The sequence below is a fragment of the Pristis pectinata genome, chromosome 13, assembly GCF_009764475.1.
Source record: "Pristis pectinata isolate sPriPec2 chromosome 13, sPriPec2.1.pri, whole genome shotgun sequence".
Classification (NCBI taxonomy): domain Eukaryota; kingdom Metazoa; phylum Chordata; class Chondrichthyes; order Rhinopristiformes; family Pristidae; genus Pristis; species Pristis pectinata.
In genome coordinates this window covers 39,115,693-39,387,074 of record NC_067417.1, presented here as the reverse complement: position 1 = coordinate 39,387,074, position 271,382 = coordinate 39,115,693, and the positions used below count along the sequence as shown (strand labels likewise).

General features: G+C 38.4%; 3 protein-coding genes across 3 annotated transcripts; 1 reads left to right on the top strand and 2 right to left on the bottom strand.

Annotated features, from left to right (window-relative positions):
• The first annotated feature begins 61,484 nt into the window (after window positions 1-61,484).
• plekhg4 (pleckstrin homology domain containing, family G (with RhoGef domain) member 4) lies at window positions 61,485-165,181 on the top strand. The gene is made up of 25 exons (XM_052028712.1): window positions 61,485-61,634; window positions 68,960-69,157; window positions 84,991-86,170; window positions 86,282-87,499; window positions 90,770-91,015; window positions 91,933-92,056; window positions 93,071-93,164; window positions 95,770-95,856; window positions 99,456-99,572; window positions 104,320-104,418; window positions 106,918-107,066; window positions 116,197-116,335; window positions 118,427-118,549; window positions 121,071-121,262; window positions 133,312-134,318; window positions 138,824-139,073; window positions 144,772-144,861; window positions 149,033-149,257; window positions 150,287-150,457; window positions 150,821-150,998; window positions 153,888-154,004; window positions 155,815-156,084; window positions 158,664-158,890; window positions 160,746-160,817; window positions 164,364-165,181. The coding sequence occupies exons 1-24, from the start codon at window positions 61,485-61,487 to the stop codon at window positions 160,785-160,787; spliced, it is 6,693 nt and encodes a 2,230-aa protein (XP_051884672.1). The 3' UTR covers window positions 160,788-160,817; window positions 164,364-165,181.
• A 1,254-nt stretch (window positions 165,182-166,435) lies between these two features.
• On the bottom strand, window positions 166,436-221,008 carry LOC127577365 (BTB/POZ domain-containing protein KCTD19-like). The gene is made up of 16 exons (XM_052028513.1): window positions 220,889-221,008; window positions 214,871-215,184; window positions 209,737-209,884; window positions 205,138-205,329; window positions 201,968-202,099; window positions 200,531-200,753; window positions 194,857-195,026; window positions 193,947-194,050; window positions 190,238-190,380; window positions 188,209-188,292; window positions 186,776-186,920; window positions 176,810-177,185; window positions 171,288-171,445; window positions 170,460-170,501; window positions 168,229-168,330; window positions 166,436-166,883 (listed from the first exon to the last, which is right to left on the bottom strand). The coding sequence occupies exons 2-16, from the start codon at window positions 215,159-215,161 to the stop codon at window positions 166,785-166,787; spliced, it is 2,409 nt and encodes an 802-aa protein (XP_051884473.1). The 5' UTR covers window positions 215,162-215,184; window positions 220,889-221,008; the 3' UTR covers window positions 166,436-166,784.
• A 9,168-nt stretch (window positions 221,009-230,176) lies between these two features.
• Window positions 230,177-269,816, bottom strand: LOC127577486 (leucine-rich repeat-containing protein 36-like). Its single transcript, XM_052028711.1, has 14 exons — window positions 269,465-269,816; window positions 265,859-265,986; window positions 263,737-263,929; window positions 262,005-262,104; window positions 261,451-261,551; window positions 257,352-257,509; window positions 251,653-251,701; window positions 246,762-247,175; window positions 245,353-245,717; window positions 240,360-240,540; window positions 237,595-237,782; window positions 236,448-236,556; window positions 234,218-234,332; window positions 230,177-230,366 (listed from the first exon to the last, which is right to left on the bottom strand). The coding sequence occupies exons 1-14, from the start codon at window positions 269,814-269,816 to the stop codon at window positions 230,177-230,179; spliced, it is 2,643 nt and encodes an 880-aa protein (XP_051884671.1).
• Window positions 269,817-271,382: the final 1,566 nt, after the last annotated feature.

Below are 271,382 nucleotides of genomic sequence, written 5' to 3'. Positions count from 1 at the left end.
ATGCCTTTTAAAGTTCACTGAGTGTGCTTAAACGAACAGGAAGTTATTTTTTAGCATTTAGCTGTAGATGTATTCATGAGTGTTTCAGTGTTGGCATGACTGCCAATTATCCACTGCTGAAGACATCATTATAGCAATGACTGGCCACAAATGGTGAGTCAAGGACCTTGGGGTAGGAGACAAAGGTATGCCCGTGTCAGGAGAGCCTGTTCCCACATTGTTTTCAGAGACAACACATCTAAACTGTTCTCTCTGATACACAATGTTTTTGCAGGCTCAGATTTTCTCTTCTCTTCATGGAGTTCAAGTATTTTTACACTCAACTCCCTTTCCAAGTAGCTGGAAAGCTGCAGCTACTTTCAGTCATGTCTCCCAATTTGCTGCTCACTGCAGCATCAAAGGCCTCACTCTGGTACTGTGTTCATATGAAGATCAGTTCATCAATTTCAGTTGCGGAACAGCTGGAATATTGGGCAGTGGGATTTGCCACCACTGCTGCTTTCCTCAAGTGCAACAAATGTGGACATACTCATATACCCATTATGGCTCACTTTAATAAACTGCATCTTTTCCTTAACTGGAATGCTTTTCACTCCCACAATGTTCAGGTCATTATGCATCATCAGAAGATTTTCTTTATGGTCAATGCAACATAGGCAGAAAATATATGTGATGCCTTCATCCTGAGGGGATCAACCTGCCTGTTATTTTCAGCAGCCAACACTGCCCGAGCACTAGATCCTGCAGGGACAAAGCCCACTCACTATTTCCCTTGCTTAAAATGCCTGTTCAGAGCTGCAGCCAAATACCAGGCAAGAACTAGCATCATTGAGGAAAATGCAATAGGTCATTTGAAAATACAATTGCTGTGCCTGCATCAGTCCGGGGGCACCCTCTGTTATATTCCCAGTAGATGTGGAGACTTTGTTGTCATGTGTTGTATGCTGCACAACCTTGCTATTCAGAGACAGCAGTGGTACCAAAGGAAGAGCAGCAAGTCGACCCATAGTCTGAAGGACATGAGGCACAGGCTGAAGAACAGCAGGAGCATGTGGTCCAGGAGAACGAGAACAGCAACCAGGCAGAAATGCCAGCAGAACACCACCAGTCTTGACTCTCAGCAGAGCAGAAAAGTGAGCATTGACTCCCTGGGCAATGAGGGACTCCTCAAAAGAGATGCGTTTCTCCAAGCAGTTTGCAAATTGAGAGTACACAATCCAGGCAAAGTGATCCTCGCTGTACTGGAATCATTAACACCAGCATATTTCCACACATTCTGTGAATTTGTGTGTCTCATGGTGCTGGACTCTTAAGGTGTTGCTGTGGGATGTCAGATACAATGACACACTCTTTTCATCATGATCACCATCCTGCTCCTCCTCTCCATTTAAAGTCCCTTTCTTTTCCTCCTGATGCATGTGATCTGTTGAGGTGCTTCTCCTTGTAAAGGCAAAACAGAAGGTAATTGCTTTTGTGAGCTGTGATCAATCCAACTTTCCAGTGATGCAGCAGTTTAAATGGAAATGATGCTGTTTACTGTATATCCAGTTACAGTGGTTGTGGTAATCACAATGAAACATTGCAAGTAAGCATACCTGGAGGACGGCAGGAAGCACTTGTTCCAGACAGGTTTTGTTTTTGTGTGTGTGTTGGGGAGTGGGGAGAACAGCAAGTAACAGCAATCTTAATATTACTGAAGAGCTCATCTAGATGTACCTTGTTACATCATAAAATATTTCAACATTCTCACTCCCAGACAATGTCTCCCAGCCTGTAATTATGGTGGCTCTGGCAAGTCTCTTTGGCATTCCTCACTCCCATCTCCCCACACTCAGTGCCTTCCTCCTGGCATTTATTTCACACACCAGAACTTCAATGCCTATTGTTGAAAATCTAGGAGGGTTCTTCATCCTTCCTGCAACCAATCTCCCATTAATGTCAAACAAATTGTGTGTTGTTGCTATCTGGCTGCCATGCGGAGTGTGCGCAACAAATTATTTACAGCTGTGTTAAATTGGTTGACGCATTCTATTAGGAACCACAAGCTCCTGTTTTAGTGCAGGATTCTGTGTACAAAATGTTACAATGCTTTTACGAATTTTTGCGGAGAAACTGAATGAGTGGTCACCCTGTGTCCAGCACATGTTCGTGGCACCAAGAAAGAGTGAAATCCAATTTCTAGGCAGGGAGGTGGCAATGCTCTCATCAGAAGAAAAATATGTCTTCCATTCATGGCTCTGGATTCCACTTAAAACCCCATAAATGATCAAGAAGTGTTGTAACCACCCTGGCATCTGTTGAATTTGCACTGATGCTACCTCCACTTATAAGGTTTAGACACAATAAAATATGGGTTAAAAAACCTAATGTTTATACACAGTGCTTAATATTCTAAATTAAATGTTTATTCTGGTTGCTGACCATCCAACTCCCTTCAAAACAATATGTATGTAGAAATGAGGAGCACAATTACTTTCACTTTGTTCCTGATACCAGCACACCTCTTGTCTACAGCCAGGTGCAGTAATCTGTTTGGCTGCTGTGACTTGTTTGGCTATACACCTCAATTTAACAGCCCTCTTTCTTGTTGCACATTATGAAACAGGACTTCCAAATTTTAAGCCTTGAAGGAAATTTTGTTGCCCACATAACTCCATTTGTGCCATTGATAACAATTTCTGTTCACTTCTCTTGCACCCATACCTGCTGCCCTCCCTTGAACTATTCATTGTCAATTGCCAAAGGGACATTGACCACCTTGATTTCTCTACTTCCCTCACCCACTCCAACATACCCCCTTCTGATTGTGCAGCACTCCACTCACTGCAAACCAGTACAGATTTTGTTATCAAATCCACAGATAAGGGCAGTGATGTGGTCTGGTGAAATGACCTTTCCCTTGCAGAGGCCAAACATCAGCTCTAAGACACAGCCTCATATCTCCCTCTGGACCATGAGCCCACCAACCAACTTAAAGCTATTGTCTGCCCTACTGTTACAGATCTCAGTTTATCAGATCTTCCCTCTAACTTGGTCGTGCCCTAATCTTGCACTGCCTGTTTCGGCCTCCTGGCTGAGATCCACAAATAGGACTGTTGCAGTAGACCTATTGTTTCAGTTTGCTTGTTCCCTATCAAACTTATTTCTTCCTGCCTTGATTCAAACCTGTACCCTCTGGTTCAGTCCCTTCTCACATCCATCCATGACACTTATGATGCCCTCTGCCAGTTTGACAGTTTCCGATCCCCCGGTCCCAACCAGCTTATCTTCATGATGGGCATTCAATCACTTAACACCTCCATCCCACATCAGGAAGGACTGATGACCCTCTGTTTCTCTGTTGAATGGAGGCCGAAACAGCTCCCCTCCACCAACACACACACTTACTTGGCAGAACTTGTCCTTGTGCTCAACAACTTCTCCTCCAATTCCACTCACTTTCTCCAGATTAAAGTTGTAGTTATGGGAACTCGTATGGTTTTGTCTTTTTGTTCCAGGTTTATTTGGATCACATCCTCAACTCTTCGGTATATTGATGACTGCATCCTAAACCCATACACATCTCAAATTTCATCACTTTCGCTGCCAGTTTCCACCTTTCTCTCACAACCACATGGTCCATCTCTGACATTTCCATTTATGGACGGCTCTATTTCCATTACAGAACATAGACTAGCCACTAACATCTTTTACAAGCCCATAGAATCCCACAGCTACCCTGACCTTACTTCCTCTCACCCTGCCTCCTGTAAGGACACCATTCCTTTTTCCCAGTTTCTTTGTCTCCATCATAATTGATGAGGCCTTGCACTCTGGTGCTTCTCAAATACCATCCTTCATCCAATACCTTCCAGGCACTGATAAAAATGTTGTGCAAGACCAGAGAATGGTGTCAATGAGTAGCACTTAAAAGACAGATATGTGTCCTGGAGGACGAGTAGATACAAGAAATATTGTGTAGGAGGAGACTAATTAGGGTAGGCTGAGCTGGCTAGACTAATTTGCACTTCGGGATACACATAAATGTGTCACTGACCTCACCTCTCCTGATCTGTTAAGATAAATAAGCTGTTTGTGGCGTTGATTCCAGGAGTGGGGGACCATGCTCATTGCTTACTTCTGTAGCAATTTCCAAGCATGACTTCCTTTAAGGTATATTTTCCAGCAGGGAATATTACCCTTGCAACTTTCAGCATTGCATCCAGTTAGAAATTACTTAATCTAGAGACAGCCTTTGCTCTATATTGTCTATTCCTTCACTTGTGCAGCTAATTTCAGAATGACATGCTTATATGTTTTAACTAGTGGAGAAAAAAAATTGTACGTCATCATCATGAGTTATAATTGATCGACAAACCCAGAAATAATATGTACTGAGTTAAAAAGCTACTAATAAGTCCACTGCTGAATCTTTCAGGTTCCCGTGCTACCAATCCCCTTGCTTCTAGTGAACCGGCAAATTAAAATTCAGGTCCATGGCTGTAAAAGAAGAATGTCCATCAACTTACATCCAGATACACAAAGACAACTAGGCTGCTCAAGTGTGCCACTAGGGATATCCCATGTCTCCAAGCAGGTAGGCAGTAATTCTGCTAAGAGGTATGAAAACATCTGTTAGGGTGAACTGCTGCAGAATGAAGGCATTATGGGAATCTTGCAATTGGTATGCAAAAAAATCTTCTTGTGGTTGCAGACACAAAATCTGGAACTTAATTCAGTTTTATCAAATTAACTTTCTTTATTTCTATGGATATGAAAATCCCTGTGCCTTCATTTTGGAAGAAATTAGACCATTAGATATAGGAGCAGAATTAGGCCATTCGGCCTGTCAAGTCTGCTCCACCACTCAATCATGGCTGATTTCTATTTTCAACCCCACTCTCCCCACCTTCTCCTCATAACCCCAACCCCCTTACCAATCAAGTACCTATCAACGTCTGCCTTAAATATACCAAATTATTTGTCCTCCACAGCCCTCTGTGGCAACAGATTCCACAGATTCACCACCCTCTGGCTGAAGAAATTCCTCCTCATCTCAGTTTTAAAGGGACATCCCCTTATTCTTGGATCCAAGACTCTCCAATTAATGGAAACATTCTTTTCACGTCCACTCTATTCAGGCCTTTCAGTATCCGGTAAGTTTCAATGAGATCCTCCCTCGTCCCTCCGAACTCCATTGAGTACAAACCCAAAAATGTTAAACAATCCTCATAGGTTAAGCCTTTCATTCCTGGGATCATACTTGTGAAATTTCACCTTTGATTTTGATAACAAAATGTTATCTCATCAAATGTCACTTGCAATGTCACATGTCTAGTCTTGACACAGTATTTCAATTATCTGCAGTTTCTAGTTTCTCCAATTCTCTGTAATATTGTCCAAAACTGAATGTGTTAAGTAGTGACATTGGTATTTATTGTATTCATGCATTATTTAATTAGCTTTATTGACAAATTTTAAAGTATTTGCCTGGCTTGGTTGTTGGTAACTTGTTTATTTATTCATTTACATAGATAATACAGTTCTGTTTACTGATGTGTTATTAATAATGTGAAATTTACTACCTTTCAACTTATTCTGTCTAAAGAAACAGAATACAATAATTTAAAATAAATTAAACATTGATAATGGTCATTTTTGGAATTTCCTTTATTACAAGAACATAAGAGCAGAGGTAGGTTGGTTGATACCTTGATCCAGCTTCACCATTTGATACGATTATGGCTGGTCCAATCTTGGCCTCAACATCACCTTCCTGTCCTGTACCTATATCCCTTGGCTCCCTTGGATTCATCACCATGAGTATGTTCAATAACTCTGCCTCCAAGCTCTCTGCAGTAGAGAATTCCACAACCATCTGAGAAAAGAAATTCTTTCTCATCATCTTAAATGGGCAATCCCTTGTTCTCAAACTATGTCCCCTAATGGTAGGTACTTAGAGAAACATCCTCTCAGAATGGTGTATGTTTCAATATGATAACTCCTGATTCTTCTGTACCCCAATGAATATAGGTCCAGCCCTTTTAACCTTTCTTTACAGGTCAGCCACTTCATTCCAGGAATCAAACTTGTGAGTCTTCCCTGTGCTGCTTCAGAGACCAGATTGTATGCAGTTATTCCAGGTGTGGTCTCATCATCAAATCTCCCCTTCTTTTATACTCCATACCCCTTGCAATAAAGACCAACATTCCATTATCATTCTTGACTACCTACTTACTACCTTTTTGTGTTACTCAATCTTACTGTGTACCAACATTTTTTAGTCTCACATTATTTAAATACACGGTAAAACTCTGATGTTGGTGCTTGATTGTTTGGGAATGCTGATGGTTCAGCATGTGAGCTGGGGATCTAGAGTACAAGTGAGGTGTGTGGCCAGAGCTGGGGTATGGACTGCCTCTGAGGCCAGGATTGGGATCCAGAACACCAGGGATTCAGGAACAGGAGTAGTTTGCAGCCAGATCCATGGTCTGGAGTGCTCCCTTACTTACCGGGCACATTGGAAAATTTATTATAATACTGTGTATCATATAAAAAAGAGAAATAAAAGTGTGTTTGGATATTAATGGGAGTGATCTCCGATAAACCAGAAAACCTGCTAGTTTGGCACAAAGTCCCAAGGGTGATGGATTATTGGAATTTTACTGTAAAATGTTTTTATATTTCTTCTTTCCGAAGTAGATAACCCTCACATTTTCCCACATTATACTCCATCCACCAACTACTTACTCACTCTCTGAATTCATCTATATCCTTCAGTGTCTTCAGGTTCTTTGTGTCATCCTCTCAACTTGCTAATCACCAATTTTTGTATCATCAGCAAATTGTCTGCAGTACTTTCAGTCTCTTCTGCTTGATCATCAATATAGATTATAAATAATTGAGGTCCTAACACTGAACCCTGTGGCATCACAGTTACTGATTGCCAGTGTGACAATGACCCATTTATCCTGACTCTCTGTTTTCTGTTAGTTAACCACTCCTCCGCCTTTGCCAATATATTACCTCTCAAACCTGTGCACTCTTATTTAGTGTGAAAACCTATTAAGGGCACCTGATTAAATGCTTTCTTGAAAGTACATTTACTGGAAAGTACTGTTTATGGTTTCTTATGTTGGAGGAGAAACGAGACAGAACTCCTACTCTGCTGTGACCTGATCTATATTCTTGGATTGGGAACGATTCATCTGGTATGCAAACAGGCTTCCAAGGGGATCATGATCATCACCCAAAGCCTATTACTGCTATGCTACAATGGTTAGTAGTGGTACACACTGCAGCATCAAAATTGGGAGATAATAGTCTAAAAACCTGGAAGGTCTCCAAATGATCTGGTCCTACAATTTTTATTTTAGGTCTTAATTTGGTCTGAGATCATCATTGGGTTAGTGGTGGTGCCTTAAAGACAAGATACTCTCCTGCAGCCCTGTAGTCTACTGACACCTTTCTGCTGGTTGTGGCTGGGTCAGTGGCAGTAACAGCGGAAAGCAGAGAAATTGGGTTGGTCTCTATAGATAGAATGGAAGATCTAATCTTGTTTGTCTGAAGCTCCGACAAGGTTTGGCTAAAGCAATAATAACGATTCCTTCACCAGGCTACCAAAAAGCCTACAGTTTCTCGCTGTCCAGAGGCTCTGCAAATGATCCCATGAATCCTAGCATGAGTTTATCCCTTCAGCAAAGAAGGGGTGATAGTAGTGTTTGGAAAGGAAATTTAATGGAATTAAGATATTAAATAAAATAATAATATGAAATAATAAACCAGAATTCCAGATACAACTATTAAATCTACTCTTGAAGTACTTCCAAGTGAATTCAATGGGCTCATTCTTAACAACTACCTCAGCTGCAGAACTCATCATTGCCAATTATTATAGGCTGTTATTGGGGATCAAGTGCATGAAGACACCATATTACAAAGTTCTTATTAAATTAGTTCCAGATATTGTTCTGCTATTTTTATGACGAAACAATGTAACTGTGGACCTTTTCATGGAATGTATTTCTTCTGGCTGTAATCACAAAATTGTCTCTCATTCTGCGTCAGATTTTTCTCATTGGATTCTATTCAGGCTAATATTTGCTTATCTAATTGAACTGTATTTGAAGGGCATTGCAAATTAATGTGGATGTGAACTGCTTTAACGGAAAACTAAATGTTAGCAATACATGATATTGTTGTGCAATAATTATTAAATAAATATGTATGAATAATATTGTAAAACATGCATTGGTAATAATAAATGAATTTAAACAATATTTTACTTCTGACAGAGATCAATATCTGAATATTATTAAACTGTTCAAGGTGATTTTAATCAATGCAAGTATATTTTAAAAAAGATAATCTCCAAACAAGGAATGGTATATTGTCTCAGCAGATCTAATCTTAATGATATATGTATTATATTTCTAATTCATACAAACAGAAACACACCCACAAAAGCATTATGCATTAATAAAATAAATATTTATATGTCTGCAAATCAGCCCAAGTTATGAAACCTGTCCTTCTGGTTACCTTGATTATACAAACACCTTACTTGAAAGGAAAATTTATAGTTATGTGTATCTCTTAATTTGTGTAAGATTTTTAAGGAGTTAAACCACCCCAGGATACTTATGCTTAGTGGATAAATACTTGCTACTGATTTAACTATCTAGCAGTTTGTAGGCAGTAAATTATATCTAACTCATCTGCCACAATATTTATCCTAAATTTTAAAAAAATGGCTCCATTGTACCAGCCTTCCTTGTGTATTTTTTTCCACTCCATTGGTAACTTCACACCATTTTGTGAACAATTTTATAGGGCAACTCTGATGAGTCTCTGCTCCAGTCTCCCTTTGCCTATTGATGCACTGCAGCCCACTAGTGCTTGGTGTGGCTCCCTTTGATACCCTTCCCACTTGCCTGATCTACTTAACCCCTGCAGTGTTAGACTGAGGTACAAACTGGAGGAGACTGCGGAGTTCTTGACTTCAGGAAGGTGGCAGTTGAGTTAAAATATACACACATCCCTACAATGTCCCTGGCACAATAACTGTGGAGCTCTCTCCCTTCTGCATCATTTCTCTCATCCCTTGTGGTCATTATTATGTGTTGTTGCAGTCTGGCTTCCACGGAAAGACTGTTTTTAGAGTTGATGTCTTATGATTGCTGTGCAGCAAAATATTTCCAGCTGTGCTAAATTGGGTGAGGTTTCACTGGGAACTGCATCAGTCCTGTTTAAACCTGTGTCAAGCACCCTAGTGTTATTTCAAAAGTTTTTTTGGACAATTATACATTATTGTGGGCATACTGAATTGGCAGTTATGCCATACACAACATATGTTTAGTGCACTAAAAATATGAGAAATCCAATTTTTAAGTGTGGATCTTTTCATTTGTGAAACAAAATGGGACTCCCATTCCAAGGTGAGAGTACATTTAAACCAGGATTCACAGACAAAAGAGTTGTATGTTAAACCTCTGTTTTGCCATTAGGTTTTCCGGAAATGCTGGATCCAATAAATGGAGTATATTAATGGGAAAATGTGTGACCGTTCAGGCTAATTGCCACAAACTGCAAAATGGGGCTAAAATGTTTTCCGTAATGATGTTGAAATAGGTGTAATTTGACTGACCCTAGGAGTCATAGTTGACTTGTATCTGAACGATACAATCATTCATGCTAAAAGAATATTGCACTAAGTAATTCAAACAATAGTTCAGTGGTCAGAGGAACATACAAACTGTACTGTATGCATGGTATGGTAGCATTGTGCTTATATCATTTGACCAGTAATCCAGAAATTTTGACTAATCATCTATAGACATGTACTCCCTCATGGTAGCTGGAGAATGCAAAGTACAATTAATTAAATAAATCTGGTATTAAAAAGTTAGTAATCACAATGGTGACTGTGAAACTACCAGATTGCTGCAAAAACTTAACTAGTTCACTAATATCCTTTAGGAAATGAAATCTGCTGTCCTCAGTGGACAGTACTATTGTCATCTCAAACTCTCAACTGCTTGATCTTGAAATTCTTTCACACAACTCCAAAAAAATTGGTACTGCACTGTTGAAAATTGGCACAATGCAAGTGGAGCAATTTTGCACACATTCTAGGTTGCTTGCTTGCTGGGAAATTCAACTACTGACTTTTTGGTGGATTTTTTGTTGCCTGAGCACCTCTCCTTATGGTGTAAAACTTACTCAGTTAATGTCGACAGCAGTGCAACCTACAAAATTCATCTGTAGTTAAATTTTCAGACTCACTAGTCTGGGAAACAATAGTTCTTATTTATTCAAAGAATTGCTGGGTTTTGCTGGTCACATTTCTCCTGAAAACAAAGTTACATAAAGGGTCAACAGGTAAGCTGTATTTTTTGTCTTCACTGCAGTCTGTAACCTACTGCAACCTCAGTACAGCTTCATATGTTTGCCTTTACTGCTTAGCCTGTGGGGAATCAGGATTTATGGTCACACTCAGCTTATTAACCTCAGGATCATTCCAACCTGCTGCTAATTTCTGTTACATCTCAATTTGTTGCTCACTGCTGTACTTATGGAGGAGAGACTTAATCTATTTATCCTTCAATCCACAGGAGCAGGTACTGGTAATTTGCCTGTATTGCAGACTGCTCCAAAATGCAAACATTCATCGACTGCACTCATGTCCCTCTGTAGACTGCCTCCACCCCCAGCAACCTGCTGCCTGGAGAACATAGTTATGGCCCTGGTGGGCCTCCAAGGCTCCCCTAAAGCACGCCCATGTACCTCTGAATGCTTAGGAGCACTCTCTCTTCCTTTCTTTCATCAATGCAGCATCCAGTCATTAAGGACCAACTCTCACCAGTGGCCAGTAGAGTGCAGCTTGTATTGTGAAATACCCCTTTACGAGCTGGTTGCAAAGATCACACCCGCTGAGCCATTTACTGAGAGCTATGGAAACTTGCATTGCATCAACTGGTAATGCTGCACTGAAACCAACAATATCAGTTTCAGCTTGGCGTTACACAGGGAAACTTGACAACACTGTTTGGTGAACTCTATTATCACAGTTCTTGTTGCTTCTGCAATTTTTGCGAACAACTTGAGGATGACCCTCAGCACTGTGTTAACATAATTAAAAGATGGCAATGCAATTTCTAGCTCCCTGACTCTTGTACTGGAGGAGGTGTTTAGAAGTAGAGGTGTGAGATATGAGGAAAGACCATAGAATTCTGGGATTTTCAGTCTTGAAAGAAATATCTGGGAAGAGATGTTATTGCTGCATATAAGCACTGCACAGAGTGAGAACAGAAAATTTCTCAAATTGAGGGAATATGACTGAATTCCAGGGAGATAGTAGAGATAGTTGGGCATTGGGAGGTTCAAAAACCAAAAAACAGATTTCTGAATAATTGTTTATTAATGCACAAAGTAATTAAACAACTGTAATGAGAAAACTGAGCCACCTTTTTAAAACCTGGAATCGCTCCTGGTTTTACCTTACAATAATTCTGGATGGATGAATGAAGAAAACACTTTCCTTTTGATCCTGTAGTATATTGGAAGTAGTGGATTACTGGAGTTACTGTGTGGTAGTTATCTAGTGGAACACTTCATATAACAGTTAGATGGACCGAGGCCATAGGTCGAATTGTTAATAATTATTGTCTGCATGTTGAGTTTAGATTACTGTTTTCATATCACTTTGGGTCATGCAAATTTTAATGTATTATCATAGTGTTATGGATTGATTTTATTTAATGTTACCTGTTTTAGAACACGTGATTGCAGTTATCAGATTACTCAGTATCATTGATAGACAATCATATTCATCTCAAGGAATTAATAATGATTTCATGATCAATGTAAGTTTATATAAAAAAGCAAAATATGTGAAATAAAACAGAAAATGCTAGATGAGGCAACATCTGTGGAAAGAGAAGGAGAGTTTGTTTTTGGAGAATTTTGCTGCCATTATATAGTGCACAACAAATAATGGAAGTCTAGAGGAATTTCCAGCCAGTAATCTCACCAAGGCATTCTGGCAGCAATTTTAACCACAATGTTTCAAGTAGATGGCTTACCTCCTCATTCTCAAAAGCAAATAAGATTTGGGCAGTAAATGAACAAAAAAAAAGTAACCTGGATTAGTGAAGCGTGAATACTTCTGACGCCTGAGATAAGATGGACAGCACAGTAACACAACAGGTAGGACCACTGCTTCACAGCTCCAACAACCCAGGTTCAAACCTGCTCTTGTCTATGCGAACTTTGCACATTCTCTCTGTGACCGTGTGGGTTTTCCACGGGGGCTCCAGTTTCCTCTCTCAACACAAAGACATGCTGGTTGGTAGGTTAACTGGTTAGTGTAAGTTAACCCCAGTGTACCTTGGTGAAAAAAAATCAAGGTGGAGTTGATGGACATGTAAAGGAGAATGGATTGCAAGGAAGTAAGTGGGCGAATGGGATTATTGAGATTGCTCTAGAGCTGGCACAAATTCAATGGGCTGAGTGGCCTCCTACACTATGAGAAAATATGAAATATGAGAAATAAGACTTTGACTTAAAGCCACTCTCATTAGCCTGATATATTCACAGACAAACCCTGTGGAGTTGGTGGGGTCAGAATTCCATAGTTTAAATCCTTCATTTGTTGGCAATACTACTATATCAATCATCAGACCTTGTTCTATGAAGCTAACAAATTATTATTCAAAACAATACAAATGGTTACTTAAGAATTAAAACACTGTGGCCCATAAATCAGTGATGTGAAATGCAGTGAAACACTTACACTGTACCTTGAAATGAACAGTGTCCCGTCCTGCCTCCATATCCTGGAAAATAACTTGCAACTACATCCTTCCTTCCAGGATGTGCCACCTCATCACTATCACTGCCAAATTCACACAACACTGCAAAAAGGTAAGTAAATTGTGCTGTGAATGTTACCTTGGAAAATAATACCTGGGACTGAATTAAGCACTAGAATTAAATCTGATTCATATACTTGCTTATGTTTTATAGGATCTGAAGAACTTTTAATTACATCCTGTGAATTGCTGTCAGGTACCTTGTACTTCATTTCACTGCATAAAAAGTATTAAATTTCTGCTTGATTTCATGATTACTTAAAAGAATTACCCCTACCTCTTTCAATAGTTACATACAGTTGGCATTCATATTTTGCATTATTAATGAATAGAAACATTTTGCTTAAGTCATTTGACACATTGAATCAATATACAGACAAGACAGATAAAAATCATTGCAACCCATATTCTACAATACTGCAGTTGTCATTTATCATATTTTATTCAGGCATTTATCCAACTCTCTTGAATTTGTCATTTATAACAAGTTATCTATTTGCACTTGAAATTATATAGACTTTTCTGTTTTAGCAATAATGCAGCAGAATGTTAAAGTAGCAAATATACCACTCAGTCAATTTACACTGTCCCAATCCTGTGGATCTTCTCAGATAAGTCCATTTATGCATTCATGGTAAGCCTCTGGCCTGGATTGTGTGACACATGAAACTTGGTGAATGACACATGCAGCTCAGTCCTTAAAAGTTTGCAGTGAATGCTTAACAAGACTGTTATTTTTTGGTGGTGTAGCAATACGAGAAAATGCTACACCAATGAGTAAGTCATCGCAAGTTTCTGGCGTAGAAATTTGGATTTATACAAGTGGCAACAGAAGAAGACAGTTTGCATTGTGGATATAATACATCTTCAATGGCAGAGATAATGGCAGGACAGTGTAAATTTTATCTCAACACATGGAACAACTGAGAGCAAATGCAGAAAAAAGTCTGAGAAAAACTTCCAAAGTAAGTCCAGTCATTAGGTATCAAGTAGGTGACAAGTAATACAGGGCATTAGTGGCTATCTTCCACCCAGCTGCAGTCTGAAGCTGCAGGTTAAACACACATTAAACAATCAAGCATCAGCAATCAAACAAAGCAAGCATCAGAAGCTTTCCCGCAGTGTACCAATATATTTGTTATTTCTGCAACTTAAAACAGTACCATTCTCTGTGACGGTGACCTAAAAGGTAAATGTACTGCTTAACCAATCCAATTGATATATCTTCTTTAATCACATAAAGCAGGGAGAGTTAGCTTTTCAACTCCCTCAGTATTATATCCCTGTAAAACAATACTGCATACAAGAACAGCAGGTACATAAGAGTCTGAGGAAAACCCTGCAATTTTAGGTCCTTAACACTAAATAAATGGACAGGTTATACTTATCCCTGGCAATGTGAGAAAACGTGGTGGGAGTACAAAAGTGATACCAGTAAATTCCTTTTTTTAAATTTATTCACACTCATTTATTTACTCCTACATTGCAGAAAAGCATTGCATCACAAACTATTAGCTTTGAAAGCTTTATTAATCTTTGACTTATTCAACAGCTTCAAGGAACGCCCTTTGTCTTTATGTAGCATTGTGTGCGCTTTGTGCTGTAGAGCAGAGTAGGCCACCAGCTAAAGTTAAATGTTGAATCAAATGACACCTTACCAGTATTTGATCTCTATTTATACACTCAGTGGCTCTCCAATGACCTGTTTTAGAAAAAAAAGTGCCCTAGTTTTTATAGTGGCTTTCATGTTCTTGGGATATTCTCACAGCCGATGAATTGCTTAGAAATGCTATGTTGACAAACTTGACAGGTAGTTTGTGTACAGGGAGGTCCTTAAAACTGCAATGAAATAAGTAACTAGCTTCTCTATTTTTTTGGGTAATATATGTCCAATTCACTGGAGAACTCTCCCACTTCTTCTCAGCCAGTACCTTGGGTTTGAAGATGATTTGGTTCCAAACAAGTTCTGTGGGTTTTAAGTTGACTGATGAGGTAATTGTGGAAACTATTAATGGAGCAGGAGATGCTTGACAGGATGGGTCAGTACTATGGGAGATGGCAGGTTCTTTCCATTATTGTCACATTTGCTCAAGGTGATCTTGAGAACATCCTTGAAGCATTTTCTCCGCCTTAAAAGCTCTTGCCTTGACAGAATTCAGAGTAGAGTGCCTGTTTTGAAAGTCTGGTGTACAAAAATGATGTGATCCACCTATTGCAATTGACTAAGTGTAATTAGATTGTTGACGGTGGGGTGTTGGCCTCAGAGATGATGCTTATGTTGGTTTGCTTGTCTTTCCAATGGATTTACAGAATTTTGCACAGACAGCATAGGTAACACTCCTCTAGCGCTCTGAGGTGCCTTGTGTAGCTAGTATGTCTCTGAAATGGGGGTTATGCTGCTGGGCATTCCACAAGTTTAGTGCTGAGGTTGAGTCTTGATCTCTGAACACTTTTCCTCAATGACCAAAGCTGCAACCCCATGGAAAGGCAAATGCAACTTTGATTTAATGTTCTAAGTGAAATGTGGTGCTCCAACAATTCATTGCCCCTCGATTATGCACTAAACTGACAGCTTAAATGATGTGCTCTGGTCCTACAGTGGGGCTTGAATTTATAATCTATTGACTAAGTACTGAGATTATTATCACTGAATTAAGAGTTATTTATTTAGTGTTTATATGTTATCTAAACAAACAATAGCTTCTGTGGTAACCACTGGTACCTCATGGAGGCTTTAGGTTCTCTTCCCAAATGATGCCAAGGTTTGGAGTGCACCACAGCTGCAGACTGTGTTATCTCAGAGACCCCATTGCCATTGGTTAACTCCATAGAGACCTTGTCCAGTTTGAAAATACAGGCCACAGCTGACGTAGCAGATCAAAATCATGCAAGAAGCACTAGGATAATTAACTATTTGACCATTCAGTTAGAGAGTGGGACTTGGGTAAGTCTTGGACAAATGTAGAATATCTATTTGGGAATAGTTTTGGAATAGTTATAGTTAATGTTGGCTAGGCCTGAGATAACTGGTGATTAACTTGTGTATGCATTACTGAAGTTGACAATGGATTTGATTAATGCGTTTGTGAATGTGAGAAGAGTCATGGATGGTAGGAGACCATATTACAGAAATAAGCAGGAACTATTACAGTATGCCTAGGAGGTGGGATTTTAGAATCTGGATCACTCAAAGGGAAATTACTGTTGAAAAAAAAGTCAAAGCACTACTCACATGTTAAAATTTAAAGACTTTCCACTTAAATATTCCCAAGAATGCATAACAAAACAGTCAAGGGTTCTTAGCTGAATGTTGCTTTACCTTGAGGGCAGCTTCTCTCATCTCTCAGGTATTTAGATCTTGAATCTAGGCTGTAATGAGGTCTTGATTTGAATGTTTCTGACAGCACTTGAAATGAGAATCACTGAATAGTTTATCAACAAGCAGGTGTTGCTTGTTTGTGCTATTGATGAATCCTTTCATTATGTTGTTAACTATTACAACAGAGCACTCATAAACTAGATTAAATTCATCCCATTTTTGGTAGTGAGGACATATTTCTAAATTCTCTGAATTGTCAATTGTTATTATTTTCCTTTTCTGGAGATCTGACCTTGTGTCCTGCTTGGTAGTATTATATAACATTGGAAAAGATTAAATCAGAACATGTAATATAAAACTTATCTGTCAGCAATTCATAGTCTATCTGGAGGGATGTTCTTAAAGCCTATCCTGTAAATAAAGTAGAACAATGCTCATCATTTTACTGCTTTTCTTTGGTATTACCTGAGAATATTCATTCCATACTTGAAAAAAATGGTAACTTCTGGTGATCATTTCATTCTACCCACTTAAATTACAACTGCTGCATTTTTATAAAGGACATTAAAACAAGAATATAAGAAGCAGGAGTAGGCTATTTGATCTCTTGAGCTACCATTAAGATCATGGGTTATCCAGCTTTGGCCTTAACATCACTTTGCCATGCTTTCCCAATAACACTTAATCCCCTAGATTTAAGACATCTGTCAGTCTTTGCACTGTTGGTAATCAATGACCCCTCCTGCCTACCTCTTTGTGGCTGAGGATTCCAAACAGTCACAACCTCCCAAGAGAAGAAATTCATTCTCATCTACATCTTAACTGGGCAATCCCTTATTCTGACACTATGCCCACAAGTTCTAGATACCCCAATAAAGGAAGCATCCACCCTGTCAATCCCTCTGAGAATCTTATTTGTTCAAATAAGGTCACCTGTCATTCTTCTAAAATCTTATGAAGCCTAATGAGTAAAGACACAAAGTCCTCAACCCCTCTTCATATATCATTCAGCGAACCTTCTCCACACTGCCTCCTTAAATATGAAGACCAAAACTGTCCACAAAGCTCCAGGTGCGATCTCACCAGCACCATGTAAAATTGCATCAAAATTTCCCTACTCTTATATTCCACACCTCCTGCAATAAAGGACAACATTTCATGATCGTTCTCAATCACTTGCGGTACCTGCATGCCATGGGACCTGCAGATTCTTTTGTCATGCAACATTCAGTAGTTTTACTTCATTTAAACAGAAATTTGCTTTTTTTCTTAATCCTTCCTTCCAAAGTGGATAATCTTACAAATTCCCAAATCATATTCCATCTGCCAACATGTTCCTATCTGTATTCCTTTGCAGGCACTTTGGTTTTCCAATCATCTGGGACTTCTCCAGAATCTAGGGAATATTGGTAGATTACACCCAACACGTCTACTAACTCCGCAGCAATTTCTTTTAAGATCCAAGAATACAGACAAACAGGTGTACCATTATTAATTCCCCTCTAAAGTAGTTCTTCCAGTGCCCTGAGGAAGTGAAGAGTACATTATACATCATATTACAACAGTGAATACTTTAAAAAGAGTACTTTATTGGCTATAACATGCTTTGGAACAAATAGACTTTCAGGGTACAGAGACCTGAATGCAAGTTCTTTCATTTCCATAAGCTTTGTTTCAGCTCTTTTGACTGACAGCATTGGTATCCTGTGTGCTCTCATTTCCTCCCAATTCCCAATGAAGTGCTTGTTGGTTAATTACTGTAAATTACCCTAGCGAAGGTATTTGGCAGGAGAATCAGGTGGGGGTTAAAGAGCACGTGAAAGAGAATTGGTTACAGAGAAGTAAGTGGAGAAATGGGACTATTGGGAATGCTCTAAAAATCAACATAGATTCAGTGGGACAAATGGCCTCCTATGTTGTAAGACAGTATAAAATATATTAAAAATATAAGTCAACTCAATTTTTTTAACCTTGTGTGTAATTTGATAAATGTTCTGCCAGCAAAATGGAAATGAAAAGGAGGTTTGTATTTGGTAGACAGTCAATTTTACGATGGTCTCAAAATTCTATTGTGTAACACAATATTTCAGTTGCAATTTTCCTTATGGATCCTCCCTGCGTATTACACGTTCAGGCAACCAATGGTGTGCATGACTGAAAGCCACATCCACAATTTTCATTGATGCATGCATGCATTCATGCAGAAGAACTTAACAAGACATGCGAGGCCTGCCATGGCAGAATTAAAAGGGGAGCTGCTGGAACAGGCCTCAGCCCAAGGAGTCAAGCATCGGGAAGTGGCTTCAGGTAGGTGCATTTTAAGTAAAAAGCTCACCACATGTCCCCAGAGTCCCACAACTCCTTCCGCTGCTCACAGTCCCCCAACTCCCCCCTCCCACCCCTCAACAGCAACTGTTGCAACTGTGAATATCCCGCTGGAGCTGATTCCACTTCCCGAAACCCTGCGTCCTTGAGGTCCCAATCACCTCCAACCCGCACCGATGCCCCCATTTGATGTCCAGAACTGGACCTTTTTTTCTTATGGCCCTGTGACTTTGGACTTCCACCCATCTACTTTCCTGACTCTGCAACGGCAGGCATTTTAATGTGCTAAAATTGCAAGCTCTGCTCTTTTGGGCACAATGCCTTGGGCCTCATGTGAAATAGCATTTTGCAGTGGCAGGCTGTGTGACAGAATCATCTTCTGGACCACTGCCAATTACATACGTAAGACACCAAATAACTTCTGGGCCCACATCCTTCCAGGAATAATGAATACAGGAAAAATAGTAAAAAGAATTGGTGACTCAAAACTACTATTAATTTGCATGTTTGGAATATATTAAATGGTGAAAATGAATTTTTCCATTACTGCATCAAACAGCATTCTGACAACTTTTGAAAGTGGGCATACTAAGTTATGACAAGATAAAGCTGTATATGCTGGAAACCTGAAATAAGAATGGAAATTGCTTGGGGTAACAAGCCTAATAGAGTTTTTTGAGGAAGTGACAAGGCAAATTAATGAAGGTAGTGCAGTGGATGTGGTATATATAGATTTTAGCAAGGCGTTTGACAAGGTTTCCCATAGTAGGATCATCCAGAAAGTCATGAGGAATGGGATCCTGCAAAATTGGCTGGGTGGATTTGACATTCACTTGCCCACGGAAGGCAGAAGTTGGTTGTAGAAGGGGAGTATTTGACCTTGAAGTTGGTGCCTAGTGGTGTTCCGCAGGGATCTGTTCTGGGACCCCTGCTCTTTGTGATTTTTATAAATGATTTGGATAAAGAAGTGGAAGGATGGGTTGGTAAGTTTGCAGATGACACGAAGGTTGCTGGTGTAGTAGATAGTGCAGAAGGTTGATGTAGGTTGCAATGGAATTTAGACAGGATGCAGAACTGGGCGGAGAAGTGTGAAGTGATACACTTTGGAAGAATTAACTTGAAGCCAGAGTACATGGTTAATGGCAGGATTCTTAGCAGTGTGGAGGAACAGAGAGATCTTGGGGTCCAAGTCCATAGATCCCTCAAAGTTGCCACACAAGTTGAGAGGGCGGTTAAGAAGGCATGTGGTGTGCTGGCCTTCATTAGTCGGGGGATTGAGTTCAAGAGCCGAGAGGTAATGTTGCAGGTCTATAAGACCCTGGTTAGACCACACTTGGAATATTGTGTTCAGTTCTGGTCGCCACATAGGAAGGATGTGGAAGCTTTGGAGAGGGTGCAGAGGTGATTTACAAGGATGCTTCCTGGATTGGAGAGCATGTCTTATGAGGAGAGATTGAGCGAGCTAGGGCTTTTCTCTTTGGAGCGACAGAGGATGAGAGGTGACTTGATAGAGGTATATAAGATTATGAGAGGCATAGACAGAGTGGACAGCCAGCATCTTTTCCTCAGGGCGGTAATAGCCAATACTAAAGGTTACCCATTTAAGGTGCATAGAGGAAAGTTCAGGGGAGATGTCAGAGGTAGGTTTGTTTACACAGAGAGTGGTGGGTGCCTGGAATGCACTGCAAGGGGTGGTGGTAGGGGCTGATACAATAGGGTCATTTAAGAGACTATAAGATAGGCACATGAATGAAAGAAAAATAGAGGGTTTTGGGAGGTGAAGTAGAGAGGAGAATAGATTGAATTTGAATAATATTTCTATAGGTTGGCACGACGCTGTGGGCCGGAGGGCCTGTACTGTGCTGTACTGTTCTATATTCTACTGATAAGATCAGGTCAGGCTGCATCAAATGAAAGATCATTGATCTGAAACATTTACTGTTTCAGACATTCTGCCCGACCTGATGAGTATTTCCTACACTTTCTATTTTTGTCTTATCAATGGCAGATATGATATCTATAAGTTGTTTTATGTTCCCTCTGCAACTTTGGTTTGGATTTTCAATAAGCTTGCCAACTGATTTCTCACATTATCATCACTGTTGTCAAATCCTATGAACATACAACTGTGTATCAATCTTGAATCAGAATCTAACAATGAAGTATGGTTTGTCTCATTAAATAAATTGTTCTTGTAATCAACACCTATTAAGTAACGTTATTTACTTTTCTGAACAGAAACACTATAAATTAACAAATCTAAATTATTAATTAACAACTTTGTGTGAAAATAACATTTAGATAGTAGCCAGTATGACAAAAGAGAGCCACCTCCATAGTTCTCTATATCCTGGTGAAGATGACAATATTCTCTATTCCCAAGTTTTACCAAGTCAATCTTGAGCTGGCAACCAGATGATTAATTCTCCTCTTGATTCCTGTTCTTTGCCTATGGAACAATACCTTAACTTGACAACATTACTGACACAGAACAGTTTCCATAAGGGACAACTGGAGTTGAGTGCCTTCATCTTGTAACTAAATAACAATGTTTTGGAACACCATAATAATGTTTTTTAAATGCAATTATATAATTACATGGTGATATTTGCAGCTACTTTTGTAGAAGAATGTTTTTGCTTGTCCTGGCACCATGCTCCAAAGGTAGCAAACATCAACCAAACAAAATAGTTTAAGTAGAGAGAAATGCCCAATAACATGGTTAAAACTTTGTTCAAGCCAAGAGAACACTGCAACACTGACATATATGTGCTTAAAAATGGAGCAAGAAACATAAAACATAAATGCATAAAAGTTTCCTGGGGAAAACATGCAAGTGAGCTGTTCCTCTTGAAGCTCCACCCATCATGAAATTTGACAGGGCACTTCCAGTTGTGATCCACACTAACATAACTGACATTTTCTGGCATCAGAGGTTCAGCTGCTAACACCTTTTGTACAGTGCCCAGTTCTGGACAGAAACTGAAATTTAAGCATGTGAGCCATGGCCCACTTTTCTCACTCACAGTAAAATAAGGAACAAGCAGAATAGAAGTCAGCAAAGAAATGCAAATTAAAGGCAATCAATATATGACCACTGTTCTGCCAGATTCAGTTTTCTGTGCTGTATTTTGTCCACAGGCATCACAGAAAAGTTTTGCAACATTCTTATATAGTTTGCACCAGTGCACGATATGTGATCAGCTTGATGAGCTTGTACCTCACTATATATTGAGGGTTGCTCAGGCGAGGCCATCATGGGAGAGCACCATGTTTCTCTCCCCACCACTGCTTTCTCAACCCCACTGCATCCTTTTAAGTCCGTGCACCATGGAAGCTATGGAAACTGTTCTTTCTTTGACTTGCTGCCATGAAATAAACACAGTCATGCTACTGCAGCTATGAACCTGGCAGTCAAGAATAATGTATGTGGTTCAGGAGAAAATCCAGCAACCAATTTCTTAATTTGTTTTTTTTTCACTAATTACCTGATATTTTTGTGGGTTATCTGATTAGATGCCATTGATGTACTTGGATTAATACAACAAAAAATATAAACTTCAACATTCAGACATATATCCTGTCAATAATTAGTCCAAGGCTATAACATTTTAAGAGACTCTTAGACATATGATAGAGAAATGGGGGACTATGTGGGAGGGAAGGGTTAGATAGATCTTTGAGCAGGATAAAACGTCGGCACAACATGTGGGCCTAAGAGTTGTACTGTGCTGTAATGTTCTATAACACAGTTTGCCTATGTGGAGAAAATGTTTGGAATATCACCATCAAACAGATGTAAACTAATTTAAGTACGCAGCTACTTAGGTAAAGCATCAGGGTCTTTATTTGTTTAGGCTGTAAAATAATCAAGGGCCAAAGTGCAGTATTTCTAACAAGCAGGTCCAGAGCACCCATGGCAGCACTTGGAAGAACCAGACTAAGGTCCCCCTTTCCCGCCTGTTCGCCACGTGCCGGGGTATCGGCGGAAGTGACGCTGGGGAGGGTGGCGGTTGGTGTCGTGGTGATGGCCGTGGAGCCTCGGTAGGTGCATTTTCTCCGCAGTAAAGCCGATTAAAGTCGCCCTTGGGTTTGAGCGGGGAGATGTTGCGAGGGCCGAGTCCCGCCTGGCTCGACGCCTGTTAGGTGGCGGAGCCACACGGCCTACCGCCCGTGGGGAAATGGGTGGTTTTCCATCATGGATTGGAAGCTGATGGAAGATGGGCTGCAGGACGAGGCCTCGTTAATGCACGTTGGTACAGTCTGAATCAGCATTAAATCTTACCTTCAACGCCTTTTAAATTGGAAGTGGCGTGGCTTCCCTGACCCCGTTTTTCCCACCCCCACCCCCACCCCCACCCCTCGTGTTGGAGTCACCTCTCTCAAATCCCACCGTCCCGCAAGTTGAGCCCCACGTTGAGGAGAACGGTGCCCGAGGCCGGTACAACAGCATCGTGCACGGTTCTACCATTCCTGGGAACTCGGATCAACCCCAATGTTTGCAGGGCGTGCGTGCAGTGCACCAGTTTAAGTTCAGTTTTACGTCAGAATGTAAATCTATGCATTTGGACTGAAGTTGGTGCAGTGCTCTTACTCAGAACATATTTCATAATTGATAGAAACAAAGAGGAGCGATAATACTTAAACTTCTGAGCATAGCAATTTTCCTGACGTGGTGTTACTTCCAAGATTCCTGGCGTACCAACAAATTTCCGAAACGCTTCCTGACAGCTTTACCAAAAGTATTTGGAAATTACTAATTTCCACTAAAAGTCACTAATTGGCTTTCTCTTAAATATAGGAACGTGCAAAAGGGGAAAACTTAAAAAATAGTGGAGAATGGGCTGTCATGGATGGGAGATGGCAGAGTGTTGCATTTTGGCATTGGCTATTAATGGATTGCAGATATTGGGAACTTGCACTGCAACCAAGGTTATGATGTGTAGAAAATTTAATTAGGTGTTTACTGATCTTAGACCAGGTTATGAAGGAAACATTACAATTACATGATCACTAATTATTTAGAATTCTGCATACATAGAAATGGAAAATGTTGCTCAAATGTAAAATTGATATCAAAGTGAGTTTGTAAAATGAAACATTATACAAACATCAAGTACAGTAAAAATAGTGTATGTGGGTCCAGCACTGGGATTCAAAGGTTGTTAACTGGATATTGCTGACATTTATAATCCTCAACTCATGCAGAATATTAGTTGATCCAAATTCTGGTGTATTGTATTCTAGTTTAGAATACAAGCATATTGATGTAGTTTTTCAAGCGATGTCACATGGCTATAGTGGGCTGTATTTCCATCGATTTAACAGGATTTTGAGGGGATTTAAAATGGTCTGTTTTCACCTATTCATTATGCTAGCATGTTGTGAGAAACATTTCAAAATACAGTATTATAAAAGTTTGCTTTCACAGTTCCAGTATGGTTTTCATCTTAACGAAACTGAAAATCGGTAACTAAATAAACAAAATATTGAATGGATACAATCAGTATTGAATAAACAAAATATTGAATGGATGCTATCTATGTTCTTGTATGTAACAAAGGAGGTGTAAAGAAAATTAAGGGAGATGAAGCATTATTGCAAATCCAATGAATCACCAATCTAAGGCAAAACCAGGTGATCTTTGAAGTAATTTACATGTGAATACTTTGTAATTTTAATCATGTTCTGTAAGTATTTCCCCCTTCTGTTGTAATTTATTCGGCACCAAGTGAAAATTGGAATTGTTTAACAAAAGACGTTGTTTAACAAAATGCAGGCTTTCTGTAATTAAAAGCTTGGACAATGGAAATTAATCACAACTGTAGTGCCCAGACCCATCTAAAGTGAGCTGGGTTTTAATTCTGCAAAACATCTCAGAACCCCCTTTTGTTTGGTAGGACATATCCAACCAGTCGATGTATTTACAGCAAAATTTAAAATAGAATGAAACATAGAAGGTTGTTTCCTTTGTAATTCTGAAAAGGGGCAAGGTAGGAAGAGGAATGTGATGAAGTTCTGAACTGTTTTGTGTCGCTAACCTGATATTCTGAGAATAGCTCACAACAGCAAAGATGCATTGAATGTATTACAAGGGTTTGAAAGGAGTAAATACTTTAGCTGACTGCTTTATGGCATCATCTGAACATCCTGTGTGATACAATGGTTTGTAATTCAGATCTTATCCTGTATCCAATGTCATGGATCATCTTGTATATAAGATTACAAGATAATTGCTGATCAGGAGGTCATTCAGCCAAAATTAATATACCCATCTATCAGCAAACCACAGTCCCTTCATTACAGAATCCAATTGTTGTTGAAATTATTCCACGATTTTGTCACTGTTATTCTATGTGGGATTTTATTCCATGTATTGATTATTGTTCAAATGAAGAATCTTCTTCTGTTTATCGGACAAGTGGTTTGACACATGGCAGCTGAAGAGTTGATAGAAAAAAATGGCAGTGGGAACTAAGGAGTTGTTGGATACAAAATCCAAGATGCACCTTGTTTGCCTCTTACCTTCCTGGTGCTTGCACGATAGTGATATTGATCAATTTCTGTTATCTCGCTTCGCCCAGACTCAGAAATAACACACACAAATCTGGTGGTGAATTGGAAAAAGAAACATAAATATCACCTGCTTCCAACCACGCATAAAGTATCTCAGTGAATCAATTTTCTACCTCCATATGCTCAAGAGAATCTGTTTCATTGATTAACTCCTTGTAAATTGAAATATTGTTCCACTTTGAATTTATTCTGCCAGTGTTCTGTGTCTGTCAAAGTCCATAGCAGAGTGCATGTGATATCAATAAATGGTAGAGTGGACAAGTTCATTAGTCATTTATTGATCTCACATGCACAGAATTCAGTTGGTTGAAGAATATCTTCTGTGATGGTGTGAGCTTCAGGTAGCCAAGAAGGATCCTCTTCAGCTATTGAAACATGATTTATTATTTTTGTGCTACAGATTTTAAATCAAAACAATTGCTGTAACTCTTTCTTCATTAATAATTTTCCAATACATATCATTAACCTGGAAAGAATGTCCTTGCTGGTTGAAAATTGGCTTGAAACCTGGTTTTCCTAGCATAATCTTCTAATGATTTTTTTTCCCTCTTGTAGTGTACATCCTCTGGCATTAAACTTTATAACTGGATACTATTTCTGTGAAAGTTTTTTTTCCCCCAGAACTTAAAACTCACCAAATTTCCTGTTCGCAAAAAAATTGTCCAAGTTTAGATTGTGTAATAAGTTCATCATTAGTGTTCTCCCTCTTCAGTTGTCTGCATTAGATTCAGAAAAAGGTGGTGATATTTTTAAATTTCTGGGATTTTAGATTTATGTACTTTGGTATCAGGGAACTGCTTTCTAAACTGTAAGAACATAAGAAATGGGAGCAGGAGTTGACCAGGTGGCATTTTGATCCAGCTCCACTATTCATAAAGATCATGGTAGATCTTTCAACCTCAATGCCATTTTGCAGAACTATCGCCATAATCCCTTGATTCCCTTAAGATCCAGGAATCTATCAATCTCTGTTTTGAATAAACTCAGTGACTGAGCCTCTGTAGCCCTCTGACATAGAATCTAAAGATTTATCACCTTGCATGCGTAATTTCTTATTTTAGCCCTAAGTAGCCAGCCCTTTTTCTAAGATACTAATCCCTTGTTCTAGGTATTAGTTTCCTGCTCTTTATGTTCATTTTCTAAGAACTGGTTTTGTACCTCTGCTTCCACCACCCCCATCTCACTGCCACTGCCACTGCCACTCCCAGTCTGCATGAAATAAAGAAGAATGTCAATTCATTCACTATAGCTGAGTGTCTGCTTCTTTGGACCATTATTGAACTTGTAAAAAGTCAACCATAACCACCCCACCAAAAACGACCTCACAAGCTTTAATACTCCTCTACCTCAGGTTTGAGAAACAGTGTCTATCATCTCCTCTGCTTTTCTTCCTCTCCCATTCACCTGCACGGCTTTTTCATCTTTGTTTCTTTAAGTGCAGTTTGTCTGTGTTCTCTTTACTCTCTTTCCTTTCTCAGTACTCTTGTTTGTCTTTGTTTCCCTACCCTTCCCTTCACTTCTTTCAGTGACTTTCTTTTCTCCTTTTTCCTTCTGGACTCTTATCCTTTTCTCTTTTTTACTTCTTCCCTCCTTCCGTCAATTTACTTCTCTCAGATTTGGGTCAGTTTCTGTTTTCCAAACATTTCTTCAATATTTTCTCTAAGTCTGACTTTATCCCTACAGCAAATCATACACTGAGCAATCAAACCCAATCCAATAAGGATTGTTATCACATAGTGCCTACAGTCCAGTTTAATATACAACTGGAAGAGATTCCCAGTGAAAAGGGCAGCAAATGAGCTTGAGGCTGTTTGTGCTTATAGTCCATCCTGCCATCTTTAGTGCCATCTCCAGGGGCAGTTCTGACTACTCCCAGTCTTCGCTCTCATCCCGCATTAAGGAGATGTAGTCATATTCCATTCAATGTTGACAAGGTGTCCTTTCACTAACTCTTCTGAGTTTAGCCCTTGCCATGAAGCTTGATCATGGAATGATTAATGGTAATTAAGTGGAGGCTAAATCACAACAATCCCTTTGAGGCAAATTGAGTTTAGCATACACCCAGCTAGATTTCCCTAAACATGCAAAAGTTTATCATATGAACCTGATTACCCCTGATTATGCTTGAAAAATGGTAATCTGCCAATTTTTATATAAACTCCTATTTCTTTCTTGTTAATGTGTTTGATATTTCTTTGGAAAACCTGGAAAAATGACAGTGTTCAGTAACACAAATCAGGTGTTTTGTGTGTCATGAAAGGGCTGTAAGGAGGCTTCAGGAGGATATAGAAGCTAGGTGAATAGGCACGAACAGGGTAGATGGGATATAATATGGAAGAAATAAGAGGCCATCCACTTTGGTGCATAAAACAGAAAAGAAATATATTTAAATATCAATGAATTGTGAAATGTTGATGTTTGGAGGAACCTGGGTACCCCTGTACACAAGTCACTGGGAGCTAATGTCTATGTATAGCAGCAGTTAGGTGGGAAAATGCTGTGTTCACTTTTATTGTGAGAGGCTTTGGGCACAGGAGTGAAGAGGTCCTACTGAAATTGTGTGGGGCCGAGACAAGATCACAGCTGCATTATTGTACACAGTTTTAATCTCCTTAACTAAACAGTGATATATTTGCCATATAGGGAATGCAACAAAGATTCACTGGACTGGTTTCTAGAATGGTAGGTTTGCTGTTTGAGGATGGATTGTGTGGATTGCATTCTCAACAGTTTAGAAGAATGAGAGGTGTTCTCATTTAAACTTACAGAATTCTTATAAGACTTGACAGGATGGATGCAGAGAGAATGTTTCCTCTGGCTGACTGGTCCAGAACTAAGACTCTCAGTTTCAGAATAAGGACCATCAGGGATTGAGATGAGAAGAAATTTCTTCACTCCAAGGGTAGAGAATCTTTGGAATTCTCTATCTTAGGAGGCTGTGGAGTGTTAGCCATTGGGTTCATTCAAAGTAGAAATTGATAAATATCTGGGAGTCAGTGGAATGGGGAGTAGTGCAGGAAAATAGTGGTGAGGTAGAAGATCAGGGATGATCTTGATGAATTGGGGAGCAAATGAAGGATGAAATGGCCTTCTGCTACTCCTAATTCTCACCTCCTTCCTTGCACCTTCTTCAGACGTAGCTTTTATTATTAATTAGCCTTCATCACCCTCTTTTACTCAGCATCACCACCACTTGTGTCATTCAATCTCTGTTGGTCTCTGCCCTATCACAGACCATGCCTTTTATTTGCTCCATACAAAAATTTGTTTTATACCTAACTTTTCCCAAGGTTATCAACCTGAAACAGTAATTCTCTGTCATACTGTCTAACTTGGTGAATATTTACAACATTTTATTTTGGAAGCTCCAGGTGTTACCAGAAATCTATTTTGTGATTTTTTAAATGTGTTTATAGTGAGAAAATTCACCAGTTACTTCATGTTGAAATTTAGTGTTAATTAAGAAAAATGGATGAACTCTCAAATTCAAATAAAATATGAAAATTAAGATCCTTAAAATGTTTTATCTGATGTTTACCAGATGGACAATAATAAATGATACAAAACCACTTGTAACTTTGTAAACTGAGAGTCAGGATTTTCCTCTATGCTTTTTTTAAAATTATGTCTCCTCTTATGCAAACCAGGAATGATTTGAAACTCCTAAGTGTACAAATTTAATAATAGTAATGACAAATTATATACAACTTAAAAGCATGCATTTGTTGTTGCGAAAGGATTGTTCCCTTGCTAATTTTGTGGATTGATATAGATATTCTCTGAAGGAACAAAATGGTACTTTATGCAGGTTTCTTGTATGTTCAGATATTTAAATGGACAGATGACTTTGACTTGAAGTGTTGCAGGAACCTAGGCTTTAAGTGAAGGGGAAATTTTGTACTAGTGCCAGTGTTTGGAAACAGCATGGTAACTTTCCTGAAATATACCAGGATTGCTGTCTGCCCATGACTGATCTGGATTTATGAGATCTCCAGGTTACAAAGAGAGACGATTTGTGTCAATCAGTTTTAAATAAACTTTTAAACTAAACTTTATTCCACCTTGCAATACTATTATTTAAAATAATCATTTAAAATTTGGAAGTTGGTTCTTATTCTTTTGACAAAGTAAGGAATATGATGAATATTAAAGAAGAAAAGATTACAACTAAACTTCTTTCCCCCAAAGATCTGATCACATGTTGCACTTTATGCAGCCTGCCATGTAAAAACAAAATGTTGTCCCTGGTATGTTAGAAGCCCAAAGTTAATACTTAAAATATTACTGTTGGAAATACTGATAACTTAAACAAAAACATAAGGTGAAGGACATACCAGATGCAACTTTTTTAGTTTTATAGATGATTGCAAGATGTTAAGAATGGTATAGATAACACTATGGAAGAGGTTTTTTGATAATTTAAACCAATAAAAAGTCAATGGTGGAAATTTGAAACAAAAACAGAAAATGCTGCAGTCAGCAGGTCAGGCAGCATCTGTACAAAAAGAAACAGTTAATGTTTTGGGTTGAAGGCCCTTTATCAGAATGGGAAAGAGGAAAAAAGGTAAGTTTTAAGTTGGGAGGAATGGGGAGACATAGAGAAAATCTGTGATAGGGTTAGGCCAGATCAAATGGAGATTTAGATGGTGATCATTGTTTCTGAGTGTTCTGTGTTGTTAATAGCAAGGCTGTGTGATGTGACTAGCAGGTTCCACTGTACTAAAGGAGGGAGAAAAACAGCCATTATCTTAGATGAATAACTTAAAGCAGAAATGGCCAGCTCTCACACAGAGAAAGCAAGTAAATTGAAATTAATTCAATAATGAGACTGGAAGGCTGCAACAGATGAAAAATGAGATATTGTTCTTCAGACTTTCATTGAGCCTCATTTCACAGTGCATATGTCACAGAATAGATAGATCAGAGTGGAAATTGGATGAAGAATTAAGATGGCAGACAGCGAAGCTCAAGTCACTCCTGTTGACTGAACATAGATGTTCCACAAAACAATCACTGATCTGTGTTTAGTTTCTCCATTGTATATGAGACCACATTGTGAACACTGAATTCAATACACTAGATTAGAAGTGCAAGTGAATTGCAGCTTTACTGGAAGGAAGTTTGGGTTCTTGGATGTAGGAAAGGAAGGGGTAAAAGGACAAGTGTTGTATTTCTTTCAGTTGTGTGGGAAAATGACATAAGTCATGAAGTGGATGGTGGGAAAATGAAGGAAAAACCAGCGAATCATAAGGCAGCTGTCCCTTTGAAATACTGAAAAGAGACAGGAATCATGTTGGAGTTGACAGGAATTGCAAATAATGATCTATTAAATATGGAGGCTGGTGGGGTGGAACGTGAAGATTAGGGGAACTCTGTCCTTGCTCTTTCTAGGAGGAGTGGGATTGAGAGTAGAGGTGTGGGAAATAGACAAAATGCTGTGATAGTTAAGGGCTTCATCCATTACAGTAGAGGGGAAGCTGTTTCAGAGGCCCTTGTGTGGAAAATCTTAATTGGAGTAAGTACAGTGGAGACAAAGGAACTGGGAGAAGGGAATGGAACCCTTACAGGGTGGGAGGAATTATGGTGAAGATGGCTGTGAGAATTTGATGGCTTGAAATGGATGTTTGTGGCTCGCCTGTCTCCTGAGATGGAGACAGAGATCCATATATCCCACAAAAATACAGGTGTGATTTGGACACCTGCCCACCAATGAACTAATCACTGATGCACAGTTTGGTCTGTGCCAGGACCATTTGGCTCCAGATCTCATTTGTCCAAACAGAGTAAAGGAGATAATCTTCAAAAGTGATGTGAGACTGATTGACTGATTTCAAGGCAAGATTTAACAGAGTGATATGAAAGAGCTCTGATAAAAGTGAAATCAATGAGAATAAAAGAAAACTCACCATTAGTTGGAGAGGTACAAAGCACAAAGGAAGGTGATTGTGGCTCTTGGAGGCCAATGATCTTGATGTTGGAACAGTTGCAGAAATTCCTCAGGGCAGTGTCGTTGACCCTTCAACTGTTTCATCAGTGTCATCCAGTGCATCATAAAGCTCATTGAGTGCCCAGTGTTCAATTTTATTCTCAATTCATCGGGTAATAAAATGGCCTATTCTTCCAGGCAGCCAGGTATGGCAGATAGGTGATGGTAACTTTGTCGAGCAGTGACCTACTTCAGCACGAGAAAGTTTAATCGCCTCCCTTGGTATTCAGTGGCATTACCTTTGTCAAATCCCTTGATGTAAATACTCCAAAGTTATATTGAACAGAAGCTTAACTGGATCAGCTACATAAATACTCTGGCTTCAAGAGCATTTCAGATTTTTGTTGGGTTGGAGGGAGTGGGGTATTGTTTATTGGGGAAGGGTAGATATTTGTTCTTTGTCAGTGGAACCAAATTTTGGAAATGGAGTACAATGTGCAAGTTGCTGTCGTGCATGTAACTGTAGACAGATTTCTTACTCTTGCAACAAGGAATTCCTGAATCCCCAGAGATTATGATGGTATCTCCACCAACACTCAAGTATCTCAAAAATATCCAGGACCCAAAATGTTCATTTTCTCATCCATCAGTTTCCGGTGAGGGCATTCTGTACAATATACTAGTTGTACTGCAGCAACATATCAAGACTTCTTCAGCAGCTTCTCCCAATCCTGCGATCTCTACCACCTAAATGACAAAAGGGGCAGACAAATGAAAATGTCACCTGTATGTTCTTCTCCAAGTCATTCGCCATAACATTGTTGTTCGGTCAGAATCCTGGAGTTCCAAATTTACATGTAACGTGGAAGCACCTTCATTGCAAGGACTTCATCATTCAGAAAGATGACCCAGAGCCACCCTTAAATGCTAGACTTAAGTGGAAGTGCTTGTATCCTGCATCAAGTCCAGGTTCTGCTGAAGGATATCACTCCTGAAATGTTAATTGTTTTCCTCTTAGATGCAACGTGACCTGCTGAGTGTTTCCAGCATTTTCTGGTTTTTGTTTCAGATTTCTGAAATATACAGTCTTTTGATTTTCTTTTCAGTACTTTTGGGAAGGATGCATACAGTGCTTCTTGTGGAGGAAGCTTAAGGCACTCTCAGTAAATTTGGGGTCTTTGTTAAATCACACCTGAGCAGGAATCCCATGTTGATGCCAGTTTTGTGGTGTACAGATAACCAGTGCCAGTTGTCATTACTCTTGGAGAATCCAGATCTTAACTTTACTCCATTAGCTTGAATGTTGAACTGCCTCGACAGAATAATTCTTTAAAGATTTAGTAATTGAAGGATTTCTGCAACCAACAGGTTATTTCCACATCCCACTTCTTTTGACAGACATATGTAAATCAGCATTAATAGAGACCAAGACTGACGAGTAAATTTGATCTCAGAGCTCTGTTTGTAATTCTCCTTTCTTATGTTCTTTCATTGTGGTCCCAAAGAAGCCCAGAACAAAGTGCATTTAAGAGCTGCAGCAGTACTTTTTTATTGCTGTACCTCTGATTCAATTAATTGAATGTTGTTGCCAGGAATTTGAACTGTGGTTTTTGTAAGTATGGCTCTACCTGTTATACTTTTTGTGCTATTTTGCTGTTGTTATTATCTGAGCTACTTTGTTATTTTTGGGTATTATAAGTTTCCAACAACAGTTGTGAATATACTTTGCTGTCGTACAGCATTTTTTGTTCTTATTGTTTTCTTTCTGCGCCATGGTGTGCTGCTTAACGAAAAGGAGCTTTGTTTTAAACAGCTATTTTTAAACTAATGAAATTTCATTAAAGGATACATCAATTCATTTAATAAGAAAACTTTGAATCTTTGGATTGCATGGTTGAGGATATTCTCTATAGCATGCCAACTATATCTTTCACCTTGCAATTTGATCTGTACTATTAATTATGCTAGTGTTGTTAAAAGGTTTGTTATTCTGAGTACTTTTTCATGTGGAAATCTTTTTATGGTTAAAGCATTTTCTATAGTGGAGTGAGAAGTTCTTGGAATAAAAGCTAGTTTGCAGTTGTTGGTATTTGTGAATTGGTTAAAGGTATGTAGTAAACAAAAATGCTTGTTTTAACTTTTCATTACTGAAGAGCATGCACAGAATGGTTATAAAATAGTCATCGGTGTTTCTAGTCATTTATTGAACCTTTTCTTTATTACGTGCCATGGTTATGACATTACTCATTGCTTAGTACCTCTGGAAGTTTGTTGGACTTTTGGTAATTAAGTTTGTTAGCATCACATTAAAAGGAATTTTCAACTTCAGCAGTTTGATATTCAACCTTTTCTTTTTAGGTGGAGGGGTGGGGAGAGGGTAAAGATTATTTTCAGACAATAAAACACCCAAGAGGAAAAGGCATTGATTAAACAATGGCAAACAAGTTTGTGCATTTTATGCAAAATGTGTTGAACATTTCCATACTACCTAATTTTTTGTTTAGCTTTTGAATGTAGAATAGCAAAGAGTACAGAAAATAATTTTTTTCTCATCGCAACTGCTTTTGAGCTATCTTTGTTTTTGAATTACATTTTCAATTAGTTGATGAACGAATCTACTCAAAATAAAACTAAACAGTTGCCCTGTTTGAATAAAAATCTGTGTCCATGATTTGTGTAATGATGGTATAAAAGTGAAATAATGTTTAGTGATATTTCCAAAGGGAATTGTGGCAGTTGGATTCTTTTGCTGTGTAGTTTTAAGGGAGAAAGTTCATTAAACAATGATTAAGTATGGCTCAGGGCAAAATTAAAATTAAATTAAAATAACACCAGATAGTCTTGAGAAATTATATGCATTTTAACTAAATTAGTACATGTTTGTTTCTCTGCTGTAAAGTCATTTGTTGAACAGGTCATTTCAAGGCCTTGATGAGATCAATCTTGTATGTTTGTAAAAATTGTTACAAACTTGTATTAATATTCATTGTGTGAGATATTTCCACACTGGTTCCTCTTTGGGCATATCACATTGTACAATGATTTTGGAAACTCAAGTCTGAGCTGATTTGGGCTCCTAATAGTTTATAACATCATGTGTAAGTGTATTGTAAATATTTCCATTAATGAAAACTGAGTAAAACCATGGCAGATTTTTTGTCGTCTTTATTTTCATAAAGTCACCGAAAACTAGTAGAAACACAGAATGGAGCCACTGCATTGAATCAGTACAAATTCATTTATGATTTGATTGGAGATGAGCAAAGTATGTTTCCACTTTTATTTTGATCAGTTTTTTCTTTAGCCACCACTACCATTGCAGGCCATTTTCCCACCACCACCACCATTGCAGGCCATCTACCAATCACCACCATTATCAGCCACACTATAATGCATGCTTTACAATGGGCATCTGAGTCTTAGAGTTATTTTTTCTTCATTTGTGGAAATGTTATTTTGATTGTGTTGGAGTTTGTACTTAAGAAAGCAAGGGATATTGCACTGTTAACTGAAATGCCTTCAGTTAGTAATATCCAGCCCTCTTGGATGGGATAACATAGTTAAAGTAAACCTTGCAGTATTCTGCAGAAATGCATTTTTTGTTCCATCTCAAAAGAGCCCCAGAACTAAAAATTCTAGCTACCTGGGTGCAACTGCCAAACTTTGGGCAATTTGTGCAGTCTCTTTTCCTTCTTGTGCAGTCTCTTTTCCTTCTTACGCAGGCCCTAGTCATTGAGGATGATTTGCTTCTAATCTGGTGTTGTGGGTTCTGATGTTACTGATGAGGCCAATGTGGGAACCACAAAATGTTCCATGAATTTGATAGAAGAGTCTGTAGTCCCCTCAATGGCTTCATCAGTTGTCTGAAGGGAAAGGCAAGTGCATAACTTGTGAGGTCTGCACTTGCACCGTTTACACTGCATTTTTCTGTGCTCCCGATACATGGACTCACGGTTCTCAATATCTTCCTGAATACCCCTTCATTTTGAGTGGTCCTGGGCCAGGGTTCCCAGAAATCATTGGGGATGTTGTGTGTTGCAAGGCACAATTGAAAACATTCGAGTTTTTCCTCTGTCCACCTGGTATTCCCTTTGTTTGATAGAGTTTATAATAGAAGTGTCTTTTCCTGCAGAGGGGTGTTGGATATGTGAAGGGTGTGGCCTGCCCAGTAGATTTGACTGAGTATAATTAAGACCTTAATACTAGGGTGATGGCCTGAAAGAGGGCACCGATGTTGGTTTGGTTATTGCAATGGATTTAATGGTGATGTCCTGGTCAAATCATGTAGATGCCACGGCCAAGGAAGCTCATCAGCGCCTCTGCTTCTTCAGGAGGCTAAAGAAATTTGGTATGTCCCCTTTGACACTCACCAAATTTTATTGATGCACCATAGAAAGCATCCTATCTGGATGCATCATGGCTTGGTAGGGCAACTGCTCTGCTCAGGACGGCAAGAAACTGCAGAGGGTTGTGGACACAGCCCAGTGCATAAGAGAAACCAGCCTCCCCTCCTTGGACTCTTTATCTCTCGCTGTCTGGGCGAAGCAGCCAGCATAATCAAAGACCCCATCCACCTGGGTCATTCTCTCTTCTCTCCTCTTCCATCGGGTAGAAGATACAGGAGCCTGAGGGCACATACCACCAGGCTTAAGGACAGCTTCTATTCCACTGTGATAAGACTATTGAACGGTTCCCTTATACGATGAGATGGACTCTGACCTCATGATCTACCTTGTGACCTTGCACCTTATTGTTTACCTGCACTGTACTTTCTCTGTAGCTGTGACACTTTACTCAGTACTGTTATTGTTTTTACCTGTGCTACCTCAATGCACTCTGTACTAACTCAATGTAACTGTACTGTGTAATGAATTGACCTGTATGATCTGTATGCAAGACAAGTTTTTCACTGTACCTCGGTGCAAGTGACAATAATAAACCAATACCAATCTTTCTGACACACTGAGGTGCCTATGCCTATGTTTCACAAGCATATTGGAGAACAGGGATCATTGATGCCTGGTAGATTGTGAATTTTGTACTAGAATTGAGATCTTGATCTTCAAACATCTTTTTCCTCAATTGACCAAAGGCACTTTCTGCAAGCTCCCAATTCTAAAGCCTCTGAAAACTCTCATTGCTCTGAACTCACTACTTAGACACCTATCATTTCCTTCACCCCAGCCATTTATATTCTAAATCCCCATTACTCCAACTCTTCTGTAAGACTTTAATTAAACCTATCTCTGATCTATATTTAGCTGTCTATTCTGGTTAAGTTTGAATGATACAGTCCCTTTAAGCACTTCAGTACATTTTTTGACATCATTGATGCTCTATAAATGCAAAGTTGTTGTGTTCCAACTTCTGACTCAATGTCTAAATTTAACTACACCTTAATAAAAGGTATTTAGTTAGATTCCTTGGTGGAAAAATTGGCTGTAGTGCAAAGTTCCATTTTCCAGAGGTGAAAGAAAATATGGGAACTGGCCTCCACCTCAGTGAGCCACACCAGATGACTTCAGGATTCTGCTATACTTAATTCCTGCCTTAACAGGAAACTTCAGGTAAAGAGCAAATTAGTCTACTTGTTCTTCCCATGTTAAAAAAAACAGAAGGAAAAATTACACATGTAAACATTTAAATCTGTTTGATAGTTATATAGTTCTTTGCAGTTGATGAAATTGAAAGAATGTATGTAGCTAATACAAACAAGGTTTGTGTTAACAGTAGTTCTATTATACAGTGGCTTACAGTAGCAGAGACCACATTCAGAGAAGCTGCTGGATTCATTTTTGTCAGTTTGTTCACAAGTTTCATGCAGAGTTGTAAAAACCCATGAAAAATTGGTAATATCCTAATTGCTCATGAGTACAATGGTCTAACTAGTGACTCCAACTTTTTAAGCAAGTATTTGAAACATCTTGTATATTCTGAAATTATTTTGTAAGCAGTTGAAGATTTATATAGTCCAAAGAGTATTTTTTAATAAGAAAGACAAATTGATTGCATGCAATGTTTCATCTGCTAAAATTTTAACTTGGTACTTAAACATTGAACCTTTGTGTTGTGAAGTTCTGAGCATATTTGCTGCACAACTCATTTATTACAATGCTACAGAATTAATGTGTTAATGTATTACTTTATACTGTTGATGTAACTGAAAATAGAATTTACACATTTCAAAATTGTAACATTGTAAAATTGTAAGAGTTTGATGTTTCCTACACCAATATTGAAGATAGTTGAAAATTTTTGGCGGGATCAAAACTTGTGTTTTTGTATTTTTTTTAAGATCACGGCATTCATTTGGAAAATATGCAGTGGGGAACTCCATTGCACACATCACATTTGGTATGTTTTTTCAAATGGCAGAAACTTTACATTCTCAAAAGAGTATTATATACTCTTGCACCTCTTGTTACTCAAGTGAATGGATGGCAGACAAATGAGTAAAAATACACTCAACATGATGCTGCAAGTTGCTGAAGGGGCTTTTAAAAAGTACAAAAATATAATCATAGAATCATAGTACAGCACAATACAGGCCCTTTGGCCCACAATGTTGTGCCAACCTTTAAACCTCGCCTAAGACTGTCTAACCCCTTCCTCCCACATATCCCTCTATTTTAAATTCCTCCATATGCTTATCTAGCAATCTCTTGAATTTGACCAATGTACCTGCCTCCACCACCGCCCCAGGCAGTGCATTCCATGCTCCAACCACTCTCTGGGTTAAAAAAAACCTTCCTCTGATATCTCCCTTGAACTTCTCGCCCATTACTTTAAAGCTATGCCCTCCTGTATTGAGCATTGGTGCCCTGGGAAAGAGGTGCTGGCTGTCTACTCTACCTATTCCTCTTAATATTTTGTACACCTCTATCATGTCTCCTCTCATCCTCCTTCTCTCCAAAAAGTAAAGCCCTATCTCCCCAAGTCTTTCCTCATAATGCATACTCTCTAAACCAGGCAGCATCCTGGTAAATCTCCTTTGCACCCTTTCCAATGTTTCCACATCCTTCCTATAATGAGGTGACCAGAACTGGACACAGTACTCTAAATGTGGTCTAACCAGAGCTTTGTAGAGCTGCATCATTACCTCGCAGCTCTTAAACTCAATCCCACGACTTGTGAATGCTAGCGTTGCATAAACTTTCTTAACTACCCTGTCCACCTGTGAGGCAACTTTCAGGGATCTGTGGATATAATACTCAATCTTAACTTTTTTATTCTAATAGGTATATATTTTCTTCCCACTTTGGACTCTCGCAACTTTCACTCCTTCCCTCCCATTTCTGTAATTCCATTTAAGAATAAAGCTTCTCAGCTTCCAAAAGTAGCTGGCCAGTTATACTTAACGCTAACCTGTGTGCTTCCTGTACCTACTTTGTAAGGATCCGTTTTGACAACTTCCTACTGAAAGTCTTTGAAAGGCCCTTCTGATGTTACTGCTGACTTGTGGTTTTGGGGAGGGTAGGAGAGGGGAGCAGAACAACCTGCTGTCACAAAACTGCTGGTAAAAACTTTGACAAGCAATGTTCCCATACATTCAGAAACATTAAATCATTGTATAAATCAATGAAACATTGTTTTAACATATTTAAAAATCTAATCATTGTACAATACAACATTTAATTAAAATGTGAATTATTGGTATTGTTTTCACTGATTGTTTCAACTGATGAAGATTTTTTAAATTGCTTGACAGCTTTAGTGTCTGAATTAGCTTCAACATACAAAGCTGGCAATCTGAGTTTGGGAGAGTGTGATGTACTAAACAATATCTGTCTGGCATTTCTTTGCCTGCTTTGTAACTAGTGGGAGGAAGAAGTGTTTTGGGGCAAAACCAGAAAAGACAGTAATGGATAAATAGGGAGGCCAAATGGGAAAGTGAAGTAGCAATTCAGGACAGTAAAGCCAATTCAGAGCAAACCAAGAACTTGATTTCACTTCTGTTGAAGCAAAAAAGTGCAGATGCTGGAAATCTGAAATAAAAATAGGACATGCTGGAGACACTCAGCAAGTCGGGCAGCATTGGTGGACAGAAAAAGTGTCAATGTTTTAGATTGAGCTTTTTCAGTTTTTTGTTTTAATTTCAAACAGATGAAATTTATAAATAGAAAAATCATGTTAAACTTGTTTAGAACCTTAATTAAACCGGAGTGGAATATTGTGTAATTTTATTCTCTGTATTTTAACAAGGGTACAAAAATATTGAAGGTGATGCAAAAAATATTTACTGGTGTGATACCAGAAATGAGATTGTGTGTGTGTACATATATAGGGATATTGAAACAGCTGCTCTGCGCCATAGCCAAGATGGCCTGTTTCAGTGCTATAGAGTCTGTCCATTCCCATGAGGTTCCACCTTCTCGTGCCAAACAAGAAGTGAACAGACTCTACAGTATCTGGATGGATAATGCTTTCAGTCAAATAGTCTTTACTCGCCATTTTCAATAGATTCAGAATTGAAACTAAAATATTGAAAGAAAATTGAAAATAAACACAGATTTTTTGTTAATGCTCCAATTATCTTTTTCCATGGTTGCTCATAGCAGTGTTCTGGACAATAATTGTAAATTTCTGGAGACTCTGGATTAATTCTGGAGGTTTGCAATCCTAGTTCAGATTTATGAATGTTGGGAGATGGAAGGCCATTGGGAATCTGAAGGTTACAAAATCTTGGCTGAGTCTCAGTGCAGCAGATGGGCTACTACAAACATTACTTCCCTTGGTTAAGATTGACTAATCTCTCTCTGTGTCCAGAGTCGTCAACTCTGCTTTGATGTTTGCTTGTAGGTGTAGTGTTTGATTTTGTGACACAGCTGATTTGATGCTTAATCATTTGGCATGGAGGTAAGAAGAAAAGGTACGGTTAGTATAGATTGTTAAATAAGTCGTAGGAGCACCAAAGTTGGTTTCATTTGACGGTTCACACTGGGGAAAATTATTCTCCATTTTTACCAACTATCAACTGATGAAAGATCAATTTTAAAGGATTTGAGCTCTTTGAACCTTTGAATATGAATCTGAATAGTGTACAAATGTTCTTCTGACATATTAAACTGCAAAACACTAATTCTGATATCTAAATTATTTCAGTGAATATTTTTCAAGTGGAGTTTGATGTAATTTTTTGCAATTTAATAGACTTCATGGAAATCTCAGGGCAGAAACTGTTGAAGTACAAATGTGGAAGTTTGGAGTTTCTGCCCAGTTTACGTACAGTAGCCTGCTGATTTTTTTTCAGGACGGGTGTTTCAGCAAATAACAGCCATGTTGTAAAAGAAATTCTACAATATTGGCGGCTATTTGCACATTCTGCATGATTCAGTCTTGGTTGTCTGTGTGTTAAATGGATGGTAATGGAATATGATGTTTGTTTGTAAGTTAGTTAACTTTATATTGTGTTGTTAATGTGGTACATTAATACTTTATGTTAAAGTACAAATATTCAAGAGCCAAAAGTTAATTTCATCGTGACAACCATATGGGAAGCGTAATAATTCATTTTACACTAAATCATGTCTTTGTATTATCTTTAATCTACCGTTTATATGGGAAAAAGATTTGTGACCATATTTCAACTTGTAAAGGATATGTGCTCACCATAAAGTTACTTACTTTGTCTGCATGTTCTGTAGGTCTCTAGATGATTTAGGGCGGAGAGAGGGAAGGATTGACAGATAGATTCAATAATGCACTGGTGATTGGTTCTTCAGGCTTATATTGTTCTGGAGTAATTCCAAGACTAGTTAGAAGTGTCAGCCTGTTTAAATGAATGGAGGAACTTGAAAGCACAATCAAACCCTTGCAACACATCTACAGAGCAGGACTGAACAACTAATCACTTCTGGGGTTTTGCATATCTGCTCATTTTCTGGTTTTCCTTTACTCACTTCCCATGCTTGTTGATCCTTCATAACTTTCTAGTGTTCCTCATTGGTTGTGCTGGTGGTAATTCTTCAGGTGGCAGTGGGAAATTGTGTGTTGACTTAAGACTTGATCACTTAATTTCTTCTTTCTGATGACAATTTGAGGAGACATGTTGCCATAAGAATGGTTGAGTGCAGATTTAAAAAAAATGACATTTCTGTTTTGTTTTGCCCTGGACAAAGTCAAAAACAATTAATAAAATGTTGGTATATATCCTGCATACATCCTTCAAAGGGATTGCGCCTGGTTGTCCTCTGCACACTCAATGGTATTCAGTGCACTTGACTATGCACTCCTGTTGACACTCCTAAATCTACTCAGTCATTTTCTTCATCCATGACAACTAGCATTTTTAATATGCCTTCAACATAATAAAAAGTGCTAGATGAGTATTATCTGGCAGGAAATAATGTAAAGATGGATGACTAGGGACTTGATTTAAAAGATTTCCTTGACTATATTAAAGGGGGTGAGGTAAAAAAGCAGCAAGTTAGTTTGGGAACCGGGCAGCAAAGGGATGGCCCACAATGGAGGAGTGAAGGAAATATGAAATGCATAGGAGACTAGAATTAGAACATAAAGGCAGAAGTAGAAGATGTATAGAATACTGACCCTTTTGTTGTACAATACTAATATTTTCTGTTTCAATTAAATTTTAAATTAGTTCTCTATTGAGGATGTATCACTTCTCAAAATTTTCTTCGAAAAGTAATTTATTGTGCTTTAAAATAGACAACAGTAATTGTTTAGTTTGAAGCTACGTGAAAGTAAGAAGCACAACTTCATTCTTTTAAGTGAAAAATATTATATATTAGACTATTGGCCATATCTAAGCTAACTTTGTAAGAAAATGAAAATCTATAAAAGCTTATTTTTATCTTTTGTTACCCTTACAAGAGTTCAGCCAATGTTCAGTGCTTGAATAACAAATATCGCATTTGCTTATTGGAAATGGGCAAATGGTGGATGGAACCTTGTTAGACTGAAGGCTTCATTATAAAATTTTATTTTTAGGTTTACTATTTACACAGCAGTTCTGCTCTTCGGAAATTTGGATAGTGGTCAATTTGAATACTACTTTTCTTCACTAATTCCTGGATCTCTAAACATCCAAAAACCTATTGACTTCTGCCTTGATTATACTCGGCAACCAAGCCCCCTCCTCAGCTCTCTTGGATAGTAAATTCAGTGAAAATAATGAATTATTAACAATGATTTTTTAAAACATGTTATTTCAATGCTAATTTGTATTCCATATTATTAATAGTAACTTTCAATATTTCATGATTCCTATAAACCATATGTTCTTTATGCTGCCAGAGATATTTGCCAAGGAAAGAAAGAAAACCATGGAAGCAAGTTTTGGACAATGTCATATTAAAGGAGTCAAACAGAAACCACATAAGGTGAATCCCACAGAGGAGTAGAAGAGAACTTTAAGATTGGCATTCTTCAAAAAGGAGTAGCATTGAATTCAGCAATAAATGTAAATTTATAAAAAGTGTAGATGCTGGAAATCTGAAACAAAAGAAGAAAATGCTGGAAGCACCTGCAGCCTGATTTGCTGAATATTTCCAGCATTTTCTGTTTTTGTTTCAAATTTCCAGCATCAGCAGCTTCTTTTTTGTTATAATATATTTCTATTATCCAGCATTGAAAATGCTTGCATAAAATTTGTTCTTAGAATCAATGAGCTTTGAAACAAATATTGGTAGTAGAGTAAATGTGAAGTTTAAAAATTGTTGATGTTTGAAATATTGTAACACATACATGCTTATTGATACTTTGATGTAGATCTTAAGACAAACGGGTGGGTGATGCAAAGCTTGGTGGCTTGTGAGTTGAGGAGATTGCACAGAGGCTTTGGGGGGATATAGACTGGCTAAGTGAATGGGTGTGGACTGCAGATGGAATAACTGGAATCTTGTGCTGAAACATGTGAGGTCACCCAGTCCGGCAGGAAAAGTAGAAAATTAGAGCATCTTAAGCTGGTGAAATTGAAAGATGTTGGCATTTAGGAAGAGCGATTCAGTGCATGAAGAGATATTAAGCACACTGGGCCCATGTGCACTTAAGTTCAGAAGAATGAGAGGTAATCTCATTAAAACATAAAATGTTTTCGTGGAGCTTGACCAATTGTAGATGAAGGAATGAAGTTTCTCTTGACTGAAGTGTCTATAAACAGAGGTTGAAGTCTCAAGAGAAGGGCTTGACATTCAGGACTGAGATGAGAAGTGAACCTTTGGACTGTGGAGGAGGCTCAGCTGTTGAAGATATTTACAACACAAGTGGATAGACATCTGGATGTCAACAATATTGGGGAAAGTAGTGCTCAAGTCAGAGACCAGCATGATCTTATTGAATGGTGGAACAGGCATGAGGGACCAAATGACATATTTGTGCTTCTATTTATATTCGACGTGGTTTGTTCTAGGTATGTGGAATTTTGCTTCACCATCTGTTTTTTCTGTTTGACCTTGTTGCTTGGATATTTGCATTCTTATATCGGGCATTAAAAATGTGGTCTTTGTTTTGGGGAAATCATGTATGTCCGTGTATTATTGGCATTATCTTTCTCCTTCTCTGCTCTCCAGTGCCATGGTAGTAACCCAAATCTTTTTTACTTAATTTTGAAAAGGTTATCTGAACTTCAGGTGTCATTTTTCATTTGGACAGATTTGAAAAGGAATACATAGTTTTTATTGCTTAAGTATGACACTAAGCTGATAAATCCTTACTATATCCTTCAAGTGATGATGATTCAGTTAATTTAAAAGGTTCCTGCTGGAGCACAAAATTCACTGGAGTAAGGTACCTGTAGAGTTCTAGAAACTTCTGTCCCCAAAAGGTTTCATTGTAATAAGTTGTATCTCTAGCATGGAGCTTTCATATAAGCAGTTGTTTAATCCAATGGTGAGTCTTTCATTAATTCGAATTCAACAAAATTGCTCACATAGAAAAAGAGTTTAGTAATGAGCTTTGATGTTGATCATGAGAGAGTGTGGGTTGCAGGATAAATAATTATAATTTTGAAGCAGAAGTTGAATGGAAAGGTCGAATATGAAATAATGTAAGTCCAGGAAGATATAACTACACTTTCTGTTTTCTAAATAACAAGTACAAAATTGAAAAAAATAATGTGTCAAAATATTTATGAATCTTTAGAGCACAGTGCAGAGTTTGGTCACCCCATTATATATAAGATGTGATCACCAGGATAGAAGAAATATATGAAAGGAGTATCACCTTAGTGTTTCATGCAGTATCTTGCATCTAACTGTAAGATAGGAAGAAAAAGCTCTAGTTGAACACTAAGCTCTGATTTATAATAGTGCACTTCGTGAAACTTTACTATTATTGCTAAAACTTTTAGTTTGTTTTTGTGATATGGATAATGTAGGTATGGCCATGTTGACCACCTGTTACTTGTTGCCCTGAGAAGATGCTTGCAGGCCTTCTGTTCTAACCACCACAGACCCTGTACTGATGATACATGTGCAATAGATAGTTGACCAAATTGCTTTAAAGTAACGATGCTACATTTACAAATTATGATTGATTGTGACGTTGAAGGGTCTTCAGAAGTGATGTTTCTGTGACATTACTAGCCTTTCACTATTAATGGGAAAATGCATGTACTGTTTAAAAAAGCATTCTTTTTGTACAATATTATGTGCACTGTACTTAAGACCTCATAGTTACTTTAAAATCATATTGTGTTGAGGAAATGTAGGAAAATGTATTCTGTATTTTGAAATTTATGCTTGAATTTTTGAAGAATGGAGTACAGAAATTATAAAGTTCTTTAGCATAAAGATGTTCAATTTCTTAAAAAAGGACAGCTTTGTAACTCATTCTGTTGATCTGTTGGGAGTCATTAAACTGGGCCTGAAGCTGTGATCAGAAAAATAAAGAAAATATAAAATACTGCAGATGTTTGAAATGTGAAATAAAATAAAACATGCTGGAGATGGTCACCAGTCAGGCAGTATTTGTGAAGAGAGAATCAAGAGTTAACATTTCAGTTGAATGACCTTTAGTTGTAAAAAAGCTGAATCAAAAAATAAACTTGCTCAGTTAACCTAATGAAATTTTTACAGATGGAATACAGTATGTGCCCTGACTGATCTGAATGCTGAAAAAAAGTCAATCTGTTGTTCTGCTTGTTTAATCCTCTGGCACTCTATTGTTGAAAGGATTGGAATGATTGCCATCTAGCTGAACTAAGCTGTTCTATAAGCCAAGCCCTACGTTAGAATTCCATTGTAATTGCTAATGTTGCTTGATTTTCTCGCTTCAAAAAAAGTTTAGTTGCATGTGTCTGTGATTTGATCCCTCTACCTGCAATGAAGCAAAAAAATCTCTTTATATGCTACTATTTATACTATATTTTCAGTCACAAAACTAACCAGATGAAAGTGTCAAGATAAAGCAGCAGAACTAACAACACAATCTTCCAAGAATTTTTTTTGAATTTGATTCAAAGAATGTGTTTTTCCACTGCATTGCTTAACTTGAATTAAATGAAGCCGAAATGGGATAAAAAGAAATGTATTCCCCTGTTATGCTGAAGCAGTGGAGCAGACCTGCTTTATCAACAATAATTCATGGAATTTTTTTGTGCATAACAACATTGTGAGTTTAAATTGTGAGGGTGACTACTACATTTGGATTGGTAAACATTAACATTGTGCTGTGTTGTTTGTTAGCCATAGTAAAAACACTTCTTCAGTCGGAAGTGATGGTAAATTCTGTTAACATTTTCAGAGCATCAGTGAAGCAAGATTGTGTGGTAGTTACTATAAATTTGAAATGTACAGTTTATACACGGTGGTATTGCATTAATTGGGTTATTTTAAAACATAATAAATTGTGTAAACTTTGTTAGCATATTGTTATATCTTGAAAGTAACAAGTGTATATTATAGTTAACAAATGCTATAATATACGAAGGAGCTTACAAATTATTCAGCGTTCTTCTGGAAGATTAATTATATTGACTTATATTTTTAAACAGAAGTAAATGCTTCTATTATACATACATGACATAACAGGTGGTGAATAGGACATAATAATTTGAGTTGAGTATGCCATGTTCTTTCTGTTTTTATTTTTAAAAATCATCTAGCAATTGCGCTGTCTTTATAAATACCACAAGAAATTGGAAAAGTATTTGCCTTGGGTAATACAACTGTTATCAACTCTTGATCTGTCTGCTGTAGCTAGAGTAGAATTTGGATTTAAAGAAATGAATAATAGAGAAAAATCATGATACTGTTCTTACAGTTGCAAACCTTGTGAAATTTGACTTGAGTTTATAGTCCCACCATTAATCCATTCCCTTATAGTGCGAATGGTGATTATAGTGGTATAGTAGTGATTAATTTACAGGATTAATATCCAGAGGTTTGAATGTTGATTTGGGTACATGATTTTTTATTGCACCTTGTCACCTGAGGAATTTAAATTTGACTATTGGTATTGGTTTATTATTCTCACTTGTACCGAGGAACAGTGAAAAGCTTGTCTTACAAACCGATCGTACAGGTCAATTCATTACGCAGTGCAGTTACAATGAGTTAGTACAGAGTGCATTGAGGTAGTACAGGTAAAAACAATAACAGTACAGAGTAAAGTGTCACAGCTACAGAGAAAGTGCATTGCAATAAGGTGCAAGATCACAACAAGGTAGATCGTGAGGTCATAGTCCATCTCATTGTATAAGGGAACCGTTCAATAGTCTTATCACAGTGGGGTAGAAGCTGTCCCTAAGTCTGGTGGTACGTGCCCTCAGGCTCATGTATCTTCTACCCAATGGTAGAGGAGAGAAGAGAGAATGTCCTGGGTGGGTGGGGTCTTTGATTATGCTGGCTGCTTCACTAAGACAATGAGAGGGGAGGCTGGTGTCCGTGATGCACTGGGCTGTGTCCACAACTCTATGCAGCTTCTTGCGGTCCTGGGCAGAGCAGTTGCCGTACCAAGCCATGATACATAGGATGCTTTCTATGGTGCATCGGTAGAAGTTGATGAGAGTCAAAGGGGACAAACCGAATTTCTTTAGCCTCCTGAGGAAGCAGAGGCGCTGGTGAGCTTTCTTGGGCGTGGCATCTACGTGATTTGACCAAGACAGGCTGTTGGTGATGTTCACTCCCAGGAACTTGAAGTTCTCAACCCTCTCGACCTCAGCACCATTGATGTAGACAGGTGCATGTACACCGCCCCCTTTCCTGAAGTCAATGACCAGCTCTTTAGTTTTGTTGACATTGAGGGAAAGGTTGTTGTCATGACACCATTCCACAAAGCTTTCTATCTCCTTCCTGTACTCTTGACTCATCGCTGTTTGAGATACGGCCTACAACGGTGGTATCATCTGCAAACTTGTAGATGGAGTTAGAGCAATATCTGGCCACACAGTTATGAGTGTATAGTGAGTAGAGTAGAGGGCTGAGGATGCAGCCTCGTGGGGCACCAGTGTTGAAAATAATCGTGCCGGAGGTATTGCTGCCTATCCTCACTGATTGCGGTCTGATTGTTAGAAAGTCAAGGATCCAGTTACAGAGGGAGGTGTTGAGTCCTAGGTCTCAGAGTTTAGTGACAAGCTTGCTTGGAATTATTGTATTGAATGCAGAGCTGTAGTCAATAAACAATAGTCTAACGTATGTGCCTTTACTGTCCAGATGCTCCAGAGCTGAGTGTAGGGCCAGGGAGATGGCATCCGCTGTAGCCCTGTTTTGCCGATAGGCGAATTGCAGTGGGTCCAGTTGTCTGGTAGGCTGGAGTTGATGCGTGCCATGACTAACCTCTCAAAGCACTTCATGATGGTGGGTGTCAGAGCCACTGGTCGGTAGTCATTGAGGCATGTTACCTTGCTTTTCTTTGGTACCGGGATGATAGTGGTCTTCTTAAAATTATTAAATTAATCTGGAATTAAGACTCTAGCATTGCATTGGTGACCGTGAAACTACCTGTCAAAGCAATCTGAGTCACTATCTTTACCTCCCTCCACTTTTTAAGTAAGATGCTATTATTTCCTCTACATGTCTTTCTATATGATTTGGAGGGCAGGAAACTTCTAAGTGCTAGTTTTAACTTGAGTGTTTGTGACAAGCAAGTGTATGGGAGGAGGTGAACTGAATGCAAAGCCCAGGAAACATAAGTTCCTGGCCCTCACAGGAATTTATTCAAACTGTCTCTTGCTCAAAACTGTTGGAATGATATCAGGAAATTGAGGGAATGATTGCTCCTTGTGCAACACTAATTTAAGAAATTCTCAACAAATGTTTTGGCCACTTTGTTCCCTCCCTCTTTGTTGGTGATGGGTTTTACTCTACTGCCTCCTGTTTTCATGTGTAAAAGTTAAATCATGCCCTGATGACAAAATTAGGCCTCAACAACAGTATTTTAAGTAGGCCCTTAAAATGGTTATTGGCCCTCCTGTGCCCATACCATTTCTGGGTTGTCTTCAAAGTGTCTTTGGGTTGAATCACATTAGTTATGCTAGTCTCTCTTGGTGCCAATTCGACAACGTTGGACAGGATAAGGTTAAAATTTTGATTTCAGTATTTGAATTTTCAACAGTCACGATCATGTTTATATTTGATTCAGCAGGTATTAGTTTTATGTCATTCCTTGCTCACTGAGAGAAGGAATAATAACTCTAAATGTCCCATCTGCTTCAAACAGTTATCCTTCTGGCTTTCTCCATTTTCTTCCATATGCATTATGACTTAATGCTGCTACTATTCTGCATGGATATTTATGTAAGAATTTGTATATACTACATTATGTAATTGAAGCAGACTTTATGAGCCGTAAGAACAATTGAGCCCTTCAGAGGAATTAACTATAATGAAAGTGAATAGTATGCTTAACTGATTGAAGGCTCCAATCATGCTTGGAGTCTAGAGCCTAATAGCCCAAGTTTTGCTTAAGCCTTGGTACTTAAAGAAATTGGTGTTGGCATTGAGCAAATATCACAGATTTATTTGTGATGCCTTCATTTAACACTTTTTTATTTAGATCATTTCAGGTTCTTAAAAGAGTTAAACTGGCGTATTAAAACGAGCAGAGCAAATAACTATTAGTGTTATCTGTCTAGTATTGCCATGATTTGAGCAAAAGTATGGTTGAATCATTGATCCTGATCAAATTTAAGGTTTTTTCTTCAGACTTGAACAAGGAATGACTATAACAATGTTTGGTCCCTGGACAGAAAAGCATTCATGGTTATCTCAATTCATTCCAGTAATCATTGAAGAAGGAAATCCTTGCTACTTCTGGTGTAATAAAATTGCTCTGTTAATTGCAGCATCTATAGAAATAAAATTCCACTCCTGTCATGTGTGGCTCATCATTTATTACTATTTGTTTATGTTTGATTGTACAATGCTACTGCATTTGTGTGGTGATTGTTTTTTTAGGATCTGACATCATACCATATTATGATAATTTGGGTAGATAATTAATGTATTATTTATGGATTGGATTGTGCAAAAATTAAATGCATTTTCTTAATATTTTCTATTTGGAGCCTATTCTTTTAGCAAAAGTTTGTCCTTTCCATTAGAATTGAACAAGTAATGGATGTGGGAGAAAATAGCAGTTGAAAATTGCTCTGGAATACTTGCCCTTGTGTCCACTTTTAAGGTTCACAACTGATGAACACTAAAGTTAGTCATCACCATTGAAAATAGCAAAACAACTGCTGCTTTGTCGTTAATAAAAAAAATTATTACACCCACAAGAGAAATGCAACATCTTTCCTGGCCTATGCTTGTTCGAAGAAAGAATGTGGAAAGTCATAAAAATTGACCTTTGTTTTATAACTCTTTACATGTAAACTCAGAAACATTTGATGATGTGTCTGCCTTTGGGAAAAGTTAGTTTTTTTGTGTGATGGTAGTGGCCAAAGGAAATCAACTCATCTGTATGCATAATTAGGGAAATAGGGCTATTTGAAGGGATTGCTTTCGGCATTATAGATATTGTACCTTTTCAATTTTATTAACTCAGGTTGGTGGAATAATAACCGTCATGTGTTAATTTCCTTTGTCTTAATTTGGTTTTTAAATGCATAAAATAATGAAATACTGAACTACTTATTAGCATGCATTATTACCATGCAGTTTGTATATTATACTTTAATAAGCAATATCTTCATGCTGCTTATATAATACTGATACTTTGTTTTTCAGTGGCTTAAGACAATTAGTAAAATGAATTTATTTATTTATTAAGCTATCTTAAAACAATTTACCAGTTAATTTGCTCTTAATGTTCTGAAATGGTGCTTATTTTGCAATGACTGTTGGTAGTCAGAGTCTCCTTACTTGGTCCCCAGCCGACCATATGTGTCATGAGTTAGAATTGCTGGCAACCTTGAGAGGGGGTGGGCAAAAGGCTGGATCACAGCTGCATGCTCAGAGTGCTGGTGTGTGGCAATTTATTCATCAACTTTTACAGTGATCAGAATTTTTAAGGAACTATCCCAGTGCCAAGGATGAAAAAAGGAAATGTCAAATTGGAAAACATCACAGGAAAATATGAAATGTCTTGAAGAAAATGGTACTAATTTAATTCCTTTTGTATCCTCTGTATTTTCATTTCTCGTGGAGGTATTATAGATGTGCATTGTGTGTGACAGCACTCACTTAGTTTTTATCAATCTTGACACAATTTTTGATCGGTAGAATTGTGTACTACTGTTAATGACTAAAAGAATGATTGTTGTTTTGTTATATATGTGGTGTGTCAAAAATGTTGCTGTGAACATTTAATGGAATGAGTTGATGTTTTTTCTAAAGTTTTTGAACTTTTAGAAGTGTCAAATTCTTTGTGGATAAATATCTTATTTGTATGTTGGGTAACTTAAACCTTGCAAAAATATTTACATTGACTATTGAATTGCAGCTCTATTAATACTTGAATAATTGGAATTGGCCACTGTAAGGAACTTCACAGTGTGAACAGAAGGAATTTTAGTTTGTTTCTTTAATTCTTTGTGTGAAGTCTGAAAATGCAGATTTTTGGCATTTCTTTTTTTGGTCTTCATTTCTTAGATAGGCATTCCATTCAGTTAAGAGCTGTAAGAAAGTAAACATGGCAATGTCTTTTTTGACAGATTTGTGATATTCTGAATCTTTGTGCTGGCATGAGTTGTTAACAGTATTTGTTTTTATTTAATTTTGGTATGGAGATATAGTTTGGGAATTGGGTTTAGTGGTGATTTAAACAATTAAAAGATTTTATCCTGTGCTGTGGCTGTTTTATGCTTCTGTCAATTTACAGTCTGATAAATGGCCTATGCTGCCATTTATTTTTCCACTTAACAGAACAAACCTGTTTGGAATTATTCAGACTGAGTGAATGGAGTTTGACCCTGTCAAGAAATCCAAGTAAATTCATATTTCTTTATGAACAAGCACGCACGTTGTTGTTGTCAGGTTGACAGAAGATGGACTGAGTCCTTTATTTCGTGTAGTGAAGAACAGAGTTCTAATAGAAAATTATTTTTTAACTATGTTTGCATGTGCTATTTGATTTTGTTGTCCAGATCCCATAAAGAATTACTGTCTCAAAATATCGTAGTTGCAGCTCAGTTGTTTTGAAAATGTAAGAGTAATGGAAACTGATCGAAGGGTTTTATACTATCTATGATTAAATGTTTGGAGGGTATGCTTTCAAACTACCTATAATTAAGTACTTTGAGGGAAGTTTTATTTGGTTGTAATTAAATGCTTGAATGAGTGAAAATATGCAGCCACCTTTCAATAGTGGGTGGGAGAAGGAATGTTTTATGCCGTTACAGCTCGGTATTTTGTATTACACTATACAGCAGTGCCTTCATGTTAGTTAAGAGATTTACACCACCAGAGCTTGCAGTGATTTTTATGCTGTCAGTAGTTAAAAAAAAAAAAAAAATTTTTGAAAGCCCCTCACTCATGCATACTGTTATACTAGATGATGGCTCTGTGGGTGACGCTCTCACTTCTCAGTCAGAAGATTGTGGGTTCAATCCCATTCCAGAGACCTGAGAATAACATTTAGATGGGATTGAGAGAATACTGCACTGCCAGAGGTTCATTTTACTGAATGAAGCATTAAACCCGAAAGTGCTTTTAAGTGAAGTAAATAAAAACTGATGTCACTCTTGCCTTACATCTGGACTTCAGTCCTTTGATATATGTTTGGACTAAGGCTGTGATGTGATCTGGAGCTGAGTGGTTCTGTCAGACTCAAACAGGGCATTGATGAGCAGACTGCTTGTCACATTGTGAACTTCACCATTCATCATTTTGTCTATGATTGAGAGTAACCTGATTAGATGGTAATTAACTGGACTAGATTAGTCCTGCTTTTTGTGGGCACATGGTTGTAAATGTTTCTGACTTCTCGTTGGAATTAACATGCTGAGCGTTGTCATCTTTGAAGATTGGGATGATGTTAGAACTGTTGCCTGCCTTTCGCTGTTCGTTAGTACACTGCCATTCCCGAATGGCTGTGCGGACTGCAGGCCTTTTATCTGATTATTGGATTATGTGGTGGTTTTTCTATTTAGTGTGTATATAGTTCAGTTGCATTTTGACATTTTGGAATCCTGTCTTTGGTATGCATGATGCTGCCCCAGCATACCCTTCTGCATTCTTTAAAACCAGGCTTGATCCCATGGCTTGAGTGAGGGCTATGTCAGGGCATAAGATTACAAATTGTAGTGGAATACAGTTCTGTTTCCAATGGCCCATAATGACTCCATGGATGCAAAATTCTGAGCTGCTGGATCCATTCTGAACATATTCCATTTTACATAGTGTATTCAATGTGAATGTGGGACTTTTCTCCACCTTCATTCCAGCCAGTGACATTGTGAGCAGATATATCTGTTCCTGGTAGTTTGGTGAGAGTGAAATCAAGTATGTTTATCTCTTGTTTTGCTCACTACCTTATTAGAGACCTAGCTGCCCATATACCTCCACCACTCTTGTTGATGGACATTGAAGCTGCCCACCCAGTGTATTCTCTGATCTTGGTGCTACTTTCAAATTTTGTTCCATATGGAGGATCATAACATAAGAACCTAAGAAATAGGACCAGGAGTAGGTTATTCACTCACTCACATCTGCTCCATCTTTCAACAAGATCGAGGCTGATCTTCAATCTCCACGCCATTTTCCTGGTGTTTCCTTCCCTATGTCCATAATCTCTTGATTCCCTTGATATCCAAAAATCTATTGATCTCTAATTCAAATGCAATTAATGATGAGCCTCTGCAGCACCCTGGGGTAAAGAATTCCAAAGATTTGCTCCTCTGAGTGAAGAAATGTCTCATCTCTGTCCTAAATTGCCTACACTTTATTATGAAATCATGATCCTTGGTTCTAGACCCCTTTGTCAGGGGAAATATCTTCCCCTGTATCATTGTGTGTCCTTGTGGTCACCTCTTTTTCTTAGAAACTCTGGAGAACAGGGGTCTAGCGTACTCAGTATCTACCCATACAACAGACTTGCCATTCCAGATGCCACTCTAGTAAATCCTTGCTGCATTCCCTCTATAGCAAGAATGTCTACCAAGGAAAAGAGATCAAAATTGTACACAATATTCCAGGTGTATTCTCACCCAAAGCCCTATATAATTATAATAAAACATCCTTACTCTTGTGCTCAAACCTTTGAGCAATAAAGGCCAACATCCTGTTTACCTTCCCAATTGCCTCTGCACCTGCTGGTTAGCTTTCACTGACTTGTGTCCAAGGATGCCCAAGTCCTTTTGCCCATCAGCATTTCGTAATCTTCACCATTTGAGAAATCCCTCAGTATTTCTTTTTGTTTCTCTGAAGTGGATGACTTCACATTTTTACACACTGTACTCCGTCTGCCATGTCTTTGCCCATTCACTTAGCTTGTCCATATCTCCTTAAAGACACTTGCATTTTCATCAATGCTCATGATCCTGCTTAATTTCATATATTCACAATTTAGAAATCTTACATCGAAATAGATTATGAATAGTTAGGGCTCAAGCATAGATCCCTACAGCCCACTAGCCTGAGCAGGCCAATTTATTACAACTCTTTTTTGTTAAGCAATTCTCATTTGTGATTATATTTTCCCCATTTCTCTATGCTTGCTCACCAACCTTTTGGGGACCTGATAAAAAGCCTTCTGAAAATCCAAGTACACCTTGTCCACTGGTTCCTCCTTATCTATTCTACATGTTACATTTTTAAAGAACTCCAGCAGATAAGATAGGAGCAGAATTAGGCCATTCAGCCTATCGAGTCTGATTCGTTTTTTTCCAACCTCATTGTCCCTCCTTCTCCCCATAATCCCCTTACCAATTAAGAACTATCAATCTCTGCCTTAATGAGTCAAACATGGTTTTCCTTTCACATTGGCTCTGCTCAATTGTATTATTATTTCCTAAGTTCTTGATATTGCATCATTTATAACAGATTCCAGCATTGTCCCTACTAATGGCAGGCTTTCTTCCTCCTTGTGCTAGGGTCGTATTTGCTATTCTTTAATGTGCAGGAACCATTCTAGAATCTATAGAATTTTGGAAGATGATCAGAGTATCCAGTATTACTACAATGACCTCTTTCAAAAACCTCGGATGAGATTTGTCAGTTTTCTGGCCATTAATTTCTCTAGTAGTATTTTGTTATGAATACCGATTTCTTTTACAGGATTACTGATTCATCAGCTGAGAAAGTAGGTGGTAATCTGGAGGAGCTTTCCTTGTCTTTGTTTGACCTGTTGCCAAAGATTTCATGGGATCTGGAGCCAATATTGAGGATACCAGGGTACACCTTCCCACCTGTTTATGTGCCTCTGACGGATGTGTACTGTTGGTGGAACAGAATTTGCCTAGGTGTTGTTGAAGTCTGATGTATTGCAGTAATGTATGATTTAACGTGTTTGACTTCGTCAGGGTATACTTGACTGGTTTGTGGGATAGCTCTCCCACAACAGGCAAGTGGTTATGAGGACGACTTTGCAAGATCAGCTGGACTGGAAGGATTTTGCGTGCCTGAATTTGGTGCTCTGGTTGATAATGGGTGTTCTGCCCCTTTTTATTCTGACAGGTGATCCCCACATTATGGCCGTTCAGGTAACGGAAGTTTGCCCTCTTGTATAATTAAGCCTGAATTGTCATAATTGTTGCTAAAACGTGAGATAATGATGCAAAGTTTATTCTGGTTTTACAACTAGAATATAGTATAACAACACACTTTGCGAGATACAAACAATAATTTATCAGAAATGTTGAATTTCTATATTTTAGTTGCTGAAACAAATTATTCTTTCAGTTATTGGTGATCCATCAAGGTGAACTTGTCAAAGGTATGGTTTTAAGAAAATAGCATCTTTGATTCTTCATCCCTTTATCACCACCTCCTTGGTTCCATTGTGTTCAAGGATCAGGACCCCTAGATTTTTATTTTATAATTTGTTGCTTTATTACAAATGTTTTCAATATCAGCAGTAGTTTGTGGCACATTTGGCTTCATCCCTTCTGTTCAGGTAGCTGGACTTTACATCAGAGCACATATCTATTAGTGCAATTTTCACTTGAATACAAAAAGACTAGATTCTGCAGATGTATTAATGACAAAAAACACTAAAACCAAATGCAATGTCAGGATATTGGCACGTAGAGATGTTAAGCGAGAAGAGCCAATGTTGCTGTCAGAGATTCAGTGCTCATCCACAAGCTGTGCTGTTTTCTTTAATTATTTATTCAAAGCATGTGGGCTTCACAGGCTAAGCCAGCATTTAATTGCCCATCCCTAATTACCCTTGAGAAGCTGGTGGTGAACTGCTTTCTTGAACTGCTGAAGTCCTCGAGATGTAGGTATACCGACAATGCTATTAGGGAAGGAATTCCAGGATTTCGACCCAGTGACAGTGAAGGAATAGCAATATGTTTCCAAGTCAGGATTGTGTGAGGCTTCCAGGTGGTGGTATTCCCATGCTTTTTCTTCCCTTGCGGGTTTGTGGGTTTGGAAGGTGCTGTTTGAGGAGTCTTGGTGAGTTACTGCAGTGCACCCTGTAGATGGTACAATCTGCAGCTACTGTGCATTGGTGGTGAAGTTAGTGAATAGTTGTAGATTGATTGCCTGTTCAGTAGGCTGCTATATCCTGTAGTGTCGAGCTTCTTGAGTGTTGTTGAAGCTGCACTCATCCAGGCAAATAGAGAGTATTCCATTGCACTCCTGGCTTGAGCCTTGCAGATGCTAAACAGCCTTTGGGGAGTTGGGAAGTGAGTTAATCGTTGCAGGATTCCTGAACTGTCATAATTGTTGCTAAAATATAAGATAATAAAGCAAAGTTTATTCTGGTTTTACAACTAGAATGTGGTATAACAACACACTTTGCGAGATGCAAACAATGATTTATCAGAAATGTTGAATTCCTATATTTTAATTTTTTAAAAAAATTTATTTACAGCATGGGAACAGGCCCTTCCGGCCCAACGAGTCTACGCCGCCCATTTTAAACCCAAATTAACCTACCCGTACGTCCTTGCAATGTGGGAGAAAACCGGAGCACCCGGAGGAAACCCACACAGACACGGAAGAACATACAAACTCCTTACAGACAGCGACAGGAATTGAACCCCGATCACTGGCGCTGTAATAGCGTCGCGCTAACTGCTACACTACCGTGCCGCCCCATAAGTGTGTACCCATTGATGAAGCAGCTAAAGGTGGTTGGGCCAAGGACACTGCACATGTCTTGTGGGTGAGATGATTGATTTCCAACCACCCCTCTTCGTGCTAGATATGATTCCACCCAGCAGAGGGTTTTCCCCCCTGATTCCCATTGACTCCAGTTTACCTAGGACTCCTTGATTCTATACTTGATCAAATGCTACCTTGATGTCAAGGGCAGTTACTTCACCTCTGGAGTTCAGCCCTTTTGAATATGTTTGGGCAAAGGCTGTAATGAGTTCAGGAGCTGAGTGACTTTAGCGGAACCCAAACTGAGCTTCTGTGAGCAGGTTGTTGCTAAACAAGTGCCACTTGATAGCAGTTATCCCTTCCATCACTGCTAATAATTGAAAACAGATTTATGGGGCTGTAATTGGCTAGGTTGGATTTGTCCTGCTTGTGGACAGGACATATCTGGGAAATTTTCCACTATTTTGGGTCAATACCACAGTTTAGCTGTACTGGAACAGCTTGGCCAAGGGTGCAGCAAGCTCTGGAGCACAAATCTTCAGTACTATTGCTGGAACATTGATAGTGCCCATAGTTTTTGCTGTATTCAGTGTCTTTAGCCGTTTCTTGATACTACATGGAGTGAATTGAATTGGCTGAAGACTGGCATCTGTCATGCTGGCGAACACTGGAGGAAGCCAAGATGGATCATCCACTTGGTACTTCTGGCCGATGATTCTTGCCAATGCTTCAGCTTTCTCCACTACACTCAAGCAAAATTGGTGAATTGCTGAAAATATCACTATTTCTAAGATCATACAAAATGACCTGAAAATGTGATGCTTTGATACATGAGTATGATTCTTATTTAAATTGCAAACTAAGATATAATAACAGCTTAGCAAACTCTCTGGGGGAAAATAACTTTTTTTGTTTGTGAATTATCATTTAGTTATGTAAATATTTCAAATTATAATGGATTTTAAAGTAACTTATTTATTTTTGTAAAGTTTATTTATGATATTTTAGCTTCTACAGTTGAACGTTATATGCCAAACTTTATTTTGCCCGCTATAAAATGTTAACAATATAAAGCAGTAAATGTTTTTCTCACAGACAGAATACCAGGGAGAAGACTCATGTGATTGGCTGCTTGGCAATATTGATAACAATTTGAGTGCTGATCCCCTTAAAATAACAGGTGACAGAAATCAAAAACGGAAAAAGTGACATCCACACTGATCCTTGTAGTTTTCCTGGAGATATCTAGAGAACATGTTATTTCATGACTAACCACAGACTCCTGGCTGTTGTATTTTTCCAATTTGTGGCCAGCTAATATGCATTCTAAACTGATTTATTGACTACAGACCTCGGCATGTGTATGTGACCTTTTTCTCATCCTGGGAGAAAGTTTCCCTTTGGGTGCAGACCTTAATAAGATTGGCTTTATTAGAGAAAGTAAAGAATTGTATTCAAGTGATATTTAAAAAAAATTGTTCCAATAAAAAGTAGCACTGTTCTTGAAAGTGAAAGGGAATATTGGCCAATTTTAAAATAAAAGTTATAGATAGGAACAAATATAGTAAGATTAGTAACAAAATAACATTGCTTGTAAAGGTTGATAAGTGTACCCACGTTTATGTGAATAGAAAGAAAAGGCAATTTATTCCATGCTTGTGATACATTTCCTGTGGAAAGCCAGTTGACACACATTTTCCTGTAACCACAGTGTTGACTGCTGATTTTACTTTATCTGCATATTTTCCTGAATATGTATGTCTTCAGTTTGGGGTCATGTATTTATAACTTCAGTATTCCACCTAAAGTTTTCTGTTTTGCAAGTCTATTTACTAATGCTGTGCATCACAATGCAGTAATGTTAAGAAGACTGGCACCATTGTTGCTATACCTCTGGCTTTCCATGCAGAATTTGCAGAGCTTTCATTTAATCCTGAAACTGTGGGTTGTGCTATCTGCTCTAACTTTGCCAATTAGTGTACCCAAGTTACTCTTGGAAAATGTAAAACTTTATTCCATGTGAGGCCCTACTTAAATTGCAGAATGAATTCAAAAAAGCCAAAGATGGACAAAATTGCAGGACACTGCAATTGACATTTTTTATTTGCAGAAATTTGCAAAGTTCAGTATGGTCAAAAATAGCTTAAACAGCATGAATTCTTTGTCTGCATTTTTAAAGAAACTTTTTATACTGACTGTTAATGGTATTGTCTTGTGATCCTTTTTGAGAACCAGCTCCTGTGTTTCCTCGGCTAACAGCCATCAATGATGACTGAAGAATAAGAGAGGCGACACTAATGGTCTAGAGGGTGGGACTTCTTTACATCACTCATTATCCTCTCCATTACTGCAAGCTATGCTGGATCATCCTAGTAATGCTGATTCTCAGATTTATGATCTATTCTCCTCAAACTCTGCTGATTTATCCTATTGAAGATTGTGATGCATAATGCATGTTTAATTTTTCCTCCACTTGTTCTTCCTCACCATATACAGTAAAATAAAGCCCCGTAAGATATTGCGCTACAGTGGTATCCTTAATTGGTAATTGGTTTATTTCTGTCACTTATATCAAGATGCTGTGGAAAAACTTTGTTTTGCATGCCATCCGTACAGATAATTTCAAAACATAATTCATCAAGATATTATAAAGGGAAAAGCAAAAACAAAATGCAGAATATGGTGTTACTGTTACAATTACAGAGAAAGTGCAGTGCAAGTGGACAATAAGGTACAAGGGCCATGACGAGGTAGATTGTGAGGTCAGAAGTTCATCTTTATCGTACAAGAGGCCCATTCAAGAGTCTTGTAACAGTGGGATAGAAGCTGTCCTTGAGCCTGGTGCTGTGTGTTTTCAAGCTTTTGTATCTCTAGCCGATGGAAGGAGGGAGAAGAGAGAATGTCCAGAGTGGGAGGGGTCTTTGATTATGCTAGCTGCTTTCCCAAGGCAGCAGGAAGTGTAGACAGAGTCCATGGAGGGGAGGCTGCTTTCATTTAATAGAGAACAATTGTACCTTGATCTCAAAATTATCTTGATTTTACAAAAATAAGCTTAAGTGAGATTCAAACAAGTGATTCAGTATCACAAATCCATGTTAGTAATTTATAATGTTGGTAGTGAACAAGCTTGTAAGGTATTTTGTGCAAACAGTGGAAGTAATTGCAGACAGAGTGCAAACTTTGTGTAAATCTTTATCCTGATCAAGGTGAAGGCTGCTAATATGGGGAACATGTCCTCAATTTCAGGAGTTTCTTGGCAGCATCAGGCATATAAGAAATAGGAGCAGGAGTTGGCTATTGTGACTTGGAGCCTGTTCTGCCATTCATCAGATCTTAGTTGATATCTTCCTTAGTGTCTTTTTTCTGCATAATGCCCATATCGTTTGACTCCCTTATTTACCAGCAATCTCTTCATCTCTGTTTTGAACGAACTCATCAACTTGAGCCTCCACAGCACTCTAAGGTTGACACGTCCAAAGCTTCACTACCTGCTGAGTGAAGAAATTTCTCCTTGTCTCAGTCCAAATTAGCCTACCCATTATTCTGAGACTATGACCGCTGGTTCTAGATACCTCCGCCAAGAAAAATATCCTCCCTGCGTTCATCCTGTCAAGCTCTGTAAGATTTTCTAAGTTTCAATGCGCTCTTTTCTCATTCTTATAAACTAGAGAATACAGGCCTAGTCTACTTGGTCTTTCCTCGTATGGCAAAATGACCATCCTTGGAACCAGTCTAGTGAATTTTCACTGCTCACCTTCCATGGCAAGTACATCCTTTTTAGGTAAGGTAGCAGAAACTGTGTACAGTAGTCCTGGTGCAGTTTCACTGGCATCTATACAATTGCAATAAGACTTCCTTACCGTTGTGTTCAAATCCCCTCATAGTAAACACTAACGTACCATTTACTTTACCAATTGCTTGTTACATTTGTATATTGGCTTTTAGTGGCTTGTGTTGGGCCCTTTCAACAGTAACAGTACCCAATCTCTCACCATTTAAAAAAAACTCTGCTAAAACCTCTTTATCTCTTCCTTTGTGTCATAATCCCACTTCTGAATCAGATAGTTTTTTTTTCATTCAGTCTCAATGTAACTCAACTGAGAGGTTGTACATAAGGCAACAGCCTACAGGTTCAGAGGTGAACCATTGGCATTGGCTGAATGTTCACAGAAGTTGTTTTTTTTACTGTAGAAATGAATAGAGGATTGGTTTACAAATAAAAATAAAACAAGGAATTAATGAGTATTTTTCAAGTTGGTAGATTGTTATTGCATGCCACAAGTATCAATCAGTACTTCATCTGTTCATATTTTACCTTAATAACTTGGATGAAAAGGCAGATATATTTGGTTCGTTGATGTAAGGTTAGATGAGAAATAATGTGCAGAAGAACATGGTTAACATGGGCAAAAATGTCCCAGATAGAATATAGACTGGGACAATGTGAGGCTTTTCACTTTGTTAAAAAGAATAGAGAGCAGAGTCTTTTTTTAAATATTGGGAAACTGGCAAACGTTTGTGTACTGGGAGGTCCAGGTATATTGGGTTCAGAAAGTAAACTTGTAGGTTCATTAAGCAATTAGAAAACCTCAAGGTATGTTGGTCTTTATTACAGGTGGGCTGGAGTACAAAAGTAATGACGATTGTACAGGGATTTGAGTCTACATTTGAAGTACCGTGTGTAATTTTGGTTTCTATAACTGAAAAAGAATATGTTAACCTTGGTTACTGCAGAAGTGATTTACAGGATAAATTCCTTAGCTGAGGGATTGAGCTTTAAAGAGTAAATGAGGAAGCTTGGTTGCCGATGTCATTGAAATGCAGAAGCTTTTGAGAGAGAGACAGAGTATATGTCATCGTGGTGCACAAGCATGGCGGTTCTATCTTGGTCCTGCTCCCCCGACCTGGAACATCTGGCAGTCAAGTGCCATCTGTCCTACCTGCCGAGGGATTTCCCTACTGTCATCGTGGTAACAGTGTACATTTCACCCCTGGCATGTGTCAAGCTGGTACTGAAGGAGGTGAGCACCTTGTCAACAGTGACAAGACAGCGCAGCCTGATGCCTTCCTGATCATCGCAGGAGACTGCAACCAGACCAGCTTGCAGTCTCTGACCAACTACCACCAATATGTCACCTGCAGAACCAGAGGAGCCAACACACTTGATCACTGTTACACAACCATTGGTCCCAGCTGTCACCAATGTCATAAGACTTGTGTGGATGAGTGTGCCTTCGAGAACATACCGAGTCTTCCCAAGACAGAAGCTGTAGATAAACCAGGAGACTTGCAGTCTGCTGAGGGCTAGATCTGTGGTGTTCAAGACTGGTGATCCAGAATCCTACAAGAAGGTAGGGAAAGGAATACTCAGTTAAACTGCATTTATCTCAATGCATGACGTTAACAGGTAAGGTGATGATCTCAGAGAGTGGATTGGCTCTGAGCACTGGGATGTTATCGCCATAGCAGAAATGTGGTTGAGGGAAGGGCAGAACTCAATATTCCAGGATCTAGATACCACAGGCGTGACAGAGGTACAAGTGAGCAAGGAGGAGGTATTGCCTTTTTGATAAGGGAGGATGTAACAGCAGTACTTAGAGATGATGTTCTTGGAGGATCATCCAGTGAGGCCATATGGGTAAAACTTAGAAACAAGAAGGGGAGGGTCACTCTAGTGGGGCTGTATTATAGACCCCCCAGTAGTCAGCAGGAACTTTAGCAGGTGTGTAGAGAAATTGCTCATAGTTGTAAGAATAATAAGGTGCATTAGTGGGAGATTTTAATTTTCCTAGAATTGACTGTGTTAAGGGCCTGGATAGGATGGAATTTGTGAAATGTGTCCAGGAAGGTTTCTTGAGTCAATATATAGAGGGCCCTACTTGGGAGGGTGCAATACTGGACCTCCTCTTAGGGAACGAGGCAGGGCAAGTAACTGAATTGGCAGTCAGGGAGCACTTTGGCTCTAGTGACCATAATTCTGTTAGTTTTAAGATAGTGATGGAAAAGGATGGGACAGGTCCACAGGCTAATTTGGGGGGAATTAGGCAAGATCTAGCAGAGGTCGATTGGGTGAGCCTGTTTGAAGGGAAAGGAATGAATAGCGAGTGGGAGACTTTTAAGAGTGTGATATCATGAGTCCAAGGGCAGCATGTTCCTGTTAGGGTGAAGGGTAAATCTGGCAAGTTTAGGGAACCTTGGCTGACGAGAGATATTGAGGCTCTGGTCAAGAAAAAGAAGGAAGCATACATTGGGTTTAGGTGGTCGGGGACTGGTGAATCCCTTGATGACAATAAAAAGATTAAGAATACTCTTAAGAGGGAAGTCAGAAGGGTAAAGAATGAGTATGAGATGGATCTGGCAGTAAGGTTAAGGAAAATCCCAAGAGGTTCTCTAGCTATATTAAGAGTAAAAGGGTGGCTGGGGAGAGAGTAGGTCCCCTTGGAGATCAGCAGGGCTGCCTCGAGCTGCAGGAAATGGGTGGGATTTTTAATGAATATTTTTCCTTTGTGTGTACTGAGGAGAAAATCATGGTTGCTCAAGAGATAAGGGAAACAAGTGGAGATGTTCTGGAGGACATTCATATTATCAGGGAGGAGGTATTTGCAGCCTTGCAGCATATTAAGATGGATAACTCCCCAGGGCCTGACTGAGTGCATCCTAGGACTTTGTGGGAGATTAGAGAAGAAATTGTTGTGGCAGAGTTTACATGCCATTACTTACTAAAAGGCGAAACCTAACAACATAAATGGCATTGATGTTTCACTCCCTGACAAGCTCAACACATTTTATGCATGCTTTGAAAGGGAGAATAACAGCACACCTGTGCAAATTCCCACAACATCCGATGACCCTGTGATCTCTGTCTCGAGGCTGATGTCAGAACATCCTTCAAGAGGGTGAACCCCCACAAGGTGTCATGGCCTGATTGTGTAGCTGTCCAGGCTTTGAAAACCTGTGCCAACCAACTGGCTGGAGCGTTCAAGGACATCTTCAACCTCTCACTGCTGTGGTCTTAGGTTCCCACCTGCTTCAAAAGGGCATCAAACATACCAGTGCCAAGAAGAGCAGGGTGAGCTGCCTTAATGACTGCTGCCCAGTAGCACTCACATTTACCATAATGAAATGCTTCGAGAGGTTTGTTATGACTAGAATTAACTCCTGCCTGATCAAGGACCTGGACCTGCTACAAATCGCCTACTGCCACGACAGGTCTACAGCAGGTACAATCTCATTGGCTCTCCACTCTACTTTGGAGCATCTGGACAATTGCAAAACATATGTGAAGCTGCTGTTTATTGATTACAGCTAGGCATTCAACACCATCATTCCCTCAGTACTAATCACCAAACTTCTAAACCTGGGCTTCTGTAACTCCCTCTGCAACTGGATTCTTGACTTCCTCATCGGGAGACCACAGTCAGTGCAGATCGGTAATAACATCTCCTCCTTGCTGACAATCAACACGGGCACACCTCAAGGATGAATGCTTCGTGCATTACTCTGCTCTACACTCATGTCTGTGACTAAGCACAGCTCAAATGTCATCTATAAATTCGCTGATGACACCACTGTTGTTGGCAGAATCTCAGATGGCAATCTGAGAGAGAGAGATCGCAACAACAACCTTGCACTCAGTGTCAGTAAGACCATGGAATTGATTGTGGACTTCAGGAAGGGGAAGTCAAGAGAACACACCAGTCCTCATTGAGGCGTCAGCAGTGGAAAGGGTAACAGCTTCAAGTTCCTGGGTATCAACATCATCTATCCTGGGCCCAACATATTGATGCAATCACGAAAAAGGCATGCCAGTGGTTCTAGTTCGTTAGGAATTTGAGGACATAGGACATGGAACATAGAACAGTACAGCACAGTACGGGCCCTTCGGCCCACGTTGTTGTGCTGACCCATATAAACCTTATCCACATTCTATCTATCCCCCTCTCTGCTTCACCTCCCATAACCCTCTATTTTTCTTTCATCCATGTGCCTATCTAAGAGTCTCTTAAATGACCCTATCCTATCAGCCCCTACCACCACCCCTGGCAGTGCATTCCAGGCACCCACCACTCTGTGTAAAAAATAAACCTATCTCTGACATCCCCCCTGAACATTCCTCCATACACCTCAAACAGGTGACCTCTAGTATTGGCCATTACCGCCCTGGGGGAAAGGTGATGGCTGTCCACTCTGTCTATGCCTCTCATAATCTTTTATACCTCTATCAAGTCTCCTCTCATTCTCCAAGATATGCTATGTCACTAAAGACTCTTACAAATTTCTATAGATGCACAGTGGAGAGCATTGTGACTGGTTGCATCACTGCCTGGTATGGAGGCTCCAGTGCAGAGGATCGTAAGAGGCTGCAGAGGGTTGTAGACTCGCCCAGCTCCATCACAGGCATATGCCTCCCCACCATCAAGGACATCTTCAGGAGGTGGTACCTCAAGAAGGCAGCATACATCACTAAGGACCCTCACCATCTGGGACATGCCCTCTTCTCATTACTACCATCGGGGAAGAGGTACAGGAGCCTGAAGACCCACACTCAATGAATCAGAAACAGCTTCTTCCCCTCCACCATCAGATTTCTGAACGGTTCATGAACACTACCTTGTTATCCCTTTTTTTTGCATTGGTTATTTATTTTTGTAATTTATAATGATTTTTATGTCTTTACATTGCACTGCTGCCGCAAAACAACAAATTTCGCGTCATACAAGTCAGATAATAAATCTGATTCTGAAATGCTGTTTCTTATTAGAGAGTTCAGAAATGGGAGCATAGTCTTGGGCTTAGGGGCTTGCTAATTTAGGACTGAGATGAGGCAAAATTGCCATTAAGATTGTAAATCTTTGGAATTCTTTACCTCAAAGAGTTGTGGATGCTTAGGCATTGAATATATCAAAGCTGAGCTTGCAAGATATTTTGAACACCAAGAGGATGAAGGATACTGAGTGGGAAATTGCACGAGGAAGAATATCAGCCAAGCCTGGCATGTTCACAGAAAAATATTAAACTTCACTGCACTATTGTGATACGTACCTGTTTTTAACAACTGTCTATATTGCGTACTGCTCACAATTCAAGAAGGCAGTGCTGATTACAATAGTTAACATGAATTCATTAACTTGCCTCTCACTTGTATAAAGTAATAATAATTAAAATTGCTCTAATTGTGTTGGATATGCTGCTGTTGTTGCTGAAGAGTTACAAACAGCTTGAAGTCAGTTCTGCTCTTACGCTTGCTTTTACAGCAAAGTTACTATCTTGCTATTCCCCAATACTAGCTCTATGCAGATCATTAGATAATTATTTTCTCCAAGGATGGTTTTATGTATTTTGTTGTAGAGATGATTGTGTAAAATATTTGAGGCTCAGTTATAAAGTCAGTGTTGTATCCTGGCAGTTTGTCATAAGGTAGCCGCTTAAGCAGTCCATGGATCATGATCACATATCAGATTCTGGGGCATTAGAGAAATGTGTATCAGACTCTGTAAGGTAACATTTGGAACAGCAAGAGAGTAAACTAGACAGTCACTATACTTCAACAGTTTATCATAAAATCTGTGCTTAACACCAGCAACATCATGCATGAATTCATTTGCTTGTGATATATTGTCCCTAATTGCAACAGTACATCTCTGCCCTTTATAGTATGTAAAAAAAAGTACAAGGTTTGATTGTCCTTTGCTGAATTCTTCTTTCTTGAGTATGCTTTAGAGAAATGGATTTAATTTACTTATTTTGACTTGAGTTCACTGTATTTCTATGAGATTCCTGTCCTTGCTCCACTGTCTTTGATTTGACTCTATTGTCTTCCATTTAGTAGGCATAAAGAAGTTACTCCTTTTCATCTGAATTGTTTAGCCTGGGTGAGGCTTTGCAGAAGTAGGGGTACTTTCTTCTGGTCAATCCAGGTCACTCAGAAAACTGAATCAAGGAAAAGCTTCTGGAACCGGCAGCTACCAAAGGGAGACAACTGAATATCAGCTATTGATTTTTACTGAAAGAAAACATTTTCTACTGTACCTTTGATAGATAGGAAAGCAATATTTCTGAAAAAGAGCATTGAATTGCCTCTCTTTTGTGAGGAACTCTTGAATGCCGCAGATGTTGGTTGACTACACTTCTTTCAGCATAACTCAGTTACCATCTGTTAACCTACAGATAAACTTCCTCCACTGTGGCTGCAATGTATATTGTCTATAAAGTGCAATGCTGTTACATGACTAGACTACTCTCACTGCAGCTCTGAAAATCTTTACAAGGTAGAGGTTATGTGTGTGATGGAACTCTTTCACTTGCCTTGATGAGTACAGCTCCAGCAATACTCCAAGAAGCTTGACACCAGCCAGGCCAAAGCACCACTCAAGAGCAGCATGGCTTCTTTGACATAAGCCATGACCTCTAACACCCAGGAGGATAAAGACAACAGATACATGGGTACACCAACTGCAAATATACCTCTAAGTAACACATCAATCCAACTTGGAGATATGTTTGTGGTGGCACTTGGTCTTCGATGGAAACTGCAATCATAGTACATGCTTCAATAATGAACCATGTATCATAGTTCTTAAGGTGAAAGGAACCCAATATCCTTAAAGTGACTTGCCTTTATTACAGTTAGAATTATATCACAAACCCCTTTTCAGAGGTAAAGTTCAAGGTTTTGTTTTGTTTTTAGTCCAAAATAAGAATCTAAATTTTCTTGAGGATGCTTCCTTTTGTGTTGTGAAAACCAATCTAAAACCCATATTTTGTTCATTGGTATTGGCAAAAGCTTCTGAGCAAAGCTTAACTAGCATGATGTCTTGTTGACATCAAAAACTAAAATATCAAAAATAATTTTTAAAAAATTCAATGTTAATTTGCAGAAGTTTTAAAACTAACTGTCATCTCTGAGTGAATAGGACACCTTGAGTATTTTTGCAGAGCTTTTTACATAAGATATTGATCATAATAAAGTCATATTTGTGAAAGTCTAGTATTGGAGAAAAGTGTTTTAATCAACTTGTCGCTCCAATGAAAGAACCTTCACCTGTGTTGAATGTTTTCACTACCACACTGAAATATTACTATGCAATCTATACTGTTTGTTTGCAAAGGGGTTAAGTTTCTTGACTAGCTGCTGGAGTTCTTGGCAATTGATGTGGGGAACCATGCCAACAAATGAATTTAATTGTTAATAATTAAATAAAATCTGTCATTCAAATGAAGAAAAGCTACTCTCAGTAATTGTAGTTACCAATCTACAGGATTGTTGTAAAAATCCAAATGGTCCTCTGATATATTCAGAGGTAAACCTGTTGTCCTTGTACAGTCTTGACTCTGTGTGACTCCAGACCTATCAAGGGGTTGGCTCTTAACTGTTCAGTTCAGGGGAGTTTGGGGTGGGCATAAATGCAGGAATTGCTCGTGACATCCACATCCCATGAACAAATGAAGAGAAGAAAATCTGACTGACATTTGTACATGAATGACGTTAGGTCTGTGAGTCATGCTGTTCCTTTCGCTGATGAAGCATGATATACTTGAGGTCCAGTAAGAGGATTATACTTCATTCAAATCAATTACCATCACATTAAAACTTCTTCCTTGAAGATTAGTAAATGAACGGAAGCATTTTAACCTCTTTAAGCAAGCTACTTCATTGTTTCCTGACTGGATTTGATGCAAGTACTTGGACAGCTGTACCTGCCAGTCAGAGGTAGAATACCTTGTGGAAATCCATTCTGCACCACTTCTCAGATTTGAATTCTGGTAGATAATTATTTGAAGTATCTCATATTCACTTGGTGCAATGTCCAGGATTTCTAGAGTACCAGATGTCCATTGGGTTGCATGGCAAGAGTGGAATTCTTATTTATTGCCTCACAATTTACTACAACTTTTTTGCCACTTGGTCATTCAACAGAACAAATAATAATTCTTGACTTTCTATTAAGAATGTACACTAATGTTTTACTAGCAGTGATAGAGCATTCTCTGCTATTGTAGCATCAATGCATGATGATGCAAGAAATATCAATACATGAAGTTAACCCTTTATCAGGAAAAAAAATCATTATTTGGAATTTAGATAGGAACAAATTACAATGCAAAATTTATTTATGAATGATATTTTGTGCTCATCTTGTTTGTGTAGTTCGTTCAGTCTATTTTGTTGGTAGGTTACACAAAATGACCATTGGTGGATGTAGAATTAGTAAGTTTTATTTTCATTGAAAGTAGTTAACTTGTTAGAATACCTAAGGGTTGATGAGAATCACATTTTGTTTACGTTGTAAGGAAGAATACTGTCTATTTTTGTAGTTTCTGACTAATTATACTCTTCTTTTGGCAGGATTCTGAATCCTTGGATACTTGTATTCAGAATACTCTATCAACACTCTATCCCCCCTTCGAAGCAACAGCATCCACTGTTCTCTGTCAGGTGTTTGATGTAGTGGAGAAAACATACTGTGGTGATGGATTGTGCTACCTTATTGATTTCCTTGTCCCTGCTAAACACATTCTGCAGTGCATTCAGCAGGACGCTTGTGTAAGTAAATGTTTGAGAGCAGTGGGTGGAGGTAATTTATAAAGATATGATTTAGTAGGTTATGACTTGATATAAAATGAAAAAGTGAACTGATGTAAACTATTGTGATGGTTACGATGAATCTCTTCATTTAAAATGTAAAATGTGATAGAGGTGATAGCTCAAAGCAAACTATGGGAAAAGGTTTGGTTCACTTGCAGTAAGTTTCTCTAACCTTGGCCATGTACTTAGAAGGACAAGAAACAAGTTAGTCAAAAAAAGATGAAAATTATGAATTGCCACTTTAAAAAAATGTCATGGGCTGAATAACTTTATCTTGTAATGACAATTTATAGCATAAAAACTTATTCATCCAAGAAGTAATTACTCTTTTAACCTTAGACCTATGTAATTGAATGGACTAATACAGGAATGTTTTCATTCTCTTCAAAAATTTGATATTGAGTATTTGTGGGACTTCCAAATGTGGTTGGAAAGCACATTAAATCTTTGATTTGTGAGTACTTCAAGTCTTAACGAAATGAAAATACAGATGTGAGTGCATCTTCTTTGATATTCTAGAAGCATGGATAAAGGATCTTTGCATGTTGGTGTGTATTTGATTAATGCAAAAATTAACAAATGTAAAATTGTATACCAAAGGAAGATGAAAATTAGGTTAAAGCCCTTACTCCATAAGATGTTATGAATTTTGTTTAGTCAACACATATCCCATTAATGATATGACTGATAAAGTTTCAACAATAATACTTTTGATAACTGCTTGTTTTAGTTACTTGATTCTTATGTCAAATGCATCCTTTTGTGTTATTGCTGTTTAAATAGAGCATAATCTCAAATGGTATTTCCAAACCATCTTGGGAATACCAAAGTTGTTAAAATAATGAATAGAGAAAATATATTTTTGATTTAAAGATAAAATCTACGTTAAAGTACAATTGCATTTTGTTTTAATTTGTTTTTTGTGGTTGTTATAAAGTAAGTTTTATTAAATAATATTGGAATTGATTTATTAGTGTCACATGTACCGAGGTACAGTGGAAAAACTTGTAGACCATCCATACAGATCATTTCATTACAGCAGTGCATTGAGGTAGTACAAGGTAAAAATAATAACAGTGCAGAAGAAAATGTTACAGCTACAGAGAAAGTGCAGTGCAGGTAGACAATAAGGTGCAAGGTCATAACGAAGGAGATTGTGAGATCAAGAGTCTATCTTAGGCTAGGGGACCATTCAGTAGTCTTATGACAGCAGGATAGAAACTGTCCTTGAGCTTAGTGGTACATGCTTTCAGGCTTTTGTGTCTTCTGCCTGATGGGAGGGGGGAGAAGAGAGAATGTCCAATTGGTGGAGTCTTTGATTATGTTGGCTGCTTTACCGAGGCAGTGAGAAGTGTAGACATAGATGGTAGGCTGGTTTCCGTGATGTGCTGAGCTGTGTCCACAACTCTGCAGTTTCTTGCAGTCATGGGCAGAGCAGTTGCCATACCAAGCCACGATGCATCCAGATAGGATGCTTTCAATGGTGCATCGATAAAAATTGAGGGTTAAAGGGAACGTGCCAATTTTAATGTTTGAATTAGTCTAGGTGTAATGTTCACTGTACCACAGTTGATAGTAGTCTCGTGTCAGTTTCTGAAAGTTGGGGGTTCAAGGCTCACTGTGAAGGCTTGAACACAGAAAACAGGCTTTCACACAGCACAGTACTGAGAAAGTAGTGCTCTGTCAGAAGGTTCAAAAGTTAAATTGAAGATTCATGTACCCTCTTGAATGGAGACCAATCTGAGTGCAATGGAGAGATAAAATGTGTTTATTTAAATAGCACCTGGATACTTTGTAGTTTGCATAACTAATTAAATGAAGGTCAGAGCAGGCATGAAGGCTGATGCTTGTTTGAATATTCTGGTGATGAGGCAATCTGCCAATGATAGTGTGGTAACAAATGGGCTTTAGTGGAAGTTCAATAGAAAGATCTTTGAGGAGGTTATTTGAGATTAACTGTACCAAAGGTTGTCTCTCTGGACAAAATGGTCTTGGAGAGGGTACAAGGGACACTAGGCGAAAGACCAGAGAAAGTGTCCAATTCAGGGATAGGGCTGTGCAAAATCTTAAACTTGGTTTGATGCACGGGAGAAGTGAAGAAAAATGGCAGAGGAAGAGGAGAAATCTCAGTCTTTTGACTATAAAGTCCAGCAGCATCTTTTGCTGCTTGGGAGTGAAGGGAAAGTATTCTTTGAACTAGCTATCTAATGTCTGTCTGTCTGTCTGTCTGTCTGTCTGTCTATCATAAATCTTAGGACTTTATGCATTTTCTATTCTGCTCTTGTTTCATATAACCGTCATGAAGGTATATTTTTGTAAGCTAAGCTATTAAATTTGCTATTTGGTGTGTCTTCTGGTCGTGGTCTGCCCCCTCTGGCAAAATTGTGCATTGTGTGTTCAACCAGATAGTATTTTTCAGTAAGCTTGAGGATTTTGATTTTATTTCATGGACTAATTGGGATAAAAGCTACTACATTCTTTAAGGGAAGATATTTGATGCAGATGAAAATATTGGGCTTTTGGGGAGAGCAAGATAAAGAGATTTGATTTGGATTGATCCAGCAACGTGTCTGTATGTGTCTGGCGAAATAATTGCCTTCTGTTTTGTAAACTTGTGTGGTACTTGGATGAGTCAGTCTTTAGAATCAGGGCTTTAATTTGTCTGTCCCTTTTTTGTTTTGCATTCAATTGAAGAGAAAATAGATCTTAATGCCTCTGTTAGGTTTTGTTTTCAATCTATCTATCTTTCAGGTCTGCCTGCAGTGTAACCTTACTTCTCAAACCTGTAACTACCTCTTGCCCCTACTTGGGGCCCATTTGCGACCTCTGCTAGAGCAACAAATTGGGACTTGCATTTGTTACCTTGATTCTGTATCTGCTTAATTGCACCATACATTTCCAAAAATTAGTCCAGTTTTTAATCAATGCCAGGAGAACCATAAGCTATGGCTCTGATTAAATATAACTTTTGACTGTGAACAATCCCAAGTTGCAAAGTAGTTTTGGATTGTTGTCCATACTATCATAATTAGACTTCCTACTGTCATACGGTTGTGATTGCCTCTGATATGGTGGATTATACATACAAATTAGGAACAGGTCACATGATTCCTCACGTCCACTCTGCAATTCAGTAAGATCTTGGCTGATATGTCTGCAACCTCAGCCCTGCATTTCCAGCTATGGGCAGTAACCTTTCTTGCTTGCTTATCAAGAACCTAATTGCCTGCCTTAAAATAAAATCAAAGACTCTGCTTTTTGAGGAAGAGACTTCCAAAGCATGTGCAGCAGTTAATGCTGCTGCCACATAGCTCCAACAGCTGAGTTTCAATCATGACCTTGGGTGCTGTCCATATGTAGTTTGTGTATTCGCCCTTTGACCACGTGGATTTCCCCAAAATGCTCTAGTTTCTCATGTTATCAAAGATTGTGCTGGTAGAGTAATTGGCTACTGTAAATTATCCCTTATGTAGGTGGATGGCATGAGAATGTGGAGCAAATTGATGGAGAGATTAGATTGTGTGGGAATGGGACTAATGGAAATAGTCTGAGACCCAGAATAGACTCGTTGAGCCAAATGACCTCGTGTCATAAGAAGATATGAAAGATTCTCAACTCTGAGATTAAAAAAAATGCCTCATTTCTGTCTTAAATGGGTGACCCTTTAGTTCTAAACAGTGACTTCTAGTTCCAGGTTTCAAAAGCAGAAACATCAGTCCACATTGAAGTTTCAAGACCCCTCTGGATTATTATGCTTCTGTCATGTCACCTCTCTCCTCTTCTCTCATAAACTCCAGCAGACGTGAGCTTAGCATGCCCAACCTTTCCTCATAAGACATCCAAGTATTTGTCCTGTATATCTTCCATGAGCTGCTTCAATATGCATTATCCATTTGCTTCCAGTGCATTAATATCCTTCTGTAAATAAGAGGAACAAAACTGTACCCAGTATCCCAGATGTGGTCTCACCAGAGCCCCCTATAACTGAAGTATCGCCTCCCAAAAAAACAAAATGCTAGAAACACTCAGCAGATCCGGCAGCATCAGTGAAAAGAGAAACAGAGTCAACACTTCAAGTCAAAGACCCTTTTGTTCTTTTGCCCTCTAGTTTTGTATCTAATTTCTCTCTCAATAAACAATAACATTCTGTTAGCTTTCCTAATTACTTGCTGTGTCTGTATACTGGTCTTACGTGACTCATACACTAGGGCATGCAGATACTCCTAGATCTCAGAGCTTTTCAACTATTTAAGTTAATATTCTCTTTTTTTCTCTCTCAAAATGGACAATCTTATTTTTTCAATTTATACCCTATTTCCCAGATCTTTGCTCTGTCATATAACCTATCCATTTACCTCTGTAGCCTTCTTATATCCTCTCCAGAACTTATTTCCTACTTATCTTTGTGCTATCAGTAAATTTATCAACCATACCTTAAACCAAGTAAAATTGTAAAATGTTGAGGCTCCAGCACCTAATGCCAGTCATTACATCTTGCCAACCAGAAAGAGATACATTTACACAATTTTCTATTAGTCAAATTTTTATTGATGTTAAATGTTCTCCCCTCCACGGAGCTTATATTTTCAGCAATAATCCTTGATGCAGTACTTTACAAGATATTTTTGGGAAATCTAAGCATGATACTTTCACTAGTTCCCCTTTATCCACAGCACATGTTGCTCACTTCAACTGCCTTTTGTGATGGAGCTTTGAGAAAAAAGCATGTGAGCTGGCAAGTACTATCAAACCTCTAATCTGTGAAGGTTATGAAACAATTTCCATAATTGTTAGTTCCATAATTGTCAAGGTCTTAAAGGTCTTACAAGGTCTCACTTTTGAATCTTTCCATTTGACTGGAAAAGAAGGGTGTGTGGGCGCTTACAGAGTCTTGAATTTAGTAAGGCGGGGATGCATAGTTTTGTGTTGCCACAGCTACCTTTGCAAACAGGCTCCTCTTTGTCACATAATAATGCATTGCAGAAGAATCTATTGAATTTATACTATCTCCTTCAATAAATAATCCAGTTTGTCCCTTTTCTAACATTTTCTCAGATCCCTGCAATTTTTTCTTCAATTTTCCCTTGAAGGCAATTGCTGAATCTGCATCTACTGCCATATCCAGTGCTGTATTTCACATCCTAAGCGCTCAATAGTCAAAATTGCCATCACCACCACCCCCCCCCCCCCCACTGGCCCCATATCACTTGTGGATCTTTTGCTAATTAATATATAAATCTTTCAGCTATTGGAAAACATTTCTCATTCTTTAGATTTTACAACTCCTCCATGATTTTAAACTTCCATCAACTCTTTGTCTTAACTCCTATCAAGAGAATATCTCAATTCACAAGTCCGTACACATGTAGTGAACACTAAGCAAATCTGTTCTGCATCCCTCTGAAGTTTTTGGGTTCTTCCTCAAGTATGGTGCACAGAATTGCAGCTGGAGATGATTTCATGTGTTTTTTTTAAGAGAGGTTTAGTAATAACCAAAGACACAGATTTTCAGATTTGTTGATCATTGGGATCTTTTCTGGGGAAGGTACGACCTGTACAAAAGGGACATTACACCTGAACTTGAGGGAGACCAATATTCTTGCGGGCAGGTTTGCTGGAACTGTTGGGGAGGGTTTAAACTCGTTTGGCGGGGGATGGGAACCAGAGTGATAGGTCAGAGGTTGGTGCATTTAGTGTACAAGTAGATGCAGAGTGTAAAAAGACTGTAAGGAAGGATAGGCATTTGAAAGGGCAAAATTGCAGTCAGTTGGATGGGCTGATGTGTGTCTACTTTAATGCGAGAAGTATCAGGAACAAGGGTAATGAACTTGGAGCACGGGTAAGTACATGGAACTGTGACATAGTGGCCATTACAGAGACTTGGCTGTCGCAAGGACAGGAATGGCTGCGGGATATTTTGGGGTTTAGATGTTTCAGAAGGGACAGGGACGGAGGTAAAAGAAGTGGGGGAGTGGCTTTGCTGTTCAGGGACAGTGTCACAGTTGTAGAAAGGGAGGACGTCCTGGAGGGATCGTCTTCTGAATCAGTGTGGGTGGAAGTCAAACAGGAAGGGAGTGATCACTCTATTGGGAGTATTCTACAGACCCCCCCCCCCCCCCCCCAATAGCAGCAGAGATGCTGAGGAGCAGATCGGGAGGCATATTTTGGAGAGGTGCAAAAATAACAGGGCTGTTGCCATGGGTGATTTCAGCTTCCCTAATATTGATTGGTACCTCCTTAGTGTAAAGGGGATAGATGGGACGGAGTTTGTTAGGTCTGTCCAGGAAGGATTCCTGACACAGTATGAGGACAGGCCATTCTGGACCTGGTATGGGACAATGAGTCTGATCAGGTTTCAGATTTCTCAGTGGGAGAACATTTTGAAGTTAGTGACCATAACCCCTTGACCTTTACCATCGCCTTGGAGAGGAATAGGAGCAGATGATATGGGGAAGTATTTAACTGGGGGAGGAGGAATTATGATACTATTAGGCACGAACTTAGGAGTGTAAATTGGGAACAGATGTTCTTGAGGAAGTGCACAGCGGAAATGTGAAGTACTTGCATGGGGTTCTGGATGAGTTTGTCCCATTGAGGCAGGGTAAGAATGGTAGAGTGAAGGAACCATGGTTGACAAGAGATGTAGAATATCTTGTCAAGAGGAAGAAAGAAGCTTACCTGAGGTTTAGAAAGCATGGATCAGACAGGGCTCTGGAGAGTTACAAGGTAGCCAGGAGGGAGCTTAAGAATGGACTTAGGGGAGCTAGAAGGGGGCATGAGAAGTCCTCGGTGAGTAGGATCAAGGAAAACCCCAAGGCATTCTACACGTATGTGAAGAATAAGAGGATGACTAGAGTGAGGGTAGGACTGATCAGGGATAAAAGAGGAAATGTGCCTGGAGTCAGAAGAGGTAAGGGAGGTCCTTAATGAATTCTTTGCTTCAGTATTTACCAGAGAGAGAGACCTTGACATTTGTGAGGATGGCGTATGACAGGCTGATACGCTAGGGCATGTCGATGTGAGGAAAGAGGATGTGCTGGAACTTTTGAAAAACATTAGGGTAGATAAGTCACAGGGACCAGATGGGATATATCCAAAAGGGTTATTACGAGAAGCGAGGGAAGAGATTGCTGCGCATTTGGTGATGATCTTTGTGTCCTAGTTGGCCACGGGAGTAGTGCCAGATGATTGGAGGGTGGCAAATGTTGTTCCTTTGTTTAAGAAAGGGAGTAGGGATAGCTCTGGGCATTACAGACCAGTGAGTCGTACTTCAGTGGTGGGCAAATTGCCAGAGAAGATTCTTAGAGACAGGATTTATGGGCATTTGGAGAAGCATAAGCTGACTAGGGACAGTCAGCATGGCTTTGTGAGGGGCTGGTCATGCCTCACATGCCTGATTGAATTCTTTGAGGATGTGACAAAGCACATTGATGAAGGTAGAGCAGTGGATGTGGTGTACATGGATTTTAGTAAGGCGTTTGATAAGGTTCCTCATGGAAGGTTCATTCAGAAAGTCAGGAGATACGGGATCCAGGGAAACTTGGCTGTCTGGATTCAGAATTGGCTTGTTCATAGAAGACAGAGGGTGGTGGTAGATGGAGCGTATTCTGCTTGAAGGTTGGTGACTAGTGGTGTTCCGCAGGGATCTGTTCTGGGACCTCTGCTCTTTGTGATTTTTATAAATGATTTGGATGAGAATGTGGAAAGATGGGTTCGTAAGTTTTTTGATGATACAAAGGTTGGTGGTGTTGTGGATGGTGTGGAAGATTGCTTTAGATTACAACAGGACATTGATAGACTGCAGAGCTGGGCTGAGAAGTGGCAGATGGAGTTCAACTCAGATAAGTGTGAAGTGATACACTTCAGGAGATCGAATTTGAAGGCAAAATACAAGGTTAATGGCAGGACTCTTAGCAGTGTGGAGGAACAGATGGATCTTGGGGTCCACATCCATCGATCCCTCAAGGTTGCTGCGCAGGTCAATAGGGTTGTTAAGAAGGTGTATGTTGTGTTGCCCTTCATTAGTCGGGGTATTGAGTTCAAGAGCCGCGAGGTAATGTTGCAGCTCTATAGAACTCTGGTCAGACCACACTGGAGTATTGTGTTCAGTTCTGATCGCCTCATTATAGGAAGGACGTGGAAGCTTTAGAGAGGGTGCAGAGAAGATTTACCAGGATGCTGCCTGGATTGGAGAACATGTCTTATGAGGATAGGTTGAGTGAGCTAGGGCTTTTCTCTTCGGAGAGAAGGAGGATGAGAGGTGACTTGATAGAGGTGTACAAGATGATAAGAGGCATAGATCAAGTGGACAGTCAGAGACTTTTTCCCAGGGCGGCAATGGTTAACATGAGGGAGCGTAATTTTAAGGTGATTGGAGGAAGATATAAGGGGGATGTCAGAGGTAGGTTTTTTTTTTACACAGTGGTGGGTACACGGAACGCACTGCCAGCAGAAGTTGTGGGGACAGATACATTAGGGACATTTAAGAGACACGTGAATGAAAGAGAAATGGAGGGCTATGTGGGAGGGAAGAGTTAAATGGATCTTATAGCAGGATAAAATGTTGGCACATCATTGTGGGCCGAAGGGCCCGTACTGTGCTGTAATGTTCTATGTTCTGTAGGAGCAGAATTAGGCCATTCAGCCTATCGAGTCTGCTTTTTGGCTTTTATAATCTTCTGGGATCTTGTGTGTTCTAAATTGTGAAGAACTGTGCACAAATACCCCCTTCTTTTCTTACACCCTCTTCAGAGTTGTATCATTTGGCATTTATTGTCTGTTCCCATTCGTACTGTCATAACATGTCACTTCACACTTCTCTACATTGAACAGCATCAGCACAGATTTTATGCCCTTGAAGCCCATTACTTTTTAACCTCATTGTATATACTAAGCTGGCAAGTTTCATATCATCTACAGACTTTAAAGCCTCCAATTCATTAATGTATATCAAAAAAACAGTGGTCCATGTGCTGAACCCTAGGGAATAACACTGTATGCTGCTTTCCTGTGAAAAGTAGTTATTGACCAAAGCTCTCCTTTATGTTCTTTAGCCAGTTTAATATCCTTGTTGCTTCTCTACCTTTTATACCAAGGCACCAATGTTGCTAATGCCCAATATGTGATATTTTATCAAACACCTTCAGATAATCAAATAGATTGTCTTCATTGTTACATCACCAGTTCTCAAAGCTAGGCAAACACAATTTGTCCAAAACAAAGTCTATCTGTGGTTGTCAAGGTGGGTGTTTTTTTTTAACCAGGATTATTGATTATAACAATTTTTCTATCAATCAAAAACCATCTGCCTGTGAATGTTAAGTTTATCCTTGTGCCCCTTTATGGAATAAAAGGTGTAATGTTTGCAGTCTTTCAATCCTAGAATGCATCCTCCATCTGGGCTGGATTACTTACCCATTTGAAGTACTGTAGCCCTTTCCTGCACCCCAATTTGTATCTCAAGCTGCATTCCAATAAGCTCTTTTGTTTAAAACCATGGTTTTCCAAAGTCTTCACCTTGGAACCATTATCATGTTTTCCACCTCTGTCAATAGCTTTCTCTTCGGCTACCTAATTGACCTCATCTCTCTTCTGCCAAAGTTTTTATTGTTAGCATGCCTATTGAAGACCCTTTTACATTGGTTATCAGTCTGTTCTTGTGCTGTCTGATTGTCCTAATTTACAAGGTATAACTCCAATCATTGAGTACCTTCTCTTCAATAACTGTTGACTGTAATGCAACCAGGGCTCCCTAATACCATTGTCGGTCACATATGCTGCCTTGATGTCAAAGGCATTCACTCTCACCTTATCTCTGTTTGGACCAAAGCAATAACGTCTGGATCGAGTGATCCTCTTGAAACCCAACTGAGCTTCAGTGAACATTTACTTATTAATGACTTGATAGTACAGTTGTCAATGCCTTCCATTACTTTGTTGGTGATTGATTGGGTAATTGTTATCTTGGTATTATTGCTGAGTCCTCAAACATCAGCATTCATATGGTTCCCATTGATCCAAAGTTTACGGGAACAGCTGTACTGGGTGCAAGAGCAGATCAGAAGCTGGTATTATTGTGTAGGGTGACTCACCTTCTGACACCCCAAGTTCTTTTCGTGCTCTATACTGGGTGTTCAATTCCAAAAATATTCCAGGCGCACACTATACAAGACAAAATAGCTTGCTTGATTGGCACACCATTCACCATCCTAAAGGTTTATTTGCTCCACCACCGGGGCATTGTGGATGTAATGAATGCCATCTGCAAAATGTCATGCAGTTACTCAACTAGTTTACTGCAACACAGCATTGAAACCTGGAACCTGTATTACCAAGAAGGATGAAGCAAAAGGCATATGGGTACATTACCTTCAGGTTACCCTTCAAGTCAAATACCAGACTGATTTGGAAATGTATTGTTATTCCTTCATTACTATCATGTTTGAAATTTGGAATTCCCTACACAAATACACAATGGTTGTACCTTCACCAAAAGAATTGCAGTGATTCATAAAGGAGGCCTGCTACCACTAAATTTAGGGATGCAGTTAGGGTTAGTGATACCTATATCCTGTAAATGAATAAAAAAAACTTACAACAAGTAATTAAAAAGGAAAATTTGAATGCTGTCCTATATTACAAAAGGGATGGAAATGAGTGTAGAAGCTTTACTGTAATTGGTATTGGTTTATTTTTGTCACTTGTACCAAGGTACAGTGAAAAGCTTGTCGTACAAATCGATCGTACAGGTCAATTCATTACACAGTGCAGATACATTGAGTTAGTACAAAGTGCATTGATGTAGTACAGGTAAAAACAGTAACAGTACAGAGTAAAGTGTCACAGCTACAGACAAAGTGCAGTGCAATAAGGTGCAAGGCCACAACAAGGTAGATCGTGAGGTCATTGTCCATCTCATTGTATAAGGGAACCGTTCAATAGTCTTATCACAGTGGGGTAGAAGCTGTCCTTAAGGCTGGTGGTACGTGCCCTCAGGCACCTGTATCTTCTACCCGATGGAAGAGGAGAAGAGAGAATGTCCTGGGTGGGTGGGGTCTTTGATTATGCTGGCTGCTACACCAACACAACGAGAGGTAAAGACAGAGTCCAAGAAGGGGAGGCTGGTGTCCATGATGCTCTGGGCTGCGTCCACAACTCTCTGCAGCTTCTTGTGGTCCTGGGCAGAGCAGTTGCCGTACCAAGCTGTGATACATCCAGATAGGATGCTTTCTATGGTGCATCGATAAAAGTTGGTGAGAGTCAAAGGGGACAAACCAAATTTCTTTAGCCTCCTGAGGAAGTAGAGGCGCTGGTGAGCTTTCTTGGGTGTGGCATCTACGTTATTTGACCAAGACAGGCTGTTGGTGATGTTCACACCCAGCAGGAACTTGAAGCTCTCAACCCTCAGCACCATCGATGTAGACAGGTGCATCCTTTCCTGAAGTCAATGACCAGCTCTTTTGTTTTGTTGACATTGAGGGAAAGGTTGTTGTCTTGACACCATTCCACTAAGCTCTCCATCTCCTTCCTGTACTCCGGCTCATCACTGTTTGAGATACGGCCTACAACGGTGGTATCATCTGCAAACTTGTAGATGGAGTTAGAGCAGAATCTGGCCATGCAGTCATGAGTGTATAGGGAGTAGAGTAGAGGGCTGAGGACGCAGCCTTGTGGGGCACCAGTGTTGACAATAATCGTGCCAGAGGTTTGCTGCCTATCCTCACTGATTGCGGTCTGTTTGTTAGAAAGTCAAGGATCCAGTTACAGAGGGAGATGTTGAGTCCTAGGTCTCGGACTTTGGTGACAAGCTTGCTTGGAATTATTGTATTGAATGCAGAGCTGTAGTCAATAAACAATAGTCTAACATATGTGCCTTTACTGTCCAGATGCTCCAGAGCTGAGTGTAGGGCCAGGGAGATGGCATCCGCTGTAGCCCTGTTTCACCGATAGGCGAATTGCAGTGGGTCCAGGTTGTCTGGTAGGCTGGAGTTGATGCGTGATGGTGGGTGTCAGAGCCACTGGTCGGTAGTCATTGAGGCATGTTACCTTGCTTTTCTTTGGTACCGGGATGATAGTGATCTTCTTAAATCAAGAGGGAACCTGAGATTGAAGCAGGGAGAGGTTGAATATGTCCGCAAATACTTCTGCCAGCTGATCAGCACAAGATCTGAGCACGCGGCCCGGGACACCATCTGGCCCAGGTGCTTTCCTCGTGTTCACTCTCCAGAAGACTGATCTTACGTCCTCCACTGTGATCGCAGGTTCAGCTGCGTTGGTGGCTGTCAGAGTGGATGATGACAATCCACTTCCTTTTTGTTCAAAACGTGCATAGAATGCGTTAAGTTCATCAGGAAGGGATGCGCTGTTGCTAGCTATGCAGCCCGACTTCGTCTTGTAGCCTGTTATGGCATGTTAGCCTGTTATGGCACGTAAGCCCTGCCATAACTCGCGGCTGGTCAGGGACTCTATTATAGTATTTAATTCTTCCTCTGTATTTGTTACTATTAATGGGATGCTTGTATCTTTTACAGTAAAGCCTGATGCAAAATATTTGTTTAATGTATCTGCCATTTCCATGTTCCCTATAACTATTTCCCCAGCCTTATACTTCAAAGGACCACTTTGATTTCTCTCTTACTCTTTATAAACTTAAACTGTTATCGTCAGTATTCTTGCTGGTTTGTCCTCAGTAAAATTCTTATCATCCGGCACCTTTGGGACTTCGGTGGTGCCAGTCTGGCAGTTTTTCTGGACTATTGGATATTACTCCTTTTAATATCAACACAACTTTAAGTTCACTTTTTAGAAGATGTTACACTGTAATATAATGAATTTCCAGTGAACCTGCTGAGTTTAAAGGGAGCATGGGAAAATGGGCTTCAGTCAGTGTAAAGGGAATGTGGGAAACAGGACGCAGGTGAGAGTGAAAGGAGCGCAGGAAACAGAAGCCCATTGAGTACAAAGGGAGTGCCGGAAATGGGGCCCAGTGAATGTAAAGAGAGCATGGGAAACAGCTCCTGATGAACCAGATACCAAGTCATCAGAATTTCCAAACAGTTGGTTAGCGGATTGTCGGAGCTTCACTGTGTTCTCCTTTCTGATTTTTAGTCCTCCTTTACCGGATTCTGAATTTATCCCATTTTTCAAGCCTAGCATTAACTTCTGTCAGCTTTGCTTTTTTCTTTCGACATAATACCCTTCTTAACTTCCTTGATTGGCCATGGTTGGTTCATCACTGGGATATAATTTTGCTGGGTGTCGTGAATAACCTCAGATGCGTGTCTGTTGTCTAACTTGCTAACCTATTTCCCCAGTTAACTTTAGCTGACACTCATTTCGCTACTTTGTTATTCCCCTTTTTAAAATTTCTTGTCCTCAAGCCAAATTTTATCACACTGTTGATCACTGCTTCCTTGGGGATTTTTATTCTGAGATCATATATTAAGCCTGTCTCATTACACATTACCAGATCCAAGATAGCATTTTTGCTTGTTGGCTCTATAATATATTGCATAAAGAAACTACCCCAATGCACTCTGTGAATTCATTGTAATGTTTTCTGCCTGATCTGGTGTTTGGAATGTTTTATTTTGTCCCAACACAGATTCAGCCATGTTAATGACCACATTTTTCCTTTAGTTACCAAGAGTGGAAAGGATGAAGAAAACTCATTTTTAGCAACTGCAGAGTCTACATCCGATAGTTGATGTACAGTAGATTTAATGTGTTGAAATCTTTTACTGAGCTTGTGTTGTGTAGGTTGGAATACTGCTGTTACAGACTATCTAGATTCTGTTTCACATTTGGCTCTAGTAACTGTCACGTTGGTGGATGGTGATGTAGTTGATAAGATGCCATTGTCTGGATTGCAGATGCATCTGTGTTGCTTTTAGTTTTTCTTTTGTCTAAATATCATTAGCAAAGAACTGATCTATACATTTATCTAAGAAAAAGAGTCCATTGCTGTTCTGCTTCCCATTTCATGTGTCTTAACACATCTTTCCAGTAATTGCTGTCTCTACCAACTTTTTCATTGTGGATAGAGTCCAATACATGAAGAACTATTTCTTTCTTCGGTAGTATTTAACGTAAATGCATAGGCATTTATGGTAGTGACGTGCTGTAAGAAGTTCAGGGGGAATTAATTAAGAGCTGATTATTGAGGCCATTAGAGAGACCAGAAGTTGTTTCAGGAGGGACTTCATGTTTGCGCATGGAACTCCAAGGATCCTGTCTTCATTTTCTTCTGGAAAGGAAAAGCAATGGATCTCCTAGCTCATTGATAGATCTTTCTGACTGGTCTAAACTCAATTTAGTACTGCAGTATCAATATAACAGGAAAGTTCTCTAGTGGGAAGAACCGTTCTTTGTTCATACTGGTGTAGACATCCCATGCTGCTTAAACAGATTCTTCCTTTTTTTGTTTTTTGACTGCTTAAAAAAAAAGGCTGTCCATTTACTTGGAATGCTCCCAGACTTCGTTGTGTCCTCATTATAGCTGAACTTGCATTAATGAACAGTTGATGCATTGAAGTTTGCATAAGATATCTGTGCAGGAAATCATTTAAGTGTAAAAGTCATTTCTACTTCCGTGGCCCAAGGAACAAAGAATAGTTACAGCTGAAGATGTTCCTAGTTCTTATGGGTGACTATGATACCTTCATTGCCTTCTATGTGCATTGTGCTTCACAACATGCTGCTGAACCATTTTCCATCAAATCACATTGATTTCCTCTGCCCAATTTTCCAGAACAGTTTTCACAAGCTAGGGATAAGCACTTTCCTTATTTCAACAAGGGTCAGATCCTCTTCAATTATGCTAGACTGGACTGGTTTAGCTTGCTCATTAAACCTTCTTGTCAGGGTTTGGTCACTGTTGCATGCCAGCAGCTACTTGCACTTGCAGGTAAGAGCTAAGTGGGGCCCAAAATGGATGAGCCACTCTAAGGGAGCATGACCTGTTTGCTTCTATTTGCTACACCATATTCCATGTGTACTAACATATTAAAGACAAAGATTTGGTTGAGCTGAATGGTAGCCTTACAAACATTCTTGGTGTAAAATGAGAATTATTTGTAAATAATACTTTACTATGGCTGTAAAGTTCTGCATGTTAGAAATATGAAGAAGTGTTAGATTCTGTGTAATCAGTGTTTTAAAAAAAAAAGCTATACAGTCTGTCCTGGGGTTACGAATGCATAACTTATGGACCCCCTTCATATGAAAGAGCTCCCATGATATCATTAAGTTAAAAAAAAATCCAACATACATACAGACAATCTTTCCTACAAATGGCAGAACTAGTTTCCTCCTCTGCACTTTCAGTAGGTGTTCTTTCTTATCAGTCTTGTGTGCTTTTCATACCATTCATTACAATACTGTGGAAGTATGTTTACCATACTAAGTGATTTTTGTGTATTTTCCGACTTAGACAAAATCGACTTATGGACATCTGTAAAAACAGAACCTGTGCCTTGGATGCATTCCATTTAATTGCTGTCTGTACTATGAATTTCAAGAACTGCTAATTTTGCACCAACTTGTACATTCAAATACATGTCTGCGTGGCTCGTTTAAAATGTTTATTTTTCTGAACTGTACAAAGATGTGCCTGTTGATGGATTAGCAAATTTTTATGCATACTTTGAAAGAACTTAACACTGTTCAGGATGATTTCAATTTAGTTTACTGCTGTTAATTTCCACCAATGTATTTTTTGTAATGAACAGTTGCATGTGCATTGTTTTAGCCCGAAGAGCAGCTTTTTAACAGGGATCTTCCATGTTTAACAGTTTCAATATTGTGGATTACTATTCCGTTATGAAGGCTGGCCTTTATGCATCTCAGAAAAAATTGTAATACAGCTCTCTGCACTTGACTGGCAAACTTTACAGCCTGGTGATTTCTACCTTCAAGTTGTTCCACACTTGAAAAAAGCACCGCGTATTATATTAAAATGCCTTGCAACGAATGGCTACAATGTAGAGGAAGTATTAATTCCAGAAGTCTCTTATACTTCTATCTTCACAATGGAATGGTTGGACAATATTAACAAAAGACGGATGGGAACAGCTTTGCAAAATTGCCTGTTATCTACTGACAGCACCATCTTTCGAGTACCTTGGGAAAAGGTGGTAAATCCAGAATTTATTGATAAACCAAAAATGATTGGAAGCACATCACCAGTAAACTGGATTGTGGATGAAGAAGTTGTTGGCAGTAATCCCAACAATATACAAATCAGCAATTACAGTGGACAAGCAGAAAACCCATCTGAAACAAATCAAAATATATTTACAAAAGAAAATGAACTGAAGGCCCAACAAATTAATCTCACAAGGGTTTTACATCATTCCTTAAGTAATGTTGCAGATTGTTTAGTTAATTCAACAGCAGCTTCTTTAAAAGAACTTGAAGGGGAATATGTAGAAATTTCAGTAAGTGAAAGTGATTTGTCATCACAGACAAGCAGTTTAAGTTCAAAATTGCAACATGCATCAAGGACTAATGGGACATCAGAAGTGACCCCTTTGGAACCCTTGAATATCCGCACTCGTAATAAGGAATCAATTTGTTTAAATTACATGGAAACATCTTCAAAGGTAACTTGGCCCAATTTAGAAAGGATACACAATCCATTTAATTTTCTCCTTGGTGACAGTGAGGCACTGGAGCATCAGTCACTTGCAGATACTATGGAAAAGAGAGTGCCATTTCATAAGACTTGTAATAATGATAAAAATAAAGAACTCACAAAATTAGAACTTTCTTCGCCAATGGAAACTGATCTTCACCAGAACAAAATGCAACAGGAGTTTAATTTTTGCTGTGAAAATATGCATATGTTATTTAGTCAGACCACAAATACCACAGAGGAAAATTTAAACAGCCGACTTTTAGAATCAGCTGTCTGTAGCCAGACACAGACTTCTGCTCAAGATTCACAAGATGGACATGTTCATGGCTCTTCTGGTGCTTCATTATCTACATCATGCAATAGAAATACATTTGAAATGAAAAATTACAAAGGGATTTATGGAGAAAATAATTTGCATAAAAAAGTACCAGATTTGTCTGAAGCAGGTGCAGTGGAAAATGCTCACTGGAAATACTCACAGGTTGCTGAACAGGATGGCCCTTCAACAGTATTTACTAATTCTGATGAACTTTTAAATCGGTTGATTGACTGTAATGTAGCTAACACTGGAGAACATGTAAATATTGCTATCAGCACACCACCTGAGCAACCTTCAGCTAAAAACTTAGAACAGAAAAAGGCACTGACCCAGCAGTCAGAGTCATCAGGGCATGGACAGTTTAATGGTCAGAATATATTCCAAAAACTACAATCTATTAAAAATACAAATCAACCAACAGAATATTTTGTTCATGCATGTGCTAATACACAATTAGATGGCTGTAGAATCTCTTCGTCCCAGTTCTTAAATTCTGAAGGCACTATTGACTTGAATTTGCGTGAAGATTTTGCACTTGTTGAAAATACAGGTTCTTCAAAGGACAACAGAAAACATAATGTGGTGAAAGCTGATCACTTGACTAAAGATGTTGAATCTCCGATTTCCCAACTGGTTGATGGCACAGACATTACATTAATAAATGAAGAAATGAAATCAACATTTGCTAACTATTTGCAGCCATATTTGTCAGAGCACACTAAGTGTACAGAACCACATGGATCAGAATGTATGACGCATTTAGAGAGAGATCATGTATCTCAGACAGAGGAAAATGTACAATTGCACAAAAGTTCTGTTGTAAAAGAAAGAACTAATCAGCAGTTTCAAGTTGATGCATTACATCAGGCGTCCGAACATGTGGAACATGGAAATGTAAATTACTTACAGAGTGAATTCTGCAAACAAAAACACGTTGACGGTGAAGATTTGAACTTTTCAGACAGCTGTAATATAATGTTACTTGAAGAAGAACAACAAGCACAAGAGAATAGAAACCTCTCCTTACAAGCCTTGGAAAATGAGACCACTGTGCAGAATACTTTGGAATTCAATGTTGAAAAGGAAGGTGAATGTAAGCAATATTCTACTGTTGAAGAGTACTGGTCAAATGTGAAAACAATTGAGTCTAGTATTGCTCACACAAGTATGATGGGCATTGAAGAACATGAATCGACTTCTGCGAATGAAGACAGAGATGAAAAACTACAATTTGCCAATAAAGCCCAAAAGCAAGATTCAATCAAGCACTGTGCTCCATCAGAAAAGGAATCATCAGAGGATGTTGAAGAACAAGGAGACTGTTTAATTGACAATAAACTGAAAGGTAGGATATCTCCAATATTATATCATATAGGTTTACTTTCAAAGTTTTCCCCAGAACAGGTGTTGATGATAAAGTGAATGGATAAAACTCAAAAACAAAAGCTCTTCGTAATGCTGACTCCCCAAGTGTAGTTTTGGCTAAGTGGGCAATGAGTTGAATTGGAAACTTGAATCTGCTACAGAAGTTTTAAAAGAAATGGAATACCGTAATTTCCATTCCTCATTTACATGCCACTAAATTACTCCCCTGGACCTGTCTGCCTGTCAGATTGAGGTGACCCATAAACCACTTGCTATAAATTGAATAAGTATCACGAAGAGTTCCTGAGGAGAAACTGTTTATATTATTTATGTGGAGCCAGGCAGGCTCTCCTTGCTTTTCCTGGTCCCATAAAGGAAAGTTTAAACAAAGTAACTTGCCTTGGGATACTTTATCTTGCTGGTATGTCACAACTTGGTTTAGACCGATGATCATAAAAAGAGTGACTTCTTGCACAGCCCCAAGTTAATTTTACAGTCAGGGCGCTAATGAATTATCAAAACTAACCTGCATATTTAAAGAGGTTCTGCTGGTATTGGGTAAGTGGATTAACAATTGTAGCATCTGAGGTCAGGTCAGAAATCTGGGTGATTTGAATTGCCAGATGGGAAATGTTAATGATGAGCCCTTTGGCCTTACAATTTGACATTGATGTACATTAGATGTGGAAGGTTACACCAGTATGGGTATTGGTTCTGATAGAATTCAGTGGAAACTACAACAGAGGAGTGTTCCAATGTTACAGCAAAGGGAGAGTTAGAGAAGAAACTGGACAGGACAAAAAAAATTACTTAAAAAGATGTGCTTGGAAAGATTTTCACTCAGAAAATTTGAGAAGTCACATAACCTAAAAGGGATCCATCCCAGCTGGAAATTGAAAGACTTCAACAACAATTTTCAAATCCTTTTCAGATATGGGAGGTGCCAGAGGACATGATTGGAAATGATGCTACTCTGTTCAAGAAAGGGCAGTGAATTAAATAAAGTAAATATATACATTCAGCTGGTGGAGGAAAAAAAGTTCTTCAAATTTGGGACAATTTATTGAATCAGAACAAAAGCCAGTTTAGATTTGTTAAAGGCAATAAAAACAGAAAATGCAGGAAACAGTTGGGAGGTCAGGCTGCATATGTGGGAGAGAACTGGTTAACATTTCATGTCAAAGAGCCTTCCAGTTGTTAAAGGTAAGTTGTGTTTGATTACCTTGATTGACTTCTGAGGAAGATAGACTTTTGAGGGAAGAGAAGGTGGAAGTACAATTGATGTTGTATACATCGACTTTCTAAAAGTATTTTTGATCAAATGTCAACAGTCCATTGTGTGTTATTTTAAGTCTGTGGGATTAAAGTATCAATGACTATGCTAAGAAGAAACCGTTAAGGGTCATAATGCACTGTCCTGATGAATAATTATTCCTTAGACAAGATAGAAAACTGCAGGCATGGCAGTGTAGTGTTATACTCTATCTTATGCAAATAATGACTTGGATGTTTAGGGATGCATTTTCTGTTTTCGGATGAAAATGGAAATATAGTAACCAGCGAGGAGTAGTTATGGACTTAAGGGGGACACGGTCTGGTGAAATGAACCAATGTAAGGTAGATTAAATATAAAGCAAAGGGAGAATTGATTCACTTGGGAAGAAAGAATGTGGTATGGTGATAACTGCTTTATGGGTACAGATCATACTTTCTGTCAGCCATCAGGTACTGCTGTAACTGCTAACATTTAGAAGATAGTAGTGCTGTTGGAGTCACTTGCTGTTTGCTAGATGACAAGTTCCTGAATGCTGACTTGATTGTCCTTCACCCACTCTCTTTGTGCCACTGGGAATGAAGAATCTGAGCGTTGTGTGTCAGTGGGAGACCATGATTCCTGCTGCTTTAATGTTTTCCTTTATGGCACCATTGATGGAAATTAGATAATGGGCTTTGCCGTTCACCTAGGGAATGTTGCACACTGGTGACAGACAAGGCAGCTGGACGGAGTAAAATAAGCAATGCCTTCTGCCCCCCCACCCCTCCCTGAGTATCCCACCTGTCTGTTGTGAATGGAGACTGTGCAAAGTATACAGGAGGGAAAGGGAATGACATGTTAAAGATCTGGCTTCCTTTTTCCACACAAGTCCTGTCTGATCTGCAGACTTTCTTCTACACACACCATTTATTTCGCACCTTCAGACTATTGACAGACAGTAAATCCTTCTATTTTGTATTGGTGCTCTATAATCTTTTATTTTGAGGAGGGGTGTGGGATGGTGTGGGGGCATATCATAAGGGACTATACAACAAGGCTTGCTGTATTAACTTACCTGATAGGTAATTGCCTTTTTATTCAATACTATTTTTCCCCAGTTCACCTTGCATTCTTTTAACATTTTTTGTCCACCATTTACCAAGCTTTCTGCCTTTTGGAATTCTTTCTAATTTGCTGTATAAAAACTGTTATGATTTTGAAGATAAAATTCCAAAAATTCGGTATTCTGCAGGATTTTGATGATGCTGAACCAGCAGATTTTCTGGACTATTGCATGTTATTCGATACAGTGATACTCATTTAATTCACTTTTTAAAAATAATGTTACACAGTATAATCAAATTTCCAGTGAAGTAGATGAGTTTAAAAGGAACATGGGAAACAAAATCCGGTGAGTTTAAAGGAAATGTGGGAACCAGGATCCCAGTGAGTTTAAAGGGAGCTTGGGAAGCAGAGCCAGATGCCGGACTATCAGCATTTCTGAATAGATAGTAGATTGCCAGAATTTTACTATATTCAGCAAATCCTCTCCACAGTTGAGGAGATGAAGGGAAGATTCCCAGCATGTCTGGTCTTTCTACATAATAGCTGCTTAAAGATGTTTTTATTAAGTAGCTGGAGGACCTTTCATTGCAATTTTAAATTGATTCGGTGTTGCTATATGGCAATGATTAGGTACATATAGAAATGGAAAGAACCAACATCTCTTTTGATATGCCAAGAAAAATATATGCAGGACTCTGGACGTGGACATTGTTATGTATATTACTTGTTTTACCACACCAGAAGATCAAAAATATACTTGCTTCTACTTGTATTGAATGTCACAATGCCGGGTGCCATCGTGATCTAACTGGCACTTCTGCTTTTGCAAGTAAATTCCTAATGCAATGTAAATGTATATCCTGTGTTTTTGATTGGCATGCATTTCTCAGTGTCCGAATTATCCAGTTTGTAATTGTTCTTGTTCTCTAGGAATTGGCTCAGTAGCAAATGAGACATTGGATACAGCAAAAGGAAGTGTGGAAGAAGAACAGCTCAACCTAACAGATGAACCACCAAAAATCTCTCTAATTACACAGTGCATTGTGAACAGGCAAGAACTGCTGACAGTTAAACAACAGGAGATTTCACCTCCCTTACTCCTAAAATCTTATCTACCAACGCTGTGCAATGAAATCAACTTTGATGTTCTGAAATCTGGGGTAGCATATTTGAGCGGTAGGTACCTAATAATATTTGTCAATTCACACAACTTCAGAAGTCATCGAATAGCTGCGGAGACTTTACCCAAAGCTGCACACGTGGGTATATGGATATGGTGGTATATTTTGTATTTGAGTATTTTGATGACACAGAACAAAAAGCCATTTGCCAGAGGAACTTAGCGGGTTGAGCATTATCTGTGGGAGGTGGGGGAAGGAATTGTTAATGTTTCTGGTTGAGACCCTGCGTTAGGACTGAAAGAGGAGAAAGGAGATAGCAAGCGTAAAGAGGAGATGGGGAATAGTGAGATGGGCCAATAGGTGATTTGTGGACTGAGGAGGGGTGAAGGATCACTGGCAGATGGGATCAGATGGTTCCATTTTGATGGCACGTGTCCATTTGTTCTAAGTTCTGGGTGAAGTTGCATCTTCCATTTGTCATTACTACCTTAACTATTTTTACTTTGAGTTTTACCATTGGAACACTTCTTACTATGAGTTTGTTATATAGATTAACTTTTGAAAAGTACTCAAAGCAGTAGCCTCGTGCACTCACTCCACTCTTCTGCCTGTTGCTCTTATAACTTCCTCTTTTGCTTCCTTATTCTTCATGTCCCTTTCCCTTACCCATGTGGATGTTGCTTGCTTTCCCAGAAAAATAGATTTTCTTTAATTTATTCTTTGGGTGTTCTTAGAGTTATAGAAGGTAGGAGAGAGACCAAATTTATTCAAAACTGTTCTGATCTATGGAAATACTATACCATGTCACTTGCAACCATTATTTTAATTATCTACATTTCATTCAAATACTGTGTAGGGATTGTGTGACACGCTGTAATTGTTTGGAACAAAGTAAATTGAGATGATTGTCAGGTCCTTTGTATTTTGTTTAAGGGATATCAAGTAATTACATAGAGTTTTATTTTGTTTCAGGTGCCAGAGACAGATCTGGCCATGCAGTGGTAATAGTAACAACAAGGAACACAATATGGTTGAATCCACATTGCAATGTCCCTGAACTTGTGCGTCTCCTTATCTACTTTTATAGTATTCCCAGGTATTCAGACAGTTTCTTGCATTTCACTGCAGTAATTTAATGCACAGTTATAATGTTTATAGCCTCTGTGTTATCTAATAATTTGTAAGACATGTATTGAACTGTACAATGCCAGGAAAAAAAGTAGGGGTAAAATGGAGGGAGTTGGAAGGAAGCTCATTTGTAGATGCACCAGAAATATGACTGGAGAGATAAAGATATGATTGAATAACCACCTGAGAATTTCAGCCTTAAGTGTAGCAAGGTCTCAGCAATTGGCACAATTTTAATCATATGAGCAGTACAATATGGTTGAACTTTGATTCCATCAAACAGAGATATTTCAGATATCCATCAATTTTGACAAATAATGAAAATTAGTTAATCTTAATTGTCATGTTGTGCTCGTCCTGTTAATTGTTCTGAATGATGGTGCAACTTTAAAATAATGCATCACCTTTATAGCTGTCATGTTGTTGCGAGTATTGTTACTGATCTGAAATGTACAATACATTTTGGATTCAGATACGCACTATTAATTTCAGCCATCATAATTCAATACATTTTCTGATAATATTATTGGGGTTATTTGAACTATGAATAAATGCTGTGAGAAAAGGTTAAGTACTTTAACTTCAGCAAAGCCATAACATAAATTTGGCATTTGCTTATTACAGTATCCTGAAAGTTCTATTTTGATTTAACCTATTGAAATTACATTTTAGCGAACAGATTGCAGAGTCTATTGCGCTCTAGTAAAGCTTTGCTCCTTTGAAACAAGGCCATCAGTAAATTAATGACAGATTCAGTTTTTCTACTCAAGACTCTGAGAGATTAATTGTATATCTATTTTTATTTATCAGTTTTACACTGATGCATATTATTTGGTCTGCCTCAAAATGATTGTGTGAAGTTGTGAAAAGTGTACAAATAGTCATTATATAGATGTCAGTTACTTTGTCAAAAAAAGTGATCTTCTGTTAATATGGTTAAGATCGTTGTATCATTTACTATTGTTTTTACTGCATCTTATAGGCAAGAAGTCCAGAGTGCAGGACTAACTATTCTGGTGGATGCCCGGCGTTGTTCTCCTGTGCCAGCATTATTTAAAGCTTTCAATATTCTGCAGGTGATAAATTTTAAACCTGTAATTTGTTAACCCTTTAAAAGTATGCAACTTCAAAATCTTTGTTATGGTTTGTTTGTAATATTTAGATTAATTATAGTTTTGTTATGGTTTGTTTGTAATATTTAGATTAATTATAGTTTAAGGATTACACAATAATAATACCTCAAGCAATTTTGAAATGTGAATTAAACATGCGGTTTTAAAAAAAATACTCCAAGTTTTTTGCAATTTTAATTGCAATGTTAAGCAATTATAGAATACCAAAATTTTTGTATAGCGCAATGGTAAAAGCTCTGCCTTTTAGACGTGAGTGATCCAAAAGAAAATTCTTTGCATTTGTATCCCCTGACAAGGAAATTTAAAGTTCCTACCTTTGTGTTAGGCAATAACATGTAATTGGGGAAAATTTTGGTCTACACAACTTGTAGGAGTTTTTGCCCTTTGCAAAAAAAAAAGTTTATAAAATTCAGGATGAATTCTTCACAACTTTTTTTGATTCATCTTATGGTGCTGGCTATGGTCAAAGGATTGAAATGACTAAATGCTGGTGGTTCATTAACAATGTCTCAAAGTTAGGTGGACCTGTTGTAAGTCCAAGGTTTACTCATTTTGTATAGTTAAGGGAATACAAACCTAATCTGCTCTTGTCATTTAACCTTTTAGTCTCTGTAACATTCTGGATACAGGAATGATATTGAAGAACACTTTATTCAGAGGGTGCATTGAACATTTGCATGACAAAATAGGAATGAAGGACTACGATTATGAACAAGCACTTTAAAGTCTCAAAAACATTCTTTGATAGAATACGTTCATGGAAGGAATCTAACACGTTTTCAAGATTATAAGCTATTTTGCAGATGAATAATTGTTTTACATTAGTTGATGAATTGTAACAACAAAATTGTAGAACAAAAAGGATGTTTAAAATATTTTCCATTAAGTTCATTGGAGCATGAAATATTAAGTTCATTTAAACAGATAAGTGCTTGAAAAGGAAGAAAGCAGAGTTGCTTAGAAGGATTGGAATGAGTAGTTTCAAATCAAGAGAAATTACAGAATACTGAATTTACATTGTCTCCTTTTTGTTTGTGAGGCTTAGGATTTTGTTTCTAAGTGGGCATAGATCTTTCCAAACATGAAGATAACCAGAAGAGTATGCTTTTTGATAATTCTTTAGAATGCAGTGCTAACTATATTTTGTAACAGAAAATATTTTAGCTCCACGATAGACATAGGTAAGTATACTTAGTAATGTATCAATGTCTTAGCAACATAAGTCATGAAGTTCCAAGGTGCAATTCATGCTTTGTACTGTGTCAACTATTCTCTGGACTTCTAAGAGAAAGTGTTACTTAATGTCAGATGATCTTAAACAGCTGCTGCTGAGAACTTTCTTGTTCATTTGGCTTCAAACCATATCATTTAGTAAACTTATGCCATCAGCCTTCAGGAATTTGAATATTTAATTTATCAGGTGAGCAAACACAGCTTTGCTGTATCTCAGAAGCTTTTCAACATGCAGGCTTTTTGAGATCGAAAAAAACTGCATGATGAAAGATAGAAACTTGCCTGCCTCTTCAATAATGTGAAGAGGGCAGAAAATATTGGGAGCATTTATTTACAGAGATAATTCATTGAGAACTGAGATTAATTTACCTCTCCTTACTATAAATGTCAGTAAAAGTTATCATGAACATCAGTGTATCCTGTACCCAAGCACTCAGTTCTTGGGTTAGCTTATTATGTGCTCATTGTGTACTTTTTCTTCCTTATTATGTGCTTATACTTAAGTTTCACACTTATTGCTTCACAATTGAAATTGATGTTTTTAAATTGTGGACAATTGCACAATTTCAAGGACTCTTTAAATTAAAGTAAATATGATTGCATCTCATCCAGAAGATAATAACTGTTAACATTGGGCTTCTCTCTCTCTATTTGACAGAGGTGACAACCTGGATTTTTATGCTGAAGTACTTATAATTCATTATAAAATGCTTTATAACTGTTTTGTGGATGGGTTTATATTATTCAGTGCTTTACAGTATTATTGAAACAAGGTGAAAGTTATTTAAATAATTCCTTTACTGCCAATGAATCTACGCTTTATAAATCAAAATGTTGGATAACGTTCGTCTGAAAGAAAGATGTGCATTCATGTAGTGTCTTTGATGTCACTTTCAGGATGCACCAAAGTACTATATGACGAGTGAATTTCTTCGCAAGTCACTGTTGTAGGAAACATGACAGCCAGTCAGTGCATAACATGTTCCCACAAACAGCAATGTTTGAAATGTTGACTGAGAGATAATTATTATATGCAGCACTGGGGATAAGAGCCTTGCTTTTCTTTGAAATAGTTTCTTGAGATCTTTATACACACCTGACAAAGCAAACGGGGTTTCAGTATAACATCTCATTTGGTTGATGACACCTCTTAACACCATGCTACTCTCTTTGTATTCTGCAGGAGCGTCAGCCTGAATTTATCTGCTGAAGTGTATATAATCCTCGATAAAATGTTTTCAACTAAGCCATTGAAACAAGCTTTATAATCCACATTAGCTTCATTGCATTGAATACATTTCGTATTTCTTTACAGGACACAATTCCTAACTCTGTCCATATTGTTTTGCTGCTAGTTGAAAGAGACCTTGCATTCCGTTTTGAGAAACCAACTTCCATGCAGGTATATGTTTTATCAAAAATGTTCATTAATAAATAATCTTTGAGGTTTAATTTGTATCACACTCCAAAGTAAAATATGGCCATAATGATGTGCCAACCCTACAGTCAAATCATGAAATTGAGTGGTTTAGAGGAACAAAGGAATCTTGGAATGTATATTTGCAGATCCTTAAAAGTGGCAGGGCAGGTCAATGAGACAATTAAAAAAAATCATACAGGATGCTTTCCCTTATTACCCAAGACATAGAATATAGGAGCAGGAATGTTGATCTAGAGCTGTATACAACACCAGCTTCCTTTGGAACAGGGGAAATTAAATTGAAGACTATAAAATTATGACAGGCCTAGACAGAATAAAACGTGAGTGCCTATTTCACCTAGTAAAGAAGTCCAAAATGAGGGGAACATAGATTTAATGTATTTGGTAAAAGAATGAGAGAAAAAATTATGATTTTTGTTTTGTATAGAGGTCTGGAACTGTAAGAGTGTTAGAGGCAGAAACCCTCAACACATTTAAACATTACTTGGATGTGTACTTGAAGCACCCTAACCTGTAGTGCTATAGACCTAGTGCAGGAAGCTGGGATTAGATCGGGTATCTCCTTTTTGACTGGCACACACATGATGGGCTAATTACAGTGCTGTGTCCTAAATTTTCTTTGGTTCTTTGATACTGAAGTAAAAACATTTTTACCCTCTGTTTAACTCATCAGCAGTTTGAATTCCAGGGTTCAAATTAAAAGATGTATGTATTTGGGAAAATAAACAAAAATAATATGTATAAATAATCTGTGGAAAAATGTAAAATCATCAATCTTATTAAATGAATCTATTAGTAAATAATAGGTCTGTCACCTCTGACCTTGTTGATCTACACTGGCTTCTCCTTCCCCCTAATTCCTGAAATAAAATGTTCATCTTGTGTTTAAATGCCTATCCCTATAGCTTCCTCCAGTTCTGTAGGCATTACTTGTCCACAACCTTGAAGTTTTTTTAAATGAGCTTGTTGGTGAGCATGACGTTACTGCTGATTTTGTTATAGACTCATCAAAAATGAGTTGATACTGACTGTACTTAACTGTATTGACCGTACATTAAATGTGTTCAAATCCTGACGGGTAAGATAAATATCTGAGGCCTGAGAACAGCTATTCTAGTTGTTTTTTTTTTGCTTTTTAATATTCCCCTCCCAATGTTAATTCCTGCACACCACATTTTTTTCTTATCTACGCATATATTCTGGTTAAGTATCAGGTAATATCAATATTTAGAAATCATATCAAGGCCTTAATCTTTTCCTGAGACACGCAATAAATTCCTTTGTTTCTACAACTGGTGATGTCATCCTGATTCCTTGATTCGATCCATTCTTGTTTGATGTTGCTCTCTTTTTGTTCAAAAGGACCACTCATTTGGTCTGGTCTGCTTAATGAAAGAAACTCTTCTCCCCTCACCCCACAACCCCCACCCAAAAACAAAGCTGGTGATAAAACTTGTGCAGTCTATGTACTACAGTTTGCTTCTTTCATTGTATGTTGGCTAAGGAATCAGAGTACAGTAAGATTTCTTAAATCTGATGTCCTCAGGACTTTGGTGCCAGTGTAGCAGATTTTCCAGACTAGTGAATGTTCTTTCTATTAATACCCCAATATACTATTAATTATTTTTTTTAAAGTTGTTAAACAAAATAAGCATTCCAGTGAACCAGGCAACTTTTGAGGGAACATGGGAACTGGGGCCCCAGTGTGTTGTAATAGAACACCAGAACAAGGGCCCTGGTAAGTGGGAAGGGAGTGTGGGAACCAGAAGCCCAGTGAGTGGAAATGGAGCGTGGGAATCAGGTCAAGATGAATTGAAATGGAGCACGAGAAATCCATATGTCCACTCCTTATAATCTAGGATTATCAAACTTTATCCTCTGAACGTTTAAGTAGGCAACCGAGTTCCTGACTCTTTCTTCTCCATCCACACCACTCCCCATACATCAGCACCATCTGCTTTTACCCTCATCACTTAGTCCTGCAGCTTCCCTCTGAGCACTTCCTCCAGCTATCACCTTATTTTCCCCACCTGTGGTTCTGGTCATCAGAAGGCCAAAAAAGTTGAAACCAGAGAGAGAGAGAGAGAGAGAGAGAGAGAAATAAACAGAATTAATATAGAAACAATATTCAATACAAATCAGACTCAATGGATGGATATGGATCTACAGCATAAACCCAGCAGGGATGATTAGATAGATACCCAAACAGATCAATGAACATCTTGAAAATCCTGTAAATCAGGGACCTTCAATACAAAAATCCACATCAGCAGCCAAGCCCCAAATACCTGCCATACAGGAAGCATGAAAATGCTTTTAGATCAATCTCATTGGCATGAAATATGTCCACAATGTTTATTCCTCATAAGCAACATCGCACCTACACCCTATGACGGATAAACAGAATACTCAAACAATTACATTCAGCCTTCCATGAAATAAAGCAGCATCAATTGTATAGTTTAACATATCTGGAACATCTCAAACTCTATATCCCACATTATACTAAAATTATTCTGCAAGTTCTAATTATATTCTGAGTATGAATCATTCTATAATGATCTCCTCTGTACAGATAAGATCAGAAATAATGCATGGAAGTAATGATTACTATTTTGTATTAACAAACTGCAACATTATCACAAAGATAAATACCTTAAAAGGGTTAATCTCTTTTCACTGTTGTGGATTTATCGTCCAATATTCTTGTTACCTGAAACCATTGAGGAAAAACCTTCCTCAGCAGATTGCCTTTGTTGCCTGTGACTTTAACTGACCCATCTATTCTCACCCCTTCATCCCTTGAGGGAAAAGTACCTGGCATCAGCTCAATACTCCACTCGACTAGTAACTTATATCATGAGAATTCACAGCATAACTCACACCTTTGAAGCAGGTCGATGCTCTTACACACCAAACTATCACATTATCCTGTGATCTTCAGTAATTCTTAACAACATCAGTACCTACTAAAATTTAACTCTACAAATCAAACTGATAAAAACTCTGATACAAAATTACTTTAACAATTAATTTAAAAGCTGAGAGGCGACTGTATTCAAATGAAGTGTTGGACAGTGACTTTAGACGATCACGTTTCTGTAAAACTCTGATTATCCACTATTCTAACAATTTGGAAATCCCAATGGTTTGGCACCTGGCTCACCAGGTGATGCTTGCTGCCTCCCTTGCACTCACTGGGCCTTTAAGGCAGTGTAACTGACTTACTCACAAAAATTAGGAATCATATACGTGGTTTTGGGACAGTTAGTTCCCAATTTTGGACTTTGATCAATTTAATCATTAAGTTGAATCGACAGTTGGATTTCAGATCTGATCACTTTTAGGGTTGTTTATCTTTTTCACACAGACACAAGGTTTTTAATATGGATTTGATAATTGACTGGTGTCTTAGGTGGGTGAATTTCAAATTTAACAATCTTCATGGCAATTTCTGTCAATTGCATTAAAAGAATTTTTTAGCTGCTTTTATTTGTGCTGCTGAATTTAATCTTTTAAACAGATTCCTGTTAAATAAAATCTCTTTTTTTTGTGTACAGTTTGAACTTCTTACTTCATTGAAGTCACTACATAAACACATAGAAAGCAATCAGCTGCCACCAGAATTTGATGGAACTTTCCCCTACTGTCACAGTAACTGGATTTGCTTTCGCATGGTGAGTGTCACTTGAATGCATTATTTGATGCAAATTAGATGCTAGACGCAACCACCAAATTAAAAAGAGTCCACAATATAATTAAACAGCCAAGACTTAAGGGAAAAACCATTTGTCAGCCATTTGGCGCGCCTTATGATCAGTGGTGTCTGGTCATTATTGACAGTAAGACACAGCCTCACCAAGAACAGAAGGAAGAGAAGTGAAAATCAAAACTAACAACAATTATAAATAAATTTAAACAGTGTACTCAGTAATGTAAATTTTGCAATATTTAAAATTCTGCGAGTGTAGGCAGTAGAAGATGGAAATATCTTGCATGATAAATGCTGTCAAATGATCAAAATAGTGTGATAAAAGAAGTTTGGCTGGCCAGTGTGGAGTATCTGAAGGGTTGAGTTCAATTTCTGCATGTTCAGCTACTGTGCATTAAACAAAAATATCGCCATTGGTGCAAATGCTGAAAGGCCTTTGCTGGACAATCAAAAGACACATTAATATTTGCCCTTTTCCTTGCATGATATGTATGGAACCATTCTTATTTTTAATTGGAAGTAATTTGATATGTTCAGATGCAGGTTAGTGACAGAAGCATCAAATATTTTTAACTATTGGCTACCACTGTTTATGGTGCAATTAGACATCTCATTTCTCAAGTTGATCTCTTAAATTGCAAGAGACAAAAACTAAACATTAAAAGTATCAGCATAAAAGATTACGGTCCCTTTTGTGCAGGGGAAGACATATAGCCACCTTTACGGATGCGAACAGATTAGCATTCTAGTGATTCTATAATACAAAATGAATATTGGGGCAGATTTATTGGTCAATGACAAGCATTGTTGTCTTATCGCTTATTTACTTTGGCAGTCATCCTAATGGGAACTTGTGGATAGACCTGACAGGATTCTCTGTAGTAAGGTTCTGTGTTGCAAGGTTCTTGTCTCAAGGAGCATCATGTAAGGGCAGTCAGAAGTATATGGCCTCAAAAATTCATAATGCTTCTGAACTTTTCTTTTAAAAAATCAAAAATTAACAAGCCATTATATACTTTAAAAATATTCTTAAATCTTTTCAAGAATTCCTTTTAGGTAGTAGTAACCTTTTGGAAAAGTCTTTTTATATCACCAGCAATAAGTTGAAACTCTTGGAGCAGTTCCAGTCCATTCATGTTAAACAGGTAACAATGGCTGCATCCCTAGGACCAGGCACAGAATTCTTCGGAGAGTTAGTAGCATTCCTGTCAGTGGTTCAGACCACAACCTACTGGTCAACTGTGAATTGCTGACAACAACTTCCCAGTTTCTGCATTGGTATAACTATGCCAAATATTGGCAGGATCCTTTTTTTTGGTTTAAAAAAAAGTGAGAATTGTTGCACAGTGCCTAAAATGTTTACTTCAAAGAGAATGTGAATTTTGTAGCATCAGTTCCCCAGTAGGAATCATTGGTGGAAAATGTGGTTGATTATTTTTTTTCTATACAAGCCCAATGATGTTTTAAAAAAAAATTTCATTACCCTACCTACCTGCCTTTTCCCCATAACCCTTAATTCCCCCACTATGCAAAAATCTGTCTAACTGTGTCTTAAGTATATTTAATGAGGTAGCCTCTACTGCTTCCCTGGGCAGCGAATTTCACGGATTCACTGCTGTCTGGGAAAAGCAGTTTCCTCTCATCTCTGTCCTAAATCTATTCCCCCGCATCTTGAGGCTATGTCCCCACGTTCTTGTCTCACCTACCAGCAGAAACAGCCTTCCTGCCTCTGTCTTATCTATCCCTTTCATAATTTTAGGTTTCTATAAGATCCCCTCTCGTTCTTCTGAATTCCAGTGAGTATAGTCCCAGGTGACTCAATCTCTCCTCATAGGCTAACCCCCTCATCTCCGGAATCAACATGGTGAACCTCCTCTGCTCTGCCTCCAAAGCCAGTATATCTTTCCTCAAGTAAGGAGACCAGAACTGCGTTCAGTACTCCAGGTGCAGTCTTACCAGTACCCTGTACAGTTGCAGCATAACCTCCCTGCTCTTAAATTGAATCCCTCTAGCAATGAAGGCCAACATTCCATTTGCCTTCTTGATAACCTGTTGCACCTGCAAACCAACCTTTTGCAATTCATGCACAAGCAATCATCAGAATTGTGAACCTTTTCATCCTAGAATCAACCTGGTGAATTTTCTCTGCATTGCTTCCAATGCTAACATGTCCTTCCTTAAATATGGAGGTGAAAACTATACACAGTACTCCAGGTCTGGTCTCACCAGCATCCTGAATCAAAATTTACAAGTTTTTCATTGTATTCCCATTTGCAATAAAGGCCAACTTTCCATTAGCCTTGCTGTACCTGCATGGTAACTTTTGTATTTTATGTACTAGGACACCCAGATCCTTTTGTATGGCTATATTTTGTAGCTTGACTACTGTTAAATAATAATTTGTCTTGGATGGTATTGTGTTTTTTCTATTGTTGGACTGCTCCCATCCAAACAAGTACAGAGTACTCCATCCCACTCCTGACTTTTGCTGTACTGATGTTGAAAAGCTTTGGGGAGTCAGAAAGTGACTCATTCCTTTGCATGATACCCGATCTCTTTCACCTGCTCTTACAGCCACTGTATCTCTGGCCATTCATTGGCGATACCAGAATGTTAATGGTGGAATCTCAGAAATGATAATGCCATTGAATGTCCAGAGTAAGTGGTTAGACTTTCTTAAGATAGAATAAGATATCTTTATTAGTCAGGTGTACATCGAAACACAGTGAAATGCATCTTTTGTGTAACATGTTCTGGGGGTAGCCCGCAAGTGTCGCCACGCTTCCAGCGCCAGCATAGTATTCCCACAACTTCCTAACCTGTATGTCTTTGGAATCTGGGAGGAAACTGGAGCACCCAGAGGAAACCCACGCAGGCATGGGGAGAACGTACAAACTCCGTACAGACAGTGGCCGGAATTGAACCCGGGTCTCTGATGCTGTAATAGCATTACGGTAACTGCTCCACTACCGTGCCTGCCCTCTTCACTACTGTGCCTTCTTCTGTTGGAGATGGAAATTGCCTGCTGTTGGTAAAGCTTGAATGTGACTACCATTTGTTAACCCACTCCTGATTGTTGTCTAGGTCTTGCGATATGCAGGTCTGGGTTGCTGCATTTTCTAAGAAATTGTGTCTAGAATTTAACATTGTACATTTCTGACCTTATGATGGAACGAAGATCAATGATGAAGCTGCTGAAGATTGTAAGGTCTCAGTATCACCCTGAGGACTTACTGGAGTGATGTTCTGAGACTGCCTTGATTGACTTTCAATAACCACAGCTGTTTTCCTTTGTGCAAGGTATGACTGTAGCTAGTGGAAAGTTTCCCTCTTGATTCCTATTGACTTCAGTTTTTCCTTGAAGCATGGTCTAAAGTTCCTTTGATGCCAAAGCCAGCCATGCTCACCTCACCTTTGGGATTCAGCTCTAGGGGAAGGGTGACAGATTTCTTTCCCTGAAGAATATTACTCTTTTTTAGTTTCAGATTATTTATTTAACTGAATTTAAATTCTCAAGATATCACTAGATAGTTATTCCAGTCATAAACCATAGAATGCTGGAAATCCTCAGGAATTATCAGACAGTATCTGTGGTGACAGAAACAAAGTTAAAGTTTCAGGTTGCTGACCTTAGAAACAGCCACATTTCAGGACAGTGGAGCAGTTAGGTTACGTAATTATAGTATGGCAAATGTCTGTTCAGCTCCAGCACTGAGTTAGAAAGATTATTTGGAGATGAGTAACAGGGTGCATTGCATTGAGCAGTATGTGAGGCTAATACTGCAGATGTTGGCTGAGATTTGATAATGCATTCATTGTTCTTGACCTGGAGAGCAAGATCGTTAAATATTTGTGACCTTGTGACCATGTTCTTGGGTTTTTGCTCCTAATATTAACCTCATTTGCATCTTCTTCCCACTGTATCTTGACTGTATATCAGGTGGGTGTCCTGACCAGCAGCAGAAAGAGGACCTCTTGCCTTCTCTATCCATTGACTAAAGCCTGCAGAGCTGTGTCTGAATATTGGAATGCCAATTCTCACCCATCCAGCAAGCTTTGGAAGCTTGTGGAATGATTTCAACTACTTGTTGAGCCAGTACACCTTTGCTTTCAGAGGTGTATGTATGTTTCAATCAGCACTAACTAGCGTCATCTAGCATTGCTGAAATCTGAATCTGAGCATGGAGTTTTTGTGCTGTGAGTCAAATTTGCATTACGATCCCACTCCATTTTTCTAGCAGAATACAGTTGAAGTCCATATATGTTCTCCAGCAGTGGCTATTTTTGTGTGAAAAAACTGCAAACAAACGCAGACACCGTCTGGAAATGCCCAACTATGACCTCCAAGAGACATTGCCAACTACCCAAAATAAAACACCTACTGTACCTTTCTCCCAAAAGCTACTTCCCCTTTTCATTTATTAGTCTCTTATCTCCTTCAAATGAATAATAGGGTAAATAATCTGTTTACGTGATCTTTGTATAGTTTGCAAACAATTATTTCACCCATTAAGAATGTTAAAACTAATGTTAATAGCAAAGTAAAAAAACTAATACATTTATCAAAAATAATATTTCTTTGGAACTAGATTGTAAATCATAAAATTGACAATTTCTACTTTTTTCATCTTCTGTATGTCGCCTGGAAGATATTTACAGTGTATAGAAAATATGTCTTCTAAATTTTTTTCAACAAATTTGTACCCCTGCAGAAACTGGAACAGCTTATGCAGGGATGTAAAGGTGCAAATAGTTTCATCCAGAGCAACATTATGAGCCTGAGATCAAGTAAACTTCCAGAAACTACTGAGGTAATTGTTAAGATTTTATGTTCTAAAGCATTTTAATAATTTTCACGTACAGCAATCTGTGAACTTTAACCACAACTTTGCAGATAGACAGTCCTGCAAAGACCTCTCACCTCCAATAGAGAAATACAAATTGATGAAATCAGTGCAATTTTCTCTGTTTTTAAAATGTTTTTAAAATAAGTAGTGAAAATAAGATTTTAAAAAAAGTAGTTTTTAAAATAATAGATTATTTGATTAAGATGTTCAAATACAGTAAGCCTAAATGTTTTTATACATTTGTTCACTTTTTTGGGATCTGGGCATTACTGACAAGGACAGTATTTATTGTCCAACTGTAATTAGCCTTGAGAAGGTGATGGGAAGCCATTTCCCTGGACTGCAGCAGTCTTTGTGGGAAATGTATACCCACAGTGCTGTTAAGAAGGGAGTTCCAGGATTTAGACCCAACAACAATGATGAAATGGTGATGTATTTTCAAATCAATATGCCCTGTAACTTGAAGGGGAACTTGGAATGGTGATGCTCCCAGACACCCCAAGCCCTTGTACTTCCTGATGGTAGAGGTCACAAGTTTGAAAGGTGCTGTTGGTGTATCCTGGCCAAGTAACTGCAGTGCACTTTATAAATGGTACACACGGCAGTCACTCTGTGCCAGTGGTGGAGGAATGAATGTTTGTGGTGGTGGCTGGGGTACCAATCAAGGGAGCTGCTTTGTCCTGAATGGCATGGAGTTTCTTAAGTGTTGTTCGAACATCACGCATGTAGGCAACAGTCAGTATTCCATTACACTTCTTTCTTGTGCCATGTAGATTATGGAAAGCTTTGGGGTGTCAAAAGTTACTTGCTGTAACATACACAGCCTCTAACTTGTTCTTGTAGCCACATATTTATGTGCCTGGTCCAGTTGTGTTTCTGGTCAATGGTTACCCCTAGTATGTTGCTGGTGGGTGACATGGTGATGGTAATATCAGAAGTAAGTGGTTATATTCTCTTGGAGACTATCATTTCCTGGCACTTTTGTGGCATTAATGTATTTAAGATAAGATAAGGTCTTTATTGGTCACGTGTACATCGAAACACACAGTGTAATGCATCTTTTGTGTAGAGTGTTCTGGGGGCAGCCCACAAGTGTTACCACGCTTCCGGTGCCAACGTAGCATGCCCACAACTTCCTAACCCATACGTCTTTGGAATGTGGGAAGAAACCAGAGCACACGGAGGAAACCCACGCAGAAATGGGGAGAACGTACAAACTCCTTACAGACAGTGGCCGGAATTGAACCCGGGTCACTGGCACTGTAATAGTGTTACGCTAACCGCTACACTACTGTGCCTGCCCATTTTGTAACATATCATCCCATGCTTGAACAATAATGCTCTTTCTCTTTCTACAGATGCTGCTTAACCTGCTAGGTATTATAGCATTTTCTGTTTCATTTCAATTTTCAGCACCTGAAGGTTTTTGCTTTTTAATCAGTTGCTTTATATTGACAGATATACCATTGGGAGCACATTGTGAACATCTAAAGTGAAAGCAAGTCAGAAGTCAGTGTGGGCAATCCATGCAAAATTTGGATGCATGCAAAACCCACATTGTATTGTTCTCCTTATCAAATATGATCAAAATAAACCAAATTGTTTCCATTTTGAATTATGTCATGAAAGGAAGAACTCCTTGAAGATATGTGGTTGATTTATTTATCTGGTTTTTCAACATCACTGAATTTCTTACAGTTGATGGATGATAAAATTAAACATGAATCCTTTAATTTATTTGTGCCTCCCTCACTGATTATTTTGTTATAATTGGGTTGAAGAGGGAACCAAGACAAATTAGCCAGGGATGTTTTATAACTTGCAATTAGCTATTTGAATCATTATTCAATATTTGAACAATCTATATAATTACCCTTTGAATGAGGAATAAAGGAATTTAGCTTGGTAATGAGACTGGGAAATTTGGATTTACAGACAATTCATTGATTATAGTTACAAGCCCTTTCTCTGCATAAATGCGTGTATATAGCCCCAATCTTGAATCCTATGGGAGAATTCTACCCATACCTTTCCACTAGCTATTCAATTTTAAACATTTTCGGAGTATGGGTGGGATTCCCTGAGCACTTTTTTTTGTGTCTTTTAAAATATGTTATATTTTGTCTGGTGTAAAAGCGAAATGACATGACAATCCTTTTCCAAGAGGACTTCACCGTTTAATTCCAGAACCAAACTCTGGAATTACACTATTTTTGTACCAATCCAAAGTTATAGTAATAATATCTAGATTCCTTTTTGCCCAAAATAAGTTAATATATTAGTTTTACTACTCTGAAAATTGAAAGCTTTTTACTGTAAGCCTAATAGCAAATGATTACTGATTCTTCCAAAGACATGGGTTTTTACCAAATATGATAGTTGATGTGTTGATATTAACATTGATGAGTGTTATGCAACTGATATATTTTGCAACTTATGCATATAATTTAACTTTGTTCACAGGAGGCCAGAGTTCTTTTGCAGGAGTATAAGCAACTAATGAAGAATGTACTGGAAGATGCAAGTTTAGTTAAATTGCAGCTTGAAGGAGGAGTGATCCTTGCCAGACTAAGAAAAGAGGAGTCGTATATCCCTGGAACAGGAATGTTCAGGTAACTTTAAAGATCTCTTTTACAAAGCAAAGAACTTGAGTTTTGGTATCCACAGTCCAGTTACTACTTGTGCCGATGCCATAAAGGGAAAAAAGATTACAGTCTTGCTTGAGCCACAAATATATGAGGAAAAAAATGTTATGCTAGTGCTTGAAGTTAGCAGAGATGCATGGTTGTAGCATTACTAAAGCACCATGTTCTGGAAAGTATTCTTAGACTGGGTCACCCACAAGGAAAAGGAGAAAGCATATAATTATCTAAAAACTTCCATGTCTTCAATACATAATAAAATTTTCTGGGCAGAAAATTATTTTTGACTTATCCATTCTTGTGATATAAGAAAAAAAACTTCACAATCAACTTGATGTTAGTATTCAAAAAGAAGTCAAGAACACAACTTTTAGCTAGTTTCTATATTTTTGGTATGCTTGATAGTGTGCTTAAGTTGTTTGTTCCTCCTGTGAATTTTCTTATCTTTAATGGATACAAAGTCAAGGGCTTGGATGTGTAATATTCACCTATGTGCTTCTGGTAAAGGAGTTCCATGATAATCTCAGGGTTGGGGTGTAAAATGTTCATATATGCTTTTAACCAGGGTCATTCCGTATTGAGAGCTGTGAAATGCAAAATCTCCCTTTATTTGTTTTCCCATCCTTGTTAAACTTTCCTGAAAAATGTCATCTCATGCTACATTAGATGGAAATTCAGTAAATGGTGGAAGGAAAGTCAAGGAAGGAGATGACCAGAGTATAATGTGATTTCATTATTTTTAACACAGGAACATAAATTTATCTTCTAATGGTCAAGTATAAGCAATACATAGTGAACTTTATACAAGGGAGCCCTTTACATCATGTTGTTTAAGTATATTCTTTTCATTAAAGTGGTATTAATTAATGGACTTAACTCCACTATAGAATTCTGTGACAAAATTAAGTATCAGAAACCTAAAGATTGACGGCAGCATAAATCCTCAATGGTCATATTTACATTACCAGATTCCACACCTGTGATGGTTAGAGAGAAGTGGTGGGGAATTAAAGTGGGTCATCTCCAGTAGCTATTCTGGAAACTGATGTACTTTCATGCTATCAAGGAGTAATAAGTAGAAAAAAATTGGGAGGAGGCTAAAGAAAGGTCTTTGGGAGACTCCAGAAATAATGATGCAAAAGGAAATGAGGAGTTTTTGCAGTTGATATACCAGCTGAGACCTCTCTAATCTTCCATTGTCACTGATTTGTTATGTTGATTGTCCAACTTCCAGAATTTCCTCCAGCTAACTTGGGAAGATTGATGTGAATGGCCTTAATTTGTAGTACAGTGAAACTCTGATAATCCTACTCACTCAAGACTTAGCTGGAGCCAGTCTGGTAAATTTTGCAGATTATTGAATGTTACTCCTATTAATGCACCGACGGACATTTACTTCAGTAGTTTTTGGAGTTAAGTGGCAATATAATAAATTTTCCAGTGAATTCAATAAGTTGAAAGGGAGTGTAGGAACCAGGGTCCCGGTGAGTTGAAAGGGAATGTGGGAAATGGGGCCGCAGTGAGTTGAAAGGGAGCATGGGAAACATCATCTCATGAGCCGGATGCTGAACCATCAGGATTTCTGAATGGCTGGATAGTGGATTATCAGAGTTTTACTGTGGTAAGAAAGATGAAGCTGCTGTCATTAGCCAAATCGCTCACATCATGTTCAAGATTTTCAAGTTCAGCTTCAAATACACACAACAATCTGTTGTCAAAACCTGCAGAAACTTTGAGATTGTTGTGTATTTGTAGGTCAATATGGAAATCGTATCTATAATGTGAATGATTGAGTGCCACTCTATAGGCAGCGATGTTTCAATCCTCTTCCACCAAATCAGGGAAAATCAGTAGAATTGTTGTGAACTTAAGTAATTTTGAACTAGTCTTACGGTAAAATAATTAAAATCCTACTCTTTGATGCAGGAACATTTTATTGCATATTAAGCCACAGTTACTTCTTGGCAAAATATTTATGTTAAAATGTGATTTTAGATGTGTATGGTAATTATCACAGATCTTTAAAATGCAAAAGGATTTTTAAATGTAATAAATGAATACGTTTTTGTACTAGTGAGCATTGTTTAATTGCTGACTGCAGGTTCTGGCTGAATAATGGTTCCTGCCAAGGATTTTGTTTCTCTCCATGGCAGTTGAGGCAGATCCAGTCCATTCACAACTTTGCAACTCCATTCACATCTGCAACTCCATATCATTTCCTTTACTGAGACAGTCTACTTCCACTTTCTGAACTTGACTGAATTTTGTCCCTGCCTTATCTCATCTGATGCTGAAAATCTCACCCATGTTTTTGTTATCTCTTGACTATCCCAAAGTTCACCTGACTAGCCACTTGTATCCACCCTGCATGAACTTAAGATGATCCAAAACATTATGCCACTTTCCATCATTCTTTTGCATGTCATACACTGTTCGTGGTTTGGCAGTGCTTGGGTTTTAATATTTTCATCCTTGTTTTTAAATCCCTCCATGGCCTTCCTCCTTCCTATTTCAAAGGTTTCTTCTACCTCTGCATGTTTTCACGATCTCTGTACTTGAACATTTCTTTCCTCTTGTGCATTCTTGATGCTGATCACTATATTTTCATTTGTCTAGACCCTGAGCTATGAAATTACCTCTCTAAATCCCTTCACATCTCTACATCTCTCTTTCATCCTCTTTAAGGGTTTCTTATTGTCCAGACCTTTGGTCATCTTGTCTCCCTTTTTGCTCGGTGTGAAATATTTGACTTATAATCACTTATTTAAAGCATCTTGATGCTTTAGTGTATTTAAGATGATGTATGAATCCGGGTTGTTGTTTTGACCATTCTATGTGCAGTTTTTATGTTTGCTAAGTCATAGATTCATAAAGTTGTACAGCACAGAAACAGGTTCTTTGGCTCAACATGAACATACTGACTAAGATACCTATCCACACTAATCCCATTTGCCTGCATTTGGCCCATTTCCCTCGAAAGCTTTCCTATTCATGTACCTGTCCCAAGTGTCCTTTTAAAAGTTGTAATTGTACCTGCCTATATAACTTCCTCTGGCAGCTTGTTCCATATATGCACCACCCTCAGTGTTGCCCCTTAGATCCCCTTTAAATCTTCCCCCTTCTCTCCTTAAACTTAGTCTATACTCCGCTACCCTGGGAAAAAGACTGTGACTATCTACCCTATCTATGCCTCTCATAATTTTATAAACCTCTATAAGGGCATTCCTCAGCCTCCTTCACTCCAGGGAAAAGAATCCCAACCTATCCAGTCTCTCCTCGTAACTCGAGCCCTCCAGTATTGGCGACATCCTTGTGAATCTTTTCTGCACCCTCTCTAGCTTAATCACATTCTTCCTGTAGTATGGCAACCAGAACTGCACAATGAACTCTAAATAATCAAAGAGCTTTATTAGATAGAAATGATTCCTCGTGTTCAATAAAGAACAACTAATATAAGATATAGTTTTGGTCATTTAATAATGGGAAATCTGTTTTGATTCGTCATGCTTAATCATAATAAACTCAAGCTGAACTATGGCACTGTAATTCCACAATACTATGAATTTCCCATCATGGCTTCTGTGAAAGCTGGGCAGAAATTTCAAAGAAATGATTAACATGGCAGAGGTTCTGACAGGAAGATCTCTTAAAATTAAGATTACTGTGTGATTCAATAGGCTTGCATTATAAAATAATCAAATACAAAATACTTGCCAGGTTAAAATGCCTCATAAATCAAAATCTCTTAACAAATTTGCATGCCCTTTATCAATTCTAGGGATTCCCTTTGGCATAGAGAGAACATTCTTGTTCCAGGATAGATAATATATTAAACTTGTCTTATGTCTTCGAAGGTTACTTGTGATACCCATGACAAATAATTTTCAGTCTTTCTCTTGTTGTTTTGATCACCTTGAACCAGGTGCTGCTGCTACATTTTCGGGAGAGGGTAGGGAAGTAAATAAACTGTTATTGAAATTCCTTTACTTCCCAGAGAGTCACTTGGACAATTTCTCTACCTATTCTCCATCCCAATTCTTCCCATTCCTGAATATGTCATGATATAATAGACTAGAAAGAGTAATACTTCTGAAGTCAGAATGTTATGTGACCTGGAGATGGTAACGTTCACAGGCACATGATGCCTCTGTCCTTTAAGGGTTTGGGATATGCTGCCAGAGATGTCTTGGTAAAATATTTTTCTATTCATTGATTTTTTTCTGTATGTTGCTGTTAATGACAGGACCAGCATTTATTGCGCATGCCTACTTTCCCTTGAAGAACCACATTCTTGAACAGCTGCAATCCTTCCAGGGAAGGTGCTCTCAAAATGCTATTTGATAGGGTGTTCCAGGATGTAGATGTACTGACAATGAAAGAATGGTGATTATATTTACAAGTCAGGAAGGATCTGCAGGTGGTCATGTTCCCATGTACCTGCTACCCTTTTCTGTCTTGGTAGTCAAGATTGTGGGTTTGGGTTGGTCTGCAATGCACCTCAAGGATAGTATGTACTGCTGCCAAGGTGCTTAGTGATGGATGTAGTCTATCGTTAAGGTAATAGATGTACCACCAAACATGTGGATTACTTTGATAAATTCATCTTAATGATCTTCAAGTGGATAGCATTCTGTCACATTCCTGCTTATGCCATGAAGATGATGAAAAGGCTTCAGGGAATCATAAATTTAACCAATCACTTTTGAATACCCAGCTTCTGACCACCTATTGCAGGCATAGTTTTTTTTTTGCAGATAATCCAAATAGTTTTATGGTATATAGAGGTCTCTTGGATGTTAGAAGTGAATTCAACAGCAGTCATGGCATTGAATGTCAAGGAAAGATGATAACTTGTGGAGGTGGCCAACTCAAGTCTGAATATTGACCAGATCTTGTTTTAAAAAAAAATCACTTTTGCCTAACCATACTTAGTGATGTTGGACCAAGACTGTTACAAGATCTCCCCTTCCAAACCCACAATCTCCACTAAGAAAGATGAGGCTGGCATGTGCATGTTTCCCTTCACTCTGCACACTGTCATAATTTGCACACAGATTGCCCCCTTCATTGTCACTGAGACAATATCCTGGGACAGTCTACCTAACAGCACCTTTCAGCATCTGCACAACTTGGATTACAGAGATTTAAAAGGTGGCTCACCGTTTTTTTCTCTCAGACAATTAAGGATGGGGAATAAATGAAAGAGGCAAACATTCTAATTTGATGACAAAGACTTAACTACAGGTAGTGAAGGTTTTTATTGTTCCAGCATGCTGTTCAGTGAGGCATTCATTTAAAGGAAAAATACTCTAGATTCATCATTTCTGGTGTGCAGGTTGGAAGACCTCATTGTGAGTTGCTGATCCAGTGTGCAGCCTTTAGTGTGGATAATTGTAAGAAGCAAGGAAAGATTTTTTTCTCACTCAATAATGAGTGTTTTTGATTCAAACCAAACCAAACCTTGCCTCCTTTGCTGATCAGTAATTTACAACTAATAGATGTTTGCAAATGAGTGGCTAGTTTGACCATTTCAGAATCAACCGCATTGCCATGGGCCCTACAGGTAAGAATGGAAGATTTCCTTCCCTGAACTAGTGTAATTGTTACCATTGCTAATACTGGCTTTTAATATTGTTTCAGCATCTGAATTTAAATTCTTCAACTGTTGTGATGAGATGGGATTTGAACTTGTACATCTGGAATATTAACCTGGGCTTCAGAGTCACTAGACCAGAAAATGAATCCAGCCATGGCTGGATCTAAATTCCAGGACTGCTCACAGTATTATGGGCATTGGGGATCTAGAAACCAACTCAACAGCACTTTCTCAAAGGCATTTAGCGATGGGCAATAAATGTTGGCCTTGCCTGGGATGGTCACATCCTGCATGTGGCAGTGGTAACTGATACACTTTATGCTGTTGTATTATAGCAGCCAATTATTAATATAGTTGCAACTTGAAAATAATCACCTTCATTTCTAAACTTCACCTTGCAATAAATAATTCTATTTAAACGGCAGGGAAAACGGGCAGTTTCCTCTTCCAAGCTTTCCTAATTTGGGATTAGATTGTAAAGGAGGTAGTGTTAGATAAAAAACTGCGAATATACCTTGCATTCCAGTGTGAAATCTAGTATTTTATTTTCCTGAGGGGCCATCGGTACCGATTGGTGTGCAGATGCTGTTAGGTAGACTGTCTCAGGATATTGTCTCAGTGACAATGAAAGGGGCAACCTGTGTGCAAATTATGACAGTGTGCAGAGTGAAGGGAAACATGCACATGCCAGTCTCATCTTTCTTAGTGGAGATTGTGGGTTTGGAAGGGGAGGTCTTGGGCCAATATCAATATCAATAAGCAAACTTCAAAAGCAGTGCTTGTAAAGGGTCATAAGCAGCAAACACTGAGAGAAACTGAGGAAATGTTATAAGCTGCAGGATGAGTCCCAGTGGCAGTATGAGCTTCCTTAGCTGCAACATGATGAGAGTTCATGCGTCTGGAGTAGCATCTGTGAATAAGTACATGATATTGATAGCTGTTAGGAGAAGTTTTTGAGATGGTGGTCAGCAGCCACATAAAAATGAAAAAATAGTTTATTTCCAAAACAACTGTAATAACAAAAGTATATTATTGTTTCTTATTACTAAGTTTTACTTCATTTATCAGTAAGGACAATTCTGAGTGAATGTCTTTGAACCTAAGTGAGACATTCCACGCAGATGCCATTCAGAGATTCACGTGTGGCTTGTACGCTGAACATTGCAGCTCGTGAATGAGCCATGTGAAGTTTAGTCTGACAAAGATGAGAAATTTTAGACTTCTGGCAGAATCTTGATCTAACAGTTATTAAATTCTGACTTTGCAAATAGCTATCCAGTTTCATGGTTTGCTATTAGAGCTGTACTGTGGTGTTTTCGTCTGGCCGACGAGCATTTATTCCCATGTGTTCCACTTACGACCAGTCTGGATGTTTGTCATGCTAGTTGGGCTCTAGGGATGCCAACAATTCCTGAAAATCACCAAGGCTGCCCCAACTACTTAAAACAAAATGGCACGTGATACCATATGAGAGAATTGTGTGGAGTGCAGGAGGAATATTTGGATCTGAATATGGCACAGATATTTTGCTGGCACTAACTACAACTTCAGATATCTCTTTTAGAGATCAGAAGGTCAAAATTTAACAATTGAGTAGGCACAATTGGCTGCAAACATCTTTGAATTATCATTCCTCCCATGGTTTCCTCTTGTTAAGAGATGCACATTTGTACATGAAGTAGAATGGTGATTGCATGTGGACAAGGAGGAAATGGGTCCAACTTACTAACGCTGGGGAGTAGGAAACATTTTACCTTTGAGAGGAAGGTGTGAAAAACTAGCTTTTATTTAAAACAATTCTCAGCTTTATGTATTTTTGGACCAATGTTTCTTATGAATGGTCTTTGGAAGTGGTTTGGTTTGTCAGTCTGGCCCTCCTGCAAAAAAAAAGTTGTGCAACACTGCAATGGCTAAATCAAAGGCTCCTCTGCCCTAGGAAAGTGGCCATCCCCCCAGCTAGAGCCCAAGGACAGGTCACCACTCTGCCTGCTTTTCTTCAGACACAGTTTTCCAACTTTTTTGTCTTCAGCCACTCTCATCCCTGAAGTTATAGTCAATATATTGTCAAATGAGAATACAATATAGCCACAGATTTGCAGTATCTGTGGAGAGAGAAAAAAATTATCCATATGCTGTGTAGGTTGACTTTCTGAAATATAATTTAAGTAGTTAACAATACAGTCTAAATGGATATTAGCAGATCTAAATAAAAAACCCAAATGGCTGATTCTGAATAGTAAGAATAATTTATTTGTAGCATTGGTAACTGCATGTTTCCTCATGATAATATGTTTAATCAATTCAGTGCATCTGACCATGTAATTTTCTTCCTTCCCTATGGAAAAGCATCTTTTAATAAATCCTTTGGATATCATACTTGAGGCCTTCATTTCCCACTGTGAGGAACCAACAAAAATTGAACTCTTTGATATCTGTGACACAACATGCTGTTGCTTCAAGTTGTAAAATTATTTTGTTTAATTTTTTTTCATACTTTCTGGATAAAAGTGAGTACTTCTGTGAATTAGCATTTTGGCTCACTTTATCTTGTTTATTTTTGACATTTCTGACCCTCTTGTTCTGTTGTTTGTTGTATTTTTACTGCAGACAAGCAGTTTGCCCCTAAATTTCACACTTAAGTCTGGCATCTGCTTGGGATTACCAGTAACAGGACTGTTTTCCTTCCCATCGGGCTCTCCAAAAATGAAGGTGTGAAGGGACTTCTCTGTTTGTCAGCTTTGTTAAGCGATTGATGCTGGCACAATATGAATGAAGTCTGGGCAATCTCCTCATTAGTTAAGCAGTAACCCCATTGAGGCTGCTGATTAGCATCAGCAAAGCATTGATGTATTTGGACCTGAAATAAAACCAGCTAGCTGTCTATTTAGGCATTACTGCGTATGGAATTGGAGGCGTTATTCTCGGTTTATGCCAATTTGGTTATGACCATTATTTGAAGCACTGGATTGTGTTAATGGAATAGATTATATTTCTGATTTTATGAATACAAAACAAAATCACAAGGTTAAATTGCTTTATGAAAATCTTTCTTCTGAAGGTTTATTTCAGATATGTGAAAATCTAAACTCATAAGGTTCAGATCTGTTTTTCAATTCAAGCTTTAGCAGCTTCCTTGAGCATATCTTACATACGGTTAGGATGGCTTCCTGAACAAATTCTGTTGCTCATTACACTAATACTGTTTGTGCTGAAATTTAATAAAGCTAAGACATTAGAATTGAGTAAAACAATAAAGCAAAATATATGTGAACAATCCAGAGTTACTAGGATTCACAATAGTACAGATTGGAGACAAATGAAGGCAAAAGTAGTGGGAAGTGGTGAAGCTCAAGAATAAACAAAAAGTACAGTGTTGATTAAAACAATGTTGCCATAGAAGAAATAACACAAGATAAGTAGGGTGAAGAAAATGAAAGAAAGAAGAAAAGTGAAACAAGTTCTGTAGGTAATCAACTATTTAATTCTGGTCATTTTTTTTTACAGAGATACAACTGAAACTGTTACAGAATTGTATAACAAAGTGGATGAGGGAATCCATCAGCTGGTTATGTTATCTAATAAGCGCATTCAGGAATTAGAGTTTCTGATGGAGTTCAAAAAATATGAAGGAGAGTTTAAGGAGGTAAGAGATTCAAGAACCAAGTTTAAGAACAATAATTCATGTGAATTCACCATAGATTCATATTGGAGTCTTGTTATGTGGAAGTGATTAGGCAAAGACTTCAATAAATGAAATATTTGTATGTTGAAATAGCAGTATTATGAAGGGAAGTAGCACATTCAGCTCCTGAAGCCTGCTGTACTATTTGGTTGAAAGCTGATCTGGACTTCAGCTCCATTTTATCTATATGTAATTCATATCACTACCTATTAAAAATCTAGCTTAGCCTCAGTCCTCCAATTGTATCAGAAACCACAGCCTTTTGGTGAAAAAAGTTACAAATTTCTATTATACTTGGTGGAAAATGTGCAATCATGGTTTTGCTTCTGAATTGCCTAGCTCTAAATTTTAAGCTGATGTATTCCTGTTTTTGATTTGCATGCCGGAACAAATGTTTTTTTTCATATTAACTGAATAACACTTTGAACACAACAAATAGATCATCCCAACGTCTTTTACATGCAGCAGAAAAGCAAGCTGTCCTCATAATTTAACTCTCTAAACTACAGTTTGATTCCAGTGAGTCTACACTGCTGCAATGCCAAAATATTCTTCCTGAGGTGCAGTCCTAAAAACTAAGATCATGCTCAGGAGCATTTCAGACCACAGCTTCGTGGAATTGAAGTCTAATTTCCATACATTTGTATTCCCCTTTGAGGATAAAAGGCCAATACTTTATTGAATGAGGAATGAAATAGAGAAGTTAGATAGTCTTGCTACAACTGTACATTATTTGGTGATAACATACCAGAAGTACCGCATAAGGTTTTGATTCCCTTATTTAGATGAAGGACATATTTGCTAATGAGGCAGCACATACAAGTTTCTGTAAATTGCTTTGGTATGATGGCAATGTTTTGCAGTAAAAAAGCAAATTGTGTTGTACTTGCTGAAGATTAGAAGAATGACTTCTTTTTTCTTATTATTTAAAAAAAAATCAGACTTCTATCTTTCTTTGGACAGCTTCATGCTTAATCATATTGATTTCATGTTTTAATTCTTTCTACATTCTTCCATCTTTGGTCTTTTGTTTTTGCCTTTTTGCTCTTATCATTATTTACTATTCTTCCAAATAATATCATCTGCAGACTTGGAATTACATATTTCTATTCTTTCATTCAAACCGGCAATAGATAGGGTGAGCAATTTAGGCTCTAGAATAGATCCCCAGGAAACACCTCTTGTGTGATCTTCTCTACTATTATGCTCTCTTCCCTTTCCATTCCCGATTCTTTCTGTATCCTTCTGCTTCAAATCTTTATTAATTGCATTTTGAATACGCAGCTGCCTGGCTTTTAGCTTTCCATCCACTATTATATCTGCAGCTATTATTTTAACAAGCTGGAGAACAAATTTCAGCATATGTTGGTGGACAAGTCCAGTTTCTACAAGAAGCACAACAAATGGAAGCTTATGAATGGGAAAGAGATTTATTTCTATTTGTAAATAATTCCTATTTATTATGGATGAGAAACCCCCAAGGAAGATCGTTAAGTCACCCCATTTCAATATTTCATTGATTTGTAAATCTAACATTTTCCAATTCACTACTGTGTCTGGTTCCTTTTGGAGTGAAGACTTCCTGAACTTATTTCTAAACCTGTCTTAAATTATTTTAGTAAGTTCATCGTAGTCGTTCCTTCTGAATGTGTCTTTTCTAATCCATTTACTGTCTTGTATTGGACTGAAAAGTTTCTGCTGGAAACCTCCTTTCAAGTCAGAGTCCAAAATATCGGTTTTGAGAGTAATCAGCCTTTCTAAATCTACAACATTCATTACTTTATAAATACTATCCTATATTTACAGAGAAAATTTAACAGCACCCAACTTAATATTGGTACTGCAGCAAATGAACTCATTTGTTTATGAATAAAATAAAAAGATAATAAGTTTGATGTAAAATCCTTTGTTCCTGCTTGTATTTTATCTATTGGAAAATTCCAGGACTGAATGTTGTTGTCTTTTTCTACGTATCATACTTAGTGAATGTAGATGAGTTTGTTTACACATGTTGAAGCTTCTGTAGGCCTCCTGTAATCCTTGTTTTGTCAGGTGAGTAGCTGGATTGAGCAGGTCGGAGAGAAGCAACTGGAGAGGAGTGATCAATTGGAGGATTCACTGGATTTGTTGCAAAGCTCACAGGAAGAGTTCAAGAACTTTTACAATATTGCCCAGGTAGATATAAATTATTTTGGCAGGCTAATTTAGTTATTGTGTCATTCACCTTCTATTTGACTTGTTTCTCAGGATAAAGGATGTATTGGTTAAACGTATTTATTTTGTACACTTCCGTGTTGAGTAAGATTACTCTCATATGACACAGAAGGAAGCCATTCGGCATATTGAGTAACTCCTAGCTCAGAGCATTCTCAACAGTCCCATATACCCACTTATTTTCTTAATAACCTATTCACTCTCACACATCCATCAAAATCCCCTGATTCTAACTCCTCCCATCTACTCTAGGAGCAATTCACAGCAGCCAGTTTACCTACAGCATGTCTTTAGAATGTGGGAGGAAACGCACGTTATCACAGGGAAAACATGCAAACTCCACATTGACAACACTGGAGGTCAGAATTGATCTGGAATTGAGCCTCGCAGCTCCAGCAACTAACTACTGCACTACTGTCCCATCCTATTGATTTTCAGATTGAAAACATTAGGGATATGAGTAAACTGCAGTTAATCATATATCATTTTTATAGTGCTTTAATTACCCAACAATATTGAAAAGAAGTAGATTGGCTTCAATCTGCTTGAGTAGTCATGTCGGATGCATAAGAGAACACTCAAATACAAATTACTTATCTCAAAGTCACCTACAGATGTAACAGGTATTACTGGTATACCAAGTTTATTGCAAAATAGAATAATTTGTTAATTTAGATTTAAGAGCTCATTTTACATTCAGCATTTTGAAATATCTGTCCATCTTGCAGCTTGTGGCAAATTAACATTTTATCCTTTTTAAGGTTTGTAACATGTATATTTGCAGATAATTGTCAGTTCAGATGATAATATGATTTATTTATTCACTGAGATGATGATAAAAATCTATAAACCAGGTTTTGACTAGGCTTGCTTGATATGTTTATGCATTCACTGACGAAGTGCTTGTTTACTTTTGCTGCTACCCTAATGAGCAGAAAAAAGTCCCACAAGATTTGTTAAGAATTGAGAGTGATAGTTGGATCAGCTGTTTACCAATTTTGAACTGACCCTACAGTAACTCGTTATTCACATGATATACTTTAATTGTCCATTACCCCATTTTATTTTGCCCACTCCTTTTTTCACAACGTTCCCTGCCCCAACCAACCTGGTCCATGCTATGAACAAATATCCATTTTGTAAATGACTCTTACTTGTCATGGATGACTTATTTATGCTTCAGGATATTGCCCTTAATCAGTGTTGAGAAGCTTGAGTAGTAATTTACACTCGAGTCTCTTGGCATGGTAAATGGCACATCATAAATTAATATTATTGATCATTATAATTGGTGTTAATCAATTAAAGTTGCCTTTCAAAAGAGCTGTCTGTTCAAATTAAAGATAACATTCTGAAAAGACAGGATTGCTTAAAATTGTCTAAAAGTTGAGAGGTGATAATAAATCTTTCTCTTCTCTGGTTACACTGAGGTGGTGACACTCTGGTCTTAAGGCAGCTTAGATAAGGTGTGGGATGGGAGCCCCTATTCATTTGCATGAGGATTCTCAGGATGCAGAATAGGGAAGGTAAACATTTTTTTTACATTAATCATTTTTAAATGTCATGATGTGAGACTCTTAAATTCCTTGACAGAAGGCAATGCTTAATCCCTAACTTTGCCATTTGACAAAACCTGTCAGAACATGTTAGATTGGGGCCTCAGAAGCTGTCACCTGACACCTAATGACCATTAAAATCTCACTGCATGTTGTCACACAACTTCAGGATGCAGAAGCCCAAAGGGATTTTGCCTATATTATCTCTAACAAGTGAGAATGGGATAGAAAGATCTTGAGCAGCAGGCCCTGTGCAGGTAGATAGTAACTTGAATGATTTTGCCACAGATTCATTCCTGGTGCAGAATAGTAATGTTGAAATATTCTCAAGTTAAATCTTGCAACATTACTGGAAGATGGAGGATTGACACATTTGAGTCAGAAAACTCGCACATCTTACAAGCCTTCCTGAATAAATAAGAGACCAGCATTATTTCTGTTTCTGACTCTACAATATTTTGCTGTTATTTGCTCTATCAAGTCAGTGGAAATATCAATGGAATATTAACTTGCAAAGCAGTTCTGTATTTCTTTAATTTCAGAATCCTGAAAGTAAGCATTCTAGTAAAATCTATTGTTTCTTTCTCATAATTAAGGCATTTAACCTCTTAATTTCTTTGACACTTCAATTGCAGTTTGCAGGGAACTTTAAGGTTCAAAGTTTTAGTAAATCAAAATACATCTTCCATGCATGACACCACATTTAACTTAATATTTAGGTAAAAGTATTTAGCTAATGTTTTTAAAATTGTTATTGCATGTGTTGTGCTAACTAAAATAAGGTGCATGGATATCATGGTATTGTTGCTAGAAAATGAAATGAGCTCTTTTTTCAGAATTAAAGTTTATGATTCTCAGGAACATAGTGCTCTTGTTAATCATTTGATTGTGCTTCATTTTTAACAACTGTCCGCCTTTCATTATAGAGGTATTGTAGGAAAGGCAAGGATCTCTTGAAGAAGCTGGAACAGTGGCATGACTTTAAGTCGTCAGAATTGCATGCTTTTGAAGGCAAGCTGCAGGCATACAAAAAACAATTTGGAGAATTTGTAAAGAACCTGGATGAAAGCAAACTGAAGATTGACAAGACTTTATCATTATATGAATTTTTTGATAAGGTGGGTAAAAGGGTGCTGCTTTGTTTCTTTTAGTGATTATAGAAAGCGTAAGATTCATGCAATAAACTGGACATAAGGAAATTATTCAATAAACTACTCAAGTCAACCAGTGCTTACCCAGCATTTCAAGTGGATGAACACCTGTTCAAATTTTATCCAATTATTTGACACCTAACAAGCAATTTTTCAAAATTTGTGATTGTAAACTGCAGTGGGATAGCCTTTCGATTTCAGTATCTATTACACCCAGGATTCTATACCCTGTCAGACAGCTAAGAAAGGTGGTGGGGGGGAGGGAAACAATTAAAATGCTATATAACCTAGTAGAGAAATTAGAGTTTTTATAGACAATTAAATTAATATGCTATTTGATAGCATTTAAACATATGAAATGGTGGTGGGGGGCGTCATCTATTTTCTTTTCAACTTTGATGGAAAAGCCTCTGTAACTTTAGAAACCACTTTTCAGAGATTATTCATCTCTTCTGCCAAGGTTGCAGCAGGCAAGCGCCGTAATCCATATGTATAATCACCATAATGTAACTTTTGAAATTTAAAAGAAACACTCTGATAACTGATAAGGTGTTGAGTACTACATGTAAAATGCTTTAAACTCTGCCACTTTCACATTAATTTGTTTCAATGTTTTCTAATAGTTCTTCCTTCCGCAATAGACATTACCATTAGAGTTGTACCACTCTTTTGTACAGCGATCCTTCTGTAAACATTCACCACAGAAAATCACTGTAGAAATTAATAAGGATCATTACAATAAAGAAAGAGTTATAACACGATCTTGGTGTTCTGGCAGCTGCATGTACGTTTATTGCATCATCCACAAAGATAATCAGATCATGCTTCTGGTTACTTTTTAAGTACTTCCCAGTTCTTCGTTCTATTTGGAGAACACTTCTAATAACATATGTTTAACTTGAGGTGTTATTTTTATAATTAAACCATCTAAGAATACCCTTCCGCAAATCTTAAGGCCGACAAAATGCAAACAAGACAAACGGACAAGTAAAAAAAATTGTCATCAAAAATTATCTGAGATAAATTTCCTGACCTGTAAATTTGAAAGTCCTTGAATCCAACTAGTTTGTGATAATTAGAGAATGGAAAATTGTTCTAGTACAGGTATTGCACTGCCTTTTGTTTTAAGCAGTCCTACACCATTGTGCTCAAGTTGATTTAGTTTTATCTTTAAATATTTGAAAGAAGCAAGATGGAAAATTAAATTATCTACTGCACAATAAATTAAAGGTTGGATTCTGTTTTCGTAATTGAAACAGAGCATTTTTATTCTTAACCATCCCCCATCCCCAAACAAAACTAGTATAAAATAAATAGTTTATTCTGCTTAGGTTCTGTGTAATCAAAGATATTGTTCTGTCATCAAACCTGCTAACAAAACTTGATCATACTTCCATAATTTTCATTAAGAATCTTTACAGGTTGTAACAGAATCAAAATATATTTTCAATAGGCAAAAACACAAACAGTAATAGCAATCAATGCTAGTTCATTGTCGCAGGCAGAAATAATGAAGAGTAATTCATTTCACTGAGGAAATATTAGATAAAGGGCCTAGGAAGCTGCATCAGAAGACAAAGGAAAGCCATTCACATTATCTGATGATACAAGGACCAGGGTATACAGATTTAAGGATTTGAAAGATACATGGGCAATATGAAAAAGAATGTTTTTACTCAGCAAGTGGTAATGATTTTGAACTTGCTGCTTCTGAGTGTTGTGAAATTGGGGATGGCCATTTGTTTTAAAATGGTTAGGTGCTTGAGAGAAATAAATTTGCAAGGTTGCAGGGATAGTAGTGGGGGAATGGGATGGAATGGATGCAAGGATTCAATGTGCATTGTCCTCCTGTGATGTAATGACTGTCAAACTGTTTTAAAGCTAAAACAAAATAAGTGCTAAAAGAAAAACACATTTTGCTTTGAAGTATTAGGTACATTTTATTAGACTACTATCTGTAATCAGCTTCAAAAATTAAACTGAGGCAATAATTAATTAATACTAAAATATTACCTTACAAAGTTCTTTGCATTTTTTTTCATTTATTTGGCCATTGTCGAGCATTGTTGTGAGATCAGCTAGGCAACTTGCTCCCAGCCTGCTGCCCAAATTACTTTGTATATGCCATGAGGAAAAGCAGAAGAATGGCTTTCCTGACCACTTTTCATCTCTTACACTGCAGAAATGCTTTGCAGCTGTTTGTCATCTCCCTGGAAACCTGGGGTGAGATTTGAACTCTCTGTGCCCTGCTATTCCATACTTTGTTCGTTAACATGCGTTTTTTTGTGCTCTAGATCAGGATTATGTTCCTAATGAAAGATGGAAAAAAAATTGAACATGTTTCCTTCCCAAAGAATCTTGATTATTTTTGAAATGTAATCACTATTAGGCAGAGTAATGCAGCAGACAATTAGCAGATAGAAAGCAAAAGTAAGTTGCCAGTTGAATCACTGGATGAGAATTGGATTTGAAATCTTCACTGCTCTGCATAATTCAATGGAATCTATCACATTTATTTAACCCGGTAGTAAAGGCATCAGTTTAATGTCACATTCATGAGACAGTACCTTCTACAGTACACTTAAGTAAATCCGGGACTGGGGCTTAAACCCATGACCTCACTCAAATATGCATACACTCTGCTGTGTCAAGCTAGCCATTCTACTGGCACATTTTACTTGGCATTGTTATTTCATTCAGATAGTTTACCAACTCTAGCATTATTTGAAATGTGTTGAAATAATTAAGGGGTAGATTTTCAAACAGCAAGTCTGGCATGAAGCAGGCATTATAGATCAAAGGGTCATTGTGAAATTGTCTTATTTCCAATGTAACATGCTTATTAGCCTTAATAAGCCTCTCACATGATTTTGAATGCTCATTGTATTCAAATACCTCTTTGGGTTTGGCCTTAGGTTAGTAGGCAACCAGAGTCAGGGATCTGATAGTGAGATAGGTGGCAGGCTATGGTGGTGGAGTACAGTGAACAAGTCTCTGGAGTCTGAAGTATAATAACACTTCCAGAGTCCAAGGTCTTCACAGCAGAAGTTTTCCAAATCCTGAATGTGTCCCACAGAAACTATTGTGGAAGTTTCATTAGAAAACTGAAGCTTTCCGTCAATATATACAATTAACATCTTAAGGAAATGCAGCAGTTTGCAGTTAATTGGGAGCCCAAGTTTAAGTACATTTGGTTTAAACTATTATTATTTTAATCTTTAAAGTGTTGAAACTGTACAATTTAAAGTGACAATAAAATGAATAAAGTTTAATTTTTTTTGGATATCTGTCAATGTCATAAATGTTCCTTGCTTTTGTATAGCTGGCCACTGCGCACACTGCTTCCTCATCCACACTGTGTGGGGTCTCTTTGATCAGAAGCCTGCTTTTGGAACTTAATTGACACAAGTGCAGGTGATGGAGCAGCAAGTGTGGTGGTTAGGCAGTCACTGAGGTGGATCAGGTACTAATGTTGCACAGCCCACATGTGGTTCATGGGTAGGATTTAATGCACCACTCATCACGACCAAGTGTTATATCTCACTGTAAAAAAAATGATCATGTAGCCATTCCATTGTTTTTTTTTTATTTGTAAGTTACTTCCATCTGACGTAGTTGCTTGACTGGAATACATCAAGGATCTTAGTGCGTATTTACCAACAATTGGACATGCTGTGTTTCAGTCACAAGTCTCTTTTTGCAGTAATTCTATCTAATGGATCCCTGGCAATTTCTCAATACAGGTAAATGAAATATTATTTCTCTAATTGTGCAAAGTAATGCAGTAGTTCAGTTGATGTTCACAAACTCTATTCAAGTACTGTTTAGCTTCTGGGCATGTGTATTGTCTCTGGGTATTCAGAGAGTGGTGAGCCACGTTTCTCTGTCAGATCTCTACCCATGAGATCAGCACTCATATAATGTGGTTCTTAAACCAGTAACTTCACTCAGAAAGCCAGCCACAAACTGTCAGTAAAACTCTGCACAACATGGGCTTTGTGGCTTTAATTGATCATGTAGATTTCCCAATCAGTTAAAATGAATGGACATATATCTTCCAGCATAATGCTAGAAAATTGTGTGAATTTGGCACTGTTCTCTTGGATTCCATGTGGAGTCCAACAACAGAGTGTAGCCAGGAAATTGCTTATGATTAGCTGAGAGGAATTTTGGGAATTCTGCATTTGTGCATGGTTGTATGTGAGTCTCAAAGTTCCTGAGAGCAATAGAGGTACATGCAGATAGTTCCATGCAAGTTAAAGCCAATTTTACAGATGGTGTTTTGAGTATATAATAAAAACCAAAATCTCAAGCCTTGGCAACCTGAGCCAATAGTTCAGCATCTACTTACTTTAGTTACTTTGTGATTACTCTAAGGTAATTATGTAAAGCAAGATGCTTTGAAAGTGTTACATAATTATAATAATTTAAATGGGCTTCTATTTAATTACTTGAATGTGGGATATTTAAAAATGCATCCTGAGACAGTAAATTTCAAATGAAGATGCTAAAAATTGCTTTGTTTGTGTGTAGCATGGTGGTTGAGGATCAGAGTGGGGGAATGGTTGTGGATATAGGAGGAGTGAGTGTTAATTGTGGTACACCTAACTCTGTTTACTCTACCAAGTTGTGTACACTGATTTGTAAAGAGACACAGCTGCTAAGAAGAAGCTTTTTCTTTCTCAACTGCTTCAAATGCATTACAAAATTGTAACCAAAACATTTCTCTTAGTAACCCTTCAACTGTGGTAACTTCGTATGGTTTGTAATTGCAATATAATTTTGGGAAATTAATTTACATTTGTTTATATCTAAGCACATCATACCCGGAAAGAAAAGCCTGCAACTAACTTCTCAATAAGAAAGTATGGCATAATCCAGTTCAACATATATTTTTCTTAGGAAGCCCTGCAGGATTGAGGATGACTTGCTTCCACTCCAGTCTGTGGGTCTGGGTGACTGATGAGAGGCCGGTGTAACACCTGGAGATTTTGATACATGTGGGGCAGGAGATGCTTGCTCAGACAGGCGGATGGGTAATTTGAAAGGTGGCTTACTCCTTTCACCAGTTACACTGGGCTTCTTTGTACACCCTTCTCAGAGCTATCTTGGACCAGGGATTCCCAGAGTTGGTGGGGATGTTGCATTTTTCAAGGAGGTTTTATGAACATTTTTGAATCTTTCCTTCAATCCGCCATTCCAAGTTCTGGCAGGGAAATGCAACACTGAACCTGTTGCTAAGAAGTGTCTCTAAGATGTAGTTAACTACTAACTTAAGTAACACGGTGACAAATTTGTTGTCTTTATCTAATCCTTTTCAAGCAGGAGGATTAAAAATATTAACTTCTAACAAACATAAATCTTAGTTGGGCGTTATTGTTTAAATAATTTAGAATTGCTGAGCAGCAATAGAGGAAACAATTGCCAGCTGCAACCCAATCTGCTAATTGTTACTTGTACTTATGTCCAAGAATCTAACAGCAGAATGCAAATTCACAAGTGCTTTGTTAGATAAACATTTATCTTAAATGTTTGATTAGAAATCATCTTGCCCATTGTGGTATATAAATATAGACATTTCATTCCACTGGACTAAAATTTATGTTTCAAAAAAGGATCTCTATAAGACCTGATGATGAATACTGTTGAGACATTAAGGGAAGTAGTTGTTTGCTAGCCCTTAGTAGAATGATTTTGATCAATCTCGAACCAATTCTTGATGGGTATGGACTCAAAGTAAAACTAATCATGTTTCACTCACTGCTGCTTAGAGAAAGTACAAAGATGGCTGAAGTGAAAAATGGAAAATGAAATCTGCTTGTGAATTTAAGATGAGCTTTGTTCTTCCATGCATGTATTAAAGTTGAATTGGCAGAGCAAATGGTTTTTCTGGGTACCCAAAATTATAAATTATATCAATTACCTCTATTGTAGGTCATTGTTTAGAAGGTATATACTTTGCAAGTGTATCATTGAAGTTGCAGCATGCATACCATTGTAGTACAAATTACTTCAGTCAAAAATGAATTTTGTTTCCACTCATCTCCCTTGCAGGCTACAGCACAGTATTAAAACAAGTTTGTCACTGAACTATTCACGATTCAACCCACTGCCTGGACTTAACACCTACATTCTTCCTGTCTCCATTCTAACTCATACTAATGTGTGCCCTGAAATTATTATCTTGGCCTCAACCAGCATAACAGTGAGGCCCTGCACCAGTGTACCTGATAATCTTTGACAGGAAACGAAACTGGGGACAGAGCCTCAGTCCTGTCAAAGTTATCAAGATGTCGTAAGAGTTTTTGAATGTCTTGGATATATTTTAAATTATTAAATTGTTTTAAATAATTGAAAAAATAAAAATGATTAAAAAAAAATAGAAGTCCACTCTTCTAGAGCAGTTGTTTGAAATTGTGGGTAACTTTTTTGCATTCCAGTTCTGTTAGTTCCCCATAAGTTCTTAGGACCTGCAGGTGAGGCAGGTGGTGCTTGACAGGAAAGTAAGAAGGATAATTAGGAACATTGTGTGCTCCTCTGTTGTCTTTCATAGCATCCGTGAACTCCTTTCATAGAGAATCGAAGAGCTTCATGTCTTTCTGCATGCTTCTCCATTTTAAGTGGTTAGAGACCACAGATTTCTATGACTATGAGGATGTTGCAATTTTTCTGAGAGACTTTGAAGGTGTCTTTGAAGTGCTTCCTTTGTCCCACTGACAGGGCTCAGAATAGAATGTTTTTTTTGGCTATCTGGCATCAAACGTGTGGCTGTTGTTAACCACCAGTTGAAACTGATTGAATATGCTCAGAGGCTTGATGCCGGATATGTTGACCTGGGAGAGGAGACTGATATTTGATTGTCTGATCTGCTAATGGATTGGGAGAAATTTTAGAGACTGCATAGATGGTACTTCTCTAGTGCTGTGAGGGGTTTATTATACGTTGTCTATGATTCCAGAGCATACAAGAAAACTGGAAGTCACTACTGCTTGGCAGACCAAAAGTTGGTGCAAGGTTTGGTGTACGAACATTCTTTTCCAGGGTCACCTGAAGTGTGTGCTGGTGCACTGGAGGTGGTGGTGAGATTTGTCATTGATGTCCGCCAGAACGAAGAGGTGGCTTCCAAAATATGGAATGTGACCTTTTTTCAGGTACTTTGCATGGGTTCTGATTGTCAATAGGTGGTGGTGTGCTGTGGGGACAGGTTGGTGGAGGATCTTTGCCTTACAGATGTTTAGTTTAAGGCTCATCCTCTCATGCACTTCAGTGAAGGATTAAATTAGTTGGTTGGAGCTTGCTCATCTGTGTACTGTAATTCAATGACTGAGTTTGGAATGACCTCTGAGTGGAACAACAAAGGCTAACTCATTTCCATTCATCCTGTAGATTAATTCTAATCCAGTGGGAAACTTTATTAGAGATGAGATGTAGTATTGCAGCAAGGAAGATTGAGAAGAGAGTTTGAGTAATGATGCAGCCTTGCCTGACCCCAATCTGCACAAGGCTTGGGTCTGTGGTGAATCTGTCGCTTATGGTCACAACTTGCATGTCATGATGCAGCAGTCATGAAATAATGATGAGTTTTTGAATGGTGTACAAGTAGTTGAAGTTCATACCAAATCATTGGTACTTCATGGAGAGGGCAGCAACTCACCTTGTGGAGGAACCTGTATCAGTGACACAAACTGTGCACAAAAAATAATTGAGATTTTTGTTTTAACAGGAATCAGTTTAAAAGATTAAATTCAGACACAGTGACGCAACTAGTAGAGCTGCTTCCTCACAGCACTAGAGACCTGGTTTTGAATCTGATCTCCAATGCTGTCTGTATGGAGTTTCTATGTTTTCCTCGTGACTGTGTGAGTTTCTTCCAGGTGCTCGAGTTTCATCCCAAAGAAATGTGGGCTGGTAGGTTAATTGGCCACTAAGTTGCCCCTTGTGTATTGATTTGTGTAAAAATCGGTGTTTGGTGGTTAGTATGGATTTGGTGGGCCAAAGGGCCTGCTTCCATGCTGTATTTCTCTGTGACTCTATGATAAGTTTTTGCACCATGATTGTTTCCTTCTGATGACCATCTATCTCAATGTGCCTGGATAGTAACATGAATGGAAAGTCAGCCCAACAAACTTTGTATGTTAAAGAGCATATGCACCAGGGCTTTGGATTTGAATTCCAGGCCAAGAGTCATTCTATATCACCACACCTTGGCTAAATCTATGCCACCCTGAATAAGTAACTGATGATTAACTTTGACCTCTAGCTGCATTGATTGTTAAATCGATAGTCACACTTTTGTGAATTGAAGACCTGGAAATAGCAGATGGCACTCGTGGCTGAAATGAATGAATCAGTGACATCTGTGGGTGACATTTTTCAAAATCAGTAACAAAGGGATCATGTGCTATAATATTGTGTCATAGTTTATAGTTAATTAAAGCTGAATTTAGAAAGGGACTTTTACCAAAGATGAGCATTAAGAAACATTGCAGTTCTGACAGTTGTAGAGCATTCTATGCATTTATAAATTGCTCCCAAACTTTGCAAGTATCAAAAAAAGTTCAAATGACCAGCTATGTTATTGTTTGTCTTTTCACATCTAGGCAAAGCGTAAATCTTCTAGAAGTCTCTCTCCAACAACATTGCCTATCTGCAACATGATTCTAATTAGTGTGAATCAGAACATCGATCTTTCTGGATTTAAGCTGAATATCATTTAGATTTTTGTTAAAACATACGTTGAGTGTTGAAAATTTTGTGACTCTGCTGAGCTGCAGCCAGTTAAAATTCCAGTGCTGCACTTTTATTTCATGCTGCATTGTTGTGTAATTTTGTAGTGCAGAGGTAGAAAACTCTTCCACCCCCTCCCCTATCCCTTTTCCATTAGTTACTGAGGGAAGGCCATCTGGTATTTAACCTAGCATTTGCCTATGAATACAGCAGGGCTCGTAGGGAAGTAAGTTAGCACATTTGCTGGGCGCCATCATCTCCGTGTCTGAGTTAAGGATGATAACATACACAGCAGAAGGAGTCTCATAGAATCCAGGACTGAGATCAGTTCGTGGATCTGTGGAGGTCGGAGCATGTTTGTATTTGTTCGAAATTTCTTAGGCATTAATGCATTATAGCACAGCTAACGGTAGGCAATGGCTATGTGCAGCAGATTGGGTTATGTTTATTTTATAATAGAAATGACTGAACAATTTATAGGGTAACTGTTGTTTACTGTTGGTGCTTTACAAAACCCTTGATCACTATTATACTGTGCACGTGGTCTTTTGTTGAGTCAAATGTCTACTTTGTATGCAGTACTTTTTTAAAAAAAAACTATTCATCTTTGTTTTTGTTGTAAATAGCCTGTATTAAAAAAAAATCACCAAATTAGGAGAGTACATTGTACATTTCAAATCTGCTTTCATGATATTTTTTAAAAGAACTTTGTACTGAGACGTTTACATTCAAAGAACAAAATTGTTTTCTTTAGACTTACATTTGACAGTAAATTAAAGGGATATTTTTGATCATTGTAGTATTAATGAAAATAGACAGTAGAAATTATGTTTCAGTGATTCTTGGTGCCGAGAACCTCAAACACTTCAGAATCGGACTGTATTGTATTGTCTTGTGGATGAATGCATGTCAGTGGGGGCCCCGACTTGGGCTAGTTGAGTATCTCAGAAATGGGTCATTTGCAAAATGAGAGAGAATGATTTTAAAACTGATTTAGGAACAGTGCAATGCAAAAGGAATGCATCGGTACTAGGTGAGTGGCTTACATGGTTTGAAGTATTATTTTTCAAGTGCTTGCACTTTTTGCATGCACATTCTCAAGTCTAATTATCTTGCATTTTACACAAGTTTATTTACCTCACGTCATGATTTCTGAATACTTATTACTGGCCTATTGTATACATTCATCTATGTTATGTGAGCTAATCTCTGGTGAACTGCATTTTTCACTATTATTTTGATTCACAAAGAACAAAGTGAAATTTTCACTGAAAATTATCTACACGCTTGCAATGCTCAATGTGAGTATAGCCAACATCCTGCCTTAAACATTAGTCTATAAATTCCCCATAGATTTGACACAGTAACAAATTTTGATGAGAGTCTGAATGGATTTAGCATCTTACATATGGTATGTAATAAATAGCCTGGAAGTTGAGATCTGTACTCCAAAAGAATTTGATGATATTAGAGACCCAGTTTATTTTGATGGGTGGCCTGGGTTAAAATGGAATCAGAGAAGGAGGAATAAGTCACTTTTTATTTTCTTTGTCATGTGCAATTCCATTCTTTGAATACAAATGTCACAAATCACTCTGTGGACGTTACTCATGAATCTTGAACACGATTGGGTTACTGAGCTTCAAAAGTAACTCAATAAAGAATTTTGTCATTTCATTTTCTTTCCGTGTTGACAAATCTACCATTATCTTAAACCGATACTTGTATTGGAAAATATCTTCAAAAGTAATCGTAAATATAACTGTAGAAGAATTCACTTTTTATTTATAGATATTTTTCATTCATTTATTACTGTAACCACCAGAACGCTACTCATAAATCAAAAGACTGATTCATGAATTATTAAATAATTATGCTTGAGAGTCTTTGCCTCTTGAGTTCCTCTTCCCCCACCCAGTGATTTTTTTCTTGCCATGTTAGGTTCTTCCCCTGGCCAAGCCATCTGTCAGGCAGATCATCCAAATGCTTTGCAGATTTACTTTCTGATTTAAGAACTAGAATATTGTGAGGTTGTGTCTCACATCCTACTTCAAGCAGGTGAACAAGCATCAAAAGCTCAATTTATCCAAGGTTATATCATTACCAAGAAACTGAAATTGAAGCTCACATCCTTTTAATTACCACATATTTTAAGCAATCACTATTTCAGGTCTGATTTTTTTTGTTATTACATTCATCGTATGCGAATTGTAGTTCAATGGCTTCTTCTAATCACGCTCATATCTTTGTTTTATTTCCAACCAAGTAGGTGGTTCATTATTTTAGTTACAGGTCATCCCCAGGTTACGAATGCAGACTATACATCTTGTACATATGAATGAGCACGTGAGAGACCAGAGGGATAGATTTGCCAGCTGCTACAGAGCTGCAGGCATCTTCTGCCGTGTTAAAACCCAGTTTGCAGCCGCATTTCTGACTTGCAAACAGTCCAGGTTACGAACAGTTCACAGGAATGGAACCTGAGGAGGACTTGTTTGGGACAAATGTTTTTATCCCTGTGCAGAGTCTTTTTATCATCCAGAAACACAATTTAAAGAGAATTTGCATAAAAAATGATCTGGGCAGAATGAATGATATTTAAATGGTAGCCAGTTAAGTTCCTTCACTGTTGTTAGATCTAAGTCCTGAAATTCTCTACCCCAGCAGCATATCTTCACCAGAAGCAGTACTGCAGTTCATGGAAGCCCTGAACAGCACCTTCTCAAGGTGAATGACACCCATGTCCCAAAAGTATATATTTTTTAAATTCAAAGAATATCTGCTGTAAAACAAATTAAAGATGTTCATGTTTTAAGTTTCATGGAATCAATTGAGATTTGTTTGTCAGAGCAAAAAAAAACTTTTATCACCTTCTGAACAAGTATAATAAATTGTTAGTATATTAAATTTAAGTATGTTTATTTACACTTACAGAATATGGATTATTACATATTGTATAATGTATTAAAATAAAATTGTTCCCTAATCAAAGTGCCTTTTTCCACGAGCATTTTGTGGAAAATATATCAGCTCACTCGGAAGTCTGTGGTAACGGGATACATTTTTACTAGTATTTACTTCAGTAACTTTTGAGTTTTTTTTTCTGTCTGTCACCAATTATGCTGCAAATATTTATTTTGTGTCAATCTTTGTAAAAGTCATTAACGTATCTCATGTCAGAGCTCTTTACTATTTTATGTATTCTTTTTGTGTGGACCTGAACTCAATCTTAAGAAATGTTGCCTTTTATTATGGGTTTGGCTGTTAAGCTCATTTGTCTTTGTTACAGGCTTATGAGTGGGCTCTACAAGGTATGCGGCACCTTGCATGCATCAGTATGGATGACTGCTGTTCGCCAGAACGTTGTGGACCTATTGCAAAATATCTGGAAAATCATCATTGTCAACATCCTGAAATTCCAGATGCAAAGTTTCAAGAAATGAAACAATTGGCATGTGAATTAAAAAATGAGAAGGGGATGAAACAGTGGAAGTTTGCTTGGTCCAAATGCCAAGAGACAAAGCTCATCTTTGAAAAAAAACTAGAAGCTGCATTGCGGACCAGAAAGTCATTGCCATCAGATCATAAGCTTCCTGAATTTGAAAGTATGAGAAATGAGAATTTAAGTGTAGAACCCAGGAGGCATTCAGATGGTATTGAGCTAAAATTACAATGTGAACGAGGTTCTGCAGGTTCAAACAATAGTGTTTATTCTCCAAGCAATAGATCAACACATTGTGGTCTGTGGAAGAAAGACAAATTCTTAACACAATCATCAGACATTTGTTATGGGACCATAAATAATGAAGTTTCTGTACCTGAAACTATTCCCAGCAAAAATTCTACTGCTTGTTACCAGGACTTTGATCAAGTGGGAGGAGGAAGAGTTTGTGCCTCTGTTCATATGTCAACACCAGAGGCTTGCAAACATCTGCAGAGTACGTTTGATAAAGAAGCCAACTGTGAAAGCAATGTTAACTTTTCTCACACAAAATCTAGATGCTCTTCAGTGCCAGAGTACCAGAATCAACATCAGAAAAAACTACTGCGGAAAGCACAGAGTTTTGACTGTTCACCTAATGAGACTTTCAGGTACAATTCATGTCAAAGAACTTCTCTTGAACCTGCAAGGCATGGAAACACGGGAGTGTTCATTAAAGGGCTTGAAGTGAGCAGCACTGAACTTAATGATAGACCTTGTATCTCTAGACAGCAACCATTGTTCATTTGGACTGAAAACCAAGCAGAAGGTCACAGAAGTTATATTCCCTTACCGGAGGCCAAGGCTAAGGTTAGGTGGGTATTAAATTCATCCAGGAGTAGTGTAAATTTACAGACAAACACAGCAAGAAATAGCTTCCTTTAAATTAAGCCGTAACATTACACTGACACGAAATATTTAGAGAAAGTGTGTACTTGTTCTGAATATTTACCGTCATTTCCCAGTAACAGCTACATATTCAGAGTTGCTTAGTACAGTGACTTCCTCAAATACTACCTATATTGATTATGCCCTCTTTTTTCTTTAAAAGGAATTGGTTTTCTCAATGATTATGACTCTCATCTGTGTGTGCGTGTGTGTGAGAGAGAGAGAAATTTTAAAGAAAAGCCCTCTGGAAAAAATCTTCAAAAGATTACTTTGAAATTCTTGGCTTCTTTCATATGACAAGCTCTCTGATATTTTGAACAAGCGATCATTCATAATTTCTGAACCTGAATAGAGAGTGTCAGTCACTCATAAAAGCATTGAGTGCTAGTTCATAATCAGTATTTTGATGGATAGCCATGTGTGCAATTTCAAGCAGACTTCAATGGGTTGGGATTGGAAGTAAGAATGCAACTATTTATTACCTCCCATTTCCTTGGGGATTGCAGTTATACTCAGTAATGACCTGGTTGAAACTGGTAGTTGAATACAAACTATTGAACACAAAGATTGAATTTGGATCCTTTGCTTCTGTATTCTGCAGTATCACCAGTTGAAGTGCAATCACTGATGGAGTAGTCAACTTAGCTTTTATATTCCTTTTAACTTTATAGTGATTGTCTACAGTATTGGAACAATGCAAAATATAGGATGTGCATTTCTCTGAGAACTATGTAAGTGACTCTATGTTTAAAATGAGAAATGGCACTGCACAGCACCATGCTAATTTAAAAATACTGCTTTAGTTTTAACCTGATGTATTTTCCTTTGATTTAAACATGAAAATTAATCGTCTGGTTCCTAGACATTAGTGAATACTTGGAAATATATTCAGTGCTTACCTATCAATTTCATTGTGAAAACAAATCTAGGTAGCCAATAATGAAGAGCTTTAAAGCTCTTGGGAGATTTTCCAATGGTATAATTGGGAAAAATAAAACCTATTTAAATTGTTCTCAGCAGGAAACCTTTTGGTTCTTACAACCAATTTATGAAGTTGACGCCAATAAGTGAGAGAAATGTGATGTCATTCCCATCTCACACTAAAATGTGAAACATGATCAGTTGCAGTGGTTAAGGGTCAATAGAGAATGAAAATTGCTCTGAAAATAATATATTAAAGCAGTCATTTTGCTAAATTCAGACTAATTGTCCTGCAGATATTAAAAAGGAAACAACAAACAATTTGCTGGAGGAACTCAGTGGGTTGAGCAGCAGCTGTTGCAGAGGGAGGAATTGTCAGCTTTGGGTCAAAACCCTGCATCAGGATGTAGAGAGTGGGTGGGGAGATGGCCAATTTAAAGAGGAGAGGGGGAGTGGTGAAACAGGACCCTAAGGTGATTGGTGGACAGAAAGGGGTGAACGGTTGGACAGGCCAGGGAGGGGTGGAGTTGGGAGACAGAGGCAGGTGGATGATGGATGGAGATAGAGGAAAAAAAGAAGCAAGCTGGGGCAGGGGAGGATGAAGGTGGAGACAGCTACTTAAAAAGGAAACATAGATATTGTGTTTTAATGAACTTGGCTCTGTAGGTTTTTAAAGAGTCAAAAGAGTGCACATGTTGCAAATCTGAAATAAAATCAGAAAATGTTGGAAACTCTCAGCGGGCTTGGCAGCATCTGTGGGAAGATGTTTCAGGTTGAAGACCTTTCATTAGGTTTTGAATGTTTTTGGCTGCTTTGGCGTCATTGTTATTAAAAACCAAAATAATGTATGAGGTTTTGCCATTGGAAAAAGGGACATTTATATTTAATTGCACTTTGTAATAGAAGGTCTTTAGCAATTTAAAAAAAAATGTAAGTAAACACATTTAAAAGTAACCAGAGCAAGTTACCAAAGTCAGATTTGTTAACTGAAATAAAAACAAAGTGATAGAGATACTCAGCAAGTCGAGGAGCATCTGTGGTCAATGCTTCAGGTCAATTTTCTGTATTATTCAGCACTTTTAAAATGAAGTTTGTGTAATCGTGGATAAAATTAACACTTAGGTGCCCATCTTTGAAGTGCCCATTATTAGCTGCTATGAATCATCATACTAAACATAATAGATATATCATGAAAATAAAAATACAGATGCTGCAGATCTAAAATAAAAACAGAAAATGCTGGAAATACTCAGCAGATCAGGCCACATCTGTGGGAAGAGAAGTAGTCAACATTTTTATTTTATAATAAATCTATCATGTTCACCAGCTCTTGGTTCATAATTCCTCCACCAAATCTTAAAGAATTCTTTAGGTCAATTGTGAGGAGTAATATTTTGTATTGAGTTTTTCTTCATATACAGTGAATATAAATTTGGGAGCATTAAACTGCCAGAAATATCTGACTACCATCCAGGCCATTGCTCGCATTCATTGAATCAGGAAAGTACAGCACAGTAGGATGCTATTCCCACATCGAGTTTACACCAGTTTTTTTGTGGAGGATCCAGTTATCCTCCTGTTGCCATAGTCCTGCATTTTTTTCTTTTTAATTTGTCTGTTTACCTCTTGAATGCTCCTATTGAACCTGTTTTTTCCACCATGTCAGGAAAAGCATTATAAATTTTAACAATTTGTTCTATTTTAAAGAAAAAAGTTAGTCCACTTGATGCCTCTGGTTCTTTTTGCAGTTACTTTATTCCTGGACCATCTGAGTACTAACTGTGCAAGCATTGGGGTTTTCCTTCACTTACTTTATGATTCTCCATCATAATTTAAACAACTCTCCATCAACTTTTGCTGCCATGAGGAAAACAAATCCAGTTTCCCCAGCCTACCACACAACTGTAAACCCAATCCTGATGAAGGGTCTCGACCCCAAAGCATCGACTGTTTATTTCCCTCCATAGATGCTGCCTGACCTGCTGAGTTCCTCTAGCATTTTGTGTGTGTTACTGTAAACCCAAGATCCTTTCTAGTAAAGGGGGACCTTAAAGGAAGAAACAAACTTAAAAAACTGAACAGTTTATAGATGGAAGGTCAAAAACTAGGTGCCACGTGGTAGCCATTACTAAAGGCTATAAATGTAACATGATTGAGAATTAAATATTCTAGGTTTAAAAAGAATCTTTAGAAAGTGTGGAGAAACAAGAAAAGTGGGAGGGCAACCTTGTTGATTAAGGTACATTAGTTTGGATTCAGAAATAGGAGAGGACCTAAAACTGCAAAGGATGTTGTCTTCAGGCATCTTGAGAGCAGCAGTAATGTGATACCGGTTTAAAGATTGGAGAGGTTTGTAGAAAATGCATAATTGCTTTATTGGAGACATTAATTTTCATGCAGGTTGTTAAGAGCAGAGTTGCTCAAAAAGAAAATTGATGAATTTCTTGAGTACATTAAAGTTAGTTTTGCTAAGCCAACGAGAGACTATTAGATTTAAAAACTAATTGAACAGCTTTTGTTAATACAACGAAGGAAACATTATCTAACACTAATATAGTATTCTCAAATTATTTGCCTTGAAAAGGAGAAATACTGTGCAGTTATTAAGACTTTAACTTTTGGTAAGATAAACTTTAATGGGTTGAGACAAAAAGCTGACTGTAGTAATAGCTTGGGAATACCTATATTTGTAATATATATTCCTTTTAGATAAGGTTCTGCATAAGAGACTTAGCAAAAATTAAATGTCATGGATTTTAAGGCAAATTAGTATTGAAGAGATCAAGTAATAGAATTTAGAACATAAGGGTAATGGTAATGTACTCAAATGGAAGGAAGTAACACATGTTTCTCAAGGGTCTTTGCTGGCGCTGATTTGAAATTTAACTTGCATGCAGATTTTTCAAACTTTCAGAAACTTTGTAGTGAAAACCTGCAGCATTTAGTTTTTGGTTCCAGAATATACCCATGAGTTTGGTTCAGATCACTTGGGAAAAGTTGCTGCTCACTCTACTTGTACCGAGTTGAACTTGAATGCCATGTTTCACTGGTTGTGATCTATTTGTAATAAGAATTCAAACCAATCAATAAATTAAACTAATCTATTCAGGTTAATTGAACTAAAATCATTGGGAAGGGTTCTTTACACCACATTATTTTCAATTAATTAAATTTGGGTTGAGCAGAGAGTACATTGCAAACAATTTTCTGCAAACTAACATGTATTGACCAGAAAATATACTTTAAGCAAAGCTCCATATAGTATTATTTATAATGGCAACCACATTAAAGGGTTGTTTGAATCCAAATCAGATGATCACCTTTTCAAAAGAAAGACTAAAGTTCCCATCCTCTCACTATCCCCAACAAAAGGTTGAATCTTTGGTTATCTAACTCTATGGTCTGTGTACTGCTAATTTTTGGGAGTTGTATAAATTCTGGAAGTTAACATATTCAGGACTACTCTTTGTGAATCATTTCTTAACAATCACATGTTTTCTTCTCATTATAGTAAACTTAGACACATCATTGATGAGATGGTTGCAACAGAACGCGAGTATGTTAAATCTCTCAGGTACATCATTGATAATTACTACCCAGAGATGGAGCGTTTTGATCTTCCTCAGGATCTGCGAGGGAAACGCAGTGTTATCTTTGGAAACCTAGAGAAGGTTTACAATTTCCACAGCCAGTATTTCCTGAAAGAACTGGAAAGTTGTACTAATCATCCATTACGTGCCAGCCACTGCTTCCTCAGACATGTAAGCAAATGCTTAGTTTACAGATAATCATAAGAAAACTGATTTACTTTGATATGTTCAAAATAGTGATGTTGGGTAAGATCTGAGATACCCTGTGTAAGATTAAGAATCAGACTGGCTTACTTTGACATTGCACTGTTGTTCATTGTCCTGGAATTAATAGTCATAAAGATAATGTCCAAATAAGATTAGGGACAGTAGCGTGAAAGAGCAACCTTTTCAGTATTAAAGGTTGAAGGTTAGAGAACATAAAGCTTGTAATGAGAACAGTTAGATCATATTAATTGGATTCCTTGGTACTTGTCCACTGCAAAATAGTTCAGTCACTGCAAAAATCAGTCTGAAGATTGTATATCTTATGTGATCAAGTTCAGGTGGGAAGGAAACTGTCCACAAAGCACAACCCAGCAGCCCAATGAGTGGAAAGAACTTAAAGGTAAATCTCATGTTTCTGAGATGAGAACAGCTCTCTGGATAGAAAAGTCCTGTTGAATATTTGGGGCAAGCATTGAAATGGATTTTCTTATGTGCCTGTTAATTGATACAAGTTATTTGGATTGCAGCATGGGTCAAAAATATGAAATCTGTTTCAAATATTTTGTCAGCACTTTGATTACTTCTGTAAGCTAAATTTATATGGATGAGCTTTTTGAGAATTGAGATTTTTGGTAACTGATCATCACAGCAATAAGAGGAAGATGAGTTTTAGGTAATTTATTTTTTTAATTTAAGTATACAGTATATAATCATTTTAAGTGTTAAAATATTTAAATATATATTTATTTGTTAAATACTTTTTGAATATGAATGACATTAAAAGCATTCAGTGAGAACCAAAATAATGTAGATGTTGGAAGTATCTGAAGTAAAAACTGGAAACATTCAGAAGATTAGGGAACATCTGTGGAAGGAGAAACAGAATTAACATTTCAAATCGAAGACTCTTCATCAGAACTAGGAAGGGGATGTTTTGATGAAGGGTGTTTGACCCAGAGCGTTAACTGTTCCTCTTTCCACAGATGCTGCTTAACCTGCTTCCACAGTTTTCAGTTTTCAAAATGTTAAATGTGTTCAACGGCTTTGATAGCCAGGTCAGACTGAGATTGCCTGTCAAAGCACTCTGTAATATTTATGATCAGATGAGGGCTGGCTTCACTGGGGGAGTTGTTGGTGGGGTTTCACTCAATGTAAGGCAGATTTAGCAGGTAGCCAAGTGCTGTTAGCTTGTCGCTTCAAGGCTATTATGTTTTACATGTAGTGGAATTTTTCTGGAATGGACATTTATTTGTTTCAGTTCCCAGCAAACTTTTATACCCTTAGTTTTACTCGTGTCATATTTTACAATCAATTCTACTCTGATTTTTAACTTGCTGTAATTATTGTATCAGGATTCCAAGGTATCTCACCATTCTTTGTTTTTTCCTACCAAGTATGTAATTCACGCATCTTCACTTTTTATTCTGTTTTCTCCTTTTTGTTTGCCCATTTTGTTAACCTGTCTTTATCCTTTTGTAATCTCTTTGTATCCTTTTCACATTTTAGTTTTTACTTAAGTTTGTATCATCAATCCCTTCCTATTTGCAATTACAAATTATAGATAGCTAATCTTGTTGTATTGTCTTTGTCACAACATGTTAACCTGAAAATGACATATTCATGCTTTCTATTTTCTATCCATCAATCTACCTTTGGTCCATATTAAACCCAATCCAGTAAGGCCAAATTTTTTACCTCTTGTTTGGATCTTACTGATTGTATTTTGACAACTGAATACAGTACATCCCTCTTGGCCATCCCATTCGTTAATAAAAAAGCTTTTAATAAGTTTGTAAAATGAATTTTCCCTTTCATAATTGATTCTGCCAACCATGTACCACATTCCTAATAAATTGTAGCATTTCAACTACTACTGATGTCAAGCTAATTATCTACTTGTTCCCTGTTTTTCTGTGCCTCCTCTCTTAAGTATCAGTGGGATACTATTTGCTACCTTCCATTCCATGGGGATGATTCTGAAGTTTAAAGAGTTCTGGGAAATGAAAATCAAAATTTACCGATTGATCTGAATAACTCGTCCTTCCCACGTGAACGTGCCACCTCCCATTAAAACTTAATAACTTAATCCCACCCCCCCCCCCCCCCATTCACTATGCAATGAAGCTCTGTTGTACGTCAAGTGAATGAATGGCTTACAAATGTTGTAAATTTGCTTGCATCCTAATTAGCACTCCTTCCCTATTACACATTTCTATTGGTTGGATAATGTGCTTTGGTCCAGGATCTCAACTTACTTCCTTAAGTATGTCTCATCCCCTAGAGCCCAGAGTGTGATATTATCCTTCTATATAAATAATTTGTAACTAAGTGAATTGAATTCCCTTATTACTGTAAGACATCTTCTGGCGTCTCAGTCGTTTGCCTATTTCTGGTAGCTTCAGAAAAGTTGTGCTTTGGAATCATTTCACTTTTGTCTCTGATTGTAGAGGAAATTTAAAATGTGCCCTTTAAAAATAATTTTGCCAGTTAAACACACACAATCAAAAAGGCTTATATTTGAATTGGATGGCTTGAACGAATCTTCGGTTAATTGTTATTGATCATCCATATTTTAGAGCTTAAAGTATAACCAAACAAGCTTGACTTTTTTTTCTATGATTAAATTTTTTGCCATCTGTAAAACCATGTAAAATATTAATAACCATGATAAAATGTGAGGAAAGTGCTTAACTTTATCACAGGACCCTCCAGTATTCCCCAATCCCAGAGCTCCCCTCTTCACATGGTACTGCCCCATGCCTTCATACTCTCACCTCTCGTCCACCTATTAATCTCTGAAAATTTGCCCCAGTCGTATTAAGCTCGAGGTATTCCTTTTCTTCAGTATTTTAGGTCATGGCCATTACCTACTGTTATCTGTTCCACCCTTAGACTTTGTAAGGTCATCTCCACAGCTGGTAGCTCTTGGTGCGTTCTCAAAATTCTTCAGAACCCCTGAATATACTGACAGGTTCAGGTATTTCAGGCACTATCCAGGGATTTCAAAGTAAGATGCGATTTAAAAATTCAGACCATGTGGGAGCATATGTAAGATTGAGGTATAAGAAAGTATATACAATGAAAAAATATTAACTAAAACATTGGGGAAGTAAAAAAGATTCAAAAATATCACAATAAATAAAGGTCATGAAAAGCAAAGAAGACAATCAGACAAAGTTAGTGAAGAATAAGAAGTGGATGAAAAGAGGATAACCAGGGTATAGATCAGAAATATATAATATTTGGATAATTATAGAGGTTGCATACGTGGCTCATAGAGACTGCACATTTGATCTGGCATATATATGCATGAATGTAGGTAATATATAACATTTGCAAATCATAACTAAGATTTCTTTTAAATGTAAAGATTACCTTCTGTGTATGTATTTTCACAATATTTTTCCTGTTAGAATTTTTCTACCATTTACCAGAGTAGTGCAGTTATTGTAATTTAAAGGTTCCATTGTCTGTTGTGAATTTCATAGAGCTTGCACCATTGAAAACAGTGAAACTCAAAACTAATACATTGAGACATGGCATGCAATGGCCTGTCTTAAGGGAATGGAAGGAGCTTTTATGTTTTCCCACATTCACTACCTATCTGTCTTTCCTTTACTCCATAATCTTATTCTGACTTTGTCTAGCACGGTAGGAATATTGACTGCAAATGAAAAGATAATCGCATGTTCACAACCTAATGAGCTTCTCCTGATTTGTTTTTGTAGCTTGGTCTCAATGCATTAGTATTTCAGTTTCAGAGGATTACCAGATAGGAAAATTTCTGTTTGTATTCAGTAATTAAGCTGCTGAGGTGATCTATAGGTTTTGAGGTAATTTGAACTTGTATATTTGGGCTAGGTTGCAGTTGAGATTCTTCTAAATCCCAGTGTGCCTTTATGGTAAATATTGCAAATTTCAAATTGGTTATGTTACCTTTTGATCAAATGCACCTAGTGCTTCACTGAAGCAAGTTGCAGTAAAGGAACTACAGCAACGCTAGTTCAAAAAACGAATGCAGTTGCGAAATATCCACTGACCGAAGCTTTGATAGCATTGAGAGTAGAGTGCTGGATATCTTCCATTGGTAGTTCAATGCATCTTCCATTTAATTGACAGTTAAATGAGATGATTTTAGTTCTGATGCAGTTTGGTTTTTTGAGAGCTAACACTGATGTGAATTATATATTGTAATTAAATAAAAATGCATTAATCATAAAAGCTAAAGGAATTAAATCTTTGGCTTCCATTTAACTGGCTACCTGCTAAATTCACCCACTTTATTCTCATCTTGGTTTCATAATCTTGGACTTACACAAGTAAATTCTTGATCTCATACTCCTTGTGAGGAGTTGTGTTTTAATGTAGATCAGAGTAGTGCTTTCAGTGTGATAATATTTCTTGCATATATTGTCTCTGAACAAAAGTCTTCAGTGTGAATGTCACATTGTTAAGTTTGCTTTATGTTTTGAAATTGCAGCTATCAGCTTAATCTTTGAGCATCAAGCCAGTTCCCTTCGCCAGTTGTTATTGCAAACAGTACTGGAGATGAAACCATTGGGAAATGATCTTTAGGAACTAATTTTGCCTTTCTGTTTGAGTGCCTTGACAACTGAGTACTTAGCTGTCACTGATTATTAAGTTGTAGAATCCCAGTTGTGGAGAAGAGGGGAAGAGAGAGAAGAGAAATAAATATTTGAACAGCTCCTTTAACACTCTACGCTATGCCTGTTGCATAGCAATGTTAACAAGTAATAATAGTCACAATAATGTGTTGCCTGGAGTGGAAATTAATTTATTTAAATGTATAGATTGCCATCACAAGTAATTTTCAAATGCCAAAAAAGTGTATGCATTCTTTACTAATGGCTTACTTATTAAATACAATAATTATCTACGCCTTTTCAATACAAATATTAGTGTGAACCCCTGCAAAAACTCACTTGAAAGGCAGTTTGCAACATATTGGCGCAGTTTGCAAACATCCATTGAGTAGCAACACTAATGGTCCTTCTGCTTCTGCTGATCTCATCTCAGCTGGATTCCCAGGGAAAATGTAAAGCAAAGACTAGGCATTCAGCACAAAGTCACAATAAATTAGATGGGGTTGTGATTGTGCCTAACCTAGTATTTAACAAAAGTTAGTATCGCCAAAAATGTAGGAATAAAATTAGATGTACACCCTGTCATTTGGAGCCATAAACAGAATTAGACAAAATAGTTACAAAGAGCAAGTACAAAAACAATCAATTGATCAAGTGCTTCAACAAATAAATTTCAACTCTATTAATTTAAATCTTTGCATTATTGCCTACTATTAGTTTCCCAAGATTTTTCCACCAATGATCCACCAGCATATAAAAAAAATAAAAAACCTAACAGCAAAATAAGGAATCTTGAGGGCATTGAGACATTTAATTAATAAAATTTGAAGCGTAATTAAAATTTTAATCTAGCAATCAGTTTGTTTCCTTTATTTCTAATTTAAACATGCCAGTGAATTCAGTGATTTAATTCTGTATTTTAATATGCAACAATGACAGCACCAGAATTGGTTTGCTGTATTATCATTTTAATTTGTATGCAATATTTCATTGGGAATTATGAAAAATGGTAGAAAGACATATATAGAAATAATGTTTTTTAATTAATACATTTACAGCAAGACCAGTTTCGCATGTATGCATTGTACAGCAAGAACAAACCAAAATCTGATGCTCTGCTTGCCAGCCATGGGAACACATTTTTCAGGGTAAGCTCTTCATATGTTACACAAAATAATTCAGAATTATCATATCAGGAAAACCGTTGCAAACTGATGACACTGTCCTATTATGATTCTTCTTTGTTTAGAGTCAGTGGTGTTTTTGAGGATTTGTTATTTCTAAGGTCATATCTTAATGAGGTACTTATGTCATGGTGCTTCAAAACTTGATTAGTTGCTATTTTCACAGCATCAAAATTTACTTGACCCATTATGAACAAGCCAGTCATACAAGAGTAACCTAGCCTTTTTCTACCACCCTGCACTGGGTCTGTACCACTGCAGGTCACAGCCCTTCAACTACATCTGCACATTTTAAGATGTCCTCTACATTTAAGACTAAAACATTAATTTTTACAACAAAAAGCAAAGGACCAACACTGAGCCCTGTGTAACCCCAGTAGTAACATCCTTCCAGCTGCAGAAACTCTTATCAATCTTTACCCTTAGTCTGCTACCACTGAGCTTGTTTTGATGCAAATTGTATCTCTTTGGTCCATGGACTTTTACATTTTTAACCAATCTGCCAAGCAGGGTCTTGTAAAAAGCCTCACTAAACCACTTCAAGTACCTACTGACTTTGTTACCTACTCAAAAAATTTGCATTGTTACATCATTAATTTCCCTCAAGAAAGCCTGTTGAATCTATTCCTTTCTAAATGGGTGCTTGTGATGACACTCAGAATTCATCACATTCATTTGCACAGCACTGAAGTCAACTAACAGGCCGGTAATTATTTAATTTATCCTTTTCCCTTTTTTAAATGGTACAACATCAGTAGCCTTCCAATACTCTAGCATGACTCCTATAGCCAGGGAAAACTGGAAAAATAATGGTCAAAGCCGCTCAGTTTCATCCTTTGTTCTTTTAACAGCCAGGGATTATTTTATGCAGGCCTGTTGATTTGTCCACTTTCAATGATGCTAAACCTTTTACTACTACCTCTTTTACTATGCTAATCACATCTAATGTTTCACATTCTTCCACCTTAATAACTATGTTGACATTGTTCACTTTGATTTGTAAAGGCAGTTGCAAAGTATTCTTTAAAATCTTACATACCCTTTTTTATATTTCATACAACACAGAGAAAGGTAATTTGGCCCATTGGGTCTATGCTAGCCCGCAGAGCATTCCCATTAATATCATTTGCCCTATTATTTTCCTGTACCCTATTCTCGCTTACATGTGGAGCAGATTCGATGGGCTGAATAGCCTAATTCTGCTCTTACGTCTTATGGTTACTCAATTCCCCTGATTCTCCTGCCATCCACATACGCTGGGAGTGCTGTACAGTAGCCATTTAACCTACCAGCGTGGCTTTGGGACGTAGAAAGAAACTGGAGCACCTAGGAGAAACCCATCTGAGTCACATGGAGAATTTGCAAATTCTGCACAGATACCACCCAGGTCGCCGGGCTGTGCAGCAGCCAGCACTAACTGCTCTACCACTATGGCACTTTATTTGGTCCCTACTAGGTCCTGCTTTTTTTTTTGGTTCTCCTGTTGGTCTTCACGTACATACAAAACATCTTAAGATTTATATGATTTTATTTAAAAGCATTTTTCATGTTTCTGTTTTCCTAAATTTCCCTTTACTTTCATCTCAAAACTTCCTGTACTCTTCCTGGCCTTTTGCAGTATTAAGGATCCAGAGATTGACAAAAGCTTCCTTTATTGTCCCTGATTTATTAAGAACACAAGAAAATAGGAGTAGAAGTGGACCACCAGGCCCCTCAAGCCTGTCCTGCCATTCAATATGATCATGGCACATCTATGTTAGCCTCAACTCCTCTTCTGTGCCAGTTGCCTATAACCCTCAATTTCTCCATCTTTCAAGTAGTCATTTATCTCTACTTATATATGTCTAATATATCTAATGAAGTGGCCTCCACTACTCTGGGACAGAGAATTCCAGAGATTCACTGCCCTCTGAGGGAAGAAATTTCTACACACCTCAGTTTGTAATGACAGGCCTCTCATTTGTGGTTCTCCTACAAGTGAAAACATCTGAGCATCTTACCCTGTGAAGCCCCCTAGGATCTTTTATGTTTGAATAAAGCCACCCCTCATTCTTCTAAACTTCAAGGAATACAGACACAAACTGTCTAGCCTTTTTTATTAGAACAACCTTCTCATCCCAGGAATTAGCCTGGTGAAACTCCTTTCGACTGCCTCCAAACTTATTTTATCCTTTTTTTGGTAAGGGGAACAAAATGTGCACAGTTTTGCAGGTATGGCCACACCAATATAGCTTTAACAAAACCTTCCTATTCTCAAACTCCAACCCCTTCACAATAAAGGCCAGCATGCTGTTTGCCTTCTTAACTGCTTGCTGGACCAGCCTGCTAACTTGTTGTGATTCATGCAGTAGAACACCTAGGTCCTTCTGAACTTCACTCATCTGCAGTCTCTCTCCATTTATATAATCTGTCTTTTGATTCCTCTTATTGAAGTGCATGACCTCGTACTTCCCCATATATTAACCTCCATTTGCCAGGTTTTCGCCCAGCCTCTCGATGTATTTATATCCCATTGCAGAATCGCAATGCCCTTGATGCACTCCCACCCTTTTCCTTTGGGGAAACATTTTCATCCTGAACCCCATGAATGCCTCCCCTTGCTCTGGAACTGATTTACCTTAAAGTAACTATTTCCTATCCAATTTTGTTAAATCACTTATCGATCTAGTAAAATTAACATTCCCTTAATTGAGAATGTTTACTCCTGTTCTGTGTTTTCATTTTCCATCATTATGTTCATCTAACTGAATTGCGATCCCTACCGCAAAACCCCCCCTCTCACTGACACTCTTCCACCTGCCCAACTTCACTCCCTCAAGCTATGTCCAGAATTGCTGCCCTTTATTATTGGGCTTGCTTTATACTGGATAAAAAAATCTTTTGGATGCATTGATTCTGCACCCTCCCTACATTTTAAACTTGAGTATAGTCTAGTTAGTATGGTACCCACCAAGTTAGTCCCACTTACCCACGATTGGCCCATATCCCTCTAAAAACCCTCCTACCCATGCACTTATCCAAATGTCTTCTGAATGTTGTTATTGTACCTGTCTCAACCACTTTCTCTGGCAGCTCATTCCATATATGGACCACCCTCTGTGTGAAGAAGTTGCCCCTCAGGTCCCTTTTAAATCTTTCACTTCTCACCTTAAAACTATACCCTCTAGTTTTTAGATCCCCCCTTCCAGGGAAAAAGAATATGTGTGTTCATCCTATCTATACCCTTGTGATTTTATACACCTCTATAAGGTCATCCGTCCATCTCCTACGTTCCAAGTCCTAGCCTGCCCAACCTCTCCCTATAACTCAGGCCCTCAAGTCCTGGCAGCATCCTCATAATTCTTTTCTGCATTCTTTTCAGCTTAGTTATGTCTTTCCGATAACAGGGCGACCAAAATTGTACGTAATACTCCAAGTGCGGTCGAACCAACATCTTGTACAATTGCAACATAACGTCCCAACTGCAATACTCAGTGCCCTGACTGATGAAGGCCAGCATGCCAAATGCCTTCTTCGCCACCCTGTCTACCTGTGGCGCCACTTTCAGCAAACTATGTACTTGTACTCCTAGGTCCCTCTATTCCACAACACTACCCAGGGCCTGACCATTTACTGTACAAGTCCTACCCTGGTTTGACTTCCCAAAATGCAACACCTCACACTTTGCCAATTGTCAGCCCACTTACCTAGCAGATCAAGGTCCCTCTGTAACTTTCCATAACCACCTTCACTGTCTATGATACTGCCTATTTTAGCATCATCAGCAAACTATTATATCCCCATGTATTTCTTTTCCACAGTTCTGTCAATTTGCTCTTCTCCCTCCTTTGGACTGTGTTTTTAGTTCAAATCTTGTAGCCTTATTTGTTGATCCTTCTAACTCGACATTCCTTCACACAGCTGTAATTATTTTGTTAACCAGTACTGCCACACTCCTCTTTTTATCTCTTTCTCTTTGTCAACAGAAAACCCCTGTAACCACAAACTGTTAGCTCTCACTTACCTATCTTTAAGCCATGTTCCTTTAGCAGATATTGATGCTTTAATTGTACCTTCCTTCAACTATTTATTTGTCTGGCATCATTTTAGCACTGTTGTTTACTTTAGTTTTTGTGTTGTTTTTGTGTTATTTTAGTACAAGCAACTACAACTAGGTGATAAGATGAATCTGGCTTCCTACCTGCTGAAACCCATCCAGCGAATGAGCAAATATGCCCTTTTACTGAAGGACTTGATCAAGGAATGCAGTGAGCTTCAGGAACAGGAGCTGAACAATCTCAGAGCAGCAGAAGAGATGGTTAAATTTCAGCTTCAGCACGGCAATGATTTGTTGGCTATGGATGCTATTAGGGATTGTGATGTAAGCCTATCATTGACGTACTTTGCAAATGTTGTTAATAAATTGTTAGGATTTAACTAAGCATTGGTTAAAGTTTCAGATTAAAAACTAAATCAGCTAGAAGTCAGAAAAATCCAGACTGAAAAGTGGTACTGAGTGATTGGTTAGATTTTGAGCCTTTAAGAGAGGGAATGAAAGTTTGGAACTACTTTGAGAGGGATTCTCCACGAAAGCAAAGATAACATGATATGTGTAGAAAATGCTGGATAGGTGACACGAGGAATAATGGGTGAAAACTTGCTTCTGTTGGTGAGCTTAGTGCACACTAGGTAAGTAAAAACTTCGTGGATTCACTTTTATGGATTTGTTCTCCAAACTGACCTGATCGTGAATAACAGTGCACAGTGGTGAGGCCATGCATGATGACTGCTATCACATGTAGGGGTGAGAAAGTGTTGGAGGTAAGGGCTGCAGAAAATGTTCCACTGATGAAAATCTAAAACAAAATTCATTAGCAGCTAGTCAAGCCATGGCTGTCAAACTTGTCAGTATATTGACAGTTTCTGAAAGTCCGTGCCATAATGCAGAAGAATATGGCATATTGGTGTAAAATTAGTGGAACCAATTTAATACTGAAAGCTTAACAATGTTCAATGTACAAAGCAGTTATCAAGCTGAATAAATTAAAATCGAATGTACATCTGAAGAAGCATTGAAGTAAATTATGCTGTGGTGGGGCAACGAGTGACCTTCTTTTGCAGGCATCTATTTTTGTTAGAGTGCATTTATACAGGTTTTTCAGTAGATGCTTTCACACGTTTGGATAGAACTTTTTTCTCAAATGATTTTATATCAAATCTATTGAACCTTCTGATACTTGGCAGGCAATGGAAAATTGATCTTAGGTAACCCAGGATAAACAAGAACAGCAAATGAGAATTTATTTAATAAAAAATGTGTTCATTTAGTTACTAAGATTTTTTTTTCCAGATTGCAAGAAGGTAGATGGCATGATAATAAAAGCAATTTGTTTAAATTATATCAAAACAGGTGAACTTGAAGGAGCAAGGACAGTTGGTTCGCCAAGACGAATTCATCATCTGGTCTGGCCGCAAGAAGTACCTACGGCATGTTTTTCTATTTGAAGATCTTATTCTTTTCAGCAAACCTAAACGGATTGATGGTGGATTTGATGTCTATATCTACAAGCATTCTTTCAAAGTAAGAAAATATTGTATAATCTCTGAATTTAGTTGCTTTGTTAATTATCACATCTTGATAGCTTCTCTAATGAAGGTTGTAAACAGCCACGTCACAGTACGCTTGCGTTTCACTTTTAATAAAATGTGGCGGTTTATTCTGTGTTTCTCTTGGGAGAGTTGTGAATGTAGATTATAAGCAACAGGAGTATTTAATGCAAAATCCAACTAAATGATTAGAATTTGAACTGTAGCATAATAGCATATCAAAAAGTGAAATTGGTCACTAAGAAATGTTCCATTCAGTACAGCACGTTTAACTATTTTATATAAATTGAGTGTGTCACTACAGTTAGTAAATAGCTAGTAAATATTCTGTTTTTAGACAGCAGATATTGGCTTGACTGAAACTAGTGGTGAAAGTGGAATAAGATTTGAAATCTGGTTTCGTCGTCGGAAAACAAGTGATACCTATGTTCTTCAGGCAAGTTCACAAGAAGTTAAACAGGCCTGGACAAAAGATATAACAAGCATCCTATGGCAACAAGCTACCAGAAATAAAGGTAATGCATTTGGAAAGATTCATCATTCCACGCTTTAGTGGGAGCTGTATCAATGTATTGATTTCTTTTTTGTTGTTAACCAGAGATATTAAGATATATGGGGCAAATTTAGCCCATATCATCCATGTTCTCATTGGATGGCAGAACCAGTTGGAGGAGCTAAACAGCATAGCTATCTTCCTCCTTTTTTTTTGCTTGAATAACAGCTAGTACATCAGTTTATGTACTTACTGATCCAAGGTGCTGGTATGGCTGTAAAGCCATGCAAGAAATCTAGGGAAACTGAATAAGTCTGTAGCCTGAGACTAGAGAGAAGAGACACCAAGAGAGGAGTAGTTATAAGGGATTCTATAGTTATGGGAGCAGAGAACATGTGGAATTAATTCCCCAAAACCTTCAACTTTTCTTAGCCTTTAAAAAGCTGCTTTAATCAGCTGCCCAACTTTTCCTGGACTGTGATTCCAGCACCAAATGTTGCCTCCCTGGTGCTAGGATTAAGATTAGCCCGGAGTGGTCACAGAAAATTCTGAAGAGAGTGGGTGAACAGCCAAAGGTCATGGTCCACATTGGCAGGGATGTGGTCCCATAGGTAGAATTGAAGGGAAAGAGGTTAAGAAGCAGGACCTCAAAGGTGACAAATTCCTTATTACTCCTTGTACCAATGAATATGGAGGGATGAGGAGGGCACAGAAAAATGTGGCCTTAAGAAAGTGTAGGAGGGAGGTGACACGTACACTGCAGGAGAGTGTGGAAGTTCGCTTGTGTTGTGGAATGATGTTTGAACTAATTTGGCAAGGAGATGGGCACAGAAGGGTGGCACTGAAAGGAAGAAAAATGCACAAAAGGTAAGAGGGATAACTCCAGAACAAGAATAAACGCAGGTTAAGACAGGATTAGATTGAGTATGAGTTGGCTGAGATCTAAAGTAGGTAAATTTGAGAAATGTACTAGACACGGTTGGTAAGCTGCAGATGGATTTAACCACGTGGGTTACGATGCTATTGGCAGTAATGGAGATCTAGCTGAGTAAAAGGCAGAAATATAAAGGATGTAAGTGGATTAGATAGAGAAAAACTGTTCCCAATGGCAGAACAGTAAAGAATTGGGAACAGAGAATGAACGGCAATAGAGCCAAAAGTGACATGAAGAAAAAATATTTTATGCAGCAAGTGATTAGCTGTGGCATGGCTAGAAATCTGAGCAGGTTTCCATGAAGTGTCAGAAGAGAGCTGATAAGTATCTGAAAGGAAAGAATTTGCAGGGCAGTGAGGAAAGGAATAGCTAGATTATTCTTGCTTGGAGCTGGTAGGAACTCACTGGGTTAAGTGACCAGCCTCTGTGCTGTAACTATTCTATGATTCTGTGAAGAATGTAAATATATCACGGGATCTGGTACGTTAATTCATGGAAAACAAATGGTATGTTGGCCTTTGTTGCAATGAAGAGATCTTGCTAAGGTTATAGAGGGAGTACATGTTCAGCTTTGGTTTCTATGCCTAAGAAAGGACATATTTGCCTTAAGAGAATGTGCAGCATTGATTCATTAGAATTATTCCTGGGGTAAGAGGGGTGGGGTGTCTAATGAAGACAGATTGAGTAAAATTGACCCATTATTACTGAAGTTGGAATGAGATGTGATTCCAATGAGAAATAAAAGATTTTGAAAGGGATTGACAGGGTAGAGGCTTTTCCTTCGTGCTGGAAAATCTATCACTAGGGAGTTCAATCATAGGGGAAGGAGTAGGGCAGAAGTGACAAAATTCTTTGCTCTTTGAATTGTGAAGCTTCAGAATTCTCTATCCTAGAGAACTACAGAAGCTCAGTTGTTGAGTATATTCACAGTTGAAATCAGAACATTGTTAGATGCTCGGGGAATTAATGGATTTGGGAATAGAGTAGAAAGAGGATTTGAAATGCAGGAATAGCTGTGATATTAATGAGTGGTAGAGGAGGCATGAGGAGTGGTATGGGTTATGTTGGAATTCATCAAGGTAGAAGGCAGAGGTCAACAAAGACAAATCTGGAAAATAACTCAAATTTCAAAATGACAGACAAGAAGTATAGACACCCTTCATTAGAGAATTAACCCACCACTGTATTGGGTGAGGTGCATGTAAGAATAAGGGGATTAATGCTTCTTCAAGTACCCACTACAATTTCTGATTCACCTAAAGCAAAGTTTGCAGACTGTGCTGTGTACTCCTGTGGAAATGCAGGATGTCTTTTAGGATACACAAGAGTAATTGTGCATTGATGGGTTTGTCAGGTTCTTGGTACTTACCATGTAGTATGGGGTGGTCAGAAAGGGAATTGGGGAAGATAGTTTGGTGGATACTCAGGGAAGGGGAAGGAAAATGGCTTTTTATTGGTCAAATTATAAACATGTTGGTGGAGGTATACAAGCAACTGGTCAGTGGAGAAATAGGTGTGTAGTGAAGAGAAGCCTTGGAAACTTTGCTCCAACCTTGAATATTGGGGGTAGGAAAATAAGCAAATAACTCACTGATACCACAATCATGAGTGCAGTCGAGATTCAGGCTGCTATCTCTAATACAATCTCCCTTTCTTTCCCACCTTTGACATGATCCCATCCGACCCACAGTGTCATGGGAAATCTGAGACACTAAATCTCACTCCCTGCTTCCCATTGGAGTCTTTGTTGTGGATCATATGTGTTCCTATCTAGCTTCCTCATGCAATGTCTTCTTCTGTTGGATGAAGGCTTTGGAATTCATCTCAGTCGGGGGAGAAAGGTACTTCATGACCTGACTCGGCATTACAATGGGTTGTTGGAATAATTTGTCTTTTATTAGAGGAGATTTGGACTTCAGTGGCTTAGTTTGGTAATTTGTTTCCTATTCAATATTACATGATAAACATCTGTTTCAGAGGTCCGAATGCAGGAAATGGTGTCAATGGGAATTGGTAACAAGCCGTTCTTGGACATCAAACCAAGTGAGGCTGCGATCAATGATCGCGCCATTGATTATATTATGAAAGGCAGAGGTAGGTCCTCTAAATATGTTTAGTGACATGACTGCATAATCTTGAAATACCACAGACCGAAAATGAAGCTGGATTAAATTCATCTCAATCTGGATGTTGTGTCTCACTAAATGAGAAATATGTTTTAAGTGGATCTATTATGATGGTTTATAATGGTCCAAATGTCAAGACCTAGGACTCAGCACCGCCCTCTGCAGCTGGCTCCTTGACTTCCTGACCAATAGATTACAATCAATAAGGATAGGCAGCAACATCTCCAGCACGATTATGCTCAACCCTGGTGTCCCGCAAGGCTGTGTCCTTAGCCCCTTTACTCCCTGTACACTCATGACTACGTGGCCACGTTCAGCTCTAACTCCACTAGAGTGGGCCAGATCTTAAACGACGATGCGACAGAGTACAGGAAGGAGATAGAGAGCCTAGTGGCATGGTGTCGAGACCACCACCTTTCCCTCGATGTCAGCTAAACAAAGGAGCTAGTCATTGACTTCAAGAAGTGAGGCAGAGTGCATGCCCTGTATATATCAAGGGTGCTGAGCAGGAGATGGTTGAGAGCTTCAAGTTTCTAGGTGTAAATATCACCAATAGCTTGTTCTGGTCCAACCACGTAGACTCTCTACTTCCTCAGAAAGCTAAGGAAATGTAGCATGTCCCCATTGACCCCTCATCAATTTTTATAGATGCACCACATAAAGCTTCATATCCGGATACATCATAGCTTGGTATGGCAACTGTTCAGCCCAGGATGGCAAGAAATTGCAGAAAGTTGTGGACACAGGTCGGTCGGCCTGTCATGAAAACCAGCCTCTTCTCCATTTAGCTCTGTCTACACTTCCTGATGTCTCGAGAAAGCAGCCAACATAATCAAAGACCCTTCCCACCCCAGCCATTCTCTCTTCTCTCCAATTGGGGCAGAAGATACAAAAGCTTGAAAACACACATCACCAGGCTCAAGGACAGCTTCTATCCCTCTGTTATAAGACTCTTGAATGAACCTCTTGTACAATAAAGATGAATTCTTGATCTGTCAATCTACTTTGTTGTGGCCCTTTCTCTGTAATGGTGACTGTAACACTACATTCTGCATTCTGTTATTGCCTTTCTCTTTGTATTATCTCTATGTACTTTTATTTTAGAATGATCTGTATGGATGGCATGTAAAACAAAGCTTTTCACTGTATCTCAGTACATGTGATAGTAATAAACCAACTACCAATTATTCAGGCAAAGAAATGCAATCGAGATAGTACATTTGGTTAAACCTGATATCTCTCCTGCATCTATTTTACACCCTAAATATTACTAACACATTTATCCAGTTGTTGGTTTTTTCAGGTGAAAGTCTACAGGTCCTCCCCAGGTTACGGCAGGGTTCCATTCATGTGAGAGGTTTAGAAGAATTTGGACCAAACGCAGGCAAGTGGGACTAGCTTGGATGGACATCTTGGTCAGCACGGATGAGTTGGGCCAATGGGCCTGTTTCTTTAACTCTATGATCTGTTCGTAACCCGGACAGTTCGCAAGTCGGAAATGTGGCCACAAGCCAAGTTCCCACACAGCAGAAGATGCCTTCAGCCCTGCAGGAGCCAGCAAATCCATACCGCCAGTCTCCCAAACGCTCGTTTGTATGTATGGGGCTGTACATCAGTCGGGCATTCATAAGCTGGGGAGGACCTGTACTTCAGTGAAAATTTCAAATGATGCTTTGTTCTTAAAGCTATTAAAATATTCTTTGAACAAATGTTATATTTTTAATGGTAATTACCCATTTTCCATTAGAACATATTTAAGAAAAGTGCATTTCTTACAGGAGCACGAACCAGGGCTTCAATTGCAGTGTCATTATTTGACCACACAAATCCATTTAGAAGGCGACAGAATATTTCAAGTAAAGGCAGTCTTTCAGCTGGTGGCCCATCCTCATCTTCACTTCTGGGACCTCTTAACCTCCATATGTACACCAATCAGGCATTGCTGTCAGGGGTGAACAATGTAATGGCCAATGAAAGACCATTTGATATCAACATCTACCCTGAGGAGGATGAACTGGAACATGAAACAAGCAGCCAACCTTCCATGAGTAAGTGTTTCATCACTAATAAATTGGAAGTCCTCACCTCTGTGTCTTTGCTTCTTGTGTTCTTACTTGGTCAAGAACAACTTGTTTATATTCCAGTTCTATAGGTTTTAAGATAGCTGAATATTTTATGCAGTATTTGCAGTCTCTGAATGTCAGGGGCAGCTGACACTTGCTGGGAAAGTGGGTGGGTAGCTAAGGATATTATGCACATCTTCTGCTATTTACATGTGGCCTACATGTGGTCCCACTGTCAGGGCTTAAAGTGCTCATTGGTTTCCTGGCTGCTCCTCCCTTTTGAGTGCTGGTGGGCCAGGAATTTCCCTAAGTCAGTATCAATGTTGCATTTTTCAAGGAGACTTTGTTCCCATTTTTGAGGTGTGTTCCTTGTCTTTTTGGGAATCTTTTGTTATGATGGAGCTTCTTGTAAATGACTAAATGTCATCAGACTTAAAGTGTATAATTCATGTGATTTAAATAGAATATATAAATGTTTTAAGAACAGTTTCGTTTTAGATTAAACACAGTTGCCTTGTTCCCTCATGCTGTTTGTTTTAAATTCATTCATGAGACATCAATCACTTGAGTGCATAAATTGTCTGCCCTCGCATTGTTCTCAAATTGCACACAATGATGTGATTGTCCTATGGGAACTTCTCATGGAATGCGTTGGCTCCTCTTTAACCTATAGTTGAGATCATTAATGCAGAGCAAACCAATTTCCCGTAATTACATGTTCCCAAGATGTTTTTTTTTTAATTTAATTTTATATTGTTTTACTTCAGAGGTATGTTAGTGCCAGTTCATCCCTGCTGTACTGTATGTTTAAAGTTCATAATTACTAATAGTAAAGCTATAAATCAAGCAGCAACAACCTGTATAGAAATCGTATTTCACATTTTTTTGTATACACAACACTGAGACAGTGTTGCATGATGTGTTTTGTCCCTTCAAAAAAGAGCTGCAAAATTGATTGCGAACGATTGCATAAGTGTTAATGTGGTTTCAACCAAATCAGAGGCATTAAGCTGTGACCTACGTAGGAGCACACCCAATTTATTGCAGGTGCCCCTGCTCTGTCCCCTTGTAGCTGTGCAGCAGCATATGTTGTGGCTGCAGTGGAGGGGAAAGAGATGCTACAGAGGTTACCAAGATTCTCTGAGAGGGACTTTGAAATACTGGGGAATGAGATGCATTTCTGGAGGGGAGCCAGTGAATTTTGGAGCTGCTATATAAAGTATCTTCTTGGTCACAGAGAGGCTCTTTAATTAGTTGAAGTAGAATTAAGTCCTTTGTGTTCCATGGTTTTTTAAGACTGCCACCTGCAATTTTTTTTCTGGATTTGGGAGCTCCAGTTTACGTCAAATGTGTATTGGACATCAACAGTGGCCATGGTAGTCAGACAGCAGCAGCACTAGTTTGGCTGTCATAGAGGAGTGAGAGACTGTAAGAGCACCAAGGTTCTCTGAGAGAGTCTTTGAAGTGCTGGTGAAGTTGCACCAGTGACCACATCCTTGGTGACGCTCTTCTGATGATACCTGACACTATTTTGTGGGGATTAAGCACGTTAGACTGCTTACATCCTTTGGTTTGTTGCTACTGTCTGTTGTATTAATCTTCTGCAAGAAAGAGAGACTTGCATCATTGTGTGTTCTGCAAAGTGCAAGGGTGATGTCTGTTCCAGTTGAATAGCTCCTATAATGTTCATGCTGATATGTGCAGTTGTGAAGCTTGCAATAGTGACAAGTGGTAAAACAAATAATTGAACATTTAGGCTATGAAGATGAATTAGCTGGTGGATGGAACAGGAGCGTCGCTCTGGACAACCAAGTGGATGTGATGGGCTGAATGGCCTCCTGATTCTCTAAGTAGTAACTATTAAAGAGGATCAGTAAGAGAATGATGAGGAAGTAGAGAACTGAGCACTAAGTAAGCGAGGTCAATGGTGCAATCGATGGGTTATGCCATTTGAGGATGAACGCATTCACTCTGACAACCCGTATCATTTCATAAGACTTCCTGCATTTTATCTAGGTTCTTGGAATAACCCTCTTAGTGTTGACCTGTTAATGTTTCTTCTGGTACTCAATAACTAATCTTGCGTCCTCTTCCTCTTTTTCCTTGTCTTTGTAAAGTCCTGTGGGTTATTTTCTTATAGTCAGTAGGTAGTTATTAATTGACAACTGGATTACTTATTCTGTAGACTTTTTTTGTATTGATGTACCCCATCAGATAAATGTTGCAAAGAAAAATTACAACAAATTATCAATAGATATGCTGCAGAAATATAAAAATGTCATCTTTTTCATCATCACATCTGTATATGAATACTATCTTGCAAAATAAATAAACATTGAAAGTAAATTTTATCATTCAAAATGAATGAATTCAAGGAGCCAAAAAGATCCAGTAATGTATTGTGGCTTTAGAACGAGAGTTTTGGTTACTAACTTAAAGGAAGAGTAAAGTAAGTTATTATTTGTTAAATTAAATCCATGTTCTGAAGATGTTTCAGGAAAAACCTTTTGGCAATTACGATATAATCTTTGATTTTAATTAATGTTCTTCTGATTCTATTGAAGCAACCGAAAGCTCAGAGTCATCTTTCCACTGCATATCTGGTAGTGGTTCAAGTGGGTCTGATAGTGGCTGCGTCTTCAGTCTCCTTCCTGAAAATCTGTCTGAAGAGACAGGATCTCCTTCTGATGTATCTGCCTCGTATTCTTTCCTGGAATCTAAGCACAGTTCTTTTACTCCTTCTCCAAAGGAAGATAAACCTCGATTCTCAAATAGCCAATATATTTCAGCGGTATGTATTGACTGTACACTTATTCTTGGTTTATACACCTGCTATTTTGTAGTCATGACTATTGCTTTAATTTTTTTTTAAGTTGTGAGTGAAATTAGGACAAATGCAGGAAATGCTGGGTCGGTCGGGCGACATTTGATGAAAGTTAACACGTCAGTTGAAATAGAGAAAGTTAGTTCCACTGCAGAGATGGGGACTAGGGGAAGGTCTGTAAAAGAGTGACTAAATAACTGTGCAAAGAATTGGTGGTGGGTCAAGTGAGAAATGATGAATCTGGAGGAACTGTAAATGGCAACAGCTCAATTATTTTCACTGAAGAATAGGAGCAATGGTTATGATTTGAAGATATGCAAATCAACATTTCACATGTGGATCATTAGAAGTATTTAAAATGGCGGATGAATATTTGATATGTTGAGGAAGGAATATGGAAAGATAGCACAGAAGAGGAATCGAAGCCAGCAAAGATCAGCCAAGATTATTTTAAATGGGGCAGGCTTGAAGGGCCTGATGGCCGACTCCTGCTCCTATTTTCTTGTGTTCTTTTGTAGCACATGCATGGTGCAGGCTTCAGGTTTTTGGTTGAAGTCATTGCTGTTTTTCCAGAGGGTGTTAACAAGTCACCATTATTAAACTTCAGTAACTTAGTGGTTATCTTTCCCAACAATAAGCAAATCTTACCGATAAAGTTTATCACTCTTGCAATGCAGCTTTGCTGGCCTGTACTTTAACCTGCTGTCCGTGAACATGTGACAAATAACTCCAAACATTTATTGGCCTAAGAGTGAAGTCCTCTATAATATGCATTATTTTCTATTAATATCCCAGGTTAGATATTGCATGCTAATTTCACACTTCTTGCTAAATAACAATTTTTACAGTTTGGAGATATAAGCTATTTTTTTCTAAACAATTCAAAGTCGAGTTTATTGTCGTATGCACAAATACATGTATGCACAGATGTAATAAAAATCTTACTTGCAGCAACATTACAGGCACATAGCATCATATAAGAAAAACATAAATTATATACAATTTTTACAAGAACACAACTGGAACAAAAAAAAGTCCATTTTAGTGCAAAGTGATCAATGTAGTCATAGTGTTACTAAATTGTTGTGATTAGGTTTGTGCCAGTTGGTTCAAGAACTGAACGGTTGAAGGAAAGTAGCTGTTCTTGAACCTGATGAGGGACTTCAGTATCTCCTGTCCGATGGGAGCTATGAGAAGATGGCATGGCCCGGATGGTGGGGATCTTTGATGATGGATGTTGCCTTCTTAAGGCAGTGCCTCCTGTAGATTTCACTGATGGTGGGGAGGGATGTGCCCGTGATGCATTGGACTGCAGCTTCTTACATTCCTGCGCATTTGATGAAACCAGTCCGGCAATGCGGTTAAATATTTAGAGTATGTAACTTTAATCTAGAAGATTGAGTAATTTTTGGTGTGAGGTTTCTGTGATTAGAGAATGGCGATGCCACACATCAATTAAAAGCCGGAGTCTTGATCTTTAATCTTAAATCTTAATCATTTATTAAGATTATGGCTAAGCTGATTGTGACCCACACCTGTGTTTCTGTCCACCCAAGGTAAGCTTTCAACCTATTATATAAGGATGATTTCATGTTTTTATTTCACACTAATGGAGGAAGAAGATTGCGGTTAATTTGTACTGCAGTGCAAAGTAGACAAAAATTGTTCAGCTCGTTTGTGGAGAAAGCCTGATGTCTGCCCCATAAATGCTTCCTGCAACATACAGCGTCTTTGTAATCCAATGATGACTATAAAGTTTATTCTTAGTCTCTTTAGTGTGGGTTGTTAACTGCTTTCTTTAATCTTCTCTTCTACTCAGCAGAAATCAGATCAAATTACCATTAGTCCATCCACAATGGTGTAAGAGTTGTGCTCCACATCCTGCCTTGTCAAAGTAAGTGCAATATTGCTTTCTTTCATTATTTAGTACTTTCTCTTTAGCCATCCAGTAGATGCACCCATGCAAAAATGATTTAACCATTATTGTAAACAGTGTACATGGTATAGTATTTAGGTCACTAGACAAGCAGTCAGAGACCTGCACTATTGATCCAGAAACAGGAGCTTGAAATGCACCATGCCAGCTGGGAATTTAAATCCAAGCACGTAAATCTGGAAGTAAAATGCTAATGTCAGTAATAGAGACTATGAAACTAATTGGATAGTTGTTTTGAAACAACCTAATTCACTAAGGTCTTTCAGGGTAGGAAATCTGCCATCATTACCCAGTCTGACCTATATGTGACTCCAGTTCCACCAATATGGTTGACTCTTAATTTCCTACTCCATTCGAGGCAATTAGGGATGGGCAGCAAACAGCAACATTGCAAATGATGTTCACATCTTGGGAAAAAAATATAATTTAAATTCCTGATAATTTTTTCCCCAAACAATAAAGACCAGGACATATTCGATGAAATGTTTTGCAGTGAAAAAGTTTCACCACGTCTCAATTCCAAATGACCAGCACCAATCCAGAGCCCTGTCCCTACCTCTAGATTCTCCAGACATAAGAAACAGCTTTTCAACATCCACCCTATCAAGCTCTCAAAATAACCTTGCCTAATATAAATTTTCCCTTTAAATCAAAGAGGTAAAGTTTAATGGGATAGAGTTTGAGTACAATTAATCTTTTTTTTTAATAATATCTGATTTGCTCTCGTGAGAGAGAATACAACACAATTTGGTACAAAGAATCCTTGCTCAGATTCAGTAAATGCTCTTTGATGTGGGTTTACAAATAGCAAATTGGTTAGCTGTACTGTTTGTACATACTGCTATATTCACAGCAATCTTTCTCATTAGAAACCAACTAGTTTATATGTTTCCAATGATAAAATTGATGCAGATTTTGTCTAACAAGAGAACAGTGTGCATAAAGCTGTTGGTTAGAGATTTATTAAGAGCTAGTGATTGTTGCTCATATCTTTCAAAATAGGAGTCTATCAACTGTAACCATATTGGGCTAGATCGTGCTTGATCTGACCAATTCCTTGCGCTCGCTGTTCATGTTACGGCTGCAGCTGCAACTGTTATGCCCCCACCGTTCGAAACATTGTCCAGGCTTGCTGGTCTTAGCCAAAGTGACCAGATCACAGGTGACACATCCTGAGGCCCTACCACTGTCAAACAATATTGTAGTGCTCTTAGATATCTTTAGTGATCAGACATTTTTTTTAAATGTCAAGAAATTGAATACATTAGTAAAAATGCTCTTTTGCACTTTAATGTTAGATTGTGTTATTATTCACTTCAAGAGGAATCATGCCACTGGAAAATTGGGCTAGGCGCTTCTGTCGCAATTCACCTGAACACATCTTGTGTTTTTTCTAGAGTCAGGCACTCGTCTAATTATGTCACTAATTGTGTGTGCCACACATTTTCTCCCTTGCTGACATAAATTGAATCTTCCAGGTGCAACTGCTGGTCATTCACGGTACAACTGGGAGCACAATATGCTGCTCTGCCGTATTGCAGTGTATTTAAAGGAACACTGCTAACATCAGAAAAACTGACAGAACAGCTTCAGGACTCAAAGTACTTTCCAAAGGTCATAGTGTGTTTAATATAATAGGGTGTGCTTTCTACTGGCATGATCATTCAATGGGTACTACAGTGGTGACACTGGCAGTGTCATTATGGCCTTGCAGAAGTTGGGGACACCTGCAAAGAAACTATTCTCCCAGTCTCCAGAAATATGTGATACCTGGACCTCTATGATGAACTGCATATTCATTTATCTCATCACTGAGACGGGTAAAATGCTGCAGGTCGATCTTTGGCCAAGCTTTTGTGCTTGGATTGCTTTCTCTGGAATAGGGGTTAGGAACGTGGGTAGGTTTGTGGTCAGAGCCAGGGTCTGGAGTACTTGTATATTTTCTGTTCCCATTAAACTCACTGGGTTTATCAGAAAATTCATTATGCTACTGTTAATATATAATAAAAGTGAAATAAGTGTGTTTGGGTATTTAATATCTGCTAGTCCTACACTTTCACAGGTAGACAGGGTGGTGAAAAAAGTGTTTAGCATACTGGCCTCCATCATTCAGGATATTGAATATAGGAGTTGGGACATTCATGTTGCCTTTGTATAAGTCACACTTGTAGTACTGTGTACAGTTTTGATCACCCTGTTACAGGAAAGATGTGGTTAAACTGGAAATAGTGCTGAGAAGATTTACGAGGATGTTGCCAGGACTAGAGGGCCTGAGTTATAGGGAGAGGTTGGCCAGGCTAGGTCTTTCGTTTTGGAATGTAGGAGAATGAGGGGCGACCTTACAGAAGTGTTTAAAATTATGAGGCATAGATATGGTAATAGTCTTTTCCCCAGGATAGGGGAGTCCAAAACTAGGGGGCATGGATTAAGTTGAGAGAGGAAAGATTTAAAAGGGACCTGAGGGGCAACTTTTTTTTTTACACACAGGGTGGTGAGTGTATGGAATGAGCTTCCAGAGGAAATGGTTGAGGCAGGTACAGTAGGATCATCCAAAGAGGAGTTGGATAGGTACATGCAAGGGCAGGCCTTGGAGGGAAACAGGCCAAATGCAGGAAATTGAGACTAGCTGGGTGGGCACTGTGGTTGTGCCAAAAGGCCTATATCTGTGCTATATCGCTCTAAAGTCCTCAGGGTCACTGCCCTTCTTAGGTGTATGTAAATGAAGTAGTGGAAAAATCAGGATCCCCGAGGGTGCCAAGGTAGCAATTCTGGGTATAAATCCTCAGTATAGTTTTCAATGTATTTTGGTCACTGTTAAGATTTTGTTTGTAGGAGATCTGACTTGGAATTAATGCTAAATGCAATATAGATTTTACCTTTTTTTGGCTGTGCTAAATCTAATTTCCAGACCAGTAATTTTACTTAAACACATTGAAGTGAGATAACTTAATGCATCACTGACAAAGGTCCAAACATTCTTTAGCCACTAATCCATTCAGCCATATTTCCAGTGAGGAACAGAGATAGGCTAAAGGTCAAGATGCAAACTTATTTCTATGAAATTGTTCTGTATCCTCAGTATTCCCTTAAATTCCAAGCAGACATGTTAACAGCTGGATGTCATGACAACACCTGAATTTATGAGGTAGATGAACTAAATAAGCTCAGAACTAATCCAACAGAAGTTCTTATTTCTAAAAAGGGTCTTTGTTATAATTTCAATCTCAGCTCAGTTCCTAGTGAGCAATTTCCCACTCAACAAGCAACTCTATAATTGATTATAAAATTGGCATTTTCACTGGGTTTGCACAACGGCATATACAAGAAATAGGGATGACCCCATATAGCAAATGTGTGCAAGATGGCTTAGTATACATTTGTTCTGAGGGTGTAGAGTTCTACTATTCATAATGTGATATTTTGCTGTCAATTAGAAATGTTCCTTGCATTATTTTGGCAGTTTATAGATCTGAAGCACTGTTTTAACACATACTTTTCTGTTAGATTTGATACAGGTCTGACATGTTCTATAATTGGAAGGCAAAGGTAACCTCAAACAACTGAAGAGCAGCTTTCCTTTTCCAGTATACAGGAGTCTGAAATGGAACATGATCTGGTACCCCTTAGAAACTAATGTAAATTGTGTGTAATGACTGAACTATGGTAGCTTGGAACAGGATGCCTTGAATTTCAGCTTTGCTTTTCAAGATTGTTTGTCAAACTTGACAAACAATGTAACCTTAATGCATGACCTAAATTATACAGTTAGAGGGATATTGTGTAAACTTTTGATTTTTTGGATCCATTTGATAAAAGTTCATTAGATGAACAATTTACTTTGAGTACTGTTAGCTATTTCTAGTGTTTTGCATAAGCTGTTTGTAGACATTTAGTGGAATACTAAAAACCTGTTTGTTAAATAATGGTTGCTTTTTACACAGGCTTAAAGGATTTAGATAGGTAGCCAATTGACCAACATTAATAATAAAATGAAAGTGAGATCTTTGTAGCACCTGTTTAATGGTTTAACAAGTAATAGTTTCTGTTAATTTGTAAATATTGCACTTAGCCCAAATGCTGTTTTTGGTTTTGAGTTGGGAGGGAGGAATAAAAGCGTTCTAATTACCAGCAAAACAGGGAAATCACGAAAGTGCCATTGGTTATTACTTAAATATGATAGAAAGTAACTGAGTTAATTTACTGGTAAGAATGTACATGTGTTGAGAATATACTTTTGCATTTGTTTATTAAATATTGAAAATACCTGTGAAATGGCTTTGATTTTAAATTGTTTAAACTTTATTCATGTCACAATGAGCAATATTTTAAGCAGGTTCTGTCACTATAAATAAATAAAATAACATTGCAAAATAAGTTGTTGATTCAAGCTTCTGAAGTTTTAATTGTATACAATTCAGTTGATTTTTAGGAAAAGTTAGAGATATTCTTAACTGAAAGCAGTTCACATGGTGCTGTTAACCTCAAAGAAATTTACTCACAAAGATCTAATTATCACTGGGGCATGGATTTACTCAATTCCAGCAGTGGTTATGGTAAATCACCAGTTCAAGATAATCCCTTCCAGTCTTCAAGCTTTCTACAGAATTCTCTAACAGGAAACCAGGAAGTAACAAGCATGTTTTATCACTGAGGCATGCCCATGCAGTTAAAGTAGAAAATGTACGAATAGATCAGTAAACCAAATTAAATAACTGAGGAAAATACAGAACTTGGATTAACAAAATAGCTATTCAGGAACTAGCCAAGTTGACTTATGGTTTAGAATGACATTAAAAATCTACTTGAACCTTATGTAACAGTTTTAGACTATTTTACAACTGGAATAATGTGTACCTTACTCATTAATTTACTGATGGAAAATCCTAAATTGTCAGCTTCACAGTGTAATGAAAACAAAAACTAGTTTGCTGTCATTATAACTAGAAAATCTTGGCTTTGTATACATAAAACTGAATAGCATTTGTACTATTTGCTTGTAAATGAAGGATCAGTAATGAATCTTAGTTAAACAGTCCTGACAAACTTGAGCATCAACTTCCAATGGTACTTGACTAACTCACCACAAGCTGGCGGTCACAACTTGGAATATGTTAGTGAGATAAAGCAAGCAAATCCCCACCTTCAGCTGTCTACCTTTTCCTGGTGGGTCAAAAATTCTTCCTTTAACTATGGAAAAACACCACTTTTGTACCAGAGACAAGTGTCAGTTCTTTGGCCCCCAGAGTGAGAAATTGTAGGCATCTGGATGTAGGAACAAGATGTACTAGTGGAGAACTTTTATTCGAGGCGAGGACTCCCTCACACTTTGTAGGCACTGGGAGATTTGCAATGGCATGGTGAGCTGCTGGTTGTATCAGTATATATTTAACATGTTAAACCATCTATTAAAGTTATTATAAAGTAGATAGCGCTATATATAGTAAAGCTATTATAACTGAAAACCAAACATGCTGAATGAGTTTCATCAAGTAACAAGTACAAGATAAATTACAAATAGACAGTATTCATGCCAAAGCTCAATATCTAAAATAAATCTCAATACTTTTTTACATCTGATCCAAACATTAAAATACATCTTCTTGTAAAGATAAGGTTTTACCACTTAAGACAGTATTTCATGTGACCAAATTAAAGTTTCATTTGCCTTCTATAAGATATAAAATAAGCATATTTTGTAACCTTTTGGAGACTGATATTTCTACACGCTCTCCTTTCATTCCACAAGATGGGCTAGAGTATCATTGCACTCACCACAAAATACTTAAGATCTTCATCTTTGAAGCTGTTTCCTAAACAAACATCTGCCAGTAAAAAGACTAATCAAATTATGCTTTTTAAATTGACAGCAAATCACTGCATACAATGAAAGTAATAGAGATTAATTTCTCTTGCCATTTTTTCAGATTAGTTCCCTAACACAGGAAATGAGACTGATTTATAATATCCTTTCTTCAACAGTAGCTCCATGCAGTGGCTATACTTTCGAGCAAATGGCAATGTTAACTAGAAAACATAAGAAAAGTTAATTTCAGTTTTAAGAACTGAAACTGGCAGGCTAATTATTTTGTATTCCTTTTCAACATGTAATTTTTGTTTCATAATCAAGTAAAGTTTGTATTAATCCTTATAAAACATTCCTTTGTAAAATACGATCAAAAATATTCACGCCATTATACCTTCTGATAGTTAATAAATATTTAATGTAAATAGCTATCTTACCTTAAAATTAATGAAAGCTTATCATCAACTCCCTCAGTAGAGAAAATAGCTTCCTGCCATTTGCAATCCCTTCATAATTTAATAAAAACCTGCCTGGAATTTGCAATTTCTAATCTGAGCCATAACAATTAACTAACTCTCTACTTTCAATCTGGCACCCAACATTACATCCTGTCACATATTCTCTGGAACATCACAAAGCCATTTTAAGCAAACACCAGAAAATCTTTGTACACTACTGAGTTCTCTTTTTTAATTATTCAAAAGATTATCTGCACAAACTCAACCTGCTTTTAGCAAACTAATTAGAATAAGACTTCTGTCACTGAGATTTTTTAAAATCAGTAGCCACTAACAATACTGCCAGAAAAAATATTCAAGACATAAAAGTTGTTTATTATAACTAGGAAAATGATCAATTTCACATTGAAATTAGATACTTATGCATTTAATTTTAAATCTATTATTCCATAGTTTCAGTTATAGTCTGCTCCAAACAAGTTTTTGTGAGCTATTGAGATAAACCATACTCTGGGGTATAGAAAATTCAGATGGCACAAACATTTCATTGGTCTGTTGTATACTTGCAAACAATCAGAGTCAAAAGCAGAAAAGGTAAACGAAAATCAAAACTCTTGGAAATGCGCACCAAGAGAGGGAAACAGAGTTAATGTTGAGGATGAGACCTGAAACAGTAATTCTGTTCCACACTCTCCATAGACTGTGCCTGACCTGTTGAATATTTCTGATATTTTGATTAAAAACAGCTTAAAGCTTGGTGGACAGCTTTGGAATAGTTTTGATGAGATGTCTCTACCACAGATGAATGACCACTGTTATTACCTCAGATAGTACTGCAAACAGCCACCTTATCTCAATCATTATGACCCATCCTCTCATCTATCATGAATTCCTTTCTTAATTTATTATGAGAGGATATTGTGTCCAACACACCAATCAAGATTAGGAGCTCACAAAATACATTGATTCTCTATTGTGCTATCGTTCGCAACAGGATGCAGCAGGACTTGTACTGCAGTTCTTTCGCGATAATGAAAATGACTTGGGGGAGATTAGGATTCCAAACCAAACTAAATTTCTTTTTAATAGTCAGATATCTATTACTTACTGTTAACCATTTAACCAGTTTGTCATGTGACTGTTTATGGTTCTTGAAGGCCTTTAGGTTTAGCAGTTTTGACACAAATGTTTCCGGTGTTATTTGTCCTGTCTTAAAATTTAAAAAAAAGGCATTATAAGATGCATATTAAATAAGAATCATTTAGTTAAATTGTTTTGTTAATATGGCAAAACAATATTTGTACACCTAACAAAGTCACTGAGATGAAATAAATAGTTGCCAATCAAAACACATTGCAGATTGTATGACCGATAATGTATTACCGTCTTTTAGTATCATATACATAATACCTAGAAATCTGGAACAGAAAATGTATAAAATCTCTTCACAACTGGCAGCAGATTCAACCACAGCATTCTGATTTATGGCAGAAGAAAATAGATTGATTTTTAAAAAAAATTATATCCTATTCAAAATCTCCCAAACCACTTTAAAATTAAGTGTGGTTTAAGCACCTCACTGAAGTAACGTTGGAAGCACAGTAGTCAATTTGTACACTGCAGGCTCCCACGAACAAACAAGATAATTTCACTTCTTGGAATGAGGATTAAATTTCTTAAATTTGTATGTTAAAAGTGACATTTTTACTCACTCATGTTTTTATATTGGATTTTTAGAGGCATTATGTAATGGGATCACATTGTGTTTTGTTTAGGAGCAAGTTTCAAACACAATTGCTTTCCTTCCCTACTTTCAGAATATTTCAGTCATTCATGTATATTTAACATTCGTATGATTTGAAGCAGGACCCTTACATTCAGCTCATCATGCCTGTGTAATGGTTGTCCACTCACTTCCTTCTCGTCTTTTCCCCCCAGAGCTTGGAAAAGCCTACTTTCCATATATACATGTAATTCGCTCCTTAATGAATCTACAACTAAACACCTTTACAATTGGCTGAGACTATCACAGCGTGCTGTGCAAGAAATTTTTTTTAGATCCGTGTTCTCTGCTCATGGCCCCAATGGAAGTAGTTCCCCCCACCCCCAGTCTACTTTACCAAACCTTTCTCCTCACTCCCAGTGGCTTGAAGATTTTTAATTTTTACTACTTAGTTGACAATGCCATAATGCAGTGTTATAAGTAAATGTAATTACCCCATTGGATTATGTTCACTGATGAATTTCAAATTTAAAGATAAAGTACAAAAAATTAATAACCAATGGTGATTGCCTCTTTCATATTGTCAAAACAGTACTAATATGCCATACCCAAAGAAAGTTTGCTAGGTGCAGTATTTCCCATGTTATTTGTCGAGGATCCTTCAAAGTATAAGAGTCCAAAATGATTCCGGTCAAAAAATGATTACATTCCCTGGCATAAAATATTTCTTCATATGATAAATTAAAGATGAGAGATGCTAAACCTATAAAAAGTTTAAAAAAAGTGTTTCTACCTTTTAAATTATTTTCAAATTATCTATACAAAGATACAGAAAAGCTCCAATAATCTGCTATACAATTATTCAGAAATCTCAATGGTTTGGCATCTGAATCACGAGGTAATGTTTCTCATGCTCCCCTTCCAACTCACCCGGTTTTCGTACTCTCTTTAAAGTTCACGAGGAAATTTATTATAATACTGTGGCACATCTTTAAAAAAATGAATTAAAATGTGTTGGTATATTAACATTAATAATATTCCATAGTCCAGAAAATCTGCTAATTTGGCACCGCCAACATCCTGAGTGTAGTAAATTATTGGAGTTTTACTGCCTATAGAGTCTTAGACATTAAAATAATCAAGGGATATGGGGTTAGTGCAGGCAAGTGGCACTGAAGTAAAAAGTCATCCATGAACTATTGAATGGTGAAGCAGGCAACAAAGGCCTACTCCTGCTTGTGTTCTATTGGAATTATGCATTCCAATTATCAAACTATTTATCAATGTTGCCATTGGAGATGCAACTTCAGGTTCTTCTCTGTCCCACTAAATTCCCTAGTCCTAGCCATTCTGAGAAAAAGCAAAGGTGCCTTCCAGCAGAGACAGGATATCTGAAAGATGTCACTCTCGTATTAACAATGATGAACGGGTTAAAGCAATGTAGTTAGGACTTTCAGGTGCCTCAGCTACAGTCAGTTTATTAGCATACACAAATCTGGGATCTAGGAGAGAACAGTGCTTTCAGTCTCTTGTACCTACTTTATAAAATAAAATGGAATATCCAAAAATCACTTCAGGTAAACAAGGCAAGGTTTTCCCATGGAATAAATAAGTACCTGAGATTTCGCTCTTTTCTGAGTGACCGAATTGTGCATCAGCTGTAGAAAAATATGCAAACTGGTAAATTGTGCTGAGAAATTTTTCAATTTAATGTAGCATACCCTTACTTTAAAATAGCATAATTGTAAATGAAAGTAAATTAGAAAATGACAAAGATGGTGAATCAGTAGGCACAACTTATATCCACATCAATAGGTGTAGCAGGCCAATTTAAAATATTCCTTTGTGCAAGGGCGTGTCCCTTTAAGTATTCTTTCCTAGAATAAATTATTGAAAGTCAGAGCACAGAAATAGCCTTGCAGCCCATCATTTCCATGCCAGCTCTTTGATCCTAGTTAGTTCCAGTTCTCAAGCCTTTCTCAGAAGCACTGCAATATTTTTTCCCTTCCAACTATTAATCCTATTCTCTTCTGTATGTTTCTTATGAATCCATCTCCACTGCACCTATAAGTACATTATAGATTGTTGCCCTCAGATGACTTGTGCTGCCATTCAATAAAATTGTCTGCTGATTGTTCTACTTCAAGTCACCTTTGCTCACTCAACCTACCCTTGTTATCCTGAATGTTTTAAAAAAATTCATGTCATCTCCGGTTATTTTGCTAGTTATCTTAAATCCTTGTCCTTTTGTTACCAGTCCTTCCTCTGTTGGGAAGTTTTTAAATAACTCTATCAATCATAACCAAGTAGTATAATATAGTCAGACAATTAGCTTTATCGTGCTAATTTGAAGTAGTGAACAAGTAAAGCATCCAACAGTTTAATCCACCAAACCAAAAATGGCAACTTTACCATAAATAATCTGAGAGCTCTATTGTACCTACGTCTGTAGAATACTTCATGTATAACACACTATCTGTGTAAAACTCCGAGTAGCCATCATTTCCCAGGAGGAGAGGATGGTGGACTTTTATAATGAATCCAGTGTTGTGTGGCCAACCATCAAAATGATTACAGTCCATTGATTTATCAAATTGTTTTCCTGTGACAAAAAAACATCAATTTGAAGATCAAGCATAGGGCGCAACACATTTACCAATATTAATCATTACAATTTGTTATGTCAACATTTTGCATTTAATTCTGTTATAACAAGTTACTAGATCCCTCCATGGATAAGATCTGATTGCATACACGTAAATCGCTGACTGTTCCAATGATATGCAAAGTTCTGATTTAAAACTGAAACACTCAAAAATTATCCCAAGGGCTTATAAATACCATTTATTCATTTGTTTTCAAAACTACACCACAGCTGCCAAACACACCTTTTCTACCAACTTTTGTGAGCTACGATGTTTCTGTTGTTATTCAACCTCATTTCTCACTGTGAGTGGCAAAGCAGAAATGGTGGAATCAGCAATGCAAGAATGAACAAACATCATTCATTTTTCAATCTGAAGCAAAAGTGGCAGCAAGTATCTTGCTCAGAGCTTTCGTAACAAGAGCATATGTTGGAAAACGCATTTATTCATAATAAAGAGATATTGTCCTGAGATACAGAAGAGCAAGGCTCCTTATAGAAATGCACTGTGATCTGTCCTGTGGTCTGGTCAACCTGTGTAAAGACTGGAGTGGGGCAATTTCCAAAAGAACTGATGGCCTTCTGGTTCAGTAGTGTTGATTTTCTCAGTTAACATTGCCAGAAAGGAAACTTACCCACCAGCTGTGGCAAACAAAGTGTTTTTCAATAATGGATGGAATATCATGGGCAGTTCTTTAATGGTTCCAGTATGGGAGGTCAATTTAACTACAGCTTAGTTTTTAGTTTCTCATAAATGAATAATGTATTTTCCTTGGTGGACATTCCTGTGATTTATGTACAGCATAGAAAAAGAACTTTTAACAAGTTAATATTTTGGTCTGAAAGAACCAGGAGTATATCAGCAGCAGCAGCTGCAGACCTCCTCACTGGCCCACTGGAAGAGGTCTAACATTGGCCTCATTAACTATCTCGGATCCCAAAAACGAAGAGTATCTGCCTAGACTTGCAAGAGAGAAATAAGGAGGGGAATGGAATTGATCTGAAGGCTGGTATAGACTCAAGGGGCTGAATGTCATAAAACACCAGAGCTATATGAAAATGTGTGTCAAGAGGATCTATTCCTTTACTTCAGTGTTAATATGTTATTTAAATTTACTGTTCACCTGAAGTGACAGATGGCACAGCATTGCCAGATCAGCTGACGTGGCAAACTCACTGCAAATATTAATCCAAGTTTGACATTCACCTTTTCAAAAGGGTCTTGAAGGCCTTTCAATCACATTCTCAATTCCACTAAACAACAAAATCCATTTCACACCACAGATATTTACCTGTTAATGACCTTTGCATTCAGCCCAGAAATATCCTCTTAACATACATGCAATTGAAGTTACACACAGTAAGATGTTTGTTTCTTTTCCCCCCACATCTATTTTAGTACAAAAGACAAACCACAGTAAAGGAAACACATCTATTCTCTCTCATATGCCCATTAACTCCTTCCCAATTCTCCTCCACCCACTGACACTAGGGGTAGTTTACCACAACTCATCAACCTGCCTATCAACATGACTGTGATGTGGAAGGAAAAGCACACATCACAGGGAGAATGTGCACATTCCACACAGACTGAAGGTCAGTATTGAATGCAGGTCACTGCAGCCATGAGGCAGCAGCACCACCTGCTGCTTCACTGTGCCACCCAAAATCATTAAACCGGACACTGAAAATCACTCTGTTAAAGTTTTGGTTATGGGAGAAATTTTCAGTAATCTATATTCTCCATCTATTTTAAGGAAAGAAATGTTTGCATTTCTCCTCTTTGCAAACAGAAATATACTGCTGTTGAGTGACCAGACTTGTGTTAAAGCTGTAATAAAAATGTACTGTATTCAGTTATCAGCATTATGAGGGAGTATCTTCTGGCAACCTCTGCTATAAAAGTTATTATAATGAAGTATGCGTCTCCAAAGCTACTACATCCTTTTTTTTAAATTACAAAATGTAATGGGACCAAATGTGCACAGTATTCCAGATATGGCCTCACCAATACTCTATACAACTGTAATAAAACCACATATTCTTAAACTCCAACCCTTTGCAATGAAGGCCAATATGCTCTTTGCTTCCTTAACTACTTGTTGGACCTGCCTTCTACTTTTGATTCATGTACTAGGACACCCAGATTCCTCTGAACTTCATTTATTTGCAGTTTCTCTCCATTTAGATATTCACCTTTTGATTCCTCTTACTGAAATGCATGACCTCGCAGTTCCTCACATTAAACTCCATTTGCCAGGTCTTCACCCAATCACTCAATCTTTGTATCCTCTTTGGCTATTCTCCAGTCCTCTGGGACCTCGCCTGTGGCTAATGTTCTTCCTTTGTTTAAGGGTAATATGGATAAATCCAGCAAATTATAAGCCAGTGAGCCTTACGTCAGTGGTAAGGAAATTAATGGAGAAGATTCTTAGGGGTATGATTTACTCACACCTGGCATGACACAGTAGTGTAGCGGTTAGTGCAACACTATTACAGCACCAGCGACCCGGGTTCGATTCCTGTCACTGTCTGTACATTCGCCCCGTTTCTGTGTGGGTTTCCTCCGGCTGCTCCAGTTTTCTCCCAGGTTCCAAAGACGTACAGGTTAGGAGTTGTGGGCATGCTATGTTGGCAGTGGAAGCGTGGTGACTCTTGCAGCTGCCTCCAGCACATTCTCAGTAACACAAAAAGATGCATTTCACTGTGTGTTTCAATGTACATGTGACTAATAAATAAATACCTTTTTTAAAAAAGCATGGACTTATAGTCAGCATGGCTTTCTATGGAGGTGAAGCAGATGATTGACGAGGGTAGGGCAGTGGATGTTGCCTGCATGGACTATAATAGAGCATTCAACAAGGTCCCTCATGGTAGGCTGATCCAGAAGTTTAAGGCACATGGGATCCATGTTGGAGGAATGTTATTCCAAGTGGAGGTCTGTAACCAGTGGTGTTCCACAGGGATCAGTGCTGGGACCTCTGTTGTTTGTGTTATATATTGGACGAAAATGTAGGTGGGATAATAAGTAAGTTTGCATACAAATTGGCAGAGTTGTGTACGGTGAACGAGGTTGTCAAAGGATACAGCAAGATTTACATCAATTGGAAACATGGGTAGAGAAATGGCAGATAGAGTTTAATCTGGACAAGCGCAAGGTGTTGCACTTTGGGAGGTCAAATGTAAGAGGGAAGTGGCAGGACCCTGAGGAGCATTGGTCCACTACAGCTTACTGACGCCTGACCTACATGTAGCCTGTACGTACGAACGAACATTCAGGAGACCGGCAGTATGGATTTGTCAGCTTCTGCGGGGCTGCAGGCATCTTCTGCCACCTGGGAACTTGGTTCACGGCCACATTTCAGGTAATGAACAGCTCACAGGAATAGAACCCTGCTGTAACCTGGGGATGACCTGCACAGAGGAATCTAGGGGTGCATGTCCATAGGTCCCTGAAAGTGGCAACACGTGGATAGGGTGGTAAAGAAGGCGTATTCCATTCTTGCTTTTATTGGTCAGGACATTGAGTATAAAAGTTGTCAAGTCACATTGCAGCTGTATAAAACTTTGCTTAGGCCACATTTGGAATATTGTGTGCAGCTCTGGTTGCCACATTTCAGGAAAGATGTGGAGGCTTTGCAGAAGGTACAGAAGAGGTTCACCAAGATGTTGCCTGGATTGGAAAGAATCAGCTACAAGGAGAGGTTGGACAAACTTGGATTATTTTCACTGAAGCATCAGAGGCTGAGGGGTGACCTGATAGAAGTATATAAAATTATGAGAGGCATCGATAGGGTAGAGTCTTTCTCTCAGGGTGCAATTGTTAAGTACTGGAAGGGGTAGGTTTAAGGTGAGAGGGTGACAGTTTAAAGGAGATTTACAAGGCAAGTTTTTACACACACAGCGGGAGGTGACTGGAACGTGCAGCTAGGGGAGGTGGCAGAAGCAGATACGATAACAACATTTACGAGACATTTAGACACACAGGAACAGGCAGGGAATGGAGGAATACAGACCATGTGTGCGCAGAAAGGATTAGTTTAACTTGGCATCATGGTCAGCACAGATATTGTGGACTGAAGAGCCTGTTCCTGTGCTGTACTGTTGTATGTTCTATCGAAACCCTGTTACAGAATCACACTGTTCTCATCACAACATGCCCCTCCCCTTATTTTCATGTCAGCAGCAAACTTGGAAACCTTACATTTTTTTCCCTCTTCCAAGTCGCTTATATAAATAGTAAACTTATTGAGAGCCAAGAACTGATCCCTAGGGTACTCCATGAGTTGCATCCCTCCAGCTTGAAAAGAACCTATTTACTTCCAGCTCTTTGTATTCTACGTGACAGTTTTCAATCCACACTAACATAGTTCCTCCTATATCCTCTTTATGCACCAGGCTCTTATGTGGGTACCTTGTCAAATGCCTTTTGAAGCAAAAAAAAATGGAATCCTTCTTTCTAACTGGGATAAATTCCTCAGTGTTATGAACCAGCTGTTTGAATATCTGCCACTGTTGATCTGCCTCTTGGCTTATTTTCCCAGTCCACCCTGGACAAGCTCACCTTCATACCATTATAATTGTACTTGTTTGAGTGGAAGACAGTGGTTTTGGTCCTATGGTGTTCACCCTCAAACTGCATCTGGATTTCCTGAAGGATCTTTAACCACAACATTTGTTATTATCCTTCCTTAGTATTCATGACCACATCTAAAACAGCCTGTTCCCAGCATTTTCTGTAACATACTGTTCTAAGAAGCAATCCCTGACGCACTCCACAATTCTTCTTTTCTGATACCTGCAGTCTGATTCATCCCAATCAAAATGCAGGTTAAAAACTTCCAAGGCAATTGCAACTCCGTTCAAATGTGCCCTAGATATTATTCTTATCCTGTTGCCAGACCAAATTTAAGTTTTGCTGCAGAATGATGTGGATGTTTTAAAAAATTCAGTATTAAATTATTCCCTAAATATTATGTTTCTGAAGTGGAAGAGCCAATCTTCTTTATCTTTCCTTTCCTGAACCCATTCCAAGGACTAGGGACTTTTTTTTGATACCTCACCCAACACATAGTTGGGTTCAAGTCAGAAAGCCAGACTCTTAGACCTTTTATCCAGTTGTCTGTTAACACTCTGCGCAGAAGATGCATTTCACTGTGTTTCAATGTACATGTGACTAATAAAGATATCTTACGAGTTGGCCCAGAAAATCCTGAGAACTTAGAACTTTTTGATCTCTGATCTGACTTGAGTTGGCCTTTGGTCCAGATTCCAGGGTCTAAGAAATTACTTGAGCTATTAAATGTGGCTGTAATGTTTTACCTTTAGAACCAGGATCGGACAAAAATCCAGCTCGCTCAGTGCTACTATTCTTCCATCCATTAACAAGCGAAATTAATTTATCTATCGACGTCATTGTTTCAGTCTGTCCATTATGATGTGGTTTGGCTGTTCGTTTTTGAGGTGGACTTACTGAATCTTCCAAACATACTTCATTGCCTGAAGCACAAGAACCCACAGTAACTTGCTTCCATCCAAGAATTGTATTTAATTTACTTTTTCTTGCTTTACGGGGTGAAAGAGTTGGATTGTAACTTCTAGAAGCTGGGCTCATGGACACAATTTTTGTCTGAGTTGTCTTATTACTCCAGTTCAAATTGATTATTCTGCATTGATCTATTTCGGTATTGGCATGCTCCTGAGAAGGGGTAAGAAAAAAAAGTTATTTAATGACTTTTGGTAAGAAATTCAGTAAATTACTACATATAATTGTTGTAATATAACACATTTAATTAAACAGGTTTGATGGATTCAAATTGAAATACAAAAGCACTCTTAAGAATCACAGTATTCACAGAGTCAGAAAGGTTACAACACGAAGCCAGGCTATTCAGCCCACTGAGACCATGCCAGCATGATGCAATTAAAACTCCCTGCCTGCTCCCTATTAATCCTTCCACCGATGGGACAAGTTTCTTACCATCTCCTCTGCCAAGACCCTTCATGATTTTAAATAACTCCATCAATTATGCTCTCAACCTCCTCTTCCAAGAAAATCAACCCATCTTCCCCAGTTTATCCAAGTAAATTAAGGGTCTCATCCCTGAAGTCATTTCAGTAACCTTTCCTGCACCCTTCCCAAGGTGTTCAGATCTTCCTTAAAGCGTGGTGCCCAAATTTGGGCACAGTACTCTCGTTGCGGCTGAACCAGTGTTTTGTAAAGATTCATCATGACTTCCTTTATACACAAGTCCAGGATACCAGTTTTTTTTAAAAACTATATCCCTGATCTGTCAAGAAAAGGGAATAGTAATGTAAAGCGTAGGAAGCTAGGATCAAACAGAGCACTTGAGGATTATAAAGAAGCCAGAAAGGAACTCAAGAAGGGAATTAGGAAAGCCAGGAGGGGCCATGAAAAGACCTTGGCAAGTACAATTAAAGAGATTCCCAAGGCATTCTAATACATACATCAAGAGCAAGAGGATAACTAGGGAGAGGGTAGGACCACTCAAGGATAAAGGAGGGAACATGTGCTTGGAAGTGGAGGATGTGGGTGAGGTCCTTAATGAGTACTTTGCATCAGTATTTACCAAGGAGAAGGATGTAGAGAATAGAGAAATCAGTGTGGAGCATGCTAATATGCTTGGGCATTTCAAGATAAAAGGGGAGGTAGTGTCAGGTCTCTTAAAGAGTATTAAGATGGATAAGTCCCCAGATATACCCCAGGTTATTGAGAGAGGCAGGAGATGAGATTGCGAGAGCCTTGACCAATATCTTCGTGTCCTCTCCAGCCACAAAGTGAGGTCCCAGAGGACTAGCGAGTAGCCAATGTTGTTCCATTATGCAAGAAGAGAAACAGGGAAAATCCTGGTAACTATAGACTGGTGAGTCTCATGTCAGTGGTAGGGAAGTTACTGGAGAGGATTCTTAGGGATAAGATTTATGAATAGTTAGAAAACCATTGCTGAATTAGGGTCAGTCATCATGGCTTTGTGCAGGCCAAGTCGTGCCTTACTAACTTGATTGAGTTTTTTGACGAGGTGATGAGGGTGATTGACGAAGGTAGAGCAGTGGATGTTGTCTACATGATTTCACTAAGGTGTTTGACAAGGTCCCTCATGGAAGGCTCATCCAGAAGATTAAGATGCATGGGATCCAAGGTGAATTGCCATTTGGATTCAGAACTGGCTTGCCTGTAGAAGACAGAGGGTAGTGGTCGATGGAACTTATTCTAGCTGGAGGTCTGTGTCTAGTGGTGTTCCTCAGAGATCCGTACTGGGACCTCTGCTGTTTGTGATGTATATAAATGATCTGGATGAAAATGTAAGTGGGTGGGTTACTAAGTTTGCAGATGATACGAAGATGATGGTGCTGTGGATAGTGTAGAAGACTGGCAAAGGATACAGCGGGATACAGATCAATTACAGATATTGGGCAGAGAAATGGCAGATGGAGTTCAACCCAGCCAAATGTGAAGCATTGCACCTTGGGAGATCAAATGTAAAGAGACAGTTAATGGAAAGACCCTTAACAGTGTTGATGAGCAGAGGGAGCTTGGGGTCCAAGTTCATAGCTCCCTGAAAGTGGCTACACAGGTCGATAGGGCAGTAAAGGTGGCAAATGGCATACTTGACTTTATTAGTCAAGGCACTGAGTTTAAGAGTCAGGAAGTTATGCTGCAGCTTTATAAAGCTTTAGTTAGGCCGCATCTGGAGTATTGCATTCAGTTCTGGTTGCCACGTTATAGGAAGGATGTCGAAGCTTTGGAGAGGGTGCAGAAGAGGCTTACCAAGATGCTGCCTGGATTAGAGGGTATGTGCTATGAGGATCGGTCAGACAAACTTGGGTTGTTCTCTCTGGAGTGGCAGAGGCTGAGGGGAGATCTGATAGCAGTTTATAATATTATGAGAGGCATAAATAGATTTGACAGCCAGTATCTTTTCCCCAGGGCTGAAATGTCTAATACCAGAGGACATGGTGATAGGGGGCAAGTTCAAAGGAGATGTGTGGGGCAAGTTTTTTTTTTAAAAGCACAGAGTGATGGGTGCCTGAAATGCATTGCCTGGGGTGGTGGTGGACGCAAATACGATGGGGGTGTTCAAGAAGCTCTTAGATAGGCACTTGAATGTGAGGGAAATGGTAGGATATGGACATTGTGTAGGCAAAAGGGATTAGTTTAGTTGGGCATTTTATTACTAATGTAATTGGTTTGGCACAACATTGTGGGCCGAAGGGCCTGTTCCTGTGCTGTACTGTTATATGGTCTATGTTCTGTGCCTAGCCACTTATACTCCTATATCACTGTTTCTCTATCCCTTTCAAAATTGTGACTGTCATGTATCCACCCCTTTCTCCATCTCATCTACATTCCCTTGACAATAATTATTATGCTTTCAAGTTTTTACTTCAAATTTGGAAACTGTGCCCTGTACAAAGTCTGTTCTTTTAAAAATCTGTAAAATTCAAGAACAATTCAAAGACAGTATGCAAGATTTCAGGAAACTTATTTTGTCCTCATTTGTATCGTGGGCACAGAATGTTCAGTGGATGGAGGAAACTTCATTTTCCAAGCTCAAGAGTGGTTCAGTAACAACCCACTGATTTGACCAGCAGAGTCCTGAAGGTCATAAATGCTGGACTGGGTCTGTAGCAGTTGGCCAGTAAAGCAATATGAAAAGATAAACCCATTTGATCTTCTTCTCATCTCTACCTATTGCAGATGCATCTATGACAGCACTGGGTGTGAATCCATTTGAAGTCCTGATCTCATACCAAGGACAACCTCCGTCAAGTTATGTGGCACTATCATGCCAATAGGTTTTGCAGTTCTAACTAGGTTTCCACGTACTCCACCACAACCTGTGTCCTCTCGCTCCTCACTCCACCATTACCATTAAGTGAGTGAATCAACATTGGTTCAGCACATGACAGAGAAGGTCTGCCAGGAGCAGCACCCAGCATACCTAAAATGAGGTGCTCATCTGCCAAAGCTACAACACAGGACTCGTGCTGGCCAAACATCACAAGCAGCAGATAAGGTTATGCATTTCCACAAGCCAGATCAAAGCTCTCCAATCCTACTACATCTATTTCTGAATGATGGTGGACAAATAAACAGCTAATGGAAAGCAGCAGCTCCACCATGGATTACACCCAATGGCCAAGTCAACAATACAGTTTGAACCATGCTCAGATGGACGTACTGCGTAGATGAATTACACTGGTTTCCTCCAAGGTCTTCACCATTAGATTAACTACTTCAAATTCGGTGTGTAGTCAGGGAACAAGAGGGTGTGACTGTGAGTGAGGCAGGTGGGGGGGGGTCCAAGAGGTAGTGCTGGAGGAAACTCAGCCCTTTAACTTCTCCAACAGGTCTGAGATTCTTGCCCCCTATGCGGATGAGAGTGGGGGCTGTAGGAAGGATGAGCAACCGAACCGTGGCACGGTGGTTCAGGGAGCCATTCAAGAGGGGGCAGAGAAATGTAGTTGTAATTGGGGATAGTATAGTCAGGGGAATGGACACAATTCTCTGTTGCAAGGATCAAGAGACCCAAAGGCTGTGTTGCCTGCCTGGTGCCTGGGTTCGTGACATCTCATATGACCTGCAGAGGAATTTGGAATGGGAGGGGAAGATCCAGTTGTTGTGGCCCACGTGGGTACCAAAAACATAGGTAGAACAAGAGGTTCTGCTGAGCGAATTTGAGCAGCTTGAGACTAAATTAAAAAGCAGAAGCAAAAAGGTAATAATCTCTGGATTGCTACCTGAGCCACGTACAGATCGGCACAGGGACAATAAGATTGGAGAGTTAAATGCGTGGCACAAAGGTTGGTGTGGGAGAAGTGGGTTTGAATTCGTGGGACATTGGCAACAGTATTGGGGATGGAGGGAGCTGTTCCGATGGGACAGGCTCCACCTGAACCACTCTGGGACTAGGGTCCTGGCCAATTGCATAACTAGGGCTATGGATAGGGTTTTAAACTAAATAGTTGAAAGGGGGGGGGGGGCAGTGGGTTCAACAGATTGGAGAAGTATGGATAAAGTAAAAGGGTAAGAGTGCAGGAGAGGTTACTGAAGTCTTCAGAATAAAGAATAAGACAGTAAGTTTAAAAAGGGATAAGGATGTAATTACAGGCAATATGGAGACAAATTTGAGAAGAATACGGGACTGAAAGTGTTGTATTTGAATGCACACAATATACAAAATAAGGTAGATGAGCTCGTAACACAGTTAGGAATTGGCAGATATGACGTTGTGGGCATCACAGAGTCGTGGTTGAAAAGTTCACAGCTGGGAGCTAAACATTCCAAGGATACACATCCTATCAAAAAGGACAGGCAGGTGGGCAGAGGGGGTGGGGTGGTTCTGTTGGTGAAAAGTGAAATCAAATCCTGAGCAAGAAGTGACGTAGGATCAGAAGGTGTAGAATCCTTGTGGGTAGACTTAAGAAATTGCAAGGGTAAAAAGACCCTGATGGGAGTTATATACAGGCCTCTGAATAATAGCCAGGATGTGGGGTACAAATTACAACAGGAAATAGAAAGGGTATGTAAAAGGGGCAATGTTATGGTGGTCATGGGGGATTTCAATATGCAGGTAGATTTGGAAAATCAGGTTGGTATTGGATTCCAAGAGAAGGAATTTGTAGAAAGCCTGTGAGATGGCTCTTTAGAGCAGCTTGTGGTTGAGACCACTAGGGAAAAGGCAATTCTGGATTTAGTGTTGTGCAATGAACCAGATTTGATTAGGGTGCTTAAGGTAAAGGAACTCTTAGGAGGCAGTGATCATAATATGATAGAATTCACCCTGTAGTTTCAGAGGGAGAAGCTAAAATCGGATGTATTGGTATTACAGTTGAGCAAAGATAACTCCAGAGGCATGAGAGAGGAGCTAGCCAAAGTTGATTGGAAGGGGAACCTAGAAGGGATGACGGTAGAGCAGCAATGGCAGGAGTTTCTGGGAGTAATTCGGAAGACACAGGATCAGTTCATTCCAAAGCAGCAGCAGCATTCTAAAGGGAGGATGAGGCAACCTTGGCTGACAAGGGAAGTCAAAGACAGCATAAAAGCAAAAGAGAAACTAGAGGATTGGGAAGCTTTTAACAAAACAACAGAAGGCAACCAAAAAAGTAATAAGGGGAGCAAAGATGAAATATGAAGGTAAGCTAGCCAATAATATAAAAAGAGGATACCAGAAGTTTTTTTCAGATACATAAAGAGTAAAGGAGAGGCAAGAGCAGATATCGGACCGCTGGAAAATGATGCTGGAGAGGTAGTAATAGGGAACAAAGAAATGGTAGACGAACTGAATAAGTATTTTGCAGTCTTCACTGTGGAGGACATCAGCAACGTGCCAGAAATTTGAGAGAATCGGGGCAGAAGTGAGTGTAGTCACTTTTTCCTAAGGAGAAGGTGCTTGGGAAACTGAAAGGTCTGAAGGTAGATAAGTCACCTGGACCAGATGAACTATACCCCAGGATTTTGAAAGAGGTAGCTGAAGAGATTATGGAGGCACTAGTAGTGATCTTTCAAGAATCACTCAAGTCAGGAATGGTTCCAGAGGACTGGAAAATCGCAAATATCACTCCACTCTAAGAAGGGAGGGAAGCAGGCAAAAGACAGGAAATTATAGGGCAGTTAGCCTGACTTCAGTGGTTGGTAAGATGTTACAGTCTATTAAGGATAGACAAAGGAGAGTCAGTGGATGTTGTTTACTTGGATTTTCAGAAGCCTTTGACAAGGTGCCACACATGAGGCTGTCAAACAAAGTAGGCGCCCATGGTATTACAGCAAAGGTACTAACATGAATAGAAGATTGGCTGACTGGCAGAAAGCAAAAAGTGAGAATAAAGGGGACCTTTCTGGTTGGCTGCCAGTGACTAGTGGTGTTCCGCAGGGGTTGGTGTTGGGTCTGCTACTTTTCATATGTTAACGATCTGGATGGTGGAATTGATGGCTTTGTGGCCAAGTTTGCGGATGATACAAAGATAGGTGGAGGGGCAGGTAATGTTGAGGAAGCAGGGAATCTGCAGAAGGACTCAGACAGGTTGGGAGAATGGGCAAAGAAGTGGCCGATGGAATAAAGCGTAGGGAAGTGTACGGTCATGTACTTTGGTAGAAGCAAAAAAAGGCATAGACTATTTTCTAAATGGGAAGCGAATTGAGAAATTGGAGGTGCAAAGGGACTTGGGAGTCCTAGTGCAGGATTCCCTAAAGGTTAACTTGCAGGTTGAGTTGGTGGTAAGGAAGGCAAATGTAATGTTAGCATTCATTTCGAGAGAACTAGAATATAAAAGCAAGGACGTAATGCTGAGGCTTTATAAGGCATTGGTCAGACCACCTCTGAAGTATTGTGAGCAGTTTTGGGCCCCATATCTAAGGAAGGATGGTGCTGACATTGGATAGGCTCCGGAGGAGGTTTGCAAGAATGATTCCGGGAATGACAGGGTTAATGTATGAGGATCGTTTGATGGTTCTGGGCCTGTACTCACTGTAGTTTAGAAGGATGAGGGGGGATCTCATTGAAACCTACTGAATATTGAAAGGCCTGGATAGAGTGGATGTGGAGAGGATGTTTCCAGTAGTGGGTGAGTCTAGGACCAGAGGGCACAGCCTCCAAATAGAAGGACATCCCTTTAGAACAAGAATGAGGAGGAATTTCTTTAGCCGGAGGCTGGTGAACCTGTGGAATTCATTGCCACAGACAGCTGTGGAGGCCAAGTCATTGGGTATATCTAAAGCAGAGGTTGATAGGTTCTTGATCAGTAAGCATGTCAAAGGTTATAGGGAGAAGGCAGGAGAATGGGGGTGGGGGGAGGGCAGGGAGGAGAGGGAAAAATAAATCAGCCATGATCAAATGGAGGAGCAGACCTGAAGGGCCAAATGGCCTAATTCTGCTCCTGTGTCTTATGGTCTTATCACAGAATCAAGACCTTCAACTGATATCAAGAAATGGTTGAAAGTCAGAATGCAGCAAAGGTCATGAGACCACACAGCATTGTAGCACTGTAGTACTGAAGAACTGCAGTCTAGAACTAGCCACAATTCTAGTCAAGTTGTTCCATTTTGGTTACAATTCTGGCATCAACTGTCCAATGTGGAAAATTGCCTTGTTAAGTCCTGACCATTAAAAATAAGCACAGAAAACCAGTCTAGCACTGACTACAGTCAACCAGCAGCAAAGTGATGGAGGGCTTCATTGGCAGTGGTATCAGGCCATATTAACCACCAATAACTTACTCACTGATGCCTAACTTGGGTTTCACCAGTGCTCATCACCACATTGATCTAAACAAGGGCCAGAGCACTGAATTTAAGAGAATTGAAGTTTACTGCCGTTGACATTCAGGAAGCATTTGACTGAGTGTGGCATCAAGGAGCTGTGATGGAACTTAAAACAACGGACATCAAAGCTCACCAGTGACCAGAGTCATACAATACACAAGGGAAGGTGGTTGTGGTAGCTGGATGTCAGTCCTCCCAGCCCAGGTTATCACTGCAGTTTTACTAGACCCAGCCATCTCCTGCTGCCTCATCAATAATGTCAGGAGTGAGGATGATTGCACGATCTTAAATTCCATTTCTAATTCCTCAGAAATCGCTCTGCTGCAGCAAGACCTAGACCCCATTCAGGCATGGGCTGAATTGGCCAGCAACAATTGTGCAATGCAGATGTCAGATGACCATCTCCTCCAACACGAGTCAAACCTACCACTCTTGACACTGAATAGCACTACTATCACCAGGCCCAAAACCACGAGCATCTTGGGAGGCATAATTAACCAAGACCTTCACTGGAGCATCCATAAATACAGTGGCTGCAAAAACAAGTCAGTGGCTGGGTATCCTGCAGCAAGTGATGCAATTTCTGGCATCAAAGCCTTTTTAAAACCATTTACAAGGCAAAATTCAGCAGAACGGCAGAACAGTTTCCACATGACTGGATATGTGCACCTCAAACTTCACACCATCAAAAACAAAATGGCCCATTCGACGGGCATCTCAATCTCCACTTCCATTCACTTTGCCACTGTCCCAATGGCTACAGTATGTATCATCTGCAAAACACATTGAAGTTACTCAAGTAGGCGACTCCAAGTGCACTTGACAAAATCATGACATCCACCACCAAGCTGGAGAAAGGAGCATTTTCAAGGGAACACCAGCACTGCAGATTCCTCTCCAAGTTACAAACCATCTAAACTTGAAAATATATTCCTATTCCCTCCCCCCACCCCACCCCAATATCAGTTGAACCTATATACTGGAATTGCCCCATCTAACTACTCTGTGGCACTATCATCAGCAGATGGACTGCAATGTTTCAAGATTTCACACAACCTTCAAGATTAATCAGGGAATTGCAATGAATGTCTGCAATCCCACATTCTATAGAAATAGAAAAAAAAAGTGTCATATATAAAGTATGATTGCAATCAGTTGATAGAGTATGAAGTCGGGTGATGTGTTGTAATGAAATCAGTGGAAAAATATATTGGGAGCAATTTAAGTGTGTTTTTTTCCAGCAGGTTCTGGACTAAGTTTATATTTCATATCTAGTTGGGTGAGAACAAAGATACTCCTTGTATCAAATGTAGTTATGCCATTTGTGTTTCCAAACAAAAATACACAGTAAATTACTACTTTCTCATCAGCAGTTCAGTAAATTCAGAATTTCTTTCAATTTGCGGCACATATTATTTTGAAGTTTTATTTCTAGCATCTTAGACTTTATGCTAGGTCAGAATAATAAATATTCCCCAATAATATTTATGATTCATAGCAAATGTGGGTAATTATTTTTTTAAATCCCTGAATGGGCAGTACTAAATACTGGTACCAGCAGATGACACCATTCTTAAACTGAATCTATGAGAACTTTTGTATCTTTCCATTTCTAAACAGTAACCAGTAACTCAATTTAAAATCAATTCCGTCTAAAGATGCTATAATGAAATATTGCTTTTATTACAATTCACTAAGCTGTAAAAAAGAATGCTCAAGGATGAAGTTAACTTCTTCATTTAAACCTCAGTATATTCACTAAACTGATTACAATAAACTTGTGCCATTTTGGGTGACTATATTCTCCCCTCCCCTAAGTCATTTCACTTCAATGTTTCTTCCTTTAATGCAATTGAAGATAAACGATTAACACATTTGCAACAAAAAAAAATGATAATGAAACTTTTACACAGTTAGGTCTTCTGAAACACAGAAAATAAATGTTATTTGAGCTACTATATTTCCTTTGCCAAATATAGGGATTTAAACAATTGGATAAGTGATACCTTTTGCATAACATGATTTAACACAGTTTCCTTTTCCGCTAAGCTTCCATGCAGCTCCACAGATGAAATTGACTTTGACATTTCTGTAGAAACATCAACTGCTTCTGCTGTAACTGTCTCTACTTCATTCTCCGCGTACCAAATTCTATAAATAAAAATGTAACATCATTTTAGCAATAAAGTGAAATTCAAAAGGAAGCAAACACAATGCAACAGTTTTCCATTACTGTTTTGCAGCAAGACACCAAAATAAACTGAAAACTTCTCGCAGCTCTTTTTTGGTAATACGATATCCTACAGGCATCTGTTACAACATTTCTTGTATGTAGCTACCTTTAACGCAGGTAATAAATCTTACTGATGGAAGAGTACTAAGCATCTTGATCTGAAAAGGCATTGACATTAACTCAGAGTATAAATCCCTATTGTTATTGGGTTGGACATATATGACATGAAAACTGAAGTTCTCAGACACACTGAAATAAAAACGGAAATGCATTTCAAGTCAAAGATTCTTTGTCAGAACTGGGAAAGAGATAAAAAATGTAGTTTTAAGTCACTGAGCTGGCGGCATGGGACAAAGCAAATGTCTATGATAGGGTGAGGCCAATGTTACCATGGGAATGAGTTGAAGGGTCCAGCCAGTCAAATGGGGCCAGTTCGAGGGTGATAACATACTGTGTTGCTCTCAGCAGGCCCATGACACATGTCCAGCAGGTCAGGCTGTACCAATGGGGAAAGAATAATTAACCCAATATCACAGGTGGATGGCTGACAACAGAAATGACCAGTAATGATACAGACAGAAAATGCCAGTTACCTAAAGTTGGAGAATTCAATAAATCCACAAGTTTTTCTAGTACTTTTTGTTTTTATTTCAGATTTCCAGCACCTGCAGTTTTATTGATCCTCAGATTCACTTTTCACATTCTATCATTTCACAAGATACCTAAATGTCTTAAAATAAAACTATTACAAAATTCAGAGTCGTTGTTTCCGCCCGCTATTTGGAGAGCTTACACTAACCACAAGAAAATAGGTACCGATTGGCAAGAACAAAGCTGAGGCCCTCCAAGTCCAAAAGTCCTAGTGGAACTAACGAACTTGGCTAACATTAACATCTTGGATGCTGTGGACGAGTTGAGCCAACGGGCCTGTTTCCACGCCATATAACTCTATTACTCCAAGTCTAATTTTCCTTTCTGTTATGTGGTAACTTCCATTAGTACTGTCCCAGAAACATTTTATGCCATGTTAATCTTCTGTCAATACTAAGAGCCAGAATGAATGCCCGTGAATTGATTACAAAAAAGCTGTGAAATATGCTTATCAATGGAGAATTTATATTGAATTATTACTGATTTTCAGAGTAATGTTATATTATTTTACAATAATCTTAACAAAATGAATAAAATTCTTTTCACTATGTGTACCTGTATTGTTCACAATTTTGCAAGGCTTCAGTAAGTGCAGGAATCTTACAATCTTCTATTTCTTGACAAAGTAAAGGCCATTCTCTGCAATGTTTAAGAGGATGCAAACAAACAGCAAAAGCATTACAATGAATATAAGCTACTGATACATTTTGCAATGAGTGGCATATATAGATTTGATTTAATATAAAGTCGTGCCAACCCACTTTGACTTTGCAAGATGATGAAGGAACCTGGTTGGGTTCCCAAACTCTCCTGTCCTTCAATTTCCTGCATCTTAGTTATTTGATGCTGGAAATAAAGTGGAGGCTAATAACTGATGTAGATTCTTTTCTGAAAGAAGCAAACACCTTTCCTAGAAAAATTAAATGAATAAATGCAGCCAGCATTAGGATATAATAAAAAAAAATGCAGTTCTACACATAACCCATACACTTTTTCTGGGAAATTACCTGGAAACAGATGAACACAAGGCAGGCACATATGTGCAGAGCCACAGAGCAATTCTGTGATTCTCACATAATACCCATATCATTACATAACACACTAAATGCAAACTCCAGCTTCGTTCTGCTGACAAGGCATTGAGGTACAAAGTTAAGGTTTATGTTAGCACTTTGCAGATTGTTTGACCAATGTGACAGAGTTTTGGGCTGATTGCTTGATTCATGCAAAATGCATGTACCTCTCCCACTGGGTGACTATTTATACCTAGCTTGGGGATCTGCTTCAGTCATGAAAAGTTTCCTTGGACTGCTCCCACAACCTAGACCTGGGAGGTTGTGCTGAGTGTTTACCATCCCTTACTGCACCAGGAGCAAAGGTGCACATAGGTGGATTCCCAGCATCTCTCTTAACGTGCACTTCTGTTTTGATATTGTTTTTGTTTTCTCCATTTTTCTCTTTTGTTCCCCCCCCCCCCCCAATTTTGGAAGTCCTTTTATTACCCCAAGTAACATTTTGACTGCAAATGCGCCCTCTAGCACATTGATCCTACGCAAGTATCCGTCAGAGAGTGTTAGCTAATTTACATAATCCAAGGAACCAACTTTCCCATACTACAGTAAAACTCCGTTAATGTGATTTTGGTATCGCCGGACTGGCAAATTTTCGGGACAATGAGACATTATTATTAACACCCCAGCACTCTTTTAATGCATTTTGATGTTGTTACAGGTAGTACGATATATTTTCCAATGAATATGCTGAGCTCAAAGGAAGCACGGGAAATGGGGCCATGCTGAGTTTATAGGGAGCATGGGAAACACAATTAGGTGAGGCAGCTGCTAAACCATAAGGTTTTCCAAAAAATCTGATGTCAGATTTTTGATATTGTTTTGCCATACCTCTCCCTGTCCTCTTGGTTCCCAGGTCAAAGGGATGACAGGGATTACATCCAGAAAAAGTGAAAGTAAGGATGAAGTGACCCTTTAAGGAGTTTCATTGAATAAGAAAAAGATTCTGCTATAATCTGCACATCAGAACTGTTGAACACCTGTCAGCAAAAATGCACTGCCAAGTTTAATTTGCAAGCTTGCACAGTATTTAGAAACAAACAATCTGCTGGAGGAACTCAGCAGGACCCAATGCAGGCTTTTGACCCTAAATGTCGACAATTCCTTTCCCCCCACAGATGCTACTCAACCTGTCGAGTTCCTCCAGCTGGTTGTTTGTTGCTCCAAATTCCAACATCTACTGTCTCGTGTGTCTACAGTGTTAAACATCTTTGCACTACCACAGAATGTGTCACCTAAAGCACTCCATCTGTTGACAATTTTTCATTTTGACCACTTTCCTCGAAGTGATAACAGTAATTGCCAAATCAGCACAGCTTTGCACTTTGGGAGTAAGAACTGAGATTTCCCGAACTTACTGCCAACAAATGGACAAAATTTTCACCCTATTAAACTAGTTAGATTTAAACCTTGGTCTTGACTTGATATGTAATTGTTTAAACGTTGGAAAATCTGTAGCATTACACCGAATTGCTTGACATTCAGATGGCAAAAATATTAAGTATTATACTCACTTGAATCCTGATGGAATATACAGTTTGTCAAATCTCAGGAAGTTGATAATATGCCTAAACATCTGACCATCTCCAATGATGAAAAGTGTCTTGCCATATGCAATCCATTGTGCTTTGTTGCGATTATACAGCAGTTCTGGATACTAACACACAAGAATCTCATCAGATATACTACATTGCTTATTTAGTCATGGGCACTCAAGAAGCTATAATTCTTGCCGAAGATTTGTAAGAAATTTAAAATATGTTATCTCTTTAGCATTAATTTGTTAAGTTTTTTTCATATCATACATATACAAATTTGGCAAAAGTATTCCCCCAGAAGAAAGTCACATCACCAGACTTTATGACAGCAAATCACTAACCCTTTGAACAGAAACTTCTATAGAGTTGTATCATTTTACAACATGGAATATTCCAAAAGCCTTGTGCTTCATACGCCGCTCAAGCCTCCTCCTATTTTATTAATTCCATCTCCCCCTTCAGCATATTCCTTTCTTCTCATGTACTGATCCAGCATCCCTTAAATGTATCAATGACATCTGCCCTAACCACTCCATGTGGGAGAGAGTTCGTGACTTCTTGAGAAAGGAAATGGTGAGAAGTGTATTCACAACTTCCAATCCCAGCACAATTCCTCAGGACCCAAACATTCATAAAGTTGCCTTTTTAAGTATTACAAAGAATACAGACGTAATTCTAGATATATTCCAGATTAATTTATCAAAATGTAACAGTAATAAAACATGACATTGGGCAATGTGCTACTGGGCTATTCAATTCCTAGTCAATGCTGAATAAGACAATTCAATAACTGTAGCTCTAATGAGATCCAGCATCTTGTCATCAGGAACCAACCCCAGTATTGTCTATGGTGATCAATGTTTCATGGTCTGTCATGTGCATTTATGGGGATATTGATGAAAACAAAATGGGTCTCATCTACAATGCCCCACTATTGTCAAATATATTGGCAGCACACGTTTTTGGGTTTGTATGTGAAGAAAGGTTATATTTAGATAAAGGCTACCAGGTCTGGATGGACACATTCTGGCAGTCCCATCACAACATAAATGGGTGAAATTGGTTTTCAGCAATGACAGAAAACATGAAATAGCAAATTAGCAATTTGTTCTGTGCCCTTCATAATTTTCATTTACATTGAAGTCAATGGGAAAGAAAAGTTGGGCAGAGACTATCATATTGCTATTTCCCACTTTACAACAAAATATGTAGCATCTTGCAAGAAAAAGTCCAACTGCTCAAACCAGTCCACTGTTGACAGTGATGTTCAATTCAAGCTCTCTCCCATCCTCCTTCAAGAGCATAATCCTCAGTTGACTTTTCTCCCATTAGCTTATCTAGATGCCCAAATAACATTTTGTAACCATATGCTTTGCCCCAACTATTGCCTGAGGGCAGCTGGTACCACAATTCCACTATTACTAAAAAGATTAATGGCTTTAAGCAATGAACTGCACTAAAACCTATTATGGAGCAAGAAGTCTGCCTTGCAGTGGAAGATTAGGAACAGTGTGTTCTTGGCCTTTCAAACAGCAGCTGGATAAGAGAGACCTGAGGATTTCTTGAAATTAATAGGAAGCTGATAAAAAGATAATCCTGATATCATTCATTGTTCCTCCTCCCTATGACTTTGTCTCATGCTTAGTAGGAACTTCAAAATTAATATTTATTTGATGCCAATTATGAATAATATAGCTAGGTTAATGGTGCTATTAGAATGAAATACCAAAGGCTTTGTTCCCATGGAACCATAGCTGACTATAAGTAACATGCACAGATAATACAAAAAGGGTTGGAGATAAAATAGGCCTGGACAAACAGGGATTTGTATTTGGTAGCGTTGAAATTTTTTGCAGAATTTCTGCATAGCCACGGTTTGATGTTAAAGCTTTTGGAAACTCAGGAAACTGGCTTAAAGACAGGAAGCAAAAAGCAATGGAAAAGTTATTTTTCAGATTGGAGATGTTGCTCCCCAGATATCAGTGCTGGGATGATTGCTTATTTCAATATATTTTAATTACTTAGACATCAGTGTGTAAACTATTCAAATTTGAAAAATGACACAAAGTTTGGAATGATGATAAACAGTAATTGTCTACAAGATGACAAAATGGTAAACAAATGATAGATGAAAATTAAACAGGAAAGTAGGGCAGAAAGAAGTGATAGACAACGTAGACTACATGGCAGAGATCTGAAGGACAGGAACCCAGAGGAAGCTAGGTAAACACATGCATTAATCCCTGAGTGGAAGGGCCTGCTGAGAGTTGTTAGCAAGAATTCATCCTGTGATCCTGGAATTCATCATAGAGGCATAGAATACAAAAGAAGCCAAAAAAAATAGTGAACTGTACAAAATACCAATTAGGCCACAAGTGAAACTTTACATCTGATTCTTGTCAGGGAGAAGATTATGGTCCTACACAAGGTGCACACAAGACTAGATTTGTTCTAGGGATGTTAGTTCCAAGACTAGAATGAAGGAGCTGGACAGTTCTCCAGGAAGCAAAGTAGACAGATTTGACAGAGGACCGTCAAGGGTTTATACAGTGCAAGTAGATGAAAGATAGCCCCGTTGCTTTGGTTCCAGAAACAGAGTACAGAGTACAATCTTCAGCAAATGATACAAGGGAGAAGTTTTTCTACTCATAGTAGTTAGGAGTTGAAACTCAATGATTTTATTTTCACTATCATTACAAGAAATTAGAGGTTTGAAAGGAAATTGGATAAACACTCAAGACAGAATGATTTACAGGGCTATGGGCAAAGAGTGGGTGAATGGGCCTGACAGGACTGCTTCATTTGGAAACAGCACAGACTCAATGAACTGCATGTATTCTTCCTGTGCCATAACAATTCTATAAAGATGTTAGGTGGTTTACAAGTAAAATATTTTTATGATTTAAAAATTGATTCTTGAATTGGTTCCACTCAGAACAAGGTAATAACACGGAAGCAGAAAAAATATAAATTTGTAGTAAAAATGTCAAATAGGTTTGAAGTGCACCATTTATTTATAAAGGGGAGATAGTTTGAATGAGAATGACTTTCCTAGACCATGCTCTTTAAGAAAAACTTGTGTGGTTGACCCATGTCAAAAAAATACATAATAAAATTCATTCAGAATGTTTAGTTGTTAGACAAAAAAATGACCATAAAATAATTTGGTTGAGAATTTGAAACTCAAGGGTGAACCCAAGGTTCTACCTCTGTCCTGATTTTGTATCTGGTAAATTCTCCCACCTTTTGTCCCACTGAATGTGGAAATTACCAGATACAAAGTCAGGATGGAGGTAGAACCTTAGGTTGTGCTATTACCCTCTTTAAATGGTTGGTAAATTACCAGGTCCATCTAATGCATACTTATATGGGACAGAGACACAGTGGATTTGCACTCTGTCCTAAATTGTAGCACAGGTTCTTGCCTTTTTCAGATTATATCAAAATGAATCAGTCAATTTTGGAACTACCACTCATGAGAACAATAACCAGCTTGGATAGTTTTGTAACACTGTGCATTGTTTTCTGTTTCATCAATTGTAATAGTAATAATGTCAGTAAATTATCTCAAAAAAACATTAAAATGACTGTTACATATAGTATTTAACAATTTTCATAGGGTTAGCATGTGTGCTGATGAATAAATGATCTACAAGACAAATGGTAGAAAAATAATCGAGCTTACCTTCAGGAAGGTATTCAGGTAAGTGGCATACCAATAATTTCCCACATAAACTTTTACAATCTGATGAAGAGTATGGCTGTCTACATCAGCAGTCCAACTCTCATCTGAAATGTTTTAAAAATAATTGATCAAATTAAAGTCATGAATTACTGTAGTTAGAAAACGATACATGCAAATAAAAATCTAAAAGTCATGGTTTTATTAAAAATACATAAAATCATAACATCACAGCAAGCAGCCATTTAGCCCATGTATTATCTTTCCCTTCACAACAATCTAGTCAGCTCCATTCCCCACGTTTTCCCCCTGAAGTCTGCAAATTAATTTCCCTCAACTGCCTATCCAGTTCCATTTTGAAAGCCCCGATTGGCTTTTTTCACCACCTTCACAGCAATTTCCAGATCAGAATCATTCAGTGTAAAAAGTATTTTTCCTCACATCCCTCCCCGCATCATTATCAACCACTTTGAATGTGTGTGCTCAAGTCTTTCAACCATCCACTTATAGGAACAGCTTTTTCTAATTACTCTATCTAAAGCCATCCTATTCATATACAGGAATGTCAAATCTCTTCTTGCCCTTCTTTGATCAAGGGAAAGCTTTCTCATTCAAGCCTTGTAGCCGAAATTCCACATCCCTTGAACTATTCTTGCAAATACATTTTCTGCACTCTTTCTAAAGCTTTGACATTTCTCTCAACGTGCAGTGATCCAAATTGGCCACAATATTCCAACTGTGGCATAACTAGTGTTTTGTAAAAGTTAAATATAACTTCTGCTTTGTAATGTCTGCTTGTTTCTGAAACCCATCTGCTTTACTAACAGCTCTTGCAACATAGCCTACCACATTCAAATTCATTGTACTTTATCTTATTTTGAAAGCCTTGCGTTTTATTTTGAAGAACACTTACTTATCTTAAACCTTGATTCAAGTGTCTCCCTTTTTCTTTTCTGTAGATAAAGTCGCATGGCATCCTTTACTGGCTGGTACAGGCTGTCATGTCGGTCCAGAAAAACACAAACTGCACACATTTGAGACACATCTTCAGTCAAAGGTAAACGACATGTCCCCAACCAGCTTCTAGAGACACAAGTAATGTCAATCTTTTGCAGTTAGGGTACAAACTAAAAGCAGGAATGAAAGAAAACAGCCACAATTTATGAACACAACACATTAATTTGGAACTAACTATGAATGAATCATCATCATTAGCTTTGACTTTTCATCGGTCTTATCACATTGTCACAGAGTATTGCCACATACTGTAAAGTCAAGCTCTCTATTTTCTGGAAACTTACTACCTATCAAAAGATTACAGGGACATGAGATTATGAACCTTCCACTTCCTAATAAGGTGACTTTGTAGTAGGAACAAGAAAAGAACCCAATCACAAACATTCATAATATGTAATTTCTTATTAGGAACTCAATCAGAAAAGATGAAATATATGTTTTAATAATTTCTTATCATTTGTAATTTCAGAGTGAACACCTGGAAATGTGAACCCAATGTAGTTGATGGCCTATACAAGCTTATTCCACATTTCATTCTCATAAGGATGCATTTGCAAATGGTAATTGTGGACAAAATGCCTGTTTCCTGCCACCTTAGTGAAACCAGCTGTGAATGATACAGCTTGTGCCACGCAGCCTATTTTAACTAAGCCACATTCCTTAAAGGGATGCTGAAGCTGACACATGAAAAGAACACTGATTTTTTTTTTAAATGATGGAGACTGTTGGACTCACTCCATCTTAAACCTGCAAACCTGTTTCACCCATCTCTTTTGAACCTTCTGCCACACACTCCTCAGCATCAGAACTGGTGACTGTTAACCTAGGATCAATCCATACCTCAAGTACTGTTCACAACTGCATGAGTTTCCACAAACTGCTCCAGTTTACTCAGACTTCACTAAAATGCACTTGCAGTCATAACAGGCTACTGTAAATTACATCTTGGTGTAGTGTTACGGACTCAGTGAAAGTCCCTTTTAGAGAGTGTGTGTGTATGTGTGTGTGGGGCGTGCTTACGTCAATAGAAGATAAAGGACGTAATGACGTTGTTGAAGAGGTTAGAAGAAGAAAGAGAGAGAGAGAGAAGGGAGAGAGACACCAGCCTGCTTGTTTTCTCTATCGATGGATGAGAAACAATAACTGTGTTTGCCATAGAAATCCATGTATGGAAGTTGGAAGTAATCCGATGGAGTTCACTTTGTTGCTGACCTGTAGAAGGAAACAGGTATTTGTGTGTGGACGACCACGGTTCGGATGCTTTTCGGGGTGAGGAAGTCACTACCGAGTAAACACTGGAGTGTCGTTTGGGGTCCATCGTGGAACATTTGGATTTCGTATGTACTCTCTCTATGTTTTTCTACATCTACATCTTATCTTCAGACAACGGTGGTTGTTGAAGAAGCCCTTGCTCATGTTTCACCTTATGGCTTGCGGAACTGAACTTTAAGAACCATTCCGGAACTGGGAGTTTTGGACTTTGCCACCCACACACACACGACGAGTTTAGTTTTGGGGTTAACGTTCAAGGTTGAACATTTTTGAATTCTAACATACTAACATTTTTACTTTTATTTTACGTATTACCATAAGTAGTAATTAATAAAATAGTTTTTAACACTAAATCATGCTCAGTGTGTTTCTTTTGTTGCTGGTTCGTGACAGTAGGCAAGTGTAAAAAAACACAAAGGGCAGTTAATGGGCATGTAAATGAGAATAAATTGCAGGGCTACAGGGAAATAAAGAGGGGAAGTAGGATTTATGGGGTTTCTCTGCTGAGAGCTAGCATGGACCCAATAGACTGTATGACCTCCACTGTGATTATAAGTAAACTAAAGATCGTTGAGGTTCTACCTGCTGTTTTGACCTAATTACCTGTGTGCATCTCACACTGTGTGTTAGTTGCACATGAATGGTTCCATGTGGCAGGGGGAGCATTAAGTAAGTGTCACACAAGCATTGATGTCATCATTATGTACTCCTTGCATGCATGGTTTAACACAACTCCTCTATCAATTTTACAATTCCACATTTGTCATTGATATAACAAGCAAATGGGAATCCCTGGAAAAACAATAACCAATTGTCTGGAATCAAATGTTATTCCCCAGGTCGAAGTTTTGAATTTGTTTCAAATGTTTAAAAATTAAGTATCTTGAAACAATACTAAATCAACTTTCCAGACTGAACTGTTGATAGATAACTACAGTATTAGTAGAGATCGAGCAGGTAGCTAATTTGCAACCAGTTACCAGAAGAATGCTATGAGATCCTGTATTAGCTTTAAGGTGAATTATAATCCATTCAAATTACTTAGAAAGAACTTTGTACATAGTGCCTAAATTTGCAAATTGCACCAAACTGACAGCAGCAGCATACTATGGCAATCAATGTGGACTCATTAACGAAGGATGCTGACACGTTCTCAGTGAAACTGAAGTTATCATTTGGAAATACAAGATTTGCTGTGATAGAGGAAGGATTGATGTGGACTGTGTGTTTACGGAAATGTACTTTAAGAAACAGAGCAGCAAAAGGTTCATGGTTTTATTGAGCAGCAACAAACCAAGCATGAAAATAAATCAGAAAATTGGGATGCATGTTAACAGTATAACATTTATAATGCCAGGGAAGTGATTTTAAATTTATATTTGGGCCTGGCAAAATAAAAGGTGGTCTACTCTGTGCAGTTTTTAAATCTCCTTATTCCAAAAAAGATATTCTGTTATTTAAGGCATACAGAAGGAAAGCACATCTGATCCTAGAATTTTGGACAATGTTGTATTATAACACAAGCAGAATGAGGATTATGTTACGAGTGTTCAAAATTATATACTGTATGATTTGTACAAATTTAATCCATAAATTGGCTGCAAAGGTTAAGTATATGACTTCATGGGTTATTTTACAAATTAATGATACCAAAAGGAAATGGGTAAAAGGGGAAAAAAAGGCATTCTACAGTGTGTAGAACAAAAAAACCTACAAGAATTAAATAGATTTAGACCAAATGCAATTCAGAATTACTGGAAATACACCAGCGAATACTATGGCTAGTGGACACAAGGTTCTCTCTTGCCTGGAAGTATTACAGCTAATATGTAACTAATTGTAAAAATGCTTTTTAATTCCAAAATAGCTTTTGACAGTGACATAGCAGTTAAGTTACCAGGCTTGTATTCTGGCAGCCTAGACTGGAGAAAAATTAAAGTCCCACCCTGGCAGCTTTGAAATTTAAATCCAGTTAATAACCTTAAATTAAGAAACTATTAGTAACAATGAATAAGATGAATCTCTTCAATAATGTCCTTCAGGGAGGAAATCATTACCCAGCTTGCCCCCAAGTGATTGTAGCTCATGCGAGCAAGGAATTTCATTGTACCCTGATGTATATGACAATAAACTAATCTGACCCTCCAATGTAGTTATTTTAAATTCATAAAATTGCCCTGTTCACAAAAAGCAGATCAAATTCAATCTAACCAGCTGCTGCCCAATGGGTTTACTCTCAATCACAAGCAAAATAGTGATTTGGGTTTAGCCAGAACCACACAGCTCCATACCTCATTACAGCTTGGTCCATAAAAAAAAAATGGACCAAGGAGCTGAATTCCAGAAACAAGGCAAAAGTGACTGCCGTTGGCATTAAGGCAGTATTTGACCATGTGAGGCATCATACTGCCTTAGTAAATGTGAAGCCAATGGCAAGGGGAAACATTCCAATGGTTGCAGTCATACCACATACAAAGGAAGATAAGTGTGGTTGTTGGACGTCAATCATCCCAGCCTTATGACACCACTAAAGTAGTTTCTTAGTTGTCCCAGGCTCAACTATCTTTAGCTACTTCATCAATGACATTCCTTCTGACATTGGGTCAGAACTGAGAATGTTCACTGATGATTGCACAACATTCAAACTCAAAGAAAGTAGTCCACACCTGAATGCAGCAATATGTAAACAACATTTAGGGATGAGCTGGTAAGTGGCTAGTAACATTCATGCCACAAATGTACCACAGTGACCATTTCAAAGAAAGAAGAATCTAACCACCCATCCATAACCCTCAACAGCATCACAATCACTGAGTCACTCACCATTGAAATCCTGACTATAGCTGACAAAAAAATTCAACTGAACAAGCTACACAAATTCTGAGGCTACAAGAACAGGTCAGAAGTTGTGTGACTCATCTTTTGACACACAAAGCCTAAGCATTATCTACAAGGCACAAGTCAGTAGTGTAATGGAATACTGGTCACTTGTCTGGAGTTCCAATTGCACTCAATGAGCTCACCACCACCCAGGAAAAGCAAATTGCTTGATGGTACTCCATCCACAACACTCCATCACTGGTCCACAGTGGCTGCAAGTGTGTACCATCTACAGAATGCATTTGCCCAGGTTATTCAACAGCACCTCCCAAACCCATTATCACCATCACCACAAGGGATAAAGCCTTCAGATTCATGGAAACACCACTATCTCCATGTTTCCCTCCAAGTCTCACATCATCCTGATGTGAAAATATATCCTTCTTTTGTCGCTGATTCCAACTCTTAGAACTCCCCCCTCAATAGCATTGTAGAGGCACCTTTATCAGTAAAACTGCAGCAGCTCAAGAAAAGAGCTAACATTTGCTTGTGAACTATTACAAATGGGCTACAAATGCTGGCCTCGCTAGTGACACCAAGAACCCAAAAAAATGATTAACAAAAAAAACTCCAAAAATTTCTCCATCCTCAGCGATGCAGAGCCCAGCATGAGAATGCTAAAACATAAAGGTGAAGCATTCGCAACAAAATTCAATCAGAAGTGCTGAATGGACGATCCATCTCAGCCTCCTGGCGCCGGAAGCATGGCGACACTTGCGGGCTGCCCCCAGAACACTACGCAAAAAGATGTATTTCACTGTGTGTTTCGATGTACATGTGACTAATAAAGATATCTTACCTTATCCTCCCGAGACCGTTGACAGTCTTCAGCCCACTTAATTCACTCCCAGCTGAGAGCACTGGATATAGCAAAGACCATGGGGACAAGACAACATCCTGGCTGAAGAACCAAAAACCTGTGGTCCAGAACCATCTGCACCACTAGCCAAGTTTTTCTAACATAGTCATAACACTTGCAGCTATTTAACAATGTAGAAAATTGCCTAGATGTGCCCATTTACAAATGGCAGTATTGAAGTTGTTCAAGATGGCTGTTCACTACTACCTCATGGGCAACTGAGGAGGCACCATAAATGAAGACCTTGCAAGCAACATTCAAAAAAATGAAAAACTAACAAAAATGTGGTAAATCATAGCTTTGAGAAAGTCAAAGACTTTTTATATTGTGTTCAGGGCTGTTCATAACTACATGCAGTGAAATATACAATTATTAATGTTAAATTTATAGGGTCACTATTATTTTATTTTCTATGACAAGTGTACATTCAATTACATTAATTGAAAAATAAAAGTCAATAATATCCAAAAATTGTGAAAATAAATTCAGACAAAATATATTTGTTCTCAGCCAACAGTTAGAGTCAAATCATAATTAATAGCGAATCAAATACAAGTACCTGACATGTTTAAAAAGAACTCCATTGCCAAAAATATATAGCTTCATCCCATCAAGGCTGCTTTCAATGCAAAGCTGTCCTAGTGCTGAGTCTGGGTATTTCACTAATAATTCCAGGACAAGGACATATAATGGTTTATTTGCCATAGCACATGCAGACTCACAACCCACATCAGAATGGTGTACAGAATTGCCAGGGATAGAGGCATCTTTGGGATTACCATCTATAATAAAGAGAGGTTCATGTTACTCAAAATTGCAAATGATAATAAAACATAACAGCAAGTTGTAAATCAATGCTATTAGGCTGCAAAATTGCCACTGTGGACCAGTGCTTTGGTTTCAAATCCATTTCAGTCAATTCAAAGTCTACCCAACACTTTTTTTTGCAAAAAGATTTGCATTGAATGATTTCCATAAAGCCACTGGAAACATTATACAATAACCTTTCTTGCATTATAACAGTGGATTATACTTTTGCACAGTAAAACACTGATAATTCAGTATCCAATTGTTCGGAAATACTGATTATTCTGTATCTGGCTCACTCGCTGGTACCCCAAATCCTCTACCTGCAAAACTGAGAGGTCGGCCAAGCTAAAATGTACAAGCTGCAACTGACTGGTTTCTGTTTCCCATGCTCCCTAAACGTATTATACTACATGTTAAAAAATGAAAGTGTGTTGAGGGTAATACAAGTAACATCCAGACTGGCAAATTGCCACACTGTCAAAACTAAAGTCCCAAGGATGCCAGATTATCAGAGTTTTACTGTACTTAGTTGCCTGCAAAAATCTTTGGGACATTCTAAAATTATGAAAGGCACTATATAAACAAAGGTCTTTCTTTCTCTTTCAACAAAAAATATTATCCTTTAATACTGCCAGTCTAAAAAGTATGAACATGTGTGGCCACAACTACCCAATATAAATGTTGAGTTTAGAAGAAGCAAAGCAAATAAAAGTCTAAAATACAATTATTTTAAAGAACCATAACCACATTAAGAGAATAATGTTACATTTTTGGTTTATTAGACTGACACCAGTGCTAAAGTTCATTCTTTTTACGATATGCTATTTCTTTCCACTCTTAACAATAGAACATTAAGTATATCAATTGGTTTACAACCTGGCTCAACCATGTCTGCTTTGTTTAAGTTTTCATGACATTTCTAAACTAATTCAAGAAAAACTGCACACACATAATCTTCCTGATAGGTAGTTACTGTTAAATGTTCAGCAATTGTCATAAACAAAAACTATAAATTTCATTTGAATATAAAAAGGCTACTGAAATCAACAATTTTTCCATCTATAAATAGGTATTGCCAAGTAATTCAATAGTTTTTGACAAATGTGGCTAAGATAACAAGTCATGTTTCTTTTCTGCAGCCAGGACATTTTACTTCAAAAGGTCCTTTGGGAACACATTGACTTACCCATGTCTCTCTTATATGACTTCACAGCTTTGATGAGTTCTGGAATTTGAAGCATCTCCATTTCAGTCAGAAGAACATCTACTTCTGAAAATTTGTCTGGTACAATAAGCTTGCCAGTCAGAAGGAAATTTGCTACAAAGTTAGAATTATCAGCAGTTTAAATGTTCAACATAATTCTCTACACCAAACTGGGAAAAAAGTGACATCCATCAGTGTAACAAACATGAAAAAGTTTATTTACAGGAACTACACAGACGTCATTCCTAACGTATGGATTATGGTCAGCCTGTAGATCATATCACAAAGGGAGAGTGTATGGACAAAGAAGTAAAGGGAACCAAGAATGAATTTCTAGAAATCTCTTGGTACATATGCAGGGGATAAGAATAGCTGTCAAATATCTGCTGATTGCCTTCAAACAAATAAGAGTGGAACCACACAAGATTAGTTGTAGAAAACTGGAGGGCAGGTGGGGTGTTCTCCAGCTCTATATGCTGCAAAAAGGTTGAAGAGAACCATATACCAATCAGAGAATTGTGTTTGTGGTTTTACTGAGATGGTGAAAGCACAAAGAAGTCATGGAATATCCATCTAATGATACGAGTTTACCAGGGATAGTGAGGCAAGATAGAGTGCAACACAAATAAAAATGAAAACCGCAGGGCCATTGGAAAGGGGCAGGGGAATGAAACTAACTCAAAAGCTCCTTGAAAGAATCAGTATAAGCACAATGAATAAGTGAACTCTGTTGCACAATTCTAGTTAGGAAACAGAAAACAGGCCAGGATACTTGGTTAGTGCCCTTATCTGAAGTACCTGGACAGAAAACATTACATTACAATACATACATTACATTACAAAACAATACATACCATTACAGAAAACAGTTTTTATACATTTCTCAGTTTCAGGAACATTTAAAAACTATTGAAATTGATGTAAATATATTTTAGAAATAAATATTACTTTTACATTTTTGAAGTTCATTGAAAAGAATTTTTTTTAAATCATTATTTAAAGAAATCATAACTTGCTTCCCCATTCCACAGGCCAAGAATCCCCATTCAATTGAAGTGGGTCTGCAATCTGCCAGCAGAATGGCCTGGAGTTCTGAAACAGAATCCCAGCCTGCAAATGCTATGCTCCTTTAACAAAACACAAAGGCCTGATATGCAATCTCCATCTTGGAAACAGCAGCATAAAACTTCGTATTTTGTTTACCATGACCCATTTGGACAATCTGCTTGTTCTGTAATGATGCATTATTGTATCCTGTAACATATTGATATGGGTGGCAAAATTAGAATTTATTCATTAAGCTACGAGTTTAGATTTGTGGGTTAAATCTAACATTTTGCTCTAAAGTCAAAAAAATTGACTAAGGTTATGGCTTATATTTTGGAATGTCAGAGTTATCTTAAGTAAAGTGAATCACACAAGGATACATAGCATGTGTCTCCTAAAAGGTGGAGGCAACTAATATTTTTCTTGAAGAACGACTTTCTTTCTAAAGAAGGAAACAATCACTTTCATTTTTTTAAAAAATCTTTTTCATAAATAACTGATTCAGTCAGTGTGGGGAAACCACCATGGATAATGGCCAGTTGATAATTGTGACAAAAGTTGACATTGCAAGACTGAAAGAGTGTAGCTTGTTTCTGGCTCTCCAGAAAAATTGCTCATGATATGCTGGGAATGGCAGCGTGAATATCGAGTACAGGTACCCTATTAATACTTGTGTGACTCTTAATTTTAGCAACAAAAATTAGATGACTGTGTTATGGACTAGGTTACTATTGGTGAATGTCCCTTTAAGATAATTCTTGTCAAGAAGCATTTGAGAAGCTGAAAGCCATTTTATGTTACCATCCTGTGCTCAAATCACCTGACTTTGAAAAGCCATTTTCATTAGCAGTAGATGCCAGTGATGAAGCTGTAGGAGCTGTGTTGTTGCAGAAGGGTGACCGTGATGATATTGACCATCCTGTAGCTTACTTTTCAAAGAAATTTAATGAGCATCAGAAGAATTATTCCACCATAGAGAAAGAATTACTGTCACTTGTTTTAGCCTTGCAGCATTTCAGTGTATATGCTTGCACCGCTCAGAAACCACTGACTGTATATACAGATCATAACCCATTGGTGTTTCTGAGCCAAGTGAAAAACAAGAACAGAAGGCTGTTAAACTGGAGTTTAGTTTTGCAAGAGTTTGATCTCATGATAACTCACATTAGAGGCAAAGGTAACATAATTGCTGATTGTCTTTCTCGATGTTAAATGGGAAACATGTATCTTTACTAATCTGATACTCTGTAATTGTGTAAAATGATAATTATTAACATTACTAACTGTATGCACGGTTGAACTTTTTTGGAAAAAAATTCTTTTTAGGTGGGAGGTGTTATGGACTAGGTTACTATTGGTGAATGTCCCTTTAAGATAAGAGCAAAATGGTGTGTGTGTGTGTGTGTGGGGGGGGGCGTGCTTACGTCAGCAGAAGATAAAGGATGGAATGACATGGTTGAAGGAGTCAGTCAGTCAGAAGAGAGAGAAGAGAGTGAGAGACACCAGCCTGCTAGTTTCTCTATCGATGGATGAGAAACAATAACTGTGTCTGTCACTACAATCCATGTATGGAAATTGGGAGTAATCCGGTGGAGTTCACTTTTGTCGTTAACCTGTAGAAGGAAACAGGTACTTATGTGGACAACCACAATTCGGATGCTTCTCGGGGTGAGGAAGTCACTACCGAGTAAACACTGAGGTGTCGTCTGGGTTCCATCGTGGAACATTTGGATTTCGTAATTACTCTCTATGTTCTCTCTACATCTATGTTTTATCTTCAGACAACGGTGGTCGTCGAAGAAGCCTTTGCTCATGTTTCACCTTATGGCTTGCTGAACTGAACTTTAATAACCATTCCTGGACTTAGAGTTTGGAACTTTGCCACACACACAAGTTTGGTTTTGGGGTTAATGTTTAAGGTTTAACATTTTTATTTCTAACATTTTTACTTTTATTTTTCTTATCATAAGTAGTTATTAATAAAGTAATTTTTAACACTTATCACATGACTCGGAGTGTTTCTTTTGTTGCTGGTTCGTAACAACTGTGAGAATGTTAACAAGTTGTCTCTATTTGTAATACAGTATCAATATAATTGATATTACCTATATATCGAAAATTACTCCAGCCAATTTCTATGAGGACAACTCCCTCACACACCCACAGCAAATTATCTTCATTGATTAAAGTTGGGTATTTCTTCACCAGATCCAAAGGAAGAAAATACCAGTGCACCTCTTCTTCTGTATCCAACAGTGGTGTGTCTATCAATCCTAATGGGGCTTTATCAGGTAAACCTAAAGCAAAGCAAAAAAATTGTCTCATTTCTCTTGAAAGAAAAATATTTCCCCCTAGATAGTTATCACATTCCAAATAATTATGAACTTTGTAAGTCTTCAATTCCCCCAAGGACTTAATGATTGAATGTGTCACAGGTGTGATATTGAGCAGCAGAGGGCAGCAAAGTCTCAATTTGGAGCTCACATTTTGTTGCGTTTGTATCTTGCCTTTTGATTTGCTTGTTCCTTGTAAAAATCACCAAAATATTTCTAACTGATGAATTACTGAATTACAAATGTCAGCAAACACACAAGGTTAATGGGATACCAACCTGGCGTAATACAGCATTTTAAATGTTTAGTCAGAACAGATTGGCCAAAGGAAGGTTGTATTTGACAAGGGAAAGCTCAATTTAACTATAATTATGATCCTTGTCCTTGTGTAGTCTCATGTCACGGAACTAACTTCACAAGTCATAGCAATTATGTTTAAACATGTAGAAACAGATGTTAACAATATTACATAAAGAAGTGCTAATTTGCCAAATTATCTACCCTCCTTTGTCTTTCTCTCCAGATTGAGTTTGACAATGTTTAATGGTTATTTTTGTATTAATAAAAAATACTCAGTTGAAAATTAATTAGCATCTCAGGCCCTCAACCTGATCCAAGTTGTTCCAGAATTTTATTATTTCATATTTCCAACACTCAGTGTTTTGATTTTCAAATACAGTTGGCTGCATTATCAATTTATTAATATCAATATTTTAAATAATTGAAAAATTAAACAAAACAGATTGTGGAAATTTGAGATAAAAACAGAAAATGATGGAAATGCTCAGCATCTATGGAAAGATAAAGATTAACATATGGGATTGAAAACACTTCCTAAAATGTTAACTCTCTTTTTCCAAAGATACTGACTAATCTGCTGAGTGTTCCCATTTTCTGTTTTTATTTTAAATAAGCACAGCTTGTCATTTAAGTAGCCATTATTTGGTTTATGAATAGACATCTGCCATTCTTCAATAAAACAGTCCTCCAGTTCGAACCTTAGTGAAAAAGTACAGGATTCTATATCAAGAGTCAGAATTTTGAGTTTCTGTCAAAAATATTACAATTTCCCCTATGCTTTGGCAAATAATTACATAGAAATTACAACAAGCAAACAGTCCATTGGAGAAAATACCCAAAGCCTTGCCTTGTGCCACCATAGTAATAAGAGGCAAGTTTATGGTCAATTACAGAATGTTTATGGTGGGTAATGAAATGCTAATTGTTTAGTCTTCCACTTATTGGAGATGACGATAGCCATTTGTGGTGTGAACATTACTATAAAATCCAAGTTTAAATGTTGTCAAGGTCCTTAAGATTTCAGGCATAGAATGTCCTTCTCTAAACCATGTTGTCAATATTCAAGCATGGAACAAGCAGAGAATATCTGTAATAGGGTGCAGACCAAAGTTATCATGAGAGAGAAAGAAAATGGGGGGGAAAAAAATCACCAAAAGGGAGATCTGCAAAGTTGTTACCCAAAGTACATTTGGTTTCTCCAAAGTAGAGATCACATCATGAGCACCAAATGTAACAGACTAAATTGGATGAAATGCAAGTGAACTTCTGCTTCAGCTGGAAGGACTGCTGTGGGTTGCTGGATGGTGGAAGTTTTGTGTATTGCATTCAGCTTTGGTCTACAGCTTAACACAGACATTCTCTCCACCCCTGTCCCTCTCTAAAATTACAACACACCTCTTATCTTTCCACTTCTGAAGTGTCCTTGACTGAAACATTGGCCATCTCTCTCCCCACTGATGCTGCCTGACCTGCTTAGTAACTCTAGCATTTCGTTTTTGGATTTCTAGTTTTTTGCTCCTTATCGGACACATTAATCAATTAAAGAGCCTTCAACGCATGTCCATAAAGCACCTTTGATCACCGTCTCCTGCCTCAATCATTGCCCTTCTCACCAAATGGAGACAAGGAATGCATCCACATTATGGCAAGATTGAAGAGGATGATGAACCTAAAAGCTCTCTGACATTCATTCAAGTCTCTGATTACCACTTTACTTTGGGTGGCTCTGGTTTTCACCATAAGAGTGCTATGTGGTGTTTTTTTGGAAATGAAGCTGCTTAAGGTTTCATGCATACCCTTTATCCCCAAAGATCACCCAGTATTCTGGTGTGGCATGATGATGTGACCATAGCAGACACAGCTAACTGAATTAAACATTCAGAATAAAGTCTTTGTGCAAACCATCCAAGTGCATAGTAGTCAAAATCAAGTTTTTCTATATTCCAGTGTTAGTAACATTTGTCTTACCTTCTGGAAAATTATCATTCAACATATTTTCCTCAAACCTAACAACATTCTACTAAGTCATCAACAACTTCCAAGTTATTCAGGAACCCGTAAGTACTATAACTATGGTGGGATGTTGGTGGGGACCAATTTTATCCTACTGCCAAATGCGAGGTTTCTTCTATTGGCATCAACACTGTGCATTATCTGTAGCATTGAGGTCTAATTTCTAAGGGCTGGCACGAAATTAGTGTTACCTGGATACTGATGTCACTATCTGTTCACTCTGCAACCTTGTGTGCCTGTGCCACTACACCATTCAGTTCCCCATTGCTGTGAACTGTTCTAAACATATGCACACATATTCTGCCAAAACTGAAAGCAACTGACAAGAACATAAGAAACAGGAGTAGCCCCTCATGTCTTCTCTGCCATTCAGCAAGATCATGACTGATCTTTTACTTCATCACCATTTTCTTTCATTAACCCCACATCCTTCAATTCCCTTGGTACAAAAAAAATCAAAATGCTGTGTGGCCTTATTTTGTATTCAATTTTTGTATGATATTTTGTAGGGCTGAAATTAATGACTAATACAAGATTAAAATTTTCATTGCTCTTTAAACAAAGAGCAAAGTGGATAAAAAAATTGAAGATCACATTAAATCTGCTATGAATCCATGAGTCAAGCTTGCATTTGCTGGGCACATGGATACCAGGGTATCAGTGGCAGTCACACTCCAGATTTACGTATTTAATTTACATTTTTAATGCTGCATTTAATCCTAATATTTTCCATTAGCTGTTTATTTCACATAATAACATTGTAAATCACTCTCAGTTTCGTCATTAAGGGACAACATTCTGTCCCGCACCTACCTCAGATCCACCACACCACAACCCTCTACCTCCAATCACGGTACCAATTCCTCTCAACCCTCGTTTTGATTGCAGATTCCACCTCACTAACTTTGCTTGCCTAATTGACTCCTTGCCAGATCCTAAGCCTATGGCTGACTATCATCTCTTTTCCCAAACCACTGGATCTGGCCATGATGGAGGCAAATTTTTAAACAGTGAAAAAGTACAATATCCTTTGAGTAGCACTCGTAGCATGCTACCTAGTATACACATTTTTATGCACAAGGACTTCAAGGCCAGAAAGTCTTGTTACAGTTGGGTAGGGCCTTGGTGGACCAAAGCTGAATTCCAAAGGTAAGACGAATGTATGGTCTTTGACATCAAAGCAGCATTAGATCAAGTGTGGCATCAAGGTATCCCAGTAAAACTGAAGTTAATGAGCAAAGAGAAAATGCTCCAATGTTCAGTGCCATATCTCACATACAGGAAAATAGTTAATCATCCCAGTCCCTGATCATCATAGCAAGAGTTAGTCAGGGGAATATCCTAGGCACAACTATCTTCAGCTGTTCATCATTTAAATTCCTTCTGTTATGAGGTCAGATGTGAAACAATCACTGATGATTACATCATCTTCAGTTCCAATCACAACTCTTTAGCAATCCATGCCTGCATGCAGCCAGCTTGGACAACATTTAGACATGAGTTGCTTTGTTTGCTGAAGAGTACTGGCAAGTAACATTCACATCAGAGAAGTGCCGGACAATGCCCATCTTCAACAAGAGAATCTAACCACCTGCCCTTGACATTCAATTACCATCACCAAGGCCCCCCCACCACAGGGGGTGACCATTTACCAGAACCTCCATGGATACAAGGGCAGGTCAGAGAAAGGACAACCTGCAATGACTGGCTCAACTCCAGACTACCCAAGGCTTTTGCACCATCTACATGGGATATCAGGAGCATAATGGAGCACTTTCCACTTGCTGAGATTAATAGATTTTCAGACACCAAAAGAAGCAAGAGAATTGGACAGGAAAGTAGTTGAGAAACACTGGTGGAGCAGAATCAGGGTGCCCATGACTACTTTCATTCCTTTTTTTTATATAACAAGTGTCCGGATTACATGTTCAAATTCCAGCTTGGTATACAAGTGCAAGATTTTCTTTACAATCATCAAAAACAAACAAATTCTTTATGCATCAATAATCCTACTGTTAACAATAACCATCTTGAGAAATTTACAGAAATATTATCTACCTGTGAACACTGGACTTTTAATTTGGAAGTCTGAAGGTTTACTGTTACATCTTGTTCTCCAATAATTCTTATAGGCTCTTTGAGTGACTGGTACATCTTCAAGTCGTACACGCAAATGATGTTTACTTTCTTTCATATTATCCAAAGCCTATTAACATAATGTTCAAATCAATACATCTTATACAAGTTGCTAATTGTAATAGATATTTCTGTACATTCTCACAGCACTTTTATTCCTAATAAACTCCTGTAATTTCACTGTTAATATTTTCCTTCTTTGGCTTTTCCATCCACACCATTCTTGAGCCAAGAAATCATGTAAATGATCAATTCTAATAACTCCATATTTGCTGCTTAGTAATCACAAACTAAAATTATGCAAGTAGCTCAAGGCAAATCAGTTAGCTCCCTTTCTTCCACACAAAAAATTGAAGATTGGAGTATGGCTCGCCAGCTGTCCCACGATTGCCTGGTGTTTCGGTATCACTGACAGCATCAGGTTTGCACAATTTCTTTATCTGCAAACCACTGTGCTTGGCAAGGATGTGATCATTGATGTATTTCTGAGTACTTGCTGGACACACTGCACCTTGCACATAACATACAAGATCAATAAACTGCAGACAGTATGCTCTCAGTTTCCCAAAGTGCGCTACTTGGATATGAAGCTACTATAATGCAGACCCCTCTGAAAATGCTGTGGCATATTTAAACATGTATTAGAGGCATGAATGCAAGTTCTACTACAGTATTCAACCATTAGGCTGCTTCTGCTTATGCTGCAATGAAAGCTGAAACCCTGGCCATCAGCAGCTTCATAATTTTCTGGTCTTCAAGCATTGAAAAGAACTGGCCAGCACTTGCACATTGAAAAGTAATAGCTTCAGATTCTGCGTAAAGCCACTCATAAATATGGAGCTGGATCCTCCATGTCCCTTGCCCCAGAGGCCGTGCACTACAGCATACGCCTTGTGTATGCTGACCATACTTAAGCTTTAGGCTCCTCCACTAAAATCTCTCAGCCCTCCGCAACAAAACTCATTTGCAACTTTTGCCTTCTCAGGAGCTAGTACCCTGACATATACTTTCTTCCTGCTCTGACAACAAACAAAATGCCTGGTGACCAATGTAAAACTCATCCCTAAACGAACCTCTACAATATGTGAAGTGTTAACATCTGAGCTGGTGGCTGTGAGTGCCAATTTGAAAGACACCTTGATGCCCAGCTGCCAGTCATACAGGTAGTTCTGCTATAACATGCATTTCCAAAACACAAATTGGTTACAAAGCAATTGATGGATTAGGGAACACTACTTGCTTTGTGTGTGCCTCATCGGTATAGGGCTATTGCGATCAGGAAAGCCTGTTCAAATCTGCGCTTTGTTCTGCTATAACCCGACCTTCTATAATGCAAGGTTTCTTAGAAATGTAATTATTGCATTATAGCAGAGCTACCTGTAATTTAAAAGTATTACTACATGTTTACAGACAATATTTTCATGCAAGTTCTTTAAACTAACCATCTGTAAAGCCTGCATCAATGCAACTAATTTTTCTGGCACTTGCTGCAATACTGTATTAGCTTTCTGCTTTTCAAAATACATAACTAAAAGTAAATTATTAATGGTTGAGAAAATTAAAAAAAGGAAAAATGTGAAATATACTTTGCAAAGCACCAAAATTAATTTGTAAAATGTCTAAATTTTATCTTTCTGTACTTTTTGGTCAACTTCACATTATTTCCACATGAATGGCATATTCTACATTAGGCATGATATATCCAGAATTCAGGCACAACATATTTCTGCTGGTTTTCTCACTGGTGGATACTGTTTATTTACAATATATTACAACTATGAACCAGAAACTCTTTATGAATCTCAGGGGCTAACATACTATGAACATACAATTTGTAGTTGCCCATGAGAAGACTTGGGAGTCCTGTGGATAAAGGTTATCCTCTCCTTCCTTGCCATCCACCTGCAATCCATGTACATCCAAGTGCCATTTCAATGATTGCAAAAGGATCACCAGGAGTCTAACAGAGAACACCATCAGGGTCCTCAGGATGAGATTCCATGGTCTGCACCAATCCAGGGTTTATTAATTTCTTAAAGTACCGCAGATAACTCCCAATCTCACAATTGGCAAAGCCAGGAAAGCCATAATTCTGTGGCCCACAGCTACAGCACAACAAATTCTGCAGATGGATAGCTGAGTTACTTGTGCAGTTATTGGGTGAGCATTGAGACTGAAGGCATGCAGAGAGATACAAATCAGACTTTAAAAGCAAAGCAATGCAGATATTTGCAAACCTAAAAAAATACAGAAAATATACAGCAGGTCAGGCAGCCTTTGTTAACAACATCTCACTCCACAGAGGAACAAGAATGTGCTAATCGGTAACCTTGAAAATATTGTTGCATAGGATGTTGCTGTAAAAACACAAAAGGTGGCTGAAACTTGGTTTGACAAATACAGGATAATGGTAGCAATTGGACAATATCTAAATTACACACTTTACAGAATAACCAAAGGCAGCTGCCTATTCCATTGAATGTTCAATAAATAAAACAATAAACATCACACACACACACAAAGACCAATACAGTATCGCTCCACCTCACAGAGACTTCCACTGCCTTTGACAGAGGGGTCAAGAACTAGAGACACAGAATACAGTTGCTGAAAGTGGCACGTGTGCATGTATGATGTCAGTGTCTCTGTGAGTTGCTGGGAAAAGGGAAGGAAGTGAGGAGCATTAGCAGGCAGGTGAGGTATTGATTGCCAGAGGAAGAAAGATGATAGCCTGTACGAGATTTGAGTTGCTATGTTGTCATAGTTCATACAGCACAGGCCCTTTGGCTCAACTTGTCCATGCCAACCAAGTTGCCTAACTGAACTAGTCCCATTTACCTGCATTTGGCTCATATCCCTCTAAACCTTTCCTATCCACATAACAGTCCCATTCCCTTTCAAAATGTGATAATTGTACTCATGTCTACCTCTTCCTCTGGCAGCTCATTCCATATACTCATCACTCTCTGTGTGGAAAAAGGTGCCCCTCAGGTCCCTTTTAAGTTCCCTTTTCATTTTAAATCTATGCCATCTAGTTTTAGACTCCCCAACCCTGGGGAAAAGACTATTCACCTTATCAATGCCACTCATGGTTTTATAAACCTCTACAAGGTCATCCCTCAGCCTCCTACGCTCCAGGGGAAAAAAGTCCAGGCCTATCCAGCCTCTCCTTATAACTCAAGCCCTCTAGTCCCAGTAACATCTTTGTAAATTTTTTTTTGCACCCTCTCCAGTTTAATGACATCCTTCCTATGGCAGGGCGACCAGATCAGCATGCAGTACTCTAAATATGGCCTTACAAGTGTCTTGTACAGCTGTAACATGACATCTCAACTTCTGCACTCAATGTTCTGACCAATGAAGGCAAGCATGCCAAATGCCTTCTTCACCACCCTACCCGTGTCACAACTGTCAAGGAACTATGTACCAGTGTTGTGTTTGAAACACAATTCAAAGTGTTATAGCACTTACCTTGGTATATCTTGGAAAACCATGGAATTTCTTGAGCCATTACTCCCAGATGTGTGGTGGCTACTTCAACAGCGATTCTCTGCCACCACCTTTTCAATTCGGCTCTCTGGCAGAGAGGAAAAATAATCTGTGCTCTAACTCATCCCTGCTCTAACTCATCCCTGAGAATGAGGAGGTCCATGTCAAAGAAAAAGAAGACATACTCTCATCCCTGCAATGCCTCTATTTCAGCTTCTTCCCTTTCACATAGTAACATTAAAACACTTTCAACATTGTTGTATTGACTTAGCAGAGCATGAGTTGTGAGGGCTAGAGCTCTAATCTCAATTAGTGCAGCAAAGTGCCAGCAGCTGTACTAAATTACAATGTAAATTATCAAAGCCTGTGCAGATGTCCATTTATGGTAGCACCAGGTATTGCAAATGCCCCTGTCCATTTGCACAAGAATCTCAATCGCATTTTTCATCCAGGTTGCACTGGTAATGGAATAACCACACTGTGCAAGATTACCTTGTATTTAGGAACTGTCTTATCACAAACTGATTGAACCTTCCTTTAAAAAAATCAAGATCATACTAGTCACCATTTGTCACAAGAAACTGGATCTGGCAATGAATTCAAATACACAGCACAAGACCAATGTCCTGTTATTAAACATGAGAAAAGCATTTTAAAAAGCAAATGAAATGGTGTTAACAAACATGAATTACCAATGAATGTCAAAGTGATAACACACCTTATCACTTTGTGTGAGGAACATACTGCATAAACAACATTAAAAATCAACTTTAAACACTGTAATCTAAACTCTGAAATCTGTGCTTTCAAATGTTTGTAGAGCCACTTTGTTCATTATAAATTATCTGTTGCTTGCAAGCAAATCCAAACATATTCTAGCCAACCATTCCATTTCTAAAGCATTTTCAGTAATTAAATCCAAATTCAGATTGAACACTTTTTCTATTGTAAATCACATCATAATTAGTATCCCTATTAATCTTGCTAAAATGTATTTTGGACCATCTTTTCTGGCTCAAAATCCAATTTTTGTATTACATTTGCGGATTTGTATACCAATGATTTCACGATCACCATATTTTCGTTGTTGACCATATTGATGGAAATATTAGATATCTGCTGAACACACTCAGGTATTTTTTGATCAGCTCTTAGGCAACAAAGCACAGTACAGGCTGTCCCCGGGTAACAAACTGGTTCCATTTTTACATATGTCCTTAAGTCAATATTCATAAAGCAGAAAATGCACAAAAATCACTCAGTGGTAACCACACCTCCACAGTGAATGGCATCAAAAGCACACAAGACTAATAGGAAAGAACAATTACTAACAGTGGAGAGAGAGTGGAAACTAGTTTTGACATTCAGAGGAACAAACGTACATACATCAGACTTTTGAATTTAATATTATGAAAGCTTGTTCATACATAGGGGTGTCCATAAGTCAGGCATTCTTAACCCAAGGCTGGCCTGTATACAGTATTCAGATGTTACTGTCCACAAGATTAACACTGTTTTAGTGGTCTTGTAATCATGTGCTACTCTACATACTATCCATCACTAATACCTGTTGCAAAGATGTTAAACACATTGCTGTAGCTTGCTCATACAACAAACTAATTTCAGAGAGGCAGGAAAAAGACAGCTTTGATGTATGCAAATAATAGTGTACATGACGGAAAGTATATCCATCTCGGTCAATAAAAAGTCTGGCATCTTCAGAATGAACAAGGCTGGAAGCTTCTTGCCACAATACTGAGTCACGGAACTGTAAAAGTTTTGACTTTGGAATTGAAAAGAACCAGCCTCCTACATTGAAACAAAAAGAATCCTCTTCCTGATAGTCTTCTGGTGCCATAATATTTCTTCCCTTTTGTGGAACTGCTTTAAAATTAAACACAAAATAACGTTTAGTTATTCTTCTGAAATACATTATAGTTAGCTCCCAAATCCAATTATTTAAGTTCTTGGCATCATATATACACTATATTAGACAAACAGAACCTCATAAATATTCTTTCAGTGAGTAATCTGTTATTACCTTGTTCCTTCAAAGCAAAATACCCATACACAAATAAGACAATTCCCACATCATGCAGTAATTATAATGTTTTAAAACTTCTATGCTCATTTGATGATTCTACCCAATTTAAAACTCACTTAATAAACAATAAAACAGGGATTTGGAGAAGCAAGTCCAACCATTCCTGCCTCTGAACTAGTGAGTATAGTGTTCAAATCCCACACTAGACAATTCTGTTGAGTGAAGACTAGAGCTTCAGCTCCGATTTCTGTATTGAAATTCAGCTGGATCATCCAGTCTGGTAGGTGAGGTTGCCATTCATCTATTCCCATAATCATGTGGGTTGTGGAAAATATATTAAGCTCTAAAGCTGGTATAAAGATAACTGTGGTTTGTGGCATGCTGCAAATCAACTCATGAATCTTCCCACAAATTCACCCCATTCTCCAAGTTTTAAAAATGCAACATCTGTTTTTTTCATAATAGTGCTCATCTAGATGAGAAAAACAAAGCTTACCATTTCAGTTGCTCATTTTTACTCTAGACAAACACAAAATCCAATTTGTCAGGATAGAGAGCTTATGAGAATAGAATAATGCAAATATTGCATTTTGGAAAGCTAAACCCAGGCAGGACTTACACAGTTAATGGCAGGGCACTAAAGAACGTTGTGGAACAGAGACACCTAGGGATACAAATACACAATTTCCTGAAATTGGTGATACAGGTAGATGGGGTGGAACTGTTGTTACATCATGTTGTAACTGTACAGGACCCTGGTGAGATCACAATTGGAGTATTGTGTGCCGTTCTGGTCACCGAGAAATAGGAAGGATGACATTAAGCTGGAAAGTGTGAAGATTCACAAGGACGTTACTGGGACTGAGCAGCTCAAGTTAGGAGACACTGAATAGGCTAGGGCTTTTTTTTCCCCTGGAGTATAGGAGGCCGAGGGGTGAACTTATAGAGATATATAAAATCATGAGGGCCATAGATAAAGTGAATGGTCAGAGTCTTTTTCCCCAGGGTAGTGGAGTCTAAAAGAGAGCTTTGATTTAAGGTGAAAAGAGAGAAATTTAAAGGGGATGCAAGTGGCAACTTTTTCCACATAGAGGGCGGTATGTAGAACAAGCTGCCAGAGGAAATGGTGGAGATGGGTAAAATTACTCTTAAAAGGCACTTAGACAGGTACACAGATAGGAAAGGTTTAGAAGGATATTGGCCAAATGTAGGCAAGTGGGACTAGCTCAGGTAGGCAAATTGGTTGGCATGGATGAGTTGTGCTGAAGGGCCTGTTTCCATGCTGTATGACTCTAATAACAAACTGGAATCAAAATGTTCTATTGGTATATAAATTGTAAATGGCCGTTAAGAGGAAGGGTGGGGTAATTAGAGCTATGTATCTGACCTGTGCAGAGAGTTGGGTGGCATGACTGGAATAGCAGGAATTGCTTTTCGCCAAGAAAGATCTCAGTAGAAGTGGCAGAAATAGTGGATGGGGGTGATCATTGATAAGGATTAGAAAGGCCATGCTTAAACAATCACTGGACCTAGGTGAGATGCATCCTAGGTTGCTTGGGAACATGTCATAATCCTCCAATCCTTCCTTCATTAGGAGAGGTGCCAAGGGACTTAAATTAAAGACCCTTGTTCAAAAAGGTGTGCAAGGACATGTCAGGCAAGTTAGTTTAACTTTGGTTTTGGAGAAGTTTTTAGAAACAATCATCGTGGAAAACACTGATGGCCACTTGGAGAAGTTTGATTGGACAAAGTAGAACCAGCATTGATTTGTTAAAGGCAAATCGTATTTGAACATTTTGTGGAGGTAACAGATAAGTTTGACAAAAATACAGTAAATGTTGCTTGCGTGGATTTTCAGAAAATGTTGGATAAAATCCAACACATTAGAAACACAACAAATATAAATTACATAAATTTAAATTAACAAATTATACACAACTTGCATGACAAAATAAACAAAAATAACATAACATTAGTGCAAGTTTAGGGAAATACAGTCCAAGGCTGAATGAGGGTTTTTCAGGTTGGTTCAAGAACCTGATGGCAGTGGGGAAGAAGCTGTTGTTGAACCTTGAAATGTGGGTCTTCAGGCTCCTGTACCTCCTGCCTGATGACAGCAAGGAGAGCATGACCTGGATGGCAGGGGTCCTTAATAATGGATGTCGCCTTCCTGAGACATTACCTCTTGTAAATGTCCTTTATGGTGGAGAGAACTGTACTTGTAATGGAACTGGCTGAGTCCATCACTCTCTGTAGTCTCTTGCATTCCTGTGCATTGCAGTTCCCATACCAAGCCACGATGCAACCAGTCAGAATGCTTTCCACTGTACATCTGGAGAAGTTTGTCAGATGATATGCCAAATCTCCTTAAACTTCTAAGAAAGTAAAGACACTGTGCACCTTCTTCATGGTTGCATCTACGGGCTGGGCCCAGGATAAATCCTCCACAATGTTGACACCCAGGAATTTGAAGCTGTTCACCTTCTCCACTGCAGACCCTTCCATGAGGAATGGTGCATGTTCAGTTGACCTCCACTTCCTAAAGTCCACAATCATTCTTTGGTTTTGCTGACATTGAGTTCACTGTTGTTGTTATGACACCGCTCAACCAGCTGACCTATCTCACTCCCGTATGTCACCTTATCACCATCCGTGATTCTGCCAACAACAGTGGCATGATCAGTGAGTTTATAGAGGGTATTGGAGCTGTGCTTAGCCATGCAGTCATAGGTATAGAGGGAGTACAGCAGGGGGCTAAGCACGCAGCCCTGAGGTGCACGTATGTGATGGTCAGTGAGGAGGAGATGAGGTTTCCCCATTCATGCTGATTGTGGTCTCCCAGTGAGGAAGTCGAGGATCCAATTGCAGAGGGAGGTACAGAGGCCCAGGTCTTGGAGCTTGACAATACAGTACAGGAACAGGCCCTTCGGCCCATGATGTCTATGCCAACCATGATGTCAATTTAAATTAGTCCCATCTGTCTGCACATGGTCTGTATCCCTCCATTCCCTCCCTGTTCATGTGCCTGTCTAAATGCTTCTTAAATGTTGCTATTGTATCCGCTTTAACCACTTTCCCTGGCAGAATATTCCAAGCACCTATCACTCACTATGTAAAAAAAAACATGACTCATAAATCTCCTTCAAACTTCCCCTCCCTCACCTTAAAGCTATAGCTTCTAGTCTTTAACATTTCCACCCGGGGAAGACTCTGACTGCCTAGCTACTCTATCTATGCCTCTCATAATTTTATATACTGTACTTCTATCAGGTCACCCCTCAGCCTCCAATACTCCAGAGAAAACAATCCAAGCTTGTCCAACCTCTCCTTATATCTAATATTCTCTGATCCAGGCAATATTCTGGTGAAGCTCTTCTGCACACTGTCCAATGCCTCCACATCCTTCCTGTAATGCAGCGACCAGAACTGCACACAATACTCCAAATGTGGCCGAACCAAAATTTTATACAGCTGCAACATGACTTCCCAACTTTTATATTGAACACCCCAACTGATGAAGGCAACTTTGATGTATGTCTTCTTGTCCACCCACCTACTCGTGTTGCCACTTTCAAGGAGCTATCAACTTGTACCCCAAGACCCCTCAGTAGATAAGATAAGATCTCTTTATTAGTCACATGTACATCAAAACACACAGTGAAATGCATCTTTTGCGTAGTGTGCTCTGGGGGCAGCCTGCAAGTGTTGCCACGCTTCCAGCGTCAACATTGCATGCCCACAACTTCGTAATCCGTACGTCTTTTTGGAATGTGGGAGGAAACCAGAGCACCCAGAGGACACGGGGAGAATGTACAAACTCCTTACAGATAGCGGCGGGAATTGAACCTGGGTCTCCGGCGCTGTAATAGCTTTACACTAACCACTACATTACCATGGGGTTCTGCCATTTACTGTACATTTTCCTCTTACATTTGACCTCCCAAAGTGCAACACCTCACCCTTGTCCAGATTAAGCTCTATCTGCTATTTTTCTGCACACATTTCCAACCAGTCTATATCTTGCTGAATCCTTTGGCAACCTTCCTAGCTGCCCACAGTACTGCCAATTTTTGTGTCCTTTGCAAACTTACTATTCAGACCACCAACATTTTTGTTCAAATCATTTATGCATATCACAAACAACAGAGGTCCCAGCCCAGCACTGATCCTTGACATACACCACTGGTCACAGACTTCCAGAGTAACACCCCACCACCACTCTCCTCTGTCTTCTACAGCCAAGGCAATTTTAAATCCAATCTATGTCTCCAGGGATCCCATGTACCTTAATCTTCTGGATCAGCCTACCATGAGGGACCTAGTCAAAAACTTTACCGAAGTCCATATATACAACATCCACCGCCCTGCCATCATCAATCACCTTTGTCACCTCCTCAAAACAACTCAATCAAGTTTGTAAGACAGGACATCCCCCGCACAAAGCTGCTCTGATTATCCCTTTGAAGTCTATGCTTTTCCAGATGCAAGGAGATTCTGTCCCTAAGAATCTTCTCCAATAATTACCCTACCACTGATGTAAAACTCACTGACCTACAATTCCCTGGTTTGTCTCTATTGCCCTTCTTAAATAGAGGAACAACATTGGCTATTCTCTGGGACCTCGCTAAAACTGAGATGAGGGATTTCTTCAACCAGAGGGTGGCAAGTCTGTCAAATTCATTCCCAAAGCGCAGTGGAAACCAAGTTAATGGGCGTATTTAAGGCAGAGATTGACAGGTTCTTGATTTGTAAAGGGATTAGGGGATTAAGGGATGGGGGGGGGGGGTAGGTGGGAGAATAGGGTTGGGAAAAAAAATCAGACATGATTGAATGGTGGAGCAGATTCAATGAGCCGAATGGCCTAATTCTACTATTTCTAATGGTCTACGACAGCATTTTTTTAATGGTTAGCCAACATTGAGATACTGCATCCAATTCTGGCCAGCATGATTGAGGAAGAATTTCTCCAGCTCTTAGAGAGGGTCCAGAAAAAGATTTTACTCACGTAGTTCCAGGGGTGGGACATATCAACCACAAGATTTGACCAGAGGAGCTCCTTGGAGCGAAGGAGGAAGTTTGAGGGAATATTCAATTTCATAACAGCTGTAGATATCGTAAACAGAAAGAAACTGCCACCTTTGCAATGGTTCAGGGACCAAGGCACACGGATTCGATTTAATGAGCAAGGTAAACGGAGGGGGCGGGGTACGAGTGAGTTTTTAAAGCAGGGGCTGGGTATATTTGAGACTGGTTTAGATAGAAAGCAGGTTTCAAAGTCTAGGTTTTCCATTTAATTACATTTCCGTCAATGCCTGTGTCATCAGCAGGGGTCTGACTGGACATCTCTGCCAGATCTGCTGCTACTCCCGCCTTGCTGGCGCTATTTAACCTCCAGGTTGGAGTGGGCACAAATAGCTTCTGCACCATTTGTGGAATCACTCACTCCCAGATACGGTGCTATCGGACCCGTGCGTAAAACATAATTTACAAAAGCAGCATTCTGCATCATTTTTAAGTAGCGCTTTGCACCACTGGATTTACCTCGCTCTCCAGTTACTTTTGCATCGCAGCCCGGACCGATTCACGCCTTGCGTCCGTTTGACCTTCCCGCCCGCGATCCCTCCAAACATTTTGAACAAAACCGTCCCGGCCTCCCGCCCTGCGCGCGCGCGCGCCCTCAGAACCGCCTCCCGCCCTGCGCGCGCGCGCCCTCGGAACCGCCTCCCGTCCTGCGCGCGCGCCGCGCCCTCGGAACCGCCTCCCGTCCTGCGCGCGCGCCGCGCCCTCGGAACCGCCTCCCGTCCTGCGCGCGCGCCGCGCCCTCGGAACCGCCTCCCGCCCTGCGCGCGCGCCGCGCCCTCGGAACCGCCTCCCGCCCTGCGCGCGCGCACCTTTGCAACTTCCCTCCACACCCACCCTGTTGCGCGCACCCTTGCAACGTCCACTCCCGTCCTGTGCGCGCGCCCTCAAGAGCCCTTGCTCCGGTCCCTTCGCACCCAATATATTTAAAGGAAAATGGTTGCGGAGCAATGGGATAAGAATAGGGCTAATGCATGGTTACCACAGAGCTTGCAGGGCGTGACAGGATAAATTCCCTCTGGTGGTGTCCCATGTTGTATGTGTTACAGAAATACGCACAACATGTACCGCCGTTTCCCCCCGTGACTTCCCGATTATTCTGGCTGCAGTCGTTATTTCATGTTCAGAAGGGTTTCTAATGTTACGGATGTAACAGCTGATCCGCCAGCTGCTAGATTCAGAAAATCAGGCGTCCTGCAAAATAAAGTAAATCCTCCTGCGCTTTGTGGGAAATTGGGGAACTTTGTGTCCGTGGCGACTACGTGCGTAGGAAGTGTATCCAGCTGGAGCTGCAGATGGAGTGCTGTGGAGCATTCGCGATGCTCTATGTGCGTGGAAATCACGTTTAATGTAGTGGATGGTGATATATGCCCCCAAAGGGTAGCTTCTTGAGAGGGCAAAGCATGAATGGGGAAATAGCAAAGGTATGAAGGAAACTGCAATTATCATAGGAGGTTTTAAACTGCGCATTGATTGGACAAATCAAACATAATGGGTATGATCGAAGAAAAAAATGTGGAGTTAGGTCAGGAAATTCTTCTTAAAGTAGTATGTTACAGAACCTACTCAGCAAAAATCTATTTTAGATTTGGTGATGTGTAATAGCAAAGATTAACAAGAGATCTTGTGCTAAGTGACCACAATATGCTGGGATTCCAGATCCAGATTGAGGGTGGAATACACCAGGTCCAAAACATGTGTCTTCAACATAAATAAAGGCAATTACAGTGTGATGTTGTCTAGAGCGGACTGGGTAAATAAAAGATAGGTCAGCCTGAAGTATGCCTGAGCAATGTCAGGCATATAAACAGCTGGTCCATGGAAATTTGTCCCAACTAGAAAGGGGACTCCAAGACAAAGAGGAACTAACCATGGTCAACAAAGGAATGGAAGAGGATGGCTAAGGTATGCATGGGGCCTCTAGAGAATAAAGCTGGGGAATTAATAACAGTAAACAAGGAAATGGCAGATGCTTCAAACCAATTTTTTTTTGCATCTGCCTTCACTGTGCAGGACACAGCAAATATCCCAAAGATAATGGCTTATAAAATGGGCTTATTTCAAAAAGCATGGAAGAACTTATAACTATCCCAGTCACAAAGGACAAAGTATTAGAAAAATTAATGAGACCAAAAGGTACAAAAGTTGCCAGAGCCTGATGGCCAGCATCCAAGTATTCTAAAGGAAGCAGCTGCAGAGATAGTGGGTCCATTGATTGAAGTTTTTCAAAACTCACTGAATTCTGATAGCGTACAGGTGGATTGGAAAACAGCAACCATGACTCACTTGTTCAAGAAGGAAGAAGACAAAAGGCAAGAAACTATAGACCAGTTAGTTTAACATCTATTGTTGGCAAGATGCTCAAGGCAATAATCAAAGGAAAAATAATCAATCATTTCGGAGAACTTAACATAATCAAACCAAGTCAAAATGGTTTTAACAAAGATAAATCATGCTTGACAAATTTGCTTAAGTTCTTTGAGGGAATTGATAAAGAGAAACCTTTTGATGTGGTGTATTTAGATTTCCAAAAGGCATTTGACAAGCTGCACATGAGAGAATGGTGCACAAGTTAACAGCTCATGATATCAGAGGAAGTGTGTTAGTATGGATTGAAAACTGGCTGTCTCATAGAAAACAGAGGTAGAATAAATGGTTTTCAGATTGGAAGGACGTAACCAGTGGTGTGAGGTGTACACCTTATATTTTGCCTGGGTAGTGTACAACCCATTGGTATGAACATTGAATTTTCCAATTTCAGGTAACCCATAAGCCCTGTGTTTCTTTCTGTCTCCTTCTGATCCACCCAGGTTCCCTCACTCACCTTTTTACCACAACACCTCCCCCCTCACCTCCGAGCCCCCTATTACCCAGATTCTTTCCCCTCCCTCACTTAGTTCCATCTGCCTATCACTCACTCACTTAATTTACTGGGTGTCTTGTACAATCCCCAACTGGTTCCTTCTGCCCATCATTCCCCCCACCCCCCTTTTCTGGTTCCACATCACCTACCTTACTTCTCAGACTCCAACAGCTACAGCCTCTTGTGTTTCCATTTATCACCTTCCAGCCTCTGTCTCAACCTCCCCCCACCTGGCTTCATCTGCCCCCTTTTCTCCTTATCTGTTTCTACCTATCACCCACAGCCGCTGTCACCCAACCTCACCCCTCCCCCACCTGGCTCCATCTATCCATCACCCCCCTCCTCAACTGGTCCCACCTATTGCCTGCCAACCTCTGCTTCACCCCTCCCTCTCACCTCTTTATACTGGCTATCTCCCCTCTGCACTCTCGGTCCTCATGCAGAGTCGCGACCGAAATAGCGAACATCCCTCTGCCTCCAGCAGTTTTCTTTTGTTGCTTTGCGAAGAGAAAAAAGGTCAGTTGAGAACAAATGCACATCTCCACAGTCAAAATATGGGAGCAATTATAATTGGGAACAAAAACATTGGCAGTGCTACTAAACTTGCTTTGTTTCTGCTTTTGCAAAAGATGGCACACATGATCACCCAGGGAACCAAGGATCTAGTGACAGTAGGAACTAAAGGAAATCAGTGTTAATAATACTGCTATGGAAATTAACAGGGCTAATGGCTGACTAATCCCCAGGGCCTGATAATCTCCATTCCACAGTACCACAGGAAGTGGCCCTAGAAATAGTGGATGCATTGCTGGTATCTTCCAAAATCATTTAGACTCTGAAGCAGTTCCTACTTCAGACTGGAGATGGCAAATGTAACTCTGCAATTTTAAAAAGGATGAGGAGAAAAAACAGGGTATTATTGACCAGCAAACATAACATCAGTGGTAGGAAAGATGCTAGAATCTATTATAAGAGACATAATAACACCTGGAAAGCATTAGTGGGATTGGACAAAGTCAGCATGGGTTTAACAAAAAGGAAACCATGCTTAACAAATCTACTGGAGTTTTTTGAGAGCTTGTAACTAAACAAATGAGAATCAGTGGATATAATATATTTGGACTCTTGGAAGGCTGTTGATAAAATCCTACGTAAGAGGTAATGTGCAAAATTAAAGCAATGAGATTGGGGATAACATAGAGACATGGAAATGATTAGCTGACAGGAAACAAAGTAGGTACAAATGCATCTTTTTCTTGGTGGCTGGCAGTGATTAGTGGGGTGCTGCAGAGATTAGAGCTTGTGTCCCAGTTATTCACAATACATATCAATGATTTGGATGAGGGAATTAAATGTGACATTTTCAAGTTTGCAATTGTACACAAAGCTGGGGGGAGGGGTGGGGGCTGGATAAATGGGGGATCGCGAGCTGCAATGAAGGTGCAAAGAGGCTCACATGAGATTTAGACAAATTGGGTGAATGGGCTACTTAGTGGCAGATATCATATAACTTGGATAAATGTTAAGTTTTCCACTTTGGTTCTGAAAAACAAAGGTAGATTCTGAATGGTAATAGACTGGGAAAGGGGGAGGTGCATTGAGATCTGGATCTGGTTGATCTTTTACACCAATCGCTGAAAAGCATTCAAGTACGACAAGCATTTAAGAAGGCAAATGATTCATTGGCCTTCATTGAGAACAGAAGCAAGAATGTAGCTGCAGCTGTAAAGGGCTTTCGTGAGACCTCATCTGGAACTTCACGATATGTTTGGACTTCCATGGAGGAAGTGCCATGAAGGTTTACTATGCTAATATCTTTGATGGCAGTGCCAACATACAAGCACAGATTGGGTTGATTGAGCCTATATTCATTGGAGTTTAGAAGAATGTGAGGGGATCTCAAAGAAACCTACAAAATTCAAAAAGGAGATAAGATACACGATGTTTCTGATGACAGGAGTCCAGAACCAGGGACTGGGGTATACCATGTAAATTCAAGATCAAAGAAATTTGTTTACCCAGAGGTTGGAGAATCTGTGGAAATCTCCACCTCAGAAAACAGTGGACACCGTTAAATATATACAAAAAGGAGATAGATATAGTTCTTAATGCTGACGGAATTAAGGGATATGGGGAGGAAGCAAGAACAAGGTACTTAAGTGGTTGATAACCATGATCATATTGAATGGTGGAGCACTCATAGCTTCTACATCCTATGTAAGTAAGTTCATTTGCAATGCCTTATGTCATGTTCATATTACTACACACGTGGGTAGTCTGAGCAGAATCTTTGATTAAACTAGACACACATTGTTTGAACTCATGCCTCATACGTATCAGTCTGTATAATCTGCAATAGACTTTGGTTGACGTTAAGAACCTACTGAATACATTTACCCTGCCCAAGAGTAAGATACCAAAGAACGAAGCCATCAAAAATGACAAAGTGTGACAGTGCTGTTGGGTGAGTCTGAGAAGCACAATTAATCGTGACAAGTCTGTGTGCTGCGTCATCCATGAAGAATGAAAAGGTAGTTATGTCATTATGACATTCAATTATCAAATTAGCATTATTGAATTCTTGAAATGAGGGCAAATGTGAACACAAGAAGGTGATTCTATAGGGCCAAATGATGGCAAACTTACTTGTACCCTTTATGATCAATATCCCATGGTCAAATTGTAAAAAAAAATGTAAGTTTGGAACCTGCGGTCATGTCAGGAGAGGTCTGGCATTTATATTTGGAGTTACAAGATTTCACAAACTCTTACCGAGAAGATCAAACACATTAGATGGCCATTCTAGAACAGAAGTCTGTTATTTCTCTTCACTGAGGCTCCAAATGCCTGGGTTCCGTCACTGCAAAAACAAAATCGTTTTAGCCATTTGCTATACAAAAATTTAAAACAAACCTGTTCAGTAAAATCCAGTTGTAACCCGGAAGTTTTTACTATCTTTGAATGCTGGACTTTTAAATTGGGAAATTTGACGGTACATCTTGTTCTCTAGTATTTCCTACTTGCTGTTTTGGTGACTGTTAATCTTTAGGCTGTATATGCAAATATCTTTCTTTCAGCTTATCAAATGCCTACTAAAATAAGGTCCAAATTAATTCATCTGTCAAAGTTGCAAACATTGAAGTCAAGAGATTTATTCTTTATAAAGGTTCTGGAAGAATTTATCTCCCATGCACATTCTCATCCAATAATTTGCTTATTAATTATATTTGGTATACTTTCTAGAACCTAAATGAAATTCAGGTTTCCAAGCCAAACATAATTTTTTCTGCAATAATAAGATATTTCAGGTTTGAAAAGAGTTTTACAAACTTAATACAACCATGACATTAGGTTAAAGTAAATGGCTTAATATTGATATTTAAATGTCAAATAAGCACAAGGTTCATGCAATGTTCCATTATGCAATTTTTAGCTTATGGTGTCCAAATTTTTATTGTATTCAAAACAAAACAGAGCAGATTTTGCAATCATCTATATAACATACAAGATCCCCATCTCTACACACCTTTGTCAATTTCATTCTAATACAGACTTAAGTAAAAAATGTTGTTGGCTGGACTGTGTTCCCAATAACATAGAAGACTTTTTGTTGACTTGCTCTTGTTGTCGTCATTTTACCCATTTGTAGATTAGCCCAGGTTACAATGACAGCCTTTTTCTGCCTTCAGTCTTAATCAGATATAAAATCTTAACAACCATTTCTTCCCTGCAAAATCTATGGTGAACATGATCATAGTTTGATCCCTAATAGATAAATGTCCATGCAACACTAGGCTGCTAATTAACTTTAGCTCATCACATTATTAGCCTAAAATGAGCAGCTCCCTTGATGATCCCAGAAGGTATTGTTGAAAAGAATAATGTTTTTTAAAAAATCAATTAAAGCAGCAATATCAATTTTGTTGCGTCATAGAGACTATTTAAAAACAGTGTTACACTTATCAATGACCTCAACACAGCTTGTGGAACACAAGACGGATGCAAAATTGAAGCAAATTTTATGCAAAATATTTTATTTTGTAAAATATTTTAATGTACCACAATTTGATTTCATCAGCATAGCAACCTTAATAAATTATGTCTAAAAATTATGATTGAAGAAATATTCATAAATTGTGTTTATATCTTACAGATATGCACAGAACTTCAACTATTTCATATTTAAACATTCTGATATTTCATTTGTTCTGTTTAAACATTTTTTAAACTGTTTTTGAACGTTTGTGTAAAATTGAATTTGTAGCCACAGTATTTATGTTTATTAAGTTTCAGGTTGTTGGTGACTCATGGGGAACGTGACAATGATAATGTCGCTGAATATAAAGGGTGGATGAATTGCATTGAAGGCACTAAGAACATAACGTAGTCTCAAGTCATTTCCTGGGACACTAACTTGAAATAAAAAAAGGTATTTGATTCATTCTTTAGCAGAATGAATGATGTGGAAAATGTCACACTACTATAATATATGGTTGAGGTGTTACAATCTTGAGACAGAGGGTTCATTGTTCTATATCAGAGTATGATCCACTTGATCCTTGATTGCTTGATGGTGATCTAGCTGTTTCTCAGTGCTAATGTTCCTCAGAACGAATACAAAAGCAGGCCTACACCCACCACCCAAAAAATACAAAAACATACATATATTGTAATGCACATCACAGCAAAGGAAACTATAGAGTAAAAAGTGAAATTCTTGAGCATTGCTCAAGTACCTACAAATTTACCCTGAAAACACCCACCTGTTTATCATAGTATGCATTAATTTGAGGAAAAAAATCTGCTGTCAAGATCGGTACAAACATTGTAAGAAGAATGCCTCTTATTTTCAAGATGAGGAGATAAAAAGTGGGCTGGCTAGTGGGGTGGGGTGCTCTATTATTAAATTATTACCTGAAGCAGCACTGAAAGCCAAGGATATAGCTGCCAAGTGCTCTGAAAACTTGTATAAGACTGTAACAATTAAAAAATAAGAACTGCCACTAGAAGACATAAAACTAACATGACTCAGGAAGGTTCTTTTCCAGTGCAATGCAAAAACAGAGACTAGATTTAAAAAAACCTTTGTGCTTTTCTGCAGTATTCATACAAGAATGATACAATATAAAATAGCTTATTACATGTAAGACCACTCAACTAAACCTACTTTCTTGCTCATTCCCCAGTTGACCTGTATTATTTTTCTGACTTGAAGTATTTATCCAACTCCTTTTGAAAGGGACTAGTGAATCTGCTTTCATCTAATTTTCAGCCTATGCAATCTAGTTGACAATAACTTTGTACATACAGTTTCCTCATTGTTTATGGGTCTTTTTTCCATTATTAAATCTGTGGGTTTAATCATCAATGTACAGGGAGAATAGTAATGGTCCCAGAATGAACCCTGCGGGATACCACCAAACACTGTAGAAAAGGAACCCTTATTCATATCCTGTCATCTCTATTTTAGCCAATAATATGAAAGTAATATGGAAAGGAATGTAAACTTAAATTTGTACAGTTTTATGCAACTATGTTTTATGACTAGATATATTAATAAATTAATGAACATTATGCATTGTGTTGGATATACAAAATACATTCTCTTAAACATCTTAAATTCCAACCCCTGTGTACATACTGGCTATATTGTATGTTATGCAACAGGAACATGATCAATACTTAATCTTGCTAAACAGTCAAAATAAAAGGTACAAAATCAAAATACTACTGACATAGAAACAGAAACTAGTGGTCAGGCAGTGTCTGGAGAGAAAAGCAAGGTCAGATCCATGATATTTTAAAAACTTATAAAAAATTCATCTATCTGAACATTATCTCGGTTTCTCTCCCCAAAGATACTCCCTGACCCCTGCTAAATGTTTCCACTATTTACTGTTTCTCTTTAAGTGTTTCGACATTTGTTTTTAATTTTAGATATCCAGCATCTGCAGTTCTATGCTTTTCAAAATACTTTTGATGCTGGAAATCAAAAATTAAAAGTAAATGTAGAAATACTCAACAGGTTGGGCAGCACTTTGGAAAGAAGAAGGAAGTGTTAATGATTCAGGTCGATGATCCTGACTGTGCTGTCTAGTGATTCCATGTTTTCTGTTTTTATTTCAATTGCCATTACTAACATGGTATTATTACAGTTTTTAACTCTAGAGATATTATAACTATGTGGAATACAATTTGGTGTAAATCCCACTTTTATATATTGTAAGATACATGTAATGATTGGGAACTAATTACAAGTTTGTTCATGTGCACGAAAAATTCTCGATTTTGGCAAACCAGATAGAAACAACTGTTACAATGCGGAAATGTGTCACAAATCTGTCACTCATACCACCGATTTGCATACAAAATGCAGAAATGAGTCTTGGTAGTGTAACCATCATTAAATCAACTTAGTTTCATGATATTCCATTAAATAAGTACAAAGAAACTCTATATTTGGCTTATTAATAAAATATTTCTTATTTCTAATTTGCTGCAAATTAAAACCATTATATAACCGCTAAATACGAAATAGCAAAAACAATGAATTCAGCTGAAATATAAATATTGGTATTGTTGCAAAAGTCATACATGATACTTTGGATTTTTTTAAAAATATTAGGTTTTGAACACACACAGATCAGTTGAGGTCACTCCCCATGACAAACATTAACCTTGCATATTTACTGATACAAAGTACTTATTTCCAGGTAGTCTAGCATTAATGCAGCATATTTATTACAGGCCAACTCTAAATTTTGACTAAATAAGGCATTTCTCGACCAAAAATAATTTAGATTTGCTCATGTACAACTTCCAACAAACACTAATTTAATTAGAATTATGCATTTTTGATTTAGTTACTGTAATATACAGCACTTTTGTTACAGTATATCTGTATTACTGTGATGGCTAGATTTGGATGATAAGGGTAGTTCTGAGATTCCTGAAGCTGACAGCTTGCTCCATACTTTTGTCCGATGAGAACCAAGATGATGTGACATGTCTGACTTTTGGCCAGCTGGATGTATGTTCAGCTGCTCTTGTAAGTAGTTATTGGTGGAGATTAGAGCTCTAAGAACAAGATAAAAAAAATCAACAGATTAACAGAGCAGAATTAACATTGATATTAGAAACTTACTTCCAACGTACTTCCAAATATAAAATTTATTTAAATTAGAAAAGTTGAAGCAGATTACAAAATGGTAACAACACCAGCGACTATTCAGTTCTACATAACAGCAATCCAGTGAGTCCCACTCAGAATCAGAATCAGGTTTATTATCACTGACATATGTCATGAAATTTGTTGTTTTGTGGCAGCAGTACGGTGCAAGACAGTGCAAGACAAAGACATAAAAATTATTATAAGTTACAAAAATAAATAAATAGTGCAAATGAGGAATAACGAGGTAGTGTTCATGGGTTCACGGACCATTCAGAAATCTGATGGCAGAGGGATAGAAGCTGCTCCTGAAACATTGAGTGTGGGTCTTCAGGCTCCTGTACCTCCTCCCTGATGGTAGTAACATGAAGGAGGCATGACCCGGGTGGTAATCTCCCCTCCTTTCGTCATAACTCCGCAAATTTTTTACTCTCAGATACTGAGCTAGCTCTCTTTTGAATGCTACAACTGAATACACCTCCATAACTACACCTGGACCCTAACCACTCACTCTGTAAAATGTGTTTTTTTTTCCATATTCACTTTGGTTCTTTTACCAATTAACTTATTCTAGACCTCCGAGTTCATAACCTTCACCAGTTCTCTCTCACTATACCCTTCATGATATTAAATATCTCTATCAGAGTCCCTCATAACCTCCTTTGTTTGAAGGAGAACAAACCTGGCATCTCTAGATCATCCACATATTCAAAGTCCCTCATCCCTGGAATCATTTTAATAAATTTCTTCGGCATCCCTTCTCAAGCTATTCCAATTTTCCTGATGAGGGGTATCTACAACTGGACACTATTTTATTTGTGGCCCAACCCATGTCTGATAGAAGTAGATGTAATGCAATTGCCCTCAGAACCTTTCAGTCAGAGAGGAGGAAAAGAAATCAGCTAGGTACTGTATATGCCTAGTCAATATCCAGCAATCCACCTTCTTTCAGAGGATCTGGGTGTCATTGGCAAGAACAGCATTTCTTGCATTTCCCTAATTTCACTAAACTAACTTCTCAGAATTTACTGGCTTGTAGGCCATTTCAGAGGGCACTTAAGAGACAACCATATTGGTGGATTTTGAGTCACATATAAGGGAGCCAAAGATGGCATATTTCCTCCCTGAAGAACAAGAGGGGTGTTTAGAAAAAAATCCAGTAGTTCCGAGGTCATCATTACGAATGATTAGTTTTTGTTTAAATTCCAGATTATCAATAGAATTTAAATTCCACAGCTGCCTTGGTGGGATTTGAATTCTGCTTCCTGGAACGTTCATTCAGATCTTTGGATTACCAGTCCAATGATTTTAACCACTGCTGAAAGTGCATGTTTGTGAACTCTGGGTTACCAGGTGAAGCTGAAATTAAGTTTGCACCAGGAATACCCGGCTAATATTTGTTGTCAAGGCAGATACATACAGAATGTCGATGGAGCAAAGTGCCACATGGTAACCAGCATTATTGGAAATAAAATTGTTATAGCGCAGAACAGTACAGCCCATTGAATCTCTACTAACTCTGTGTAAATAAATCCAATCAGTTCCATTTCCCTACTCTATATCCCAGCCTGAAAAATATTTCCCTTCAACAGCCAATCCCCTTTCAAAAACCATGGTTGACCATTTCTAACAGAGATAGTTTCACTGGGCAGTTCCAGATCATAGCCACTTATTAAGTTAGAAAAAAATCATAACTCAACATGTCCCTGGTAGATTTGACCCAACATTTTAAATCTGTTCCCCTAATCCTTGAACCATGCACTAATGTGAGCAGCTTCTATCTAATTTTCATTTAGGTCACTTAAGCATAATTTGCTTTTAACAAATCTGTCCTTTCTTAACTCAAAATTCTCCTATTAATTTTTTTTTGATTTTTTTTTTCTAAATGCTTCCCTGATCCTGACCAGCTTAAACTGTGGTTGTTGGGCATGTTCTCACACTTCTTTTTCCAGTCCTCTGCACCTCAGTTATGGCAAGACCTCCTGCAGTTTCCACAATCCATTCCCTCTGCAGCCTAAGATGCATCACATCCAAACCATAGGAGTCATGCAATACAGAAACAGGCTCTTCAGTCCAGAGTCACATCTATCATCAAACACCCACTTCCACTCATCCTATTTTGTTCCCTCCATATTTCCATCAACTGCTGCACAGACTCTACCACTCACCTACACACAAGAGACAATTTACATTTGCCAATTAACCCAGCAGGTCTGTGGGAAGCTGGAGGAGCCATAGGGAGAATGTGCGAACTCCACATACAACTGAGGTCAGGATTAAGCCTGAGTCATTGAAGCTGTGAAGCAGCAGCTCTACCAGCTGTACCATTGTGCCACCCTTGATTACTTTAAGCATAACTCGAGGAGGTAACCTTTGCCGTGCCATCTCCCTAATTATCACCTCATCCATTATCTCTGCTACGTCCCATTTTAAAGAGGTTTTGACAGCATGCATGGTAAATACAAGTACAAAGCACTCAAATATTCCACATGTGCCTTTCATCTTTATGCACAGGTCACTGTCTTGATCTCCATTTGGTGCAACCCCTCCTCTTGTCAGTCACTTTTTACATGCCTATACTAGATCTCTGGGTTCCCCTTTAAGCTGGTATATTCTATTTGCTTATTCGCCTTTTCCCATCTTATTTTCCTTTTCACTTCTCCTACAGTTTACTGCATTTAGCCTGGCCTCACAAATTATCCACCTGATACGTATCCACACTTTGGTGGGACTGCCGATTTCTGGGAAGTAAATGCCCTGAGGAAAAAGGAGGTTAAAAATAAAACAGGACCCCTAATAAGAATTTAAAAACAATGGTATCTTTACACTGTTAGTTTCCCCTTCAACTTTTTTTTAAATGAGTGTAATTATACTATTTCAGCTTATATGAAAGATATTTTTCATTTTGTATTTGTTTTAAAATGATTTTTCTTTCAAAATAATGTCAAGTTTGCTTTTGTCTGTCTTTAGCTGGCATAGTGGATGGAAGACCTGCTCCAGACCACTGCCTTGTGCCAGCCAATGACCAGCTGCCAAGAGGCACAGGTGATGTTCAACGAAAGTCGGCAGTGAATTCCTTCTTCCTCTTGTGGGTAGCTGATTTTGGTCTTTGCTCGTCAGATGTTTATACAAGGCCTGAGATCAGCAATTCTTCACCTGGGGAAACTGCAGTTAACAACCTACATACCAGCATGCTACAGTGTAGTGTTTTGATATCATAAAGCAACCCCACTGGCCAAACAATGAGAATGCTGAAAGAAAATAAAATCAGTACATATACCTTCACTAAAAGAATATATATAGCTTTGCATGTAGTTTAAATGTAAAAAAATGAATAAACAGAAAAAAAGGTTAAACAAGAGTTGATACGAAGAGATCCTTTACCAGATAACTGTTAAGTTAGTGTATTATTATTCATTAGCAAAATTCAATTATGGAATTATTTTCAATATAGTGGTTTTCTACTAAATTATAAAAGAATTTAGTAGAATTAAGTGATTTTCACAATACTACAGATAACAAAAAAGTTACCAGAAATTATAAAATATTGCAAATTGAATAGTTTTTAGATGCATTCTTGACTTTTATTTAAGTAGCAGATAGGTAAGGAAAAATCTGAAGTAATACATACTGAAAAATCACCTCATTTCCTACCAAATTTAACACCCAGGAAGTGTCAGACATTAACATGATATCTATCCTTATTTTCAAATAAATGGTTTGGTTGATATATCACAATATTTTGCTATGTTTTTATTACCTATGACTCTCTTGTAACATCGTGACAGTTTCTTGTAATTTGTTGTATTGTTTAATTTGCTGATTCAAATATTCCACCTCCAAATTTAATCTCTCATTGTCTTTTTGCAGATTCTCTAAGAAAACAGCCAAACAGCAAAAATTTCAACATTTTATGGAAATTATTTTTCAACTTGGTTCATATTTAAGGTTAAAGTTCTGTCAAGCAACTAACTTTTTGTTACTTGATGGGTAAACATTAATATAACAATGAGTAACAAAGATGGAATCTTGTTTTGAAGTGCCAGGTCATACACTTATTTTACATTTTTACTTACTAATTTGTTCCAAAATTCTTAATCTTTTAAACTTTCCCTGAATGTTCCTATTGCTAAGTAGAGCAGGTGGTAAACAAAACCACATGGGAATATCTGGATTTTTAAACAAAATCATCCAATACAGAAAAAAAGTCAGTCATGACAAATTTTTGCAAGCAAAAAAACTGCAGATGCTAGAATTCTGAAATAAAAGCAGAAAAGTCTGCTGACGAGACAACATCTGGGGAAGAAGAAACAAAGTTAATATATCAAGTTGATTACCTTTCACCAGATCAGGTCATCACCTGAAAGATTAACTGTTTCTTTCTCCACAGATGCTGCCTGACCTGCTGCATATTTCCACCATTTTCTGTTTTTATTACAATATAAACTGTTATACGTTATGTACAACTCTCAGCATTATTCTCAAGGACGACGGCAGGTCTTTAGGGTACAGAGATGATTTTCAAGGATTATATTAGGGATTGGGGATTTAAAATTATGAAGAAAGATTGTAGAAATTAGGATTATTCTCCCAAACGTAGAGAACAATCCTAAAGAGAAACCTAATAAAGATATTCAAAAAATGAAGATGTTACAGATCAAAAAAAACAAATTGGGAAAGGGACTACAGAAGAAAATAGAAAGAATTTCCTTCACCTAATCAACTATTAAAATCTAGAGTACACCACCTATAACAGTGATGGGATCAGATGCCACAGAAATTCTCAATAGGTAATTGCGTTTGAAACACACTGATCTGAGAGTTACAAGAAGGGAACTTGAGATATCGAACTCAATTGTTCAGCTCTTTCCAAGAGCTGAGCTAGGCAGGATAGACCTGATGTCTGTTCTGTAATTCTGTGATATTTCAAAGGTTTTCTGCCCCCAAATGCTAGAATATCATAACCAGCCTTAGCATTCCTGGCCTATAAGCTGGACAATTTTAAAATTGCAAAGTGATTACAATTCAGCAATATGTGTTAGAAAGTCAGGCATGAGTAGTGTACTAGGTCAGACTATGAGCCTTGCATAATTGAATAACCTCTTAACTCTGGAACATCATGCTCTTCCATTCAGAGTGGTAACAGACACATTGGTATATTGGAAAATGTGCCTGGAATCCCTGGTTCACAACAAAGAAATGGAGTAGCAGGCATTCAGGATAGTATTGAGAACCTCAAGTTCATTCATCCGGACCACACAGATGCCCAGCAGAAGGATCACACCACCTCCATCAAACATATTTTATGTCACAGAGAAAGGCAGCTGGAGACAATAATTCATGTGATAGGGTGGAGACCTGTCTTTAACCTCTTACAACTTTCCAACAAAGCCCAATGTAAGCTTAAGGAACATCATCCCATCTTGGAACTTGGTATGTTTGCAACATTAGGATTAACAATGAATTCAACAATTTCAGATAACAAGCCTTTTTTTAAATCAGAATTTGTCACAACTGGTCATCAAATGGAATCAATAGCTCTGTTTACCTGTCTCCATAGATACTGTATGAATGTTGCATATTTTCAACATTTTTTTCTTCAGCTTTCTGTCATTTTGTTTCCAACACTTTTCCTCCTTTTTCCATTTTTACTTATCTATTTACTTGTCCTACAGGCAGATCATCTGATTTTAACAAGCCTTCACTACCCTTTCTCATATGGCACTACCACCACCACTTGTGTCATTCAGTCTCTCTCAATCTCCACCCCACCACAATCACTTCCTTTCACTCCACCCCTCCATTTTTTTTGCAACTCATAAACACATTTGATTGCTGTTTTCCAGTTCTAGTAAAAAGTCATTAGCCAGAATGACTCTATTTCTCCCTCTATAGAAGCTGCTTGACTTGCTGAGTATTTCCAGCATTTTATATTTTCATGTCATAAGTTGTATCGACAGAAATATTTTAAATGAGAAAAAGAGACCTACTGTTCTGTAGTTGATTTCCAGCACAATTAGCAAGTTCCAAACTTGTTAGCTGAGAGCGCAGCTTATTGTTTTCATCCAGCACTTTTGCTAACCTTCCTTTTAAAGATTCCTTCAAAAGGTATTAAAACAAAATGTCACTGTTAACTTAGTTAACACTTCTTTTGCCCCTTTCTTCCTACAATATGTGTTGCACTTGTACTAGCTGCAGTATTTTCCTTCTTGTACATTTCCTTATGTTATTGACTGATACCCACCAATGTATCAAACTATTATTGGTGAGAAGATTTATCACAGTACATTTTGATGAAACTGAGCTACACAAGACAACAGCAAATGTCAACAGTGAACCTTTCCTTTTTTACTTATTTGGTTGGACAGGATTGTGCTAGGAAAAAACATTACCTATTTACAGTACAGAAAAATACTAAATTTTCATTCTTCCTTCTGAGATACATGCTTTTAAGATATTTTAAATGCCAAAGAGATCATAGTGCTAATCATATATAATTTGCTTTAGCACAGTGCCTTAGGTTCTAAAGGAAATTTCCAAAAGAAGATTTAAAGTAGGTATGCTTCTTGAGCAGTTTAACATTTTATGAAATAAGGTAGTTTCAAGATTTCAAATTAAAAGTTGAAACACTTTTATCACATAAAAGGTTAAAAAATGCTGCAATAAGACATCCCAAGTCTCTTAACAGATGCACTATCAAACAAAATTTGACACTGCTTGATATGAGACCAAAAGCTTGGTCAAAAGGTAGATTTTAGGAAATGTGTTCAGGAAAGAAAGAGAAAGTTAAAGGTACTGACAAGATTAGGAAGGGAATGTCAGCATTTTGCAACAAGGGAGCTGAAAGCCACTAGTGGAGTGAATTAAGCAGGAATTGCACAAAGGTCAGAATTACAACAGCACTGGATCTCAGAGTGGATAAAGGGCTGGAGAATTTTTACAGAGGTTGACTGCAAAATCTGTCCCCAATAATTATCCAATTTTTCCACAGAACCATTCTTGGATCTATTGTGCATTTGTTTGAACATTTGATTTTAATAAAATGAGATGACGATTTTCTGTCATTTCAAGTGATATTTAACAAATTGATTTGTGGCAAATAAGAGCTCTGTATAAGCAAGTTTAAATGCCACTTACCAAATCATCTTGTTTCTGAGTTAATTGATGTTTTACACGATGTAACTCTGCAGTGTCCAGTCCAGAGCCTGTTCTGGTCAGCAAAGATTTGTTCTCTTCAGCTAATGCTTTAACCTTTTTTTCTAGGCTTTGAGTTTTTGAAATGGACATTGAGTTCAGCACATTGGACAGTAGTTCATGAGCAGAATCTACAGTAAAGTATATTACAATGAAAGAATCCAACATAATTTTATGGCTTTAGGAAGTTCTAACATAGCACTTCAGTTTTCGTTCAACATAATCAGTATTTTTTTTAAATAAGGTCACAAATAAGCTTTAGAGTAGCAGAGTAGGTGTTATTTAGTTATAAAGCTGAGGCAAAACAATTGTAACTTACTGCTATGAATATAAAATTCTTCAAACTTAATTAATCTAATTTATTTATGTTGAGTTATATATCATAATGTTTCATATTCGCTGGCCTTCATCAGTCAGGGCATTGAGTATAAAAGTTGAGAGATTATGGTGCGGCTGTACATGATGCTGGTGAGGCCGCACTTGGAATATTGTGTTCAGTTTTGGTCGTCCTGCTATAGGGAAGATGTTATTAAACTGAAAGGAGTGCAGAAATGATTTACAAGGATAATGCCAGGACTTGAGGCACTGAGTTATAGGGAGAGGTTGGACAGGCTAGGACTTTATTCCTTAGAGCATAGGAGACTGAGAGGTGATCTTATAGAGGTGTATAAAATCATGAGGGGCATAGGTAGGCTAAATGCACTCAGTCTTCTTCCCCAGATTTGGGGTATCAAGAACTAGAGGGCATAGTTTTAATATGAGAGGAGAAGGTCAATTTTTTTTTACACAAAGGGTGGTATCCATGTGGAATGAGCTGCCAGAGAAAGTGGTTGAGGCAGGTACAATAACAACTTTTAAAAGGCAGTTGGACAGGTGCATGGATTGGAAAGGTTTGGAAGGTTATGAGCCAAACAGTGGCAAATGGAACTAGCTTGGATGGGACATCTTGGTTGACATGGACCAGTTGGGCCAAAGGGCCTGCCTCTGTGCTGTATAACTCTATGACTCTATATCCTAACACCTATGGAAGGAAATATATTTTTGATGAAAGATTATCAGCCTGAAACATGAATTCTACTCCTGTGTTTAACTACTTCTAGAGAGATAAATCAAACCCATTGTTTATCAATCATCATTAATTCAACCTCATGAAGGATGAAAATGTTCCATTATCAAATATTTTATGAAATGAAAGCAAACAAGCAAGTGGCAAAATATACATGTGGCACCAATTTGTGCCATTATCTGTTGGGTCCTAACTGCTCCAACTCTAACCCTAAACCTATTAACCTCTTTTTCCTCCCTTAAGAACCTCATAAAACAACAGTGAACAAGCTTTTGGTCCTTATCATCTCCTTATATAATGTAAAGTTTTAGTTTGCTGAATGAACTTTACAAATTGTTTTTGTGTTTGAATCTTTAATAAAAAATTCTGTTGCCTCATAAAACCTAGACAGACACTTCATCTGAAGTCTAATCAATATTCCCCAGGATTGATGATTTGTGAATTTAATCTCTTGAAGGCTAAATTTTACTCAGTTTTAATATGAAATTTATTATTTTTTATCAAAATTCCCAAATATTGCTCTAAACTTTTTACACTATACAACATTTTTAAAAATCTGCAAAAATAATTCCTCATTGATACTTTCACAAGGGTATTAATTTGGCATTATTTCCTTCTAGGGTATATTTGCAGGAAAGCAAAGATTAAAAGCATGATATTGTTCAATCTATTTTGCTAATTGATTTAAAATATTTAGACTGAAGATATAAGCTATATATTAAAAACAAAAAATATGAAGGAATCAACCCCCAATTTCAGTCACTGAGTTACAATACACAATGGTTGCATATATACGCATTCAGAGGCCAAGATCCAACTCCTTGTCGACTCCTTCATTGAAATTCAGATGGAGATAGACATCCAAAAGGCAAAGTTCTTCTGTCAGCCAGCTCCTGTGACAGATCCGCACCTCCAGACAATCAACATCCACATTAACACCCCAGAAGACATGCATCGTTCTCCATTTCATGGCAGCATTCTCTCAACAAAGACAGACATCAATGACAAAGCTCATCACCATCTTCAGTGCACCGGCACAGCTTTTTGTCAACTTGAGGAGAAAAGTATTTAAAGACCAAGGCCTCAAACCTCACACTAACCCCATGATCCCCATCCTCCAGCATGCTTTTAAGATATGAGCAATTTACAGTAGATACCACAAAGCACTGGAGAAGTTCTATTAATGCTGTCACTGCAAAATCCTCCCCCAATCCAGCTCTGGTGGATAGGCCCCATTGTCTGCATATCTGACACCAGACTCCCTAAACAAACCCTTTATTCTTGTGTTCTGAATAGGCTAGAGGTTTCCTGAGGGCACAAAGAAATGCTTACAGAATATTTACAAGTCTCTTTGAAAAAGTATAACATCCTCACCAACACATGGGAATCCCTGGCCCCTGATCACTCAATATGGAGGTGGCACTTCCAGGATGGCAGTGGGCATCCTGAGTTGCTACAATGGGAGGTTATGAAGGCCAAGTTCAAAGAACAGATGGACCGGACGAAATGCCAAACTTCCCACCCACCCACCCCACCATGTGGCAGAGAGCCAGCCAGATCAGAGCCCACAGAACTGGAGTGGAAGCAAGTAATTCTCAACCCTGAGCAACTGCCTAACAGATCAGAGAGGTAGACAACTTACTAAGAAATCTCTGGTTTGTGTGAAGGGATCTTGAACCATTCCAGTGTCGGTCCACTAGGTCAAGTAAGTTCTGCAAGAGGGAGGAAGCATTTGCAGAAACACCAGAACTGAGCCCCACTGGAGTTCGAGAACGATAATCACCACATTCATCTACTTCAAGCAATTTATCCAGAGTTGCCTGCTGGTGAAAGGAGAAATATAGTTACATTATGTTAATATGTGCACTTACCTCCTTCGGATTCAGAGCATTTAAAAATCACCATTTCTAATTTATTTATGTTAGATAATTTGGACACCTATTTTTTTTCCAAATGTGAGAAGTTTCCACACACACATGCAACTGATGGAAATTACCTGTTCAAATCCAAATAATACCACTGCAAGTGGTTATAATAAAATAGCTGAAGTTTAGTTAGGTTGCCATATACAGTATATTCAAATATATCAGTTTTGAAACACTACAAGTCAGAATTTATTATGACCTATGAAGGAAAGTGTCCATCTTTAGCTACAATGTCTAATGTTCATTTAATCTCCGCAAGATCATACATGGGAAGATATTGTAAATGGGTGGTGAAACCAGCATAGTATTCTCTAAGAACACTTGGGATTTGTGTCAATTGAGCAAGCATTGTGCAGCTCCTTAACCATTCATACTGAAAAACAGTTAAATAAACAATTCAGGGTCAAAGTGTAAGTCAGGATAGTGAATCCATTGTAAAATCAGGTACAGAATGAGAGATAAAGAGGAAACAAAAAACTGGAATCAGAGAAGAAAATGAAATACATTTTTCTATTGAATTTTAAAAATCAAAATGATTAAGAATGAGAATTTATACGTGAAATTGTTACTTTTCAGCAACAGTCAGTGTGTTTGACAACATATTGTCACAGAGCCATACAGCATGGAAATAGGCCCTTCAGCTCATCATGTCTATGCCAGTCATTACCTACCTATCTTTACTAAACCCATTTCCTAGCCCATACTGTTCTATGCCATGATGTTTCAAGTGCTCATCTAAACACCTCTTATATATTGTGACTGTACCTGGCTCCATCACCGTCTCAGGCAGTGTGTTCCCGGTTTCAACTACTTTATGGGTGAAAAAGTTCTTTCTCAAGTCCCCTCTAAACCTGCTACCCTGTACCTTAAACCAATGCCCTCACACCCCTCCAAAGATGAAAAGTTCTCACTATCTACACCCTTTTAATTTTGTATACCCATATTGGGTACCCCTTCAGCCTTTGCCACTCCACAAAAAACAAACCTAACCTATTCTGCCTCTGAAACACTCCATCCTGGTAAAACTCCTTTGTACCTTCTCCAGTACATTCACATCCTTCCTGAGATGTGGGAATCAGAACCATATACAGTACTCCAGCTATGGCTCCACACATAGATTGCCACTTTGGTCCCTAATATGCCCTACACTTCCATTGGTTAGCCCTCTGCCTTTAATATACAAATAAAATGCTTTGGGATTTTCCTTAATCTTGCTTACCAATGACATTTCATGACTCTTCCTTACCCTCTTTGTTTCCTTTAAGTAATCCCCTACACTTTTTTTATACTTCTGAAAGGCCTTCACTGTTTTCCGTTCTCTATATCTGCCACAAGTTTCCTTCTTGCTGCCAATTTCCACCCCACTCTCACCTTCACATGGTCCACCTATGATACTTCCTTTTCTGGATCTTTCTGTCTCAATTTCAGGAGATAGGCTAGATACTAACATCCATTACTAGCCTACTAACTCCCACAGTAAGCTATTAATGAATGTTAGTAGTTAGCCTTTAACTACTCTTCATCCCACCCTGTCTCCTATAAGGACTGTATTCCATTCTCCCAGTTCCTCTGTTTCTGGCATATTTGCTCTGATGATGAAACTTTCCAAAAAGATGCCTCTGAAATGTCTTCCCTCTTCCTGAACCGTGGCTTCCACTCTACCATTGTTAACAAAGCACTTGACCACATCCCATTCATTTCCCATACCTCAACCCCTCTCCTCTGAGACAGAACAAGGGTGGAGTTTCCCTGGACCTCGCCTTCCTCCCCACCAACCTCCAAATTCAACAGATCATTCTCTGCAATTTCCAGCACCTTCAAAGAGATTCCACCACCAGGTACATCTTCCCTCTCCTCTTCTTATAGCATTTCGTAGAGATCATTCACTTTGTGATTCCCTAGTCAATTCTTTCGTTCCCATCAACCACCCCACTTCTTACCACAGATTCCTTCGCAACCGCAGGAGGTGCAGCACTTGTCATTTCACTTCCATTCCCACCATCCAAGGACCCAAATAGTCTTTCCAGATGAAACAGTGATTCACTTGCACTTCTAGTGTACTGCATTTGGTGTTCACCATGTGGTCTCCTCCACATTGGCAAAACCAAACAAACACTGGGTGACAGTTTTGCAAAGCACCTGTATTCAGTCCACAGGGACAACATGGAACCTCCTGTTGCCTGCCACTTTAGTTCTCCATTCCACCCCCATTCTGACCTATCAGTCTGTGGCATCCTGTACTGTTACAATGAGGTTCAACGCAAGATTGAGGAACAGCACCTTATATTCTGTCTGGGTATATTGCAGCCTTCTGGACTCTATATAGAATTCTACAACTTCAAGTAGTTTCAATAATACTGTCTCCCTGATCTGCCTTTCACAATCCTACATTCTTTTGTCCATGTTCTCACCCTCTAACTGCTCCCATTCATTCATTGACCAGATTATCTTGTTTACAGTTTATCCCCATGGTCACCCCAGTTTTACCCCATCAGACATGCCCCCCTTCCCCATCCTTCCTGCAGTTTAACAGGCTTCTTTCCTCTCCTTCCCACTGGAATTTAAGTGTTTAGCTGCAAAATAAGCCATCAATTTGATAATTATTTCCTTACAGTCCTGAGAGATCTCCCAATCCAGTGTTGCACAGGGAAGTCTGGGAGTGACGAACAATGGTTATTCCTAGGACAACTTAATCCAAGTTACCCTGCACTGCACCCATCATACAGAAAACAACATCATCCTATGCATCATGACAGATGTCTGGAATTGCCCTGTTGAATTTTTCTGACTAATATGGTGATTATTGGGTTTCATTCAAAGACTAAACATTAATTTTAAATTGCATAACAATAATAAAAAAGGGATGGTGATTGAATTTCTTGGCACACATTTTGCCTGAGGGAGAGTCGAGAGTAGGTTTAACAGGATGGTACCTGTACTCAAGAGGTTAAATTATGACTGATATTACAATCTAGGATTGTTTCCTGTCATATAAATAATTAATGAATGATTTGATTGAAATTTTCAAGATATTAAGCTAACCCGTAGGGTGGATAGAGAAAGCATTTCCACTCAGGACATGGTCTAAAGATTAGAGCTGGTGTTTTCAAGAGCAAGATTAGGAAACATTTCTCAGTGAGGAAGATGATAGATGTCTGGAACAATCTTCCACAAACAGCAGTTTTTAAGCCAATGTTAATTTTAAATCTGAGTTTAACAGATTTTAGTTAACCAAAGTTAATAGGAGATATTGGTCAAGGGCAGGTATATAGAGTCAGTTCACAGATTAGCCACAATATCATTAAATGGTGAACAACATTGACAGACTGAATGGCTCATTCCTCCTCCTGCATTTCTACATTAAACCTCCTTTAACACTATCTCTTTGATCAAGCTTCTGGCAACCTGTCCGATTTCTTTACTCATGTCAGCATCACATTGAGTTTGATTAGTTCCTTTAAAACACCTTGGGAAGCTTTACTATGTCACAGATGCTATAAAAATGCAAGTTATTGTTGACATGTAAGTACATTTTTAAAAATCAAGCTGATTACTGTGATCTGGAATACAATGCATGAAAGGGTGGTAGAAGCAGATTCAAAAGAAAAAGTTTGATTAAATCTCTTTAATTAAACCTTATTATATAACTACATCATGCTACCAACTACACGAAGAAATTAGGAGATATTAGCTATTGGTTCAATAAGAAATAAAATAAAAGCTTATAGCATATTTACCCCTGAAAGCAGTTAGGGAATAGGGTTATATCAACATACATTATTCTGATGTGTTAAACTTGAGTAAAAAGTTATTTTAATCATTAAAGGAATGACATTTTTCATCCAACTAACATTTTCTCAGTGATCAACAACTCCTTAAATCACTGGCAGAAGGATATCCCAGTTATTTTCTGTTGTAACAATGCATCCATGGTTTTTTGAAAATGCATATGATCCTGCTGCACACAGTAATCACTTCTCACTCTAAAATACTAAAACACCCCTTTCCCTGGTTTCTAACATCACCCATATTTTTGACTCTGATTATATATTTATAAAAAATAAATTTTAGTTTAAAAACAAACATTTTAAGAAAAGCACAATACATGCAATAAGGATTTCAATATCCATATAAAGTAACAGACTGGATACATAAAATTCCTGGCTGGAAGCTGACCAAGCTTAGTTAAGGGTTCTGAAGAACAACTGTATACAAAATGATAATCTATATTCTTTTTATGGCTATCCTGTGAACTTTCAACATTTCCTGTTTTTGCAAAAAAAAAGGGCAGTTTAAGGAAATTAAGGAGGGAGTCTTTACATTCAAACAGCACTTATCATGATCTTAAAATGTGCCAATGAATGTCAATCGATGAATTATTTTGACTGAAGTGACCATTGAAATTTCGTGAAAATATCATTCACTAGAATCAGTCTTACCTGAGGCCTCAGTTGTGTGATGTACACAGGTTATCATCTCCTGACGGCAAAAGCTTCAAGTTATTCAAGGTCAAGGTGAGAAACGTGGTGCCTCACATTGGTTGGGACGAGGGGAAGGGTTAAGAATACAGTCAACCAATACTTTAAGTATTTCCCATGTACATAATACTACATCAATCCCCTAATACTGGGGAAAACCTTGATGGTTTAGGCTGGAGACAAGTGCTCTTTGGAAAAAATAACTTGAGGTTAAATAAACAGGGTTTGTTACCTTTCTATCATAACTTGGCTGCATATACAACAATGAACTTAAACTGCTTGTTTTCTTCGGTTCTAATTTAGACTCAAAATGTTCCATATTAGCCGTAGTTAATTGTGATTGTCTCTCTGAGCTCTTATTGGCCATAAGTTCCGTATTCACATGCTCAGTAAAGCCTCTCTTTGAACCAACAGAATAAAGGGATGTAAAAGAGCTGCTGGGTGATATTAAACTTTGTCGATCGACTATGTGGTCAGAAGATGAAGTTCCATGATGTGGTATTAGGCCGATAGAAGGCATTCTTGATCTGTGATTGCTGGTGCTATCATCTACATGGGTACTTTTACTACTTCCATATGTGCTGCTTGTTTTCAAGTCTGGACAGATTAAGAAAACAAAAAGCAGGCGATGATCAGTGTTCCTTCATACAAAATTAATTTCATAATTTAGCTTTTACAACAGAATATTCAGTTTATCTTAACAAACATTACAGCTCTCTGTTACCCTTTCTTAAATATGTATTTATGGGAGGATGATTTGTTTTCATTTGCTGAACATTGAAATTTCCCCTGCCATAATGAAACCTGTGATAGTCTGGCTTTTGTTTGTTGTTTTTCCAATCATCAGAAAACAGAGGATTCAGTTAAGATTACATCGTACAATTACATCAAGCAGAGATTAAAAAAGCAAAAGAAGATGCAAACAGAAAATCATTCATTCATGTTTGCTGTGTAATCTTCACTTTCACACATAAATTTTGTACATATCATTCCTGTCAATGTTTCTGAGTTAGTATTTTTTTAAAAATTCTGTAACAGTGAAATTCCATTCCAATACACTTTTCCCCCGTGATAGACCATATTTTACTTGGACCCACAAGCCAAATTGCCTATCTCAACATGTTTATCAGGGAGAGATATCATGATCTCAAATGGTGCCAAAGAATTTCAATTAATGTATTATTTTGAAGCGTGAGGAGAGATACTGGGAGAAGAGTTATTACAAATGAGCAGTTCAACATGTCTCCATGTAAATCTGTGCATTCTCTACTTAAAAATGAGAAATGCTGAACCAAAAGCAATACTTCCTCTTATTATTACCATTTTTTGCAGGCTTTTTGTTTGGCATTTCTCATATTTCAGGAGAGAAGGCACCAGTTTACGGTGTATGGAGATAAGATGAGAACCCCTTTTTAAACTGTTTTTCTCCAATCCCCTATATCACTGTCCTAAATATTTCTAATTCCTGCTGAAACATGGCTTCCGGTGCCCACTAATTTAGTAGTATAAACTACATACTGTAAATATATAAAATTTATTAAAAAGTTACCACATATTAAAATGCACTGCAGAAAAAGTAAAAACATCACAATAAACAAAGAGGTGGGGCAAACACTAAAGTACAAATGCGAGTACTTTTACCTGAATTCAATTTAAACAATCTGTCACTGTTCATTCCAGTGGTTGCTTTGTCTGTCTGATGGTTTAAGTACGAACTCTGAGACTCCAGAGTGGACTGATAAGACTTTGTATCTGTATATGGTTGCTTGTGATAATCACGTGATAATATACTGTTCGTTTCAATGCTTGTAGAAGTATCTTTCATTACAGAAGTATCTGTGTAATCCATAAGGTTTCTTTCCTTCTTGCTATACCCTGAAGAATGGTCATATTCTGAATTAATAGAATTTTTCTGGCAATTCTTTTCATCTGAACACGAATCCAGTATTTTATCTGAAAATGTTACTCTGAATCCTTCCCTGGATCGATTGCAAACATTCTTCCCAATAGAACGCAAAGATGATCGGACTGGTGATTGATAAGTTCGATAATCATCTGAAAGGCAAATATGTTACAAAAAATGCTGTGTTGCAAGCAAAATTATTCTTAAACTAATGATTTTTTTATTTCCAGCAAGCACTGCTCAATATTTGACTATATTCTATCAGTAATTTCAGGAAAATTTCCATTACCCAGTTGAGAGATGTTGTTTTCTTTCTGATCATACAAGGATACAGGGAGGGAAAGGCACTGTTATCATAATTATTTGAATATGTGGAATAACTTAACTATAGTAGTCCAAAATTAAAATAAAACATTTGAAAATAATTGTAATTAAATATTTAAAACATTTGTGCTTTTAATATTTTTACCAGCAATTTTTATCCTCTAAGATTATAAAGTTTGATACTACTTCTAAACCAATGTATTAATTTATGATTATGCATTTTAAGTTTTTTTGTTTATTTTCATCCCAAATCATTCTTTCATATCTTATTTCTCCTTTCTCAATCCTCACTTAGAAACAGGATAAGTGTCACAATAAAATGGATGGTTAAAAATAGGCCACAAAAGGTACTTCAGCATCAAAACCAGGAAGAAAGCTGCTGCTGATGAGTACACTTGGTGATGGCTTCCACTATGGTGGTGTCAGAAAAGTAAACATGCTTTTTAATAAAATTGTTGAATGTCTAAACCCCTGAAAAAGATCACATATTTTGATGGGGTTTATTTGTCTTTAATATTGTCATTTGTCTTTAAAAAAATTGCCTAAGTTGCATCGGAGTATTGCGTTCAAGTTAAAAAATTTAGATAAGCAAAGCAAAACATCCCATTCACGAGACAGTTGGGAAACCAAATTAGCAATAAGTAAACACCACGAAATTGCAGACTCCACAGTTTACTCCATCAAGGGTCTCCATACAGCATACATGCTGGAAAAGGAGGAGAAGGAGGAGGAGGAGCAGAAGGAAGAACAAAGCAAGTGGAAACAAAGATTTCCCTGCTCACTTTGGGGAAGTTTTTTTACTCTCTGCAGTTCAAGTGCTTTTCTCACTTCCCTTAATAAGGGTTCAGAAAAATTCAGTCCATGCCCACTGATGATGTGCGAGATACTTCATCCAGCCACAAAAGTGCCAGGCCATTACTAAATCCAACAAGAAGTCTAGCATTTCATACTATCATTCTACGTCTTACGATTGCCTAGCAACATCATCCTCACTGGCATCATCCTAGAGAATTACCATTGACCAGAAACCAACCTGGATCAAACTCTCAATTCCTTTGGCTATAAGAACATATTGGGAGCTGGCTACAGAGCAGTGAAGATAACTTTTTTAGCATTTACAAGACACACCATGGTTGTGAGAGAGGTTTCTCCAATTGTCCCTCTGAGTGCACCCCCAACCACGTTGAAAAATGCTTTCTTCTAGTCCGTAAGTCCAGCTCTAACCACAGTGAAGAAGCTGAATTCAGGACAAAGCAGTTACTTTGATTGCCTGGACCATCTACTGCTACCAGCATTCATTATTTATTACTGTTAACACAATGGCTGTGCAATTCACAAAATCAATGTCAACTACTTGTCATGACACACTTGGCAGCACATGGGAAAGTTAAAGCTGCTGCCACCTATAATCACTTGGAGTACTTGAAAATGTGCGAGATGGCCTCCAAGTCATACACCATCATGACTTGGACATACAACACCATTCTTCTATGGTGCAGTTCCTTCACCATAAGTATTCAATGAAGGCAGCATCTCATCATCTTCAACAGCAACTACGGATGACATGTAGACCTCCCATGAGCAATTACAAATAAAAGAAACCCGAAAGCCCATTGTTACAGCACCCTATGTTAACATCTCTGTGTTGTCAATCAGTGCATCAGTATCTGCTTCAGCATAAATCATATCAGAATCAAATGCATCAACTTTCCAAACAATTTTACACATCCAATCAATAGCAAAATCACACAAGTGTTAGCTAATCACTCTTGTCAATTCCCTAAGTGCCTGTTTTCTGCATTCCCTGCTTGCCCATAACTACCACACAGTGCTCCCTCTGGAACTGCAGCCAAGCAAGTTGCCTTTGTAGTGAAGGATTCTGCAGATGCCTGTCAAAATTGACTGGGAGCAATTTTAGGCATTAGTGGCACAATCTTGGATTGTAATCTTTCATCATAAACAACAGCAGTCTGCAATAGCAAACTGCTGACTAACACTGAGATCAGGTTGTGGTTGGGCTGGCGGTTTGAATGCTGTTGACTTCAGTGGGATTGCAGATTTGTATTCCATAGAACTGCTTTGACTCCACTCTGGTGTGACATCAGATTTTCTGCAAATCTGCTTGAGGGCTGCCAAACTGGCAGAAATCTAAGCTTACAAGGAAGCAAGCTAACACTTGATAGGCAGAGATCAGAGTTTCCACTGCAATAGTCACACTTTGGGTTGCTTCTACCTGTGCCACAGTGGAAACTGAGACTTTAGTCAATGGACTGTGTGCCACAGTTGAGATCTGATCACCATCTCCATTATGATGAGTTTTGGTTGGGAGAAAGGTGGGTGAGGGTGATTCTGGGCTCCACAACAAGCCGGGTGCATGGTTGGAGCAAGAAACCAGAATGCTCCTGGACATTACATGCAGATTTTTGTATGGTGGCTGAAGTTAAAGAGCCAAATGCAAAATTTATTCAGCTCTCAGCTCAGTACAATGAGGAACTGCCCCCGGACTCTGCAGCTAACAAGTGGCTTGAATATGACCTAGCATATTACATAAGCACGTTTTGTTTTAATGTTGGCAGAAAAGAGCTATTGGTGAATTTTTTTGAATAAGCCAACCAATATTGTAGCATGAATAACAGAAAGACCGCTCTGTTAAAATGCTGTTTAAAGCTTCAGCAAAAATAAAAAGTCACAGGATGTAGAGAAACAAAGAATCATATATCTGAAATAAATAAAATATTTGAATCTTAAATAAATACTACGGTCAATGTGAAAAGGAGAGCATTAGAATACAAAATAACTGAGAACTAGGAACAGCTAGAAAGAGAGAGAAGAACAAAGTTAATTGCACAAAGTTAATTGCATGATTGCACTGGAGGCCCGTGACTAGTGTGTGCCACAGGGATCGGTGCTGGGTCCGTTGTTATTTACCATCTACCTGTATATTAATGATTTAGATGATAATGTGGTAAATTGGATCAGCATATTTGCAGATGACACGTAGATTGGGGTGTAGTAAACAGCGAGGAAGGCTATCAAAGCTTGCAGCTTGATCTTGACTGGCTAGGAAAATGGGCTGAAAAATGGTAGATGAAATTTAATGCAGACAAGTGTGAGATGTTGCACTTTGGGAGGAAAAACCAGGGTAAGACTTACACAGTGAGTGGTAGGGCTATGAGGTGTGCGGTAGAACAAAGGGACCTGGGAATACAGATCCATAGTTCCTTGAAAGTGGCGTCACAGGTAGATAGGGTCATAAAGAGATCTTTTGACACTTTGATCTTCATAAATCAGGGTATTGAGTACAGGAGTTGGGATGTTATGTTGAAGGTGTACAAGATGTTGGTGAGGACAAATTTAGAGTATAGTGTGCAGTTCTGGTCACTTACCTACAGGAAAGATATCAATAAGCTTGAAAGAGTGCAGAGAAAATTTACAAGGATGTTGCTGGGACTTGAAGACCTGAGTTACAGGGAAAAGTTCAGTAGGTTAGGACTTTATTCCCTGGACCGCAGGAGAATGAGGGGAGATCTTATAGAGGTATACAAAATTGAGGGGGTTATAGGTAGGGTGAATGCATGCAGGCTTTTCCCCTCAGGTTGGATGAGATTAGAACTAGAGGACATGGGTTTAGGGTGAAAGGTGAAATATATAAGGGGAATCTGAGGGGGAACTTCTTCACTCAGAGGGTGGTGTGAGTGTGGAACAAGCTGCCAGCGGAAGTGGTAGATGCAGGTTCAATTGAGCATTAAAGAGAAGTTTGGATAGGTACATGGATGGGAAGGGTTTGGAAGGATATGGTCTGGGTGCAGGTAGATGGGACTAGGCCGAAGATCAGATTAGCATGCACTAGATGGGCCAAAGGGCCTGTTTCTGTGCTGTAGTACAGAATAATTCAAAATAGTTATGCTGGGTTCCTATACCTTTCTAAATGAGTCAGTTTTGTGATATAGTTCAATTTGAAATGGAGATCAAACCACTGCTGCATGTAAAAGGACAGTGATAAACATTAGAATTCTCACCACAAGGCCAATGTTATATGTAAGCAAGACCATGGGAGTTTGCTTGTAATTCTACATTCCCAAACTGCTCAATAGAACTCCAGAGGTGAACACTTGTATTCAAGCTGCATCAGTTCATCATAGGCATGAGAATTATTAATTCAATGTGATCACCTCTTGAACGTGAATGTATAAACATAATGTTGTCCTTCTTGCCTTAAATAAACAGATATGGAACAATAAATATAAAAATATGTTTTTTTTTTATTTCAGGCTTATACCCAAGCACTATCTCTCAAGGTTTTACCTTCACTGAGGTAACTGTGATATTGTCCGCTTCTCAAATGTTCAGTTTCCTGCAAACAAAAGTATTCTATTATAAAGGTATTGTTCCAGTATTGCAAGTTAAGAAAGATCATCTGCCAACTGTATAAAAGATTATTACTGTTCCATTAGGTGTACGCAAGTAGTCTCATTTTCACTATACGTTGATTTGATTCACGTGACTTCAGGCAGCAATTATTCAAAATGTTGTCTGGTTTGAATACAAGTTAGTGTGATTTCTAAAAAATATTGACATAAGTGTAAATAAAACAAACTAATTAACTTTAAGAAGATAATATCTAATTTGTTTTAACTAATTAGTTTAAGTGAATAAAAACCACAACTAATTGAATACATCAAACAAAATTTAATAGGGGTTTGAGGACAGTTGATCTATTGAGGCTGTTGTATGTGGGAACTGGTTGAGACTAGCAAGATCTCCAGCAATCACATCTGAGGCAGCCATGAAACTGGAACAGCTTGGGAGCACAACATATGAGGTAGGGATTTGGGCTGAGGGGTATGAATGCGAGTCAGATGGGTATGAGAACCCTGGATATAATAGCCTATTCCGTTACTGTTGATACCTGTAGGGGTGTGAAAAGATTGGAAGGAGGATGGGCAATCTAATCATAGACGCCACCCAGATGGGGACAATGAAATGGAACATGGTTGTGTAAAGGGACAGTTGTCAGGGGCATAGCTACTGTTCTTTGCCGCCATGACTAGGAGTCCTGTAAGATGTGTTGCCTGCCTGGTGTCTGGATTAAGGAAATCTCCTCAGTTTTGCAGAGCAATAGAGTAGTAGGAGGAGGAACTATTTGTGGAGGTCCACATAGGAAGCAATGACATAAATGGAAATAGGAATGATGTTACTGAGAGATAATGAGGAGACAGGGTCAATATAAAAAACAGAACTTCAAAAGTAATAATCTTGGGATTGTACTTCAGCCAGTACAAATTTGCATAGGTTTGAAAGGATCAGAAGATTAGATGTGTGGCTCAAAGAGTAGTGTGAGGGGAAGAGGTTTTGATTTTTATTTATTCATTTTTCAGGATGTGAGTGTCACTGGTAAGGTCAGCATTAATTGCCCATCCATAATTTCCCTTAAGACGATGGTGGTAAGCTGCCTTATTGAACCACTGTATTCTTTCTGGTTTAGGGCCTTCTGGTAGGGAGTTTCAGGATCTAGGCCCAGCAACAATAAAGATTGGCAATATATTTCTGCAGTCCTTTGCGTCTCCATGATACATTTCCAAGTCTAGATCATATGCAACTTGGAGGGGAACCCAGGCCACCCAGGTTGGGATGGTGAAATGCAACATGGTAGTGTAAAGAGACAGTAGTCAGGGGCAATATTGTATCATCAATAACAGAAAGACTGCTCTGATAGAATGCTATTAAAGTATTCTCATGGTATTCTCATGCGCTTGTTGCTTTGTCATTGGACAGTGGCATTAGTACTGGGGGAAAAGAAAAAGCTATAATCTTGGAAACGGTTTCACTTAAGCCACACTGGGACTAGTATCATGGTGACTGGATAACTATGGCTGTTGACTGTGGTTTAAATTAATGTGGCCGGAGAGGCAGGAGCAGGGTTCAAGTGAAGGAAAGGTTATAGATTTAAAGAGAACAGTTGTAGCCATAGTCAAAGCAGTAAGTTGGGTAATAATAAACCAAATGAGTTAGGAAGGTACAGTTTCACGTCAATAGTGCATCAGTACCTAAGATCAATTCAAGGAAAAGTGAGATAGGTTAAAATTAAATGCACTATGTCTAGATACATGAAACACTTGTAAAAAACTTGATGAATTAATGACACAATTAGAGATAAATAGATTTAACCTAACATGACCTTGCAGTCAGCATGGCTTTGTGAGGGGCAGGTCGTGCTTCATGAGCCTGATTGAATTCTTTGAGGATGTGACAAAGCACATTGATGAAGGTAGAGCAGTGGATGTGGTGTACATGGATTTTAGTAAGGCGTTTGACAAGGTTCCTCATGGAAGGCTCATTCAGAAAGTCAGGAGGCATGGGATCCAGGGAAACTTGGTTGTGTGGATTCAGAATTGGCTCTCCCACAGAAGACTGAGGTTGGTGGCAGATGGAGCATTATTCTGCCTGGAGGTCAGTGACCAGTGGTGTTCTGCAGGGATCTGTTCTGGGACCCCTGCTCTTTGTGATTTTTACAAAATGAGTTGGATGAGGATGTGTAAGGTGGGTTAGTAAGTTTGCAGATGACACGAAGGTTGGTGGTATTGTGGATAGTGTAGAAGGTTGCTGTAGGTTACAACAGAACATTGATAGGATGCAGAGCTGGGCTGAGAAGTGGAAAAGTATGAAGTGATATATTTTGGAAGATCGAATTTGAAGGCAGAATACAAGGTTAATGGCAGGATTCTTAGCAATGTGGAGGAAAAGAGGGATCTTAGGGTCCATGTCCATAGATCCCTCCAGATTGCTGTGCACGCTGATAGGGTTGTTAAGAAGGCGTATGGTGTGTTGGCCTTCATTAGTTGGGGTATTGAGTTAATGTTGCAGCGCTATAAAACTCCGGTTAGACCACACTTGGATTATTGTGTTCAGTTCCGGTTGCCTCATTATAGGAAGGATGTGGAAGCTTTAAAGAGGGCACAGAGGAGATTTACCAGGATGCTGCCTGGATTGGAGAGCATGTCTCATGAGGATAGGTTGAGTAAGCTAGGGCTTTTCACTTTGGAGCAAAGGAGGATGAGAGGCACTTGATAGAGGTATACGAGACGATAAGAGGCAATAGATCGAGTGGACAGCAAGAGAGCGGGAGGTCCAGATTACATATTTTACTCCTTGTAAGTATAAATATTAACTGTTATTATTGTTATCCCGATCTCTTCGCACCATACGTATAATTATTATTATGTATATGAATTTGAATTAATTTGAAATTCAATAAAAAGATTGAGAAAGAAAGATCAAATGGACAGTCAGAGACTTTTTCCCAAGGCAAAAATGGCTAACATGAGGGGTCATAATTTTAAGGTGATTGGAGGAAGGTACAGGGGGATGTCAGAGGCAAGTTTTGTTTTTTTGTTTTACACAGAAGTGGTGGGTGCATGGAACGCACTGCTGGCAGAGGTGGTGGAGGCTGATAGAATAGCAACATATAAGAGACTCTTAGGTATGCACATGAATGATAGAAAAATGGAGGGCTATGTGGGAGGGAAGGGTTACATAGATCTTAGAGTAGGATAAAACGTCAGCAAAACATCATGGGCCGAAGGGCCTGTACTGCGCTGTAATGTTCTATGTTACAGAAATGATGAATAAAAACAAATGCTGAAAGCACTCAGACGTCTGTGACTAGTAGTGTTCTGCTGGGGTCTGTGCTGGGACCTCTGTTGTTTGTGATAGATATAAATAATTTGGATGAAAATGTAGGAGGATTGATTAGTAAGTTTGCTGATGACACAAAAATTAACAAGAGTTGCAGATAGTGAGGAAGGTTTTCAAAGGATACAGCATAATATAGATCCTTTGGAAATATGGGCAGTGAAATGGCAGATGGAGTTTAATCCAGACAAGTGTAAGGTGTTGCATTTTGGGATGTCAAATACAAGAGGAAAGCATACAGTAAATGGCAGGACCCTTAGGAGTACTGATGTACAGAGGGATCTTGGGATACAAGTCTATAGGTCCCTGAAAGTGACAACACAAGTAGATAGAGCAGTAAAGGCAGTGTACAGCATGCATGCCTTCATTGGTCAGTGTGTTGAGTATAAAGTTGGTAAGTCCAGTTGCAACTGTATAAAACTTTGGTCAAGCTACATTTGGAGTACTGTGTGCAGTTCTGGTCACCGCATCACAGGAAGGATGTAGAGGCTTTGGAGAGGATGCAGAAGAGGTTCACCAGGATGTTGCTTGGATTATAGAGTATTAGCTATAAAGAGAAGTTGGACAAACTTGGACTGTCTGCTCTGGATCATCGAAGTCCAAGGATGATAGAAGCATATAAAATAATGAGAGGCATAGACAGGGTAGATAGAGTCTTTTTCCCCAGGGTGGAAATGTCAAATACTAAAGTTTAAAGGAGATTTATGAGGCAAGTTTTTTTATTTACACAGAGATATGTAGGTGCCAGGAACATACTGCCAGGGGAAGTGGTGGAAGCAGATACGGTGTCAACATTTAAGGGGCATTTAGACAGACACATGAACAGGTAGGGAACGGAGGGATATAGACCGTGTGCAGGCAGATGTGCAGTGTAAATGACATGATTGTCGGCACAGACACCATGGGCCGAAGGGTACATTCCTGTGTTGTGCTGTTCTATGATCAATTCTATGCTCTAAGGGCACACCTGCCTTTGGAGTCAGTGCAGCATTGGTTCACTGGATTGATTCTTCAACGTAGGAGTTATCAAATGATCTATACTCACAAATGTTTAGAAGAATGAGAGGTGACCTCATTGAAGTGTGCAAGAGAAGGACTGATGAAATAGATGCTGAGAGATTGTCTCTTCAGGCTGAAGAGTCTAACATTAGGGAGCATAATCTCAATGTAAGGGATCAGCCACACTGACTGAGATGAGGGACATTTTCTTTACAACAGGGGATTGTAAACTTTTGAAATTTTCTACCTCAAAGAACTGAGGATGCTTATTCATGTAAACTGAGATTGACAGATTTTGGACATTAAAGAAATCAAATGATGAGGATTAGGCAGACAGGTGAATTTGAGGCACAGATAAGTGATCTTACTGAGAGGCAGAGAAAGCTTGAGAAGCAGTAAGGCCCACTCCTGATAGAATTTCGTGTGCACTAATTGTGGATTTGACTTTATATCAACATGAAATGCATGTCAGCCATCCATCATCAAATGAAATTTTGTCCTCAAGTGACTGATCGTTGTATTCAAAGATAGTGTAATCACATGTCTCATAGCTAAAAACATGCCAATTGCAGAGCTCTTTTTCTGAAGTCATTGAATTACCCTGAATGCATCCATTAACTATGTCACAAAATATCCTGACATTGAGCCCTGAATACAGGGTGTATTTGAAAAAAAGATAACAAAATAAATATAAGAATTTGTTAAGACTTTAAAGTTACATTCTTACATCAGAATCAGGTTTATTATCACTGACGTATGTCGTGAAATTCGTTGTTTTATAGCAGCAGTATAGTGCAAGATATAAAAACATAAAAATTGCTACAAGTTACAAAGATAAATAAATAGTGCAAAAGAGGAATAACATAAAATGGGGTTGAAACTTTGAAGCTTTCCTGCTTCTTCGACCATAATCTTTCAAACAGGATACAAAGGGACATCCAAAAATATCAGGAACAATGTGCAAACCTGTTGAGCTATATCTGCCTATTAACATGATAAATCTACATGTAATGCAACAAACTAATTCCCGGTACAAACCTATTCTAATAATCAAAAGTTCCAATTCTTCTTGGTTTGCCTCTCATCAAATGGACAGAATTTTATCAAGCTGATTATTCTGACAAAAATCTAAAAAAGCTCTATGTACCCTTTACTCAATCACTTTTGAAAGTGACAAAGATACTGAAGCTACAAGTGCTTGATTAGATCACACTTATTTAACCAGTTGCTTTCTTACTTACTTCGTTGAAACGATTCTAAAAGAACTACTGGTAAATGCTGAAAAGGCGAGTTTTATTAACGAATGACCATACCATAGGATCTAAGCTCATCTTGCTTGACACATCATTTTCTCTGGTCTCCTTCACATCCCTAGCAGAATAAAGAGCTGATAATGGAGGCCGACTACAAGCAGATTCTTGATGGTCATTCATCAGCTGAAGGTCACGAGACGCCCAGCGTTCCTTCAGATCTAGAGGAAACAAAAGAAAATTACAAAATGCCCACATCAAGCTCTTCAAACTATTTAAACTACTGCCATGCCCGACAGCTCATGGGAGCTGAAGTCTTGGTAACCCTGTTTGAGTTTGAGGAGCATTCAATGGAATTACATGAACGTTCTTAGAAAAGGTGATTTGAACACAAGCACATATTCAGATAATGCAAAAGCTAATCTGCTAAGCACAGAGGAAAGTCACATGTCCCATCAATATAGTACCAATTTAAAGCTCATGCCTGAGAAAACTTGTGAAGTGGCATGAATTATCAATTAAATAGTAGCAACTGTTTCAGTAATTAGAGACAAATACCCCAACTTTAAAAAATTGAAGAATTACATTATGTGCATCACTTTTGACAGTAATCCGGCAGCTATTTTTAAATAGTGTGCCAAATTTAACAAAGTGTACTAAACAGAAGGAATCCCTAAAAAGTGTGAAAATTCTGACAGCAGGATCACTTTAAGTTTTGGTTACATTTCCTGTCAGCAGCAGACCAGACTGAGGCTTTAAGACTACAGTATGACTTCAGCCAAGGAGTGAAGATTGTGATCATCAGGAAGCAAGGACATTGAAATTGCATGTGGGGAGAGAAGGAGTTCACAAAGGTCAGTGCAGAGAATGGTGATGAGGATGGTGGGAAGGTGGTGAATAATGCAATTGTCAGGGAGGGTGTGGAGATCAAAATGGAAAGGAACACCAACATCTCACAATCCCTCACCATTTAAAAAGTACTCTGCTTTTCTGTTTCATGAGGCATAATGGATAACATCACATTTTTCAACATTACATTCCAGCATTTCTCTCAGCCATAATTATGGTGTGGCCCAAATGAAAATTGGATAACATATTGCCATAAAATCATAATAATGATGTCTTTTTTTGTTGCTGTTGTACGATGGAGCATTACCTATTGAATTCTTCATCCAGCAGCTCCTTAAAATAGTGCTGATAGAAGACTAGAATAAATAACTAAACAATAAGCTGTCCAATGCTAAATTATAATATATGGCTAAACAAAAATCCTGCATCACTATAAATGCTGCCAATTAAACTAATGAGTAAAACAACATAACTATAGTTTGTAATGACAATCACATTATACTTTGAGTAGCACGTTTCATTTACAGTCAATAGCTCAGAATTTAACAAGTGTGGCTTGTTGCCCGCACTTGTTGTTGAGTTAAGTAACTATCCCTCACAGTATGAATGAACTTGCAAGGTTGAGAAGGTCCACATACCATCCACTGAGGACCTGTGAGGCACCATGCCAACATAATCTGGTCACAAGGGCTGCCAGACCAAACCCTGCCTAAGGCACAGCTTAGAAACCCTTTGACTGTCAACAAAGCCATCAGTGAAAGCTGTGAATATAATTTCAGAAATGGGAGCAGGGGTAGACCATTTGGGCCTTCAAGCCTGCTCTTTTACCTCATAACCATTTTCCTGCCCTATCTCCATTTCTTCCCATACCCTTGATATCTGTAAATCAAGGAGTAAGCCACCACAGCCCTCTCAGCTGGAGAATTCCAACAATTCATCACTCTTTACATAGAGATAATTTTTCTTCATTTCAGTCTTAAATGTCCTACCCTTTATTCTGAGATTGTGACCCTTCATTCTAGACTCCTCAGCCAGAGAAGGAGTCCTTGCATATCTGCATCCAGCCTGTTGAGCTCTGCAAGAGCTTTATAGGTCCCAATGACATTTGCCCTCATTCTTCTAAATTCCACAGAATATTATTGATTTAATATTGTCATATGTACTGAGGTACAGTGAGAAACTTTGTTTTTCATCCCATCCAGACAGATAATTTCATCACATCAGTACATTGAGGTAGTACAAGGGTAAACAATAACAGAATGCAGAATACAGTGTTACAGTTACAGAGAAAGTGCAATGCAGGCAGACAATAAGGTGCAAGGCCGTAACGAGGTAGATTGTGAGATCAAGAGTCCACCTTATCCTCCTATGGGACCACTCAATCGTCTTATAACAGTGGGATAGAAGCTGTCCTTGAGCCTGGTGGTATGTGCTTTCAGGCTTTTCTATCTTCTGCCCATTGGGAGGGGGGAGAAGGGAGAATGTCCAGGGTCGATGGAGTCTTTGATTATGTTGGCTGCTTTACCGAGGCAGCTTTACCAAATACAGCCCTAATCTACTCAATCTTTCCACATACACCAAACCCACCATCTCTGCAAGCAGTCTAGTGAATCATTATCTCATTCCCTCTACGACAAATATATTTATTTTTCGGTAAGGAGAGCAAAACTGTACGTAATACTCCAATAATGTCCTATATAATTACAGTAAGATATAATTACTCCTGTTCTCAAATCCTCTCATAATAAAGGCCAACACCTTTGTCTTCCTAATTGCTTGCTGTATCTGTATGTTGGCTTTCAGTGCCTTGTGTACAAGGGCTCCAGGGCCCTTAGAACATTAACATTACACAATCTCTCACCATTTAAAAGTACTCTGCTTTTCTGTTTTGTGAATCATAATGAATAACTTCACACTTTTGACATCATTTTCCATTTGTTTTTGCCCACTCAGTTTGTCCATATCCCTTGAGGCTTCTTTACGTCCTCCTGCCAACTCATAATTCCACCTTGTTTTGCACCATCACCAAACTTGGAAATATGACATTTCGTCCCCTCAACCAAATCATGAGCAGCCAGGATTCAAGTGCTGATGCTTGTGGTTTCTTATTAGTCACAGCCTGCCAGCCTGAGAAAGATCGGTTTATTTCCATTCTTCATTTTCTACCTGGTAACTAATTTTCAATCCATGTCAATCTATGTCATACATAGAATCCCTAATTCTGCATGCTCTAATCTCGTACACCAACATCCTTTGTGGGACCTTACAGAAATCCTTATACACTGCATCTACTGGTTCTCCCTTATCTATCCTACTGGTAATATAATCCAGTCAACGTGATTTTCCTTTCATAATTCCATGCTTATTATTTTTTTCAAAATATTATTATTGCATCCTTCATTACAGATTCCACCAAGTTTTCTACAACTGACCTTGACATTCAGAAACATTAAAAAATTACAAGATATCCCATAAACAATTAAGGCAGTTTAAAAATCATTAACTACAGTTCACATAAAAATTAAAACATAATTAAAACCATTTCTACATATACAAATAATTAAAAGAAAATATAATTTAACTTATACTTCCCTTTCTTCTTTGCAGTCATAGAATTTCCATTTGGTATCCTGCACCAGGTTAACGCTGGCACAGATCTGTAGACAAGTTGCTCAGAACTTCTAGCAAGTTCATGTTCCACTCTGGAGTAGAAGTTAGTTTACATGTTTTGGACTGCACTTTCTCTGTAACTGTAACATTTTATTCTGCATTCTTTTTTTATATTTGCACGGTAACAGGCCCTTCCGACCCAAAGAGCTCACACGGGCCAATTACACCCATGTTAACCTACTAACCCGTAGGTCTTTGGAAGGTGAGAGGAAACTGGAGCACCCGGAGGAAACCCACGCAGACACGGGAAGAACGTACAAACTCCTTACAGACAGCAACAGAAATTGAACCCCGATCGCTGGCGCTGTAATAGCATTACATGAACTGCTACGCTACTGTGCCGCCCATGCCTGTTTTGTTTTATCTTGTACTATCTTGATGCATTGTGTAATGAATTGATCTATATGAACGGTATGTACGACAAGTTTTTCACTGTACCTTGGTACATGTGACATTAATAAACCAATTTACTTCCACATTCGCCAGCTGACACTTATGCTGGGAATTGGCAGCATTTCTGCAAGGAACTGCCCACATTTCTCAATAAATTTTGGCCCAGTAAATCAAAACAGTGAATTGATTATACGGTAAGACCTGAAGCAATCATGTTTGATAGTCAAATACAAATCAAAGTATCTCTTACCAGTTTTAATATTTGATGCAGCATCCCACTTGTACTTCATTGTTGGACTCATGGAATCCTGCTCATCTTTGTCATACGTGAAGTTCTTCTTTATGTGGTCACTGTAATCAATAGTGAGATAGGAAGAGAGGCAAAGTTAAATCAGCTTTATTAGAATCTCAATCATAATAACATTCATACGAAAACAAAATACAAAGGATGGTACCCTGAAATAAGAACAGATAATTCTCGAACTACACAGGTTTGAAAGCATTTGCAGAGGGTTGCTGGCTTTACAGCAACGCTTACAGCAATCTTCCTACAGATTCTGCCTGACCATAATGGGTTTTTATTTATAATAAACAATTAACCATTCATCCTCAATGTTTTTAAAAATGTTTGATTCAGTTATCAGCAGACAACTATCAGTTGATTGAAATGTAGCCTCTATGATAAACAAATAAATGTTAAAAGTATGAAATAAAGCATTAAGGACATTAATAAAAATACCATATTCATCTAGGTGCATTCTTAGATAAATGTACATGTATATACAGAACAGGATTTTTCCTGACCTCTCTTCTGTTTTATCTAGTTCTGATGTCCCATTTTGCTCCTGTGAATTGAAGTGCATTTGGGCAGTTTTTCGTTCACTATCCCGGATAGGTCTGTCATCTGTTGTTGACAAGTAATATTTGGAGATATTTCAATTAATAAAAATACAAAATAACACATTAGTATTTGAAAGGAGTATCTGTCAATGAGTCCATCAAATAAAGTATTCTGAAAAACAATTAGTGGTGTAATTGATTACTCATAGGCTAACCATACTAACAATTAGTATGTCATCAAATTACAAGCTATGCATGACTTGGCAATATGCAAGTGCTGTTTCAGTTAATTCATGTAGGATGCTTTGGCAGTTATTTAACTGTAACTCTAAACAATAAGAGAGATCAGTTGTCTGCACATGATTTACCACTTAAACTGTGGAAGAAAAACCTAAATAAATAGAACAAGAAAATAAAAATGAGTTTGTCAGATAACTTTACACTGGCATGCTTATTTTGGAATAGAAAAAGAGACAATCTCAAGGGCCATTCTCTGACTTGAAAAGGGCATTATGGATCTGGAGCTGCTTAAACAATATATTGAACAGATATGATTAGCTTTAAACTTTTTCTTCCTCCCCACTCCCACCCCATTCTCTAATGCAACTTTATCTTTTGTTTATCCATACAAAAATAGTTGATACTTTGTGATTTGGAGGGAGAATTAGAAAAAAATCCTAAGAAAGTATTGTGCATAAGTTTTTAAAAAATTTTTGCATGTCCCAGAGGATTCAAATTTAGATGGCTGCACAAACACATCCAAAAAGAGTTTGCACATTAGAGTATTCACTCTTTAAAGACTGAATCTCATTGGCTTCAGACTCTATCTAAAGATTCTTATGGAGGTCACAGTCATAGTTACTCCATTGTTCCATATTAATAGTCTCCTAAAAAAAGGCACCTACAGTAAAACTACAATGATCTGCCACACTCAGGCCTTTGGTAGTGCCAGACCAGCAGATTTTCTGCACTATTTATCATCAAGGATCACCACCATCCGGATCATGCCTTCTTCTCGGTTCTACCATTGGGCAGGAGGTAGAAAATCCTGAAGTCCCACACCACCCCCAGTTCAGGAACAGCTACTTTCCTACCAACCTTCAGGTTCTTGAACCAACCTGCAATACTCTAGTCCTACCTCAGCAACGGAACACTCTGGACCACCTCTTGCACTACCATGGACTTGTTTCTGATTGTGCTTTTTTTGCAGTAATGTCTTGTTTTGCAGAGTTTTTCTTCACTGTCTTGTATAATTTATGTTCTGTGTGTTGCAAGAATCCACGTGCCTGTGATGTTGCTGCAAGTTTTTCATTGTTCCTATACCTCACCATACTTGTGATTGTGACGATAAACTTGACTTGATGATTGAATGTTATTGATATTAATACCCCAACAATTTTTTTAAAATTCAGTTTCTTTAAGATGTTACACAGTATTATAATAAATTTCCCAGCAAACTTGGCAACCTGGCAAAGGGAGCACGGCAAACATTACCTGATGAGCCAGAAGCCAAACCATCAGGATTTCTGACTAGTCAGACTATCGGAGTTTTATTGTAATTAAACTCAGGTCTGCTGGTTGCACACATCAGTGCAAGTGCAATCTCAAACAGTAATTACTGAAAATGACTATGTTCAATGTGTCACAAGTTCAAGTCTTTTATTAGACAATCTGATATTAAATAACTAATGCTTACCCAACTTCTTCAAATTTGGCAGTAGGCGTATTACACACTGTCTATAGTTCTCCTCATTCCTGGTAATTGGATTTAGCCGTATATCAAGCTCTTTTAAATTAATTAGGTGGCGCAAGCTGGAAATTTCTTTCAAAGATGGCACATTGTTATAATACAAATTTAATTTTTCCAGTGAATGCAAACACTCCAAACCCTACACAAAGAAAAGTATACAAATAGTCATTCATAAAACAACTGACACTTTTGAACTTAATATTACACTTTTATATTTTTCCCCAAGCAAAGAACTTCAACATTTTAGATCAACTATGAAAACAAATTATGCTACGAATCTGATAGCATCAATAAAGAGAAACAGATTACATCAATTTTCAATTGCAAGATCTGTTACAATAAATGTTAGCCATCAACTTTGGGTCAAGAGCACTTCTTCTGTTAAAAACATGATCAGCCCCTTAAGCATGCTTTTTTAAAATTAATTTAGCACTTAAAGAAATTTCCTACACATTCCTCTTCTGGAATTGTCCAGTAGGCTTGTTTAAAAAAAATCACTGCTCATGTGAACAGAATCTTTCTAAGCACAATGGGTGTGATCATTTGTTTGCTGCCCCCGTTGAAATGGCAAACCGCTTAAAGTTTCTAGATAGCCAGGCTATGGACCTGAACTTTGATTGTTTGTGGTAAGCTGCCAATGTTTACCTGTGGCCTATGTGGTAGTATGGACTTGCCTTTTCCTGATCTGCTAGTGTCAAATTGCTACCCAAAGCCATCCCAATCTCAACTGATGGCTGCCAAGCCTTGTGCAACACAATACCTTCCTGTAGCTAGGCCAGAACAAGCTCTGCCCATGGAACAACAAAGAAATACTCTAGAGTTGGCTATCAGGCCCGTAAACATAGCCAACCATCATACCTTTCCAGGATTTTGAATGTAGATGAATGCTTCTGATATTCAGAGGCATTCAAAAAACTATTAAGATTCACTGAGGGAATTAAAATACCTTAAAAATGTTTAAGGTATAAAAGAAAATTAAAACAGTAAAATGCTTAAAATTATTTTTAGGCATTTAAGTGAACCCAGCAAGATCCCTTACAGCCTTTCATTTCCACTTAAACGAATGGATTCACTGATCCAGATTCATCAGGTAGATACCACAGAATAATTGTGTTCCACCAATGTCAGAGTGGGAAAATCATGGGGAAAAGGTGCCTTCAAGTTCAGGAACTTTTGTGTGAAAGGTACATATGCTGAGAATTAGCTGCAATTCAGCATGAACCTGCCTCCATTTTCCACCAAGTTCTGGCCCATTAGATCCACTCATCAAACTGAAATAGACTCCTGAGTTGGAGCATTATCCAAAGTCACTTGTCAGTTTTAATACAAATATTTGCTGCCTGGTACCCATGGCCATTCTAGATCTTTACAACTACACTTTTATTTTTAGACAGAAACCTTAAACTTAACTCAAAGTAACACCTGAACCCTCTCTGTTAAAATAGAGATGACGTTAATGGATTCTGGAGTATACCCAAAATAAACTTAAATAAAATAAACAAAATAAGAATTTTTACTCACGGGGTTTCTCTCCAACCAGAAATTTCAAAATATACAACACAACAAATCAATAAGTCCCAGAAAAGATTTATCACCTGCCCTTTTAATGAAGGTTGACAACCTATTTAAGTAAATGGGGCAACAATGGCTACACCACTTGTGGCTTGTGTAAACCTGAGGCATAAGGTACAAAGTGTAACTGGCTCCTCAGCTTGGTACATTACGTATCACCTCTGGAGTCAATGCATGGAAACCTGCAACCTGCTAAAGTGAGGTTCTCTAATGGAACTGCTGGCTAGAGCAAGGCTAATGGAACTGCTGGCTAGAGCAAGATCTGGCCCATCAAATATTTAGAGATTTCAGTGGAATTAACTTCCTCAACATTATTTTCTGCATGTTTTGGGCATTAACATGACATTATTAAGCAGAAATGATTGCAGATCCAAATAAAACTGTAGCTCGCCCATGTTTCCTTTTGAATTCAATTAATCACTTAAATTAAGATTATAAATACTGAAGAATCCATTTTCAGATATACATTACTTACTAAGAAGCACAGTAGACTTACCCCCAGATTGACAATGGAATTTCTTGACAAGTCCAAAGACCTCAGTCTTTTGAAATTCAGTAAAGCGTCCCCAAGAGCCACAATTTTGTCATTGTAGGTTCCCTGCAGTGACAGAGACTCCACTTCATCTAAGAAGAAAGCAAATAATTCCATTGCAACTCTCATTTACTTATTTACTAATGACATATTTCTGAAATACAATGTGTATTGTTTCTTTCATGTCTGTGTAAACATCATAATTGCAGTTTATTTTCTGAAAACTTTGAAGTGGATCATTAAATGCACTCAAAATCTGAGTACCACTGTTAGAATTTAAAAGATGAGTTTGTGCCCTTAACTCCCTTGTGAGTTTCTAAGTTGCACAAAATTACCTATTAAGCTTTCCACAGAAAGTTAAGTCTAATAATTTATACCATAAGTATACTTTCAGTATCGCAATAATTGTTAATAACTGTCAATCAGCCGCGCTGGTTTACAAACTGAACAATGAACTATGTGGAGTCTTATTCCCTTAAATAAATTGCATTCTTTTAAAGGCAAATTTCTTCTGGGAAAAAAAACAGATTTTCCTCTCTTTCTTAATCCAAACTTTATTTCCCTCTGTTCATTTTTCTTCGTATATCAAAAGAAATAGAAGCAGGAAGAGCACATATCACCCCTTGAACTGCTCCATCATTCGATAAAATCACAGCTCATCCTAAATATTTACCAATCAACCTGGCTCCTCTGAATCTCTGTGTAACCAGATATAACAGATTTTTTAAATACATTTACAGGATGTGGGTGTCACTGGCAAGGCCAGTATTTATTGCTCATCTCCAACTGCCCCAGAGTAGACATTCTTAGCAGGGTCCCTGATACTTTCAACATTGACTTTTTTGCAACAGCAGCCTTTCTATTGCCACTGTTGCCCTGAAGCAGTGGGTTAACCCATTACGGAGTAAATTAGCCGATGATCAATCCAGCTGCCAAGTCATCAGCACACGTTCTGGGTAGATGAAGGGGCCATTCTTATCCAATCAAGAGAATGACCTATCTAATAGATGCCAACGCTAGGATCGAGGATGATGCCATGAAGATTTGTACTTTTTTCTCTGATGAAACTAGGTGTTCGTTATGATAAAGCTATGTTCCAACTATTTCATCAATAGCAAGATGCCACCGGAATTGTCCTTTCCAGAGCTTTCCCATCCTGGCATTGATGTTGCCTGGAGCATCAGTTTGTCTCCTAGAAGGGAAGCCAGGAATTTCAAGGTCAGTGTGGAAATTTTCCTTGGCCTTATCCATAGTTTCCAGCACTGGTTCTGTATTGCAATGAACTGTGGGTCATAGAGTCAAGCACACAAGTCTTCTGGTTAGTCCTTCCAAGGCTTGTGTTCTGTTGTGTCATCTCATTCAGAGTGACATTGTCAATATCCGAGCTGAGTTCCAGGGCTATGATAGTAGAGCAACTTTCGGGCTTGTGATTGCCCGAATGGTCCGTGAGGGTCTTGGTGTTCCAAGTCTAAACTTTGTTTTCAGGAGTGGAATATGCCTGTGCATGATTTCTTTCAATATAGAATGACCCTTGCATGGCACGTGTCATGCAGACTTGACAAAGCAAATTCTTGATCCAGTAACAGGGGGTTGGAGTTCAGGTTTTGTTGCATGGATATTAATATTCTCTCTCTCTCTCTCTCTCTCTCTCTCTCTCTCTCTCTCTCACACACACACACACACACACACACACACACACACACACACACACACACACACACACACACACATTATTCTTGCCCACCATCTCCTCCTTGACCCCTCCCCAAGACTACTCAATTTCCTTAACTTCCATCCTTCATGTTCCCTAACCACCCCTTTCCACTTAATTCCCTTAACATCAAACTCTTTACAGGATGATTTAGAAAATGCAGCATAATGAATTTTAGTGAATATATTCCATCCTAAATAAAACATAAAGCTATTGGTCATAATGAATAAACCATAAACATTAGAAGACACAGTGTAAGGTCAAAGCAACTGATGAACACCAGTTATGGACAACTTAAATATTGACATAGTATTTCCCCATCTTCATATTCTGATCTGTAACTAGGAATATTATCTGTCTGAGTTTTAAAATATCTATATGTCTGCAGGGCACAGTAATCCACTGTTCCAGTAGGGACTAGCTTGTCCTTTCCAAAGGGTGCAAGTTGTTGTATAACTATGTATTATACTGTATACCTCCAAATAAATAACCGTAAAATTTCAGTTTAATTGATTGTATGGGCTTATTTCCTTTTAAGAGGAAAGCAGTGAAGTGTATACATATGCAATGTACTCCCAAGAACAGACCTTGGCACCTGGTATGACTCTGATATATTATGCCTAGACACTGTTGTGTTGAGAGTTACTGCCTTCAATAAAGGATGTTCTCTTTAAGTTCTCTCTCAGTCTGACTGGCCTTGCTTGCACCAACACAAAAGACACCCATAGTCATGACAGAAATCAATAAGCGTAGTAATGCTATCTGACTTCTTCATACATAAATATTAGTAAAATCATCAGTGTATTTCATCAGCAAAACAAAAAGCATTTTTCAGAAGTGGAAAGTGTGTGGAGTCCAACAGTAGTATTTTGAGAGGCTCAAAACTATGCCTAAAATTCTCCATGAATAGAGATAATACATTGCAGCAAATATCAGGAGTACGGGTATACACAATGTAAAACTTCAAAATTCAAAGGATTAGATTAGATTATTGTCATATACACCAAGGTGCAATGAAATTCCTTGTTCCCATGAGGCTAACAGAGTAAATAGTATACAAAATAATCTAAAAATAAGACAAACTATGATGTAGAAATCAAAAACTACAAATGCTGGGTCTGAAATAAAATCAGAAAATGGTGTGAACACTCAACAGGTCAGGCAGCATCAGTAGAAACAGAAACTGTTAACGTTTCAAATCCTGCATCAGGTCACCGACCTGAAACATCAACTCTGCTTCTCTTCCCACAGATGCTGCCCAACCTGCTGAGCATTTCCAGAAATCTCTGTTCCTAATTCAGAATCTGCCAGACCGTCCCTGCACACACTATTCACTTGGCATTGAGTCAAATATCCCACTCAGCCACCAACAGCCACCAACGCTGCCCCCTTTATAAAATGCCACGTGTCCTTCAAAGATGCCAGAGAGCATCAGTTGGAGGTGATGGTGGAAAGTGGTCACAGTGGAAAAGCACTGATTGCCCATGGAGATGTGATAGCTGCTGCTGCTGCATCTCAGTCACTGGAGCAGAGGTGGAGACCCCCACCCCCCAGTCCCACCCCCTGAAGCAAAGGTGGAGACCCCCACCCCCCCAGTCCCACCCCCGAAGCAGTGGTGGAGACCCCCACCCTCAGTCCCAGCCCCTGGAGCAGAGGTGAAGACCCCCACCCCCAGTCCCACCCCCTGAAGCAAAGGTGGAGACCCCCACCCCCAGTCCCAGCCCCTGGAGCAGAGGTGAAGACCCCCACCCCCAGAAGCAAAGGTGGAGAACCCCACCCCCAGTCCCAGGAGCAGAGGTGGCGACCCCCAGCCCCAGCAGCAGAGGTGGGGACCCCCAGCCCCAGTTCCCGACCCTTACCTGATCTGACGTTGCTCAGCTGCGCCTTGTTCCTGATCCATTCTTCAGTCGCCACCAACTCCACCGCCTCCATTTTCCTTTCCGTGAACCCCCTTCCTCTCTCACTTCTTCCCTCTCTCCCTCTCCCTGTCCTCCCGGCCGCTCGATCACCTCCCGGCCGCTCTCCGGACGCCCACACCACCGCCTCTCCCGTTGCCGGGACAACCAAGTTCGGCCCAAACTGGCTCGCTGCGCCCTCTGCTGCCGAAGGCTGAGAACTGAAGCCTGATGCCCCCGTGAGCAGGAAAACGCGCTCCGCGACGATGCTCCTTGCCGACAGGCGGCACAAGCAGCAGCCCGGGCTTTTGCACATCAGCTGAACCAGTGGGATATTATGACGCCAATAATGCAAAAAAAGTTATATTAATACCCAGCAAAACAATGCTTTAAACGCACTTGTCATGGGGACAACCCCCCCGCGTTAAAGGAAGGCAAGAGAGAGCATGCATTAATAAAAAAAATTATATTTCAAAGTGGCTCCGCTGTCAACGAGTAGAATTATTCCTGTAACTTTTGTTTTGCTACTTTGAAAGGGTGAAAATAGCGATTTTGATCAGCAATGAGGAGCTGCGCTGAACCTCAGCCACGCACTTGTGACTTCTAAATTCGACGATTTCAAAAGTCGAGGTACACATGGGTTTGGGTTGCAATGCCTCCAGGATTGACCTTCCAGGAACCAGGAAGAAAATATCCTGCTTGTTTTCTTTGAACCCTTTTTTTTGAGAAATGGGCTGTTTTGAGAGTCGATCGTCCAAAAAGTAACAGGGAGTCTCTTTGTTTTTCATTATCGTGGGAAGGCGGAGATTGTTCACCAAGGGTAATCAATACCCCCGGGAGAATGGTGGTACTGTAGGAACCCTCAGAATGTGTGATGAAACCTCCAGGAATGTGTCTGACCAGAGCTGGCATCCCTAACTTCAACACCTCCGAAACCATCTGTCGTATTCTAACCATTTCAACCACCGTGCCCACTGATTTGAACTTGACACTTGTGGAAAACTGTCTTACTATGTGTGTAAAAGTGTTTTCTAACTTCTCTACAGCAAGACCTGGATCTATTTTTTAGGCATCCCCGGTCCTGGAGTCATCAATACCAATGGAGTCAGTTTGTCTCTCACTGTCCTCTCAGCTCTCCGTAACATATTAAACATTTTGATTGTCACCCTTCAACCTTTTAAGTTCCAGGGACCGCAACCCTCGTTTGTGTAGCTAGAAACCTGAACCAAGAATTCAATTAAACTACTGGTGAACCAACATCTACAGAAAATCAGCTATGAATTCTGCCTCAGCATGTCACAACGGAATTTTAAACTGACTTCTGAAATACAGGCTGTAAAGTGAGGAATCTGTGAGAAAGGTGATTTCTTTCATAAACAAGATTTTCCAATGATATAACTTATACATTTTCTCCAGAAAGGCTTTGCGGTATGACTGCCTGCAGAATTTCTGTAGACTAAAAGCTTCTCCAGATGTGATAAACTTGGAGCTCTTCCCAAGGAAAACAACTTTCTGGTGAAAAATTGGTAACGCAAGACTGGTGGGATTAAATGATGCACAGATTTATAGGTAATAAATTTAGTACAGAAGGGATATTCACAAGGAGAGGGGTCTGCATCAATCGGTTGTCAGTGACATAACTGTTTTGTATTATAAATGGAGATGTTTGGGGGCAAACCTTAGCAACTTGCAAAAGACTCTATTCAGGTTTGGTCACCTGTGCAGACAGAAGGAGGCAGGCTCCTCTGATGGATCACCAGGGTGAATTGTCTCCTTAATTAGAGTTAGTTCTAATTATATGGGATCTGAAGCTGAAGATTAGTTAAATTTTGAAATCCGTCTGAGATTATCATCAGCATTCAGCATTTATTGCTGAATTTTG

What these genes read in the sequence shown, in the direction of transcription:
- plekhg4 (XM_052028712.1), top strand. Translation starts at nt 61,485, where the DNA reads ATGGCGGTTCTATCTTGGTCCTGCTCCCCCGACCTGGAACATCTGGCA. An exon ending in ACTGGATTTGCTTTCGCATG is followed by an intron (nt 99,573 to 104,319) that starts GTGAGTGTCACT and finishes GTACCCCTGCAG; the next exon opens with AAACTGGAACAGCTTATGCA. An exon ending in TATATGAATTTTTTGATAAG is followed by an intron (nt 121,263 to 133,311) that starts GTGGGTAAAAGG and finishes TCTTTGTTACAG; the next exon opens with GCTTATGAGTGGGCTCTACA.
- LOC127577365 (XM_052028513.1), bottom strand. Translation starts at nt 215,161, where the DNA reads ATGGCACCAGAAGACTATCAGGAAGAGGATTCTTTTTGTTTCAATGTA. An exon ending in GAGTAATTTTCGATATATAG is followed by an intron (nt 202,100 to 205,137) that starts GTAATATCAATT and finishes CTAACTTTGTAG; the next exon opens with CAAATTTCCTTCTGACTGGC. An exon ending in GTCCGATCCTGGTTCTAAAG is followed by an intron (nt 171,446 to 176,809) that starts GTAAAACATTAC and finishes TTTTTGTCACAG; the next exon opens with GAAAACAATTTGATAAATCA.
- LOC127577486 (XM_052028711.1), bottom strand. Translation starts at nt 269,816, where the DNA reads ATGTGCAAAAGCCCGGGCTGCTGCTTGTGCCGCCTGTCGGCAAGGAGC. An exon ending in ATTCCATTGTCAATCTGGGG is followed by an intron (nt 263,930 to 265,858) that starts GTAAGTCTACTG and finishes TTCTTTGTGTAG; the next exon opens with GGTTTGGAGTGTTTGCATTC. An exon ending in TGCATCAAATATTAAAACTG is followed by an intron (nt 257,510 to 261,450) that starts GTAAGAGATACT and finishes TGTTTCCTCTAG; the next exon opens with ATCTGAAGGAACGCTGGGCG.